Here is a 288358-nt window from a genome sequence, read left to right on the forward strand (position 1 = left end):
CTTTGTTAGTTTATGTTCCCCCAAGGCTAGAGGGTACACCCAATAGGGTATGGCAATTCGAGCGGGGAACATCCGAAATGCACCTTAAATGAAAATGGGGTACGACATTCATGTGTAAGGTAAGATAAATGTTGTGTAGTTTGGAATAGATTAAGTAAAGATTATAGCTTGACAACGTAAAACATTCTGACACTTTTATCGACTGTTCCGTCAAATTCGACAAACGAATGGAATAAAAAGAATATGGAGGTAGAAAGTTCCAGAAGTATCCCGACACCAAAAGACTGTAATTTGCAATGAAAGTGAAAGTATTTTGTTTGTTTGTTTGTTTGTTTGACGCCGCATTCCAGTTATATGACGGCGGTCTATAAATAATCGAATCTAGACCAGACTATCCGCTGATTGACATCATGAGCATCGATATACGCAATTTGGATACGATGACCTGCATCAACCAAGGCAGCGAGCACTCGTCCGACAAGTAGGAAAGTGAAAGTGAAAGTGAAAGTGAAAGTGAAAGTGGTGGAAGGGATGAGTCAGCAGCTGATGTAACCAGCCACGTGAAAGATGTTGGGTGTCTTTCAGCAGATCGATGGAAGCTCAGAACACAGAAAACGTAGAGAATCAATACTATCGATATTTGAGTTACAGTACTGTAATACCGATTGGCTGTAACGGTAAAGAATTAAAAGTAAGGAATAACATAATTTGTAAACACTCTTCCAAAAATGAAACGCACAGGTAGATTTTTAGTAAATCGATTGTACCTAATAAAGTCGATCTAATTGATTTAATATCATAGATACAAATATGAAATGTTGGAGCTCGATAGTCACATGTTGTCGTTGTACAAAGGCATTGAAAACTGTTCATTGTCATGTCTCATGAGGCCACAAGGTTGCGCTGAAATCAGTGTCTCGTGTGGCCGCCCCGGGCAGCAATCACGGCTCTGCATCTCCTCGGCACTGACTGGATAAGTATACGAATTCTGTGTTCTGCGGAATCCTGCATGTAACGCGTTGACCAGTTGCGGTAGTGTCTGCGACGTGTTCTGACGTTGACGTACACGTCGATCGATCCCAGAGGTGTTCGATTTGGTTGTGATCTGGAGATCTCGGCGACCAGGGTAAGTCGTTGATGTTGGCATTATGAAGGTAGTCTACCGTGACACGAACTGTGTGCTTTCTAGAGTTGTTCTGTTGAAACAGCTCCCTCTGGCGGTCAATGATTGGAAGAAGGTGAGGTTGAAGAATTTAATTTATGTAACGATTTGCTATTTAATTTCCCTAAACCACAACCAAGTCAGATCTCCTGGTGTAGGATATGGCGGTCACCCACACCATGACACTACCACCACCGAATTTGTCGAATTCACGAACACAATGTAGGGCAAAACGCTCATTTCGACGAAGATAATCACGTTGTCTTCCGTCTCGCCGGTGAAGAAGATGAAATCGTGATTCATTACTTAACCACACTCGTCTCCGGTTTCTCAAATTCTAAGGTTGAAAGGTATGGCACCAACGCAAGCGTCGCTGTCGATGGATCTGTTGCAAAACAGGGACGATAACTGGTCTTCTGGGTCGGATTCAAGCCTCGCGAAGATGGTTCCTAACAGTCTGGTCCGATATCCTCCTCAAACCACTGCGGGGTCTAGTGGATACAGAGCGTATACCCGAAGAGCGGAAGTCCTTGTTTTAGCCCTTAATACCGAGCTCCAGGCAGGGTAACGACAAGTAACATCTGTTAACATCTTTTGGTAATAGGATGCCGGGGATCGAACCCCGTACCTTCCGTTCTCCGGGCGGACGCTCTACCACTAGACCACGGAGGTCGGTCACATGAATAGGACACACTGAAGTATGTTGTTTCGTTTGATTAAAGATGCAAATGCGTTCACTATTTTATATTCACAGCATACTTTCATCTGCGTTCCTTATTTTCTGATAGGGTGTTTCCTGACCGCTGATATAGTTGGCGCAGACCATGGCAGTCTTATTAGAACCCAACTCTTTTCTACCATTATATTTACATCAGGCGCCTGTACCCTGCTTCAGACAGCACTAGGTACCAGGTAAGTAGTAGCATGTATTTACTGTCACCCTTTGTCGTGTTTTGGGGGGAGAGAAGGGTTGGGGGATATGTGGTTTCGACTATCGTATCTGAGCTTAACGTAACAATTGGTTTACCGTATATGGTCCCCGACAAATACAAAGAAAACCAACTATTGTGAACTTGTGTTTAATTTTATTTTTCAACATAATCTCTCTGCTTTTCAATACACCTCTCATATCGATAGTGAAGCTTTTAAATTCCAGTCACTCCATACACCGCACACCAAACACAGCACACCACTCAACACCCACCACAACACCCACCGCACATCAAACACCACCGACGCCACACACGACCCACAACACAGCACCCAAAACACACCATGCACCAAACATGACAAACATCACACAACACTAACTACACACCACACACCACACTACTCTCCACACTCCATGTTCCACACTCCGCACACACCACTCAACACACAACACAACACAACACCCAACACACAACCAAACACCACCCACACCACACCACACCACACCACACCACACCACACCACACCACACTGCACTCCACACTCCGCACTCCACACTCCACACTCCGCACACCACACACATCACACCACTAACAAACAACACAACACCCACCACACAACCAAACATCGATCACACCACACCACACAACACTACACTACACACTACACACTACACACTACACACTCCGCACACCACACACATCACACCACTCAACACACACCACAACATCCACCACACAACCAAACACCACACCACACCACACCACACCACACCACACTGCACTCCACACTCCGCACTCCACATCCTACACTCCGCACACCACACACATCACACCACTCAACATACAACACAACACCCACCACACAACCAAACACCACCCACACCACACCACTCCACACTCCACACTCCACACTCCACACTCCACACTCCACACTCCACACTCCACACAACCAAACACTACCCACAGCACACCACACCACACTACGCTCCACACTCCACATTCCTCACTCCGCACACCACACACAGCACACCACTTAACACACAACACAACGCCCACCAGACAACCAAACACCACCCACACCACACCACACCACACCACACTACACTCCACATTCCTCACTCCGCACACCACACACAGCACACCACTCAACACAAACTACAAACAACACACCACACCACACCACACTCCAAACACCAGACACACCTCACACCACACACCACACATTACACAACAACCGCCACACACTACACACCACACACATTACACACCACACACATTACACACTGCACAGCACACACTCCACACTCCACACACGACATACTACACAACACACAGGCCACCCACCACACTCCACCCACCACACTCCACGCACCACAATGTTCACACATCACACCATACACCATACACCACATACCACAGACTTAACATACCACATACCACACCCACCCACCATAAACTACAAACTACACAGCACACACTGCACACAACACATTACACACCATACACTGCACACCATCCACTACACACTTGAAACACCACACACCACACGCCGCACACCTCACACCACACACTGCACACTGCACACACCACACACTCCACACCTCACACCAAATATCACTCACACCACCCACCACACCCACCACCCACTGAACACTCCACACCTCATACTAAAACACCACCCACAACACACAACCCATCACCCACAACACACCACGCACCACTGCACACTGCACACTCCAAACACCGCACACCACTCAACACACAACACAACACCAACCAAACACGAAACACCACCCACACCACACACACCACACCACATATTACACACCACCCACCACACACTCGACACACCAAACACCACACACTGCACACTGCACACACCACACACTCCACACCACACACAAAACACCACATATTACACACCACCAACCACACACTCGACACGCCACACACTGCATAATGCACACACCACACCACACAACACACACTTCACACCACACACTGTACACCACACACCAGACACTGAATGCTGCACACCTCACACCACACACTGCATAATGCACACACCACACCACACACCACACACTGTACACCACACACCAGACACTGAATGCTGCACACCACACACCGCACACCACACACTGCACACTGCACTCTGTACACTGCAGCAGCCACACACCACATAACCATACACAAGACACTGCACACTACATACCACACACTGCACACCTCACACCACACACTACACACCACACACTGCACACTACACTCTGTACACTGCAGCAGCCACACACCACACACCATACACAAGACACTGCACACCACATACCACCAGTGCCGTAGCCAGCCGGCTCACACAACGCACCACACGCAACACACAACACACCACACACTACACATTCCACACACCACGCACTCCATACCACACATCCGTTACCACACTCTCCGCACTCCACACGCTAGTTACTACACCCACCACCCACCACACACCTCACAACCACACACACTAGACATTTCACACTCTACACACCACAAACCTCACACAACACACCACGCACCACACACTACACACCACACACTCACACACCACATACCACATACCACATACCACACACCACACACCACACACTACACACCACACACCACACACACTACATGCTACACACCACACACTCACACCAATCACTACACACCACACACCACGCACTACACACTACACACGACACACTCACACACTACACATACCACACACTACACATCACACACTTCACACACCACACACAACACACTATACATCACACACTACATGCCACACATACGATAATACACTCTCCACAATCCACACTCCAGACACCACACATTACACACCCAAAACCACACACCCGATATCACACGCCACACAACCACACATCAAAGAGCACACAACACACAACACACAACCTTAAACCACACACTACACATCTAACACTACATACCACATATTACATACCACCCACCACACCACCCACTCCACAATAAAAAAAAAGCACACACTACACACCACACACACTACACCTCACTTACTACAGACTACACATCACCCACCAGACACTACACGCCACACACATACCATCACACCACGCTCCATACAGAACACACTCAACCACCACACATCACACACCACACACTACACACAACACACTAAACATACTTCACGTCACTCACTCCAGACTACACACCACACAACCAGACACCACCCACCACCCACAAGACACTACACACCACCCACAACCCGCCACACAACACTCCATACGCAAGACACTCCACCACCACACATCACACACCACACACAAGACACTACACCCACCACCCACAACCCGCCACCCCACACTCCATACGCAACACACTCAATACACTACAGATCAAACACCACACACTAGACACTACACCCACCACCCACCACACACCTTAAAACCACACACACTAGACATTTCACACTCTACACACCACAAACCTCACACTACACACCACACACCACACATCACGCACTACACACTACACACAACACACTAAACATACTTCACGTCACTCACTCCAGACTACACACCACACAACCAGACACCACCCACCACCCACAAGACACTACACACCACCCACGACCCGCCACACAACACTCCATACGCAGCACACTCCACCACCACACATCACACACCACACACAAGACACGACATGCACCACCCACAACCCGCCACCCCACACTCAATACGCAAGACACTCCACCACCACACATCACACACCACACACTAGACACGACACGCACCACCCACAACCCGCCACCCCACACTCAATACGCAAGACACTCCACCACCACACATCACACACCACACACTAGACACTACACCCACCACCCATAACCCGCCACCCCACACTCCATACGCAACACACTCAATACACTACAGATCAAACACCACACACTAGACACTACACCCACCACCCACCACACACCTTAAAACCACTCACACTAGACATTTCACACTCTACACACCACAAACCTCACACTACACACCACACACCACACATCACGCACTACACAATACACACCACACACTCACACACCACACACCACACACCACATACCACACACCACACACACTACATGCTACACACGACACACTCACACACTCACACACTCACAAACCACATACCACATACTTCACACCAAACACTACACACCACACACCACGCACTACACACTATACACGACACACTCACACACTACGCATACCACACACTAAACATCACAACCCACCACACCACACTCCATACACAACACACTCAATACACTACACACCACACACCACACACCACGCACTACGCACTACACACCACACACTCACACACCACACATCACATACCACATACCACACAACCAGACACAACCCACCACACACCAGACACTACACACCACCCACATCCCACCACAACACACTCCATACACAACACACTCAATACACTACACATCACACACCACACACTACACACTAAACACACTTCACGTCACTCACTCCGGACTACACACCATACAACCAGACACCACCCACCAAATATTACACACCACACATAACACCTCACCTACCACACACTATATAATCCACTACACAGTTTCAGACCAGACACCAGACACCAGACACCACACACTACACATCACACACCACGTACTACGCACTACACACTACGCACTGCACACTAGACACCACACACCACACACTACACACTACGCACTATGCACTACCCACTAGACACTACACACTACGCTCTTCACACTACGCACTACACACTACGCAATAAACACTACACACTACACATCTCACACTACACACTACACACTACGCACTACGCACTATGCACTAAACACACTTCACGTCATTTGCTCCAGACTACACACCACACAACCAGACACAACCTACCACATATTACACACCACACATAACACCTTATCCACCACACACTATTTGATCCACTACACAGATACCAGACACCAGACACCATACACAACACACTACACACCACACACCACACACCACACACCACGTACTACACACTACGCACTACGCACTACACACTAGACACTACACACTAGACACTACACACTAGACACTACACACTACGCACTTTGCACTACACACTGCGCACTACACACTAGACACTACACACTACGCACTTTGCACTACGCACTACACACTAGACACTAGCCACTACGCACTACACACTAGACACTAGACACTACGCACTACGCACTACGCACTACACACTAGACACTACACACTAGACACTACACACTACGCACTTTGCACTACACACTACGCACTACACACTAGACACTACACACTACGCACTTTGCACTACGCACTACACACTAGACACTAGCCACTACGCACTACACACTACACACTAGACACTACGCACTACGCACTACGCACTACACACTAGACACTACACACTAGACACTACACACTACGCATTTTGCACTACGCACTGCACACTAGACACTACACACTACGCACTTTGCACTACGCACTACACAATAGACACTACACACTAGACACTAGACGCTACACACCACACACCACGCACTTCACACCACACACCACGCACTACGCACTAAACACTACGCAATACACACTAGACACTAGACGCTACACACCACGCACTACACACTACGCACTACACACCACACACTACACACTACACACTACGGACTACACAGTACGCACTGCACACTGCACACTGCAAACTACGCACTACACACAATGCACTGTGCACTACACACTACACACTACGCACTACACACTAGATACTACACACTATGCACTACACATTACGCACTACGCACTAGACACTACAAACTACACACTACGCACTAGACACTACACAATACACCCTACGCACTACGCACTACGCACTACACACTACACACTACGCACTAGACACTACACTCTACACACTACGCACTGGACACTGCACACCACGGACTAGACACTACACACTACACACTACACACTACACTCTACACACTACGCACTGGACACTACACACTACGGACTAGACACTACACACTACACACTACACACTACGCACTACGCACTACACACTACACACCACGCACCACGCACCACATACCACTCACTGCGCACTACACACTACACACCACAAACCACAAAACACACACCACACACCACGCACCACGCACCACGCACTCCACACTCCACAACCACAGCCGACTCCGGGGTAACCTGGTCGTGTCATTCGACAAGGGAGATGGGTGTAGCTAATTTTCCTCGGGCCTGTTGCACAGCTAACACTATCACTCTAACGCTAACTGCCACTCTTTACCATATAGCTGGCATCGCTGTGTACACGGGCCCCAGGCTCAGAATATTTACAGGCCGCCTTGATACAGATGGAACATATCTATACTGAACAAAAGATTCCTCGTGTCAACTGACAGTGCCTCGTTGCAATAACTCTTTTCCCAGGCTGCCGATGATACAGGGTCCGTCAGTTGCATTTCTACCTGCCTTGCTAGCAGCCCAGAGAAGCAGGGAGTGGTCTTGTACATGTGAGTAAGCGAGCGATTGTATCGGAGTTGATGAGTGTGTGAGTGAGTGGATTAACGCCGGTTTGAACAGTATTCGAGTTACATGTCGGTGTGTCAGCTTCATGTGGGAGGAAACCCGAAGTGATGCAGGTCTCAGAGCAGGGGTATGATGCTGGCAAACCCAAAAACCTCGAATCCATGATCAAAGGTTTCTGGCGTGCCCAAGGATGCAACTGTACACAGCGAAATGCGGCGTCTTAGACGACTTGGCCACCAGTGGTGAGTGAGTGAGTTAGCGAGTGTATAGGCGGTTGAGTGAGTGATAGATTAGTGGAGTGAGTAAGTGACTGAGTCTGGTTGGATGTTTTTTTTGGTGAGAGGGTGAGCTGTTGGGTTAGTGTCTAGAAAGGCTTGATGAAATGGCAACGGAGGGAGAGTGGCCGGTGTTGTGTTACCTGTGTGCTCCAGGAGAGATCGCCTCAGGGATCTTGGGGACAGTACAGTAACTTCCTGACTGATGCTCAGCAGGTTTCGAGTCATTGTCCTACCATGAAAAGGTGAGTGAGTGAGTGAGTGAGTGAGTGAGTGAGTGAGTGAGTGAGTGAGTGTTGTGGATGAGAGTGTGTATGTGTGTGTGAGTATGTGAATGTGTGAGCTTGTGAGTGAGTGTATGTGAGTATGTGAGTGAGAGTGTGTATGAGTGAGTGAGTGAGTGAGTGAGTGAGTGAGTGAGTGAGTAGATGGATGAGTGGTGGGTAGGTAGATAAGTGAGTGTTGGTATTTTTAGCAGGCGATTGGGTGGGTGAGTGGTGGGTGAGTAGTGAGTGGGTAGGTGTGTAGGTAGGTAGGTGAGTGCGTGAGTGAGTGTGCGGGTATGCTGATAATGTGTGGTGTTGCTTTTGTGAGTGAATGGTTGAGAGAGGGAAAGTGTGTGAGTGAGTGGGGTGATGGATGAGTGAGTGAAGGAGGGATGTAGAGAGGTAGAGTGCTTCTATGTGCCGGAGTTTGAGTGGGTGGGTGGCTGATTCTCTCTTTCTTTCCAGATAGCAGCACAGACTACAACAGCACACACAACAACAGCACAGACTACAACAGCACATACTACAACATCACCGACGAGGGTTACAACACCACCTCAACTCCAGATACTGTTTCAACGGGCGACTTGCCGACCTGTTTGAGTCCCGAAGACAAACTGAGAGAAGTATGTGTATCGAAATTTCGTACAATGATTGTCACTTTTATGCAGAAGGTGTTTAACGGTGAAAGAATAAAGATCCTATTTATTATAACGCCGCTCTCAGTATCTGTGCTGTGTCATGTCAGCTTAATGTGGGGAAAAAGGCCAAAGTGATGCAGATATTGGTGTTTACCACTTTGGTGAAAACTAAAGAACGGATGGTGACGATAACCGAGTAACATAATTTGAGCAACATGGATTTCGAACCCACGTTAAATTTCTGGCACGCATTAGAGACGGAACTTTGCACTACCAACTCTGGCACCTTAGATGTCGAGGCCACCGGTGTCGCTGTTCACTTTGAAATAGCTTTGGTGAGGTGAGGTGAAGTGAGGTGGGGTGGGGTGGGGTGGGGTGGGGTGAGGTGAGATGGGGTGGGGTGGGGTGGGGTGGGGTGGGTTGGGTTGGGTTGGGGTGAGGTGAGGTGAGGTGAGGTGGGGTGAGGTGAGGTGGGGGTGAGGTGAGGTGAGGTGAGGTGGGGTGGGGTGAGGTGAGGTGAAGTGAAGTGAGGTGAGGTGAGGTGAGGTGAGGTGGGGTGGGGTGGGCCGAAGTGGGGTGGGATGGGGTGAAGTGAGGTGAGGTGAGGTGAGGTGAGGCGAGGCGAGGTGAGGTGAGGTGAGGTGAGGTAGCGACGAGTATGCGTGTGTGTTTGTGTTGCTGTTTATACTAGTCCTATACTAGTAATGCAGAGTTAATAGTGCTAGCCGACCGAAATACCTTGCCGTAGTTTAACATGAATTCTTCATTCAGACACAGTCTACTGACTCCAAGCAGACCAGTCCTTGTTTTAGCCCCTTAATGCCAAGCGCCAGACGGGGTAACAAATAACAAGTAATATTTAAACCTCTTTTGTTATGATGCGGCCTGGGATCGAACCCCGACCTTCCGCTCTCAGATCAGACACTCTACTTCTAGACCACGGGGGCGGTCTCAAATAGCTTGGATCTATAATGTGATTTCGTATACTCACACTTCCATAATTCACTTCCCTAATGCGTAAGTGAGTAAATTAGGTTAAACTCTGCTTGTAACAGTATTCGAGTTACATGTATACTCTTCAAAAAAAGAAACGCACAGGTAGATTTGTCGGAAATTTATTGTACCTAATAAAGTCGACATATCTAATTTAATGTCATAGATACAAATATGAAATGTTGGAGCTCGATAGTCACATGTTGCCGTTGTACAAAGGTATTGAAAACTGTTCATTGTCGTGTCACATAAGGCCACAAGATTGCGCTGAACTCAGTATCTCGTGTGACCGCTCCGGGCATCAATCACGGCTCTGCATCTCCTCGGCACTGACTGGATAAGTGTACGAACACTGTCCTGCGAGATTCTGCGCAAATCTGCTTGTAACGCGTTGGCCAGTTGTGGTAGTGTCTGCGGCGTGTTCTGACGTTGACGTACACGTCGATCGAGTTCATCCTAGAGGTATTAGATTTGGGTTGTGATCTGGAGATCGGACGGCCAGGGCATGGCGTTGATGTTGGCATTATGAAGGTAGTCTTCCGTGACACGAGCTGTGTGCTTTGGAGCGTTGTCCTGTTGAAACAGCTCCCTCTGACGGTCAATGATTCCATCTCGCCGGTGAAGAAAAAATCGTGATTCATCGCTAAACCACACTCGTCTCCAGTTTCTCAAATTCTAAAGGTTGTAAGGTATGGCACCAACGCAAGTGTCGCTGTCGATGGATCTGTTGCAAAGCAGGGACGATAACTTGTCTTCTGGGTCGGATTCCAGCCTCGCGAAGATGGTTCCTGACAGTCGTGTCCGATATCCTTCTCAAACCAGGGATGCATCCTGCAGCCTCCGTAGCTGTGGCATTGCGATGACGTAGGTGGAACAGTCGAATGTAGCGATCCTGTGCAGTGATGGTAATTCTTGGTCGGTCTGCAGTGGAATTGAACTGTGTGTATCGGTCCCAAAGACGGCAAATGGCGTGCAACAGAAGACTGCGATTCCCCTCTTTGAATACGTCCTGTGGTATTACGTCTCGGCAATTTCGAACTTGTAAAATGTTGACAATTGAATTGCAAATCGACAATGGCTGCGTTTTGACGCACCGTTTGTCGAATATCAGGCCACCAACATTTTCTAATAACATATATCCAATTCATATACCGGATTTTTGGTGTAGTCAGGTTCAACGAAGTACATAATACCTGTGCGTTTCTTTTTTTGAAGAGTGTATAACACGTCGAGTCTGTGGAAGGGATGCAAGTCTTAGATATTTACCACTTTGGTGAAATCCACAAGCAGACATGCTGACAAACCAATAAACATAACAGGGTATTAAGTACACACAAGTTCTGGAACCACACGTCTGCTGAACATTTTACGAAGCTTTATCAAAAGGGCGTTGAGAATGCAGATGATGATGATGATGATGATGATGATGATGATGATGATGCTTGATAAAAATTATACTTTCAGATATCTGGAAGTTTAATGGCTGCCTCGGCTGTTGAGATCCTCATTGGTGTGACAGGACTTGTCGGTCTTCTAATGAAGTTTGTAGGACCAGTTACAGTGGCCCCTACCATAGCTCTTGTAGGACTCAGTTTTTACAAGGTGCTCATTGCCTACTCGCGGTCGTCATGGGAACTATCCTTACTGTGAGTACATATTTCTATGATATGGTGGCTAATACGATTCCGACTATATCATGAGCATGTGTTCATGAATCACTATGAAATAGAGATGACACCAGGTGTTCGCGAAAACTATTCCAATAAACTTGTGTGTGACAGAGTGTGGCTTAACGCCGCTTTTAGTGACTATTCCAGCAATATCATGGCGGTGGACAACCTGCTTTAAACATTGAACCCTGGGAGGAATCGAACATGCCTGCAAATCAGTTGACACTTGATACTTAGTGAATGAGTTGGAACATTAATTCAGTTGTATCGCCGAGTGTCTAGTTGATGTGTGAGGAAAGCCCGAAGTGATTCTAATCTTTATACCTATCATGATTAAGGTGAATCTGAGAAAACGCACACACGCACGCATGCACGTACATTTGACGTGAAACAGAATCACAAAAAAACAAAACAAATAATAATTTCTTCTTGTTTCATTTCAAGGTACATTGAACCAAGAGTGTATGCTCTATTGTTCCCGGCAGTTTAGCATACATTACAAAGGAACAATGTATATATATGTACTTGTAAGTTACAGAAACAAATGCGGGTATAATCTCACGTGATTTACACATAATATCTAAGATTCATCACCGTAGAACGTTATACTCAGAACAACCACAACAACACAAATCTAAACATGTGCAGCTCATTGGAATGCAGAACAAAACACATTGTTTAAATGTTTTTTCACCAGAGGCGTTGTGCTGGTCGTGCTATTTGCGTTGTACCTTGGCCATATCGCCGTGCCTTTCCCCACACGGAGAGCATGTAACGCACAACACAGGAGGAGAAAGAGCAAGACTCATGGCCTGCTCATCTTTCAACTACTTCCGGTACGTGGAAACAATCATGCGATTAACAGTAAACGGTTATTCATTAGTCAATTTTAAATGTTGTTATTAGTGAGTGAATGTAGATAACGCTGACTCAGCAGTATTCCAGCTATGTATTCCAGTATATAATATGATGGCAGTGGTCAGTATCAAACTTCCTATGGGCAAGGCAGGGATTCCGGGGTGATCTTCACACTTTTGGTCTTGATGTATTATCAAATGAAAATGACGCTCTTGTCCCCTCATAAACAACCTAACTAGCTACTGGAAATTTCTACACAGTGCCCTCATCAGTCTAGCGGCACTGGAACATTCCAGACGTTTCTATAACATACTATCACCGTTCGAGGTATACCGAGCCGGAAGTTTACATATCACACTAGCATCTAAATATAGTAACTTCCTGATGACTGATCACTGTCCCAACATAATGCAAAGAGCGTCTACCGAATCTCAACAGAAACACAGCTACAACCATTGTAAACAATAAAATACACTGCCACATAGCACACAATCTGAAAACCCTAACAAGCATGAGATACTGGGTACTTATACTGAACCGGAACCCGCATGGGTATTAAAACAAATAACCATCATGAAAAATGCTCGCAAAAATACAAGATCGATAAGATTTCAACTGTTGTTGTGACTGCTGTTGTTACTGTTGTTGTAACTGTTGTTGTAACTGTTGTTACATCAGGTCCTCCTCAGCATCCTCGTAGTGTGGGCAGTATCTGGAATCCTAACACACGCAAACGTGTTCCCTACAGACCCCGCCAATCCAAGGTTCAAGGCCAGGACAGATGCCAAATCCACGATGTTACATCGCACGCCTTGGTTTTACGTCCCCCATCCAGGTAAACAACACTGTTAAAGATTGTATGTTTGTGGTTTAACACCCCATTATTCCAGCTTTACGACTGCAACCTGTAAATAATCGAGTCTGAACCTGACATCAATGATCGATATTGTGAGCAGCGACCCACGCCGTTGAGGTACGATGACATGTAATCAAGCAAGTCACCGAGTCTCACCAACAGATCCATGTGGTCACCTCTTACGACCAGTATTGGAAGCTGGGGATCTATTCTGACCCAGAATCCCTACAGGGGTGTTAAAGATAGTACCTGAGTCTTGCTAACTGGCTGGAATAATAAACGTGACCCGAATACCTCACAACAGAAGTCTCTCTCTGCAGCAAGACATCTTGATTTAAGAGTTAGAGAGTGAGTGAGTGAGTATGGTTCTACTCAGCTTTTAGCAATATTCCAGCAACATCACGATGGGGGACACCAGAAATGGGCTTCATACATTAGACCCAAGACTCACTTGGAAGTCATGGTGGCACTACTTTAGATTCATTCACAAATGTACAACCAGCTAAACACTGAACACGAGGCTAAATGGTGTTTAGATTTCAAATAAAAGGTTGATTTAGGAGATAAAACTACTGTGTTTTAAAGTTGATGTGATCCCACTGTAGTCCCACTGTAGAGTAGATAAATGTATAAATAAGAGGCATCTACTCTACAGTGGGATCACATCAAATTCCAAAACACAGTAGGTCTATCTCCATTCTACCATGACAGCAACAACGCTTTGAAAACGGACCTCTCTCCCAATGCGTGACAACACAGGGTACAAAAGTCCGCAATCTCAGGACACTCCAAAAAGTGACCACAGGTAATAATATGTCTAACAAATATGAATAAAGTCCATCATTAAAATACCCATAGTCTTGAGAAGTTCAAATTAAGTGTTCAAAACACATAGTTTTTCAAAAAGAAGTTGAAAAATAACCCACCAAACTTAGTCCAAAGATAGCTGTTTTAATTTCATCGAAACCTGCTCTGCACTAATTGGACTTTGCAAGTCATTTCTTGGAAATCAACGAGAGAATTCATTTCTTGGAAATCGAGTATGCCATTTCCATTGTAGGGGTGACAGGTTGCAGAAATAGTTTTAAAAATGCTAATCGAATATATATTTCTCAAAAAAACTTTATGAATTAACTTTGTACCATTTATTTTACGTGGTTAATATTGATCAGGTAGTTAGCAATTGCCTCGGTAAATAATAAAAAATATCACAATAGATGCATCTCTACCTCGAACTTGGATGTGGCAGAACTTGACCTACATCACGGTTATTCACACCTCACAGCTGTCAATGGCTGACAGTGTTGTGTTTACATTTTGTGCCTCATACAAGTTACACCAGCAAGATGGGCAACCCCGAACTATGATGTGGTTTATCATTAACCTGTAAATTTACTGGGAATGAGCCTGCTGGTACAATGCGATTGCCCATGGAACTGAGTAGGACTATACAGGTGCTTTTTTGGCTGCAGAAGAGCCGGCTATTTTGACACGATAAATCTGCATGGATTCAAAGTCTGTGTGTGAAAGCAATGAGACATTTGTGAAATTGTGGTCCGTGTATGATTTTCATAATTGTGATTGTGTAATTGTGTCCTGACATGAATTTCATCAAGTTTGATAAGCTGTGATGTCTTGGGAAATTGTTTTCGTGGCCTTTTCGAAGGGGCGAGTGCTTTCTGAAGGACTTTCAAGTCTCCTCCTGCCAAATCTTTAGGGTGGTGGTTGACGGAGATGACAATGACTATCGATCACAAAAAAAAATGTTTTCATGAATAAAGTTTCTCCAAACACAACAATTATATTGTTATATTTTACTTTCATTGTCGGTTGCTGCAATGATGAAATTGCCTCTCCCGAGTCTGTTCGTCATCGAACTTGTCCCTAACAGTTTCGTAAACATTTAATTTGTATGCAAAATTTATGCCTTCGTAGAGTATTGTAATCTCATCATTGAAGCAGTCAGGGTTACGGCCAAGAACATACGATAACAAACTACCGTATTTCTTCTATTAGACGCTAGGCAGTCTATTATTTTTGCGAGAGTCATTGACCCGGCATGTTTTAGAGACCTGGTTGTATACGAGACCCAGTATGTTATAGGTATGTAAATGGGTGATCAAATGGCAGCCATTTTTTATTAATCGATATGTAGGCTATCGATGTATTCATGCGCATGTTTTTTTGTGTGAAAAGGATTCATATATTTAAAGGGGTTTCCATAGCAAAAAGGAAACCTCTTTTGAACCAGTCAGAATCAAGCATTCTTCAATGTCATGGTAAAATTATAATTGAGCTATGATTGTATATGAATCACAGGCAGTGTCTTTGTATTGAACGTCAGTACTTACAAACAAAAAGTAGTTTTGATGGTCTCTGTCCACAGTTTGCCAAGTAGACAATGCTTTAACTTACCAAAGTTTTTTTTCTAACTATTCACAGAAACTTCCGCATTAGGTTCATATGCCTACAAAACGTAGAAATGTATTTGACAGAAGAGATCAATTGACATACCTTTGCATGTGTTTGTGACAGATGTGGTCAGTGGGGGAGATATGCTGACTATTTGATAGTGATTCTGAACACTTTGCATACGATATGGTCGAAATCATACGGTGGAAGGTGATGAAGGAAAGGGTTTTATTTTTTTTATTCACGGTCATGTAGCTTGAACCATACACTAATGTTAGTCCTAACTGCACTAGGTGTACCTTACAAACACATATCATTGTCCATAGAGAACACTCGTTAACACAAACATTATGCAGTTTCCACTTAACCAGGCTCTTTGTCAAAGCAATCCTTCTGCTGCATCCGATTACAATTCTTTTTGGGGCTGCCAATCCAATTTCAAATGATGTAAGGGAGAAGCCATTTGACTTTCGGGGTGGGGTGGTTGTTGTTTCTAATAAATAATATTCAAGCTCCTGTATTTTTTCTGAAATATAATTACATATGCCTCATATTTTTAGGGACTATTCTTGCAGACTATATTAAACTATCCCAATTCAGTAAGAATTTAGCTTACTTTAAACTTTGGTTTTGCCAGGTGAATTTCAACAAGTTGATGTACATAAATGTTTATTGTACACTACTTATATCTTCTACTGTTTCAGGACAGTTTGGAAAGCCATCGTTCAACATAGGACTGTTTATAGGATTCATAGCAGGGTTCCTTGCCTCCATTATTGAGTCTGTAGGGGACTACTTTGCTACGGCCAAAGCGTGTGAAGTCACCACTCCACCAAAACACGCCATCAACAGGGGGATATTTATAGAAGGGCTTGGGGGACTACTTTCTGGAGCAGCAGGATTTGGGCTCTCAACAACTTCGTACACACCCAACATTGCCGCTATGACTCTGACTAAAGTATGTTCACTTACTCAAAAGAGGTATTTTCTATGGATATAAACAATTTGCAAGTGATTTCGTGGCATTTGATTGGCTGTCCATTAGATTTTTGATTGGTAGATGGTAGAATGAGCAGGCTTTGTTGTATTTTTGCACTGAACGACGTAGCTGATTTTTATTGTTGTCTACAGCCTTTGTGTGTTAACTAGTAAATAAGTAGTCTGTGAACATTGTCATTGTTGACGTATTTATTTATAAGAATTGACTTCAGTATGATTTTGCGTTTCTGGAGTATTAAATGCATAAACCGGTATGCACACCATTGTGATCCTGCATTGTGGACCTGCATTTAACAAGACCGATTTTAAATGGCAAAAATGAGCTAAATAAATTGATTGATTTGTACCATGCCACTGTTGCAGACAGCTCACCGCTACATCATGTACAGTGCCGGTGCCATTATGCTGGTGCTGTCGGTCGTGGGGAAGGTCGGCGCTGCCGTGGCCACAATACCGGATCCAGTTCTTGTCGGTTCTATGGTAGCAGTGTGCGGCATGATGGTCACTCTAGGACTCTCTTCGTTACAGTACGTCAATATGAACTCTTCCAGGAACCTCCTCATCGTTGGGATGGCTCTGTTTATTGGCATATTTTTGCCAGAGTGGTTAGAGAGACACCCTGAGGACCTCGAAACAGGTATGTCTCTAGCACTAATGATCATCAGCTTATCGTACACACCTCTGTGGGTGAGAATTGAGATAACTGATAGCAAACATATGTGTGAGATCAATTTCAGGTCTGTGATTGGCTACTCCATGGCGATGACCAGAGGTATACTTTCCTGATTGTAATTAACTGATACGTTTCTCATGCTTCAGTCTTATTTAAGTGTGTATCACATATATTCTGTGATCTTATCTAGTTTGCTTGATCATCGCTGCCTTCATAATCCACAGATTTGGTAGACTACCTTTTGTGGAGGGTCACACTAGGTGTGAGTAGTTAGCAGTCAACCGGATGATGTCATCCATGAGCGTTGTATTATGTATTAATGCGCCAGTGCGATCACGAGAATACAATAAAATGGTTCGAATTAAGGGTGTGTAAGAACCAGATTACTGCATATTTTCCTGCCATATAGAATTTATCTTTCAACGCGTTTTTTCAAAACGTATCTTTTACTCACAAGATAGTTGTAAGATAGATGGTATCTGACAGACAAACGTGTTGTACATAATTTCTTTTCTTTCCGATGAGTGTGTTTTAATTATGAGATCTGATGCCGTTACATTAAGCGTTGTTTATTCAAAATGTAAAAAGAGAAAAGATTTATCTCCAATCTACAAAGACTAACATGCGATTTTTAAAAAGGATTCTTTTTCGTGATCACGTATTCAGTGATGCGGTCGGAAGTGGTCATCGCTCATTAACCACTTTAAATGTAGTCAAATTTAGCAATCAAATTAGATCATCCATCAACGTCACGGTAGCATAAGGGACCAACGATTACACCCCACATTCCGAGATTATCACGTGGTTGTCCCCTTAACAGCTTTTACACAAATCACTGGACATGTATATAAATCCCAACAGCATTAACCTCGGCAGTCTATTCTTGTCTAAAGGGGACAGAAGGGTAGCAAGTGGTTAAACGTTCGCTCGTCACGCCGAAAACCCGGGTTCCATTCCCCACATATGTATGAAGCCCATTTCTGGTGTGCCCCGATGCTGGATATGATTCACTTTCAGGAGTCAAGGACCTTGATAAAATTCTGCAGCTTATTCTTGGAACTCCGATGCTTCTTGGTGGCCTCATCGCCATCTTCCTGGATAACACCACAAAAGGTAAACATTCTCACCAATCGAGGACTGCTGATTACCACACAACGCCTCTGAAAGGGGACATATATTGTGACATGCATATGATATATGCACGAAATATACATGTTTTCACCCAGAACATCTCCATTAATTTCCTCAAATTCTGTAAAAAGATAATAGAGTTGTGACCAACCCTTAAAAAGAGGCTTATTTAGGGAGTAACCCCTCCCCGCAGTAGAACAAAGCACAGCCACATTTCTCTTCACAAGATGTCATTTATGCATTAAAAAATTATGGTTGTGGTGATTTCAGACATGTTCTTTGGTGGTAAAATGCACATTTGTATGACAAAATGAAGTAAATCAAATAAATGGCTCGAAATAAGTCAGCTTGCATATTGCAATGCTCATTTTATCAACAAAATCTGTGTGCTGACATAGGAAACCTAAAATAGAACAAATAAACAAGTAGCAAAATGGTTTTAGTCACGTTATCGTCCAAAATGTCACAAAAACAGGAAAAAAATAACTCAAATTTCATTTTCAAAGTATTACAAAACAAGATAATGTAACCTCCATATTGACAATCATGCCGTGTGGTATCTCAAAATCTGCCTAAATGCTTTAGGAGCTTATGAAAAATTCCACAATTCATATAGGTATAATATAATGTATGAAAATTTAATAAATGTGATCCCACCCCCATCCTGATAAAAAAAATCCCACAAATATATGGTGCATTTAAAAGAAATTACAATGACTCCACTAACATTCCGTCAATACAGGAAAATGACAATATTTTGTTTTCACTAAGGAATGTATGAGAAATTGAATGTCAAAATTTAGGTTTCGACCAGGAACTCCATCTATCATGTTATTGTCATATATAAGATAATTTTCGCCTATGTTGTGTACTATAATTACTGATCATATTGTCTTACTTTGAAGTGTCAGTGTGAAGCACTTTTTTGCAATTGCTTCAATATTGTCAGTAACTCATTAACAAGTCCATTATTTTTCTCCAATACAGTAAGAAAAAAATAGTCACTGCCACCACTGCCACCACTGTCACTCAAGCCTTCAGGTTCATCATCGTCTGCAGAGTGTAGGTAACCAGAGCAGGTGCAGTGTTCAGTATGTGGCCGTCCAGATCTGTGGCTGCAGATGAGATGACTGATATATCTGCAGCCATAGTGTCGTCTGAAAAATGGCTCTCAACATGAGTTGCTTGAAAGCATCTTCTAGTGGGAACATTGTAGCAGCCTTGTCAGTGTTGGAGGCCTGGACATAGCCTTGGTCATCCTGGGTGTTCAAAGCAGGAGGACGAATGCTCTAGCAGAGTTTAGGGACGCTTCTAGAGGGTTCAATCCAAACTGACAAGTTCTTCAACATTTCAACATGCGTCAGCAACATTGAGAAAGCTGTCTTCTTTGAATTTATAACCAGGCATCACCATAAGAACATCACATTTCACAATGTTCTAGATCCAGAGAATACCGTCTTGATTATCTCAGCCCAGTGCAATTATGCTATTGAAGCTAGGGTCCCAAGCAATGTATCGTTAAGTGGCACAAATTGTGAGTTCAAATAATTTTGATAAGATCTTATCCTTATCATTCTCTCAGCTAATTTGTAGTCATCTAATATGATCTCTGTTTTCACATTAGAGGTGGGCACACTCCATCGACCCACCGACCAACCGAGCCCTCTCTCTATCCCTCTAAACAGTTTTGGTACTTGGTGTATCTTGCTCTGGGATGCTTTCAATATGATAACATCAACACCGAGCAAGATATTAAACATGTCAGTTCACTTTGTACATTTCTACAATCTTTGCTCGACTCTTGCTTGCTGCTGTATTTATCAAAGCAAAGTGATGAACTATTCAGGTAATCCAGTATTTAATGTCTAATTGTGTTTCGACTGACATCGCACAATGGTTGACATATCTCTTCTGACTCCTCTTGACTTTTGATATAACGATTGTTACGACAGTAGATATATGTTAGCATACCTTGCGATGACTCGCAAGTGGTAGGGGGTAACTAATGAACCACCCTGTTGGGATATTGAGCCCCTGACATGTGCTACATGTCATTAACGTGTAGAGTTAAAACACACAAAGACTTTATTCCTTTTAGCGACTCTAATCCAAAGAATGTTTACAGCTAAGTATGTTTAAACCTTTTTGTATACCACAACACATTATTACGTTCTACAAATGTGGTAACATCTTATAAACACGACCCTTAAAATTCAGTATTGCAGCAGATAACAGCACAAAATAGTTATAAAACATCAACAGCAGAGAACAACCAGTCTCGAATATCCGCCAATACAGATTCTATTGGACGTATTGGACGTTATCTCATGAGTGAGTGAGTGAGTGAGTATGGTTTTACGCCGCTTTTAGCAATATTCCAGCAATATCACGGCGGGGGACACAAGAAATGGGCTTCACATATTGTACCCATGTCGGGAATCGAACCCGGGTCTTCGGCGTGACGAGCGAAAGCTTTAACCACTAGGCTACCCGACCGCCCCCGTTCTCTTATGAAGAATCATGTATGTTATTACAAATATAATCATACACTCCTTGGCTATAGTGTATTCAAAAATATTCTGATAAATGTCAGATTATAAGGTTTAGGTACCTTTACGTAGTCTTTGAATGACATTTAAAAGTGATACACATAAAAAAGAGAATTAATGGATGTCGACTTTTTTATTATGGGGAACACAACATTTCGGAGTATATGCTTACTCCTTCATCAGGTGAATTAATGCTATGAAGCACAGAACATATATATGTACCTGTAAGAACAACAAAAGAAATAAGATAACAAAGGTAGAAACTAAGCAAGGGAAGCCAAAATATTACAATTTTTAAAAAAAAGTTATAAAAGCTCATAAGACGTGTCGGCTCATTTTGAGATATCAAATGGCTTGGTTGATAAAACTAATAATTCATTACAGTTCATTTTCCAATAATTTGGAAATGGAAAGATAGAAACATTTACGACATTTTGGCTTATTTTTACTAATAACTCAACTTTTGAGAAGCTATAATTAAAATAATAATAATAATAATAATAATAATTCAAGTCTACTGTGTGTTTACTATGACACAAATGATAAAAATAAGGACTCAATGCATACACTACCTTTTAAGGGGACTTTATTTGATTTTCTCTATTTTTACAAAATCTGAGCGTATTTTGACCCCAAAACAGTGTCTGCCACCAAAACATTTGACCACAAGCATCATTTTCTAGTTTGTTGGATACAAAAACATAAGGAAAATCTTTAGTTTTCTTTGTTCTACTATTGGGAGGGGTATGTTGGTAGTTTGAGGGTCTGGCCACTACTCTATAACAAGTTAACTAATTACTTGGGGAAAAGTAATTTGTATACTCAGGTTATTTACAAATGAAATGTCCACGGGACATGTTAGATGTTCTGAAAATAATGTGTTATCGACCCAAAATACTTGTTTGGCTAAAGTGACTTGATGGAAACTTATTTCATGAGTCTTGCAGTTTTCTCGATCTTCTCCCACAAGATGAGCTAAGTGAGGCATTACAATCACACGCGAAGGTTGCCTCGTGAATGTATTGCCTCCATGTTCTCTGTATGGTTCCTTTTTAGAATAGACATGTGAATATAAAACCCCCTTTTCAACTACACCTTTTACAGGATCACGGAAAGACCGAGGCATTGACGCTTGGCAAAATCTTCTGGGGACTGACGCCACCAAGACCAGTATCACACAGAAGCCCGTGGAGACGTCACCAGACAATACGTATGGATGGTTCTGGCAAGGTCGACTGTATCAGTACCTGCCCTGCTGTTCACGGCTCCCCTTCATGCCTCCAGGGACAGCGTTAGACCGTACCCCCACGTCACCATTCCAGCCAGGTGGGACGCCGGATAATGTCAGATCACTCTTGGGAAACTCTAGTGTGTAGTTCCTCTTCGGGCCGGGCATTTTATATTCTGGGGTGGAGGTGGTATTATGATTCTGGTCCCCATCCGCATCATTTTGATTAATCAGTTTCAACCCCCATCGTTGGGATGCTGTATTTGCCGGATAATTAACCAAAGGCAGGTAGCTCTGACCAGCCATTCCAAAATCAATGTACATGCTGCACATGACGCACGATGGCTCTCCTGTCTGTGCAGGTAGTGTGTTTGGGTGAAACTGTGAGGTCTTTGTTGTGGACGTGCCGAGGGATCTTTAGACACCATTTTATTTTTCATGAATCGCCGCGAAAGTGCATTAATGTTCGCAAAAAGGTGAAAAAGAGCCACGTCGTTGCGTCATTTTAGACCGAAACAATAATGCATTATAATGTATTAATACCGTGAATGGTCTTCTTCAGTGACCAATGACGTTTGTGTAATTATTTCATTTATTCCACGCATGTTTGCAGAATACGTGTATAATGACTTTCTGTTTACCTAAATTTCCACTTATGTACTTTTTATCTGACCTGGGCGCATTTTGTTATCTATTTTTCAATGCAATAAAATATTGTCAACAGATGTGTTTTCTGTTTTCCAAAGTTAACGAAATATGTCATATCCTGAGAACATGTTTACCTTTTTGTTGTTGTACATAAACGTCTCTCATAATTTCATAAACAGGAAACGTCAACGCATGGGAATAATCATTATCTGCCAAAACAGACTCCACTGGGGGTAAAGGGCAAAACAGTGGTGAAAATTGTATGAATGGATCACTGGAAATCAGTGATGACACCAGTTGTTCGTGAACAGGGTAATCATGACCTGCTCTACAGTCGCACCCGCCACTCACAAATGAATGAAATAGGAAGTATTGTTTGCTGTCTAACGCAAGACAGCTGTAGGGAATGTTCTGGTTGGTTGTTTCTACTCTATAAGGTGTGATTAAGCTCTGTGTTAAATTAATTAGATTAGTAGAACCCTTTTCTTAGCGTTACGACTTACGTTCGCCTTCGTTAAATAATGGGGGGCACGGGTGGCCCAGTCGTCTAAGGCGGCGTGATTCGCTGTGCAGAGTTGCGTCCCTTGGGCACGCCAGAAACCTATGATTGTGGGTTCGAATCCCGGTTCGCCCCAATTATATTTCTAGGTTTGTCAGCACCATACCCGTGCTCGTGGGTTTCACCGAAGTGGTAAACGTCTGAGACCTGCATCACTTGGGGCTTTCCTCCCACATTAAGCTGACACGCCGTGATATAACTGGAATACTGTTAAAAGCGGTGTTGTTTCTATAATGTTGGGCTTTTTAAGCAAAATTACTTAGATAATTAAAACCTCATATTACAGGAGTAAGAAGAAACAAAAGATGGTACTTTGCAAACAAAATCATAAATATTATGATATTTCCTATCACAGATAAGACATTTTGATATAGTGGGTGCAATATTGTGTTCTTTTATAAAGTATATGCTCATACCTTCACTTCAATACCCAAATAACTTTAGTCATTTTCAATTTTTTTTAAACTTTTCGCATTTTCCTTAATCACATGTGCGCTAAACAAATTTGCTGAGTCATGCCTTTAATGGCATACTGTGAGGAAATGGTCAAGATACAATTTGTAAGAAATTGATTTCTCGAAAATATACTTAATCTTCTTCATGATCTACATTTCAAACCTTTTGGACCTCTAAGGTAAATAAATTCCATGCTATCTCTTGGACTATACAGCTGCATCCCAAAAGTTTGTTCACCTCAGTAAGATATTGTAATCAACCAACTTTGGAGTGGAATACAGAGAAAACAACAAACATTTTTATCATTTGATCATTGTATTCTGACAGTACGTTCAATAATGAGTGTGTCCACCTTTAGCAGTGACTACTGCATTCACTCTCTGGGTCATGGATCGGTATAACCGTTGGAACACCCCTTTTGTCAAAGAAAACCAATGTTTTTAGACGGACTTCCAGAGCTCCTCACTCGATGTTGGCATGTCCTTGGCAACACGTTTTCCGATCAAGTCCCAGATATTTTCAATAGGATTCATGTCTGGGGAATTCCCAGGCCATGGTAATACTTGTACTCCCTTTCTTGCCAGGAAATGTTGGGTAGATCTTGAATTGTGTGCTGGAGCGTTGTCATGTTGAAATATGAAGCCCTTGTCTGGAAACATGAGACAGTTGCCATGTTCTACAATATCATTGATGATGTAGTTTTGATAACGTTCACTATTCAATGTCCCGGGGACTTTCTTGAGGATTCCTGGACCATTTTGTGAAATAACCCCCCAAACATGAACCTGGGGTGGGTGTTTGACGGTGGACTGAACACATTGTTTACTGAATCTTTCATGAATAAATCTTCGAACCTTCATACGTCTGCGATTACTGAAACACCTGAAGATGGATTCATCCGAAAATAACACCTTCTTCCACTGTGGCAGACCAAAACGTCGAACCTGTTTTGCCCATATAAATCTCTTTTTACGTTGACGTTTATTCAAGAGGGGTTTACGGCAAGGCACATAGCATTTTAGACCGAAGAGCATAAGTTGTCTTGAGATTGTCATCCTACTGATTGTTCTACCCAGTGATTGCTTTAATTTTCCATGAAGAATGTTGAGCGTTGCATACCTATCTCTTAGACATGCTTTGCGGATTATTCTGTCTTCTCGTACAGAAGTACATTTCGGTCTGCCAGATCTTACACGGTCGTTAACGCTGCCTGTTGTCTTGTACTTTTGATAGAGTTTTATCATTCCTCTAATTGACACCCTACATTCGTATTCTCTTCTCATATTTCTTTTCACAGTTTTCCATGGAAACCCCAAATCTCTCATGGTTACAATTTGCCTCCTCTCATCTAAAGTCAGGTTACGTCTCTTTCTCGCTGCCATCCTGCATTACAAATTCAATCAAATCAATTATAACATAATTAACTAGAAGTTGAAATGATTTGCAGAGTCTTATCTCTAAAACATTGATTTTGGCAGATATTATTTTCGCAAAAATCACATTGTATCGAAAAACCAATTCAACTGCATTTAAAGTTCACTTTTTTCTCATTATCATTTTGTCAGACACATCATTAGAGGCCAACGGTTAGCTACATAGATTACTGGTTAGAATAGATGTTAACTTACCCTTTGATGCTTCATACAACCCTCTCCGTACTTCTGACGACTGATAGGTGACATATTGGAAAGTAAATACAAAACTAAATATAAATGTAAAGTTGGCAAATTTCGGTTCAGTTTGTCACATTTGCATATAAAGTTAGTATGCATATCTACAAAAACAATAGATTGGAACATAAAATAATCTAAGGTATTCAAACACAGTACTTAAACTTTAAGAAAGTGAAGTGAACAAACTTTTGGGATGCAGCTGTATCACACACCTCCTACATGCCAATAATCAATACACGCCGGTTGTCAACATTTTCAGGGGATAGGGCAAAGGGTGATGTGAAATATAGTCAGTGGCGACTTGAAATATTAGGGTGTCGACGTTAAAATGCTCACTCTGACACCGCCGTATTCAATGCCATGTGGAGAGCAGCCAAGGGTTCAGCTGCAGATCTTCTCAGTGGCTTCCCTGCTGAGGCAACCCTTGATTCTGCATTAGAGCCGTTGGACATTGTATTTGGCAATGTGATGCCTGGTGAGATGCTCATGGAGCGCTTTTACACAGATCGCCAGGAAATAAACAAGTCTGCTGCAGCTTGGAGTTGTAGACTTCGAGACTTGATCTCAAAGATCAAAGTCTCAGGAATGCTCCCACCAAATGCTGCCATGACCTTGCTTCAAAGCCGTTTCTGGATGAGGTTGTCCCAGGATGCTTGAAGCAGGCAACTCGTCATCACTTTGACTCTGGTCTCAAGTACATCCAACGGCTGCTTGCTGTACAGCGGAAGGAGGAGGAACTGCTTACCCCTAAGGAGGCACATAAGTGTCCCGTTACCACTCCTGTACCATGTGGTCTGACGATGGAGGATGTGCTCTCTAGGCTTAAAGACCTTGATAAGAATCTAAAGTCTACCAAACTACCAAAAGAGTTATTTGAACTGGACTCTCTGGGTGATAATCACACTCCAGATGAAATAACTCTATTGCGCTCTCTACTGAATGAGTTTGATGATGTGTTTAGCAAGTCTGATATGGACATGGGACATACTGACTTGGTCCCCTATCGAATAGAACTCACAGATGAGACTCCATTTAAGGAAGGACATGGACGTATTCCGCCCTCTATATATCAAGAGGTCAAGGACCATATAAAGCAGATGTTAGATGCTCAAGTTATCCGTCCATCTGCTAGTCCATATGCCTCGCCTCTTGTCCTGGTTCGCAAACGTGACTCGAGTCTGCGCTTCTGTATTGACTATCGAAAATTAAACAGTCGCACAATTCGAGATTCATATGCTCTACCAAGTATAGAGAAAACTCTTGATGCTTTACATGGGGCAAAATACTTCTCTTGTCTTGACCCTACGAGTGGATATTGTCAAGTCGAAGTTGATGAGGAGCACAAGGCCCGTACTGCCTTTACTGTTGGCCCACTTGGGTTTTACGAGTGTAACTCTATGCCCTTTGGACTGACAAATCCTCCTGCTACTTTCCAACGCCTGATGGAGAGGTGTATGGATATTCATCTTCTCCAATGCCTCATTTATCTCAATGACACCTTTGATGAGCATCTTGAGAGATTACGAGCAATCTTTCAAAGATTGCACAAGAACGGGCTCAAGCTGAAGCCGTCAAAATGCCAAATTTTGCAGACCTCCATTAAGTACCTAGGTCATGTAAGCTCTGAGGAGGGTATCAAAACAGACCCTGGAAAGATTAAATTATTGAAGACCTGGTCAATTCCTCATAATGTCGAAGATATTCATCATTTTCTTGGATTTTCCGGCTACTTTAGATATTTTGTTCTGGACTAAGCTAAAGTTGCTAAGTCACTAACCAGTTTGCTTGCTGGTCATGGCGGGAAATCGAAGTGCTAGATGAAGTCCAACCATCTATTTGTATGGGGGGATGCTCAACAGTTGGCTTTTTAGCAGTCTTTCTTGTGCTCCCGTTTTGGCTTTTGCTGATTTCACTCTGTCCTTTGAATTGCACATTGATGCAAGTGGGGATGGCTTGGGTGCTGTACTGTACCAATCTCAAGACAATCAAAGGCGAGTGATTGCAAGTCGTAGTCTCAGCATTATGGTACAATAAGCTCGCCAGATGGTGTTGAGACAGAAGTAGTAGTAGTCGTCGATGGTGTGCGCTATGGCCTGGGTATGGGCTGACAATTCGTACCAATGGGAAGGAGTCGATTACGGTACACAACATTCTCTGGTTCCTTCTTTATGAACTTTAAACACAGGAATGCCTGCATGAGGTTGAGAATCATCCACTTAATACTCCTCTTCCCACCATTTCTACTTCTTTCCACACCCTCGTTCTTACAAAATAATAAGTTCAGGTCACAAAGAGCATATTCGCCAAACACATAGACACAATCATTCATACATTCTGGGATTGCATCGAGGTAAACCTCATTTGGAAATTACCTGAAAATTGCCTTCAGCTTAAACTATAACTAAAACTTGATATTACGAGCAGACTAATAGTACTACATTATCCAAGTAGATACAATGATCCGATAACCATTACTATCATACTTTGTTAAAATGGATTTAAAAAAACCATGCTACCTTATATGTTTTTTGAGTAAAACAATAGTGCGCGATCACTATTTACCTACATTTGACGCATTGAAATATGCTTAGCAATATGACACTATCGTTTATGCCATGCTAAAGCTACAAGGAGTGAGGAAAGCTTATTTAAAATATATTTTGTTTTCAGCACTGTATTGTATATTAAATATTGAATAAAACCTTTTGAGACGTGACCTAAAAGGACACAAAAGAAAGCCAAATCGACCTAACCCTAGCTAAGCCCGTAACCCCCTAGGGTTAGCCCTAACCATACCCGTTAGCTCCATTTTGGACGACAAGGGGGAACAGCAGACATCAAAAACACCACCAACGCTCCGCAACGTCCCGACCCTGCCGCGGGACCTCCAAAAATCCACCGAAACACCAAAAAAAAGCAAAATTGACCTAATCCTAGCTAACCCCCTAACCCTCTAGGGTTAGCCCTAACCATACCCGTTAGCTCCATTTTGGACGACAAGGGGGAACAGCAGACATCAAAAACACCACCAACGCTCCGCACCGCCCCGACCCTGCCGCGGGACCTCCAAAAATCCACCGAAACACCAAAAAAAAGCAAAATTGACCTAATCCTAGCTAACCCCCTAACCCTCTAGGGTTAGCCCTAACCATACCCGTTAGCTCCATTTTGGACGACAACGGGGAACAGCAGACATAGAAAACACTACCAACGCTCTGCAACGTCCCGACCCTGCCGCGGGACCTCAAAAACTCCATCGAAACACAGAAAAATAAGCAAAAATGACCTCACCCTAGCTAACCCCTAAACCCTCTAGGGTTAGCCCTAACCATACCCGTTAGCTCCATTTTGGACGACAAGGTGGAACAGCAGACATCAAAAACACCATCAACGCTCTGCAACGTCCCGACCCTGCCGCGGGACCTCAAAAAAACATCGAAACACCAAAGGTCAAAATGACCCCAAACGATCAGAAGTAGGTTGGAAAAACGTCTTTTTTCAACCTCTAACCTGCAAACGCACACTCCTGCGGGCACCCAAGGCCATTTCTACCTCTGTCCACACCTCGTTCTTACAAAATAATAAGTTCAAAGTCACAAAGAGCATATGCGCCAAACACATAGACACAATCTTTTATACATTTCGGGACTGCATCGAGTTAAACCTCACTTGGAAATTACCTGAAAATTGCCTTCAGCATAAACTATAACTTGATATTACGAGCAAACTAATAGTACTACATTATCCAAGTAGATACAATGATCCCATAACCATAACTATCATACTTTGTTAAAATGGATTTCAAAAAAGAAGTTTCACGAAACAATACTACCTTATATGTATTTGGAGTAAAACAATAGTGCGCGATCACTATTTACCTACATTTGACGCATTGAAATATGCTTAGCAATATGACACTATCGTTTATGCCATGCTAAAGCTACAAGGAGTGAGGAAAGCTTATTTAAAGTATATTTTATTTTCAGCACTGTATTGTATATTAAATATTGAATGAAACCTTTGGAGACGTGACCTAAAAGGACACAAAAGAAAGCCAAATCGACCTAACCCTAGCTAACCCCCTAACCCTCTAGGGTTAGCCCTAACCATACCCATTAGCTCCATTTTGGACGACAACGGGGAACTGCTGACATCGAAAACACCACCAACGCTCCGCAACGTCCCGACCCTGCCGCGGGACCTCAAAAAATCCACCGAAACATCGAAAAAAGGCAAAATCGACCTAACCCTAGCTAACCCCCTAACCCCCTAGGGTAAGCCATAACCATACCTGTTAGCTCCATTTTCGACTCTAAACCTAGTTGAGACCAGTTTAGGCCAAAATGACCCCAAACGAGCAGAACTAGGTTGAAAAAACGGTTTTTTCAACCTCTAACCTACAAACGCACACTGCTGGGGGAACCCAAGACCATTTCTACCTCTGTCCACACCTCGTTCTTACAAAATAATAAGTTTAGGTCACAAAGAGCATATGCGCCAAACACATAGACACAATCATTCATACATTCTGGGATTGCAGCGAGGTAAACCTAATTTGGAAATTACCTGAAAATTGCCTTCAGCATAAACTATAACTAAAACTTGATATTACGAGCAGACTAATAGTACTACATTATCCAAGTAGATACAATGATCACACAACCATAACTATCATACTTTGTTAAAATGGATTTAAAAAAACCATGCTACCTTATATGTTTTTTGAGTAAAACAATAGTGCGCGATCACTATTTACCTACATTTGACGCATTGAAATATGCTTAGCAATATGACACTATCGTTTATGCCATGCTAAAGCTACAAGGAGTGAGGAAAGCTTATTTAAAATATATTTTATTTTCAGCACTGTATTGTATATTAAATATTGAATGAAACCTTTTGAGACGTAACCTAAAAGGACACAAAAGAAAGCCAAATCGACCTAACCCTAGCTAACCCTCTAACCCTCTAGGGTTAGCCCTAACCATACCCGTTAGCTCCATTTTGGACGACAAGGGGGAACAGCAGACATCAAAAACACCATCAACGCTCCGCAACGTCCCGACCCTGCCGCGGGACCTCCAAAAAACCATCGAAACACCAAAAAAAAAGAAAAAATTGACTTAACCCTAGCTAACCCCCTAACCCCCTAGGGTTAGCCCTAACCATACCTGTTAGCTCCATTTTGGACTGTAAACCTAGTTAAGACCAGGTTAGATCAAAATGACCCCAAACGATCAGAAGTAGGTTGGAAAAACGTCTTTTTTCAAAGTCACAAAGAGCATATGCGCCAAACACATAGACACAATCATTCATACATTCTGGGATTGCAGCGAGGTAAACCTAATTTGGAAATTACCTGAAAAATGCCTTCAGCATAAACTATAACTAAAACTTGATATTACGAGCAGACTAATAGTACTACATTATCCAAGTAGATACAATGATCCCATAACCATAACTATCATACTTTGTTAAAATGGATTTCAAAAAAGAAGTTTCACGAAACAATACTACCTTATATGTTTTTTGAGTAAAACAATAGTGCGCAATCACTATTTACCTACATTTGACGCATTGAAATATGCTTAGCAATATGACACTATCGTTTATGCCATGCTAAAGCTAAAAGGAGTGAGGAAAGCTTATTTAAAATATATTTTATTTTCAGCACTGTATTGTATATTAAATATTGAATGAAACCTTTGGAGACGTGACCTAAAAGGACACAAAAGAAAGCCAAATAGACCTAACCCTAGCTAACCCCGTAACCCGCTAGGGTAAGCCCTAACCATACCCGTTAGCTCCATTTTGGACGACAAGGGGGAACAGCAGACATCAAAAACACCACCAACGCTCCGCAACGTCCCGACCCTGCCGCGGGACCTCCAAAAATCCACCGAAACACCAAAAAAAAAGCAAAATTGACTTAACCCTAGCTAACCCCCTAACCCTCTAGGGTTAGCCCTAACCATACCCGTTAGCTCCATTTTGGACAACAAGGGGGAACAGCAGACATCAAAAACACCACCAACGCTCTGCAACGTCCCGACCCTGCCGCGGGACCTCCAAAAATCCACCGAAACACCATAAAAAAAGCAAAATTGACTTAACCCTAGCTAACCTCCTAACCCTCTAGGGTTAGCCCTAACCATACCCGTTAGCTCCATTTTGGACGACAAGGGGGAACAGCAGACATCAAAAACACCATCAATGCTCCGCAACGTCCCGACCCTGCCGCGGGACCTCCAAAAATCCATCGAAACACCAAAAAAAAGCAAAATTGACTTCAACCTAGCTAACCCCTAAACCTCTAGGGTTAGCCCTAACTATACCCGTTAGCTCCATTTTCGACAACAACGGGGAACTGCTGACATCGAAAACACCATCAACGCTCCGCAACGTCCCGACCCTGCCGCGGGACCTCCAAAAATCCACCGAAACATCGAAAAAAGGCAAAATCGACCTAACCCTAGCTAACCCCCTAACCCCCTAGGGTAAGCCATAACCATACCTGTTAGCTCCATTTTCGACTCTAAACCTAGTTGAGACCAGTTTAGGCCAAAATGACCCCAAACGAGCAGAATTAGGTTGAAAAAACGTTTTTTTTCAACCTCTAACCTACAAACGCACACTGCTGGGGGAACCCAAGACCATTTCTACCTCTGTCCACACCTCGTTCTTACAAAATAATAAGTTTAGGTCACAAAGAGCATATGCGCCAAACACATAGACACAATCATTCATACATTCTGGGATTGCAGCGAGGTAAACCTAATTTGGAAATTACCTGAAAATTGCCTTCAGCTTAAACTATAACTAAAACTTGATATTACGAGCAGACTAACAATACTACATTATCCAAGTAGATACAATGATCACATAACCATAACTATCATACTTTGTTAAAATGGATTTAAAAAAAACATGCTACCTTATATGTTTTTTGAGTAAAACAATAGTGCGCGATCACTATTTACCTACATTTGACGCATTGAAATATGCTTAGCAATATGACACTATCGTTTATGCCATGCTAAAGCTACAAGGAGTTAGGAAAGCTTATTTAAAATATATTTTATTTTCAGCACTGTATTGTATATTAAATATTGAATGAAACCTTTGGAGACGTGACCTAAAAGGACACAAAAGAAAGCCAAATCGACCTAACCCTAGCTAACCCTCTAACCCTCTAGGGTTAGCCCTAACCATACCCGTTAGCTCCATTTTGGACGACAAGGGGGAACAGCAGACATCAAAAACACCATCAACGCTCCGCAACGTCCCGACCCTGCCTCGGGACCTCCAAAAAACCATCGAAACACCAAAAAAAAAGCAAAATTGACTTAACCCTAGCTAACCCCCTAACCCCCTAGGGTTAGCCCTAACCATACCCGTTAGCTCAATTTTCGACTGTAAACCAAGTTAAGACCAGTTTAGGTCAAAATGACCCCAAACGATCAGAAGTAGGTTGGAAAAACGTCTTTTTTCAAAGTCACAAAGAGCATATGCGCCAAACACATAGACACAATCTTTTATACATTCTGGGATTGCATCAAGTTAAACCTCATTTGGAAATTACCTGAAAATTGCCTTCAGCATAAACTATAACTAAAACTTGATATTACGAGCAGACTAATAGTACTACATTATCCAAGTAGATACAATGATCCCATAACCATAACTATCATACTTTGTTAAAATGGATTTCAAAAAAGAAGTTTCACGAAACAATACTACCTTATATGTTTTTGGAGTAAAACAATAGTGCGCGATCACTATTTACCTACATTTGACGCATTGAAATATGCTTAGCAATATGACACTATCGTTTATGCCATGCTAAAGCTAAAAGGAGTGAGGAAAGCTTACTTAAAATATATTTTATTTTCAGCACTGTATTGTATATTAAATATTGAATGAAACCTTTGGAGACGTGACCTAAAAGGACACAAAAGAAAGCCAAATCGACCTAACCCTAGCTAAGCCCGTAACCCCCTAGGGTTAGCCCTAACCATACCCGTTAGCTCCATTTTGGACGACAAGGGGGAACAGCAGACATCAAAAACACCACCAACGCTCCGCAACGTCCCGACCCTGCCGCGGGACCTCCAAAAATCCACCGAAACACCATAAAAAAAGCAAAATTGACTTAACCCTAGCTAACCTCCTAACCCTCTAGGGTTAGCCCTAACCATACCCGTTAGCTCCATTTTGGACGACAAGGGGGAACAGCAGACATCAAAAACACCATCAATGCTCCGCCACGTCCCGACCCTGCCGCGGGACCTCCAAATATCCATCGAAACACCAAAAAAAAGCAAAACTGACTTCAACCTAGCTAACCCCTAAACCTCTAGGGTTAGCCCTAACCATACCCGTTAGCTCCATTTTCTACAACAACGGGGAACTGCTGACATCAAAAACACCATCAACGCTCCGCAACGTCCCGACCCTGCCGCGGGACCTCCAAAAATCCACCGAAACATCAAAAATAAGCAAAAATGACCTCACTCTAGCTAACCCCCTAACTCTCTAGGGTTAGCCCTAACCATACCCGTTAGCTCCATTTTGGACGACAAGGGGGAACAGCAGACATCAAAAACACCATCAATGCTCCGCAACGTCCCGACCCTGCCGCGGGACCTCCAAATATCCATCGAAACACCAAAAAAAAGCAAAATTGACTTCAACCTAGCTAACCCCTAAACCTCTAGGCTTAGCCCTAACCATACCCGTTAGCTCCATTTTCTACAACAACGGGGAACTGCTGACATCAAAAACACCATCAACGCTCCGCAACGTCCCGACCCTGCCGCGGGACCTCAAAAAAACATCGAAACACCAAAAAAAAGCAAAATTGACTTAACCCTAGCTAAGCCCCTAGTCCCCTAGGGTTAGCCCTAACCATACCCGTTAGCTCCATTTTGGACTGTAAACCGAGTTAAGACCAGTTTAGGTCAAAATGACCCCAAACGATCAGAAGTAGGTTGGAAAAACGTCTTTTTTCAACCTCTAACCTGCAAACGCACACTCCTGCGGGCACCCAAGGCCATTTCTACCTCTGTCCACACCTCGTTCTTACAAAATAATAAGTTCAAAGTCACAAAGAGCATATGCGCCAAACACATAGACACAATCTTTTATACATTTTGGGACTGCATCGAGTTAAACCTCACTTGGAAATTACCTGAAAATTGCCTTCAGCATAAACTATAACTTGATATTACGAGCAAACTAATAGTACTACATTATCCAAGAAGATACAATGATCCCATAACCATAACTATCATACTTTGTTAAAATGGATTTCAAAAAAGAAGTTTCACGAAACAATACTACCTTATATGTTTTTGGAGTAAAACAATAGTGCGCGATCACTATTTACCTACATTTGACGCATTGAAATATGCTTAGCAATATGACACTATCGTTTATGCCATGCTAAAGCTAAAAGGAGTGAGGAAAGCTTACTTAAAATATATTTTATTTTCAGCACTGTATTGTATATTAAATATTGAATGAAACCTTTGGAGACGTGACCTAAAAGGACACAAAAGAAAGCCAAATCGACCTAACCCTAGCTAAGCCCGTAACCCCCTAGGGTTAGCCCTAACCATACCCGTTAGCTCCATTTTGGACGACAAGGGGGAACAGCAGACATCAAAAACACCACCAACGCTCCGCAACGTCCCGACCCTGCCGCGGGACCTCCAAAAATCCACCGAAACACCATAAAAAAAGCAAAATTGACTTAACCCTAGCTAACCTCCTAACCCTCTAGGGTTAGCCCTAACCATACCCGTTAGCTCCATTTTGGACGACAAGGGGGAACAGCAGACATCAAAAACACCATCAATGCTCCGCCACGTCCCGACCCTGCCGCGGGACCTCCAAAAATCCATCGAAACACCAAAAAAAAGCAAAATTGACTTCAACCTAGCTAACCCCTGAACCTCTAGGGTTAGCCCTAACTATACCCGTTAGCTCCATTTTCGACAACAACGGGGAACTGCTGACATCGAAAACACCATCAACGCTCCGCAACGTCCCGACCCTGCCGCGGGACCTCCAAAAATCCACCGAAACATCGAAAAAAGGCAAAATCGACCTAACCCTAGCTAACCCCCTAACCCCCTAGGGTAAGCCATAACCATACCTGTTAGCTCCATTTTCGACTCTAAACCTAGTTGAGACCAGTTTAGGCCAAAATGACCCCAAACGAGCAGAATTAGGTTGAAAAAACGTTTTTTTTCAACCTCTAACCTACAAACGCACACTGCTGGGGGAACCCAAGACCATTTCTACCTCTGTCCACACCTCGTTCTTACAAAATAATAAGTTTAGGTCACAAAGAGCATATGCGCCAAACACATAGACACAATCATTCATACATTCTGGGATTGCAGCGAGGTAAACCTAATTTGGAAATTACCTGAAAATTGCCTTCAGCTTAAACTATAACTAAAACTTGATATTACGAGCAGACTAACAATACTACATTATCCAAGTAGATACAATGATCACATAACCATAACTATCATACTTTGTTAAAATGGATTTAAAAAAAACATGCTACCTTATATGTTTTTTGAGTAAAACAATAGTGCGCGATCACTATTTACCTACATTTGACGCATTGAAATATGCTTAGCAATATGACACTATCGTTTATGCCATGCTAAAGCTACAAGGAGTTAGGAAAGCTTATTTAAAATATATTTTATTTTCAGCACTGTATTGTATATTAAATATTGAATGAAACCTTTGGAGACGTGACCTAAAAGGACACAAAAGAAAGCCAAATCGACCTAACCCTAGCTAACCCTCTAACCCTCTAGGGTTAGCCCTAACCATACCCGTTAGCTCCATTTTGGACGACAAGGGGGAACAGCAGACATCAAAAACACCATCAACGCTCCGCAACGTCCCGACCCTGCCTCGGGACCTCCAAAAAAACATCGAAACACCAAAAAAAAAGCAAAATTGACTTAACCCTAGCTAATCCCCTAACCCCCTAGGGTTAGCCCTAACCATACCCGTTAGCTCCATTTTCGACTGTAAACCAAGTTAAGACCAGTTTAGGTCAAAATGACCCCAAACGATCAGAAGTAGGTTGGAAAAACGTCTTTTTTCAAAGTCACAAAGAGCATATGCGCCAAACACATAGACACAATCTTTTATACATTCTGGGATTGCATCAAGTTAAACCTCATTTGGAAATTACCTGAAAATTGCCTTCAGCATAAACTATAACTAAAACTTGATATTACGAGCAGACTAATAGTACTACATTATCCAAGTAGATACAATGATCCCATAACCATAACTATCATACTTTGTTAAAATGGATTTCAAAAAAGAAGTTTCACGAAACAATACTACCTTATATGTTTTTGGAGTAAAACAATAGTGCGCGATCACTATTTACCTACATTTGACGCATTGAAATATGCTTAGCAATATGACACTATCGTTTATGCCATGCTAAAGCTAAAAGGAGTGAGGAAAGCTTACTTAAAATATATTTTATTTTCAGCACTGTATTGTATATTAAATATTGAATGAAACCTTTGGAGACGTGACCTAAAAGGACACAAAAGAAAGCCAAATCGACCTAACCCTAGCTAAGCCCGTAACCCCCTAGGGTTAGCCCTAACCATACCCGTTAGCTCCATTTTGGACGACAAGGGGGAACAGCAGACATCAAAAACACCACCAACGCTCCGCAACGTCCCGACCCTGCCGCGGGACCTCCAAAAATCCACCGAAACACCATAAAAAAAGCAAAATTGACTTAACCCTAGCTAACCTCCTAACCCTCTAGGGTTAGCCCTAACCATACCCGTTAGCTCCATTTTGGACGACAAGGGGGAACAGCAGACATCAAAAACACCATCAATGCTCCGCCACGTCCCGACCCTGCCGCGGGACCTCCAAATATCCATCGAAACACCAAAAAAAAGCAAAATTGACTTCAACCTAGCTAACCCTTAAACCTCTAGGGTTAGCCCTAACCATACCCGTTAGCTCCATTTTCTACAACAACGGGGAACTGCTGACATCAAAAACACCATCAACGCTCCGCAACGTCCCGACCCTGCCGCGGGACCTCCAAAAATCCACCGAAACATCAAAAATAAGCAAAAATGACCTCACTCTAGCTAACCCCCTAACTCTCTAGGGTTAGCCCTAACCATACCCGTTAGCTCCATTTTGGACGACAAGGGGGAACAGCAGACATCAAAAACACCATCAATGCTCCGCAACGTCCCGACCCTGCCGCGGGACCTCCAAATATCCATCGAAACACCAAAAAAAAGCAAAATTGACTTCAACCTAGCTAACCCCTAAACCTCTAGGGTTAGCCCTAACCATACCCGTTAGCTCCATTTTCTACAACAACGGGGAACTGCTGACATCAAAAACACCATCAACGCTCCGCAACGTCCCGACCCTGCCGCGGGACCTCAAAAAAACATCGAAACACCAAAAAAAAGCAAAATTGACTTAACCCTAGCTAAGCCCCTATTCCCCTAGGGTTAGCCCTAACCATACCCGTGAGCTCCATTTTGGACTGTAAACCGAGTTAAGACCAGTTTAGGTCAAAATGACCCCAAACGATCAGAAGTAGGTTGGAAAAACGTCTTTTTTCAACCTCTAACCTGCAAACGCACACTCCTGCGGGCACCCAAGGCCATTTCTACCTCTGTCCACACCTCGTTCTTACAAAATAATAAGTTCAAAGTCACAAAGAGCATATGCGCCAAACACATAGACACAATCTTTTATACATTTTGGGATTGCATCGAGTTAAACCTCACTTGGAAATTACCTGAAAATTGCCTTCAGCATAAACTATAACTTGATATTACGAGCAAACTAATAGTACTACATTATCCAAGAAGATACAATGATCCCATAACCATAACTATCATACTTTGTTAAAATGGATTTCAAAAAAGAAGTTTCACGAAACAATACTACCTTATATGTTTTTGGAGTAAAACAATAGTGCGCGATCACTATTTACCTACATTTGACGCATTGAAATATGCTTAGCAATATGACACTATCGTTTATGCCATGCTAAAGCTAAAAGGAGTGAGGAAAGCTTACTTAAAATATATTTTATTTTCAGCACTGTATTGTATATTAAATATTGAATGAAACCTTTGGAGACGTGACCTAAAAGGACACAAAAGAAAGCCAAATCGACCTAACCCTAGCTAAGCCCGTAACCCCCTAGGGTTAGCCCTAACCATACCCGTTAGCTCCATTTTGGACGACAAAGGGGAACAGCAGACATCAAAAACACCACCAACGCTCCGCAACGTCCCGACCCTGCCGCGGGACCTCCAAAAATCCACCGAAACACCATAAAAAAAGCAAAATTGACTTAACCCTAGCTAACCTCCTAACCCTCTAGGGTTAGCCCTAACCATACCCGTTAGCTCCATTTTGGACGACAAGGGGGAACAGCAGACATCAAAAACACCATCAATGCTCCGCAACGTCCCGACCCTGCCGCGGGACCTCCAAAAATCCATCGAAACACCAAAAAAAAGCAAAATTGACTTCAACCTAGCTAACCCCTAAACCTCTAGGGTTAGCCCTAACTATACCCGTTAGCTCCATTTTCGACAACAACGGGGAACTGCTGACATCGAAAACACCATCAACGCTCCGCAACGTCCCGACCCTGCCGCGGGACCTCCAAAAATCCACCGAAACATCGAAAAAAGGCAAAATCGACCTAACCCTAGCTAACCCCCTAACCCCCTAGGGTAAGCCATAACCATACCTGTTAGCTCCATTTTCGACTCTAAACCTAGTTGAGACCAGTTTAGGCCAAAATGACCCCAAACGAGCAGAATTAGGTTGAAAAAACGTTTTTTTTCAACCTCTAACCTACAAACGCACACTGCTGGGGGAACCCAAGACCATTTCTACCTCTGTCCACACCTCGTTCTTACAAAATAATAAGTTTAGGTCACAAAGAGCATATGCGCCAAACACATAGACACAATCATTCATACATTCTGGGATTGCAGCGAGGTAAACCTAATTTGGAAATTACCTGAAAATTGCCTTCAGCTTAAACTATAACTAAAACTTGATATTACGAGCAGACTAACAATACTACATTATCCAAGTAGATACAATGATCACATAACCATAACTATCATACTTTGTTAAAATGGATTTAAAAAAAACATGCTACCTTATATGTTTTTTGAGTAAAACAATAGTGCGCGATCACTATTTACCTACATTTGACGCATTGAAATATGCTTAGCAATATGACACTATCGTGTATGCCATGCTAAAGCTACAAGGAGTTAGGAAAGCTTATTTAAAATATATTTTATTTTCAGCACTGTATTGTATATTAAATATTGAATGAAACCTTTGGAGACGTGACCTAAAAGGACACAAAAGAAAGCCAAATCGACCTAACCCTAGCTAACCCTCTAACCCTCTAGGGTTAGCCCTAACCATACCCGTTAGCTCCATTTTGGACGACAAGGGGGAACAGCAGACATCAAAAACACCATCAACGCTCCGCAACGTCCCGACCCTGCCTCGGGACCTCCAAAAAAACATCGAAACACCAAAAAAAAAGCAAAATTGACTTAACCCTAGCTAACCCCCTAACCCCCTAGGGTTAGCCCTAACCATACCCGTTAGCTCCATTTTCGACTGTAAACCAAGTTAAGACCAGTTTAGGTCAAAATGACCCCAAACGATCAGAAGTAGGTTGGAAAAACGTCTTTTTTCAAAGTCACAAAGAGCATATGCGCCAAACACATAGACACAATCTTTTATACATTCTGGGATTGCATCAAGTTAAACCTCATTTGGAAATTACCTGAAAATTGCCTTCAGCATAAACTATAACTAAAACTTGATATTACGAGCAGACTAATAGTACTACATTATCCAAGTAGATACAATGATCCCATAACCATAACTATCATACTTTGTTAAAATGGATTTCAAAAAAGAAGTTTCACGAAACAATACTACCTTATATGTTTTTGGAGTAAAACAATAGTGCGCGATCACTATTTACCTACATTTGACGCATTGAAATATGCTTAGCAATATGACACTATCGTTTATGCCATGCTAAAGCTAAAAGGAGTGAGGAAAGCTTACTTAAAATATATTTTATTTTCAGCACTGTATTGTATATTAAATATTGAATGAAACCTTTGGAGACGTGACCTAAAAGGACACAAAAGAAAGCCAAATCGACCTAACCCTAGCTAAGCCCGTAACCCCCTAGGGTTAGCCCTAACCATACCCGTTAGCTCCATTTTGGACGACAAGGGGGAACAGCAGACATCAAAAACACCACCAACGCTCCGCAACGTCCCGACCCTGCCGCGGGACCTCCAAAAATCCACCGAAACACCATAAAAAAAGCAAAATTGACTTAACCCTAGCTAACCTCCTAACCCTCTAGGGTTAGCCCTAACCATACCCGTTAGCTCCATTTTCTACAACAACGGGGAACTGCTGACATCAAAAACACCATCAACGCTCCGCAACGTCCCGACCCTGCCGCGGGACCTCCAAATATCCATCGAAACACCAAAAAAAAGCAAAATTGACTTCAACCTAGCTAACCCCTAAACCTCTAGGGTTAGCCCTAACCATACCCGTTAGCTCCATTTTCTACAACAACGGGGAACTGCTGACATCAAAAACACCATCAACGCTCCGCAACGTCCCGACCCTGCCGCGGGACCTCAAAAAAACATCGAAACACCAAAAAAAAGCAAAATTGACTTAACCCTAGCTAAGCCCCTAGTCCCCTAGGGTTAGCCCTAACCATACCCGTTAGCTCCATTTTGGACTGTAAACCGAGTTAAGACCAGTTTAGGTCAAAATGACCCCAAACGATCAGAAGTAGGTTGGAAAAACGTCTTTTTTCAACCTCTAACCTGCAAACGCACACTCCTGCGGGCACCCAAGGCCATTTCTACCTCTGTCCACACCTCGTTCTTACAAAATAATAAGTTCAAAGTCACAAAGAGCATATGCGCCAAACACATAGACACAATCTTTTATACATTTTGGGACTGCATCGAGTTAAACCTCACTTGGAAATTACCTGAAAATTGCCTTCAGCATAAACTATAACTTGATATTACGAGCAAACTAATAGTACTACATTATCCAAGAAGATACAATGATCCCATAACCATAACTATCATACTTTGTTAAAATGGATTTCAAAAAAGAAGTTTCACGAAACAATACTACCTTATATGTTTTTGGAGTAAAACAATAGTGCGCGATCACTATTTACCTACATTTGACGCATTGAAATATGCTTAGCAATATGACACTATCGTTTATGCCATGCTAAAGCTAAAAGGAGTGAGGAAAGCTTACTTAAAATATATTTTATTTTCAGCACTGTATTGTATATTAAATATTGAATGAAACCTTTGGAGACGTGACCTAAAAGGACACAAAAGAAAGCCAAATCGACCTAACCCTAGCTAAGCCCGTAACCCCCTAGGGTTAGCCCTAACCATACCCGTTAGCTCCATTTTGGACGACAAGGGGGAACAGCAGACATCAAAAACACCACCAACGCTCCGCAACGTCCCGACCCTGCCGCGGGACCTCCAAAAATCCACCGAAACACCATAAAAAAAGCAAAATTGACCTAACCCTAGCTAACCTCCTAACCCTCTAGGGTTAGCCCTAACCATACCCGTTAGCTCCATTTTGGACGACAAGGGGGAACAGCAGACATCAAAAACACCATCAATGCTCCGCAACGTCCCGACCCTGCCGCGGGACCTCCAAAAATCCATCGAAACACCAAAAAAAAGCAAAATTGACTTCAACCTAGCTAACCCCTAAACCTCTAGGGTTAGCCCTAACTATACCCGTTAGCTCCATTTTCGACAACAACGGGGAACTGCTGACATCGAAAACACCATCAACGCTCCGCAACGTCCCGACCCTGCCGCGGGACCTCCAAAAATCCACCGAAACATCGAAAAAAGGCAAAATCGACCTAACCCTAGCTAACCCCCTAACCCCCGAGGGTAAGCCATAACCATACCTGTTAGCTCCATTTTCGACTCTAAACCTAGTTGAGACCAGTTTAGGCCAAAATGACCCCAAACGAGCAGAATTAGGTTGAAAAAACGGTTTTTTTCAACCTCTAACCTACAAACGCACACTGCTGGGGGAACCCAAGACCATTTCTACCTCTGTCCACACCTCGTTCTTACAAAATAATAAGTTTAGGTCACAAAGAGCATATGCGCCAAACACATAGACACAATCATTCATACATTCTGGGATTGCAGCGAGGTAAACCTAATTTGGAAATTACCTGAAAATTGCCTTCAGCTTAAACTATAACTAAAACTTGATATTACGAGCAGACTAACAATACTACATTATCCAAGTAGATACAATGATCACATAACCATAACTATCATACTTTGTTAAAATGGATTTAAAAAAAACATGCTACCTTATATGTTTTTTGAGTAAAACAATAGTGCGCGATCACTATTTACCTACATTTGACGCATTGAAATATGCTTAGCAATATGACACTATCGTTTATGCCATGCTAAAGCTACAAGGAGTGAGGAAAGCTTATTTAAAATATATTTTATTTTCAGCACTGTATTGTATATTAAATATTGAATGAAACCTTTGGAGACGTGACCTAAAAGGACACAAAAGAAAGCCAAATCGACCTAACCCTAGCTAACCCTCTAACCCTCTAGGGTTAGCCCTAACCATACCCGTTAGCTCCATTTTGGACGACAAGGGGGAACAGCAGACATCAAAAACACCATCAACGCTCCGCAACGTCCCGACCCTGCCTCGGGACCTCCAAAAAAACATCGAAACACCAAAAAAAAAGCAAAATTGACTTAACCCTAGCTAACCCCCTAACCCCCTAGGGTTAGCCCTAACCATACCCGTTAGCTCCATTTTCGACTGTAAACCAAGTTAAGACCAGTTTAGGTCAAAATGACCCCAAACGATCAGAAGTAGGTTGGAAAAACGTCTTTTTTCAAAGTCACAAAGAGCATATGCGCCAAACACATAGACACAATCTTTTATACATTCTGGGATTGCATCAAGTTAAACCTCATTTGGAAATTACCTGAAAATTGCCTTCAGCATAAACTATAACTAAAACTTGATATTACGAGCAGACTAATAGTACTACATTATCCAAGTAGATACAATGATCCCATAACCATAACTATCATACTTTGTTAAAATGGATTTCAAAAAAGAAGTTTCACGAAACAATACTACCTTATATGTTTTTGGAGTAAAACAATAGTGCGCGATCACTATTTACCTACATTTGACGCATTGAAATATGCTTAGCAATATGACACTATCGTTTATGCCATGCTAAAGCTAAAAGGAGTGAGGAAAGCTTACTTAAAATATATTTTATTTTCAGCACTGTATTGTATATTAAATATTGAATGAAACCTTTGGAGACGTGACCTAAAAGGACACAAAAGAAAGCCAAATCGACCTAACCCTAGCTAAGCCCGTAACCCCCTAGGGTTAGCCCTAACCATACCCGTTAGCTCCATTTTGGACGACAAAGGGGAACAGCAGACATCAAAAACACCACCAACGCTCCGCAACGTCCCGACCCTGCCGCGGGACCTCCAAAAATCCACCGAAACACCATAAAAAAAGCAATATTGACTTAACCCTAGCTAACCTCCTAACCCTCTAGGGTTAGCCCTAACCATACCCGTTAGCTCCATTTTGGACGACAAGGGGGAACAGCAGACATCAAAAACACCATCAATGCTCCGCAACGTCCCGACCCTGCCGCGGGACCTCCAAATATCCATCGAAACACCAAAAAAAAGCAAAATTGACTTCAACCTAGCTAACCCCTAAACCTCTAGGGTTAGCCCTAACCATACCCGTTAGCTCCATTTTCTACAACAACGGGGAACTGCTGACATCAAAAACACCATCAATGCTCCTCAACGTCCCGACCCTGCCGCGGGACCTCCAAAAATCCACCGAAACATCAAAAATAAGCAAAAATGACCTCACTCTAGCTAACCCCCTAACTCTCTAGGGTTAGCCCTAACCATACCCGTTAGCTCCATTTTGGACGACAAGGGGGAACAGCAGACATCAAAAACACCATCAATGCTCCGCAACGTCCCGACCCTGCCTCGGGACCTCCAAATATCCATCGAAACACCAAAAAAAAGCAAAATTGACTTCAACCTAGCTAACCCCTAAACCTCTAGGGTTAGCTCTAACCATACCCGTTAGCTCCATTTTCTACAACAACGGGGAACTGCTGACATCAAAAACACCATCAACGCTCCGCAACGTCCCGACCCTGCCGCGGGACCTCAAAAAACCATCGAAACACCAAAAAAAAGCAAAATTGACTTAACCCTAGCTAAGCCCCTAGTCCCCTAGGGTTAGCCCTAACCATACCCGTTAGCTCCATTTTGGACTGTAAACCGAGTTAAGACCAGTTTAGGTCAAAATGACCCCAAACGATCAGAAGTAGGTTGGAAAAACGTCTTTTTTCAACCTCTAACCTGCAAACGCACACTCCTGCGGGCACCCAAGGCCATTTCTACCTCTGTCCACACCTCGTTCTTACAAAATAATAAGTTCAAAGTCACAAAGAGCATATGCGCCAAACACATAGACACAATCTTTTATACATTTTGGGACTGCATCGAGTTAAACCTCACTTGGAAATTACCTGAAAATTGCCTTCAGCATAAACTATAACTTGATATTACGAGCAAACTAATAGTACTACATTATCCAAGAAGATACAATGATCCCATAACCATAACTATCATACTTTGTTAAAATGGATTTCAAAAAAGAAGTTTCACGAAACAATACTACCTTATATGTTTTTGGAGTAAAACAATAGTGCGCGATCACTATTTACCTACATTTGACGCATTGAAATATGCTTAGCAATATGACACTATCGTTTATGCCATGCTAAAGCTAAAAGGAGTGAGGAAAGCTTACTTAAAATATATTTTATTTTCAGCACTGTATTGTATATTAAATATTGAATGAAACCTTTGGAGACGTGACCTAAAAGGACACAAAAGAAAGCCAAATCGACCTAACCCTAGCTAAGCCCGTAACCCCCTAGGGTTAGCCCTAACCATACCCGTTAGCTCCATTTTGGACGACAAGGGGGAACAGCAGACATCAAAAACACCACCAACGCTCCGCAACGTCCCGACCCTGCCGCGGGACCTCCAAAAATCCACCGAAACACCATAAAAAAAGCAAAATTGACTTAACCCTAGCTAACCTCCTAACCCTCTAGGGTTAGCCCTAACCATACCCGTTAGCTCCATTTTGGACGACAAGGGGGAACAGCAGACATCAAAAACACCATCAATGCTCCGCAACGTCCCGACCCTGCCGCGGGACCTCCAAAAATCCATCGAAACACCAAAAAAAAGCAAAATTGACTTCAACCTAGCTAACCCCTAAACCTCTAGGGTTAGCCCTAACTATACCCGTTAGCTCCATTTTCGACAACAACGGGGAACTGCTGACATCAAAAACACCATCAACGCTCCGCAACGTCCCGACCCTGCCGCGGGACCTCCAAAAATCCACCGAAACATCGAAAAAAGGCAAAATCGACCTAACCCTAGCTAACCCCCTAACCCCCTAGGGTAAGCCATAACCATACCTGTTAGCTCCATTTTCGACTCTAAACCTAGTTGAGACCAGTTTAGGCCAAAATGACCCCAAACGAGCAGAATTAGGTTGAAAAAACGGTTTTTTTCAACCTCTAACCTACAAACGCACACTGCTGGGGGAACCCAAGACCATTTCTACCTCTGTCCACACCTCGTTCTTACAAAATAATAAGTTTAGGTCACAAAGAGCATATGCGCCAAACACATAGACACAATCATTCATACATTCTGGGATTGCAGCGAGGTAAACCTAATTTGGAAATTACCTGAAAATTGCCTTCAGCTTAAACTATAACTAAAACTTGATATTACGAGCAGACTAACAATACTACATTATCCAAGTAGATACAATGATCACATAACCATAACTATCATACTTTGTTAAAATGGATTTAAAAAAAACATGCTACCTTATATGTTTTTTGAGTAAAACAATAGTGCGCGATCACTATTTACCTACATTTGACGCATTGAAATATGCTTAGCAATATGACACTATCGTTTATGCCATGCTAAAGCTACAAGGAGTGAGGAAAGCTTATTTAAAATATATTTTATTTTCAGCACTGTATTGTATATTAAATATTGAATGAAACCTTTGGAGACGTGACCTAAAAGGACACAAAAGAAAGCCAAATCGACCTAACCCTAGCTAACCCTCTAACCCTCTAGGGTTAGCCCTAACCATACCCGTTAGCTCCATTTTGGACGACAAGGGGGAACAGCAGACATCAAAAACACCATCAACGCTCCGCAACGTCCCGACCCTGCCTCGGGACCTCCAAAAAAACATCGAAACACCAAAAAAAAAGCAAAATTGACTTAACCCTAGCTAACCCCCTAACCCCCTAGGGTTAGCCCTAACCATACCCGTTAGCTCCATTTTCGACTGTAAACCAAGTTAAGACCAGTTTAGGTCAAAATGACCCCAAACGATCAGAAGTAGGTTGGAAAAACGTCTTTTTTCAAAGTCACAAAGAGCATATGCGCCAAACACATAGACACAATCTTTTATACATTCTGGGATTGCATCAAGTTAAACCTCATTTGGAAATTACCTGAAAATTGCCTTCAGCATAAACTATAACTAAAACTTGATATTACGAGCAGACTAATAGTACTACATTATCCAAGTAGATACAATGATCCCATAACCATAACTATCATACTTTGTTAAAATGGATTTCAAAAAAGAAGTTTCACGAAACAATACTACCTTATATGTTTTTGGAGTAAAACAATAGTGCGCGATCACTATTTACCTACATTTGACGCATTGAAATATGCTTAGCAATATGACACTATCGTTTATGCCATGCTAAAGCTAAAAGGAGTGAGGAAAGCTTACTTAAAATATATTTTATTTTCAGCACTGTATTGTATATTAAATATTGAATGAAACCTTTGGAGACGTGACCTAAAAGGACACAAAAGAAAGCCAAATCGACCTAACCCTAGCTAAGCCCGTAACCCCCTAGGGTTAGCCCTAACCATACCCGTTAGCTCCATTTTGGACGACAAGGGGGAACAGCAGACATCAAAAACACCACCAACGCTCCGCAACGTCCCGACCCTGCCGCGGGACCTCCAAAAATCCACCGAAACACCATAAAAAAAGCAAAATTGACTTAACCCTAGCTAACCTCCTAACCCTCTAGGGTTAGCCCTAACCATACCCGTTAGCTCCATTTTGGACGACAAGGGGGAACAGCAGACATCAAAAACACCATCAATGCTCCGCAACGTCCCGACCCTGCCGCGGGACCTCCAAATATCCATCGAAACACCAAAAAAAAGCAAAATTGACTTCAACCTAGCTAACCCCTAAACCTCTAGGGTTAGCCCTAACCATACCCGTTAGCTCCATTTTCTACAACAACGGGGAACTGCTGACATCAAAAACACCATCAATGCTCCGCAACGTCCCGACCCTGCCGCGGGACCTCCAAAAATCCACCGAAACATCAAAAATAAGCAAAAATGACCTCACTCTAGCTAACCCCCTAACTCTCTAGGGTTAGCCCTAACCATACCCGTTAGCTCCATTTTGGACGACAAGGGGGAACAGCAGACATCAAAAACACCATCAATGCTCCGCAACGTCCCGACCCTGCCGCGGGACCTCCAAATATCCATCGAAACACCAAAAAAAAGCAAAATTGACTTCAACCTAGCTAACCCCTAAACCTCTAGGGTTAGCCCTAACCATACCCGTTAGCTCCATTTTCTACAACAACGGGGAACTGCTGACATCAAAAACACCATCAACGCTCCGCAACGTCCCGACCCTGCCGCGGGACCTCAAAAAAACATCGAAACACCAAAAAAAAGCAAAATTGACTTAACCCTAGCTAAGCCCCTAGTCCCCTAGGGTTAGCCCTAACCATACCCGTTAGCTCCATTTTGGACTGTAAACCGAGTTAAGACCAGTTTAGGTCAAAATGACCCCAAACGATCAGAAGTAGGTTGGAAAAACGTCTTTTTTCAACCTCTAACCTGCAAACGCACACTCCTGCGGGCACCCAAGGCCATTTCTACCTCTGTCCACACCTCGTTCTTACAAAATAATAAGTTCAAAGTCACAAAGAGCATATGCGCCAAACACATAGACACAATCTTTTATACATTTTGGGACTGCATCGAGTTAAACCTCACTTGGAAATTACCTGAAAATTGCCTTCAGCATAAACTATAACTTGATATTACGAGCAAACTAATAGTACTACATTATCCAAGAAGATACAATGATCCCATAACCATAACTATCATTCTTTGTTAAAATGGATTTCAAAAAAGAAGTTTCACGAAACAATACTACCTTATATGTTTTTGGAGTAAAACAATAGTGCGCGATCACTATTTACCTACATTTGACGCATTGAAATATGCTTAGCAATATGACACTATCGTTTATGCCATGCTAAAGCTAAAAGGAGTGAGGAAAGCTTACTTAAAATATATTTTATTTTCAGCACTGTATTGTATATTAAATATTGAATGAAACCTTTGGAGACGTGACCTAAAAGGACACAAAAGAAAGCCAAATCGACCTAACCCTAGCTAAGCCCGTAACCCCCTAGGGTTAGCCCTAACCATACCCGTTAGCTCCATTTTGGACGACAAGGGGGAACAGCAGACATCAAAAACACCACCAACGCTCCGCAACGTCCCGACCCTGCCGCGGGACCTCCAAAAATCCACCGAAACACCATAAAAAAAGCAAAATTGACTTAACCCTAGCTAACCTCCTAACCCTCTAGGGTTAGCCCTAACCATACCCGTTAGCTCCATTTTGGACGACAAGGGGGAACAGCAGACATCAAAAACACCATCAATGCTCCGCAACGTCCCGACCCTGCCGCGGGACCTCCAAAAATCCATCGAAACACCAAAAAAAAGCAAAATTGACTTCAACCTAGCTAACCCCTAAACCTCTAGGGTTAGCCCTAACTATACCCGTTAGCTCCATTTTCGACAACAACGGGGAACTGCTGACATCGAAAACACCATCAACGCTCCGCAACGTCCCGACCCTGCCGCGGGACCTCCAAAAATCCACCGAAACATCGAAAAAAGGCAAAATCGACCTAACCCTAGCTAACCCCCTAACCCCCTAGGGTAAGCCATAACCATACCTGTTAGCTCCATTTTCGACTCTAAACCTAGTTGAGACCAGTTTAGGCCAAAATGACCCCAAACGAGCAGAATTAGGTTGAAAAAACGGTTTTTTTCAACCTCTAACCTACAAACGCACACTGCTGGGGGAACCCAAGACCATTTCTACCTCTGTCCACACCTCGTTCTTACAAAATAATAAGTTTAGGTCACAAAGAGCATATGCGCCAAACACATAGACACAATCATTCATACATTCTGGGATTGCAGCGAGGTAAACCTAATTTGGAAATTACCTGAAAATTGCCTTCAGCTTAAACTATAACTAAAACTTGATATTACGAGCAGACTAACAATACTACATTATCCAAGTAGATACAATGATCACATAACCATAACTATCATACTTTGTTAAAATGGATTTAAAAAAAACATGCTACCTTATATGTTTTTTGAATAACAATAGTGCGCGATCACTATTTACCTACATTTGACGCATTGAAATATGCTTAGCAATATGACACTATCGTTTATGCCATGCTAAAGCTACAAGGAGTTAGGAAAGCTTATTTAAAATATATTTTATTTTCAGCACTGTATTGTATATTAAATATTGAATGAAACCTTTGGAGACGTGACCTAAAAGGACACAAAAGAAAGCCAAATCGACCTAACCCTAGCTAACCCTCTAACCCTCTAGGGTTAGCCCTAACCATACCCGTTAGCTCCATTTTGGACGACAAGGGGGAACAGCAGACATCAAAAACACCATCAACGCTCCGCAACGTCCCGACCCTGCCTCGGGACCTCCAAAAAAACATCGAAACACCAAAAAAAAAGCAAAATTGACTTAACCCTAGCTAACCCCCTAACCCCCTAGGGTTAGCCCTAACCATACCCGTTAGCTCCATTTTCGACTGTAAACCAAGTTAAGACCAGTTTAGGTCAAAATGACCCCAAACGATCAGAAGTAGGTTGGAAAAACGTCTTTTTTCAAAGTCACAAAGAGCATATGCGCCAAACACATAGACACAATCTTTTATACATTCTGGGATTGCATCAAGTTAAACCTCATTTGGAAATTACCTGAAAATTGCCTTCAGCATAAACTATAACTAAAACTTGATATTACGAGCAGACTAATAGTACTACATTATCCAAGTAGATACAATGATCCCATAACCATAACTATCATACTTTGTTAAAATGGATTTCAAAAAAGAAGTTTCACGAAACAATACTACCTTATATGTTTTTGGAGTAAAACAATAGTGCGCGATCACTATTTACCTACATTTGACGCATTGAAATATGCTTAGCAATATGACACTATCGTTTATGCCATGCTAAAGCTAAAAGGAGTGAGGAAAGCTTACTTAAAATATATTTTATTTTCAGCACTGTATTGTATATTAAATATTGAATGAAACCTTTGGAGACGTGACCTAAAAGGACACAAAAGAAAGCCAAATCGACCTAACCCTAGCTAAGCCCGTAACCCCCTAGGGTTAGCCCTAACCATACCCGTTAGCTCCATTTTGGACGACAAGGGGGAACAGCAGACATCAAAAACACCATCAATGCTCCGCAACGTCCCGACCCTGCCTCGGGACCTCCAAAAATCCATCGAAACACCAAAAAAAAGCAAAATTGACTTCAACCTAGCTAACCCCTAAACCTCTAGGGTTAGCCCTAACTATACCCGTTAGCTCCATTTTCGACAACAACGGGGAACTGCTGACATCGAAAACACCATCAACGCTCCGCAACGTCCCGACCCTGCCGCGGGACCTCCAAAAATCCACCGAAACATCGAAAAAAGGCAAAATCGACCTAACCCTAGCTAACCCCCTAACCCCCTAGGGTAAGCCATAACCATACCTGTTAGCTCCATTTTCGACTCTAAACATAGTTGAGACCAGTTTAGGCCAAAATGACCCCAAACGAGCAGAATTAGGTTGAAAAAACGGTTTTTTTCAACCTCTAACCTACAAACGCACACTGCTGGGGGAACCCAAGACCATTTCTACCTCTGTCCACACCTCGTTCTTACAAAATAATAAGTTTAGGTCACAAAGAGCATATGCGCCAAACACATAGACACAATCATTCATACATTCTGGGATTGCAGCGAGGTAAACCTAATTTGGAAATTACCTGAAAATTGCCTTCAGCTTAAACTATAACTAAAACTTGATATTACGAGCAGACTAACAATACTACATTATCCAAGTAGATACAATGATCACATAACCATAACTATCATACTTTGTTAAAATGGATTTAAAAAAAACATGCTACCTTATATGTTTTTTGAATAACAATAGTGCGCGATCACTATTTACCTACATTTGACGCATTGAAATATGCTTAGCAATATGACACTATCGTTTATGCCATGCTAAAGCTACAAGGAGTTAGGAAAGCTTATTTAAAATATATTTTATTTTCAGCACTGTATTGTATATTAAATATTGAATGAAACCTTTGGAGACGTGACCTAAAAGGACACAAAAGAAAGCCAAATCGACCTAACCCTAGCTAACCCTCTAACCCTCTAGGGTTAGCCCTAACCATACCCGTTAGCTCCATTTTGGACGACAAGGGGGAACAGCAGACATCAAAAACACCATCAACGCTCCGCAACGTCCCGACCCTGCCTCGGGACCTCCAAAAAAACATCGAAACACCAAAAAAAAAGCAAAATTGACTTAACCCTAGCTAACCCCCTAACCCCCTAGGGTTAGCCCTAACCATACCCGTTAGCTCCATTTTCGACTGTAAACCAAGTTAAGACCAGTTTAGGTCAAAATGACCCCAAACGATCAGAAGTAGGTTGGAAAAACGTCTTTTTTCAAAGTCACAAAGAGCATATGCGCCAAACACATAGACACAATCTTTTATACATTCTGGGATTGCATCAAGTTAAACCTCATTTGGAAATTACCTGAAAATTGCCTTCAGCATAAACTATAACTAAAACTTGATATTACGAGCAGACTAATAGTACTACATTATCCAAGTAGATACAATGATCCCATAACCATAACTATCATACTTTGTTAAAATGGATTTCAAAAAAGAAGTTTCACGAAACAATACTACCTTATATGTTTTTGGAGTAAAACAATAGTGCGCGATCACTATTTACCTACATTTGACGCATTGAAATATGCTTAGCAATATGACACTATCGTTTATGCCATGCTAAAGCTAAAAGGAGTGAGGAAAGCTTACTTAAAATATATTTTATTTTCAGCACTGTATTGTATATTAAATATTGAATGAAACCTTTGGAGACGTGACCTAAAAGGACACAAAAGAAAGCCAAATCGACCTAACCCTAGCTAAGCCCGTAACCCCCTAGGGTTAGCCCTAACCATACCCGTTAGCTCCATTTTGGACGACAAGGGGGAACAGCAAACATCAAAAACACCATCAATGCTCCGCAACGTCCCGACCCTGCCGCGGGACCTCCAAAAATCCATCGAAACACCAAAAAAAAGCAAAATTGACTTCAACCTAGCTAACCCCTAAACCTCTAGGGTTAGCCCTAACTATACCCGTTAGCTCCATTTTCGACAACAACGGGGAACTGCTGACATCGAAAACACCATCAACGCTCCGCAACGTCCCGACCCTGCCGCGGGACCTCCAAAAATCCACCGAAACATCGAAAAAAGGCAAAATCGACCTAACCCTAGCTAACCCCCTAACCCCCTAGGGTAAGCCATAACCATACCTGTTAGCTCCATTTTCGACTCTAAACATAGTTGAGACCAGTTTAGGCCAAAATGACCCCAAACGAGCAGAATTAGGTTGAAAAAACGGTTTTTTTCAACCTCTAACCTACAAACGCACACTGCTGGGGGAACCCAAGACCATTTCTACCTCTGTCCACACCTCGTTCTTACAAAATAATAAGTTTAGGTCACAAAGAGCATATGCGCCAAACACATAGACACAATCATTCATACATTCTGGGATTGCAGCGAGGTAAACCTAATTTGGAAATTACCTGAAAATTGCCTTCAGCTTAAACTATAACTAAAACTTGATATTACGAGCAGACTAACAATACTACATTATCCAAGTAGATACAATGATCACATAACCATAACTATCATACTTTGTTAAAATGGATTTAAAAAAAACATGCTACCTTATATGTTTTTTGAGTAAAACAATAGTGCGCGATCACTATTTACCTACATTTGACGCATTGAAATATGCTTAGCAATATGACACTATCGTTTATGCCATGCTAAAGCTACAAGGAGTGAGGAAAGCTTATTTAAAATATATTTTATTTTCAGCACTGTATTGTATATTAAATATTGAATGAAACCTTTGGAGACGTGACCTAAAAGGACACAAAAGAAAGCCAAATCGACCTAACCCTAGCTAACCCTCTAACCCTCTAGGGTTAGCCCTAACCATACCCGTTAGCTCCATTTTGGACGACAAGGGGGAACAGCAGACATCAAAAACACCATCAACGCTCCGCAACGTCCCGACCCTGCCTCGGGACCTCCAAAAAAACATCGAAACACCAAAAAAAAAGCAAAATTGACTTAACCCTAGCTAACCCCCTAACCCCCTAGGGTTAGCCCTAACCATACCCGTTAGCTCCATTTTCGACTGTAAACCAAGTTAAGACCAGTTTAGGTCAAAATGACCCCAAACGATCAGAAGTAGGTTGGAAAAACGTCTTTTTTCAAAGTCACAAAGAGCATATGCGCCAAACACATAGACACAATCTTTTATACATTCTGGGATTGCATCAAGTTAAACCTCATTTGGAAATTACCTGAAAATTGCCTTCAGCATAAACTATAACTAAAACTTGATATTACGAGCAGACAAATAGTACTACATTATCCAAGTAGATACAATGATCCCATAACCATAACTATCATACTTTGTTAAAATGGATTTCAAAAAAGAAGTTTCACGAAACAATACTACCTTATATGTTTTTGGAGTAAAACAATAGTGCGCGATCACTATTTACCTACATTTGACGCATTGAAATATGCTTAGCAATATGACACTATCGTTTATGCCATGCTAAAGCTAAAAGGAGTGAGGAAAGCTTACTTAAAATATATTTTATTTTCAGCACTGTATTGTATATTAAATATTGAATGAAACCTTTGGAGACGTGACCTAAAAGGACACAAAAGAAAGCCAAATCGACCTAACCCTAGCTAAGCCCGTAACCCCCTAGGGTTAGCCCTAACCATACCCGTTAGCTCCATTTTGGACGACAAGGGGGAACAGCAAACATCAAAAACACCATCAATGCTCCGCAACGTCCCGACCCTGCCGCGGGACCTCCAAAAATCCATCGAAACACCAAAAAAAAGCAAAATTGACTTCAACCTAGCTAACCCCTAAACCTCTAGGGTTAGCCCTAACTATACCCGTTAGCTCCATTTTCGACAACAACGGGGAACTGCTGACATCGAAAACACCATCAACGCTCCGCACCGTCCCGACCCTGCCGCGGGACCTCCAAAAATCCACCGAAACATCGAAAAAAGGCAAAATCGACCTAACCCTAGCTAACCCCCTAACCCCCTAGGGTAAGCCATAACCATACCTGTTAGCTCCATTTTCGACTCTAAACATAGTTGAGACCAGTTTAGGCCAAAATGACCCCAAACGAGCAGAATTAGGTTGAAAAAACGGTTTTTTTCAACCTCTAACCTACAAACGCACACTGCTGGGGGAACCCAAGACCATTTCTACCTCTGTCCACACCTCGTTCTTACAAAATAATAAGTTTAGGTCACAAAGAGCATATGCGCCAAACACATAGACACAATCATTCATACATTCTGGGATTGCAGCGAGGTAAACCTAATTTGGAAATTACCTGAAAATTGCCTTCAGCTTAAACTATAACTAAAACTTGATATTACGAGCAGACTAACAATACTACATTATCCAAGTAGATACAATGATCACATAACCATAACTATCATACTTTGTTAAAATGGATTTAAAAAAAACATGCTACCTTATATGTTTTTTGAGTAAAACAATAGTGCGCGATCACTATTTACCTACATTTGACGCATTGAAATATGCTTAGCAATATGACACTATCGTTTATGCCATGCTAAAGCTACAAGGAGTGAGGAAAGCTTATTTAAAATATATTTTATTTTCAGCACTGTATTGTATATTAAATATTGAATGAAACCTTTGGAGACGTGACCTAAAAGGACACAAAAGAAAGCCAAATCGACCTAACCCTAGCTAACCCTCTAACCCTCTAGGGTTAGCCCTAACCATACCCGTTAGCTCCATTTTGGACGACAAGGGGGAACAGCAGACATCAAAAACACCATCAACGCTCCGCAACGTCCCGACCCTGCCTCGGGACCTCCAAAAAAACATCGAAACACCAAAAAAAAAGCAAAATTGACTTAACCCTAGCTAACCCCCTAACCCCCTAGGGTTAGCCCTAACCATACCCGTTAGCTCCATTTTCGACTGTAAACCAAGTTAAGACCAGTTTAGGTCAAAATGACCCCAAACGATCAGAAGTAGGTTGGAAAAACGTCTTTTTTCAAAGTCACAAAGAGCATATGCGCCAAACACATAGACACAATCTTTTATACATTCTGGGATTGCATCAAGTTAAACCTCATTTGGAAATTACCTGAAAATTGCCTTCAGCATAAACTATAACTAAAACTTGATATTACGAGCAGACTAATAGTACTACATTATCCAAGTAGATACAATGATCCCATAACCATAACTATCATACTTTGTTAAAATGGATTTCAAAAAAGAAGTTTCACGAAACAATACTACCTTATATGTTTTTGGAGTAAAACAATAGTGCGCGATCACTATTTACCTACATTTGACGCATTGAAATATGCTTAGCAATATGACACTATCGTTTATGCCATGCTAAAGCTAAAAGGAGTGAGGAAAGCTTACTTAAAATATATTTTATTTTCAGCACTGTATTGTATATTAAATATTGAATGAAACCTTTGGAGACGTGACCTAAAAGGACACAAAAGAAAGCCAAATCGACCTAACCCTAGCTAAGCCCGTAACCCCCTAGGGTTAGCCCTAACCATACCCGTTAGCTCCATTTTGGACGACAAGGGGGAACAGCAAACATCAAAAACACCACCAACGCTCCGCAACGTCCCGACCCTGCCGCGGGACCTCCAAAAATCCACCGAAACACCATAAAAAAAGCAAAATTGACTTAACCCTAGCTAACCTCCTAACCCTCTAGGGTTAGCCCTAACCATACCCGTTAGCTCCATTTTGGACGACAAGGGGGAACAGCAAACATCAAAAACACAATCAATGCTCCGCAACGTCCCGACCCTGCCGCGGGACCTCCAAATATCCATCGAAACACCAAAAAAAAGCAAAATTGACTTCAACCTAGCTAACCCCTAAACCTCTAGGGTTAGCCCTAACCATACCCGTTAGCTCCATTTTCTACAACAACGGGGAACTGCTGACATCAAAAACACCATCAACGCTCCGCAACGTCCCGACCCTGCCGCGGGACGTCCAAAAATCCACCGAAACATCAAAAATAAGCAAAAATGACCTCACTCTAGCTAACCCCCTAACTCTCTAGGGTTAGCCCTAACCATACCCGTTAGCTCCATTTTGGACGACAAGGGGGAACAGCAGACATCAAAAACACCATCAATGCTCCGCAACGTCCCGACCCTGCCGCGGGACCTCCAAATATCCATCGAAACACCAAAAAAAAGCAAAATTGACTTCAACCTAGCTAACCCCTAAACCTCTAGGGTTAGCCCTAACCATACCCGTTAGCTCCATTTTCTACAACAACGGGGAACTGCTGACATCAAAAACACCATCAACGCTCCGCAACGTCCCGACCCTGCCGCGGGACGTCAAAAAAACATCGAAACACCAAAAAAAAGCAAAATTGACTTAACCCTAGCTAAGCCCCTAGTCCCCTAGGGTTAGCCCTAACCATACCCGTTAGCTCCATTTTGGACTGTAAACCGAGTTAAGACCAGTTTAGGTCAAAATGACCCCAAACGATCAGAAGTAGGTTGGAAAAACGTCTTTTTTCAACCTCTAACCTGCAAACGCACACTCCTGCGGGCACCCAAGGCCATTTCTACCTCTGTCCACACCTCGTTCTTACAAAATAATAAGTTCAAAGTCACAAAGAGCATATGCGCCAAACACATAGACACAATCTTTTATACATTTTGGGACTGCATCGAGTTAAACCTCACTTGGAAATTACCTGAAAATTGCCTTCAGCATAAACTATAACTTGATATTACGAGCAAACTAATAGTACTACATTATCCAAGAAGATACAATGATCCCATAACCATAACTATCATACTTTGTTAAAATGGATTTCAAAAAAGAAGTTTCACGAAACAATACTACCTTATATGTTTTTGGAGTAAAACAATAGTGCGCGATCACTATTTACCTACATTTGACGCATTGAAATATGCTTAGCAATATGACACTATCGTTTATGCCATGCTAAAGCTAAAAGGAGTGAGGAAAGCTTACTTAAAATATATTTTATTTTCAGCACTGTATTGTATATTAAATATTGAATGAAACCTTTGGAGACGTGACCTAAAAGGACACAAAAGAAAGCCAAATCGACCTAACCCTAGCTAAGCCCGTAACCCCCTAGGGTTAGCCCTAACCATACCCGTTAGCTCCATTTTGGACGACAAGGGGGAACAGCAGACATCAAAAACACCATCAATGCTCCGCAACGTCCCGACCCTGCCGCGGGACCTCCAAAAATCCATCGAAACACCAAAAAAAAGCAAAATTGACTTCAACCTAGCTAACCCCTAAACCTCTAGGGTTAGCCCTAACTATACCCGTTAGCTCCATTTTCGACAACAACGGGGAACTGCTGACATCGAAAACACCATCAACGCTCCGCAACGTCCCGACCCTGCCGCGGGACCTCCAAAAATCCACCGAAACATCGAAAAAAGGCAAAATCGACCTAACCCTAGCTAACCCCCTAACCCCCTAGGGTAAGCCATAACCATACCTGTTAGCTCCATTTTCGACTCTAAACATAGTTGAGACCAGTTTAGGCCAAAATGACCCCAAACGAGCAGAATTAGGTTGAAAAAACGGTTTTTTTCAACCTCTAACCTACAAACGCACACTGCTGGGGGAACCCAAGACCATTTCTACCTCTGTCCACACCTCGTTCTTACAAAATAATAAGTTTAGGTCACAAAGAGCATATGCGCCAAACACATAGACACAATCATTCATACATTCTGGGATTGCAGCGAGGTAAACCTAATTTGGAAATTACCTGAAAATTGCCTTCAGCTTAAACTATAACTAAAACTTGATATTACGAGCAGACTAACAATACTACATTATCCAAGTAGATACAATGATCACATAACCATAACTATCATACTTTGTTAAAATGGATTTAAAAAAAACATGCTACCTTATATGTTTTTTGAGTAAAACAATAGTGCGCGATCACTATTTACCTACATTTGACGCATTGAAATATGCTTAGCAATATGACACTATCGTTTATGCCATGCTAAAGCTAAAAGGAGTGAGGAAAGCTTATTTAAAATATATTTTATTTTCAGCACTGTATTGTATATTAAATATTGAATGAAACCTTTGGAGACGTGACCTAAAAGGACACAAAAGAAAGCCAAATCGACCTAACCCTAGCTAACCCTCTAACCCTCTAGGGTTAGCCCTAACCATACCCGTTAGCTCCATTTTGGACGACAAGGGGGAACAGCAGACATCAAAAACACCATCAACGCTCCGCAACGTCCCGACCCTGCCTCGGGACCTCCAAAAAAACATCGAAACACCAAAAAAAAAGCAAAATTGACTTAACCCTAGCTAACCCCCTAACCCCCTAGGGTTAGCCCTAACCATACCCGTTAGCTCCATTTTCGACTGTAAACCAAGTTAAGACCAGTTTAGGTCAAAATGACCCCAAACGATCAGAAGTAGGTTGGAAAAACGTCTTTTTTCAAAGTCACAAAGAGCATATGCGCCAAACACATAGACACAATCTTTTATACATTCTGGGATTGCATCAAGTTAAACCTCATTTGGAAATTACCTGAAAATTGCCTTCAGCATAAACTATAACTAAAACTTGATATTACGAGCAGACTAATAGTACTACATTATCCAAGTAGATACAATGATCCCATAACCATAACTATCATACTTTGTTAAAATGGATTTCAAAAAAGAAGTTTCACGAAACAATACTACCTTATATGTTTTTGGAGTAAAACAATAGTGCGCGATCACTATTTACCTACATTTGACGCATTGAAATATGCTTAGCAATATGACACTATCGTTTATGCCATGCTAAAGCTAAAAGGAGTGAGGAAAGCTTACTTAAAATATATTTTATTTTCAGCACTGTATTGTATATTAAATATTGAATGAAACCTTTGGAGACGTGACCTAAAAGGACACAAAAGAAAGCCAAATCGACCTAACCCTAGCTAAGCCCGTAACCCCCTAGGGTTAGCCCTAACCATACCCGTTAGCTCCATTTTGGACGACAAGGGGGAACAGCAGACATCAAAAACACCACCAACGCTCCGCAACGTCCCGACCCTGCCTCGGGACCTCCAAAAAAACATCGAAACACCAAAAAAAAAGCAAAATTGACTTAACCCTAGCTAACCCCCTAACCCCCTAGGGTTAGCCCTAACCATACCCGTTAGCTCCATTTTCGACTGTAAACCAAGTTAAGACCAGTTTAGGTCAAAATGACCCCAAACGATCAGAAGTAGGTTGGAAAAACGTCTTTTTTCAAAGTCACAAAGAGCATATGCGCCAAACACATAGACACAATCTTTTATACATTCTGGGATTGCATCAAGTTAAACCTCATTTGGAAATTACCTGAAAATTGCCTTCAGCATAAACTATAACTAAAACTTGATATTACGAGCAGACTAATAGTACTACATTATCCAAGTAGATACAATGATCCCATAACCATAACTATCATACTTTGTTAAAATGGATTTCAAAAAAGAAGTTTCACGAAACAATACTACCTTATATGTTTTTGGAGTAAAACAATAGTGCGCGATCACTATTTACCTACATTTGACGCATTGAAATATGCTTAGCAATATGACACTATCGTTTATGCCATGCTAAAGCTAAAAGGAGTGAGGAAAGCTTACTTAAAATATATTTTATTTTCAGCACTGTATTGTATATTAAATATTGAATGAAACCTTTGGAGACGTGACCTAAAAGGACACAAAAGAAAGCCAAATCGACCTAACCCTAGCTAAGCCCGTAACCCCCTAGGGTTAGCCCTAACCATACCCGTTAGCTCCATTTTGGACGACAAGGGGGAACAGCAGACATCAAAAACACCACAAACGCTCCGCAACGTCCCGACCCTGCCGCGGGACCTCCAAAAATCCACCGAAACACCATAAAAAAAGCAAAATTGACTTAACCCTAGCTAACCTCCTAACCCTCTAGGGTTAGCCCTAACCATACCCGTTAGCTCCATTTTGGACGACAAGGGGGAACAGCAAACATCAAAAACACAATCAATGCTCCGCAACGTCCCGACCCTGCCGCGGGACCTCCAAATATCCATCGAAACACCAAAAAAAAGCAAAATTGACTTCAACCTAGCTAACCCCTAAACCTCTAGGGTTAGCCCTAACCATACCCGTTAGCTCCATTTTCTACAACAACGGGGAACTGCTGACATCAAAAACACCATCAACGCTCCGCAACGTCCCGACCCTGCCGCGGGACGTCCAAAAATCCACCGAAACATCAAAAATAAGCAAAAATGACCTCACTCTAGCTAACCCCCTAACTCTCTAGGGTTAGCCCTAACCATACCCGTTAGCTCCATTTTGGACGACAAGGGGGAACAGCAGACATCAAAAACACCATCAATGCTCCGCAACGTCCCGACCCTGCCGCGGGACCTCCAAATATCCATCGAAACACCAAAAAAAAGCAAAATTGACTTCAACCTAGCTAACCCCTAAACCTCTAGGGTTAGCCCTAACCATACCCGTTAGCTCCATTTTCTACAACAACGGGGAACTGCTGACATCAAAAACACCATCAACGCTCCGCAACGTCCCGACCCTGCCGCGGGACCTCAAAAAAACATCGAAACACCAAAAAAAAGCAAAATTGACTTAACCCTAGCTAAGCCCCTAGTCCCCTAGGGTTAGCCCTAACCATACCCGTTAGCTCCATTTTGGACTGTTAACCGAGTTAAGACCAGTTTAGGTCAAAATGACCCCAAACGATCAGAAGTAGGTTGGAAAAACGTCTTTTTTCAACCTCTAACCTGCAAACGCACACTCCTGCGGGCACCCAAGGCCATTTCTACCTCTGTCCACACCTCGTTCTTACAAAATAATAAGTTCAAAGTCACAAAGAGCATATGCGCCAAACACATAGACACAATCTTTTATACATTTTGGGACTGCATCGAGTTAAACCTCACTTGGAAATTACCTGAAAATTGCCTTCAGCATAAACTATAACTTGATATTACGAGCAAACTAATAGTACTACATTATCGAAGAAGATACAATGATCCCATAACCATAACTATCATACTTTGTTAAAATGGATTTCAAAAAAGAAGTTTCACGAAACAATACTACCTTATATGTTTTTGGAGTAAAACAATAGTGCGCGATCACTATTTACCTACATTTGACGCATTGAAATATGCTTAGCAATATGACACTATCGTTTATGCCATGCTAAAGCTAAAAGGAGTGAGGAAAGCTTACTTAAAATATATTTTATTTTCAGCACTGTATTGTATATTAAATATTGAATGAAACCTTTGGAGACGTGACCTAAAAGGACACAAAAGAAAGCCAAATCGACCTAACCCTAGCTAAGCCCGTAACCCCCTAGGGTTAGCCCTAACCATACCCGTTAGCTCCATTTTGGACGACAAGGGGGAACAGCAGACATCAAAAACACCACCAACGCTCCGCAACGTCCCGACCCTGCCGCGGGACCTCCAAAAATCCATCGAAACACCATAAAAAAAGCAAAATTGACTTAACCCTAGCTAACCTCCTAACCCTCTAGGGTTAGCCCTAACCATACCCGTTAGCTCCATTTTGGACGACAAGGGGGAACAGCAGACATCAATAACACCATCAATGCTCTGCAACGTCCCGACCCTGCCGCGGGACCTCCAAAAATCCATCGAAACACCAAAGAAAAGCAAAATTGACTTCAACCTAGCTAACCCCTAAACCTCTAGGGTTAGCCCTAACTATACCCGTTAGCTCCATTTTCGACAACAACGGGGAACTGCTGACATCGAAAACACCATCAACGCTCCGCAACGTCCCGACCCTGCCGCGGGACCTCCAAAAATCCACCGAAACATCGAAAAAAGGCAAAATCGACCTAACCCTAGCTAACCCCCTAACCCCCTAGGGTAAGCCATAACCATACCTGTTAGCTCCATTTTCGACTCTAAACATAGTTGAGACCAGTTTAGGCCAAAATGACCCCAAACGAGCAGAATTAGGTTGAAAAAACGTTTTTTTTCAACCTCTAACCTACAAACGCACACTGCTGGGGGAACCCAAGACCATTTCTACCTCTGTCCACACCTCGTTCTTACAAAATAATAAGTTTAGGTCACAAAGAGCATATGCGCCAAACACATAGACACAATCATTCATACATTCTGGGATTGCAGCGAGGTAAACCTAATTTGGAAATTACCTGAAAATTGCCTTCAGCTTAAACTATAACTAAAACTTGATATTACGAGCAGACTAACAATACTACATTATCCAAGTAGATACAATGATCACATAACCATAACTATCATACTTTGTTAAAATGGATTTAAAAAAAACATGCTACCTTATATGTTTTTTGAGTAAAACAATAGTGCGCGATCACTATTTACCTACATTTGACGCATTGAAATATGCTTAGCAATATGACACTATCGTTTATGCCATGCTAAAGCTACAAGGAGTGAGGAAAGCTTATTTAAAATATATTTTATTTTCAGCACTGTATTGTATATTAAATATTGAATGAAACCTTTGGAGACGTGACCTAAAAGGACACAAAAGAAAGCCAAATCGACCTAACCCTAGCTAACCCTCTAACCCTCTAGGGTTAGCCCTAACCATACCCGTTAGCTCCATTTTGGACGACAAGGGGGAACAGCAGACATCAAAAACACCATCAACGCTCCGCAACGTCCCGACCCTGCCTCGGGACCTCCAAAAAAACATCGAAACACCAAAAAAAAAGCAAAATTGACTTAACCCTAGCTAACCCCCTAACCCCCTAGGGTTAGCCCTAACCATACCCGTTAGCTCCATTTTCGACTGTAAACCAAGTTAAGACCAGTTTAGGTCAAAATGACCCCAAACGATCAGAAGTAGGTTGGAAAAACGTCTTTTTTCAAAGTCACAAAGAGCATATGCGCCAAACACATAGACACAATCTTTTATACATTCTGGGATTGCATCAAGTTAAACCTCATTTGGAAATTACCTGAAAATTGCCTTCAGCATAAACTATAACTAAAACTTGATATTACGAGCAGACTAATAGTACTACATTATCCAAGTAGATACAATGATCCCATAACCATAACTATCATACTTTGTTAAAATGGATTTCAAAAAAGAAGTTTCACGAAACAATACTACCTTATATGTTTTTGGAGTAAAACAATAGTGCGCGATCACTATTTACCTACATTTGACGCATTGAAATATGCTTAGCAATATGACACTATCGTTTATGCCATGCTAAAGCTAAAAGGAGTGAGGAAAGCTTACTTAAAATATATTTTATTTTCAGCACTGTATTGTATATTAAATATTGAATGAAACCTTTGGAGACGTGACCTAAAAGGACACAAAAGAAAGCCAAATCGACCTAACCCTAGCTAAGCCCGTAACCCCCTAGGAATAGCCCTAACCATACCCGTTAGCTCCATTTTGGACGACAAGGGGGAACAGCAGACATCAAAAACACCACCAACGCTCCGCAACGTCCCGACCCTGCCGCGGGACCTCCAAAAATCCACCGAAACACCATAAAAAAAGCAAAATTGACTTAACCCTAGCTAACCTCCTAACCCTCTAGGGTTAGCCCTAACCATACCCGTTAGCTCCATTTTGGACGACAAGGGGGAACAGCAGACATCAAAAACACCATCAATGCTCCTCAACGTCCCGACCCTGCCGCGGGACCTCCAAATATCCATCGAAACACCAAAAAAAAGCAAAATTGACTTCAACCTAGCTAACCCCTAAACCTCTAGGGTTAGCCCTAACCATACCCGTTAGCTCCATTTTCTACAACAACGGGGAACTGCTGACATCAAAAACACCATCAACGCTCCGCAACGTCCCGACCCTGCCGCGGGACCTCCAAAAATCCACCGAAACATCAAAAATAAGCAAAAATGACCTCACTCTAGCTAACCCCCTAACTCTCTAGGGTTAGCCCTAACCATACCCGTTAGCTCCATTTTGGACGACAAGGGGGAACAGCAGACATCAAAAACACCATCAATGCTCCGCAACGTCCCGACCCTGCCGCGGGACCTCCAAATATCCATCGAAACACCAAAAAAAAGCAAAATTGACTTCAACCTAGCTAACCCCTAAACCTCTAGGGTTAGCCCTAACCATACCCGTTAGCTCCATTTTCTACAACAACGGGGAACTGCTGACATCAAAAACACCATCAACGCTCCGCAACGTCCCGACCCTGCCGCGGGACCTCAAAAAAACATCGAAACACCAAAAAAAAGCAAAATTGACTTAACCCTAGCTAAGCCCCTAGTCCCCTAGGGTTAGCCCTAACCATACCCGTTAGCTCCATTTTGGACTGTAAACCGAGTTAAGACCAGTTTAGGTCAAAATGACCCCAAACGATCAGAAGTAGGTTGGAAAAACGTCTTTTTTCAACCTCTAACCTGCAAACGCACACTCCTGCGGGCACCCAAGGCCATTTCTACCTCTGTCCACACCTCGTTCTTACAAAATAATAAGTTCAAAGTCACAAAGAGCATATGCGCCAAACACATAGACACAATCTTTTATACATTTTGGGACTGCATCGAGTTAAACCTCACTTGGAAATTACCTGAAAATTGCCTTCAGCATAAACTATAACTTGATATTACGAGCAAACTAATAGTACTACATTATCCAAGAAGATACAATGATCCCATAACCATAACTATCATACTTTGTTAAAATGGATTTCAAAAAAGAAGTTTCACGAAACAATACTACCTTATATGTTTTTTGAGTAAAACAATAGTGCGCGATCACTATTTACCTACATTTGACGCATTGAAATATGCTTAGCAATATGACACTATCGTTTATGCCATGCTAAAGCTAAAAGGAGTGAGGAAAGCTTACTTAAAATATATTTTATTTTCAGCACTGTATTGTATATTAAATATTGAATGAAACCTTTGGAGACGTGACCTAAAAGGACACAAAAGAAAGCGAAATCGACCTAACCCTAGCTAAGCCCGTAACCCCCTAGGGTTAGCCCTAACCATACCCGTTAGCTCCATTTTGGACGACAAGGGGGAACAGCAGACATCAAAAACACCACCAACGCTCCGCAACGTCCCGACCCTGCCGCGGGACCTCCAAAAATCCATCGAAACACCATAAAAAAAGCAAAATTGACTTAACCCTAGCTAACCTCCTAACCCTCTAGGGTTAGCCCTAACCATACCCGTTAGCTCCATTTTGGACGACAAGGGGGAACAGCAGACATCAATAACACCATCAATGCTCCGCAACGTCCCGACCCTGCCGCGGGACCTCCAAAAATCCATCGAAACACCAAAGAAAAGCAAAATTGACTTCAACCTAGCTAACCCCTAAACCTCTAGGGTTAGCCCTAACTATACCCGTTAGCTCCATTTTCGACAACAACGGGGAACTGCTGACATCGAAAACACCATCAACGCTCCGCAACGTCCCGACCCTGCCGCGGGACCTCCAAAAATCCACCGAAACATCGAAAAAAGGCAAAATCGACCTAACCCTAGCTAACCCCCTAACCCCCTAGGGTAAGCCATAACCATACCTGTTAGCTCCATTTTCGACTCTAAACATAGTTGAGACCAGTTTAGGCCAAAATGACCCCAAACGAGCAGAATTAGGTTGAAAAAACGGTTTTTTTCAACCTCTAACCTACAAACGCACACTGCTGGGGGAACCCAAGACCATTTCTACCTCTGTCCACACCTCGTTCTTACAAAATAATAAGTTTAGGTCACAAAGAGCATATGCGCCAAACACATAGACACAATCATTCATACATTCTGGGATTGCAGCGAGGTAAACCTAATTTGGAAATTACCTGAAAATTGCCTTCAGCTTAAACTATAACTAAAACTTGATATTACGAGCAGACTAACAATACTACATTATCCAAGTAGATACAATGATCACATAACCATAACTATCATACTTTGTTAAAATGGATTTAAAAAAAACATGCTACCTTATATGTTTTTTGAGTAAAACAATAGTGCGCGATCACTATTTACCTACATTTGACGCATTGAAATATGCTTAGCAATATGACACTATCGTTTATGCCATGCTAAAGCTACAAGGAGTGAGGAAAGCTTATTTAAAATATATTTTATTTTCAGCACTGTATTGTATATTAAATATTGAATGAAACCTTTGGAGACGTGACCTAAAAGGACACAAAAGAAAGCCAAATCGACCTAACCCTAGCTAACCCTCTAACCCTCTAGGGTTAGCCCTAACCATACCCGTTAGCTCCATTTTGGACGACAAGGGGGAACAGCAGACATCAAAAACACCATCAACGCTCCGCAACGTCCCGACCCTGCCTCGGGACCTCCAAAAAAACATCGAAACACCAAAAAAAAAGCAAAATTGACTTAACCCTAGCTAACCCCCTAACCCCCTAGGGTTAGCCCTAACCATACCCGTTAGCTCCATTTTCGACTGTAAACCAAGTTAAGACCAGTTTAGGTCAAAATGACCCCAAACGATCAGAAGTAGGTTGGAAAAACGTCTTTTTTCAAAGTCACAAAGAGCATATGCGCCAAACACATAGACACAATCTTTTATACATTCTGGGATTGCATCAAGTTAAACCTCATTTGGAAATTACCTGAAAATTGCCTTCAGCATAAACTATAACTAAAACTTGATATTACGAGCAGACTAATAGTACTACATTATCCAAGTAGATACAATGATCCCATAACCATAACTATCATACTTTGTTAAAATGGATTTCAAAAAAGAAGTTTCACGAAACAATACTACCTTATATGTTTTTGGAGTAAAACAATAGTGCGCGATCACTATTTACCTACATTTGACGCATTGAAATATGCTTAGCAATATGACACTATCGTTTATGCCATGCTAAAGCTAAAAGGAGTGAGGAAAGCTTACTTAAAATATATGTTATTTTCAGCACTGTATTGTATATTAAATATTGAATGAAACCTTTGGAGACGTGACCTAAAAGGACACAAAAGAAAGCCAAATCGACCTAACCCTAGCTAAGCCCGTAACCCCCTAGGGTTAGCCCTAACCATACCCGTTAGCTCCATTTTGGACGACAAGGGGGAACAGCAGACATCAAAAACACCACCAACGCTCCGCAACGTCCCGACCCTGCCGCGGGACCTCCAAAAATCCACCGAAACACCATAAAAAAAGCAAAATTGACTTAACCCTAGCTAACCTCCTAACCCTCTAGGGTTAGCCCTAACCATACCCGTTAGCTCCATTTTGGACGACAAGGGGGAACAGCAGACATCAAAAACACCATCAATGCTCCGCAACGTCCCGACCCTGCCGCGGGACCTCCAAATATCCATCGAAACACCAAAAAAAAGCAAAATTGACTTCAACCTAGCTAACCCCTAAACCTCTAGGGTTAGCCCTAACCATACCCGTTAGCTCCATTTTCTACAACAACGGGGAACTGCTGACATCAAAAACACCATCAACGCTCCGCAACGTCCCGACCCTGCCGCGGGACGTCCAAAAATCCACCGAAACATCAAAAATAAGCAAAAATGACCTGACTCTAGCTAACCCCCTAACTCTCTAGGGTTAGCCCTAACCATACCCGTTAGCTCCATTTTGGACGACAAGGGGGAACAGCAGACATCAAAAACACCATCAATGCTCCGCAACGTCCCGACCCTGCCGCGGGACCTCCAAATATCCATCGAAACACCAAAAAAAAGCAAAATTGACTTCAACCTAGCTAACCCCTAAACCTCTAGGGTTAGCCCTAACCATACCCGTTAGCTCCATTTTCTACAACAACGGGGAACTGCTGACATCAAAAACACCATCAACGCTCCGCAACGTCCCGACCCTGCCGCGGGACCTCAAAAAAACATCGAAACACCAAAAAAAAAGCAAAATTGACTTAACCCTAGCTAAGTCCCTAGTCCCCTAGGGTTAGCCCTAACCATACCCGTTAGCTCCATTTTGGACTGTAAACCTAGTTAAGACCAGTTTAGGTCAAAATGACCCCAAACGATCAGAAGTAGGTTGGAAAAACGTCTTTTTTCAACCTCTAACCTGCAAACGCACACTCCTGCGGGCACCCAAGGCCATTTCTACCTCTGTCCACACCTCGTTCTTACAAAATAATAAGTTCAAAGTCACAAAGAGCATATGCGCCAAACACATAGACACAATCTTTTATACATTTTGGGACTGCATCGAGTTAAACCTCACTTGGAAATTACCTGAAAATTGCCTTCAGCATAAACTATAACTTGATATTACGAGCAAACTAATAGTACTACATTATCCAAGAAGATACAATGATCCCATAACCATAACTATCATACTTTGTTAAAATGGATTTCAAAAAAGAAGTTTCACGAAACAATACTACCTTATATGTTTTTGGAGTAAAACAATAGTGCGCGATCACTATTTACCTACATTTGACGCATTGAAATATGCTTAGCAATATGACACTATCGTTTATGCCATGCTAAAGCTAAAAGGAGTGAGGAAAGCTTACTTAAAATATATTTTATTTTCAGCACTGTATTGTATATTAAATATTGAATGAAACCTTTGGAGACGTGACCTAAAAGGACACAAAAGAAAGCCAAATCGACCTAACCCTAGCTAAGCCCGTAACCCCCTAGGGTTAGCCCTAACCATACCCGTTAGCTCCATTTTGGACGACAAGGGGGAACAGCAGACATCAAAAACACCACCAACGCTCCGCAACGTCCCGACCCTGCCGCGGGACCTCCAAAAATCCACCGAAACACCATAAAAAAAGCAAAATTGACTTAACCCTAGCTAACCTCCTAACCCTCTAGGGTTAGCCCTAACCATACCCGTTAGCTCCATTTTGGACGACAAGGGGGAACAGCAGACATCAAAAACACCATCAATGCTCCGCAACGTCCCGACCCTGCCGCGGGACCTCCAAAAATCCATCGAAACACCAAAAAAAAGCAAAATTGACTTCAACCTAGCTAACCCCTAAACCTCTAGGGTTAGCCCTAACTATACCCGTTAGCTCCATTTTGGACGACAACGGGGAACTGCTGACATCGAAAACACCATCAAAGCTCCGCAACGTCCCGACCCTGCCGCGGGACCTCCAAAAATCCACCGAAACATCGAAAAAAGGCAAAATCGACCTAACACTAGCTAACCCCCTAACCCCCTAGGGTAAGCCATAACCATACCCGTTAGCTCCATTTTCGACTGTAAACCTAGTTGAGACCAGTTTAGGCCAAAATGACCCCAAACGAGCAGAACTAGGTTGAAAAAAACGGTTTTTTTCAACCTCTAACCTGGAAACGCACACTGCTGGGGGAACCCAAGACCATTTCTACCTCTGTCCACACCTCGTTCTTACAAAATAATAAGTTTAGGTCACAAAGAGCATATGCGCCAAACACATAGACACAATCATTCATACATTCTGGGATTGCAGCGAGGTAAACCTAATTTGGAAATTACCTGAAAATTGCCTTCAGCATAAACTATAACTAAAACTTGATATTACGAGCAGACTAACAATACTACATTTTCCAAGTAGATACAATGATCACATAACCATAACTATCATACTTTGTTAAAATGGATTTCAAAAAACCATGCTACCTTATATGTTTTTTGAGTAAAACAATAGTGCGCGATCACTATTTACCTACATTTGACGCATTAAAATATGCTTAGCAATATGACACTATCGTTTATGCCATGCTAAATCTACAAGGAGTGAGGAAAGCTTATTTAAAATATATTTTATTTTCAGCACTGTATTGTATATTAAATATTGAATGAAACCTTTGGAGATGTGACCTAAAAGGACACAAAAGAAAGCCAAATCGACCTAACCCTAGCTAACCCCCTAACCCCCTAGGGTTAGCCCTAACCATACCCGTTAGCTCCATTTTGGACGACAACGGGGAACTGCTGACATCGAAAACACCATCAAAGCTCCGCAACGTCCCGACCCTGCCGCGGGACCTCCAAAAATCCACCGAAACATCGAAAAAAGGCAAAATCGACCTAACACTAGCTAACCCCCTAACCCCCTAGGGTAAGCCATAACCATACCCGTTAGCTCCATTTTCGACTGTAAACCTAGTTGAGACCAGTTTAGGCCAAAATGACCCCAAACGAGCAGAACTAGGTTGAAAAAACGGTTTTTTTCAACCTCTAACCTGGAAACGCACACTGCTGGGGGAACCCAAGACCATTTCTACCTCTGTCCACACCTCGTTCTTACAAAATAATAAGTTTAGGTCACAAAGAGCATATGCGCCAAACACATAGACACAATCATTCATACATTCTGGGATTGCAGCGAGGTAAACCTAATTTGGAAATTACCTGAAAATTGCCTTCAGCATAAACTATAACTAAAACTTGATATTACGAGCAGACTAACAATACTACATTTTCCAAGTAGATACAATGATCACATAACCATAACTATCATACTTTGTTAAAATGGATTTCAAAAAACCATGCTACCTTATATGTTTTTTGAGTAAAACAATAGTGCGCGATCACTATTTACCTACATTTGACGCATTAAAATATGCTTAGCAATATGACACTATCGTTTATGCCATGCTAAATCTACAAGGAGTGAGGAAAGCTTATTTAAAATATATTTTATTTTCAGCACTGTATTGTATATTAAATATTGAATGAAACCTTTGGAGACGTGACCTAAAAGGACACAAAAGAAAGCCAAATCGACCTAACCCTAGCTAACCCCCTAACCCCCTAGGGTTAGCCCTAACCATACCCGTTAGCTCCATTTTGGACGACAACGGGGAACTGCTGACATCAAAAACACCATCAAAGCTCCGCAACGTCCCGACCCTGCCGCGGGACCTCCAAAAATCCACCGAAACATCGAAAAAAGGCAAAATCGACCTAACACTAGCTAACCCCCTAACCCCCTAGGGTAAGCCATAACCATACCCGTTAGCTCCATTTTCGACTGTAAACCTAGTTGAGACCAGTTTAGGCCAAAATGACCCCAAACGAGCAGAACTAGGTTGAAAAAACGGTTTTTTTCAACCTCTAACCTGGAAACGCACACTGCTGGGGGAACCCAAGACCATTTCTACCTCTGTCCACACCTCGTTCTTACAAAATAATAAGTTTAGGTCACAAAGAGCATATGCGCCAAACACATAAACACAATCATTCATACATTCTGGGATTGCAGCGAGGTAAAGCTAATTTGGAAATTACCTGAAAATTGCCTTCAGCATAAACTATAACTAAAACTTGATATTACGAGCAGACTAACAATACTACATTATCCAAGTAGAAACAATGATCACATAACCATAACTATCATACTTTGTTAAAATGGATTTCAAAAAACCATGCTACCTTATATGTTTTTTGAGTAAAACAATAGTGCGCGATCACTATTTACCTACATTTGACGCATTGAAATATGCTTAGCAATATGACACTATCGTTTATGCCATGCTAAAGCTACAAGGAGTGAGGAAAGCTTATTTAAAATATATTTTATTTTCAGCACTGTATTGTATATTAAATATTGAATGAAACCTTTGGAGACGTGACCTAAAAGGACACAAAAGAAAGCCAAATCGACCTATTCCTAGCTAACCCTCTAACCCCCTAGGGTTAGCCCTAACCATACCCGTTAGCTCCATTTTGGACGACAAGGGGGAACAGCAGACATCAAAAACACCATCAACGCTCCGCAACGTCCCGACCCTGCCGCGGGACCTCCAAAAAACCATCGAAACACCAAAAAAAAAGAAAAAATTGACTTAACCCTAGCTAACCCCCTAACCCCCTAGGGTTAGCCCTAACCATACCCGTTAGCTCCATTTTCGACTGTAAACCTAGTTAAGACCAGTTTAGGTAAAAATGACCCCAAACGATCAGAAGTAGGTTGGAAAAACGTCTTTTTTCAAAGTCACAAAGAGCATATGCGCCAAACACATAGACACAATCTTTTATACATTCTGGGATTGCATCGAGTTAAACCTCATTTGGAAATTACCTGAAAATTGCCTTCAGAATAAACTATAACTAAAACTTGATATTACGAGCAGACTAATAGTACTACATTATCCAAGTAGATACAATGATCCCATAACCATAACTATCATACTTTGTTAAAATGGATTTCAAAAAAGAAGTTTCACGAAACAATACTACCTTATATGTTTTTTGAGTAAAACAATAGTGCGCGATCACTATTTACCTACATTTGACGCATTGAAATATGCTTAGCAATATGACACTATCGTTTATGCCATGCTAAATCTACAAGGAGTGAGGAAAGCTTATTTAAAATATATTTTATTTTCAGCACTGTATTGTATATTAAATATTGAATGAAACCTTTGGAGACGTGACCTAAAAGGACACAAAAGAAAGCCAAATCGACCTAACCCTAGCTAACCCCGTAACCCCCTAGGGTTAGCCCTAACCATACCCGTTAGCTCCATTTTGGACGACAAGGGGGAACAGCAGACATCAAAAACACCACCAACGCTCCGCAACGTCCCGACCCTGCCGCGGGACCTCCAAAAATCCACCGAAACATCAAAAATAAGCAAAATCGACCTAACCCTAGCTAACCCCCTAATCCCCTAGGGTTAGCCCTAATCATACCAGGTAGCTCCATTTTCGACTGTAAACCTAGTTAAGACCAGTTTAGGCCAAAATGACCCCAAACGAGCAGAACTAGGTTGAAAAAACGGTTTTTTTCAACCTCTAACCTACAAACGCACACTGCTGGGGGAACCCAAGACCATTTCTACATCTGTCCACACCTCGTTCTTACAAAATAATAAGTTTAGGTCACAAAGAGCATATGCGCCAAACACATAGACACAATCATTCATACATTCTGGGATTGCAGCGAGGTAAACCTAATTTGGAAATTACCTGAAAATTGCCTTCAGCATAAACTATAACTAAAACTTGATATTACGAGCAGACTAACAATACTACATTATCCAAGTAGATACAATGATCACATAACCATAACTATCATACTTTGTTAAAATGGATTTAAAAAAACCATGCTACCTTATATGTTTTTGGAGTAAAACAATAGTGCGCGATCACTATTTACCTACATTTGACGCATTGAAATATGCTTAGCAATATGACACTATCGTTTATGCCATGCTTAATCTACAAGGAGTGAGGAAAGCTTATTTAAAATATATTTTATTTTCAGCACTGTATTGTATATTAAATATTGAATGAAACCTTTGGAGACCTGACCTTAAAGGACACAAAAGAAAGCCAAATCGACCTAACCCTAGCTAACCCTCTAACCCTCTAGGGTTAGCCCTAACCATACCCGTTAGCTCCATTTTGGACGACAACGGGGAACAGCAGGCATCAAAAACACCATCAACGCTCCGCAGCGTCCCGACCCTGCCGCGGGAGCTCCAAAAAACCATCGAAACACCAAAAAAAAAGAAAAAATTGACTTAACCCTAGCTAACGCCCTAACCCCCTAGGGTTAGCCCTAACCATACCCGTTAGCTCCATTTTCGACTTTAAACCTAGTTAAGACCTGTTTAGGTCAAAATGACCCCAAACGATCAGAAGTAGGTTGGAAATACGTCTTTTCTCAAAGTCACAAAGAGCATATGCGCCAAACACATAGACACAATCTTTTATACATTCTGGGATTGCATCGAGTTAAACCTCATTTGGAAATTACCTGAAAATTGCCTTCAGCATAAACTATAACTAAAACTTGATATTACGAGCAGACTAATAGTACTACATTATCCAAGTAGATACAATGATCCCATAACCATAACTATCATACTTTGTTAAAATGGATTTCAAAAAAGAAGTTTCACGAAACAATACTACCTTATATGTTTTTTGAGTAAAACAATAGTGCGCGATCACTATTTACCTACATTTGACGCATTGAAATATGCTTAGCAATATGACACTATCGTTTATGCCATGCTAAAGCTACAAGGAGTGAGGAAAGCTTATTTAAAGTATATTTTATTTTCAGCACTGTATTGTATATTAAATATTGAATGAAACCTTTGGAGACGTGACCTAAAAGGACACAAAAGAAAGCCAAATCGACCTAACCCTAGCTAACCCCCTAACCCCCTAGGGTTAGCCCTAACCATACCCGTTAGCTCCATTTTGGACGACAACGGGGAACTGCTGACATCGAAAACACCACCAACGCTCCGCAACGTCCCGACCCTGCCGCGGGACCTCCAAAAATCCACCGAAACATCGAAAAAAGGCAAAATCGACCTAACACTAGCTAACCCCCTAACCCCCTAGGGTAAGCCATAACCATACCCGTTAGCTCCATTTTCGACTCTAAACCTAGTTGAGACCAGTTTAGGCCAAAATGACCCCAAACGAGCAGAACTAGGTTGAAAAAACGGTTTTTTTCAACCTCTAACCTACAAATGCACACTGCTGGGGGAACCCAAGACCATTTCTACCTCTGTCCACACCTCGTTCTTACAAAATAATAAGTTTAGGTCACAAAGAGCATATGCGCCAAACACATAGACACAATCATTCATACATTCTGGGATTGCAGCGAGGTAAACCTAATTTGGAAATTACCTGAAAATTGCCTTCAGCATAAACTATAACTAAAACTTGATATTACGAGCAGACTAACAATACTACATTATCCAAGTAGATACAATGATCACATAACCATAACTATCATACTTTGTTAAAATGGATTTCAAAAAACCATGCTACCTTATATGTTTTTTGAGTAAAACAATAGTGCGCGATCACTATTTACCTACATTTGACGCATTGAAATATGCTTAGCAATATGACACTATCGTTTATGCCATGCTAAATCTACAAGGAGTGAGGAAAGCTTATTTAAAATATATTTTATTTTCAGCACTGTATTGTATATTAAATATTGAATGAAACCTTTGGAGACGTGACCTAAAAGGACACAAAAGAAAGCCAAATCGACCTAACCCTAGCTAACCCTCTAACCCTCTAGGGTTAGCCCTAACCATACCCGTTAGCTCCATTTTGGACGACAAGGGGGAACAGCAGACATCAAAAACACCATCAACGCTCCGCAACGTCCCGACCCTGCCTCGGGACCTCCAAAAGTCCATCGAAACACCAAAAAAAAGCAAAATTGACTTCAACCTAGCTAACCCCTAAACCCTCTAGGGTTAGCCCTAACCATACCCGTTAGCTCCATTTTCGACAACAACGGGGAACTGCTGACATCGAAACCACCATCAACGCTCTGGAACGTCCCGACCCTGCCGCGGGACCTCAAAAAATCCACCGAAACATCAAAAATAAGCAAAATCGACCTAACCCTAGCTAACCCCCTAATCCCCTAGGGTTAGCCCTAACCATACCCGTTAGCTCCATTTTGGACTGTAAACCTAGTTAAGACCAGTTTAGGTCAAAATGACCCCAAACGATCAGAAGTAGGTTGGAAAAACGTCTTTTTTCAACCTCTAACCTGCAAACGCACACTCCTGCGGGCACCCAAGGCCATTTCTACCTCTGTCCACACCTCGTTCTTACAAAATAATAAGTTCAAAGTCACAAAGAGCATATGCGCCAAACACATAGACACAATCTTTTATACATTTTGGTACTGCATCGAGTTAAACCTCACTTGGAAATTACCTGAAAATTGCCTTCAGCATAAACTATAACTTGATATTACGAGCAAACTAATAGTACTACATTATCCAAGTAGATACAATGATCCCATAACCATAACTATCATACTTTGTTAAAATGGATTTCAAAAAAGAAGTTTCACGAAACAATACTACCTTATATGTATTTGGAGTAAAACAATAGTGCGCGATTACTATTTACCTACATTTGACGCATTGAAATATGCTTAGCAATATGACACTATCGTTTATGCCATGCTAAAGCTACAAGGAGTGAGGAAAGCTTATTTAAAATATATTTTATTTTCAGCACTGTATTGTATATTAAATATTGAATGAAACCTTTGGAGACGTGACCTAAAAGGACACAAAAGAAAGCCAAATCGACCTAACCCTAGCTAACCCCCTAACCCCCTAGGGTTAGCCCTAACCATACCCGTTAGCTCCATTTTGGACGACAACGGGGAACTGCTGACATCGAAAACACCACCAACGCTCCGCAACGTCCCGACCCTGCCGCGGGACCTCCAAAAATCCACCGAAACATCGAAAAAAGGCAAAATCGACCTAACACTAGCTAACCCCCTAACCCCCTAGGGTAAGCCATAACCATACCCGTTAGCTCCATTTTCGACGACAAGGGGGAACAGCAGACATAGAAAACACCACCAACGATCTGCAACGTCCCGACGCTGCCGCGGGACCTCAAAAACTCCATCGAAACACCGAAAAATAAGCAAAAATGACCTCATCCTAGCTAACCCCCTAATCCCCTAGGGTTAGCCCTAACCATACCCGTTAGCTCCATTTTCGACAACAACGGGGAACTGCTGACATCGAAAACACCACCAACGCTCTGCAACGTCCCGACCCTGCCGCGGGACCTCCAAAAATCCACCGAAACACCAAAAAAAAAGCAAAATTGACTTAACCCTAGCTAACCCCCTATCCCTCTAGGGTTAGCCCTAACCATACCCGTTAGCTCCATTTTGGACGACAAGGGGGAACAGCAGACATCAAAAACACCATCAACGCTCAGCAACGTCCCGACCCTGCCGCGGGACCTCCAAAAATCCATCGAAACACCAAAAAAAAGCAAAATTGACTTCAACCTAGCTAACCCCTAAACCCCCTAGGGTTAGCCCTAACCATACCCGTTAGCTCCATTTTCGACAACAACGGGGAACTGCTGACATCGAAAACACCACCAACGCTCTGCAACGTCCCGACCCTGCCGCGGGACCTCAAAAAATCCACCGAAACATCAAAAATAAGCAAAATCGACCTAACCCTAGCTAACCCCCTAATCCCCTAGAGTTAGCCCTAACCATACCCGTTAGCTCCATTTTCGACTGTAAACCTAGTTAAGACCAGTTTAGGCCAAAATGACCCCAAACGAGCAGAACTAGGTTGAAAAAACGGTTTTTTTCAACCTCTAACCTGGAAACGCACACTGCTGGGGGAACCCAAGACCATTTCTACCTCTGTCCACACCTCGTTCTTACAAAATAATAAGTTTAGGTCACAAAGAGCATATGCGCCAAACACATAGACACAATCATTCATACATTCTGGGATTGCAGCGAGGTAAACCTAATTTGGAAATTACCTGAAAATTGCCTTCAGCATAAACTATAACTAAAACTTGATATTACGAGCAGACTAACAATACTACATTATCCAAGTAGATACAATGATCACATAACCATAACTATCATACTTTGTTAAAATGGATTTCAAAAAACCATGCTACCTTATATGTTTTTTGAGTAAAACAATAGTGCGCGATCACTATTTACCTACATTTGACGCATTGAAATATGCTTAGCAATATGACACTATCGTTTATGCCATGCTAAATCTACAAGGAGTGAGGAAAGCTTATTTAAAATATATTTTATTTTCAGCACTGTATTGTATATTAAATATTGAATGAAACCTTTGGAGACGTGACCTAAAAGGACACAAAAGAAAGCCAAATCGACCTAACCCTAGCTAACCCTCTAACCCTCTAGGGTTAGCCCTAACCATACCCGTTAGCTCCATTTTGGACGACAAGGGGGAACAGCAGACATCAAAAACACCATCAACGCTCCGCAACGTCCCGACCCTGCCGCGGGACCTCCAAAAGTCCATCGAAACACCAAAAAAAAGCAAAATTGACTTCAACCTAGCTAACCCCTAAACCCTCTAGGGTTAGCCCTAACCATACCCGTTAGCTCCATTTTCGACAACAACGGGGAACTGCTGACATCGAAACCACCATCAACGCTCTGGAACGTCCCGACCCTGCCGCGGGACCTCAAAAAATCCACCGAAACATCAAAAATAAACAAAATCGACCTAACCCTAGCTAACCCCCTAATCCCCTAGGGTTAGCCCTAACCATACCCGTTAGCTCCATTTTGGACTGTAAACCTAGTTAAGACCAGTTTAGGTCAAAATGACCCCAAACGATCAGAAGTAGGTTGGAAAAACGTCTTTTTTCAACCTCTAACCTGCAAACGCACACTCCTGCGGGCACCCAAGGCCATTTCTACCTCTGTCCACACCTCGTTCTTACAAAATAATAAGTTCAAAGTCACAAAGAGCATATGCGCCAAACACATAGACACAATCTTTTATACATTTTGGTACTGCATCGAGTTAAACCTCACTTGGAAATTACCTGAAAATTGCCTTCAGCATAAACTATAACTTGATATTACGAGCAAACTAATAGTACTACATTATCCAAGTAGATACAATGATCCCATAACCATAACTATCATACTTTGTTAAAATGGATTTCAAAAAAGAAGTTTCACGAAACAATACTACCTTATATGTATTTGGAGTAAAACAATAGTGCGCGATTACTATTTACCTACATTTGACGCATTGAAATATGCTTAGCAATATGACACTATCGTTTATGCCATGCTAAAGCTACAAGGAGTGAGGAAAGCTTATTTAAAATATATTTTATTTTCAGCACTGTATTGTATATTAAATATTGAATGAAACCTTTGGAGACGTGACCTAAAAGGACACAAAAGAAAGCCAAATCGACCTAACCCTAGCTAACCCCCTAACCCCCTAGGGTTAGCCCTAACCATACCCGTTAGCTCCATTTTGGACGACAACGGGGAACTGCTGACATCGAAAACACCACCAACGCTCCGCAACGTCCCGACCCTGCCGCGGGACCTCCAAAAATCCACCGAAACATCGAAAAAAGGCAAAATCGACCTAACACTAGCTAACCCCCTAACCCCCTAGGGTAAGCCATAACCATACCCGTTAGCTCCATTTTCGACGACAAGGGGGAACAGCAGACATAGAAAACACCACCAACGATCTGCAACGTCCCGACGCTGCCGCGGGACCTCAAAAACTCCATCGAAACACCGAAAAATAAGCAAAAATGACCTCATCCTTGCTAACCCCCTAATCCCCTAGGGTTAGCCCTAACCATACCCGTTAGCTCCATTTTCGACAACAACGGGGAACTGCTGACATCGAAAACACCACCAACGCTCTGCAACGTCCCGACCCTGCCGCGGGACCTCCAAAAATCCACCGAAACACCAAAAAAAAAGCAAAATTGACTTAACCCTAGCTAACCCCCTATCCCTCTAGGGTTAGCCCTAACCATACCCGTTAGCTCCATTTTGGACGACAAGGGGGAACAGCAGACATCAAAAACACCATCAACGCTCAGCAACGTCCCGACCCTGCCGCGGGACCTCAAAAAATCCACCGAAACATCAAAAATAAGCAAAATCGACCTAACCCTAGCTAACCCCCTAATCCCCTAGAGTTAGCCCTAACCATACCCGTTAGCTCCATTTTCGACTGTAAACCTAGTTAAGACCAGTTTAGGCCAAAATGACCCCAAACGAGCAGAACTAGGTTGAAAAAACGGTTTTTTTCAACCTCTAACCTGGAAACGCACACTGCTGGGGGAACCCAAGACCATTTCTACCTCTGTCCACACCTCGTTCTTACAAAATAATAAGTTTAGGTCACAAAGAGCATATGCGCCAAACACATAGACACAATCATTCATACATTCTGGGATTGCAGCGAGGTAAACCTAATTTGGAAATTACCTGAAAATTGCCTTCAGCATAAACTATAACTAAAACTTGATATTACGAGCAGACTAACAATACTACATTATCCAAGTAGATACAATGATCACATAACCATAACTATCATACTTTGTTAAAATGGATTTCAAAAAACCATGCTACCTTATATGTTTTTTGAGTAAAACAATAGTGCGCGATCACTATTTACCTACATTTGACGCATTGAAATATGCTTAGCAATATGACACTATCGTTTATGCCATGCTTAATCTACAAGGAGTGAGGAAAGCTTATTTAAAATATATTTTATTTTCAGCACTGTATTGTATATTAAATATTGAATGAAACCTTTGGAGACGTGACCTTAAAGGACACAAAAGAAAGCCAAATCGACCTAACCCTAGCTAACCCTCTAACCCTCTAGGGTTAGCCCTAACCATACCCGTTAGCTCCATTTTGGACGACAACGGGGAACAGCAGGCATCAAAAACACCATCAACGCTCCGCAACGTCCCGACCCTGCCGCGGGAGCTCCAAAAAACCATCGAAACACCAAAAAAAAAGAAAAAATTGACTTAACCCTAGCTAACCCCCTAACCCCCTAGGGTTAGCCCTAACCATACCCGTTAGCTCCATTTTCGACTTTAAACCTAGTTAAGACCTGTTTAGGTCAAAATGACCCCAAACGATCAGAAGTAGGTTGGAAATACGTCTTTTCTCAAAGTCACAAAGAGCATATGCGCCAAACACATAGACACAATCTTTTATACATTCTGGGATTGCATCGAGTTAAACCTCATTTGGAAATTACCTGAAAATTGCCTTCAGCATAAACTATAACTAAAACTTGATATTACGAGCAGACTAATAGTACTACATTATCCAAGTAGATACAATGATCCCATAACCATAACTATCATACTTTGTTAAAATGGATTTCAAAAAAGAAGTTTCACGAAACAATACTACCTTATATGTTTTTTGAGTAAAACAATAGTGCGCGATCACTATTTACCTACATTTGACGCATTGAAATATGCTTAGCAATATGACACTATCGTTTATGCCATGCTAAAGCTACAAGGAGTGAGGAAAGCTTATTTAAAATATATTTTATTTTCAGCACTGTATTGTATATTAAATATTGAATGAAACCTTTGGAGACGTGACCTAAAAGGACACAAAAGAAAGCCAAATCGACCTAACCCTAGCTAACCCCGTAACCCCCTAGGGTTAGCCCTAACCATACCCGTTGGCTCCATTTTGGACGACAACGGGGAACAGCAGACATCAAAAACACCACCAACGCTCCGAAACGTCCCCACCCTGCCGCGGGACCTCCAAAAATCCACCGAAACACCAAAAAAAAGCAAAATTGACCTAATCCTAGCTAACCCCCTAACCCTCTAGGGTTAGCCCTAACCATACCCGTTAGCTCCATTTTGGACGACAAGGGGGAACAGCAGACATAGAAAACACCACCAACGCTCTGCAACGTCCCGACCCTGCCGCGGGACCTCAAAAACTCCATCGAAACACAGAAAAATAAGCAAAAATGACCTCACCCTAGCTAACCCCCTAACCCTCTAGGGTTAGCCCTAACCATACCCGTTAGCTCCATTTTGGACGACAAGGGGGAACAGCAGACATCAAAAACACCATCAACGCTCCGCAACGTCCCGACCCTGCCGAGGGACCTCCAAAAAACCATCGAAACATCAAAAAAAAGCAAAATTGACTTAACCCTAGCTAACCCTCTAGTCCCCTAGGGTTAGCCCTAACCATACCCGTTAGCTCCATTTTGGACTTTAAACCTAGTTAAGACCTGTTTAGGTCAAAATGACCCCAAACGATCAGAAGTAGGTTGGAAATACGTCTTTTCTCAAAGTCACAAAGAGCATATGCGCCAAACACATAGACACAATCTTTTATACATTCTGGGATTGCATCGAGTTAAACCTCATTTGGAAATTACCTGAAAATTGCCTTCAGCATAAACTATAACTAAAACTTGATATTACGAGCAGACTAATAGTACTACATTATCCAAGTAGATACAATGATCCCATAACCATAACTATCATACTTTGTTAAAATGGATTTCAAAAAAGAAGTTTCACGAAACAATACTACCTTATATGTTTTTTGAGTAAAACAATAGTGCGCGATCACTATTTACCTACATTTGACGCATTGAAATATGCTTAGCAATATGACACTATCGTTTATGCCATGCTAAAGCTACAAGGAGTGAGGAAAGCTTATTTAAAATATATTTTATTTTCAGCACTGTATTGTATATTAAATATTGAATCAAACCTTTGGAGACGTGACCTAAAAGGACACAAAAGAAAGCCAAATCGACCTAACCCTAGCTAACCCCGTAACCCCCTAGGGTTAGCCCTAACCATACCCGTTGGCTCCATTTTGGACGACAACGGGGAACAGCAGACATCAAAAACACCACCAACGCTCCGAAACGTCCCCACCCTGCCGCGGGACCTCCAAAAATCCACCGAAACACCAAAAAAAAGCAAAATTGACCTAATCCTAGCTAACCCCCTAACCCTCTAGGGTTAGCCCTAACCATACCCGTTAGCTCCATTTTGGACGACAAGGGGGAACAGCAGACATAGAAAACACCACCAACGCTCTGCAACGTCCCGACCCTGCCGCGGGACCTCAAAAACTCCATCGAAACACAGAAAAATAAGCAAAAATGACCTCACCCTAGCTAACCCCCTAACCCTCTAGGGTTAGCCCTAACCATACCCGTTAGCTCCATTTTGGACGACAAGGGGGAACAGCAGACATCAAAAACACCATCAACGCTCCGCAACGTCCCGACCCTGCCGAGGGACCTCCAAAAAACCATCGAAACATCAAAAAAAAGCAAAATTGACTTAACCCTAGCTAACCCTCTAGTCCCCTAGGGTTAGCCCTAACCATACCCGTTAGCTCCATTTTGGACTGTAAACCTAGTTAAGACCAGTTTAGGTCAAAATGACCCCAAACGATCAGAAGTAGGTTGGAAAAAACGTCTTTTTTCAACCTCTAACCTGCAAACGCACACTCCTGCGGGCACCCAAGGCCATTTCTACCTCTGTCCACACCTCGTTCTTACAAAATAATAAGTTCAAAGTCACAAAGAGCATATGCGCCAAACACATAGACACAATCTTTTATACATTTTGGGACTGCATCGAGTTAAACCTCACTTGGAAATTACCTGAAAATTGCCTTCAGCATAAACTATAACTTGATATTACGAGCAAACTAATAGTACTACATTATCCAAGTAGATACAATGATCCCATAACCATAACTATCATACTTTGTTAAAATGGATTTCAAAAAAGAAGTTTCACGAAACAATACTACCTTATATGTATTTGGAGTAAAACAATAGTGTGCGATTACTATTTACCTACATTTGACGCATTGAAATATGCTTAGCAATATGACACTATCGTTTATGCCATGCTAAAGCTACAAGGAGTGAGGAAAGCTTATTTAAAGTATATTTTATTTTCAGCACTGTATTGTATATTAAATATTAAATGAAACCTTTGGAGACGTGACCTAAAAGGACACAAAAGAAAGCCAAATCGACCTAACCCTAGCTAACCCCCTAACCCCCTAGGGTTAGCCCTAACCATACCCGTTAGCTCCATTTTGGACGACAACGGGGAACAGCAGACATCAAAAACACCACCAACGCTCCGCAACGTCCCGACCCTGCCGCGGGACCTCCAAAAATCCACCGAAACACCAAAAAAAAAGCAAAATTGACTTAACCCTAGCTAACCCCCTAACCCTCTAGGGTTAGCCCTAACCATACCCGTTAGCTTCAATTTGGACGACAAGGGGGAACAGCAGACATCAAAAACACCATCAACGCTCCGCAACGTCCCGACCCTGCCGCAGGACCTCCAAAAATCCATCGAAACACCAAAAAAAAAGCAAAATTGACTTCAACCTAGCTAACCCCTAAACCCCCTGGGGTGAGCCCTAACCATACCCGTTAGCTCCATTTTCGACAACAACGGGGAACTGCTGACATCGAAAACACCACCAACGCTCTGCAACGTCCCGACACTGCCGCGGGACCTCCAAAAATCCACCGAAACACCAAAAAAAAGCAAAATTGACCTAATCCTATCTAACCCCCTAACCCTCTAGGGTTAGCCCTAACCATACCCGTTAGCTCCATTTTGGACGACAAGGGGGAACAGCAGACATCAAAAACACCACCAACGCTCTGCAACGTCCCGACCCTGCCGCGGGACCTCAAAAACTCCATCGAAACACAGAAAAATAAGCAAAAATGACCTCACCCTAGCTAACCCCCTAACCCTCTAGGGATAGCCCTAACCATACCCGTTAGCTCCATTTTGGACGACAAGGGGGAACAGCAGACATCAAAAACACCATCAACGCTCTGCAACGTCCCGACCCTGCCGCGGGACCTCCAAAAAACCATCGAAACACCAAAAAAAAAGCAAAATTGACTTAACCCTAGCTAACCCCCTAGTCCCCTAGGGTTAGCCCTAACCATACCCGTTAGCTCCATTTTGGACTGTAAACCTAGTTAAGACCAGTTTAGGTCAAAATGACCCCAAACGATCAGAAGTAGGTTGGAAAAACGTCTTTTTTCAACCTCTAACCTGCAAACGCACACTCCTGCGGGCACCCAAGGCCATTTCTACCTCTGTCCACACCTCGTTCTTACAAAATAATAAGTTCAAAGTCACAAAGATCATATGCGCCAAACACATAGACACAATCTTTTATACATTTTGGGACTGCATCGAGTTAAACCTCACTTGGAAATTACCTGAAAATTGCCTTCAGCATAAACTATAACTTGATATTACGAGCAAACTAATAGTACTACATTATCCAAGTAGATACAATGATCCCATAACCATAACTATCATACTTTGTTAAAATGGATTTCAAAAAAGAAGTTTCACGAAACAATACTACCTTATATGTATTTGGAGTAAAACAATAGTGCGCGATCACTATTTACCTACATTTGACGCATTGAAATATGCTTAGCAATATGACACTATCGTTTATGCCATGCTAAAGCTACAAGGAGTGAGGAAAGCTTATTTAAAATATATTTTATTTTCAGCACTGTATTGTATATTAAATATTGAATCAAACCTTTGGAGACGTGACCTAAAAGGACACAAAAGAAAGCCAAATCGACCTAACCCTAGCTAACCCCGAAACCCTCTAGGGTTAGCCCTAACCATACCCGTTAGCTCCATTTTGGACGACAAGGGGGAACAGCAGACATCAAAAACACCACCAACGCTCCGAAACGTCCCCACCCTGCCGCGGGACCTCCAAAAATCCACCGAAACACCAAAAAAAAGCAAAATTGACCTAATCCTAGCTAACCCCCTAACCCTCTAGGGTTAGCCCTAACCATACCCGTTAGCTCCATATTGGACGACAAGGGGGAACAGCAGACATAGAAAACACCACCAACGCTCTGCAACGTCCCGACCCTGCCGCGGGACCTCAAAAACTCCATCGAAACACAGAAAAATAAGCAAAAATGACCTCACCCTAGCTAACCCCCTAACCCTCTAGGGTTAGCCCTAACCATACCCGTTAGCTCCATTTTGGACGACAAGGGGGAACAGCAGACATCAAAAACACCATCAACGCTCCGCAACGTCCCGACCCTGCCTCGGGACCTCCAAAAAACCATCGAAACACCAAAAAAAAGCAAAATTGACTTAACCCTAGCTAACCCTCTAGTCCCCTAGGGTTAGCCCTAACCATACCCGTTAGCTCCATTTTGGACTGTAAACCTAGTTAAGACCAGTTTAGGTCAAAATGACCCCAAACGATCAGAAGTAGGTTGGAAAAAACGTCTTTTTTCAACCTCTAACCTGCAAACGCACACTCCTGCGGGCACCCAAGGCCATTTCTACCTCTGTCCACACCTCGTTCTTACAAAATAATAAGTTCAAAGTCACAAAGAGCATATGCGCCAAACACATAGACACAATCTTTTATACATTTTGAGACTGCATCGAGTTAAACCTCACTTGGAAATTACCTGAAAATTGCCTTCAGCATAAACTATAACTTGATATTACGAGCAAACTAATAGTACTACATTATCCAAGTAGATACAATAATCCCATAACCATAACTATCATACTTTGTTAAAATGGATTTCAAAAAAGAAGTTTCACGAAACAATACTACCTTATATGTATTTGGAGTAAAACAATAGTGTGCGATTACTATTTACCTACATTTGACGCATTGAAATATGCTTAGCAATATGACACTATCGTTTATGCCATGTTAAAGCTACAAGGAGTGAGGAAAGCTTATTTAAAGTATATTTTATTTTCAGCACTGTATTGTATATTAAATATTGAATGAAACCTTTGGAGACGTGACCTAAAAGGACACAAAAGAAAGCCAAATCGACCTAACCCTAGCTAACCCCCTAACCCTCTAGGGTTAGCCCTAACCATACCCGTTAGCTCCATTTTGGACGACAACGGGGAACAGCAGACATCAAAAACACCACCAACGCTCCGCAACGTCCCGACCCTGCCGCGGGACCTCCAAAAATCCACCGAAACACCAAAAAAAAAGCAAAATTGACTTAACCCTAGCTAACCGCCTAACCCCCTAGGGTTAGCCCTAACCATACCCGTTAGCTCCATTTTGGACGACAAGGGGGAACAGCAGACATCAAAAACACCATCAACGCTCCGCAACATCCCGACCCTGCCGCAGGACCTCCAAAAATCCACCGAAACACCAAAAAAAAAGCAAAATTGACTTCAACCTAGCTAACCCCTAAACCCCCTGGGGTTAGCCCTAACCATACCCGTTAGCTCCATTTTCGACAACAACGGGGAACTGCTGACATCGAAAACACCACAAACGCTCTGCAACGTGCCGACCCTGCCGCGGGACCTCCAAAAATCCACCGAAACACCAAAAAAAAGCAAAATTGACCTAATCCTAGCTAACCCCCTAACCCTCTAGGGTTAGCCCTAACCATACCCGTTAGCTCCATTTTGGACGACAAGGGGGAACAGCAGACATCAAAAACACCACCAACGCTCTGCAACGTCCCGACCCTGCCGCGGGACCTCAAAAACTCCATCGAAACACAGAAAAATAAGCAAAAATGACCTCACCTTAGCTAACCCCCTAACCCTCTAGGGATAGCCCTAACCATACCCGTTAGCTCCATTTTGGACGACAACGGGGAACAGCAGACATCAGAAACACCATCAACGCTCCGCAACGTCCCGACCCTGCCGCGGGACCTCCAAAAAACCATCGAAACACCAAAAAAAAGCAAAATTGACTTAACCCTAGCTAACCCCCTAGTCCCCTAGGGTTAGCACTAACCATACCCGTTAGCTCCATTTTGGACTGTAAACCTAGTTAAGACCAGTTTAGGTCAAAATGACCCCAAACGATCAGAAGTAGGTTGGAAAAACGTCTTTTTTCAACCTCTAACCTGCAAACGCACACTCCTGCGGGCACCCAAGGCCATTTCTACCTCTGTCCACACCTCGTTCTTACAAAATAATAAGTTCAAAGTCACAAAGAGCATATGCGCCAAACACATAGACACAATCTTTTATACATTTTGGGACTGCATCGAGTTAAACCTCACTTGGAAATTACCTGAAAATTGCCTTCAGCATAAACTATAACTTGATATTACGAGCAAACTAATAGTACTACATTATCCAAGAAGATACAATGATCCCATAACCATAACTATCATACTTTGTTAAAATGGATTTCAAAAAAGAAGTTTCACGAAACAATACTACCTTATATGTATTTTGAGTAAAACAATAGTGCGCGATCACTATTTACCTACATTTGACGCATTGAAATATGCTTAGCAATATGACACTATCGTTTATGCCATGCTAAAGCTACAAGGAGTGAGGAAAGCTTACTTAAAATATATTTTATTTTCAGCACTGTATTGTATATTAAATATTGAATCAAACCTTTGGAGACGTGACCTAAAAGGACACAAAAGAAAGCCAAATCGGCCTAACCCTAGCTAACCCCGTAACCCCCTAGGGTTAGCCCTAACCATACCCGTTAGCTCCATTTTGGACGACAAGGGGGAACAGCAGACATCAAAAACACCACCAACGCTCCGAAACGTCCCCACCCTGCCGAGGGACCTCCAAAAATCCACCGAAACACCAAAAAAAAGCAAAATTGACCTAATCCTAGCTAACCCCCTAACCCTCTAGGGTTAGCCCTAACCATACCCGTTAGCTCCATTTTGGACGACAAGGGGGAACAGCAGACATAGAAAACACCACCAACGCTCTGCAACGTCCCGACCCTGCCGCAGGACCTCAAAAACTCCATCGAAACACAGAAAAATAAGCAAAAATGACCTCACCCTAGCTAACCCCCTAACCCTCTAGGGTTAGCCCTAACCATACCCGTTAGCTCCATTTTGGACGACAAGGGGGAACAGCAGACATCAAAAACACCATCAACGCTCCGCAACGTCCCGACCCTGCCGCGGGACCTCCAAAAAAACATCGAAACACCAAAAAAAAGCAAAATTGACTTAACCCTAGCTAACCCTCTAGTCCCCTAGGGTTAGCCCTAACCATACCCGTTAGCTCCATTTTGGACTGTAAACCTAGTTAAGACCAGTTTAGGTCAAAATGACCCCAAACGATCAGAAGTAGGTTGGAAAAAACGTCTTTTTTCAACCTCTAACCTGCAAACGCACACTCCTGCGGGCACCCAAGGCCATTTCTACCTCTGTCCACACCTCGTTCTTACAAAATAATAAGTTCAAAGTCACAAAGAGCATATGCACCAAACACATAGACACAATCTTTTATACATTTTGGGACTGCATCGAGTTAAACCTCACTTGGAAATTACCTGAAAATTGCCTTCAGCATAAACTATAACTTGATATTACGAGCAAACTAATAGTACTACATTATCCAAGTAGATACAATAATCCCATAACCATAACTATCATACTTTGTTAAAATGGATTTCAAAAAAGAAGTTTCACGAAACAATACTACCTTATATGTTTTTTGAGTAAAACAATAGTGTGCGATTACTATTTACCTACATTTGACGCATTGAAATATGCTTAGCAATATGACACTATCGTTTATGCCATGCTAAAGCTACAAGGAGTGAGGAAAGCTTATTTAAAGTATATTTTATTTTCAGCACTGTATTGTATATTAAATATTGAATGAAACCTTTGGAGACGTGACCTAAAAGGACACAAAAGAAAGCCAAATCGACCTAACCCTAGCTAACCCCGTAACCCCCTAGGGTTAACCCTAACCATACCAGTTAGCTCCATTTTGGACGACAACGGGGAACAGCAGACATCAAAAACACCACCAACGCTCCGCAACGTCCCGACCCTGCCGCGGGACCTCCAAAAATCCACCGAAACAACAAAAAAAAAGCAAAATTGACTTCAACCTAGCTAACCCCTAAACCCCCTGGGGTTAGCCCTAACCATACCCGTTAGCTCCATTTTCGACAACAACGGGGAACTGCTGACATCGAAAACACCACCAACGCTCTGCAACGTCCCGACCCTGCCGCGGGACCTCCAAAAATCCACCGAAACACCAAAAAAAAGCAAAATTGACCTAATCCTAGCTAACCCCCTAACCCTCTAGGGTTAGCCCTAACCATACCCGTTAGCTCCATTTTGGACGACAAGGGGGAACAGCAGACATCAAAAACATCACCAACGCTCTGCAACGTCCCGACCCTGCCGCGGGACCTCAAAAACTCCATCGAAACAAAGAAAAAAAAGCAAAAATGACCTCACCCTAGCTAACCCCCTAACCCTCTAGGGATAGCCCTAACCATACCCGTTAGCTCCATTTTGGACGACAAGGGGGAACAGCAGACATCAAAAACACCATCAACGCTCCGCAACGTCCCGACCCTGCCGCGGGACCTCCAAAAAACCATCGAAACACCAAAAAAAAGCAAAATTGACTTAACCCTAGCTAACCCCCTAGTCCCCTAGGGTTAGCCCTAACCATACCCGTTAGCTCCATTTTGGACTGTAAACCTAGTTAAGACCAGTTTAGGTCAAAATGACCCCAAACGATCAGAAGTAGGTTGGAAAAACGTCTTTTTTCAACCTCTAACCTGCAAACGCACACTCCTGCGGGCACCCAAGGCCATTTCTACCTCTGTCCACACCTCGTTCTTACAAAATAATAAGTTCAAAGTCACAAAGAGCATATGCGCCAAACACATAGACACAATCTTTTATACATTTTGGGACTGCATCGAGTTAAACCTCACTTGGAAATTACCTGAAAATTGCCTTCAGCATAAACTATAACTTGATATTACGAGCAAACTAATAGTACTACATTATCCAAGTAGATACAATGATCCCATAACCATAACTATCATACTTTGTTAAAATGGATTTCAAAAAAGAAGTTTCACGAAACAATACTACCTTATATGTATTTGGAGTAAAACAATAGTGCGCGATCACTATTTACCTACATTTGACGCATTGAAATATGCTTAGCAATATGACACTATCGTTTATGCCATGCTAAAGCTACAAGGAGTGAGGAAAGCTTACTTAAAATATATTTTATTTTCAGCACTGTATTGTATATTAAATATTGAATCAAACCTTTGGAGACGTGACCTAAAAGGACACAAAAGAAAGCCAAATCGACCTAACCCTAGCTAACCCCGTAACCCCCTAGGGTTAGCCCTAACCATACCCGTTAGCTCCATTTTGGACGACAAGGGGGAACAGCAGACATCAAAAACACCACCAACGCTCCGAAACGTCCCCACCCTGCCGAGGGACCTCCAAAAATCCACCGAAACACCAAAAAAAAGCAAAATTGACCTAATCCTAGCTAACCCCCTAACCCTCTAGGGTTAGCCCTAACCATACCCGTTAGCTCCATTTTGGACGACAAGGGGGAACAGCAGACATAGAAAACACCACCAACGCTCTGCAACGTCCCGACCCTGCCGCAGGACCTCAAAAACTCCATCGAAACACAGAAAAATAAGCAAAAATGACCTCACCCTAGCTAACCCCCTAACCCTCTAGGGTTAGCCCTAACCATATCCGTTAGCTCCATTTTGGACGACAAGGGGGAACAGCAGACATCAAAAACACCATCAACGCTCCGCAACGTCCCGACCCTGCCGCGGGACCTCCAAAAAACCATCGAAACACCAAAAAAAAGCAAAATTCACTTAACCCTAGCTAACCCTCTAGTCCCCTAGGGTTAGCCCTAACCATACCCGTTAGCTCCATTTTGGACTGTAAACCTAGTTAAGACCAGTTTAGGTCAAAATGACCCCAAACGATCAGAAGTAGGTTGGAAAAAACGTCTTTTTTCAACCTCTAACCTGCAAACGCACACTCCTGCGGGCACCCAAGGCCATTTCTACCTCTGTCCACACCTCGTTCTTACAAAATAATAAGTTCAAAGTCACAAAGAGCATATGCACCAAACACATAGACACAATCTTTTATACATTTTGAGACTGCATCGAGTTAAACCTCACTTGGAAATTACCTGAAAATTGCCTTCAGCATAAACTATAACTTGATATTACGAGCAAACTAATAGTACTACATTATCCAAGTAGATACAATAATCCCATAACCATAACTATCATACTTTGTTAAAATGGATTTCAAAAAAGAAGTTTCACGAAACAATACTACCTTATATGTATTTGGAGTAAAACAATAGTGTGCGATTACTATTTACCTACATTTGACGCATTGAAATATGCTTAGCAATATGACACTATCGTTTATGCCATGCTAAAGCTACAAGGAGTGAGGAAAGCTTATTTAAAGTATATTTTATTTTCAGCACTGTATTGTATATTAAATATTGAATGAAACCTTTGGAGACGTGACCTAAAAGGACACAAAAGAAAGCCAAATCGACCTAACCCTAGCTAACCCCGTAACCCCCTAGGGTTAACCCTAACCATACCCGTTAGCTCCATTTTGGACGACAACGGGGAACAGCAGACATCAAAAACACCACCAACGCTCCGCAACGTCCCGACCCTGCCGCGGGACCTCCAAAAATCCACCGAAACACCAAAAAAAAAGCAAAATTGACTTAACCCTAGCTAACCCCCTATTCCTCTAGGGTTAGCCCTAACCATACCCGTTAGCTCCATTTTGGACGACAAGGGGGAACAGCAGACATCAAAAACACCATCAACGCTCCGCAACGTCCCGACCCTGCCGCGGGACCTCCAAAAAACCATCGAAACACCAAAAAAAAGCAAAATTGACTTAACCCTAGCTAACCCCCTAGTCCCCTAGGGTTAGCCCTAACCATACCCGTTAGCTCCATTTTGGACTGTAAACCTAGTTAAGACCAGTTTAGGTCAAAATGACCCCAAACGATCAGAAGTAGGTTGGAAAAACGTTTTTTTTCAACCTCTAACCTGCAAACGCACACTCCTGCGGGAACCCAAGGCCATTTCTACCTCTGTCCACACCTCGTTCTTACAAAATAATAAGTTCAAAGTCACAAAGAGCATATGTGCCAAACACATAGACACAATCTTTTATACATTTTGGGACTGCATCGAGTTAAACCTCACTTGGAAATTACCTGAAAATTGCCTTCAGCATAAACTATAACTTGATATTACGAGCAAACTAATAGTACTACATTATCCAAGTAGATACAATGATCCCATAACCATAACTATCATACTTTGTTAAAATGGATTTCAAAAAAGAGGTTTCACGAAACAATACTACCTTATATGTATTTGGAGTAAAACAATAGTGCGCGATCACTATTTACCTACATTTGACGCATTGAAATATGCTTAGCAATATGACACTATCGTTTATGCCATGCTAAAGCTACAAGGAGTGAGGAAAGCTTATTTAAAATATATTTTATTTTCAGTACTGTATTGTATATTAAATAATGAATCAAACCTTTGGAGACGTGACCTAAAAGGACACAAAAGAAAGCCAAATCGACCTAACCCTAGCTAACCCCGTAACCCCCTAGGGTTAGCCCTAACCATACCCGTTAGCTCCATTTTGGACGACAAGGGGGAACAGCAGACATCAAAAACACCACCAACGCTCCGCAACGTCCCGACCCTGCCGCGGGACCTCCAAAAATCCACCGAAACACCAAAAAAAAAGCAAAATTGACTTAACCCTAGCTAACCCCCTAACCCTCTAGGGTTAGCCCTAACCATACCCGTTAGCTCCATTTTCGACAACAACGGGGAACTGCTGACATCAAAAACACCACCAACGCTCCGCAACGTCCCAACCCTGCCGCGGGACCTCCAAAAATCTATCGAAACACCAAAAAAAAAGCAAAATTGACTTCAACCTAGCTAACCCCTAAAACCCCTAGGGTTAGCCCTAACCATACCCGTTAGCTCCATTTTCGACAACAACGGGGAACTGCTGACATCGAAAACACCACCAACGCTCTGCAACGTCCCGACCCTGCCGCGGGACCTCCAAAAATCCACCGAAATACCAAAAAAAAGCAAAATTGACCTAATCCTAGCTAACCCCCTAACCCTCTAGGAGTAGCCCTAACCATACCCGTTAGCTCCATTTCGGACGACAAGGGGGAACAGCAGACATAGAAAACACCACCAACGCTCTGCAACGTCCCGACCCTGCCGCGGGACCTCAAAAACTCCATCGAAACACAGAAAAATAAGCAAAAATGACCTCACCCTAGCTAACCCCCTAACCCTCTAGGGATAGCCCTAACCAAACCCGTTAGCTCCATTTTGGACGACAACGGGGAACAGCAGACATCAAAAACACCACCAACGCTCCGCAACGTCCCGACCCTGCCGCGGGACCTCCAAAAATCCACCGAAACACCAAAAAAAAGCAAAATTGACCTAATCCTAGCTAACCCCCTAACCCTCTAGGGTTAGCCCTAACCATACCCGTTAGGTCCATTTTGGACGACAACGGGGAACAGCAGACATCAAAAACACCATCAACGCTCCGCAACGTCCCGACCCTGCCGAGGGACCTCCAAAAAACCATCGAAACACCAAAAAAAAGCAAAATTGACTTAACCCTAGCTAACCCCCTAGTCCCCTAGGGTTAGCCCTAACCATACCCGTTAGCTCCATTTTCGACTGTAAACCTAGTTAAGACCAGTTTAGGTCAAAATGACCCCAAACGATCAAGAGTAGGTTGGAAAAACGTCTTTTTTCAACCTCTAACCTGCAAACGCACACTCCTGCGGGCACCCAAGGCCATTTCTACCTCTGTCCACACCTCGTTCTTACAAAATAATAAGTTCAAAGTCACAAAGAGCATATGCGCCAAACACATAGACACAATCTTTTATACATTTTGAGACTGCATCGAGTTAAACCTCACTTGGAAATTACCTGAAAATTGCCTTCAGCATAAACTATAACTTGATATTACGAGCAAAATAATAGTACTACATTATCCAAGTAGATACAATAATCCCATAACCATAACTATCATACTTTGTTAAAATGGATTTCAAAAAAGAAGTTTCACGAAACAATACTACCTTATATGTATTTGGAGTAAAACAATAGTGTGCGATTACTATTTACCTACATTTGACTTATTGAAATATGCTTAGCAATATGACACTATCGTTTATGCCATGCTAAAGCTACAAGGAGTGAGGAAAGCTTATTTAAAGTATATTTTATTTTCAGCACTGTATTGTATATTAAATATTGAATGAAACCTTTGGAGACGTGACCTAAAAGGACACAAAAGAAAGCCAAATCGACCTAACCCTAGCTAACCCCGTAACCCCCTAGGGTTAACCCTAACCATACCCGTTAGCTCCATTTTGGACGACAACGGGGAAAGGCAGACATCAAAAACACCACCAACGCTCCGCAACGTCCCGACCCTGCCTCGGGACCTCCAAAAATCCACCGAAACAACAAAAAAAAAGCAAAATTGACTTCAACCTAGCTAACACCTAATCCCCCTGGGGTTAGCCCTAACCATACCCGTTAGCTCCATTTTCGACAACAACGGGGAACTGCTGACATCGAAAACACCACCAACGCTCTGCAACGTCCCGACCCTGCCGCGGGACCTCCAAAAATCCACCGAAACACCAAAAAAAAGCAAAATTGACCTAATCCTAGCTAACCCCCTAACCCTCTAGGGTTAGCCCTAACCATACCCGTTAGCTCCATTTTGGACGACAAGGGGGAACAGCAGACATCAAAAACACCACCAACGCTCTGCAACGTCCCGACCCTGCCGCGGGACCTCAAAAACTCCATCGAAACACAGAAAAATAAGCAAAAATGACCTCACCCTAGCTAACCCCCGAACCCTCTAGGGATAGCCCTAACCATACCCGTTAGCTCCATTTTGGACGACAAGGGGGAACAGCAGACGTCAAAAACACCATCAACGCTCCGCAACGTCCCGACCCTGCCGCGGGACCTCCAAAAAACCATCGAAACACCAAAAAAAAGCAAAATTTACTTAACCCTAGCTAACCCCCTAGTCCCCTAGGGTTAGCCCTAACCATACCCGTTAGCTCCATTTTGGACTGTAAACCTAGTTAAGACCAGTTTAGGTCAAAATGACCCCAAACGATCAGAAGTAGGTTGGAAAAACGTTTTTTTTCAACCTCTAACCTGCAAACGCACACTCCTGCGGGAACCCAAGGCCATTTCTACCTCTGTCCACACCTCGTTCTTACAAAATAATAAGTTCAAAGTCACAAAGAGCATATGTGCCAAACACATAGACACAATCTTTTATACATTTTGGGACTGCATCGAGTTAAACCTCACTTGGAAATTACCTGAAAATTGCCTTCAGCATAAACTATAACTTGATATTACGAGCAAACTAATAGTACTACATTATCCAAGTAGATACAATGATCCCATAACCATAACTATCATACTTTGTTAAAATGGATTTCAAAAAAGAGGTTTCACGAAACAATACTACCTTATATGTATTTGGAGTAAAACAATAGTGCGCGATCACTATTTACCTACATTTGACGCATTGAAATATGCTTAGCAATATGACACTATCGTTTATGCCATGCTAAAGCTACAAGGAGTGAGGAAAGCTTATTTAAAATATATTTTATTTTCAGTACTGTATTGTATATTAAATAATGAATCAAACCTTTGGAGACGTGACCTAAAAGGACACAAAAGAAAGCCAAATCGACCTAACCCTAGCTAACCCCGTAACCCCCTAGGGTTAGCCCTAACCATACCCGTTAGCTCCATTTTGGACGACAAGGGGGAACAGCAGACATCAAAAACACCACCAACGCTCCGCAACGTCCCGACCCTGCCGCGGGACCTCCAAAAATCCACCGAAACACCAAAAAAAAAGCAAAATTGACTTAACCCTAGCTAACCCCCTAACCCTCTAGGGTTAGCCCTAACCATACCCGTTAGCTCCATTTTCGACAACAACGGGGAACTGCTGACATCAAAAACACCACCAACGCTCCGCAACGTCCCAACCCTGCCGCGGGACCTCCAAAAATCTATCGAAACACCAAAAAAAAAGCAAAATTGACTTCAACCTAGCTAACCCCTAAAACCCCTAGGGTTAGCCCTAACCATACCCGTTAGCTCCATTTTCGACAACAACGGGGAACTGCTGACATCGAAAACACCACCAACGCTCTGCAACGTCCCGACCCTGCCGCGGGACCTCCAAAAATCCACCGAAATACCAAAAAAAAGCAAAATTGACCTAATCCTAGCTAACCCCCTAACCCTCTAGGAGTAGCCCTAACCATACCCGTTAGCTCCATTTCGGACGACAAGGGGGAACAGCAGACATAGAAAACACCACCAACGCTCTGCAACGTCCCGACCCTGCCGCGGGACCTCAAAAACTCCATCGAAACACAGAAAAATAAGCAAAAATGACCTCACCCTAGCTAACCCCCTAACCCTCTAGGGATAGCCCTAACCAAACCCGTTAGCTCCATTTTGGACGACAACGGGGAACAGCAGACATCAAAAACACCACCAACGCTCCGCAACGTCCCGACCCTGCCGCGGGACCTCCAAAAATCCACCGAAACACCAAAAAAAAGCAAAATTGACCTAATCCTAGCTAACCCCCTAACCCTCTAGGGTTAGCCCTAACCATACCCGTTAGGTCCATTTTGGACGACAACGGGGAACAGCAGACATCAAAAACACCATCAACGCTCCGCAACGTCCCGACCCTGCCGAGGGACCTCCAAAAAACCATCGAAACACCAAAAAAAAGCAAAATTGACTTAACCCTAGCTAACCCCCTAGTCCCCTAGGGTTAGCCCTAACCATACCCGTTAGCTCCATTTTCGACTGTAAACCTAGTTAAGACCAGTTTAGGTCAAAATGACCCCAAACGATCAAGAGTAGGTTGGAAAAACGTCTTTTTTCAACCTCTAACCTGCAAACGCACACTCCTGCGGGCACCCAAGGCCATTTCTACCTCTGTCCACACCTCGTTCTTACAAAATAATAAGTTCAAAGTCACAAAGAGCATATGCGCCAAACACATAGACACAATCTTTTATACATTTTGAGACTGCATCGAGTTAAACCTCACTTGGAAATTACCTGAAAATTGCCTTCAGCATAAACTATAACTTGATATTACGAGCAAAATAATAGTACTACATTATCCAAGTAGATACAATAATCCCATAACCATAACTATCATACTTTGTTAAAATGGATTTCAAAAAAGAAGTTTCACGAAACAATACTACCTTATATGTATTTGGAGTAAAACAATAGTGTGCGATTACTATTTACCTACATTTGACTTATTGAAATATGCTTAGCAATATGACACTATCGTTTATGCCATGCTAAAGCTACAAGGAGTGAGGAAAGCTTATTTAAAGTATATTTTATTTTCAGCACTGTATTGTATATTAAATATTGAATGAAACCTTTGGAGACGTGACCTAAAAGGACACAAAAGAAAGCCAAATCGACCTAACCCTAGCTAACCCCGTAACCCCCTAGGGTTAACCCTAACCATACCCGTTAGCTCCATTTTGGACGACAACGGGGAAAGGCAGACATCAAAAACACCACCAACGCTCCGCAACGTCCCGACCCTGCCTCGGGACCTCCAAAAATCCACCGAAACAACAAAAAAAAAGCAAAATTGACTTCAACCTAGCTAACACCTAATCCCCCTGGGGTTAGCCCTAACCATACCCGTTAGCTCCATTTTCGACAACAACGGGGAACTGCTGACATCGAAAACACCACCAACGCTCTGCAACGTCCCGACCCTGCCGCGGGACCTCCAAAAATCCACCGAAACACCAAAAAAAAGCAAAATTGACCTAATCCTAGCTAACCCCCTAACCCTCTAGGGTTAGCCCTAACCATACCCGTTAGCTCCATTTTGGACGACAAGGGGGAACAGCAGACATCAAAAACACCACCAACGCTCTGCAACGTCCCGACCCTGCCGCGGGACCTCAAAAACTCCATCGAAACACAGAAAAATAAGCAAAAATGACCTCACCCTAGCTAACCCCCGAACCCTCTAGGGATAGCCCTAACCATACCCGTTAGCTCCATTTTGGACGACAAGGGGGAACAGCAGACGTCAAAAACACCATCAACGCTCCGCAACGTCCCGACCCTGCCGCGGGACCTCCAAAAAACCATCGAAACACCAAAAAAAAGCAAAATTTACTTAACCCTAGCTAACCCCCTAGTCCCCTAGGGTTAGCCCTAACCATACCTGTTAGCTCCATTTTGGACTGTAAACCTAGTTAAGACCAGTTTAGGTCAAAATGACCCCAAACGATCAGAAGTAGGTTGGAAAAACGTCTTTTTTCAACCTCTAACCTGCAAACGCACACTCCTGCGGGCACCCAAGGCCATTTCTACCTCTGTCCACACCTCGTTCTTACAAAATAATAAGTTCAAAGTCACAAAGAGCATATGCGCCAAACACATAGACACAATCTTTTATACATTTTGGGACTGCATCGAGTTAAACCTCACTTGGAAATTACCTGAAAATTGCCTTCAGCATAAACTATAACTTGATATTACGAGCAAACTAATAGTACTACATTATCCAAGTAGATACAATGATCCCATAACCATAACTATCATACTTTGTTAAAATGGATTTCAAAAAAGAGGTTTCACGAAACAATACTACCTTATATGTATTTGGAGTAAAACAATAGTGCGCGATCACTATTTACCTACATTTGACGCATTGAAATATGCTTAGCAATATGACACTATCGTTTATGCCATGCTAAAGCTACAAGGAGTGAGGAAAGCTTACTTAAAATATATTTTATTTTCAGCACTGTATTGTATATTAAATATTGAATCAAACCTTTGGAGACGTGACCTAAAAGGACACAAAAGAAAGCCAAATCGACCTAACCCTAGCTAACCCCGTAACCCCCTAGGGTTAGCCCTAACCATACCCGTTAGCTCCATTTTGGACGACAAGGGGGAACAGCAGACATCAAAAACACCACCAACGCTCCGAAACGTCCCCACCCTGCCGAGGGACCTCCAAAAATCCACCGAAACACCAAAAAAAAGCAAAATTGACCTAATCCTAGCTAACCCCCTAACCCTCTAGGGTTAGCCCTAACCATACCCGTTAGCTCCATTTTGGACGACAAGGGGGAACAGCAGACATAGAAAACACCACCAACGCTCTGCAACGTCCCGACCCTGCCGCAGGACCTCAAAAACTCCATCGAAACACAGAAAAATAAGCAAAAATGACCTCACCCTAGCTAACCCCTTAACCCTCTAGGGTTAGCCCTAACCATATCCGTTAGCTCCATTTTGGACGACAAGGGGGAACAGCAGACATCAAAAACACCATCAACGCTCCGCAACGTCCCGACCCTGCCGCGGGACCTCCAAAAAACCATCGAAACACCAAAAAAAAGCAAAATTCACTTAACCCTAGCTAACCCTCTAGTCCCCTAGGGTTAGCCCTAACCATACCCGTTAGCTCCATTTTGGACTGTAAACCTAGTTAAGACCAGTTTAGGTCAAAATGACCCCAAACGATCAAAAGTAGGTTGGAAAAAACGTCTTTTTTCAACCTCTAACCTGCAAACGCACACTCCTGCGGGCACCCAAGGCCATTTCTACCTCTGTCCACACCTCGTTCTTACAAAATAATAAGTTCAAAGTCACAAAGAGCATATGCACCAAACACATAGACACAATCTTTTATACATTTTGAGACTGCATCGAGTTAAACCTCACTTGGAAATTACCTGAAAATTGCCTTCAGCATAAACTATAACTTGATATTACGAGCAAACTAATAGTACTACATTATCCAAGTAGATACAATAATCCCATAACCATAACTATCATACTTTGTTAAAATGGATTTCAAAAAAGAAGTTTCACGAAACAATACTACCTTATATGTATTTGGAGTAAAACAATAGTGTGCGATTACTATTTACCTACATTTGACGCATTGAAATATGCTTAGCAATATGACACTATCGTTTATGCCATGCTAAAGCTACAAGGAGTGAGGAAAGCTTATTTAAAGTATATTTTATTTTCAGCACTGTATTGTATATTAAATATTGAATGAAACCTTTGGAGACGTGACCTAAAAGGACACAAAAGAAAGCCAAATCGACCTAACCCTAGCTAACCCCGTAACCCCCTAGGGTTAGCCCTAACCATACCCGTTAGCTCCATTTTGGACGACAAGGGGGAACAGCAGACATCAAAAACACCACCAACGCTCCGAAACGTCCCCACCCTGCCGAGGGACCTCCAAAAATCCACCGAAACACCAAAAAAAAGCAAAATTGACCTAATCCTAGCTAACCCCCTAACCCTCTAGGGTTAGCCCTAACCATACCCGTTAGCTCCATTTTGGACGACAAGGGGGAACAGCAGACATAGAAAACACCACCAACGCTCTGCAACGTCCCGACCCTGCCGCAGGACCTCAAAAACTCCATCGAAACACAGAAAAATAAGCAAAAATGACCTCACCCTAGCTAACCCCCTAACCCTCTAGGGTTAGCCCTAACCATACCCGTTAGCTCCATTTTGGACGACAAGGGGGAACAGCAGACATCAAAAACACCATCAACGCTCCGCAACGTCCCGACCCTGCCGCGGGACCTCCAAAAAACCATCGAAACACCAAAAAAAAGCAAAATTGACTTAACCCTAGCTAACCCCCTAGTCCCCTAGGATTAGCCCTAACCATACCCGTTAGCTCCATTTTCGACTGTAAACCTAGTTAAGACCAGTTTAGGTCAAAATGACCCCAAACGATCAAGAGTAGGTTGGAAAAACGTCTTTTTTCAACCTCTAACCTGCAAACGCACACTCCTGCGGGCACCCAAGGCCATTTCTATCTCTGTCCACACCTCGTTCTTACAAAATAATAAGTTCAAAGTCATAAAGAGCATATGCGCCAAACACATAGACACAATCTTTTAAACATTTTGGGACTGCATCGAGTTAAACCTCACTTGGAAATTACCTGAAAATTGCCTTCAGCATAAACTATAACTTGATATTACGAGCAAACTAATAGTACTACATTATCCAAGTAGATACAATGATCCCATAACCATAACTATCATACTTTGTTAAAATGGATTTCAAAAAAGAAGTTTCACGAAACAATACTACCTTATATGTATTTGGAGTAAAACAATAGTGCGCGATCACTATTTACCTACATTTGACGCATTGAAATATGCTTAGCAATATAACACTATCGTTTATGCCATGCTAAAGCTACAAGGAGTGAGGAAAGCTTATTTAAAATATATTTTATTTTCAGCACTGTATTGTATATTAAATATTGAATGAAACCTTTGGAGACGTGACCTAAAAGGACACAAAAGAAAGCCAAATCGACCTAACCCTAGCTAACCCTCTAACCCCCTAGGGTTAGCCCTAACCATACCCGTTAGCTCCATTTTGGACGACAAGGGGGAACAGCAGACATCAAAAACACCACCAACGCTCCGCAACGTCCCGACCCTGCCTCGGGACCTCCAAAAAGCCACCGAAACACCCAAAAAAAGAAAAATTGAACTCACCCTAGCTAACCCCCTAACCCCTTAGGGTTAGCCCTAACCATACCCGTTAGCTCCATTTTGGACGACAACGGGGAACAGCAGACATCAAAAACACCACCAACGCTCCGCAACGTCCCGACCCTGCCGCGGGACCTCCAAAAATCCACCGAAACAACAAAAAAAAAGCAAAATTGACTTAACCCTAGCTAACCCCCTAACCCTCTAGGGTTAGCCCTAACCATACCCGTTAGCTCCATTTTGGACGACAAGGGGGAACAGCAGACATCAAAAACACCATCAACGCTCCGCAACGTCCCGACCCTGCCGCAGGACCTCCAAAAATCCATCGAAACACCAAAAAAAAAGCAAAATTGACTTCAACCTAGCTAACCCCTAAACCCCCTAGGGTTAGCCCTAACCATACCCGTTAGCTCCATTTTCGACAACAACGGGGAACTGCTGACATCGAAAACACCACCAACGCTCTGCAACGTCCCGACCCTGCCGCGGGACCTCCAAAAATCCACCGAAATACCAAAAAAAAGCAACATTGACCTAATCCTAGCTAACCCCCTAACCCTCTAGGGTTAGCCCTAACCATACCCGTTAGCTCCATTTTGGACGACAACGGGGAACAGCAGACATCAAAAACACCACCAACGCTCCGCAACGTCCCGACCCTGCCGCGGGACCTCCAAAAATCCACCGAAACACCAAAAAAAAGCAAAATTGACCTAATCCTAGCTAACCCCCTAACCCTCTAGGGTTAGCCCTAACCATACCCGTTAGCTCCATTTTGGACGACAACGGGGAACAGCAGACATCAAAAACACCATCAACGCTCCGCAACGTCCCGACCCTGCCGAGGGACCTCCAAAAAACCATCGAAACACCAAAAAAAAGCAAAATTGACTTAACCCTAGCTAACCCCCTAGTCCCCTAGGATTAGCCCTAACCATACCCGTTAGCTCCATTTTCGACTGTAAACCTAGTTAAGACCAGTTTAGGTCAAAATGACCCCAAACGATCAAGAGTAGGTTGGAAAAACGTCTTTTTTCAACCTCTAACCTGCAAACGCACACTCCTGCGGGCACCCAAGGCCATTTCTATCTCTGTCCACACCTCGTTCTTACAAAATAATAAGTTCAAAGTCATAAAGAGCATATGCGCCAAACACATAGACACAATCTTTTAAACATTTTGGGACTGCATCGAGTTAAACCTCACTTGCAAATTACCTGAAAATTGCCTTCAGCATAAACTATAACTTGATATTACGAGCAAACTAATAGTACTACATTATCCAAGTAGATACAATGATCCCATAACCATAACTATCATACTTTGTTAAAATGGATTTCAAAAAAGAAGTTTCACGAAACAATACTACCTTATATGTATTTGGAGTAAAACAATAGTGCGCGATCACTATTTACCTACATTTGACGCATTGAAATATGCTTAGCAATATAACACTATCGTTTATGCCATGCTAAAGCTACAAGGAGTGAGGAAAGCTTATTTAAAATATATTTTATTTTCAGCACTGTATTGTATATTAAATATTGAATGAAACCTTTGGAGACGTGACCTAAAAGGACACAAAAGAAAGCCAAATCGACCTAACCCTAGCTAACCCCCTAACCCCCTAGGGTTAGCCCTAACCATACCCGTTAGCTCCATTTTGGACGACAAGGGGGAACAGCAGACATCAAAAACACCACCAACGCTCCGCAACGTCCCGACCCTGCCTCGGGACCTCCAAAAAGCCACCGAAACACCCAAAAAAAGAAAAATTGAACTCACCCTAGCTAACCCCCTAACCCCTTAGGGTTAGCCCTAACCATACCCGTTAGCTCCATTTTGGACGACAACGGGGAACAGCAGACATCAAAAACACCACCAACGCTCCGCAACGTCCCGACCCTGCCGCGGGACCTCCAAAAATCCACCGAAACACCAAAAAAAAAGCAAAATTGACTTAACCCTAGCTAACCCCTAAACCCCCTAGGGTTAGCCCTAACCATACCCGTTAGCTCCATTTTCGACAACAACGGGGAACTGCTGACATCGAAAACACCACCAACGCTCTGCAACATCCCGACCCTGCCGCGGGACCTCCAAAAATCCACCGAAATACCAAAAAAAAGCAAAATTGACCTAATCCTAGCTAACCCCCTAACCCTCTAGGGTTAGCCCTAACCATACCCGTTAGCTCCATTTTGGACGACAACGGGGAACAGCAGACATCAAAAACACCACCAACGCTCCGCAACGTCCCGACCCTGCCGCGGGACCTCCAAAAATCCACCGAAACACCAAAAAAAAGCAAAATTGACCTAATCCTAGCTAACCCCCTAACCCTCTAGGGTTAGCCCTAACCATACCCGTTAGCTCCATTTTGGACAACAACGGGGAACAGCAGACATCAAAAACACCATCAACGCTCCGCAACGTCCCGACCCTGCCGAGGGACCTCCAAAAAACCATCGAAACACCAAAAAAAAGCAAAATTGACTTAACCCTAGCTAACCCCCTACTCCCCTAGGGTTAGCCCTAACCATACCCGTTAGCTCCATTTTGGACTGTAAACCTAGTTAAGACCAGTTTAGGTCAAAATGACCCCAAACGATCAAGAGTAGGTTGGAAAAACGTCTTTTTTCAACCTCTAACCTGCAAACGCACACTCCTGCGGGCACCCAAGGCCATTTCTATCTCTGTCCACACCTCGTTCTTACAAAATAATAAGTTCAAAGTCACAAAGAGCATATGCGCCAAACACATAGACACAATCTTTTAAACATTTTGGGACTGCATCGAGTTAAACCTCACTTGGAAATTACCTGAAAATTGCCTTCAGCATAAACTATAACTTGATATTACGAGCAAACTAATAGTACTACATTATCCAAGTAGATACAATGATCCCATAACCATAACTATCATACTTTGTTAAAATGGATTTCAAAAAAGAAGTTTCACGAAACAATACTACCTTATATGTATTTGGAGTAAAACAATAGTGCGCGATCACTATTTACCTACATTTGACGCATTGAAATATGCTTAGCAATATAACACTATCGTTTATGCCATGCTAAAGCTACAAGGAGTGAGGAAAGCTTATTTAAAATATATTTTATTTTCAGCACTGTATTGTATATTAAATATTGAATGAAACCTTTGGAGACGTGACCTAAAAGGACACAAAAGAAAGCCAAATCGACCTAACCCTAGCTAACCCTCTAACCCCCTAGGGTTAGCCCTAACCATACCCGTTAGCTCCATTTTGGACGACAAGGGGGAACAGCAGACATCAAAAACACTACCAACGCTCCGCAACGTCCCGACCCTGCCGCGGGACCTCCAAAATTCCACCGAAACACCAAAAAAAATCAAAATTGACCTAACCCTAGCTAACCCCTTAACCCTCTAGGGTTAACCCTAACCATACCCGTTAGCTCCATTTTGGACGACAACGGGGAACAGCAGACATCAAAAACACCACCAACGCTCCGCAACGTCCCGACCCTGCCGCGGGACCTCCAAAAAACCATCGAAACACCAAAAAAAAGCAAAATTGACTTAACCCTAGCTAACCCTCTAGTCCCCTAGGGTTAGCCCTAACCATACCCGTTAGCTCCATTTTGGACTGTAAACCTAGTTAAGACCAGTTTAGGTCAAAATGACCCCAAACGATCAGAAGTAGGTTGGAAAAACGTTTTTTTTTCAACCTCTAACCTGCAAACGCACACTCCTGCGGGCACCCAAGGCCATTTCTACCTCTGTCCACACCTCGTTCTTACAAAATAATAAGTTCAAAGTCACAAAGAGCATATGCGCCAAACACATAGACACAATCTTTTATACATTTTGAGACTGCATCAAGTTAAACCTCACTTGGAAATTACCTGAAAATTGCCTTCAGCATAAACTATAACTTGATATTACGAGCAAACTAATAGTACTACATTATCCAAGTAGATACAATGATCCCATAACCATAACTATCATACTTTGTTAAAATGGATTTCAAAAAAGAAGTTTCACGAAACAATACTACCTTATATGTATTTGGAGTAAAACAATAGTGCGCGATCACTATTTACCTACATTTGACGCATTGAAATATGCTTAGCAATATGACACTATCGTTTATGCCATGCTAAAGCTACAAGGAGTGAGGAAAGCTTATTTAAAGTATATTTTATTTTCAGCACTGTATTGTATATTAAATATTGAATAAAACCTTTGGAGACGTGACCTAAAAGGACACAAAAGAAAGCCAAATCGACCTAACCCTAGCTAACCCCCTAACCCCCTAGGGTTAGCCCTAACCATACCCGTTAGCTCCATTTTGGACGACAAGGGGGAACAGCAGACATCAAAAACACCACCAACGCTCCGCAACGTCCCGACCCTGCCTCGGGACCTCCAAAAAGCCACCGAAACACCCAAAAAAAGAAAAATTGAACTCACCCTAGCTAACCCCCTAACCCCTTAGGGTTAGCCCTAACCATACCCGTTAGCTCCATTTTGGACGACAACGGGGAACAGCAGACATCAAAAACACCACCAACGCTCCGCAACGTCCCGACCCTGCCGCGGGACCTCCAAAAATCCACCGAAACACCAAAAAAAAAGCAAAATTGACTTAACCCTAGCTAACCCCTAAACCCCCTAGGGTTAGCCCTAACCATACCCGTTAGCTCCATTTTCGACAACAACGGGGAACTGCTGACATCGAAAACACCACCAACGCTCTGCAACATCCCGACCCTGCCGCGGGACCTCCAAAAATCCACCGAAATACCAAAAAAAAGCAAAATTGACCTAATCCTAGCTAACCCCCTAACCCTCTAGGGTTAGCCCTAACCATACCCGTTAGCTCCATTTTGGACGACAACGGGGAACAGCAGACATCAAAAACACCACCAACGCTCCGCAACGTCCCGACCCTGCCGCGGGACCTCCAAAAATCCACCGAAACACCAAAAAAAAGCAAAATTGACCTAATCCTAGCTAACCCCCTAACCCTCTAGGGTTAGCCCTAACCATACCCGTTAGCTCCATTTTGGACGACAACGGGGAACAGCAGACATCAAAAACACCATCAACGCTCCGCAACGTCCCGACCCTGCCGAGGGACCTCCAAAAAACCATCGAAACACCAAAAAAAAGCAAAATTGACTTAACCCTAGCTAACCCCCTACTCCCCTAGGGTTAGCCCTAACCATACCCGTTAGCTCCATTTTCGACTGTAAACCTAGTTAAGACCAGTTTAGGTCAAAATGACCCCAAACGATCAAGAGTAGGTTGGAAAAACGTCTTTTTTCAACCTCTAACCTGCAAACGCACACTCCTGCGGGCACCCAAGGCCATTTCTATCTCTGTCCACACCTCGTTCTTACAAAATAATAAGTTCAAAGTCACAAAGAGCATATGCGCCAAACACATAGACACAATCTTTTAAACATTTTGGGACTGCATCGAGTTAAACCTCACTTGGAAATTACCTGAAAATTGCCTTCAGCATAAACTATAACTTGATATTACGAGCAAACTAATAGTACTACATTATCCAAGTAGATACAATGATCCCATAACCATAACTATCATACTTTGTTAAAATGGATTTCAAAAAAGAAGTTTCACGAAACAATACTACCTTATATGTATTTGGAGTAAAACAATAGTGCGCGATCACTATTTACCTACATTTGACGCATTGAAATATGCTTAGCAATATAACACTATCGTTTATGCCATGCTAAAGCTACAAGGAGTGAGGAAAGCTTATTTAAAATATATTTTATTTTCAGCACTGTATTGTATATTAAATATTGAATGAAACCTTTGGAGACGTGACCTAAAAGGACACAAAAGAAAGCCAAATCGACCTAACCCTAGCTAACCCTCTAACCCCCTAGGGTTAGCCCTAACCATACCCGTTAGCTCCATTTTGGACGACAAGGGGGAACAGCAGACATCAAAAACACTACCAACGCTCCGCAACGTCCCGACCCTGCCGCGGGACCTCCAAAATTCCACCGAAACACCAAAAAAAATCAAAATTGACCTAACCCTAGCTAACCCCTTAACCCTCTAGGGTTAACCCTAACCATACCCGTTAGCTCCATTTTGGACGACAACGGGGAACAGCAGACATCAAAAACACCACCAACGCTCCGCAACGTCCCGACCCTGCCGCGGGACCTCCAAAAAACCATCGAAACACCAAAAAAAAGCAAAATTGACTTAACCCTAGCTAACCCTCTAGTCCCCTAGGGTTAGCCCTAACCATACCCGTTAGCTCCATTTTGGACTGTAAACCTAGTTAAGACCAGTTTAGGTCAAAATGACCCCAAACGATCAGAAGTAGGTTGGAAAAACGTTTTTTTTTTCAACCTCTAACCTGCAAACGCACACTCCTGCGGGCACCCAAGGCCATTTCTACCTCTGTCCACACCTCGTTCTTACAAAATAATAAGTTCAAAGTCACAAAGAGCATATGCGCCAAACACATAGACACAATCTTTTATACATTTTGAGACTGCATCAAGTTAAACCTCACTTGGAAATTACCTGAAAATTGCCTTCAGCATAAACTATAACTTGATATTACGAGCAAACTAATAGTACTACATTATCCAAGTAGATACAATGATCCCATAACCATAACTATCATACTTTGTTAAAATGGATTTCAAAAAAGAAGTTTCACGAAACAATACTACCTTATATGTATTTGGAGTAAAACAATAGTGCGCGATCACTATTTACCTACATTTGACGCATTGAAATATGCTTAGCAATATGACACTATCGTTTATGCCATGCTAAAGCTACAAGGAGTGAGGAAAGCTTATTTAAAGTATATTTTATTTTCAGCACTGTATTGTATATTAAATATTGAATAAAACCTTTGGAGACGTGACCTAAAAGGACACAAAAGAAAGCCAAATCGACCTAACCCTAGCTAACCCCCTAACCCCCTAGGGTTAGCCCTAACCATACCCGTTAGCTCCATTTTGGACGACAAGGGGGAACAGCAGACATCAAAAACACCACCAACGCTCCGCAACGTCCCGACCCTGCCTCGGGACCTCCAAAAAGCCACCGAAACACCCAAAAAAAGAAAAATTGAACTCACCCTAGCTAACCCCCTAACCCCTTAGGGTTAGCCCTAACCATACCCGTTAGCTCCATTTTGGACGACAACGGGGAACAGCAGACATCAAAAACACCACCAACGCTCCGCAACGTCCCGACCCTGCCGCGGGACCTCCAAAAATCCACCGAAACACCAAAAAAAAAGCAAAATTGACTTAACCCTAGCTAACCCCTAAACCCCCTAGGGTTAGCCCTAACCATACCCGTTAGCTCCATTTTCGACAACAACGGGGAACTGCTGACATCGAAAACACCACCAACGCTCTGCAACATCCCGACCCTGCCGCGGGACCTCCAAAAATCCACCGAAATACCAAAAAAAAGCAAAATTGACCTAATCCTAGCTAACCCCCTAACCCTCTAGGGTTAGCCCTAACCATACCCGTTAGCTCCATTTTGGACGACAACGGGGAACAGCAGACATCAAAAACACCACCAACGCTCCGCAACGTCCCGACCCTGCCGCGGGACCTCCAAAAATCCACCGAAACACCAAAAAAAAGCAAAATTGACCTAATCCTAGCTAACCCCCTAACCCTCTAGGGTTAGCCCTAACCATACCCGTTAGCTCCATTTTGGACGACAACGGGGAACAGCAGACATCAAAAACACCATCAACGCTCCGCAACGTCCCGACCCTGCCGAGGGACCTCCAAAAAACCATCGAAACACCAAAAAAAAGCAAAATTGACTTAACCCTAGCTAACCCCCTACTCCCCTAGGGTTAGCCCTAACCATACCCGTTAGCTCCATTTTCGACTGTAAACCTAGTTAAGACCAGTTTAGGTCAAAATGACCCCAAACGATCAAGAGTAGGTTGGAAAAACGTCTTTTTTCAACCTCTAACCTGCAAACGCACACTCCTGCGGGCACCCAAGGCCATTTCTATCTCTGTCCACACCTCGTTCTTACAAAATAATAAGTTCAAAGTCACAAAGAGCATATGCGCCAAACACATAGACACAATCTTTTAAACATTTTGGGACTGCATCGAGTTAAACCTCACTTGGAAATTACCTGAAAATTGCCTTCAGCATAAACTATAACTTGATATTACGAGCAAACTAATAGTACTACATTATCCAAGTAGATACAATGATCCCATAACCATAACTATCATACTTTGTTAAAATGGATTTCAAAAAAGAAGTTTCACGAAACAATACTACCTTATATGTATTTGGAGTAAAACAATAGTGCGCGATCACTATTTACCTACATTTGACGCATTGAAATATGCTTAGCAATATAACACTATCGTTTATGCCATGCTAAAGCTACAAGGAGTGAGGAAAGCTTATTTAAAATATATTTTATTTTCAGCACTGTATTGTATATTAAATATTGAATGAAACCTTTGGAGACGTGACCTAAAAGGACACAAAAGAAAGCCAAATCGACCTAACCCTAGCTAACCCTCTAACCCCCTAGGGTTAGCCCTAACCATACCCGTTAGCTCCATTTTGGACGACAAGGGGGAACAGCAGACATCAAAAACACTACCAACGCTCCGCAACGTCCCGACCCTGCCGCGGGACCTCCAAAATTCCACCGAAACACCAAAAAAAATCAAAATTGACCTAACCCTAGCTAACCCCTTAACCCTCTAGGGTTAACCCTAACCATACCCGTTAGCTCCATTTTGGACGACAACGGGGAACAGCAGACATCAAAAACACCACCAACGCTCCGCAACGTCCCGACCCTGCCGCGGGACCTCCAAAAAACCATCGAAACACCAAAAAAAAGCAAAATTGACTTAACCCTAGCTAACCCTCTAGTCCCCTAGGGTTAGCCCTAACCATACCCGTTAGCTCCATTTTGGACTGTAAACCTAGTTAAGACCAGTTTAGGTCAAAATGACCCCAAACGATCAGAAGTAGGTTGGAAAAACGTTTTTTTTTCAACCTCTAACCTGCAAACGCACACTCCTGCGGGCACCCAAGGCCATTTCTACCTCTGTCCACACCTCGTTCTTACAAAATAATAAGTTCAAAGTCACAAAGAGCATATGCGCCAAACACATAGACACAATCTTTTATACATTTTGAGACTGCATCAAGTTAAACCTCACTTGGAAATTACCTGAAAATTGCCTTCAGCATAAACTATAACTTGATATTACGAGCAAACTAATAGTACTACATTATCCAAGTAGATACAATGATCCCATAACCATAACTATCATACTTTGTTAAAATGGATTTCAAAAAAGAAGTTTCACGAAACAATACTACCTTATATGTATTTGGAGTAAAACAATAGTGCGCGATCACTATTTACCTACATTTGACGCATTGAAATATGCTTAGCAATATGACACTATCGTTTATGCCATGCTAAAGCTACAAGGAGTGAGGAAAGCTTATTTAAAGTATATTTTATTTTCAGCACTGTATTGTATATTAAATATTGAATAAAACCTTTGGAGACGTGACCTAAAAGGACACAAAAGAAAGCCAAATCGACCTAACCCTAGCTAACCCCCTAACCCCCTAGGGTTAGCCCTAACCATACCCGTTAGCTCCATTTTGGACGACAAGGGGGAACAGCAGACATCAAAAACACCACCAACGCTCCGCAACGTCCCGACCCTGCCGCGGGACCTCCAAAAATCCACCGAAACACCAAAAAAAAAGCAAAATTGACTTAACCCTAGCTAACCCCCTAACCCTCTAGGGTTAGCCCTAACCATACCCGTTAGCTCCATTTTGGACGACAAGGGGGAACAGCAGACATCAAAAACACCATCAACGCTCCGCAACGTCCCGACCCTGCCGCAGGACCTCCAAAAATCCATCGAAACACCAAAAAAAAAGCAAAATTGACTTCAACGTAGCTAACCCCTAAACCCCCTAGGGTTAGCCCTAACCATACCCGTTAGCTCCATTTTCGACAACAACGGGGAACTGCTGACATCGAAAACACCACCAACGCTCTGCAACATCCCGACCCTGCCGCGGGACCTCCAAAAATCCACCGAAATACCAAAAAAAAGCAAAATTGACCTAATCCTAGCTAACCCCCTAACCCTCTAGGGTTAGCCCTAACCATACCCGTTAGCTCCATTTCGGACGACAAGGGGGAACAGCAGACATAGAAAACACCACCAACGCTCTGCAACGTCCCGACCCTGCCGCGGGACCTCAAAAACTCCATCGAAACACAAAAAAATAAGCAAAAATGACCTCACCCTAGCTAACCCCCTTACCCTCTAGGGTTAGCCCTAACCATACCCGTTAGCTCCATTTTGGACGACAAGGGGGAACAGCAGACATCAAAAACACCACCAACGCTCCGCAACGTCCCGACCCTGCCGCGGGACCTCCAAAAATCCACCGAAACACCAAAAAAAAGCAAAATTGACCTAATCCTAGCTAACCCCCTAACCCTCTAGGGTTAGCCCTAACCATACCCGTTAGCTCCATTTTGGACGACAACGGGGAACAGCAGACATCAAAAACACCATCAACGCTCCGCAACGTCCCGACCCTGCCGAGGAACCTCCAAAAAACCATCGAAACACCAAAAAAAAGCAAAATTGACTTAACCCTAGCTAACCCCCTAGTCCCCTAGGGTTAGCCCTAACCATACCCGTTAGCTCCATTTTCGACTGTAAACCTAGTTAAGACCAGTTTAGGTCAAAATGACCCCAAACGATCAAGAGTAGGTTGGAAAAACGTCTTTTTTCAACCTCTAACCTGCAAACGCACACTCCTGCGGGCACCCAAGGCCATTTCTATCTCTGTCCACACCTCGTTCTTACAAAATAATAAGTTCAAAGTCACAAAGAGCATATGCGCCAAACACATAGACACAATCTTTTAAACATTTTGGGACTGCATCGAGTTAAACCTCACTTGGAAATTACCTGAAAATTGCCTTCAGCATAAACTATAACTTGATATTACGAGCAAACTAATAGTACTACATTATCCAAGTAGATACAATGATCCCATAACCATAACTATCATACTTTGTTAAAATGGATTTCAAAAAAGAAGTTTCACGAAACAATACTACCTTATATGTATTTGGAGTAAAACAATAGTGCGCGATCACTATTTACCTACATTTGACGCATTGAAATATGCTTAGCAATATAACACTATCGTTTATGCCATGCTAAAGCTACAAGGAGTGAGGAAAGCTTATTTAAAATATATTTTATTTTCAGCACTGTATTGTATATTAAATATTGAATGAAACCTTTGGAGACGTGACCTAAAAGGACACAAAAGAAAGCCAAATCGACCTAACCCTAGCTAACCCTCTAACCCCCTAGGGTTAGCCCTAACCATACCCGTTAGCTCCATTTTGGACGACAAGGGGGAACAGCAGACATCAAAAACACTACCAACGCTCCGCAACGTCCCGACCCTGCCGCGGGACCTCCAAAATTCCACCGAAACACCAAAAAAAACCAAAATTGACCTAACCCTAGCTAACCCCCTAACCCTCTAGGGTTAACCCTAACCATACCCGTTAGCTCCATTTTGGACGACAACGGGGAACAGCAGACATCAAAAACACCATCAACGCTCCGCAACGTCCCGACCCTGCCGCGGGACCTCCAAAAAACCATCGAAACACCAAAAAAAAGCAAAATTGACTTAACCCTAGCTAACCCCCTAGTCCCCTAGGGTTAGCCCTAATCATACCCGTTAGCTCCATTTTCGACTGTAAACCTAGTTAAGACCAGTTTAGGTCAAAATGACCCCAAACGATCAGAAGTAGGTTGGAAAAACGTTTTTTTTTCAACCTCTAACCTGCAAACGCACACTCCTGCGGGCACCCAAGGCCATTTCTACCTCTGTCCACACCTCGTTCTTACAAAATAATAAGTTCAAAGTCACAAAGAGCATATGCGCCAAACACATAGACACAATCTTTTATACATTTTGAGACTGCATCGAGTTAAACCTCACTTGGAAATTACCTGAAAATTGCCTTCAGCATAAACTATAACTTGATATTACGAGCAAACTAATAGTACTACATTATCCAAGTAGATACAATGATCCCATAACCATAACTATCATACTTTGTTAAAATGGATTTCAAAAAAGAAGTTTCACGAAACAATACTACCTTATATGTATTTGGAGTAAAACAATAGTGCGCGATCACTATTTACCTACATTTGACGCATTGAAATATGCTTAGCAATATGACACTATCGTTTATGCCATGCTAAAGCTACAAGGAGTGAGGAAAGCTTATTTAAAGTATATTTTATTTTCAGCACTGTATTGTATATTAAATATTGAATCAAACCTTTGGAAACGTTACCTAAAAGGACACAAAAGAAAGCCAAATCGACCTAACCCTAGCTAACCCCCTAACCCCCTAGGGTTAGCCCTAACCATACCTGTTAGCTCCATTTTGGACGACAAGGGGGAACAGCAGACATCAAAAACACCACCAACGCTCCGCAACGTCCCGACCCTGCCGCGGGACCTCCAAAAATCCACCGAAACACCAAAAAAAAAGCAAAATTGACTTAACCCTAGCTAACCCCCTAACCCTCTAGGGTTAGCCCTAACCATACCCGTTAGCTCCATTTTGGACGACAAGGGGGAACAGCAGACATCAAAAACACCATCAACGCTCCGCAACGTCCCGACCCTGCCGCAGGACCTCCAAAAAACCATCGAAACACGAAAAAAAAAGCAAAATTGACTTCAACGTAGCTAACCCCTAAACCACCTAGGGTTAGCCCTAACCATACCCGTTAGCTCCATTTTCGACAACAACGGGGAACTGCTGACATCGAAAACACCACCAACGCTCTGCAACGTCCCGACCCTGCCGCGGGACCTCCAAAAATCCACCGAAATACCAAAAAAAAGCCAAATCGACCTAACCCTAGCTAACCCCGTAACCCCCTAGGGTTAGCCCTAACCATACCCGTTAGCTCCATTTTGGACGACAAGGGGGAACAGCAGACATCAAAAACACCACCAACGCTCCGAAACGTCCCCACCCTGCCGAGGGACCTCCAAAAATCCACCGAAACACCAAAAAAAAGCAAAATTGACCTAATCCTAGCTAACCCCCTAACCCTCTAGGGTTAGCCCTAACCATACCCGTTAGCTCCATTTTGGACGACAAGGGGGAACAGCAGACATAGAAAACACCACCAACGCTCTGCAACGTCCCGACCCTGCCGCGGGACCTCAAAAACTCCATCGAAACACAGAAAAATAAGCAAAAATGACCTCACCCTAGCTAACCCCCTTACCCTCTAGGGTTAGCCCTAACCATACCCGTTAGCTCCATTTTGGACGACAACGGGGAACAGCAGACATCAAAAACACCACCAACGCTCCGCAACGTCCCGACCCTGCCGCGGGACCTCCAAAAATCCACCGAAACACCAAAAAAAAGCAAAATTGACCTAATCCTAGCTAACCCCCTAACCCTCTAGGGTTAGCCCTAACCATACCCGTTAGCTCCATTTTGGACGACAACGGGGAACAGCAGACATCAAAAACACCATCAACGCTCCGCAACGTCCCGACCCTGCCGAGGGACCTCCAAAAAACCATCGAAACACCAAAAAAAAGCAAAATTGACTTAACCCTAGCTAACCCCCTAGTCCCCTAGGGTTAGCCCTAACCATACCCGTTAGCTCCATTTTCGACTGTAAACCTAGTTAAGACCAGTTTAGGTCAAAATGACCCCAAACGATCAAGAGTAGGTTGGAAAAACGTCTTTTTTCAACCTCTAACCTGCAAACGCACACTCCTGCGGGCACCCAAGGCCATTTCTATCTCTGTCCACACCTCGTTCTTACAAAATAATAAGTTCAAAGTCACAAAGAGCATATGCGCCAAACACATAGACACAATCTTTTAAACATTTTGGGACTGCATCGAGTTAAACCTCACTTGGAAATTACCTGAAAATTGCCTTCAGCATAAACTATAACTTGATATTACGAGCAAACTAATAGTACTACATTATCCAAGTAGATACAATGATCCCATAACCATAACTATCATACTTTGTTAAAATGGATTTCAAAAAAGAAGTTTCACGAAACAATACTACCTTATATGTATTTGGAGTAAAACAATAGTGCGCGATCACTATTTACCTACATTTGACGCATTGAAATATGCTTAGCAATATAACACTATCGTTTATGCCATGCTAAAGCTACAAGGAGTGAGGAAAGCTTATTTAAAATATATTTTATTTTCAGCACTGTATTGTATATTAAATATTGAATGAAACCTTTGGAGACGTGACCTAAAAGGACACAAAAGAAAGCCAAATCGACCTAACCCTAGCTAACCCTCTAACCCCCTAGGGTTAGCCCTAACCATACCCGTTAGCTCCATTTTGGACGACAAGGGGGAACAGCAGACATCAAAAACACTACCAACGCTCCGCAACGTCCCGACCCTGCCGCGGGACCTCCAAAATTCCACCGAAACACCAAAAAAAATCAAAATTGACCTAACCCTAGCTAACCCCCTAACCCTCTAGGGTTAACCCTAACCATACCCGTTAGCTCCATTTTGGACGACAACGGGGAACAGCAGACATCAAAAACACCATCAACGCTCCGCAACGTCCCGACCCTGCCGCGGGACCTCCAAAAAACCATCGAAACACCAAAAAAAAGCAAAATTGACTTAACCCTAGCTAACCCCCTAGTCCCCTAGGGTTAGCCCTAATCATACCCGTTAGCTCCATTTTCGACTGTAAACCTAGTTAAGACCAGTTTAGGTCAAAATGACCCCAAACGATCAGAAGTAGGTTGGAAAAACGTTTTTTTTTCAACCTCTAACCTGCAAACGCACACTCCTGCGGGCACCCAAGGCCATTTCTACCTCTGTCCACACCTCGTTCTTACAAAATAATAAGTTCAAAGTCACAAAGAGCATATGCGCCAAACACATAGACACAATCTTTTATACATTTTGAGACTGCATCGAGTTAAACCTCACTTGGAAATTACCTGAAAATTGCCTTCAGCATAAACTATAACTTGATATTACGAGCAAACTAATAGTACTACATTATCCAAGTAGATACAATGATCCCATAACCATAACTATCATACTTTGTTAAAATGGATTTCAAAAAAGAAGTTTCACGAAACAATACTACCTTATATGTATTTGGAGTAAAACAATAGTGCGCGATCACTATTTACCTACATTTGACGCATTGAAATATGCTTAGCAATATGACACTATCGTTTATGCCATGCTAAAGCTACAAGGAGTGAGGAAAGCTTATTTAAAGTATATTTTATTTTCAGCACTGTATTGTATATTAAATATTGAATAAAACCTTTGGAGATGTGACCTAAAAGGACACAAAAGAAAGCCAAATCGACCTAACCCTAGCTAACCCCCTAACCCCCTAGGGTTAGCCCTAACCATACCCGTTAGCTCCATTTTGGACGACAAGGGGGAACAGCAGACATCAAAAACACCACCAACGCTCCGCAACGTCCCGACCCTGCCGCGGGACCTCCAAAAATCCACCGAAACACCAAAAAAAAAGCAAAATTGACTTAACCCTAGCTAACCCCCTAACCCTCTAGGGTTAGCCCTAACCATACCCGTTAGCTCCATTTTGGACGACAAGGGGGAACAGCAGACATCAAAAACACCATCAACGCTCCGCAACGTCCCGACCCTGCCGCAGGACCTCCAAAAATCCATCGAAACACCAAAAAAAAAGCAAAATTGACTTCAACGTAGCTAACCCCTAAACCCCCTAGGGTTAGCCCTAACAATACCCGTTAGCTCCATTTTCGACAACAACGGGGAACTGCTGACATCGAAAACACCACCAACGCTCTGCAACGTCCCGACCCTGCCGCGGGACCTCCAAAAATCCACCGAAATACCAAAAAAAAGCAAAATTGACCTAATCCTAGTTAACCCCCTAACCCTCTAGGGTTAGCCCTAACCATACCCGTTAGCTCCATTTTGGACGACAAGGGGGAACAGCAGACATAGAAAACACCACCAACGCTCTGCAACGTCCCGACCCTGCCGCGGGACCTCAAAAACTCCATCGAAACACAGAAAAATAAGCAAAAATGACCTCACCCTAGCTAACCCCCTAACCCTCTAGGGTTAGCCCTAACCATACCCGTTAGCTCCATTTTGGACGACAACGGGGAACAGCAGACATCAAAAACACCACCAACGCTCCGCAACGTCCCGACCCTGCCGCGGGACCTCCAAAAATCCACCGAAACACCAAAAAAAAGCAAAATTGACCTAATCCTAGCTAACCCCCTAACCCTCTAGGGTTAGCCCTAACCATACCCGTTAGCTCCATTTTGGACGACAACGGGGAACAGCAGACATCAAAAACACCATCAACGCTCCGCAACGTCCCGACCCTGCCGAGGGACCTCCAAAAAACCATCGAAACACCAAAAAAAAGCAAAATTGACTTAACCCTAGCTAACCCCCTAGTCCCCTAGGATTAGCCCTAACCATACCCGTTAGCTCCATTTTCGACTGTAAACCTAGTTAAGACCAGTTTAGGTCAAAATGACCCCAAACGATCAAGAGTAGGTTGGAAAAACGTCTTTTTTCAACCTCTAACCTGCAAACGCACACTCCTGCGGGCACCCAAGGCCATTTCTATCTCTGTCCACACCTCGTTCTTACAAAATAATAAGTTCAAAGTCACAAAGAGCATATGCGCCAAACACATAGACACAATCTTTTAAACATTTTGGGACTGCATCGAGTTAAACCTCACTTGGAAATTACCTGAAAATTGCCTTCAGCATAAACTATAACTTGATATTACGAGCAAACTAATAGTACTACATTATCCAAGTAGATACAATGATCCCATAACCATAACTATCATACTTTGTTAAAATGGATTTCAAAAAAGAAGTTTCACGAAACAATACTACCTTATATGTATTTGGAGTAAAACAATAGTGCGCGATCACTATTTACCTACATTTGACGCATTGAAATATGCTTAGCAATATAACACTATCGTTTATGCCATGCTAAAGCTACAAGGAGTGAGGAAAGCTTATTTAAAATATATTTTATTTTCAGCACTGTATTGTATATTAAATATTGAATGAAACCTTTGGAGACGTGACCTAAAAGGACACAAAAGAAAGCCAAATCGACCTAACCCTAGCTAACCCTCTAACCCCCTAGGGTTAGCCCTAACCATACCCGTTAGCTCCATTTTGGACGACAAGGGGGAACAGCAGACATCAAAAACACTACCAACGCTCCGCAACGTCCCGACCCTGCCGCGGGACCTCCAAAATTCCACCGAAACACCAAAAAAAATCAAAATTGACCTAACCCTAGCTAACCCCCTAACCCTCTAGGGTTAACCCTAACCATACCCGTTAGCTCCATTTTGGACGACAACGGGGAACAGCAGACATCAAAAACACCATCAACGCTCCGCAACGTCCCGACCCTGCCGCGGGACCTCCAAAAAACCATCGAAACACCAAAAAAAAGCAAAATTGACTTAACCCTAGCTAACCCCCTAGTCCCCTATGGTTAGCCCTAACCATACCCGTTAGCTCCATTTTGGACTGTAAACCTAGTTAAGACCAGTTTAGGTCAAAATGACCCCAAACGATCAGAAGTAGGTTGGAAAAACGTTTTTTTTTCAACCTCTAACCTGCAAACGCACACTCCTGCGGGCACCCAAGGCCATTTCTACCTCTGTCTACACCTCGTTCTTACAAAATAATAAGTTCAAAGTCACAAAGAGCATATGCGCCAAACACATAGACACAATCTTTTATACATTTTGAGACTGCATCGAGTTAAACCTCACTTGGAAATTACCTGAAAATTGCCTTCAGCATAAACTATAACTTGATATTACGAGCAAACTAATAGTACTACATTATCCAAGTAGATACAATGATCCCATAACCATAACTATCATACTTTGTTAAAATGGATTTCAAAAAAGAAGTTTCACGAAACAATGCTACCTTATATGTATTTGGAGTAAAACAATAGTGCGCGATCACTATTTACCTACATTTGACGCATTGAAATATGCTTAGCAATATGACACTATCGTTTATGCCATGCTAAAGCTACAAGGAGTGAGGAAAGCTTATTTAAAGTATATTTTATTTTCAGCACTGTATTGTATATTAAATATTGAATAAAACCTTTGGAGACGTGACCTAAAAGGACACAAAAGAAAGCCAAATCGACCTAACCTTAGCTAACCCCCTAACCCCCTAGGGTTAGCCCTAACCATACCCGTTAGCTCCATTTTGGACGACAAGGGGGAACAGCAGACATCAAAAACACGACCAACGCTCCGCAACGTCCCGACCCTGCCGCGGGACCTCCAAAAATCAACCGAAACACCAAAAAAAAAGCAAAATTGACTTAACCCTAGCTAACCCCCTAACCCTCTAGGGTTAGCCCTAACCATACCCGTTAGCTCCATTTTGGACGACAAGGGGGAACAGCAGACATCAAAAACACCATCAACGCTCCGCAACGTCCCGACCCTGCCGCAGGACCTCCAAAAATCCATCGAAACACCAAAAAAAAAGCAAAATTGACTTCAACGTAGCTAACCCCTAAACCCCCTAGGGTTAGCCCTAACCATACCCGTTAGCTCCATTTTCGACAACAACGGGGAACTGCTGACATCGAAAACACCACCAACGCTCTGCAACGTCCCGACCCTGCCGCGGGACCTCCAAAAATCCACCGAAATACCAAAAAAAAGCAAAATTGACCTAATCCTAGTTAACCCCCTAACCCTCTAGGGTTAGCCCTAACCATACCCGTTAGCTCCATTTTGGACGACAAGGGGGAACAGCAGACATAGAAAACACCACCAACGCTCTGCAACGTCCCGACCCTGCCGCGGGACCTCAAAAACTCCATCGAAACACCGAAAAATAAGCAAAAATGACCTCACCCTAGCTAACCCCCTAACCCTCTAGGGTTAGCCCTAACCATACCCGTTAGCTCCATTTTGGACGACAACGGGGAACAGCAGACATCAAAAACACCACCAACGCTCCGCAACGTCCCGACCCTGCCGCGGGACCTCCAAAAATCCACCGAAACACCAAAAAAAAAGCAAAATTGACCTAATCCTAGCTAACCCCCTAACACTCTAGGGTTAGCCCTAACCATACCCGTTAGCTCCATTTTGGACGACAAGGGGGAACAGCAGACATAGAAAACACCACCAACGCTCTGCAACGTCCCGACCCTGCCGCGGGACCTCAAAAACTCCATCGAAACACCGAAAAATAAGCAAAAATGACCTCACCCTAGCTAACCCCCTAACCCTCTAGGGTTAGCCCTAACCATACCCGTTAGCTCCATTTTGGACGACAACGGGGAACAGCAGACATCAAAAACACCACCAACGCTCCGCAACGTCCCGACCCTGCCGCGGGACCTCCAAAAATCCACCGAAACACCAAAAAAAAAGCAAAATTGACCTAATCCTAGCTAACCCCCTAACCCTCTAGGGTTAGCCCTAACCATACCCGTTAGCTCCATTTTGGACGACAACGGGGAACAGCAGACATCAAAAACACCATCAACGCTCCGCAACGTCCCGACCCTGCCGCGGGACCTCCAAAAAACCATCGAAACACCAAAAAAAAGCAAAATTGACTTAACCCTAGCTAACCCCCTAGTCCCCTAGGGTTAGCCCTAACCATACCCGTTAGCTCCATTTTCGACTGTAAACCTAGTTAAGACTAGTTTAGGTCAAAATGACCCCAAACGATCAAGAGTAGGTTGGAAAAACGTCTTTTTTCAACCTCTAACCTGCAAACGCACACTCCTGCGGGCACCCAAGGCCATTTCTACCTCTGTCCACACCTCGTTCTTACAAAATAATAAGTTCAAAGTCACAAAGAGCATCTGCGCCAAACACATAGACACAATCTTTTAAACATTTTGGGACTGCATCGAGTTAAACCTCACTTGGAAATTACCTGAAAATTGCCTTCAGCATAAACTATAACTTGATATTACGAGCAAACTAATAGTACTACATTATCCAAGTAGATACAATGATCCCATAACCATAACTATCATACTTTGTTAAAATGGATTTCAAAAAAGAAGTTTCACGAAACAATACTACCTTATATGTATTTGGAGTAAAACAATAGTGCGCGATCACTATTTACCTACATTTGACGCATTGAAATATGCTTAGCAATATAACACTATCGTTTATGCCATGCTAAAGCTACAAAGAGTGAGGAAAGCTTATTTAAAATATATTTTATTTTCAGCACTGTATTGTATATTAAATATTGAATGAAACCTTTGGAGACGTGACCTAAAAGGACACAAAAGAAAGCCAAATCGACCTAACCCTAGCTAACCCTCTAACCCCCTAGGGTTAGCCCTAACCATACCCGTTAGCTCCATTTTGGACGACAAGGGGGAACAGCAGACATCAAAAACACTACCAACGCTCCGCAACGTCCCGACCCTGCCGCGGGACCTCCAAAATTCCACCGAAACACCAAAAAAAATCAAAATTGACCTAACCCTAGCTAACCCCCTAACCCTCTAGGGTTAACCCTAACCATACCCGTTAGCTCCATTTTGGACGACAACGGGGAACAGCAGACATAGAAAACACCACCAACGATCTGCAACGTCCCGACCCTGCCGCGGGACCTCAAAAACTCCATCGAAACACCGAAAAATAAGCAAAAATGACCTCACCCTAGCTAACTCCCTAACCCCCTAGGGTTAGCCCTAACCATACCCGTTAGCTCCATTTTGGACGACAAGGGGGAACAGCAGACATCAAAAACACCATCAACGCTCCGCAACGTCCCGACCCTGCCGCGGGACCTCCAAAAATCCATCGAAAAACAAAAAAAAAGCAAAATTGACTTGAACCTAGCTAACCCTCTAAACCTTTAGGGTTAGCCCTAACCATGCCCGTTAGCTCCATTTTCGACAACAACGGGGAACTGCTGACATCGAAAACACCACCAACGCTCTGCAACTTCCCGACCCTGCCGCGGGACCTCCAAAACTCCACCGAAACATCTAAAATAAGCAAAATCGACCTAACCCTAGCTAACCCTAACCCCCTAGGGTAAACCCTAACCATACCCGTTAGCTCCATTTTCGACTCTAAACCTAGTTAAGAGCAGTTTAGGCCAAAATGACCCCAAACGAGCAGAACTAGGTTGAAAAATCGGTTTTATTCAACCTCTAACCTACAAACGCACACTGCTGGGGGAACCCAAGACCATTTCTACCTCTGTCCACACCTCGTTCTTACAAAATAATAAGTTCAAAGTCACAAAGAGCATATGCGCCAAACACATAGACACAATCTTTTAAACATTTTGGGACTGCATCGAGTTAAACCTCACTTGGAAATTACCTGAAAATTGCCTTCAGCATAAACTATAACTTGATATTACGAGCAAACTAATAGTACTACATTATCCAAGTAGATACAATGATCCCATAACCATAACTATCATACTTTGTTAAAATGGATTTCAAAAAAGAAGTTTCACGAAACAATACTACCTTATATGTATTTGGAGTAAAACAATAGTGCGCGATCACTATTTACCTACATTTGACGCATTGAAATATGCTTAGCAATATAACACTATCGTTTATGCCATGCTAAAGCTACAAGGAGTGAGGAAAGCTTATTTAAAATATATTTTATTTTCAGCACTGTATTGTATATTAAATATTGAATCAAACCTTTGGAAACGTGACCTAAAAGGACACAAAAGAAAGCCAAATCGACCTAACCCTAGCTAACCCCCTAACCCCCTAGGGTTAGCCCTAACCATACCCGTTAGCTCCATTTTGGACGACAACGGGGAACAGCAGACATAGAAAACACCACCAACGATCTGCAACGTCCCGACCCTGCCGCGGGACCTCAAAAACTCCATCGAAACACCGAAAAATAAGCAAAAATGACCTCACCCTAGCTAACCCCCTAACCCCCTAGGGTTAGCCCTAACCATACCCGTTAGCTCCATTTTCGACTGTAAACCTTGTTAAGAGCAGTTTAGGCCAAAATGACCCCAAACGAGCAGAACTAGGTTGAAAAAACGGTTTTTTTCAACCTCTAACCTACAAACGCACACTGCTGGGGGAACCCAAGACCATTTCTACCTCTGTCCACACCTCGTTCTTACGAAATAATAAGTTCAGGTCACAAAGAGCATATGGGCCAAACACATAGACACAATCATTCATACATTCTGGGATTGCATCCAGGTAAACCTCATTTGGAAATTACCTGAAAATTGCCTTCAGCATAAACTATAACTAAAACTTGATATTACGAGCAGACTAATAGTACTACATTATCCAAGTAGATACAATGATCACATAACCATTACTATCATACTTTGTTAAAATGGATTTAAAAAAAACATGCTACCTTATATGTTTTTTGAGTAAAACAATAGGGCGCGATCACTATTTACCTACATTTGACGCATTGAAATATGCTTAACAATATGACACTATCGTTTATGCCATGCTAAAGCTACAAGGAGTGAGGAAAGCTTATTTAAAATATATTTTATTTTCAGCACTGTATTGTATATTAAATATTGAATCAAACCTTTGGAGACGTGACCTAAAAGGACACAAAAGAAAGCCAAATCGACCTAACCCTAGCTAACCCTCTAACCCCCTAGGGTTAGCCCTAACCATACCCGTTAGCTCCATTTTGGACGACAAGGGGGAACAGCAGACATCAAAAACACCACAAACGCTCCGCAACGTCCCGACCCTGCCGCGGGACCTCCAAAAAGCCACCGAAACACCAAAAAAAAGAAAAATTGACCTCACCCTAGCTAACCCCCTAACCCCCTAGGGTTAGCCCTAACCATACCCGTTAGCTCCATTTTGGACGACAACGGGGAACAGCAGACATCAAAAACACCACCAACGCTCTGCAACGTCCCGACCCTGCCGCGGGACCTCCAAAAATGCACCGAAACATCAAAAATAAGCAAAATCGACCTAACCCTAGCTAACCCCCTAATCCCCTAGGGTTAGCCCTAACCATACCCGTTAGCTCCATTTTCGACTGTAAACCTAGTTAAGAGCAGTTTAGGCCAAAATGACCCCAAACGAGCAGAACTAGGTTGAAACAACGGTTTTATTCAACCTCTAACCTACAAACGCACACTGCTGGGGGAACCCAAGACCATTTCTACCTCTGTCCACACCTCGTTCTTACAAAATAATAAGTTCAAAGTCACAAAGAGCATATGCGCCAAACACATAGACACAATCTTTTAAACATTTTGGGACTGCATCGAGTTAAACCTCACTTGGAAATTACCTGAAAATTGCCTTCAGCATAAACTATAACTTGATATTACGAGCAAACTAATAATACTACATTATCCAAGTAGATACAATGATCCCATAACCATAACTATCATACTTTGTTAAAATGGATTTCAAAAAAGAAGTTTCACGAAACAATACTACCTTATATGTATTTGGAGTAAAACAATAGTGCGCGATCACTATTTACCTACATTTGACGCATTGAAATATGCTTAGCAATATAACACTATCGTTTATGCCATGCTAAAGCTACAAGGAGTGAGGAAAGCTTATTTAAAATATATTTTATTTTCAGCACTGTATTGTATATTAAATATTGAATCAAACCTTTGGAAACGTGACCTAAAAGGACACAAAAGAAAGCCAAATCGACCTAACCCTAGCTAACCCCCTAACCCCCTAGGGTTAGCCCTAACCATACCCGTTAGCTCCATTTTGGACGACAACGGGGAACAGCAGACATCGAAAACACCACCAACGATCTGCAACGTCCCGACCCTGCCGCGGGACCTCAAAAACTCCATCGAAACACCGAAAAATAAGCAAAAATGACCTCACCCTAGCTATCCCCCTAACCCCCTAGGGTTAGCCCTAACCATACCCGTTAGCTCCATTTTGGACGACAACGGGGAACAGCAGACATCAAAAACACCATCAACGCTCCGCAACGTCCCGACCCTGCCGCGGGACCTCCAAAAATCCATCGAAAAACAAAAAAAAAGCAAAATTGACTTGAACCTAGCTAACCCTCTAAACCTTTAGGGTTAGCCCTAACCATGCCCGTTAGCTCCATTTTCGACAACAACGGGGAACTGCTGACATCGAAAACACCACCAACGCTCTGCAACGTCCCGAACCTGCCGCGGGACCTCCAAAACTCCACCGAAACATCTAAAATAAGCAAAATCGACCTAACCCTAGCTAACCCCCTAATCCCCTAGGGTTAGCCCTAACCATACCCGTTAGCTCCATTTTCGACTGTAAACCTAGTTAAGAGCAGTTTAGGCCAAAATGACCCCAAACGAGCAGAACTAGGTTGAAAAAACGGTTTTTTTCAACCTCTAACCTACAAACGCACACTGCTGGGGGAACCCAAGACCATTTCTACCTCTGTCCACACCTCGTTCTTACGAAATAATAAGTTCAGGTCACAAAGAGCATATGGGCCAAACACATAGACACAATCATTCATACATTCTGGGATTGCATCGAGGTAAACCTCATTTGGAAATTACCTGAAAATTGCCTTCAGCATAAACTATAACTAAAACTTGATATTACGAGCAGACTAATAGTACTACATTATCCAAGTAGATACAATGATCACATAACCATTACTATCATACTTTGTTAAAATGGATTTCAAAAAACCATGCTACCTTATATGTTTTTTGAGTAAAACAATAGTGCGCGATCACTATTTACCTACATTTGACGCATTGAAATATACTTAACAATATGACACTATCGTTTATGCCATGCTAAAGCTACAAGGAGTGAGGAAAGCTTATTTAAAATATATTTTATTTTCAGCACTGTATTGTATATTAAATATTGAATGAAACCTTTGGAGACGTGACCTAAAAGGACACAAAAGAAAGCCAAATCGACCTAACCCTAGCTAACCCTCTAACCCCCTAGGGTTAGCCCTAACCATACCCGTTAGCTCCATTTTGGACGACAAGGGGGAACAGCAGACATCAAAAACACCACCAACGCTCTGCAACGTCCCGACCCTGCCGCGGGACCTCCAAAAATGCACCGAAACATCAAAAATAAGCAAAATCGACCTAACCCTAGCTAACCCCCTAATCCCCTAGGGTTAGCCCTAACCATACCCGTTAGCTCCATTTTCGACTGTAAACCTAGTTAAGAGCAGTTTAGGCCAAAATGACCCCAAACGAGCAGAACTAGGTTGAAACAACGGTTTTATTCAACCTCTAACCTACAAACGCACACTGCTGGGGGAACCCAAGACCATTTCTACCTCTGTCCACACCTCGTTCTTACAAAATAATAAGTTCAAAGTCACAAAGAGCATATGCGCCAAACACATAGACACAATCTTTTATACATTTTGGGACTGCATCGAGTTAAACCTCACTTGGAAATTACCTGAAAATTGCCTTCAGCATAAACTATAACTTGATATTACGAGCAAACTAATAGTACTACATTATCCAAGTAGATACAATGATCCCATAACCATAACTATCATACTTTGTTAAAATGGATTTCAAAAAAGAAGTTTCACGAAACAATACTACCTTATATGTATTTGGAGTAAAACAATAGTGCGCGATCACTATTTACCTACATTTGACGCATTGAAATATGCTTAGCAATATAACACTATCGTTTATGCCATGCTAAAGCTACAAGGAGTGAGGAAAGCTTATTTAAAATATATTTTATTTTCAGCACTGTATTGTATATTAAATATTGAATCAAACCTTTGGAAACGTGACCTAAAAGGACACAAAAGAAAGCCAAATCGACCTAACCCTAGCTAACCCCCTAACCCCCTAGGGTTAGCCCTAACCATACCCGTTAGCTCCATTTTGGACGACAACGGGGAACAGCAGACATAGAAAACACCACCAACGATCTGCAACGTCCCGACCCTGCCGCGGGACCTCAAAAACTCCATCGAAACACCGAAAAATAAGCAAAAATGACCTCACCCTAGCTAACCCCCTAACCCCCTAGGGTTAGCCCTAACCATACCCGTTAGCTCCATTTTCGACTGTAAACCTTGTTAAGAGCAGTTTAGGCCAAAATGACCCCAAACGAGCAGAACTAGGTTGAAAAAACGGTTTTTTTCAACCTCTAACCTACAAACGCACACTGCTGGGGGAACCCAAGACCATTTCTACCTCTGTCCACACCTCGTTCTTACGAAATAATAAGTTCAGGTCACAAAGAGCATATGGGCCAAACACATAGACACAATCATTCATACATTCTGGGATTGCATCCAGGTAAACCTCATTTGGAAATTACCTGAAAATTGCCTTCAGCATAAACTATAACTAAAACTTGATATTACGAGCAGACTAATAGTACTACATTATCCAAGTAGATACAATGATCACATAACCATTACTATCATACTTTGTTAAAATGGATTTCAAAAAAACATGCTACCTTATATGTTTTTTGAGTAAAACAATAGGGCGCGATCACTATTTACCTACATTTGACGCATTGAAATATGCTTAACAATATGACACTATCGTTTATGCCATGCTAAAGCTACAAGGAGTGAGGAAAGCTTATTTAAAATATATTTTATTTTCAGCACTGTATTGTATATTAAATATTGAATCAAACCTTTGGAGACGTGACCTAAAAGGACACAAAAGAAAGCCAAATCGACCTAACCCTAGCTAACCCTCTAACCCCCTAGGGTTAGCCCTAACCATACCCGTTAGCTCCATTTTGGACGACAAGGGGGAACAGCAGACATCAAAAACACCACAAACGCTCCGCAACGTCCCGACCCTGCCGCGGGACCTCCAAAAAGCCACCGAAACACCAAAAAAAAGAAAAATTGACCTCACCCTAGCTAACCCCCTAACCCCCTAGGGTTAGCCCTAACCATACCCGTTAGCTCCATTTTGGACGACAACGGGGAACAGCAGACATCAAAAACACCACCAACGCTCTGCAACGTCCCGACCCTGCCGCGGGACCTCCAAAAATGCACCGAAACATCAAAAATAAGCAAAATCGACCTAACCCTAGCTAACCCCCTAATCCCCTAGGGTTAGCCCTAACCATACCCGTTAGCTCCATTTTCGACTGTAAACCTAGTTAAGAGCAGTTTAGGCCAAAATGACCCCAAACGAGCAGAACTAGGTTGAAACAACGGTTTTATTCAACCTCTAACCTACAAACGCACACTGCTGGGGGAACCCAAGACCATTTCTACCTCTGTCCACACCTCGTTCTTACAAAATAATAAGTTCAAAGTCACAAAGAGCATATGCGCCAAACACATAGACACAATCTTTTAAACATTTTGGGACTGCATCGAGTTAAACCTCACTTGGAAATTACCTGAAAATTGCCTTCAGCATAAACTATAACTTGATATTACGAGCAAACTAATAATACTACATTATCCAAGTAGATACAATGATCCCATAACCATAACTATCATACTTTGTTAAAATGGATTTCAAAAAAGAAGTTTCACGAAACAATACTACCTTATATGTATTTGGAGTAAAACAATAGTGCGCGATCACTATTTACCTACATTTGACGCATTGAAATATGCTTAGCAATATAACACTATCGTTTATGCCATGCTAAAGCTACAAGGAGTGAGGAAAGCTTATTTAAAATATATTTTATTTTCAGCACTGTATTGTATATTAAATATTGAATCAAACCTTTGGAAACGTGACCTAAAAGGACACAAAAGAAAGCCAAATCGACCTAACCCTAGCTAACCCCCTAACCCCCTAGGGTTAGCCCTAACCATACCCGTTAGCTCCATTTTGGACGACAACGGGGAACAGCAGACATCGAAAACACCACCAACGATCTGCAACGTCCCGACCCTGCCGCGGGACCTCAAAAACTCCATCGAAACACCGAAAAATAAGCAAAAATGACCTCACCCTAGCTATCCCCCTAACCCCCTAGGGTTAGCCCTAACCATACCCGTTAGCTCCATTTTGGACGACAACGGGGAACAGCAGACATCAAAAACACCATCAACGCTCCGCAACGTCCCGACCCTGCCGCGGGACCTCCAAAAATCCATCGAAAAACAAAAAAAAAGCAAAATTGACTTGAACCTAGCTAACCCTCTAAACCTTTAGGGTTAGCCCTAACCATGCCCGTTAGCTCCATTTTCGACAACAACGGGGAACTGCTGACATCGAAAACACCACCAACGCTCTGCAACGTCCCGAACCTGCCGCGGGACCTCCAAAACTCCACCGAAACATCTAAAATAAGCAAAATCGACCTAACCCTAGCTAACCCCCTAATCCCCTAGGGTTAGCCCTAACCATACCCGTTAGCTCCATTTTCGACTGTAAACCTAGTTAAGAGCAGTTTAGGCCAAAATGACCCCAAACGAGCAGAACTAGGTTGAAAAAAACGGTTTTTTTCAACCTCTAACCTACAAACGCACACTGCTGGGGGAACCCAAGACCATTTCTACCTCTGTCCACACCTCGTTCTTACGAAATAATAAGTTCAGGTCACAAAGAGCATATGGGCCAAACACATAGACACAATCATTCATACATTCTGGGATTGCATCGAGGTAAACCTCATTTGGAAATTACCTGAAAATTGCCTTCAGCATAAACTATAACTAAAACTTGATATTACGAGCAGACTAATAGTACTACATTATCCAAGTAGATACAATGATCACATAACCATTACTATCATACTTTGTTAAAATGGATTTCAAAAAACCATGCTACCTTATATGTTTTTTGAGTAAAACAATAGTGCGCGATCACTATTTACCTACATTTGACGCATTGAAATATACTTAACAATATGACACTATCGTTTATGCCATGCTAAAGCTACAAGGAGTGAGGAAAGCTTATTTAAAATATATTTTATTTTCAGCACTGTATTGTATATTAAATATTGAATGAAACCTTTGGAGACGTGACCTAAAAGGACACAAAAGAAAGCCAAATCGACCTAACCCTAGCTAACCCTCTAACCCCCTAGGGTTAGCCCTAACCATACCCGTTAGCTCCATTTTGGACGACAAGGGGGAACAGCAGACATCAAAAACACCACCAACGCTCCGCAACGTCCCGACCCTGCCGCGGGACCTCCAAAAAGCCACCGAAACACCAAAAAAAAGAAAAATTGACTTCACCCTAGCTAACCCCCTAACCCCCTAGGGTTAGCCCTAACCATACCCGTTAGCTCCATTTTGGACGACAACGGGGAACAGCAGACATCAAAAACACCACCAACGCTCTGCAACGTCCCGACCCTGCCGCGGGACCTCCAAAAATGCACCGAAACATCAAAAATAAGCAAAATCGACCTAACCCTAGCTAACCCCCTAATCCCCTAGGGTTAGCCCTAACCATACCCGTTAGCTCCATTTTCGACTGTAAACCTAGTTAAGAGCAGTTTAGGCCAAAATGACCCCAAACGAGCAGAACTAGGTTGAAACAACGGTTTTATTCAACCTCTAACCTACAAACGCACACTGCTGGGGGAACCCAAGACCATTTCTACCTCTGTCCACACCTCGTTCTTACAAAATAATAAGTTCAAAGTCACAAAGAGCATATGCGCCAAACACATAGACACAATCTTTTATACATTTTGGGACTGCATCGAGTTAAACCTCACTTGGAAATTACCTGAAAATTGCCTTCAGCATAAACTATAACTTGATATTACGAGCAAACTAATAGTACTACATTATCCAAGTAGATACAATGATCCCATAACCATAACTATCATACTTTGTTAAAATGGATTTCAAAAAAGAAGTTTCACGAAACAATACTACCTTATATGTATTTGGAGTAAAACAATAGTGCGCGATCACTATTTACCTACATTTGACGCATTGAAATATACTTAGCAATATGACACTATCGTTTATGCCATGCTAAAGCTACAAGGAGTGAGGAAAGCTTATTTAAAATATATTTTATTTTCAGCACTGTATTGTATATTAAATATTGAATCAAACCTTTGGAGACGTGACCTAAAAGGACACAAAAGAAAGCCAAATCGACCTAACCCTAGCTAAGCCCCTAACCCCCTAGGGTTAGCCCTAACCATACCCGTTAGCTCCATTTTGGACGACAAGGGGGAACAGCAGACATCAAAAACACCACCAACGCTCCGCAACGTCCCGACCCTGCCGCGGGACCTCCAAAAATCCACCGAAACACCAAAAAAAAGCAAAATTGACCTAATCCTAGCTAACCCCCTAACCCTTTAGGGTTAGCCCTAACCATACCCGTTAGCTCCATTTTGGACGACAACGGGGAACAGCAGACATCAAAAACACCATCAACGCTCCGCAATGTCCCGACCCTGCCGCGGGACCTCCAAAAAACCATCGAAACACCAAAAAAAAGCAAAATTGACTTAACCCTAGCTAACCCCCTAGTCCCGTAGGGTTTGCCCTAACCATACCCGTTAGCTCCATTTTCGACTGTAAACATAGTTAAGACCAGTTTAGGTCAAAATGACCCCAAACGATCAGAAGTAGGTTGGAAAAACGTCTTTTTTCAACCTCTAACCTGCAAACGCACACTGATGGGGGAACCCAAGACCATTTCTACCTCTGTCCACACCTCGTTCTTACAAAATAATAAGTTCAGGTCACAAAGAGCATATGTGCCAAACACATAGACACAATCATTCATACATTTTGGGACTGCATCGAGTTAAACCTCACTTGGAAATTACCTGAAAATTGCCTTCAGCATAAACTATAACTTGATATTACGAGCAAACTAATAGTACTACATTATCCAAGTAGATACAATGATCCCATAACCATAACTATCATACTTTGTTAAAATGGATTTCAAAAAAGAAGTTTCACGAAACAATACTACCTTATATGTATTTGGAGTAAAACAATAGTGCGCGATCACTATTTACCTACATTTGACGCATTGAAATAAACTTAGCAATATAACACTATCGTTTATGCCATGCTAAAGCTACAAGGAGTGAGGAAAGCTTATTTAAAATATATTTTATTTTCAGCACTGTATTGTATATTAAATATTGAATGAAACCTTTGGAGACGTTACCTAAAAGGACACAAAAGAAAGCCAAATCGACCTAACCCTAGCTAACCCTCTAACCCCCTAGGGTTAGCCCTAACCATACCCGTTAGCTCCATTTTGGACGACAACGGGGAACAGCAGACATCAAAAACACTACCAACGCTCCGCAACGTCCCGACCCTGCCGCGGGACCTCCAAAATTCCACCGAAACACCAAAAAAAATCAAAATTGACCTCACCCTAGCTAACCCCCTAACCCTCTAGGGTTAACCCTAACCATACCCGTTAGTTCCATTTTGGACGACAACGGGGAACAGCAGACATCAAAAACACCATCAACGCTCCGCAACGTCCTGACCCTGCCGAGGGACCTCCAAAAAACCATCGAAACACCAAAAAAAAGCAAAATTTACTTAACCCTAGCTAACCCCCTAGTCCCCTAGGGTTAGCCCTAACCATACCCGTTAGCTCCATTTTGGACTGTAAACCTAGTTAAGACCAGTTTAGGTCAAAATGACCCCAAACGATCAGAAGTAGGTTGGAAAAACGTTTTTTTTTCAACCTCTAACCTGCAAACGCACACTCCTGCGGGCACCCAAGGCCATTTCTACCTCTGTCCACACCTCGTTCTTACAAAATAATAAGTTCAAAGTCACAAAGAGCATATGCGCCAAACACATAGACATAATCTTTTATACATTTTGGGACTGCATCGAGTTAAACCTCACTTGGAAATTACCTGAAAATTGCCTTCAGCATAAACTATAACTTGATATTACGAGCAAACTAATAGTACTACATTATCCAAGTAGATACAATGATCCCATAACCATAACTATCATACTTTGTTAAAATGGATTTCAAAAAAGAAGTTTCACGAAACAATACTACCTTATATGTATTTGGAGTAAAACAATAGTGCGCGATCACTATTTACCTACATTTGACGCATTGAAATATGCTTAGCAATATGACACTATCGTTTATGCCATGCTAAAGCTACAAGGAGTGAGGAAAGCTTATTTAAAATATATTTTATTTTCAGCACTGTATTGTATATTAAATATTGAATGAAACCTTTGGAGACGTGACCTAAAAAGACACAAAAGAAAGCCAAATCGACCTATCCCTAGCTAACCCCGTAACCCCCTAGGGTTAGCCCTAACCATACCCGTTAGCTCCATTTTGGACGACAAGGGGGAACAGCAGACATAGAAAACACCACCAACGATCTGCAACGTCCCGACCCTGCCGCGGGACCTCAAAAACTCCATCGAAACACCGAAAAATAAGCAAAAATGACCTCATCCTAGCTAACCCCCTAATCCCCTAGGGTTAGCCCTAACCATACCCGTTACCTCGATTTTCGACTCTAAACCTAGTTAAGAGCAGTTTAGGCCAAAATGACCCCAAACGAGCAGAACTAGGTTGAAAAAACGGTTTTATTCAACCTCTAACCTACAAACGCACACTGCTGGGGGAACCCAAGACCATTTCTACCTCTGTCCACACCTCGTTCTTACAAAATAATAAGTTCAGGTCACAAAGAGCATATGGGCCAAACACATAGACACAATCATTCATACATTCTGGGATTGCATCCAGGTAAACCTCATTTGGAAATTACCTGAAAATTGTCTTCAGCATAAACTCTAACTAAAACTTGATATTACGAGCAGACTAATAGTACTACATTATCCAAGTAGATACAACGATCACATAACCATTACTATCATACTTTGTTAAAATGGATTTAAAAAAACCATGCTACCTTATATGTTTTTTGAGTAAAACAATAGTGCGCGATCACTATTTACCTACATTTGACGCATTGAAATATACTTAGCAATATGACACTATCGTTTATGCCATGCTAAAGCTACAAGGAGTGAGGAAAGCTTATTTAAAATATATTTTATTTTCAGCACTGTATTGTATATTAAATATTGAATAAAACCTTTGGAGACGTGACCTAAAAGGACACAAAAGAAAGCCAAATCGACCTAACCCTAGCTAACCCTCTAACCCCCTAGGGTTAGCCCTAACCATACCCGTTAGCTCCATTTTGGACGACAACGGGGAACAGCAGACATCAAAAACACCATCAACGCTCCGCAACGTCCCGACCCTGCCGCGGGACCTCCAAAAAACCATCGAAACACCAAAAAAAAGCAAAATTTACTTAACCCTAGCTAACCCCCTAGTCCCCTAGGGTTAGCCCTAACCATACCCGTTAGCTCCATTTTCGACTGTAAACCTAGTTAAGACCAGTTTAGGTCAAAATGACCCCAAACGATCAGAAGTAGGTTGGAAAAACGTTTTTTTTTCAACCTCTAACCTGCAAACGCACACTCCTGCGGGCACCCAAGGCCATTTCTACCTCTGTCCACACCTCGTTCTTACAAAATAATAAGTTCAAAGTCACAAAGAGCATATGCGCCAAACACATAGACACAATCTTTTATACATTTTGAGACTGCATCGAGTTAAACCTCACTTGGAAATTACCTGAAAATTGCCTTCAGCATAAACTATAACTTGATATTACGAGCAAACTAATAGTACTACATTATCCAAGTAGATACAATGATCCCATAACCATAACTATCATACTTTGTTAAAATGGATTTCAAAAAAGAAGTTTCACGAAACAATACTACCTTATATGTATTTGGAGTAAAACAATAGTGCGCGATCACTATTTACCTACATTTGACGCATTGAAATATGCTTAGCAATATGACACTATCGTTTATGCCATGCTAAAGCTACAAGGAGTGAGGAAAGCTTATTTAAAATATATTTTATTTTCAGCACTGTATTGTATATTAAATATTGAATGAAACCTTTGGAGACGTGACCTAAAAGGACACAAAAGAAAGCCAAATCGACCTATCCCTAGCTAACCCTCTAACCCCCTAGGGTTAGCCCTAACGATACCCGTTAGCTCCATTTTGGACGACAAGGGGGAACAGCAGACATAGAAAACACCACCAACGATCTGCAACGTCCCGACCCTGCCGCGGGACCTCAAAAACTCCATCGAAACACCGAAAAATAAGCAAAAATGACCTCATCCTAGCTAACCCCCTAATCCCCTAGGGTTAGCCCTAACCATACCCGTTAGCTCCATTTTCGACTCTAAACCTAGTTAAGAGCAGTTTAGGCCAAAATGACCCCAAACGAGCAGAACTAGGTTGAAAAAACGGTTTTTTTCAACCTCTAACCTACAAACGCACACTGCTGGGGGCACCCAAGACCATTTCTACCTCTGTCCACACCTCGTTCTTACAAAATAATAAGTTCAGGTCACAAAGAGCATATGGGCCAAACACATAGACACAATCATTCATACATTCTGGGATTGCATCCAGGTAAACCTCATTTGGAAATTACCTGAAAATTGTCTTCAGCATAAACTCTAACTAAAACTTGATATTACGAGCAGACTAATAGTACTACATTATCCAAGTAGATACAACGATCACATAACCATTACTATCATACTTTGTTAAAATGGATTTAAAAAAACCATGCTACCTTATATGTTTTTTGAGTAAAACAATAGTGCGCGATCACTATTTACCTACATTTGACGCATTGAAATATACTTAGCAATATGACACTATCGTTTATGCCATGCTAAAGCTACAAGGAGTGAGGAAAGCTTATTTAAAATATATTTTATTTTCAGCACTGTATTGTATATTAAATATTGAATAAAACCTTTGGAGACGTGACCTAAAAGGACACAAAAGAAAGCCAAATCGACCTAACCCTAGCTAAGCCCCTAACCCCCTAGGGTTAGCCCTAACCATACCCGTTAGCTCCATTTTGGACGACAACGGGGAACAGCAGACATAGAAAACACCACCAACGCTCCGCAACGTCCCGACCCTGCCGGGGGACCTCCAAAAAGCCACCGAAACACCCAAAAAAAGAAAAATTGACCTCACCCTAGCTAACCCCCTAACCCCCTAGGGTTAGCCCTAACCATACCCGTTAGCTCCATTTTGGACGACAACGGGGAACAGCAGACATCAAAAACACCACCAACGCTCTGCAACGTCCCGACCCTGCCGGGGGACCTCCAAAAATCCACCGAAACACCAAAAAAAAGCAAAATTGACCTAATCCTAGCTAACCCCCTAACCCTTTAGGGTTAGCCCTAACCATACCCGTTAGCTCCATTTTGGACGACAACGGGGAACAGCAGACATCAAAAACACCATCAACGCTCCGCAATGTCCCGACCCTGCCGCGGGACCTCCAAAAAACCATCGAAACACCAAAAAAAAGCAAAATTGACTTAACCCTAGCTAACCCCCTAGTTCCCTAGGGTTAGCCCTAACCATACCCGTTAGCTCCATTTTGGACTGTAAACCTAGTTAAGACCAGTTTAGGTCAAAATGACCCCAAACGATCAGAAGTAGGTTGGAAAAACGGTTTTTTTCAACCTCTAACCTGCAAACGCACACTGATGGGGGAACCCAAGACCATTTCTACCTCTGTCCACACCTCGTTCTTACAAAATAATAAGTTCAGGTCACAAAGAGCATATGTGCCAAACACATAGACACAATCATTCATACATTTTGGGACTGCATCGAGTTAAACCTCACTTGGAAATTACCTGAAAATTGCCTTCAGCATAAACTATAACTTGATATTACGAGCAAACTAATAGTACTACATTATCCAAGTAGATACAATGATCCCATAACCATAACTATCATACTTTGTTAAAATGGATTTCAAAAAAGAAGTTTCACGAAACAATACTACCTTATATGTATTTGGAGTAAAACAATAGTGCGAGATCACTATTTACCTACATTTGACGCATTGAAATATGCTTAGCAATATAACACTATCGTTTATGCCATGCTAAAGCTACAAGGAGTGACGAAAGCTTATTTAAAATATATTTTATTTTCAGCACTGTATTGTATATTAAATATTGAATGAAACCTTTGGAGACGTGACCTAAAAGGACACAAAAGAAAGCCAAATCGACCTAACCCTAGCTAACCCCATAACCCCCTAGGGTTAGCCCTAACCATACCCGTTAGCTCCATTTTGGACGACAACGGGGAACAGCAGACATAGAAAACACTACCAACGATCTGCAACGTCCCGACCCTGCCGCGGGACCTCAAAAACTCCACCGAAACACCAAAAAAAAGCAAAATTGACCTCATCCTAGCTAACCCCCTAACCCTTTAGGGTTAGCCCTAACCATACCCGTTAGCTCCATTTTGGACGACAACGGGGAACAGCAGACATCAAAAACACCATCAACGCTCCGCAATGTCCCGACCTTGCCGCGGGACCTCCAAAAAACCATCGAAACACCAAAAAAAAGCAAAATTGACTTAACCCTAGCTAACCCCCTAACCCTTTAGGGTTAGCCCTAACCATACCCGTTAGCTCCATTTTGGACGACAACGGGGAACAGCAGACATAGAAAACACTACCAACGATCTGCAACGTCCCGACCCTGCCGCGGGACCTCAAAAACTCCATCGAAACACCGAAAAATAAGCAAAATTGACCTCACCCTAGCTAACCCCCTAACCCCCTAGGGTTACCCTAACCATACCCGTTAGCTCCATTTTGGACGACAAGGGGGAACAGCAGACATCAAAAACACCATCAACGCTCCGCAACGTCCCGACCCTGCCGCGGGACCTCCAAAAATCCATCGAAAAACCAAAAAAAAGTTAAATTGACTTGAACCTAACTAACCCTCTAAACCCTAGGGTTAGCCCTAACGATACCCGTTAGCTCCATTTTCGACAACAACGGGGAACTGCTGACATCGAAAACACCACCAACGCTCTGCAACGTCCCGACCCTGCCGCGGGACCTCCAAAAATCCACCGAAACATCTAAAATAAGCAAAATCGACCTAACCCTAGCTAACCCTAACCCCCTAGGGTAAGCCCTAACCATACCCGTTAGCTCCATTTTCGACTCTTAAACCTAGTTAAGACCAGTTTAGGTCAAAATGACCCCAAACGAGCAGAACTAGGTTGAAAAAACGGTTTTTTTCAACCTCTAACCTACAAACGCACACTGCTGGGGGAACCCAAGACCATTTCTACCTCTGTCCACACCTCGTTCTTACAAAATAATAAGTTCAGGTCACAAAGAGCATATGGGCCAAACACATAGACACAATCATTCATACATTCTGGGATTCCATCGAGGTAAACCTCATTTGGAAATTACCTGAAAATTGTCTTCAGCATAAACTCTAACTAAAACATGATATTACGAGCAGACTAATAGTACTACATTATCCAAGTAGATACAATGATCACATAACCATTACTATCATACTTTGTTAAAATGGATTTCAAAAAACCATGCTACCTTATATGTTTTTTGAGTAAAACAATAGTGCGCGATCACTATTTACCTACATTTGACGCATTGAAATATACTTAGCAATATGACACTATCGTTTATGCCATGCTAAAGCTACAAGGAGTGAGGAAAGCTTATTTAAAATATATTTTATTTTCAGCACTGTATTGTATATTAAATATTGAATCAAACCTTTGGAGACGTGACCTAAAAGGACACAAAAGAAAGCCAAATCGACCTAACCCTAGCTAACCCTCTAACCCCCTAGGGTTAGCCCTAACCATACCCGTTAGCTCCATTTTGGACGACAAGGGGGAACAGCAGACATCAAAAACACCACCAACGCTCCGCAACGTCCCGACCCTGCCTCGGGACCTCCAAAAAGCCACCGAAACACCCAAAAAAAGAAAAATTGAACTCACCCTAGCTAACCCCCTAACCCCCTAGGGTTAGCCCTAACCATACCCGTTAGCTCCATTTTGGACGACAACGGGGAACAGCAGACATCAAAAACACCACCAACGCTCTGCAACGTCCCGACCCTGCCGGGGGACCTCCAAAAATCCACCGAAACACCAAAAAAAAGCAAAATTGACCTAATCCTAGCTAACCCCCTACCCCTTTAGGGTTAGCCCTAACCATACCCGTTAGCTCCATTTTGGACGACAACGGGGAACAGCAGACATCAAAAACACCATCAACGCTCCGCAATGTCCCGACCCTGCCGCGGGACCTCCAAAAAACCATCGAAACACCAAAAAAAAGCAAAATTGACTTAACCCTAGCTAACCCCCTAGTCCCCTAGGGTTAGCCCTAACCATACCCGTTAGCTCCATTTTGGACTGTAAACCTAGTTAAGACCAGTTTAGGTCAAAATGACCCCAAACGATCAGAAGTAGGTTGGAAAAACGGTTTTTTTCAACCTCTAACCTGCAAACGCACACTGATGGGGGAACCCAAGACCATTTCTACCTCTGTCCACACCTCGTTCTTACAAAATAATAAGTTCAGGTCACAAAGAGCATATGTGCCAAACACATAGACACAATCATTCATACATTTTGGGACTGCATCGAGTTAAACCTCACTTGGAAATTACCTGAAAATTGCCTTCAGCATAAACTATAACTTGATATTACGAGCAAACTAATAGTACTACATTATCCAAGTAGATACAATGATCCCATAACCATAACTATCATACTTTGTTAAAATGGATTTCAAAAAAGAAGTTTCACGAAACAATACTACCTTATATGTATTTGGAGTAAAACAATAGTGCGAGATCACTATTTACCTACATTTGACGCATTGAAATATGCTTAGCAATATAACACTATCGTTTATGCCATGCTAAAGCTACAAGGAGTGACGAAAGCTTATTTAAAATATATTTTATTTTCAGCACTGTATTGTATATTAAATATTGAATGAAACCTTTGGAGACGTGACCTAAAAGGACACAAAAGAAAGCCAAATCGACCTAACCCTAGCTAACCCCATAACCCCCTAGGGTTAGCCCTAACCATACCCGTTAGCTCCATTTTGGACGACAACGGGGAACAGCAGACATAGAAAACACTACCAACGATCTGCAACGTCCCGACCCTGCCGCGGGACCTCAAAAACTCCATCGAAACACCGAAAAATAAGCAAAATTGACCTCACCCTAGCTAACCCCCTAACCCCCTAGGGTTACCCTAACCATACCCGTTAGCTCCATTTTGGACGACAAGGGGGAACAGCAGACATCAAAAACACCATCAACGCTCCGCAACGTCCCGACCCTGCCGCGGGACCTCCAAAAATCCATCGAAAAACCAAAAAAAAGTTAAATTGACTTGAACCTAGCTAACCCTCTAAACCCTAGGGTTAGCCCTAACGATACCCGTTAGCTCCATTTTCGACAACAACGGGGAACTGCTGACATCGAAAACACCACCAACGCTCTGCAACGTCCCGACCCTGCCGCGGGACCTCCAAAAATCCACCGAAACATCTAAAATAAGCAAAATCGACCTAACCCTAGCTAACCCTAACCCCCTAGGGTAAGCCCTAACCATACCCGTTAGCTCCATTTTCGACTCTTAAACCTAGTTAAGACCAGTTTAGGTCAAAATGACCCCAAACGAGCAGAACTAGGTTGAAAAAACGGTTTTTTTCAACCTCTAACCTACAAACGCACACTGCTGGGGGAACCCAAGACCATTTCTACCTCTGTCCACACCTCGTTCTTACAAAATAATAAGTTCAGGTCACAAAGAGCATATGGGCCAAACACATAGACACAATCATTCATACATTCTGGGATTGCATCGAGGTAAACCTCATTTGGAAATTACCTGAAAATTGTCTTCAGCATAAACTCTAACTAAAACTTGATATTACGAGCAGACTAATAGTACTACATTATCCAAGTAGATACAATGATCACATAACCATTACTATCATACTTTGTTAAAATGGATTTCAAAATACCATGCTACCTTATATGTTTTTTGAGTAAAACAATAGTGCGCGATCACTATTTACCTACATTTGACGCATTGAAATATACTTAGCAATATGACACTATCGTTTATGCCATGCTAAAGCTACAAGGAGTGAGGAAAGCTTATTTAAAATATATTTTATTTTCAGCACTGTATTGTATATTAAATATTGAATGAAACCTTTGGAGACGTGACCTAAAAGGACACAAAAGAAAGCCAAATCGACCTAACCCTAGCTAACCCTCTAACCCCCTAGGGTTAGCCCTAACCATACCCGTTAGCTCCATTTTGGACGACAACGGGGAACAGCAGACATCAAAAACACCACCAACGCTCCGCAACGTCCCGACCCTGCCTCGGGACCTCCAAAAAGCCACCGAAACACCCAAAAAAAGAAAAATTGACCTCACCCTAGCTAACCCCCTAACCCCCTAGGGTTAGCCCTAACCATACCCGTTATCTCCATTTTGGACGACAACGGGGAACAGCAGACATCAAAAACACCACCAACGCTCTGCAACGTCCCGACCCTGCCGCGGGACCTCCAAAAATCCACCGAAACACAAAAAAAAATCAAAATTGACCTAACCCTAGCTAACCCCCTAACCCTCTAGGGTTAATCCTAACCATACCCGTTAGCTCCATTTTGGACGACAACGGGGAACAGCAGACATCAAAAACACCATCAACGCTCCGCAACGTCCCGACCCTGCCGCGGGACCTCCAAAAATCCACCGAAACATCAAAAATAAGCAAAATCGACCTAACCCTAGCTAACCCCCTAATCCCCTAAGGTTAGCCCTAACCATACCCGTTAGCTCCATTTTCGACTGTAAACCTAGTTAAGAGCAGTTTAGGCCAAAATGACCCCAAACGATCAGAACTAGGTTGAAAAAACGGTTTTTTTCAACCTCTAACCTACAAACGCACACTGCTGGGGGAACCCAAGACCATTTCTACCTCTGTCCACACCTCGTTCTTACAAAATAATAAGTTCAGGTCACAAAGAGCATATGGGCCAAACACATAGACACAATCATTCATACATTCTGGGATTGCATCCAGGTAAACCTCATTTGGAAATTACCTGAAAATTGCCTTCAGCATAAACTATAACTAAAACTTGATATTACGAGCAGACTAATAGTACTACATTATCCAAGTAGATACAATGATCACATAACCATTACTATCATACTTTGTTAAAATGGATTTCTAAAAACCATGCTACCTTATATGTTTTTTGAGTAAAACAATAGTGCGCGATCACTATTTACCTACATTTGACGCATTGAAATATACTTAGCAATATGACACTATCGTTTATGCCATGCTAAAGCTACAAGGAGTGAGGAAAGCTTATTTAAAATATATTTTATTTTCAGCACTGTATTGTATATTAAATATTGAATCAAACCTTTGGAGACGTGACCTAAAAGGACACAAAAGAAAGCCAAATCGACCTAACCCTAGCTAACCCTCTAACCCCCTAGGGTTAGCCCTAACCATACCCGTTAGCTCCATTTTGGACGACAAGGGGGAACAGCAGACATCAAAAACACCACCAACGCTCCGCAACGTCCCGACCCTGCCTCGGGACCTCCAAAAAGCCACCGAAACACCCAAAAAAAGAAAAATTGAACTCACCCTAGCTAACCCCCTAACCCCCTAGGGTTAGCCCTAACCATACCCGTTAGCTCCATTTTGGACGACAACGGGGAACAGCAGACATCAAAAACACCACCAACGCTCTGCAACGTCCCGACCCTGCCGGGGGACCTCCAAAAATCCACCGAAACACCAAAAAAAAGCAAAATTGACCTAATCCTAGCTAACCCCCTAACCCTTTAGGGTTAGCCCTAACCATACCCGTTAGCTCCATTTTGGACGACAACGGGGAACAGCAGACATCAAAAACACCATCAACGCTCCGCAATGTCCCGACCCTGCCGCGGGACCTCCAAAAAACCATCGAAACACCAAAAAAAAGCAAAATTGACTTAACCCTAGCTAACCCCCTAGTCCCCTAGGGTTAGCCCTAACCATACCCGTTAGCTCCCTTTTGGACTGTAAACCTAGTTAAGACCAGTTTAGGTCAAAATGACCCCAAACGATCAGAAGTAGGTTGGAAAAACGGTTTTTTTCAACCTCTAACCTGCAAACGCACACTGATGGGGGAACCCAAGACCATTTCTACCTCTGTCCACACCTCGTTCTTACAAAATAATAAGTTCAGGTCACAAAGAGCATATGTGCCAAACACATAGACACAATCATTCATACATTTTGGGACTGCATCGAGTTAAACCTCACTTGGAAATTACCTGAAAATTGCCTTCAGCATAAACTATAACTTGATATTACGAGCAAACTAATAGTACTACATTATCCAAGTAGATACAATGATCCCATAACCATAACTATCATACTTTGTTAAAATGGATTTCAAAAAAGAAGTTTCACGAAACAATACTACCTTATATGTATTTGGAGTAAAACAATAGTGCGAGATCACTATTTACCTACATTTGACGCATTGAAATATGCTTAGCAATATAACACTATCGTTTATGCCATGCTAAAGCTACAAGGAGTGACGAAAGCTTATTTAAAATATATTTTATTTTCAGCACTGTATTGTATATTAAATATTGAATGAAACCTTTGGAGACGTGACCTAAAAGGACACAAAAGAAAGCCAAATCGACCTAACCCTAGCTAACCCCATAACCCCCTAGGGTTAGCCCTAACCATACCCGTTAGCTCCATTTTGGACGACAACGGGGAACAGCAGACATAGAAAACACTACCAACGATCTGCAACGTCCCGACCCTGCCGCGGGACCTCAAAAACTCCATCGAAACACCGAAAAATAAGCAAAATTGACCTCACCCTAGCTAACCCCCTAACCCCCTAGGGTTACCCTAACCATACCCGTTAGCTCCATTTTGGACGACAAGGGGGAACAGCAGACATCAAAAACACCATCAACGCTCCGCAACGTCCCGACCCTGCCGCGGGACCTCCAAAAATCCATCGAAAAACCAAAAAAAAGTTAAATTGACTTGAACCTAGCTAACCCTCTAAACCCTAGGGTTAGCCCTAACGATACCCGTCAGCTCCATTTTCGACAAGAACGGGGAACTGCTGACATCGAAAACACCACCAACGCTCTGCAACGTCCCGACCCTGCCGCGGGACCTCCAAAAATCCACCGAAACATCTAAAATAAGCAAAATCGACCTAACCCTAGCTAACCCTAACCCCCTAGGGTAAGCCCTAACCATACCCGTTAGCTCCATTTTCGACTCTTAAACCTAGTTAAGACCAGTTTAGGTCAAAATGACCCCAAACGAGCAGAACTAGGTTGAAAAAACGGTTTTTTTCAACCTCTAACCTACAAACGCACACTGCTGGGGGAACCCAAGACCATTTCTACCTCTGTCCACACCTCGTTCTTACAAAATAATAAGTTCAGGTCACAAAGAGCATATGGGCCAAACACATAGACACAATCATTCATACATTCTGGGATTGCATCGAGGTAAACCTCATTTGGAAATTACCTGAAAATTGTCTTCAGCATAAACTCTAACTAAAACTTGATATTACGAGCAGACTAATAGTACTACATTATCCAAGTAGATACAATGATCACATAACCATTACTATCATACTTTGTTAAAATGGATTTCAAAATACCATGCTACCTTATATGTTTTTTGAGTAAAACAATAGTGCGCGATCACTATTTACCTACATTTGACGCATTGAAATATACTTAGCAATATGACACTATCGTTTATGCCATGCTAAAGCTACAAGGAGTGAGGAAAGCTTATTTAAAATATATTTTATTTTCAGCACTGTATTGTATATTAAATATTGAATGAAACCTTTGGAGACGTGACCTAAAAGGACACAAAAGAAAGCCAAATCGACCTAACCCTAGCTAACCCTCTAACCCCCTAGGGTTAGCCCTAACCATACCCGTTAGCTCCATTTTGGACGACAACGGGGAACAGCAGACATCAAAAACACCACCAACGCTCCGCAACGTCCCGACCCTGCCTCGGGACCTCCAAAAAGCCACCGAAACACCCAAAAAAAGAAAAATTGACCTCACCCTAGCTAACCCCCTAACCCCCTAGGGTTAGCCCTAACCATACCCGTTATCTCCATTTTGGACGACAACGGGGAACAGCAGACATCAAAAACACCACCAACGCTCTGCAACGTCCCGACCCTGCCGCGGGACCTCCAAAAATCCACCGAAACACAAAAAAAAATCAAAATTGACCTAACCCTAGCTAACCCCCTAACCCTCTAGGGTTAATCCTAACCATACCCGTTAGCTCCATTTTGGACGACAACGGGGAACAGCAGACATCAAAAACACCATCAACGCTCCGCAACGTCCCGACCCTGCCGCGGGACCTCCAAAAATCCACCGAAACATCAAAAATAAGCAAAATCGACCTAACCCTAGCTAACCCCCTAATCCCCTAAGGTTAGCCCTAACCATACCCGTTAGCTCCATTTTCGACTGTAAACCTAGTTAAGAGCAGTTTAGGCCAAAATGACCCCAAACGATCAGAACTAGGTTGAAAAAACGGTTTTTTTCAACCTCTAACCTACAAACGCACACTGCTGGGGGAACCCAAGACCATTTCTACCTCTGTCCACACCTCGTTCTTACAAAATAATAAGTTCAGGTCACAAAGAGCATATGGGCCAAACACATAGACACAATCATTCATACATTCTGGGATTGCATCGAGGTAAACCTCATTTGGAAATTACCTGAAAATTGCCTTCAGCATAAACTATAACTAAAACTTGATATTACGAGCAGACTAATAGTACTACATTATCCAAGTAGATACAATGATCACATAACCATTACTATCATACTTTGTTAAAATGGATTTCTAAAAACCATGCTACCTTATATGTTTTTTGAGTAAAACAATAGTGCGCGATCACTATTTACCTACATTTGACGCATTGAAATATGCTTAGCAATATGACACTATCGTTTATGCCATGCTAAAGCTACAAGGAGTGAGGAAAGCTTATTTAAAATATATTTTATTTTCAGCACTGTATTGTATATTAAATATTGAATCAAACCTTTGGAGACGTGACCTAAAAGGACACAAAAGAAAGCCAAATCGACCTAACCCTAGCTAAGCCCCTAACCCCCTAGGGTTAGCCCTAACCATACCCGTTAGCTCCATTTTGGACGACAACGGGGAACAGCAGACATAGAAAACACCACCAACGCTCCGCAACGTCCCGACCCTGCCGCGGGACCTCCAAAAATCCACCGAAACACCAAAAAAAAGCAAAATTGACCTAATCCTAGCTAACCCCCTAACCCTTTAGGGTTAGCCCTAACCATACCCGTTAGCTCCATTTTGGACGACAACGGGGAACAGCAGACATCAAAAACACCATCAACGCTCCGCAATGTCCCGACCCTGCCGCGGGACCTCCAAAAAACCATCGAAACACCAAAAAAAAGCAAAATTGACTTAACCCTAGCTAACCCCCTAGTCCCCTAGGGTTAGCCCTAACCATACCTGTTAGCTCCATTTTGGACTGTAAACCTAGTTAAGACCAGTTTAGGTCAAAATGACCCCAAACGATCAGAAGTAGGTTGGAAAAACGTCTTTTTTCAACCTCTAACCTGCAAACGCACACTGATGGGGGAACCCAAGACCATTTCTACCTCTGTCCACACCTCGTTCTTACAAAATAATAAGTTCAGGTCACAAAGAGCATATGTGCCAAACACATAGACACAATCATTCATACATTTTGGGACTGCATCGAGTTAAACCTCACTTGGAAATTACCTGAAAATTGCCTTCAGCATAAACTATAACTTGATATTACGAGCAAACTAATAGTACTACATTATCCAAGTAGATACAATGATCCCATAACCATAACTATCATACTTTGTTAAAATGGATTTCAAAAAAGAAGTTTCACGAAACAATACTACCTTATATGTATTTGGAGTAAAACAATAGTGCGCGATCACTATTTACCTACATTTGACGCATTGAAATATGCTTAGCAATATAACACTATCGTTTATGCCATGCTAAAGCTACAAGGAGTGAGGAAAGCTTATTTAAAATATATTTTATTTTCAGCACTGTATTGTATATTAAATATTGAATGAAACCTTTGGAGACGTGACCTAAAAGGACACAAAAGAAAGCCAAATCGACCTAACCCTAGCTAACCCCATAACCCCCTAGGGTTAGCCCTAACCATACCCGTTAGCTCCATTTTCGACTGTAAACCTAGTTAAGAGCAGTTTAGGCCAAAATGACCCCAAACGAGCACAACTAGGTTGAAAAAACGGTTTTTTTCAACCTCTAACCTACAAACGCACACTGCTGGGGGAACCCAAGACCATTTCTACCTCTGTCCACACCTCGTTCTTACAAAATAATAAGTTCAGGTCACAAAGAGCATATGGGCCAAACACATAGACACAATCATTCATACATTCTGGGATTGCATCGAGGTAAACCTCATTTGGAAATTACCTGAAAATTGCCTTCAGCATAAACTATAACTAAAACTTGATATTACGAGCAGACTAATAGTACTACATTATCCAAGTAGATACAATGATCACATAACCATTACTATCATACTTTGTTAAAATGGATTTCAAAAAACCATGCTACCTTATATGTTTTTTGAGTAAAACAATAGTGCGCGATCACTATTTACCTACATTTGACGCATTGAAATATGCTTAGCAATATGACACTATCGTTTATGCCATGCTAAAGCTACAAGGAGTGAGGAAAGCTTATTTAAAATATATTTTATTTTCAGCACTGTATTGTATATTAAATATTGAATGAAACCTTTGGAGACGTGACCTAAAAGGACACAAAAGAAAGCCAAATCGACCTAACCCTAGCTAACCCCATAACCCCCTAGGGTTAGCCCTAACCATACCCGTTAGCTCCATTTTGGACGACAACGGGGAACAGCAGACATAGAAAACACTACCAACGATCTGCAACGTCCCGACCCTGCCGCGGGACCTCAAAAACTCCATCGAAACACCAAAAAAAAGCAAAATTCACCTAATCCTAGCTAACCCCCTAACCCTTTAGGGTTAGCCCTAACCATACCCGTTAGCTCCATTTTGGACGACAACGGGGAACAGCAGACATCAAAAACACCATCAACGCTCCGCAATGTCCCGACCCTGCCGCGGGACCTCCAAAAAACCATCGAAACACCAAAAAAAAGCAAAATTGACTTAACCCTAGCTAACCCCCTAGTCCCGTAGGGTTAGCCCTAACCATACCCGTTAGCTCCATTTTCGACTGTAAACCTAGTTAAGACCAGTTTAGGTCAAAATGACCCCAAACGATCAGAAGTAGGTTGGAAAAACGTCTTTTTTCAACCTCTAACCTGCAAACGCACACTGATGGGGGAACCCAAGACCATTTCTACCTCTGTCCACACCTCGTTCTTACAAAATAATAAGTTCAGGTCACAAAGAGCATATGTGCCAAACACATAGACACAATCATTCATACATTTTGGGACTGCATCGAGTTAAACCTCACTTGGAAATTACCTGAAAATTGCCTTCAGCATAAACTATAACTTGATATTACGAGCAAACTAATAGTACTACATTATCCAAGTAGATACAATGATCCCATAACCATAACTATCATACTTTGTTAAAATGGATTTCAAAAAAGAAGTTTCACAAAACAATACTACCTTATATGTATTTGGAGTAAAACAATAGTGCGCGATCACTATTTACCTACATTTGACGCATTGAAATATGCTTAGCAATATAACACTATCGTTTATGCCATGCTAAAGCTACAAGGAGTGAGGAAAGCTTATTTAAAATATATTTTATTTTCAGCACTGTATTGTATATTAAATATTGAATGAAACCTTTGGAGACGTGACCTAAAAGAACACAAAAGAAAGCCAAATCGACCTAACCCTAGCTAACCCCATAACCCCCTAGGGTTAGCCCTAACCATACCCGTTAGCTCCATTTTGGACGACAACGGGGAACAGCAGACATAGAAAACACTACCAACGATCTGCAACGTCCCGACCCTGCCGCGGGACCTCAAAAACTCCATCGAAACACCGAAAAATAAGCAAAAATGACCTCACCCTAGCTAACCCCCTAACCCCCTAGGGTTACCCTAACCATACCCGTTAGCTCCATTTTGGACGACAAGGGGGAACAGCAGAAATCAAAAACACCATCAACGCTCCGCAACGTCCCGACCCTGCCGCGGGACCTCCAAAAATCCATCGAAAAACCAAAAAAAAGTTAAATTGACTTGAACCTAGCTAACCCTCTAAACCCTAGGGTTAGCCCTAACGATACTCGTTAGCTCCATTTTCGACAACAACGGGGAACTGCTGACATCGAAAACACCACCAACGCTCTGCAACGTCCCGACCCTGCCGCGGGACCTCCAAAAATCCACCGAAACATCTAAAATAAGCAAAATCGACCTAACCTTAGCTAACCCTAACCCCCTAGGGTAAGCCCTAACCATACCCGTTAGCTCCATTTTCGACTCTTAAACCTAGTTAAGACCAGTTTAGGTCAAAATGACCCCAAACGAGCAGAACTAGGTTGAAAAAACGGTTTTTTTCAACCTCTAACCTACAAACGCACACTGCTGGGGGAACCCAAGACCATTTCTACCTCTGTCCACACCTCGTTCTTACAAAATAATAAGTTCAGGTCACAAAGAGCATATGGGCCAAACACATAGACACAATCATTCATACATTCTGGGATTGCATCGAGGTAAACCTCATTTGGAAATTACCTGAAAATTGTCTTCAGCATAAACTCTAACTAAAACTTGATATTACGAGCAGACTAATAGTACTACATTATCCAAGTAGATACAATGATCACATAACCATTACTATCATACTTTGTTAAAATGGATTTCAAAAAACCATGCTACCTTATATGTTTTTTGAGTAAAACAATAGTGCGCGATCACTATTTACCTACATTTGACGCATTGAAATATACTTAGCAATATGACACTATCGTTTATGCCATGCTAAAGCTACAAGGAGTGAGGAAAGCTTATTTAAAATATATTTTATTTTCAGCACTGTATTGTATATTAAATATTAAATGAAACCTTTGGAGACGTGACCTAAAAGGACACAAAAGAAAGCCAAATCGACCTAACCCTAGCTAACCCTCTAACCCCCTAGGGTTAGCCCTAACCATACCCGTTAGCTCCATTTTGGACGACAAGGGGGAACAGCAGACATCAAAAACACCACCAACGCTCCGCAACGTCCCGACCCTGCCTCGGGACCTCCAAAAAGCCACCGAAACACCCAAAAAAAGAAAAATTGAACTCACCCTAGCTAACCCCCTAACCCCCTAGGGTTAGCCCTAACCATACCCGTTAGCTCCATTTTGGACGACAACGGGGAACAGCAGACATCAAAAACACCACCAACGCTCTGCAACGTCCCGACCCTGCCGCGGGACCTCCAAAATTCCACCGAAACACAAAAAAAAATCAAAATTGACCTAATCCTAGCTAACCCCCTAACCCTCTAGGGTTAACCGTAACCATACCCGTTAGCTCCATTTTGGACGACAACGGGGAACAGCAGACATCAAAAACACCATCAACGCTCCGCAACGTCCCGACCCTGCCGCGGGACCTCCAAAAATCCACCGAAACATCAAAAATAAGCAAAATCGACCTAACCCTAGCTAACCCCCTAATCCCCTAGGGTTAGCCCTAACCATACCCGTTAGCTCCATTTTCGACTGTAAACCTAGTTAAGAGCAGATTAGGCCAAAATGACCCCAAACGAGCAGAACTAGGTTGAAAAAACGGTTTTTTTCAACCTCTAACCTACAAACGCACACTGCTGGGGGAACCCAAGACCATTTCTACCTCTGTCCACACCTCGTTCTTACAAAATAATAAGTTCAGGTCACAAAGAGCATATGGGCCAAACACATAGACACAATCATTCATACATTCTGGGATTGCATCGAGGTAAACCTCATTTGGAAATTACCTGAAAATTGCCTTCAGCATAAACTATAACTAAAACTTGATATTACGAGCAGACTAATAGTACTACATTATCCAAGTAGATACAATGATCACATAACCATTACTATCATACTTTGTTAAAATGGATTTCAAAAAACCATGCTACCTTATATGTTTTTTTAGTAAAACAATAGTGCGCGATCACTATTTACCTACATTTGACGCATTGAAATATGCTTAGCAATATGACACTATCGTTTATGCCATGCTAAAGCTACAAGGAGTGAGGAAAGCTTATTTAAAATATATTTTATTTTCAGCACTGTATTGTATATTAAATATTGAATGAAACCTTTGGAGACGTGACCTAAAAGAACACAAAAGAAAGCCAAATCGACCTAACCCTAGCTAACCCCATAACCCCCTAGGGTTAGCCCTAACCATACCCGTTAGCTCCATTTTGGACGACAACGGGGAACAGCAGACATAGAAAACACTACCAACGATCTGCAACGTCCCGACCCTGCCGCGGGACCTCAAAAACTCCATCGAAACACCGAAAAATAAGCAAAAATGACCTCACCCTAGCTAACCCCCTAACCCCCTAGGGTTACCCTAACCATACCCGTTAGCTCCATTTTGGACGACAAGGGGGAACAGCAGACATCAAAAACACCATCAACGCTCCGCAACGTCCCGACCCTGCCGCGGGACCTCCAAAAATCCATCGAAAAACCAAAAAAAAGTTAAATTGACTTGAACCTAGCTAACCCTCTAAACCCTAGGGTTAGCCCTAACGATACCCGTTAGCTCCATTTTCGACAACAACGGGGAACTGCTGACATCGAAAACACCACCAACGCTCTGCAACGTCCCGACCCTGCCGCGGGACCTCCAAAAATCCACCGAAACATCTAAAATAAGCAAAATCGACCTAACCCTAGCTAACCCTAACCCCCTAGGGTAAGCCCTAACCATACCCGTTAGCTCCATTTTCGACTCTTAAACCTAGTTAAGACCAGTTTAGGTCAAAATGACCCCAAACGAGCAGAACTAGGTTGAAAAAACGGTTTTTTTCAACCTCTAACCTACAAACGCACACTGCTGGGGGAACCCAAGACCATTTCTACCTCTGTCCACACCTCGTTCTTACAAAATAATAAGTTCAGGTCACAAAGAGCATATGGGCCAAACACATAGACACAATCATTCATACATTCTGCGATTGCATCGAGGTAAACCTCATTTGGAAATTACCTGAAAATTGCCTTCAGCATAAACTATAACTAAAACTTGATATTACGAGCAGACTAATAGTACTACATTATCCAAGTAGATACAATGATCACATAACCATTACTATCATACTTTGTTAAAATGGATTTCTAAAAACCATGCTACCTTATATGTTTTTGAGTAAAACAATAGTGCGCGATCACTATTTACCTACATTTGACGCATTGAAATATACTTAGCAATATGACACTATCAATTATGCCATGCTAAAGCTACAAGGAGTGAGGAAAGCTTATTTAAAATATATTTTATTTTCAGCACTGTATTGTATATTAAATATTGAATGAAACCTTTGGAGACGTGACCTAAAAGGACACAAAAGAAAGCCAAATCGACCTAACCCTAGCTAACCCTCTAACCCCCTAGGGTTAGCCCTAACCATACCCGTTAGCTCCATTTTGGACGACAAGGGGGAACAGCAGACATCAAAAACACCACCAACGCTCCGCAACGTCCCGACCCTGCCGCGGGACCTCCAAAAAGCCACCGAAACACCCAAAAAAAGAAAAATTGAACTCACCCTAGCTAACCCCCTAACCCCTTAGGGTTTGCCCTAACCATACCCGTTAGCTCCATTTTGGACGACAACGGGGAACAGCAGACATCAAAAACACCACCAACGCTCTGCAACGTCCCGACCCTGCCGCGGAACCTCCAAAATTCCACCGAAACACACAAAAAAATCAAAATTGACCTAACCCTAGCTAACCCCCTAACCCTCTAGGGTTAACCCTAACCATACCCGTTAGCTCCATTTTGGACGACAACGGGGAACAGCAGACATCAAAAACACCATCAACGCTCCGCAACGTCCCGACCCTGCCGCGGGACCTCCAAAAATCCACCGAAACATCAAAAATAAGCAAAATCGACCTAACCCTAGCTAACCCCCTAATCCCCTAGGGTTAGCCCTAACCATACCCGTTAGCTCCATTTTCGACTGTAAACCTAGTTAAGAGCAGTTTAGGCCAAAATGACCCCAAACGAGCAGAACTAGGTTGAAAAAACGGTTTTTTTCAACCTCTAACCTACAAACGCACACTGCTGGGGGAACCCAAGACCATTTCTACCTCTGTCCACACCTCGTTCTTACAAAATAATAAGTTCAGGTCACAAAGAGCATATGGGCCAAACACATAGACACAATCATTCATACATTCTGGGATTGCATCGAGGTAAACCTCATTTGGAAATTACCTGAAAATTGCCTTCAGCATAAACTATAACTAAAACTTGATATTACGAGCAGACTAATAGTACTACATTATCCAAGTAGATACAATGATCACATAACCATTACTATCATACTTTGTTAAAATGGATTTCAAAAAACCATGCTACCTTATATGTTTTTTGAGTAAAACAATAGTGCGCGATCACTATTTACCTACATTTGACGCATTGAAATATGCTTAGCAATATGACACTATCGTTTATGCCATGCTAAAGCTACAAGGAGTGAGGAAAGCTTATTTAAAATATATTTTATTTTCAGCACTGTATTGTATATTAAATATTGAATGAAACCTTTGGAGACGTGACCTAAAAGGACACAAAAGAAAGCCAAATCGACCTAACCCTAGCTAACCCCATAACCCCCTAGGGTTAGCCCTAACCATACCCGTTAGCTCCATTTTGGACGACAACGGGGAACAGCAGACATAGAAAACACCACCAACGCTCCGCAACGTCCCGACCCTGCCGCGGGACCTCCAAAAATCCACCGAAACACCAAAAAAAAGCAAAATTGACCTAATCCTAGCTAACCCCCTAACCCTTTAGGGTTAGCCCTAACCATACCCGTTAGCTCCATTTTGGACGACAACGGGGAACAGCAGACATCAAAAACACCATCAACGCTCCGCAATGTCCCGACCCTGCCGCGGGACCTCCAAAAAACCATCGAAACACCAAAAAAAAGCAAAATTGACTTAACCCTAGCTAACCCCCTAGTCCCGTAGGGTTAGCCCTAACCATAACCGTTAGCTCCATTTTCGACTGTAAACCTAGTTAAGACCAGTTTAGGTCAAAATGACCCCAAACGATCAGAAGTAGGTTGGAAAAACGTCTTTTTTCAACCTCTAACCTGCAAACGCACACTGATGGGGGAACCCAAGACCATTTCTACCTCTGTCCACACCTCGTTCTTACAAAATAATAAGTTCAGGTCACAAAGAGCATATGTGCCAAACACATAGACACAATCATTCATACATTTTGGGACTGCATCGAGTTAAACCTCACTTGGAAATTACCTGAAAATTGCCTTCAGCATAAACTATAACTTGATATTACGAGCAAACTAATAGTACTACATTATCCAAGTAGATACAATGATCCCATAACCATAACTATCATACTTTGTTAAAATGGATTTCAAAAAAGAAGTTTCACGAAACAATACTACCTTATATGTATTTGGAGTAAAACAATAGTGCGCGATCACTATTTACCTACATTTGACGCATTGAAATATGCTTAGCAATATAACACTATCGTTTATGCCATGCTAAAGCTACAAGGAGTGAGGAAAGCTTATTTAAAATATATTTTATTTTCAGCACTGTATTGTATATTAAATATTGAATGAAACCTTTGGAGACGTGACCTAAAAGAACACAAAAGAAAGCCAAATCGACCTAACCCTAGCTAACCCCATAACCCCCTAGGGTTAGCCCTAACCATACCCGTTAGCTCCATTTTGGACGACAACGGGGAACAGCAGACATAGAAAACACTACCAACGATCTGCAACGTCCCGACCCTGCCGCGAGACCTCAAAAACTCCATCGAAACACCGAAAAATAAGCAAAAATGACCTCACCCTAGCTAACCCCCTAACCCCCTAGGGTTACCCTAACCATACCCGTTAGCTCCATTTTGGACGACAAGGGGGAACAGCAGACATCAAAAACACCATCAACGCTCCGCAACGTCCCGACCCTGCCGCGGGACCTCCAAAAATCCATCGAAAAACCAAAAAAAAGTTAAATTGACTTGAACCTAGCTAACCCTCTAAACCCTAGGAATAGCCCTAACGATACCCGTTAGCTCCATTTTCGACAACAACGGGGAACTGCTGACATCGAAAACACCACCAACGCTCTGCAACGTCCCGACCCTGCCGCGGGACCTCCAAAAATCCACCGAAACATCTAAAATAAGCAAAATCGACCTAACCCTAGCTAACCCTAACCCCCTAGGGTAAGCCCTAACCATACCCGTTAGCTCCATTTTCGACTCTTAAACCTAGTTAAGACCAGTTTAGGTCAAAATGACCCCAAACGAGCAGAACTAGGTTGAAAAAACGGTTTTTTTCAACCTCTAACCTACAAACGCACACTGCTGGGGGAACCCAAGACCATTTCTACCTCTGTCCACACCTCGTTCTTACAAAATAATAAGTTCAGGTCACAAAGAGCATATGGGCCAAACACATAGACACAATCATTCATACATTCTGGGATTGCATCGAGGTAAACCTCATTTGGAAATTACCTGAAAATTGCCTTCAGCATAAACTATAACTAAAACTTGATATTACGAGCAGACTAATAGTACTACATTATCCAAGTAGATACAATGATCACATAACCATTACTATCATACTTTGTTAAAATGGATTTCTAAAAACCATGCTACCTTATATGTTTTTTGAGTAAAACAATAGTGCGCGATCACTATTTACCTACATTTGACGCATTGAAATATACTTAACAATATGACACTATCGTTTATGCCATGCTAAAGCTACAAGGAGTGAGGAAAGCTTATTTAAAATATATTTTATTTTCAGCATTGTATTGTATATTAAATATTGAATGAAACCTTTGGAGACGTGACCTAAAAGGACACAAAAGAAAGCCAAATCGACCTAACCCTAGCTAACCCTCTAACCCCCTAGGGTTAGCCCTAACCATACCCGTTAGCTCCATTTTGGACGACAAGGGGGAACAGCAGACATCAAAAACACCACCAACGCTCCACAACGTCCCGACCCTGCCTCGGGACCTCCAAAAAGCCACCGAAACACCCAAAAAAAGAAAAATTGAACTCACCCTAGCTAACCCCCTAACCCCCTAGGGTTAGCCCTAACCATACCCGTTAGCTCCATTTTGGACGACAACGGGGAACAGCAGACATCAAAAACACCACCAACGCTCTGCAACGTCCCGACCCTGCCGCGGGACCTCCAAAAAACCACCGAAACATAAAAAAAAAGCAAAATTGACCTAACCCTAGCTAACCCCCTAACCCTCTAGGGTTAACCCTAACCATACCCGTTAGCTCCATTTTGGACGACAACGGGGAACAGCAGACATCAAAAACACCATCAACGCTCCGCAACGTCCCGACCCTGCCGCGGGACCTCCAAAAATCCACCGAAACATCAAAAATAAGCAAAATCGACCTAACCCTAGCTAACCCCCTAATCCCCTAGGGTTAGCCCTAACCATACCCGTTAGCTCCATTTTCGACTGTAAACCTAGTTAAGAGCAGTTTAGGCCAAAATGACCCCAAACGAGCAGAACTAGGTTGAAAAAACGGTTTTTTTTCAACCTCTAACCTACAAACGCACACTGCTGGGGGAACCCAAGACCATTTCTACCTCTGTCCACACCTCGTTCTTACAAAATAATAAGTTCAGGTCACAAAGAGCATATGGGCCAAACACATAGACACAATCATTCATACATTCTGGGATTGCATCGAGGTAAACCTCATTTGGAAATTACCTGAAAATTGCCTTCAGCATAAACTATAACTAAAACCTGATATTACGAGCAGACTAATAGTACTACATTATCCAAGTAGATACAATGATCATATAACCATTACTATCATACTTTGTTAAAATGGATTTCAAAAAACCATGCTACCTTATATGTTTTTTGAGTAAAACAATAGTGCGCGATCACTATTTACCTACATTTGACGCATTGAAATATGCTTAGCAATATGACACTATCGTTTATGCCATGCTAAAGCTACAAGGAGTGAGGAAAGCTTATTTAAAATATATTTTATTTTCAGCACTGTATTGTATATTAAATATTGAATGAAACCTTTGGAGACGTGACCTAAAAGGACACAAAAGAAAGCCAAATCGACCTAACCCTAGCTAAGCCCCTAACCCCCTAGGGTTAGCCCTAACCATACCCGTTAGCTCCATTTTGGACGACAACGGGGAACAGCAGACATAGAAAACACCACCAACGCTCCGCAACGTCCCGACCCTGCCGCGGGACCTCCAAAAATCCACCGAAACACCAAAAAAAAGCAAAATTGACCTAATCCTAGCTAACCCCCTAACCCTTTAGGGTTAGCCCTAACCATACCCGTTAGCTCCATTTTGGACGACAACGGGGAACAGCAGACATCAAAAACACCATCAACGCTCCGCAATGTCCCGACCCTGCCGCGGGACCTCCAAAAAACCATCGAAACACCAAAAAAAAGCAAAATTGACTTAACCCTAGCTAACCCCCTAGTCCCGTAGGGTTAGCCCTAATCATACCCGTTAGCTCCATTTTGGACTGTAAACCTAGTTAAGACCAGTTTAGGTCAAAATGACCCCAAACGATCAGAAGTAGGTTGGAAAAACGTCTTTTTTCAACCTCTAACCTGCAAACGCACACTGATGGGGGAACCCAAGACCATTTCTACCTCTGTCCACACCTCGTTCTTACAAAATAATAAGTTCAGGTCACAAAGAGCATATGTGCCAAACACATAGACACAATCATTCATACATTTTGGGACTGCATCGAGTTAAACCTCACTTGGAAATTACCTGAAAATTGCCTTCAGCATAAACTATAACTTGATATTACGAGCAAACTAATAGTACTACATTATCCAAGTAGATACAATGATCCCATAACCATAACTATCATACTTTGTTAAAATGGATTTCAAAAAAGAAGTTTCACGAAACAATACTACCTTATATGTATTTGGAGTAAAACAATAGTGCGCGATCACTATTTACCTACATTTGACGCATTGAAATATGCTTAGCAATATAACACTATCGTTTATGCCATGCTAAAGCTACAAGGAGTGAGGAAAGCTTATTTAAAATATATTTTATTTTCAGCACTGTATTGTATATTAAATATTGAATGAAACCTTTGGAGACGTGACCTAAAAGAACACAAAAGAAAGCCAAATCGACCTAACCCTAGCTAACCCCATAACCCCCTAGGGTTAGCCCTAACCATACCCGTTAGCTCCATTTTGGACGACAACGGGGAACAGCAGACATAGAAAACACTACCAACGATCTGCAACGTCCCGACCCTGCCGCGGGACCTCAAAAACTCCATCGAAACACCGAAAAATAAGCAAAAATGACTTCACCCTAGCTAACCCCCTAACCCCCTAGGGTTACCCTAACCATACCCGTTAGCTCCATTTTGGACGACAAGGGGGAACAGCAGACATCAAAAACACCATCAACGCTCCGCAACGTCCCGACCCTGACGCGGGACCTCCAAAAATCCATCGAAAAACCAAAAAAAAGTTAAATTGACTTGAACCTAGCTAACCCTCTAAACCCTAGGGTTAGCCCTAACGATACCCGTTAGCTCCATTTTCGACAACAACGGGGAACTGCTGACATCGAAAACACCACCAACGCTCTGCAACGTCCCGACCCTGCCGCGGGACCTCCAAAAATCCACCGAAACATCTAAAATAAGCAAAATCAACCTAACCCTAGCTAACCCTAACCCCCTAGGGTAAGCCCTAACCATACCCGTTAGCTCCATTTTCGACTGTAAACCTAGTTAAGAGCAGTTTAGGCCAAAATGACCCCAAACGAGCAGAACTAGGTTGAAAAAACGGTTTTTTTCAACCTCTAACCTACAAACGCACACTGCTGGGGGAACCCAAGACCATTTCTACCTCTGTCCACACCTCGTTCTTACAAAATAATAAGTTCAGGTCACAAAGAGCATATGGGCCAAACACATAGACACAATCATTCATACATTCTGGGATTGCATCGAGGTAAACCTCATTTGGAAATTACCTGAAAATTGCCTTCAGCATAAACTCTAGCTAAAACCTGATATTACGAGCAGACTAATAGTACTACATTATCCAAGTAGATACAATGATCACATAACCATTACTATCATACTTTGTTAAAATGGATTTCAAAAAACCATGCTACCTTATATGTTTTTTGAGTAAAACAATAGTGCGCGATCACTATTTACCTACATTTGACGCATTGAAATATAGTTAACAATATGACACTATCGTTTATGCCATGCTAAAGCTACAAGGAGTGAGGAAAGCTTATTTAAAATATATTTTATTTTCAGCACTGTATTGTATATTAAATATTGAATGAAACCTTTGGAGACGTGACCTAAAAGGACACAAAAGAAAGCCAAATCGACCTAACCCTAGCTAAGCCCCTAACCCCCTAGGGTTAGCCCTAACCATACCCGTTAGCTCCATTTTGGACGACAACGGGGAACAGCAGACATAGAAAACACCACCAACGCTCCGCAACGTCCCGACCCTGCCGCGGGACCTCCAAAAATCCACCGAAACACCAAAAAAAAGCAAAATTGACCTAATCCTAGCTAACCCCCTAACCCTTTAGGGTTAGCCCTAACCATACCCGTTAGCTCCATTTTGGACGACAACGGGGAACAGCAGACATCAAAAACACCATCAACGCTCCGCAACGTCCCGACCCTGCCGCGGGACCTCCAAAAATCCACCGAAACATCAAAAATAAGCAAAATCGACCTAACCCTAGCTAACCCCCTAATCCCCTAGGGTTAGCCCTAACCATACCCGTTAGCTCCATTTTCGACTGTAAACCTAGTTAAGAGCAGTTTAGGCCAAAATGACCCCAAACGAGCAGAACTAGGTTGAAAAAACGGTTTTTTTCAACCTCTAACCTACAAACGCACACTGCTGGGGGAACCCAAGACCATTTCTACCTCTGTCCACACCTCGTTCTTACAAAATAATAAGTTCAGGTCACAAAGAGCATATGGGCCAAACACATAGACACAATCATTCATACATTCTGGGATTGCATCGAGGTAAACCTCATTTGGAAATTACCTGAAAATTGCCTTCAGCATAAACTATAACTAAAACTTGATATTACGAGCAGACTAATAGTACTACATTATCCAAGTAGATACAATGATCACATAACCATTACTATCATACTTTGTTAAAATGGATTTCAAAAAACCATGCTACCTTATATGTTTTTTGAGTAAAACAATAGTGCGCGATCACTATTTACCTACATTTGACGCATTGAAATATGCTTAGCAATATGACACTATCGTTTATGCCATGCTAAAGCTACAAGGAGTGAGGAAAGCTTATTTAAAATATATTTTATTTTCAGCACTGTATTGTATATTAAATATTGAATAAAACCTTTGGAGACGTGACCTAAAAGGACACAAAAGAAAGCCAAATCGACCCAACCCTAGCTAAGCCCCTAACCCCCTAGGGTTAGCCCTAACCATACCCGTTAGCTCCATTTTGGACGACAACGGGGAACAGCAGACATAGAAAACACCACCAACGCTCCGCAACGTCCCGACCCTGCCGCGGGACCTCCAAAAATCCACCGAAACACCAAAAAAAAGCAAAATTGACCTAATCCTAGCTAACCCCCTAACCCTTTAGGGTTAGCCCTAACCATACCCGTTAGCTCCATTTTGGACGACAACGGGGAACAGCAGACATCAAAAACACCATCAACGCTCCGCAATGTCCCGACCCTGCCGCGGGACCTCCAAAAAACCATCGAAACACCAAAAATAAGCAAAATTGACTTAACCCTAGCTAACCCCCTAGTCCCCTAGGGTTAGCCCTAACCATACCCGTTAGCTCCATTTTCGACTGTAAACCTAGTTAAGACCAGTTTAGGTCAAAATGACCCCAAACGATCAGAAGTAGGTTGGAAAAACGTCTTTTTTCAACCTCTAACCTGCAAACGCACACTGATGGGGGAACCCAAGACCATTTCTACCTCTGTCCACACCTCGTTCTTACAAAATAATAAGTTCAGGTCACAAAGAGCATATGTGCCAAACACATAGACACAATCATTCATACATTTTGGGACTGCATCGAGTTAAACCTCACTTGGAAATTACCTGAAAATTGCCTTCAGCATAAACTATGACTTGATATTACGAGCAAACTAATAGTACTACATTATCCAAGTAGATACAATGATCCCATAACCATAACTATCATACTTTGTTAAAATGGATTTCAAAAAAGAAGTTTCACGAAACAATACTACCTTATATGTATTTGGAGTAAAACAATAGTGCGCGATCACTATTTACCTACATTTGACGCATTGAAATATGCTTAGCAATATGACACTATCGTTTATGCCATGCTAAAGCTACAAGGAGTGAGGAAAGCTTATTTAAAGTATATTTTATTTTCAGCACTGTATTGTATATTAAATATTGAATAAAACCTTTGGAGACGTGACCTAAAAGGACACAAAAGAAAGCCAAATCGACCTAACCCTAGCTAACCCCCTAACCCCCTAGGGTTAGCCCTAACCATACCCGTTAGCTCCATTTTCGACTGTAAACCTAGTTAAGACCAGTTTAGGTCAAAATGACCCCAAACGATCAGAAGTAGGTTGGAAAAACGTCTTTTTTCAACCTCTAACCTGCAAACGCACACTGATGGGGGAACCCAAGACCATTTCTACCTCTGTCCACACCTCGTTCTTACAAAATAATAAGTTCAGGTCACAAAGAGCATATGTGCCAAACACATAGACACAATCATTCATACATTTTGGGACTGCATCGAGTTAAACCTCACTTGGAAATTACCTGAAAATTGCCTTCAGCATAAACTATAACTTGATATTACGAGCAAACTAATAGTACTACATTATCCAAGTAGATACAATGATCCCATAACCATAACTATCATACTTTGTTAAAATGGATTTCAAAAAAGAAGTTTCACGAAACAATACTACCTTATATGTATTTGGAGTAAAACAATAGTGCGCGATCACTATTTACCTACATTTGACGCATTGAAATATGCTTAGCAATATGACACTATCGTTTATGCCATGCTAAAGCTACAAGGAGTGAGGAAAGCTTATTTAAAGTATATTTTATTTTCAGCACTGTATTGTATATTAAATATTGAATAAAACCTTTGGAGACGTGACCTAAAAGGACACAAAAGAAAGCCAAATCGACCTAACCCTAGCTAACCCCCTAACCCCCTAGGGTTAGCCCTAACCATACCCGTTAGCTCCATTTTGGACGACAAGGGGGAACAGCAGACATCAAAAACACCACCAACGCTCCGCAACGTCCCGACCCTGCCGCGGGACCTCCAAAAAGCCACCGAAACACGAAAAAAAAGAAAAATTGACCTAACCCTAGCTAACCCCCTAACCCCCTAGGGTTAGCCCTAACCATACCCGTTAGCTCCATTTTGGACGACAACGGGGAACAGCAGACATCAAAAACACCACCAACGCTCCGCAACGTCCCGACCCTGCCGCGGGACCTCCAAAAATCCACCGAAACTTCAAAAATAAGCAAAATCGACCTAACCCTAGCTAACCCCCTAATCCCCTAGGGTTAGCCCTAACCATACCCGTTAGCTCCATTTTCGACTGTAAACCTAGTTAAGAGCAGTTTAGGCCAAAATGACCCCAAACGAATAAGAACTAGGTTGAAAAAACGGTTTTTTTCAACCTCTAACCTACAAACGCACACTGCTGGGGGAACCCAAGACCATTTCTACCTCTGTCCACACCTCGTTCTTACAAAATAATAAGTTCAGGTCACAAAGAGCATATGGGCCAAACACATAGACACAATCATTCATACATTCTGGGATTGCATCGAGGTAAACCTCATTTGGAAATTACCTGAAAATTGTCTTCAGCATAAACTCTAACTAAAACTTGATATTACGAGCAAACTAATAGTACTACATTATCCAAGTAGATACAATGATCACATAACCATTACTATCATACTTTGTTAAAATGGATTTCTAAAAACCATGCTACCTTATATGTTTTTTGAGTAAAACAATAGTGCGCAATCACTATTTACCTACATTTGACGCATTGAAATATACTTAGCAATATGACACTATCGTTTATGCCATGCTAAAGCTACAAGGAGTGAGGAAAGCTTATTTAAAATATATTTTATTTTCAGCACTGTATTGTATATTAAATATTGAATGAAACCTTTGGAGACGTGACCTAAAAGGACACAAAAGAAAGCCAAATCGACCTAACCCTAGCTAACCCTCTAACCCCCTAGGGTTAGCCCTAACCATACCCGTTAGCTCCATTTTGGACGACAAGGGGGAACAGCAGACATCAAAAACACCACCAACGCTCCGCAACGTCCCGACCCTGCCTCGGGACCTCCAAAAAGCCACCGAAACACCCAAAAAAAGAAAAATTGAACTCACCCTAGCTAACCCCCTAACCCCCTAGGGTTAGCCCTAACCATACCCGTTAGCTCCATTTTGGACGACAACGGGGAACAGCAGACATCAAAAACACCACCAACGCTCTGCAACGTCCCGACCCTGCCGCGGGACCTCCAAAATTCCACCGAAACACACAAAAAAATCAAAATTGACCTAATCCTAGCTAACCCCCTAACCCTTTAGGGTTAGCCCTAACCATACCCGTTAGCTCCATTTTGGACGACAAGGGGGAACAGCAGACATCAAAAACACCACCAACGCTCCGCAACGTCCCGACCCTGCCGCGGGACCTCCAAAAATCCACCGAAACATCAAAAATAAGCAAAATCGACCTAACCCTAGCTAACCCCCTAATCCCCTAGGGTTAGCCCTAACCATACCCGTTAGCTCCATTTTCGACTGTAAACCTAGTTAAGAGCAGTTTAGGCCAAAATGACCCCAAACGAGCAGAACTAGGTTGAAAAAACGGTTTTTTTCAACCTCTAACCTACAAACGCACACTGCTGGGGGAACCCAAGACCATTTCTACCTCTGTCCACACCTCGTTCTTACAAAATAATAAGTTCAGGTCACAAAGAGCATATGGGCCAAACACATAGACACAATCATTCATACATTCTGGGATTGCATCGAGGTAAACCTCATTTGGAAATTACCTGAAAATTGCCTTCAGCATAAACTCTAACTAAAACTTGATATTACGAGCAGACTAATAGCACTACATTATCCAAGTAGATACAATGATCACATAACCATTACTATCATACTTTGTTAAAATGGATTTCAAAAAAACATGCTACCTTATATGTTTTTTGAGTAAAACAATAGTGCGCGATCACTATTTACCTACATTTGACGCATTGAAATATACTTAACAATATGACACTATCGTTTATGCCATGCTAAAGCTACAAGGAGTGAGGAAAGCTTATTTAAAATATATTTTATTTTCAGCACTGTATTGTATATTAAATATTGAATGAAACCTTTGGAGACGTGACCTAAAAGGACACAAAAGAAAGCCAAATCGACCTAACCCTAGCTAACCCTCTTACCCCCTAGGGTTAGCCCTAACCATACCCGTTAGCTCCATTTTGGACGACAAGGGGGAACAGCAGACATCAAAAACACCACCAACGCTCCGCAACGTCCCGACCCTGCCGCGGGACCTCCAAAAAGCCAGCGAAACACCAAAAAAAAGAAAAATTGACCTCACCCTAGCTAACCCCCTAACCCCCTAGGGATAGCCCTAACCATACCCGTTAGCTCCATTTTGGACGACAAGGGGGAACAGCAGACATCAAAAACACCACCAACGCTCTGCAACGTCCCGACCCTGCCGCGGGACCTCCAAAAACCCACCGAAACATCAAAAATAAGCAAAATCGACCTAACCCTAGCTAACCCCCTAATCCCCTAGGGTTAGCCCTAACCATACCCGTTAGCTCCATTTTCGACTGTAAACCTAGTTAAGAGCAGTTTAGGCCAAAATGACCCCAAACGAGCAGAACTAGGTTGAAAAAACGGTTTTTTTCAACCTCTAACCTACAAACGCACACTGCTGGGGGAACCCAAGACCGACTCTACCTCTGTCCACACCTCGTTCTTACAAAATAATAAGTTCAGGTCACAAAGAGCATATGGGCCAAACACATAGACACAATCATTCATACATTCTGGGATTGCATCGAGGTAAACCTCATTTGGAAATTACCTGAAAATTGCCTTCAGCATAAACTATAACTAAAACTTGATATTACGAGCAGACTAATAGTACTACATTATCCAAGTAGATACAATGATCACATAACCATTACTATCATACTTTGTTAAAATGGATTTCAAAAAACCATGCTACCTTATATGTTTTTTGAGTAAAACAATAGTGCGCGATCACTATTTACCTACATTTGACGCATTGAAATATACTTAACAATATGACACTATCGTTTATGCCATGCTAAAGCTACAAGGAGTGAGGAAAGCTTATTTAAAATACATTTTATTTTCAGCACTGTATTGTATATTAAATATTGAATGAAACCTTTGGAGACGTGACCTAATAGGACACAAAAGAAAGCCAAATCGACCTAACCCTAGCTAACCCCCTAACCCCCTAGGGTTAGCCCTAACCATACCCGTTAGCTCCATTTTGGACGACAAGGGGGAACAGCAGACATCAAAAACACCACCAACGCTCCGCAACGTCCCGACCCTGCCGCGGGACCTCCAAAAAGCCAGCGAAACACCAAAAAAAAGAAAAATTGACCTCACCCTAGCTAACCCCCTAACCCCCTAGGGATAGCCCTAACCATACCCGTTAGCTCCATTTTGGACGACAACGGGGAACAGCAGACATCAAAAACACCATCAACGCTCCGCAACGTCCCGACCCTGCCGCGGGACCTCCAAAAATCCACCGAAACATCAAAAATAAGCAAAATCGACCTAACCCTAGCTAACCCCCTAATCCCCTAGGGTTAGCCCTAACCATACCCGTTAGCTCCATTTTCGACTGTAAACCTAGTTAAGAGCAGTTTAGGCCAAAATGACCCCAAACGAGCAGAACTAGGTTGAAAAAACGGTTTTATTCAACCTCTAACCTACAAACGCACACTGCTGGGGGAACCCAAGACCATTTCTACCTCTGTCCACACCTCGTTCTTACAAAATAATAAGTTCAGGTCACAAAGAGCATATGGGCCAAACACATAGACACAATCATTCATACATTCTGGGATTGCATCGAGGTAAACCTCATTTGGAAATTACCTGAAAATTGCCTTCAGCATAAACTATAACTAAAACTTGATATTACAAGCAGACTAATAGTACTACATTATCCAAGTAGATACAATGATCACATAACCATTACTATCATACTTTGTTAAAATGGATTTCAAAAAACCATGCTACCTTATATGTTTTTTGAGTAAAACAATAGTGCGCGATCACTATTTACCTACATTTGACGCATTGAAATATACTTAACAATATGACACTATCGTTTATGCCATGCTAAAGCTACAAGGAGTGAGGAAAGCTTATTTAAAATATATTTTATTTTCAGCACTGTATTGTATATTAAATATTGAATGAAACCTTTGGAGACGTGACCTAAAAGGACACAAAAGAAAGCCAAATCGACCTAACCCTAGCTAACCCTCTAACCCCCTAGGGTTAGCCCTAACCATACCCGTTAGCTCCATTTTGGACGACAAGGGGGAACAGCAGACATCAAAAACACCACCAACGCTCCGCAACGTCCCGACCCTGCCGCGGGACCTCCAAAAAGCCACCGAAACACCAAAAAAAAGAAAAATTGACCTCACCCTAGCTAACCCCCTAACCCCCTAGGGTTAGCCCTAACCATACCCGTTAGCTCCATTTTGGACGACAACGGGGAACAGCAGACATCAAAAACACCACCAACGCTCCGCAACGTCCCGACCCTGCCGCGGGACCTCCAAAAATCCACCGAAACATCAAAAATAAGCAAAATCGACCTAACCCTAGCTAACCCCCTAATCCCCTAGGGTTAGCCCTAACCATACCCGTTAGCTCCATTTTCGACTGTAAACCTAGTTAAGAGCAGTTTAGGCCAAAATGACCCCAAACGAGCAGAACTAGGTTGAAAAAACGGTTTTTTTTCAACCTCTAACCTACAAACGCACACTGCTGGGGGGAACCCAAGACCATTTCTACCTCTGTCCACACCTCGTTCTTACAAAATAATAAGTTCAGGTCACAAAGAGCATATGGGCCAAACACATAGACACAATCATTCATACATTCTGGGATTGCATCGAGGTAAACCTCATTTGGAAATTACCTGAAAATTGCCTTCAGCATAAACTCTAACTAAAACTTGATATTACGAGCAGACTAATAGTACTACATTATCCAAGTAGATACAATGATCACATAACCATTACTATCATACTTTGTTAAAATGGATTTCAAAAAACCATGCTACCTTATATGTTTTTTGAGTAAAACAATAGTGCGCGATCACTATTTACCTACATTTGACGCATTGAAATATACTTAGCAATATGACACTATCGTTTATGCCATGCTAAAGCTACAAGGAGTGAGGAAAGCTTATTTAAAATATATTTTATTTTCAGCACTGTATTGTATATTAAATATTGAATGAAACCTTTGGAGACGTGACCTAAAAGGACACAAAAGAAAGCCAAATAGACCTAACCCTAGCTAACCCCCTAACCCCCTAGGGTTAGCCCTAACCATACCCGTTAGCTCCATTTTGGACGACAAGGGGGAACAGCAGACATCAAAAACACCACCAACGCTCCGCAACGTCCCGACCCTGCCGCGGGACCTCCAAAAATCCACCGAAACATCAAAAATAAGCAAAATCGACCTAACCCTAGCTAACCCCCTAATCCCCTAGGGTTAGCCCTAACCATACCCGTTAGCTCCATTTTCGACTGTAAACCTAGTTAAGAGCAGTTTAGGCCAAAATGACCCCAAACGAGCAGAACTAGGTTGAAAAAACGGTTTTATTCAACCTCTAACCTACAAACGCACACTGCTGGGGGAACCCAAGACCATTTCTACCTCTGTCCACACCTCGTTCTTACAAAATAATAAGTTCAGGTCACAAAGAGCATATGGGCCAAACACATAGACACAATCATTCATACATTCTGGGATTGCATCGAGGTAAACCTCATTTGGAAATTACCTGAAAATTGCCTTCAGCATAAACTCTAACTAAAACCTGATATTACGAGCAGACTAATAGTACTACATTATCCAAGTAGATACAATGATCACATAACCATTACTATCATACTTTGTTAAAATGGATTTCAAAAAACCATGCTACCTTATATGTTTTTTGAGTAAAACAATAGTGCGCGATCACTATTTACCTACATTTGACGCATTGAAATATACTTAGCAATATGACACTATCGTTTATGCCATGCTAAAGCTACAAGGAGTGAGGAAAGCTTATTTAAAATATATTTTATTTTCAACACTGTATTGTATATTAAATATTGAATGAAACCTTTGGAGACGTGACCTAAAAGGACACAAAAGAAAGCCAAATAGACCTAACCCTAGCTAACCCCCTACTCCCCTAGGGTTAGCCCTAACCATACCCGTTAGCTCCATTTTGGACGACAAGGGGGAACAGCAGACATCAAAAACACCACCAACGCTCCGCAACGTCCCGACCCTGCCGCGGGACCTCCAAAAATCCACCGAAACATCAAAAATAAGCAAAATCGACCTAACCCTAGCTAACCCCCTAATCCCCTAGGGTTAGCCCTAACCATACCCGTTAGCTCCATTTTCGACTGTAAACCTAGTTAAGAGCAGTTTAGGCCAAAATGACCCCAAACGAGCAGAACTAGGTTGAAAAAACGGTTTTATTCAACCTCTAACCTACAAACGCACACTGCTGGGGGAACCCAAGACCATTTCTACCTCTGTCCACACCTCGTTCTTACAAAATAATAAGTTCAGGTCACAAAGAGCATATGGGCCAAACACATAGACACAATAATTCATACATTCTGGGATTGCATCGAGGTAAACCTCATTTGGAAATTACCTGAAAATTGCCTTCAGCATAAACTCTAACTAAAACCTGATATTACGAGCAGACTAATAGTACTACATTATCCAAGTAGATACAATGATCACATAACCATTACTATCATACTTTGTTAAAATGGATTTCAAAAAACCATGCTACCTTATATGTTTTTTGAGTAAAACAATAGTGCGCGATCACTATTTACCTACATTTGACGCATTGAAATATACTTAACAATATGACACTATCGTTTATGCCATGCTAAAGCTACAAGGAGTGAGGAAAGCTTATTTAAAATATATTTTATTTTCAGCACTGTATTGTATATTAAATATTGAATGAAACCTTTGGAGACGTGACCTAAAAGGACACAAAAGAAAGCCAAATCGACCTAACCCTAGCTAACCCTCTAACCCCCTAGGGTTAGCCCTAACCATACCCGTTAGCTCCATTTTGGACGACAAGGGGGAACAGCAGACATCAAAAACACCACCAACGCTCCGCAACGTCCCGACCCTGCCGCGGGACCTCCAAAAAGCCACCGAAACACACAAAAAAAAGAAAAATTGACCTCACCCTAGCTAACCCCCTAACCCCCTAGGGTTAGCCCTAACCATACCCGTTAGCTCCATTTTGGACGACAACGGGGAACAGCAGACATCAAAAACACCATCAACGCTCCGCAACGTCCCGACCCTGCCGCGGGACCTCCAAAAATCCACCGAAACATCAAAAATAAGCAAAATCGACCTAACCCTAGCTAACCCCCTAATCCCCTAGGGTTAGCCCTAACCATACCCGTTAGCTCCATTTTCGACTGTAAACCTAGTTAAGACCAGTTTAGGCCAAAATGACCCCAAACGAGCAGAACTAGGTTGAAAAAACGGTTTTTTTCAACCTCTAACCTACAAACGCACACTGCTGGGGGAACCCAAGACCATTTCTACCTCTGTCCACACCTCGTTCTTACGAAATAATAAGTTCAGGTCACAAAGAGCATATGGGCCAAACACATAGACACAATCATTCATACATTCTGGGATTGCATCGAGGTAAACCTCATTTGGAAATTACCTGAAAATTGCCTTCAGCATAAACTATAACTAAAACTTGATATTACGAGCAGACTAATAGTACTACATTATCCAAGTAGATACAATGATCACATAACCATTACTATCATACTTTGTTAAAATGGATTTCAAAAAACCATGCTACCTTATATGTTTTTTGAGTAAAACAATAGTGCGCGATCACTATTTACCTACATTTGACGCATTGAAATATACTTAACAATATGACACTATCGTTTATGCCATGCTAAAGCTACAAGGAGTGAGGAAAGCTTATTTAAAATATATTTTATTTTCAGCACTGTATTGTATATTAAATATTGAATGAAACCTTTGGAGACGTGACCTAAAAGGACACAAAAGAAAGCCAAATCGACCTAACCCTAGCTAACCCTCTAACCCCCTAGGGTTAGCCCTAACCATACCCGTTAGCTCCATTTTGGACGACAAGGGGGAACAGCAGACATCAAAAACACCACCAACGCTCCGCAACGTCCCGACCCTGCCGCGGGACCTCCAAAAAGCCACCGAAACACCAAAAAAAAGAAAAATTGACCTCACCGTAGCTAACCCCCTAACCCCCTAGGGTTAGCCCTAACCATACCCGTTAGCTCCATTTTGGACGACAACGGGGAACAGCAGACATCAAAAACACCACCAACGCTCTGCAACGTCCCGACCCTGCCGCGGGACCTCCAAAAATGCACCGAAACATCAAAAATAAGCAAAATCGACCTAACCCTAGCTAACCCCCTAATCCCCTAGGGTTAGCCCTAACCATACCCGTTAGCTCCATTTTCGACTGTAAACCTAGTTAAGAGCAGTTTAGGCCAAAATGACCCCAAACGAGCAGAACTAGGTTGAAAAAACGGTTTTATTCAACCTCTAACCTACAAACGCACACTGCTGGGGGAACCCAAGACCATTTCTACCTCTGTCCACACCTCGTTCTTACAAAATAATAAGTTCAGGTCACAAAGAGCATATGGGCCAAACACATAGACACAATAATTCATACATTCTGGGATTGCATCGAGGTAAACCTCATTTGGAAATTACCTGAAAATTGCCTTCAGCATAAACTCTAACTAAAACTTGATATTACGAGCAGACTAATAGTACTACATTATCCAAGTAGATACAATGATCACATAACCATTACTATCATACTTTGTTAAAATGGATTTCAAAAAACCATGCTACCTTATATGTTTTTTGAGTAAAACAATAGTGCGCGATCACTATTTACCTACATTTGACGCATTGAAATATACTTAACAATATGACACTATCGTTTATGCCATGCTAAAGCTACAAGGAGTGAGGAAAGCTTATTTAAAATATATTTTATTTTCAGCACTGTATTGTATATTAAATATTGAATGAAACCTTTGGAGACGTGACCTAAAAGGACACAAAAGAAAGCCAAATCGACCTAACCCTAGCTAACCCTCTAAGCCCCTAGGGTTAGCCCTAACCATACCCGTTAGCTCCATTTTGGACGACAAGGGGGAACAGCAGACCTCAAAAACACCACCAACGCTCCGCAACGTCCCGACCCTGCCGCGGGACCTCCAAAAAGCCACCGAAACACCAAAAAAAAGAAAAATTGACCTCACCCTAGCTAACCCCCTAACCCCCTAGGGTTAGCCCTAACCATACCCGTTAGCTCCATTTTGGACGACAACGGGGAACAGCAGACATCAAAAACACCATCAACGCTCCGCAACGTCCCAACCCTGCCGCGGGACCTCCAAAAATCCACCGAAACATCAAAAATAAGCAAAATCGACCTAACCCTAGCTAACCCCCTAATCCCCTAGGGTTAGCCCTAACCATACCCGTTAGCTCCATTTTCGACTGTAAACCTAGTTAAGAGCAGTTTAGGCCAAAATGACCCCAAACGAGCAGAACTAGGTTGAAAAAACGGTTTTTTTCAACCTCTAACCTACAAACGCACACTGCTGGGGGAACCCAAGACCATTTCTACCTCTGTCCACACCTCGTTCTTACGAAATAATAAGTTCAGGTCACAAAGAGCATATGGGCCAAACACATAGACACAATCATTCATACATTCTGGGATTGCATCGAGGTAAACCTCATTTGGAAATTACCTGAAAATTGCCTTCAGCATAAACTCTAACTAAAACTTGATATTACGAGCAGACTAATAGTACTACATTATCCAAGTAGATACAATGATCACATAACCATTACTATCATACTTTGTTAAAATGGATTTCAAAAAACCATGCTACCTTATATGTTTTTTGAGTAAAACAATAGTGCGCGATCACTATTTACCTACATTTGACGCATTGAAATATACTTAACAATATGACACTATCGTTTATGCCATGCTAAAGCTACAAGGAGTGAGGAAAGCTTATTTAAAATATATTTTATTTTCAGCACTGTATTGTATATTAAATATTGAATGAAACCTTTGGAGACGTGACCTAAAAGGACACAAAAGAAAGCCAAATCGACCTAACCCTAGCTAACCCTCTAACCCCCTAGGGTTAGCCCTAACCATACCCGTTAGCTCCATTTTGGACGACAAGGGGGAACAGCAGACATCAAAAACACCACCAACGCTCCGCAACGTCCCGACCCTGCCGCGGGACCTCCAAAAAGCCACCGAAACACCAAAAAAAAGAAAAATTGACCTCACCCTAGCTAACCCCCTAACCCCCTAGGGTTAGCCCTAACCATACCCGTTAGCTCCATTTTGGACGACAACGGGGAACAGCAGACATCAAAAACACCACCAACGCTCTGCAACGTCCCGACCCTGCCGCGGGACCTCCAAAAATGCACCGAAACATCAAAAATAAGCAAAATCGACCTAACCCTAGCTAACCCCCTAATCCCCTAGGGTTAGCCCTAACCATACCCGTTAGCTCCATTTTCGACTGTAAACCTAGTTAAGAGCAGTTTAGGCCAAAATGACCCCAAACGAGCAGAACTAGGTTGAAAAAACGGTTTTATTCAACCTCTAACCTACAAACGCACACTGCTGGGGGAACCCAAGACCATTTCTACCTCTGTCCACACCTCGTTCTTACAAAATAATAAGTTCAGGTCACAAAGAGCATATGGGCCAAACACATAGACACAATAATTCATACATTCTGGGATTGCATCGAGGTAAACCTCATTTGGAAATTACCTGAAAATTGCCTTCAGCATAAACTCTAACTAAAACTTGATATTACGAGCAGACTAATAGTACTACATTATCCAAGTAGATACAATGATCACATAACCATTACTATCATACTTTGTTAAAATGGATTTCAAAAAACCATGCTACCTTATATGTTTTTTGAGTAAAACAATAGTGCGCGATCACTATTAACCTACATTTGACGCATTGAAATATACTTAACAATATGACACTATCGTTTATGCCATGCTAAAGCTACAAGGAGTGAGGAAAGCTTATTTAAAATATATTTTATTTTCAGCACTGTATTGTATATTAAATATTGAATGAAACCTTTGGAGACGTGACCTAAAAGGACACAAAAGAAAGCCAAATCGACCTAACCCTAGCTAACCCTCTAAGCCCCTAGGGTTAGCCCTAACCATACCCGTTAGCTCCATTTTGGACGACAAGGGGGAACAGCAGACATCAAAAACACCACCAACGCTCCGCAACGTCCCGACCCTGCCGCGGGACCTCCAAAAAGCCACCGAAACACCAAAAAAAAGAAAAATTGACCTCACCCTAGCTAACCCCCTAACCCCCTAGGGTTAGCCCTAACCATACCCGTTAGCTCCATTTTGGACGACAACGGGGAACAGCAGACATCAAAAACACCATCAACGCTCCGCAACGTCCCGACCCTGCCGCGGGACCTCCAAAAATCCACCGAAACATCAAAAATAAGCAAAATCGACCTAACCCTAGCTAACCCCCTAATCCCCTAGGGTTAGCCCTAACCATACCCGTTAGCTCCATTTTCGACTGTAAACCTAGTTAAGAGCAGTTTAGGCCAAAATGACCCCAAACGAGCAGAACTAGGTTGAAAAAACGGTTTTTTTCAACCTCTAACCTACAAACGCACACTGCTGGGGGAACCCAAGACCATTTCTACCTCTGTCCACACCTCGTTCTTACAAAATAATAAGTTCAGGTCACAAAGAGCATATGGGCCAAACACATAGACACAATCATTCATACATTCTGGGATTGCATCGAGGTAAACCTCATTTGGAAATTACCTGAAAATTGCCTTCAGCATAAACTCTAACTAAAACTTGATATTACGAGCAGACTAATAGTACTACATTATCCAAGTAGATACAATGATCACATAACCATTACTATCATACTTTGTTAAAATGGATTTCAAAAAACCATGCTACCTTATATGTTTTTTGAGTAAAACAATAGTGCGCGATCACTATTTACCTACATTTGACGCATTGAAATATACTTAACAATATGACACTATCGTTTATGCCATGCTAAAGCTACAAGGAGTGAGGAAAGCTTATTTAAAATATATTTTATTTTCAGCACTGTATTGTATATTAAATATTGAATGAAACCTTTGGAGACGTGACCTAAAAGGACACAAAAGAAAGCCAAATCGACCTAACCCTAGCTAACCCTCTAACCCCCTAGGGTTAGCCCTAACCATACCCGTTAGCTCCATTTTGGACGACAAGGGGGAACAGCAGACATCAAAAACACCACCAACGCTCCGCAACGTCCCGACCCTGCCGCGGGACCTCCAAAAAGCCACCGAAACACCAAAAAAAAGAAAAATTGACCTCACCCTAGCTAACCCCGTAACCCCCTAGGGTTAGCCCTAACCATACCCGTTAGCTCCATTTTGGACGACAACGGGGAACAGCAGACATCAAAAACACCACCAACGCTCTGCAACGTCCCGACCCTGCCGCGGGACCTCCAAAAATGCACCGAAACATCAAAAATAAGCAAAATCGACCTAACCCTAGCTAACCCCCTAATCCCCTAGGGTTAGCCCTAACCATACCCGTTAGCTCCATTTTCGACTGTAAACCTAGTTAAGACCAGTTTAGGCCAAAATGACCCCAAACGAGCAGAACTAGGTTGAAAAAACGGTTTTATTCAACCTCTAACCTACAAACGCACACTGCTGGGGGAACCCAAGACCATTTCTACCTCTGTCCACACCTCGTTCTTACAAAATAATAAGTTCAGGTCACAAAGAGCATATGGGCCAAACACATAGACACAATAATTCATACATTCTGGGATTGCATCGAGGTAAACCTCATTTGGAAATTACCTGAAAATTGCCTTCAGCATAAACTCTAACTAAAACTTGATATTACGAGCAGACTAATAGTACTACATTATCCAAGTAGATACAATGATCACATAACCATTACTATCATACTTTGTTAAAATGGATTTCAAAAAACCATGCTACCTTATATGTTTTTTGAGTAAAACAATAGTGCGCGATCACTATTTACCTACATTTGACGCATTGAAATATACTTAACAATATGACACTATCGTTTATGCCATGCTAAAGCTACAAGGAGTGAGGAAAGCTTATTTAAAATATATTTTATTTTCAGCACTGTATTGTATATTAAATATTGAATGAAACCTTTGGAGACGTGACCTAAAAGGACACAAAAGAAAGCCAAATCGACCTAACCCTAGCTAACCCTCTAAGCCCCTAGGGTTAGCCCTAACCATACCCGTTAGCTCCATTTTGGACGACAAGGGGGAACAGCAGACATCAAAAACACCACCAACGCTCCGCAACGTCCCGACCCTGCCGCGGGACCTCCAAAAAGCCACCGAAACACCAAAAAAAAGAAAAATTGACCTCACCCTAGCTAACCCCCTAACCCCTAGGGTTAGCCCTAACCCCCTAGGGTTAGCCCTAACCATACCCGTTAGCTCCATTTTGGACGACAACGGGGAACAGCAGACATCAAAAACACCATCAACGCTCCGCAACGTCCCGACCCTGCCGCGGGACCTCCAAAAAGCCACCGAAACATCAAAAATAAGGAAAATCGACCTAACCCTAGCTAACCCCCTAATCCCCTAGGATTAGCCCTAACCATACCCGTTAGCTCCATTTTGGACGACAACGGGGAACAGCAGACATAGAAAACACCACCAACGCTCTGCAACGTCCCGACCCTGCCGCGGGACCTCAAAAACTCCATCGAAACACCGAAAAATAAGCAAAAATGACCTCACCCTAGCTAACCCCCTAACCCTCTAGTGTTAGCCCTAACCATACCCGTTAGCTCCATTTTGGACGACAACGGGGAACAGCAGACATCAAAAACACCACAAACGCTCCGCAACGTCCCGACCCTGCCGCGGGACCTCCAAAAAGCCACCGAAACACCAAAAAAAAGAAAAATTGACCTCACCCTAGCTAACCCCCTAACCCCCTAGGGTTAGCCCTAACCATACCCGTTAGCTCCATTTTGGACGACAACGGGGAACAGCAGACATCAAAAACACCACCAACGCTCTGCAACGTCCCGACCCTGCCGCGGGACCTCCAAAAATGCACCGAAACATCAAAAATAAGCAAAATCGACCTAACCCTAGCTAACCCCCTAATCCCCTAGGGTTAGCCCTAACCATACCCGTTAGCTCCATTTTCGACTGTAAACCTAGTTAAGAGCAGTTTAGGCCAAAATGACCCCAAACGAGCAGAACTAGGTTGAAAAAACGGTTTTTTTCAACCTCTAACCTACAAACGCACACTGCTGGGGGAACCCAAGACCATTTCTACCTTTGTCCACACCTCGTTCTTACAAAATAATAAGTTCAGGTCACAAAGAGCATATGGGCCAAACACATAGACACAATAATTCATACATTCTGGGATTGCATCGAGGTAAACCTCATTTGGAAATTACCTGAAAATTGCCTTCAGCATAAACTCTAACTAAAACTTGATATTACGAGCAGACTAATAGTACTACATTATCCAAGTAGATACAATGATCACATAACCATTACTATCATACTTTGTTAAAATGGATTTCAAAAAACCATGCTACCTTATATGTTTTTTGAGTAAAACAATAGTGCGCGATCACTATTTACCTACATTTGACGCATTGAAATATACTTAACAATATGACACTATCGTTTATGCCATGCTAAAGCTACAAGGAGTGAGGAAAGCTTATTTAAAATATATTTTATTTTCAGCACTGTATTGTATATTAAATATTGAATGAAACCTTTGGAGACGTGACCTAAAAGGACACAAAAGAAAGCCAAATCGACCTAACCCTAGCTAACCCTCTAACCCCCTAGGGTTAGCCCTAACCATACCCGTTAGCTCCATTTTGAAGACAAGGGGGAACAGCAGACATCAAAAACACCACCAACGCTCCGCAACGTCCCGACCCTGCCGCGGGACCTCCAAAAAGCCACCGAAACACCAAAAAAAAGAAAAATTGACCTCACCCTAGCTAACCCCCTAACCCCCTAGGGTTAGCCCTAACCATACCCGTTAGCTCCATTTTGGACGACAACGGGGAACAGCAGACATCAAAAACACCACCAACGCTCTGCAACGTCCCGACCCTGCCGCGGGACCTCCAAAAATGCACCGAAACATCAAAAATAAGCAAAATCGACCTAACCCTAGCTAACCCCCTAATCCCCTAGGATTAGCCCTAACCATACCCGTTAGCTCCATTTTCGACTGTAAACCCAGTTAAGAGCAGTTTAGGCCAAAATGACCCCAAACGAGCAGAACTAGGTTGAAAAAACGGTTTTTTTCAACCTCTAACCTACAAACGCACACTGCTGGGGGAACCCAAGACCATTTCTACCTCTGTCCACACCTCGTTCTTACAAAATAATAAGTTCAGGTCACAAAGAGCATATGGGCCAAACACATAGACACAATCATTCATACATTCTGGGATTGCATCGAGGTAAACCTCATTTGGAAATTACCTGAAAATTGCCTTCAGCATAAACTATAACTAAAACTTGATATTACGAGCAGACTAATAGTACTACATTATCCAAGTAGATACAATGATCACATAACCATTACTATCATACTTTGTTAAAATGGATTTCAAAAAACCATGCTACCTTATATGTTTTTTGAGTAAAACAATAGTGCGCGATCACTATTTACCTACATTTGACGCATTGAAATATACTTAGCAATATGACACTATCGTTTATGCCATGCTAAAGCTACAAGGAGTGAGGAAAGCTTATTTAAAATATATTTTATTTTCAGCACTGTATTGTATATTAAATATTGAATGAAACCTTTGGAGATGTGACCTAAAAGGACACAAAAGAAAGCCAAATCGACCTAACCCTAGCTAACCCCCTAACCCCCTAGGGTTAGCCCTAACCATACCCGTTAGCTCCATTTTGGACGACAAGGGGGAACAGCAGACATCAAAAACACCACAAACGCTCCGCAACGTCCCGACCCTGCCGCGGGACCTCCAAAAAGCCACCGAAACACCAAAAAAAAGAAAAATTGACCTCACCCTAGCTAACCCCCTAACCCCCTAGGGTTAGCCCTAACCATACCCGTTAGCTCCATTTTGGACGACAACGGGGAACAGCAGACATCAAAAACACCACCAACGCTCTGCAACGTCCCGACCCTGCCGCGGGACCTCCAAAAATGCACCGAAACATCAAAAATAAGCAAAATCGACCTAACCCTAGCTAACCCCCTAATCCCCTAGGGTTAGCCCTAACCATACCCGTTAGCTCCATTTTCGACTGTAAACCTAGTTAAGAGCAGTTTAGGCCAAAATGACCCCAAACGAGCAGAACTAGGTTGAAAAAACGGTTTTTTTCAACCTCTAACCTACAAACGCACACTGCTGGGGGAACCCAAGACCATTTCTACCTCTGTCCACACCTCGTTCTTACAAAATAATAAGTTCAGGTCACAAAGAGCATATGGGCCAAACACATAGACACAATAATTCATACATTCTGGGATTGCATCGAGGTAAACCTCATTTGGAAATTACCTGAAAATTGCCTTCAGCATAAACTCTAACTAAAACTTGATATTACGAGCAGACTAATATTACTACATTATCCAAGTAGATACAATGATCACATAACCATTACTATCATACTTTGTTAAAATGGATTTCAAAAAACCATGCTACCTTATATGTTTTTTGAGTAAAACAATAGTGCGCGATCACTATTTACCTACATTTGACGCATTGAAATATACTTAACAATATGACACTATCGTTTATGCCATGCTAAAGCTACAAGGAGTGAGGAAAGCTTATTTAAAATATATTTTATTTTCAGCACTGTATTGTATATTAAATATTGAATGAAACCTTTGGAGACGTGACCTAAAAGGACACAAAAGAAAGCCAAATCGACCTAACCCTAGCTAACCCTCTAACCCCCTAGGGTTAGCCCTAACCATACCCGTTAGCTCCATTTTGAAGACAAGGGGGAACAGCAGACATCAAAAACACCACAAACGCTCCGCAACGTCCCGACCCTGCCGCGGGACCTCCAAAAAGCCACCGAAACACCAAAAAAAAGAAAAATTGACCTCACCCTAGCTAACCCCCTAACCCCCTAGGGTTAGCCCTAACCATACCCGTTAGCTCCATTTTGGACGACAAGGGGGAACAGCAGACATCAAAAACACCACCAACGCTCTGCAACGTCCCGACCCTGCCGCGGGACCTCCAAAAATCCACCGAAACATCAAAAATAAGCAAAATCGACCTAACCCTAGCTAACCCCCTAATCCCTTAGGGTTAGCCCTAACCATACCCGTTAGCTCCATTTTCGACTGTAAACCTAGTTAAGAGCAGTTTAGGCCAAAATGACCCCAAACGAGCAGAACTAGGTTGAAAAAACGGTTTTTTTCAACCTCTAACCTACAAACGCACACTGCTGGGGGAACCCAAGACCATTTCTACCTCTGTCCACACCTCGTTCTTACAAAATAATAAGTTCAGGTCACAAAGAGCATATGGGCCAAACACATAGACACAATAATTCATACATTCTGGGATTGCATCGAGGTAAACCTCATTTGGAAATTACCTGAAAATTGCCTTCAGCATAAACTCTAACTAAAACTTGTTATTACGAGCAGACTAATAGTACTACATTATCCAAGTAGATACAATGATCACATAACCATTACTATCATACTTTGTTAAAATGGATTTCAAAAAACCATGCTACCTTATATGTTTTTTGAGTAAAACAATAGTGCGCGATCACTATTTACCTACATTTGACGCATTGAAATATACTTAACAATATGACACTATCGTTTATGCCATGCTAAAGCTACAAGGAGTGAGGAAAGCTTATTTAAAATATATTTTATTTTCAGCACTGTATTGTATATTAAATATTGAATGAAACCTTTGGAGACGTGACCTAAAAGGACACAAAAGAAAGCCAAATCGACCTAACCCTAGCTAACCCTCTAACCCCCTAGGGTTAGCCCTAACCATACCCGTTAGCTCCATTTTGAAGACAAGGGGGAACAGCAGACATCAAAAACACCACAAACGCTCCGCAACGTCCCGACCCTGCCGCGGGACCTCCAAAAAGCCACCGAAACACCAAAAAAAAGAAAAATTGACCTCACCCTAGCTAACCCCCTAACCCCCTAGGGTTAGCCCTAACCATACCCGTTAGCTCCATTTTGGACGACAACGGGGAACAGCAGACATCAAAAACACCACCAACGCTCTGCAACGTCCCGACCCTGCCGCGGGACCTCCAAAAATGCACCGAAACATCAAAAATAAGCAAAATCGACCTAACCCTAGCTAACCCCCTAATCCCCTAGGGTTAGCCCTAACCATACCCGTTAGCTCCATTTTCGACTGTAAACCTAGTTAAGAGCAGTTTAGGCCAAAATGACCCCAAACGAGCAGAACTAGGTTGAAAAAACGGTTTTTTTCAACCTCTAACCTACAAACGCACACTGCTGGGGGAACCCAAGACCATTTCTACCTCTGTCCACACCTCGTTCTTACAAAATAATAAGTTCAGGTCACAAAGAGCATATGGGCCAAACACATAGACACAATAATTCATACATTCTGGGATTGCATCGAGGTAAACCTCATTTGGAAATTACCTGAAAATTGCCTTCAGCATAAACTCTAACTAAAACTTGTTATTACGAGCAGACTAATAGTACTACATTATCCAAGTAGATACAATGATCACATAACCATTACTATCATACTTTGTTAAAATGGATTTCAAAAAACCATGCTACCTTATATGTTTTTGGAGTAAAACAATAGTGCGCGATCACTATTTACCTACATTTGACGCATTGAAATATACTTAACAATATGACACTATCGTTTATGCCATGCTAAAGCTACAAGGAGTGAGGAAAGCTTATTTAAAATATATTTTATTTTCAGCACTGTATTGTATATTAAATATTGAATGAAACCTTTGGAGACGTGACCTAAAAGGACACAAAAGAAAGCCAAATCGACCTAACCCTAGCTAACCCTCTAACCCCCTAGGGTTAGCCCTAACCATACCCGTTAGCTCCATTTTGAAGACAAGGGGGAACAGCAGACATCAAAAACACCACAAACGCTCCGCAACGTCCCGACCCTGCCGCGGGACCTCCAAAAAGCCACCGAAACACCAAAAAAAAGAAAAATTGACCTCACCCTAGCTAACCCCCTAACCCCCTAGGGTTAGCCCTAACCATACCCGTTAGCTCCATTTTGGACGACAACGGGGAACAGCAGACATCAAAAACACCACCAACGCTCTGCAACGTCCCGACCCTGCCGCGGGACCTCCAAAAATGCACCGAAACATCAAAAATAAGCAAAATCGACCTAACCCTAGCTAACCCCCTAATCCCCTAGGGTTAGCCCTAACCATACCCGTTAGCTCCATTTTCGACTGTAAACCTAGTTAAGAGCAGTTTAGACCAAAATGACCCCAAACGAGCAGAACTAGGTTGAAAAAACGGTTTTTTTCAACCTCTAACCTACAAACGCACACTGCTGGGGGAACCCAAGACCATTTCTACCTCTGTCCACACCTCGTTCTTACAAAATAATAAGTTCAGGTCACAAAGAGCATATGGGCCAAACACATAGACACAATCATTCATACATTCTGGGATTGCATCGAGGTAAACCTCATTTGGAAATTACCTGAAAATTGCCTTCAGCATAAACTATAACTAAAACTTGATATTACGAGCAGACTAATAGTACTACATTATCCAAGTAGATACAATGATCACATAACCATTACTATCATACTTTGTTAAAATGGATTTCAAAAAACCATGCTACCTTATATGTTTTTTGAGTAAAACAATAGTGCGCGATCACTATTTACCTACATTTGACGCATTGAAATATACTTAGCAATATGACACTATCGTTTATGCCATGCTAAAGCTACAAGGAGTGAGGAAAGCTTATTTAAAATATATTTTATTTTCAGCACTGTATTGTATATTAAATATTGAATGAAACCTTTGGAGACGTGACCTAAAAGGACACAAAAGAAAGCCAAATCGACCTCACCCTAGCTAACCCCCTAACCCCCTAGGGTTAGCCCTAACCATACCCGTTAGCTCCATTTTGGACGACAAGGGGGAACAGCAGACATCAAAAACACCACAAACGCTCCGCAACGTCCCGACCCTGCCGCGGGACCTCCAAAAAGCCACCGAAACACCAAAAAAAAGAAAAATTGACCTCACCCTAGCTAACCCCTTAACCCCCTAGGATTAGCCCTAACCATACCCGTTAGCTCCATTTTGGACGACAAGGGGGAACAGCAGACATCAAAAACACCACCAACGCTCTGCAACGTCCCGACCCTGCCGCGGGACCTCCAAAAATCCACCGAAACATCAAAAATAAGCCAAATCGACCTAACCCTAGCTAACCCCCTAACCCCCTAGGGTTAGCCCTAACCATACCCGTTAGCTCCATTTTGGACGACAAGGGGGAACAGCAGACATCAAAAACACCACAAACGCTCCGCAACGTCCCGACCCTGCCGCGGGACCTCCAAAAAGCCACCGAAACACCAAAAAAAAGAAAAATTGACCTCACCCTAGCTAACCCCCTAACCCCCTAGGGTTAGCCCTAACCATACCCGTTAGCTCCATTTTGGACCACAACGGGGAACAGCAGACATCAAAAACACCACCAACGCTCTGCAACGTCCCGACCCTGCCGCGGGACCTCCAAAAATGCACCGAAACATCAAAAATAAGCAAAATCGACCTAACCCTAGCTAACCCCCTAATCCCCTAGGGTTAGCCCTAACCATACCCGTTAGCTCCATTTTCGACTGTAAACCTAGTTAAGAGCAGTTTAGACCAAAATGACCCCAAACGAGCAGAACTAGGTTGAAAAAACGGTTTTTTTCAACCTCTAACCTACAAACGCACACTGCTGGGGGAACCCAAGACCTTTTCTACCTCTGTCCACACCTCGTTCTTACAAAATAATAAGTTCAGGTCACAAAGAGCATATGGGCCAAACACATAGACACAATCATTCATACATTCTGGGATTGCATCGAGGTAAACCTCATTTGGAAATTACCTGAAAATTGCCTTCAGCATAAACTATAACTAAAACTTGATATTACGAGCAGACTAATAGTACTACATTATCCAAGTAGATACAATGATCACATAACCATTACTATCATACTTTGTTAAAATGGATTTCAAAAAACCATGCTACCTTATATGTTTTTTGAGTAAAACAATAGTGCGCGATCACTATTTACCTACATTTGACGCATTGAAATATACTTAGCAATATGACACTATCGTTTATGCCATGCTAAAGCTACAAGGAGTGAGGAAAGCTTATTTAAAATATATTTTATTTTCAGCACTGTATTGTATATTAAATATTGAATGAAACCTTTGGAGACGTGACCTAAAAGGACACAAAAGAAAGCCAAATCGACCTAACCCTAGCTAACCCTCTAACCCCCTAGGATTAGCCCTAACCATACCCGTTAGCTCCATTTTGGACGACAAGGGGGAACAGCAGACATCAAAAACACCACAAACGCTCTGCAACGTCCCGACCCTGCCGCGGGACCTCCAAAAATGCACCGAAACATCAAAAATAAGCAAAATCGACCTAACCCTAGCTAACCCCCTAATCCCCTAGGGTTAGCCCTAACCATACCCGTTAGCTCCATTTTCGACTGTAAACCTAGTTAAGAGCAGTTTAGGCCAAAATGACCCCAAACGAGCAGAACTAGGTTGAAAAAACGGTTTTTTTCAACCTCTAACCTACAAACGCACACTGCTGGGGGAACCCAAGACCATTTCTACCTCTGTCCACACCTCGTTCTTACAAAATAATAAGTTCAGGTCACAAAGAGCATATGGGCCAAACACATAGACACAATAATTCATACATTCTGGGATTGCATCGAGGTAAACCTCATTTGGAAATTACCTGAAAATTGCCTTCAGCATAAACTCTAACTAAAACTTGATATTACGAGCAGACTAATAGTACTACATTATCCAAGTAGATACAATGATCACATAACCATTACTATCATACTTTGTTAAAATGGATTTCAAAAAACCATGCTACCTTATATGTTTTTTGAGTAAAACAATAGTGCGCGATCACTATTTACCTACATTTGACGCATTGAAATATACTTAACAATATGACACTATCGTTTATGCCATGCTAAAGCTACAAGGAGTGAGGAAAGCTTATTTAAAATATATTTTATTTTCAGCACTGTATTGTATATTAAATATTGAATGAAACCTTTGGAGACGTGACCTAAAAGGACACAAAAGAAAGCCAAATCGACCTAACCCTAGCTAACCCTCTAACCCCCTAGGGTTAGCCCTAACCATACCCGTTAGCTCCATTTTGAAGACAAGGGGGAACAGCAGACATCAAAAACACCACAAACGCTCCGCAACGTCCCGACCCTGCCGCGGGACCTCCAAAAAGCCACCGAAACACCAAAAAAAAGAAAAATTGACCTCACCCTAGCTAACCCCCTAACCCCCTAGGGTTAGCCCTAACCATACCCGTTAGCTCCATTTTGGACGACAACGGGGAACAGCAGACATCAAAAACACCACCAACGCTCTGCAACGTCCCGACCCTGCCGCGGGACCTCCAAAAATGCACCGAAACATCAAAAATAAGCAAAATCGACCTAACCCTAGCTAACCCCCTAATCCCCTAGGGTTAGCCCTAACCATACCCGTTAGCTCCATTTTCGACTGTAAACCTAGTTAAGAGCAGTTTAGACCAAAATGACCCCAAACGAGCAGAACTAGGTTGAAAAAACGGTTTTTTTTCAACCTCTAACCTACAAACGCACACTGCTGGGGGAACCCAAGACCATTTCTACCTCTGTCCACACCTCGTTCTTACAAAATAATAAGTTCAGGTCACAAAGAGCATATGGGCCAAACACATAGACACAATCATTCATACATTCTGGGATTGCATCGAGGTAAACCTCATTTGGAAATTACCTGAAAATTGCCTTCAGCATAAACTATAACTAAAACTTGATATTACGAGCAGACTAATAGTACTACATTATCCAAGTAGATACAATGATCACATAACCATTACTATCATACTTTGTTAAAATGGATTTCAAAAAACCATGCTACCTTATATGTTTTTTGAGTAAAACAATAGTGCGCGATCACTATTTACCTACATTTGACGCATTGAAATATACTTAGCAATATGACACTATCGTTTATGCCATGCTAAAGCTACAAGGAGTGAGGAAAGCTTATTTAAAATATATTTTATTTTCAGCACTGTATTGTATATTAAATATTGAATGAAACCTTTGGAGACGTGACCTAAAAGGACACAAAAGAAAGCCAAATCGACCTCACCCTAGCTAACCCCCTAACCCCCTAGGGTTAGCCCTAACCATACCCGTTAGCTCCATTTTGGACGACAACGGGGAACAGCAGACATCAAAAACACCACAAACGCTCTGCAACGTCCCGACCCTGCCGCGGGACCTCCAAAAATGCACCGAAACATCAAAAATAAGCAAAATCGACCTAACCCTAGCTAACCCCCTAATCCCCTAGGGTTAGCCCTAACCATACCCGTTAGCTCCATTTTCGACTGTAAACCTAGTTAAGAGCAGTTTAGGCCAAAATGACCCCAAACGAGCAGAACTAGGTTGAAAAAACGGTTTTTTTCAACCTCTAACCTACAAACGCACACTGCTGGGGGAACCCAAGACCATTTCTACCTCTGTCCACACCTCGTTCTTACAAAATAATAAGTTCAGGTCACAAAGAGCATATGGGCCAAACACATAGACACAATAATTCATACATTCTGGGATTGCATCGAGGTAAACCTCATTTGGAAATTACCTGAAAATTGCCTTCAGCATAAACTCTAACTAAAACTTGTTATTACGAGCAGACTAATAGTACTACATTATCCAAGTAGATACAATGATCACATAACCATTACTATCATACTTTGTTAAAATGGATTTCAAAAAACCATGCTACCTTATATGTTTTTTGAGTAAAACAATAGTGCGCGATCACTATTTACCTACATTTGACGCATTGAAATATACTTAACAATATGACACTATCGTTTATGCCATGCTAAAGCTACAAGGAGTGAGGAAAGCTTATTTAAAATATATTTTATTTTCAGCACTGTATTGTATATTAAATATTGAATGAAACCTTTGGAGACGTGACCTAAAAGGACACAAAAGAAAGCCAAATCGACCTAACCCTAGCTAACCCTCTAACCCCCTAGGGTTAGCCCTAACCATACCCGTTAGCTCCATTTTGAAGACAAGGGGGAACAGCAGACATCAAAAACACCACAAACGCTCCGCAACGTCCCGACCCTGCCGCGGGACCTCCAAAAAGCCACCGAAACACCAAAAAAAAGAAAAATTGACCTCACCCTAGCTAACCCCCTAACCCCCTAGGGTTAGCCCTAACCATACCCGTTAGCTCCATTTTGGACGACAACGGGGAACAGCAGACATCAAAAACACCACCAACGCTCTGCAACGTCCCGACCCTGCCGCGGGACCTCCAAAAATGCACCGAAACATCAAAAATAAGCAAAATCGACCTAACCCTAGCTAACCCCCTAATCCCCTAGGGTTAGCCCTAACCATACCCGTTAGCTCCATTTTCGACTGTAAACCTAGTTAAGAGCAGTTTAGACCAAAATGACCCCAAACGAGCAGAACTAGGTTGAAAAAACGGTTTTTTTCAACCTCTAACCTACAAACGCACACTGCTGGGGGAACCCAAGACCATTTCTACCTCTGTCCACACCTCGTTCTTACAAAATAATAAGTTCAGGTCACAAAGAGCATATGGGCCAAACACATAGACACAATCATTCATACATTCTGGGATTGCATCGAGGTAAACCTCATTTGGAAATTACCTGAAAATTGCCTTCAGCATAAACTATAACTAAAACTTGATATTACGAGCAGACTAATAGTACTACATTATCCAAGTAGATACAATGATCACATAACCATTACTATCATACTTTGTTAAAATGGATTTCAAAAAACCATGCTACCTTATATGTTTTTTGAGTAAAACAATAGTGCGCGATCACTATTTACCTACATTTGACGCATTGAAATATACTTAGCAATATGACACTATCGTTTATGCCATGCTAAAGCTACAAGGAGTGAGGAAAGCTTATTTAAAATATATTTTATTTTCAGCACTGTATTGTATATTAAATATTGAATGAAACCTTTGGAGACGTGACCTAAAAGGACACAAAAGAAAGCCAAATCGACCTCACCCTAGCTAACCCCCTAACCCCCTAGGGTTAGCCCTAACCATACCCGTTAGCTCCATTTTGGACGACAACGGGGAACAGCAGACATCAAAAACACCACAAACGCTCCGCAACGTCCCGACCCTGCCGCGGGACCTCCAAAAAGCCACCGAAACACCAAAAAAAAGAAAAATTGACCTCACCCTAGCTAACCCCCTAACCCCCTAGGATTAGCCCTAACCATACCCGTTAGCTCCATTTTGGACGACAAGGGGGAACAGCAGACATCAAAAACACCACCAACGCTCTGCAACGTCCCGACCCTGCCGCGGGACCTCCAAAAATCCACCGAAACATCAAAAATAAGCCAAATCGACCTAACCCTAGCTAACCCCCTAACCCCCTAGGGTTAGCCCTAACCATACCCGTTAGCTCCATTTTGGACGACAAGGGGGAACAGCAGACATCAAAAACACCACAAACGCTCCGCAACGTCCCGACCCTGCCGCGGGACCTCCAAAAAGCCACCGAAACACCAAAAAAAAGAAAAATTGACCTCACCCTAGCTAACCCCCTAACCCCCTAGGGTTAGCCCTAACCATACCCGTTAGCTCCATTTTGGACCACAACGGGGAACAGCAGACATCAAAAACACCACCAACGCTCTGCAACGTCCCGACCCTGCCGCGGGACCTCCAAAAATGCACCGAAACATCAAAAATAAGCAAAATCGACCTAACCCTAGCTAACCCCCTAATCCCCTAGGGTTAGCCCTAACCATACCCGTTAGCTCCATTTTCGACTGTAAACCTAGTTAAGAGCAGTTTAGACCAAAATGACCCCAAACGAGCAGAACTAGGTTGAAAAAACGGTTTTTTTCAACCTCTAACCTACAAACGCACACTGCTGGGGGAACCCAAGACCATTTCTACCTCTGTCCACACCTCGTTCTTACAAAATAATAAGTTCAGGTCACAAAGAGCATATGGGCCAAACACATAGACACAATAATTCATACATTCTGGGATTGCATCGAGGTAAACCTCATTTGGAAATTACCTGAAAATTGCCTTCAGCATAAACTCTAACTAAAACTTGTTATTACGAGCAGACTAATAGTACTACATTATCCAAGTAGATACAATGATCACATAACCATTACTATCATACTTTGTTAAAATGGATTTCAAAAAACCATGCTACCTTATATGTTTTTTGAGTAAAACAATAGTGCGCGATCACTATTTACCTACATTTGACGCATTGAAATATACTTAACAATATGACACTATCGTTTATGCCATGCTAAAGCTACAAGGAGTGAGGAAAGCTTATTTAAAATATATTTTATTTTCAGCACTGTATTGTATATTAAATATTGAATGAAACCTTTGGAGACGTGACCTAAAAGGACACAAAAGAAAGCCAAATCGACCTAACCCTAGCTAACCCTCTAACCCCCTAGGGTTAGCCCTAACCATACCCGTTAGCTCCATTTTGAAGACAAGGGGGAACAGCAGACATCAAAAACACCACAAACGCTCCGCAACGTCCCGACCCTGCCGCGGGACCTCCAAAAAGCCACCGAAACACCAAAAAAAAGAAAAATTGACCTCACCCTAGCTAACCCCCTAACCCCCTAGGGTTAGCCCTAACCATACCCGTTAGCTCCATTTTGGACGACAACGGGGAACAGCAGACATCAAAAACACCACCAACGCTCTGCAACGTCCCGACCCTGCCGCGGGACCTCCAAAAATGCACCGAAACATCAAAAATAAGCAAAATCGACCTAACCCTAGCTAACCCCCTAATCCCCTAGGGTTAGCCCTAACCATACCCGTTAGCTCCATTTTCGACTGTAAACCTAGTTAAGAGCAGTTTAGACCAAAATGACCCCAAACGAGCAGAACTAGGTTGAAAAAACGGTTTTTTTTCAACCTCTAACCTACAAACGCACACTGCTGGGGGAACCCAAGACCATTTCTACCTCTGTCCACACCTCGTTCTTACAAAATAATAAGTTCAGGTCACAAAGAGCATATGGGCCAAACACATAGACACAATCATTCATACATTCTGGGATTGCATCGAGGTAAACCTCATTTGGAAATTACCTGAAAATTGCCTTCAGCATAAACTATAACTAAAACTTGATATTACGAGCAGACTAATAGTACTACATTATCCAAGTAGATACAATGATCACATAACCATTACTATCATACTTTGTTAAAATGGATTTCAAAAAACCATGCTACCTTATATGTTTTTTGAGTAAAACAATAGTGCGCGATCACTATTTACCTACATTTGACGCATTGAAATATACTTAGCAATATGACACTATCGTTTATGCCATGCTAAAGCTACAAGGAGTGAGGAAAGCTTATTTAAAATATATTTTATTTTCAGCACTGTATTGTATATTAAATATTGAATGAAACCTTTGGAGACGTGACCTAAAAGGACACAAAAGAAAGCCAAATCGACCTCACCCTAGCTAACCCCCTAACCCCCTAGGGTTAGCCCTAACCATACCCGTTAGCTCCATTTTGGACGACAACGGGGAACAGCAGACATCAAAAACACCACAAACGCTCCGCAACGTCCCGACCCTGCCGCGGGACCTCCAAAAAGCCACCGAAACACCAAAAAAAAGAAAAATTGACCTCACCCTAGCTAACCCCCTAACCCCCTAGGATTAGCCCTAACCATACCCGTTAGCTCCATTTTGGACGACAAGGGGGAACAGCAGACATCAAAAACACCACCAACGCTCTGCAACGTCCCGACCCTGCCGCGGGACCTCCAAAAATCCACCGAAACATCAAAAATAAGCCAAATCGACCTAACCCTAGCTAACCCCCTAACCCCCTAGGGTTAGCCCTAACCATACCCGTTAGCTCCATTTTGGACGACAAGGGGGAACAGCAGACATCAAAAACACCACAAACGCTCCGCAACGTCCCGACCCTGCCGCGGGACCTCCAAAAAGCCACCGAAACACCAAAAAAAAGAAAAATTGACCTCACCCTAGCTAACCCCCTAACCCCCTAGGGTTAGCCCTAACCATACCCGTTAGCTCCATTTTGGACCACAACGGGGAACAGCAGACATCAAAAACACCACCAACGCTCTGCAACGTCCCGACCCTGCCGCGGGACCTCCAAAAATGCACCGAAACATCAAAAATAAGCAAAATCGACCTAACCCTAGCTAACCCCCTAATCCCCTAGGGTTAGCCCTAACCATACCCGTTAGCTCCATTTTCGACTGTAAACCTAGTTAAGAGCAGTTTAGACCAAAATGACCCCAAACGAGCAGAACTAGGTTGAAAAAACGGTTTTTTTCAACCTCTAACCTACAAACGCACACTGCTGGGGGAACCCAAGACCATTTCTACCTCTGTCCACACCTCGTTCTTACAAAATAATAAGTTCAGGTCACAAAGAGCATATGGGCCAAACACATAGACACAATAATTCATACATTCTGGGATTGCATCGAGGTAAACCTCATTTGGAAATTACCTGAAAATTGCCTTCAGCATAAACTCTAACTAAAACTTGTTATTACGAGCAGACTAATAGTACTACATTATCCAAGTAGATACAATGATCACATAACCATTACTATCATACTTTGTTAAAATGGATTTCAAAAAACCATGCTACCTTATATGTTTTTTGAGTAAAACAATAGTGCGCGATCACTATTTACCTACATTTGACGCATTGAAATATACTTAACAATATGACACTATCGTTTATGCCATGCTAAAGCTACAAGGAGTGAGGAAAGCTTATTTAAAATATATTTTATTTTCAGCACTGTATTGTATATTAAATATTGAATGAAACCTTTGGAGACGTGACCTAAAAGGACACAAAAGAAAGCCAAATCGACCTAACCCTAGCTAACCCTCTAACCCCCTAGGGTTAGCCCTAACCATACCCGTTAGCTCCATTTTGAAGACAAGGGGGAACAGCAGACATCAAAAACACCACAAACGCTCCGCAACGTCCCGACCCTGCCGCGGGACCTCCAAAAAGCCACCGAAACACCAAAAAAAAGAAAAATTGACCTCACCCTAGCTAACCCCCTAACCCCCTAGGGTTAGCCCTAACCATACCCGTTAGCTCCATTTTGGACGACAACGGGGAACAGCAGACATCAAAAACACCACCAACGCTCTGCAACGTCCCGACCCTGCCGCGGGACCTCCAAAAATGCACCGAAACATCAAAAATAAGCAAAATCGACCTAACCCTAGCTAACCCCCTAATCCCCTAGGGTTAGCCCTAACCATACCCGTTAGCTCCATTTTCGACTGTAAACCTAGTTAAGAGCAGTTTAGACCAAAATGACCCCAAACGAGCAGAACTAGGTTGAAAAAACGGTTTTTTTCAACCTCTAACCTACAAACGCACACTGCTGGGGGAACCCAAGACCATTTCTACCTCTGTCCACACCTCGTTCTTACAAAATAATAAGTTCAGGTCACAAAGAGCATATGGGCCAAACACATAGACACAATCATTCATACATTCTGGGATTGCATCGAGGTAAACCTCATTTGGAAATTACCTGAAAATTGCCTTCAGCATAAACTATAACTAAAACTTGATATTACGAGCAGACTAATAGTACTACATTATCCAAGTAGATACAATGATCACATAACCATTACTATCATACTTTGTTAAAATGGATTTCAAAAAACCATGCTACCTTATATGTTTTTTGAGTAAAACAATAGTGCGCGATCACTATTTACCTACATTTGACGCATTGAAATATACTTAGCAATATGACACTATCGTTTATGCCATGCTAAAGCTACAAGGAGTGAGGAAAGCTTATTTAAAATATATTTTATTTTCAGCACTGTATTGTATATTAAATATTGAATGAAACCTTTGGAGACGTGACCTAAAAGGACACAAAAGAAAGCCAAATCGACCTAACCCTAGCTAACCCTCTAACCCCCTAGGGTTAGCCCTAACCATACCCGTTAGCTCCATTTTGAAGACAAGGGGGAACAGCAGACATCAAAAACACCACAAACGCTCCGCAACGTCCCGACCCTGCCGCGGGACCTCCAAAAAGCCACCGAAACACCAAAAAAAAGAAAAATTGACCTCACCCTAGCTAACCCCCTAACCCCCTAGGGTTAGCCCTAACCATACCCGTTAGCTCCATTTTGGACGACAACGGGGAACAGCAGACATCAAAAACACCACCAACGCTCTGCAACGTCCCGACCCTGCCGCGGGACCTCCAAAAATGCACCGAAACATCAAAAATAAGCAAAATCGACCTAACCCTAGCTAACCCCCTAATCCCCTAGGGTTAGCCCTAACCATACCCGTTAGCTCCATTTTCGACTGTAAACCTAGTTAAGAGCAGTTTAGACCAAAATGACCCCAAACGAGCAGAACTAGGTTGAAAAAAACGGTTTTTTTCAACCTCTAACCTACAAACGCACACTGCTGGGGGAACCCAAGACCATTTCTACCTCTGTCCACACCTCGTTCTTACAAAATAATAAGTTCAGGTCACAAAGAGCATATGGGCCAAACACATAGACACAATCATTCATACATTCTGGGATTGCATCGAGGTAAACCTCATTTGGAAATTACCTGAAAATTGCCTTCAGCATAAACTATAACTAAAACTTGATATTACGAGCAGACTAATAGTACTACATTATCCAAGTAGATACAATGATCACATAACCATTACTATCATACTTTGTTAAAATGGATTTCAAAAAACCATGCTACCTTATATGTTTTTTGAGTAAAACAATAGTGCGCGATCACTATTTACCTACATTTGACGCATTGAAATATACTTAGCAATATGACACTATCGTTTATGCCATGCTAAAGCTACAAGGAGTGAGGAAAGCTTATTTAAAATATATTTTATTTTCAGCACTGTATTGTATATTAAATATTGAATGAAACCTTTGGAGACGTGACCTAAAAGGACACAAAAGAAAGCCAAATCGACCTCACCCTAGCTAACCCCCTAACCCCCTAGGGTTAGCCCTAACCATACCCGTTAGCTCCATTTTGGACGACAACGGGGAACAGCAGACATCAAAAACACCACAAACGCTCCGCAACGTCCCGACCCTGCCGCGGGACCTCCAAAAAGCCACCGAAACACCAAAAAAAAGAAAAATTGACCTCACCCTAGCTAACCCCCTAACCCCCTAGGATTAGCCCTAACCATACCCGTTAGCTCCATTTTGGACGACAAGGGGGAACAGCAGACATCAAAAACACCACCAACGCTCTGCAACGTCCCGACCCTGCCGCGGGACCTCCAAAAATCCACCGAAACATCAAAAATAAGCCAAATCGACCTAACCCTAGCTAACCCCCTAACCCCCTAGGGTTAGCCCTAACCATACCCGTTAGCTCCATTTTGGACGACAAGGGGGAACAGCAGACATCAAAAACACCACAAACGCTCCGCAACGTCCCGACCCTGCCGCGGGACCTCCAAAAAGCCACCGAAACACCAAAAAAAAGAAAAATTGACCTCACCCTAGCTAACCCCCTAACCCCCTAGGGTTAGCCCTAACCATACCCGTTAGCTCCATTTTGGACCACAACGGGGAACAGCAGACATCAAAAACACCACCAACGCTCTGCAACGTCCCGACCCTGCCGCGGGACCTCCAAAAATGCACCGAAACATCAAAAATAAGCAAAATCGACCTAACCCTAGCTAACCCCCTAATCCCCTAGGGTTAGCCCTAACCATACCCGTTAGCTCCATTTTCGACTGTAAACCTAGTTAAGAGCAGTTTAGACCAAAATGACCCCAAACGAGCAGAACTAGGTTGAAAAAACGGTTTTTTTCAACCTCTAACCTACAAACGCACACTGCTGGGGGAACCCAAGACCATTTCTACCTCTGTCCACACCTCGTTCTTACAAAATAATAAGTTCAGGTCACAAAGAGCATATGGGCCAAACACATAGACACAATAATTCATACATTCTGGGATTGCATCGAGGTAAACCTCATTTGGAAATTACCTGAAAATTGCCTTCAGCATAAACTCTAACTAAAACTTGATATTACGAGCAGACTAATAGTACTACATTATCCAAGTAGATACAATGATCACATAACCATTACTATCATACTTTGTTAAAATGGATTTCAAAAAACCATGCTACCTTATATGTTTTTTGAGTAAAACAATAGTGCGCGATCACTATTTACCTACATTTGACGCATTGAAATATACTTAGCAATATGACACTATCGTTTATGCCATGCTAAAGCTACAAGGAGTGAGGAAAGCTTATTTAAAATATATTTTATTTTCAGCACTGTATTGTATATTAAATATTGAATGAAACCTTTGGAGACGTGACCTAAAAGGACACAAAAGAAAGCCAAATCGACCTCACCCTAGCTAACCCCCTAACCCCCTAGGGTTAGCCCTAACCATACCCGTTAGCTCCATTTTGGACGACAACGGGGAACAGCAGACATCAAAAACACCACAAACGCTCCGCAACGTCCCGACCCTGCCGCGGGACCTCCAAAAAGCCACCGAAACACCAAAAAAAAGAAAAATTGACCTCACCCTAGCTAACCCCCTAACCCCCTAGGGTTAGCCCTAACCATACCCGTTAGCTCCATTTTGGACGACAACGGGGAACAGCAGACATCAAAAACACCACCAACGCTCTGCAACGTCCCGACCCTGCCGCGGGACCTCCAAAAATGCACCGAAACATCAAAAATAAGCAAAATCGACCTAACCCTAGCTAACCCCCTAATCCCCTAGGGTTAGCCCTAACCATACCCGTTAGCTCCATTTTCGACTGTAAACCTAGTTAAGAGCAGTTTAGGCCAAAATGACCCCAAACGAGCAGAACTAGGTTGAAAAAACGGTTTTTTTCAACCTCTAACCTACAAACGCACACTGCTGGGGGAACCCAAGACCATTTCTACCTCTGTCCACACCTCGTTCTTACAAAATAATAAGTTCAGGTCACAAAGAGCATATGGGCCAAACACATAGACACAATAATTCATACATTCTGGGATTGCATCGAGGTAAACCTCATTTGGAAATTACCTGAAAATTGCCTTCAGCATAAACTCTAACTAAAACTTGATATTACGAGCAGACTAATAGTACTACATTATCCAAGTAGATACAATGATCACATAACCATTACTATCATACTTTGTTAAAATGGATTTCAAAAAACCATGCTACCTTATATGTTTTTTGAGTAAAACAATAGTGCGCGATCACTATTTACCTACATTTGACGCATTGAAATATACTTAACAATATGACACTATCGTTTATGCCATGCTAAAGCTACAAGGAGTGAGGAAAGCTTATTTAAAATATATTTTATTTTCAGCACTGTATTGTATATTAAATATTGAATGAAACCTTTGGAGACGTGACCTAAAAGGACACAAAAGAAAGCCAAATCGACCTAACCCTAGCTAACCCTCTAACCCCCTAGGGTTAGCCCTAACCATACCCGTTAGCTCCATTTTGAAGATAAGGGGGAACAGCAGACATCAAAAACACCACAAACGCTCCGCAACGTCCCGACCCTGCCGCGGGACCTCCAAAAAGCCACCGAAACACCAAAAAAAAGAAAAATTGACCTCACCCTAGCTAACCCCCTAACCCCCTAGGGTTAGCCCTAACCATACCCGTTAGCTCCATTTTGGACGACAAGGGGGAACAGCAGACATCAAAAACACCACCAACGCTCTGCAACGTCCCGACCCTGCCGCGGGACCTCCAAAAATCCACCGAAACATCAAAAATAAGCAAAATCGACCTAACCCTAGCTAACCCCCTAATCCCCTAGGGTTAGCCCTAACCATACCCGTTAGCTCCATTTTCGACTGTAAACCTAGTTAAGAGCAGTTTAGGCCAAAATGACCCCAAACGAGCAGAAGTAGGTTGAAAAAACGGTTTTTTTCAACCTCTAACCTACAAACGCACACTGCTGGGGGAACCCAAGACCATTTCTACCTCTGTCCACACCTCGTTCTTACAAAATAATAAGTTCAGGTCACAAAGAGCATATGGGCCAAACACATAGACACAATCATTCATACATTCTGGGATTGCATCGAGGTAAACCTCATTTGGAAATTACCTGAAAATTGCCTTCAGCATAAACTCTAACTAAAACTTGATATTACGAGCAGACTAATAGTACTACATTATCCAAGTAGATACAATGATCACATAACCATTACTATCATACTTTGTTAAAATGGATTTCAAAAAACCATGCTAACTTATATGTTTTTTGAGTAAAACAATAGTGCGCGATCACTATTTACCTACATTTGACGCATTGAAATATACTTAGCAATATGACACTATCGTTTATGCCATGCTAAAGCTACAAGGAGTGAGGAAAGCTTATTTAAAATATATTTTATTTTCAGCACTGTATTGTATATTAAATATTGAATGAAACCTTTGGAGACGTGACCTAAAAGGACACAAAAGAAAGCCAAATCGACCTAACCCTAGCTAACCCCCTAACCCCCTAGGGTTAGCCCTAACCATACCCGTTAGCTCCATTTTGGACGACAAGGGGGAACAGCAGACATCAAAAACACCACAAACGCTCCGCAACGTCCCGACCCTGCCGCGGGACCTCCAAAAAGCCACCGAAACACCAAAAAAAAGAAAAATTGACCTCACCCTAGCTAACCCCCTAACCCCCTAGGGTTAGCCCTAACCATACCCGTTAGCTCCATTTTGGACGACAACGGGGAACAGCAGACATCAAAAACACCACCAACGCTCTGCAACGTCCCGACCCTGCCGCGGGACCTCCAAAAATGCACCGAAACATCAAAAATAAGCAAAATCGACCTAACCCTAGCTAACCCCCTAATCCCCTAGGGTTAGCCCTAACCATACCCGTTAGCTCCATTTTCGACTGTAAACCTAGTTAAGAGCAGTTTAGGCCAAAATGACCCCAAACGAGCAGAACTAGGTTGAAAAAACGGTTTTTTTCAACCTCTAACCTACAAACGCACACTGCTGGGGGAACCCAAGACCATTTCTACCTCTGTCCACACCTCGTTCTTACAAAATAATAAGTTCAGGTCACAAAGAGCATATGGGCCAAACACATAGACACAATCATTCATACATTCTGGGATTGCATCGAGGTAAACCTCATTTGGAAATTACCTGAAAATTGCCTTCAGCATAAACTATAACTAAAACTTGATATTACGAGCAGACTAATAGTACTACATTATCCAAGTAGATACAATGATCACATAACCATTACTATCATACTTTGTTAAAATGGATTTCAAAAAACCATGCTACCTTATATGTTTTTTGAGTAAAACAATAGTGCGCGATCACTATTTACCTACATTTGACGCATTGAAATATACTTAACAATATGACACTATCGTTTATGCCATGCTAAAGCTACAAGGAGTGAGGAAAGCTTATTTAAAATATATTTTATTTTCAGCACTGTATTGTATATTAAATATTGAATGAAACCTTTGGAGACGTGACCTAAAAGGACACAAAAGAAAGCCAAATCGACCTAACCCTAGCTAACCCTCTAACCCCCTAGGGTTAGCCCTAACCATACCCGTTAGCTCCATTTTGGACGACAAGGGGGAACAGCAGACATCAAAAACACCATCAACGCTCCGCAACGTCCCGACCCTGCCGCGGGACCTCCAAAAATCCACCGAAACATCAAAAATAAGCAAAATCGACCTAATCCTAGCTAACCCCCTAATCCCCTAGGGTTAGCCCTAACCATACCCGTTAGCTCCATTTTCGACTGTAAACCTAGTTAAGAGCAGTTTAAGCCAAAATGACCCCAAACGAGCAGAACTAGGTTGAAAAAACGGTTTTTTTCAACCTCTAACCTACAAACGCACACTGCTGGGGGAACCCAAGACCATTTCTACCTCTGTCCACACCTCGTTCTTACAAAATAATAAGTTCAGGTCAAAAAGAGCATATGCGCCAAACACATAGACACAATCATTCATACATTCTGGGATTGCATCGACGTAAACCTCATTTGGAAATTACCTGAAAATTGCCTTCAGCATAAACTATAACTAAAACTTGATATTACGAGCAGACTAATAGTACTACATTATCCAAGTAGATACAATGATCACATAACCATTACTATCATACTTTGTTAAAATGGATTTCAAAAAAACATGCTACCTTATATGTTTTTTGAGTAAAACAATAGTGCGCGATCACTATTTACCTACATTTGACGCATTGAAATATACTTAGCAATATGACACTATCGTTTATGCCATGCTAAAGCTACAAGGAGTGAGGAAAGCTTATTTAAAATATATTTTATTTTCAGCACTGTATTGTATATTAAATATTGAATGAAACCTTTGGAGACGTGACCTAAAAGGACACAAAAGAAAGCCAAATCGACCTAACCCTAGCTAACCCTCTAACCCCCTAGGGTTAGCCCTAACCATACCCGTTAGCTCCATTTTGGACGACAAGGGGGAACAGCAGACATCAAAAACACCACCAACGCTCCGCAACGTCCCGACCCTGCCGCGGGACCTCCAAAATTCCACCGAAACGCCAAAAAAAAGGAAAATTGACCTAATCCTAGCTAACCCCCTAACCCTCTAGGGTTAGCCCTAACCATACCCGTTAGCTCCATTTTGGACGACAACGGGGAACAGCAGACATAGAAAATACCACCAACGCTCTGCAACGTCCCGACCCTGCCGCGGGACCTCAAAAACTCCATCGAAACACCGAAAAATAAGCAAAAATGACCTCACCCTAGCTAACCCCCTAACCCTCTAGGGTTAGCCCTAACCATACCCGTTAGCTCCATTTTGGACGACAAGGGGGAACAGCAGACATCAAAAACACCATCAACGCTCTGCAACGTCCCGACCCTGCCGCGGGACCTCCAAAAATCCACCGAAACATCAAAAATAAGCAAAATCGACCTAACCCTAGCTAACCCCCTAATCCCCTAGGGTTAGCCCTAACCATACCCGTTAGCTCCATTTTGGACTGTAAACCTAGTTAAGAGCAGTTTAGGCCAAAATGACCCCAAACGAGCAGAACTAGGTTGAAAAAACGGTTTTTTTCAACCTCTAACCTACAAACGCACACTGCTGGGGGAACCCAAGACCATTTCTACCTCTGTCCACACCTCGTTCTTACAAAATAATAAGTTCAGGTCACAAAGAGCATATCGGCCAAACACATAGACACAATCATTCATACATTCTGGGATTGCATCGAGGTAAACCTCATTTGGAAATTACCTGAAAATTGCCTTCAGTATAAACTATAACTAAAACTTGATATTACGAGCAGACTAATAGTACTACATTATCCAAGGAGATACAATGATCACATAACCATTACTATCATACTTTGTTAAAATGGATTTAAAAAAAACATGCTACCTTATATGTTTTTTGAGTAAAACAATAGTGCGCGATCACTATTTACCTACATTTGACGCATTGAAATATACTTAACAATATGACACTATCGTTTATGCCATGCTAAAGCTACAAGGAGTGAGGAAAGCTTATTTAAAATATATTTTATTTTCAGCACTGTATTGTATATTAAATATTGAATGAAACCTTTGGAGACGTGACCTAAAAGGACACAAAAGAAAGCCAAATCGACCTAACCCTAGCTAACCCTCTAACCCCCTAGGGTTAGCCCTAACCATACCCGTTAGCTCCATTTTGGACGACAACGGGGAACAGCAGACATCAAAAACACCATCAACGCTCCGCAACGTCCCGACCCTGCCGCGGGACCTCCAAAAATCCACCAAAACATCAAAAATAAGCAAAATCGACCTAACCCTAGCTAACCCCCTAATCCCCTAGGGTTAGCCCTAACCATACCCGTTAGCTCCATTTTCGACTGTAAACCTAGTTAAGAGCAGTTTAAGCCAAAATGACCCCAAACGAGCAGAACTAGGTTGAAAAAACGGTTTTTTTCAACCTCTAACCTACAAACGCACACTGCTGGGGGAACCCAAGACCATTTCTACCTCTGTCCACACCTCGTTCTTACAAAATAATAAGTTCAGGTCAAAAAGAGCATATGCGCCAAACACATAGACACAATCATTCATACATTCTGGGATTGCATCGAGGTAAACCTCATTTTGAAATTACCTGAAAATTGCCTTCAGCATAAACTATAACTAAAACTTGATATTACGAGCAGACTAATAGTACTACATTATCCAAGTAGATACAATGATCACATAACCATTACTATCATACTTTGTTAAAATGGATTTCAAAAAACCATGCTACCTTATATGTTTTTTGAGTAAAACAATAGTGCGCGATCACTATTTACCTACATTTGACGCATTGAAATATACTTAGCAATATGACACTATCGTTTATGCCATGCTAAAGCTACAAGGAGTGAGGAAAGCTTATTTAAAATATATTTTATTTTCAGCACTGTATTGTATATTAAATATTGAATGAAACCTTTGGAGACGTGACCTAAAAGGACACAAAAGAAAGCCAAATCGACCTAACCCTAGCTAACCCTCTAACCCCCTAGGGTTAGCCCTAACCATACCCGTTAGCTCCATTTTGGACGACAACGGGGAACAGCAGACATCAAAAACACCACCAACGCTCTGCAACGTCCCGACCCTGCCGCGGGACCTCCAAAATTCCACCGAAACGCCAAAAAAAAGGAAAATTGACCTAATCCTAGCTAACCCCCTAACCCTCTAGGGTTAGCCCTAACCATACCCGTTAGCTCCATTTTGGACGACAACGGGGAACAGCAGACATAGAAAATACCACCAACGCTCTGCAACGTCCCGACCCTGCCGCGGGACCTCAAAAACTCCATCGAAACACCGAAAAATAAGCAAAAATGACCTCACCCTAGCTAACCCCCTAACCCTCTAGGGTTAGCCCTAACCATACCCGTTAGCTCCATTTTGGACGACAAGGGGGAACAGCAGACATCAAAAACACCATCAAGACTCCGCAACGTCCCGACCCTGCCGCGGGACCTCCAAAAAACCATCGAAACACCAAAAAAAAGCAAAATTGACTTAACCCTAGCTAACCCCCTAGTCCCCTAGGGTTAGCCCTAACTATACCCGTTAGCTCCATTTGGGACTGTAAACCTAGTTAAGACCAGTTTAGGTCAAAATGACCCCAAACGATCAGAAGTAGGTTGGAAAAACGTCTTTTTTCAACCTCTAACCTACAAACGCACACTCCTGCGGGCACCCAATACCATTTCTACCTCTGTCCACACCTCGTTCTTACAAAATAATAAGTTCAAAGTCACAAAGAGCATATGCGCCAAACACATAGACACAATCATTCATACATTTTGGGACTGCATCGAGTTAAACCTCACTTGGAAATTACCTGAAAATTGCCTTCAGCATAAACTATAACTTGATATTACGAGCAGACTAATAGTACTACATTATCCAAGTAGATACAATGATCCCATAACCATAACTATCATACTTTGTTAAAATGGATTTCAAAAAAGAAGTTTCACGAAACAATACTACCTTATATGTATTTGGAGTAAAACAATAGTGCGCGATCACTATTTACCTACATTTGACGCATTGAAATATACTTAACAATATGACACTATCGTTTATGCCATGCTAAAGCTACAAGGAGTGAGGAAAGCTTATTTAAAATATATTTTATTTTCAGCACTGTATTGTATATTAAATATTGAATGAAACCTTTGGAGACGTGACCTAAAAGGACACAAAAGAAAGCCAAATCGACCTAACCCTAGCTAACCCTCTAACCCCCTAGGGTTAGCCCTAACCATACCCGTTAGCTCCATTTTGGACGACAAGGGGGAACAGCAGACATCAAAAACACCATCAACGCTCCGCAACGTCCCGACCCTGCCGCGGGACCTCCAAAAATCCACCAAAACATCAAAAATAAGCAAAATCGACCTAACCCTAGCTAACCCCCTAATCCCCTAGGGTTAGCCCTAACCATACCCGTTAGCTCCATTTTCGACTGTAAACCTAGTTAAGAGCAGTTTAAGCCAAAATGACCCCAAACGAGCAGAACTAGGTTGAAAAAACGGTTTTTTTCAACCTCTAACCTACAAACGCACACTGCTGGGGGAACCCAAGACCATTTCTACCTCTGTCCACACCTCGTTCTTACAAAATAATAAGTTCAGGTCAAAAAGAGCATATGCGCCAAACACATAGACACAATCATTCATACATTCTGGGATTGCATCGAGGTAAACCTCATTTTGAAATTACCTGAAAATTGCCTTCAGCATAAACTATAACTAAAACTTGATATTACGAGCAGACTAATAGTACTACATTATCCAAGTAGATACAATGATCACATAACCATTACTATCATACTTTGTTAAAATGGATTACAAAAAACCATGCTACCTTATATGTTTTTTGAGTAAAACAATAGTGCGCGATCACTATTTACCTACATTTGACGCATTGAAATATACTTAGCAATATGACACTATCGTTTATGCCATGCTAAAGCTACAAGGAGTGAGGAAAGCTTATTTAAAATATATTTTATTTTCAGCACTGTATTGTATATTAAATATTGAATGAAACCTTTGGAGACGTGACCTAAAAGGACACAAAAGAAAGCCAAATCGACCTAACCCTAGCTAACCCTCTAACCCCCTAGGGTTAGCCCTAACCATACCCGTTAGCTCCATTTTGGACGACAACGGGGAACAGCAGACATCAAAAACACCACCAACGCTCTGCAACGTCCCGACCCTGCCGCGGGACCTCCAAAATTCCACCGAAACGCCAAAAAAAAGGAAAATTGACCTAATCCTAGCTAACCCCCTAACCCTCTAGGGTTAGCCCTAACCATACCCGTTAGCTCCATTTTGGACGACAACGGGGAACAGCAGACATAGAAAATACCACCAACGCTCTGCAACGTCCCGACCCTGCCGCGGGACCTCAAAAACTCCATCGAAACACCGAAAAATAAGCAAAAATGACCTCACCCTAGCTAACCCCCTAACCCTCTAGGGTTAGCCCTAACCATACCCGTTAGCTCCATTTTGGACGACAAGGGGGAACAGCAGACATCAAAAACACCATCAAGACTCCGCAACGTCCCGACCCTGCCGCGGGACCTCCAAAAAACCATCGAAACACCAAAAAAAAGCAAAATTGACTTAACCCTAGCTAACCCCCTAGTCCCCTAGGGTTAGCCCTAACTATACCCGTTAGCTCCATTTGGGACTGTAAACCTAGTTAAGACCAGTTTAGGTCAAAATGACCCCAAACGATCAGAAGTAGGTTGGAAAAACGTCTTTTTTCAACCTCTAACCTACAAACGCACACTCCTGCGGGCACCCAATACCATTTCTACCTCTGTCCACACCTCGTTCTTACAAAATAATAAGTTCAAAGTCACAAAGAGCATATGCGCCAAACACATAGACACAATCATTCATACATTTTGGGACTGCATCGAGTTAAACCTCACTTGGAAATTACCTGAAAATTGCCTTCAGCATAAACTATAACTTGATATTACGAGCAGACTAATAGTACTACATTATCCAAGTAGATACAATGATCCCATAACCATAACTATCATACTTTGTTAAAATGGATTTCAAAAAAGAAGTTTCACGAAACAATACTACCTTATATGTATTTGGAGTAAAACAATAGTGCGCGATCACTATTTACCTACATTTGACGCATTGAAATATACTTAACAATATGACACTATCGTTTATGCCATGCTAAAGCTACAAGGAGTGAGGAAAGCTTATTTAAAATATATTTCATTTTCAGCACTGTATTGTATATTAAATATTGAATGAAACCTTTGGAGACGTGACCTAAAAGGACACAAAAGAAAGCCAAATCGACCTAACCCTAGCTAACCCTCTAACCCCCTAGGGTTAGCCCTAACCATACCCGTTAGCTCCATTTTGGACGACAAGGGGGAACAGCAGACATCAAAAACACCACCAACGCTCCGCAACGTCCCGACCCTGCCGCGGGACCTCCAAAAAGCCACCGAAACACCAAAAAAAAGAAAAATTGACCTCACCGTAGCTAACCCCCTAACCCCCTAGGGTTAGCCCTAACCATACCCGTTAGCTCCATTTTGGACGACAACGGGGAACAGCAGACATAGAAAATACCACCAACGCTCTGCAACGTCCCGACCCTGCCGCGGGACCTCAAAAACTCCATCGAAACACCGAAAAATAAGCAAAAATGACCTCACCCTAGCTAACCCCCTAACCCTCTAGGGTTAGCCCTAACCATACCCGTTAGCTCCATTTTGGACGACAAGGGGGAACAGCAGACATCAAAAACACCATCAAGACTCCGCAACGTCCCGACCCTGCCGCGGGACCTCCAAAAAACCATCGAAACACCAAAAAAAAGCAAAATTGACTTAACCCTAGCTAACCCCCTAGTCCCCTAGGGTTAGCCCTAACTATACCCGTTAGCTCCATTTGGGACTGTAAACCTAGTTAAGACCAGTTTAGGTCAAAATGACCCCAAACGATCAGAAGTAGGTTGGAAAAACGTCTTTTTTCAACCTCTAACCTACAAACGCACACTCCTGCGGGCACCCAAGGCCATTTCTACCTCTGTCCACACCTCGTTCTTACAAAATAATAAGTTCAAAGTCACAAAGAGCATATGCGCCAAACACATAGACACAATCATTCATACATTTTGGGACTGCATCGAGTTAAACCTCACTTGGAAATTACCTGAAAATTGCCTTCAGCATAAACTATAACTTGATATTACGAGCAGACTAATAGTACTACATTATCCAAGTAGATACAATGATCCCATAACCATAACTATCATACTTTGTTAAAATGGATTTCAAAAAAGAAGTTTCACGAAACAATACTACCTTATATGTATTTGGAGTAAAACAATAGTGCGCGATCACTATTTACCTACATTTGACGCATTGAAATATACTTAACAATATGACACTATCGTTTATGCCATGCTAAAGCTACAAGGAGTGAGGAAAGCTTATTTAAAATATATTTCATTTTCAGCACTGTATTGTATATTAAATATTGAATGAAACCTTTGGAGACGTGACCTAAAAGGACACAAAAGAAAGCCAAATCGACCTAACCCTAGCTAACCCTCTAACCCCCTAGGGTTAGCCCTAACCATACCCGTTAGCTCCATTTTGGACGACAAGGGGGAACAGCAGACATCAAAAACACCACCAACGCTCCGCAACGTCCCGACCCTGCCGCGGGACCTCCAAAAAGCCACCGAAACACCAAAAAAAAGAAAAATTGACCTCACCGTAGCTAACCCCCTAACCCCCTAGGGTTAGCCCTAACCATACCCGTTAGCTCCATTTTGGACGACAACGGGGAACAGCAGACATCAAAAACACCATCAACGCTCCGCAACGTCCCGACCCTGCCGCGGGACCTCCAAAAATCCACCGAAACATCAAAAATAAGCAAAATCGACCTAATCCTAGCTAACCCCCTAATCCCCTAGGGTTAGCCCTAACCATACCCGTTAGCTCCATTTTCGACTGTAAACCTAGTTAAGAGCAGTTTAGGCCAAAATGACCCCAAACGAGCAGAACTAGGTTGAAAAAACGGTTTTTTTCAACCTCTAACCTACAAACGCACACTGCTGGGGGAACCCAAGACCATTTCTACCTCTGTCCACACCTCGTTCTTACAAAATAATAAGTTCAGGTCACAAAGAGCATATTGGCCAAACACATAGACACAATCATTCATACATTCTGGGATTGCATCGAGGTAAACCTCATTTGGAAATTACCTGAAAATTGCCTTCAGCATAAACTATAACTAAAACTTGATATTACGAGCAGACTAATAGTACTACATTATCCAAGTAGATACAATGATCACATAACCATTACTATCATACTTTGTTAAAATGGATTTCAAAAAACCATGCTACCTTATATGTTTTTTGAGTAAAACAATAGTGCGCGATCACTATTTACCTACATTTGACGCATTGAAATATACTTAGCAATATGACACTATCGTTTATGCCATGCTAAAGCTACAAGGAGTGAGGAAAGCTTATTTAAAATATATTTTATTTTCAGCACTGTATTGTATATTAAATATTGAATGAAACCTTTGGAGACGTGACCTAAAAGGACACAAAAGAAAGCCAAATCGACCTAACCCTAGCTAACCCTCTAACCCCCTAGGGTTAGCCCTAACCATACCCGTTAGCTCCATTTTGGACGACAAGGGGGAACAGCAGACATAGAAAACACCACCAACGCTCCGCAACGTCCCGACCCTGCCGCGGGACCTCCAAAAAGCCACCGAAACACCAAAAAAAAGAAAAATTGACCTCACCGTAGCTAACCCCCTAACCCCCTAGGGTTAGCCCTAACCATACCCGTTAGCTCCATTTTGGACGACAACGGGGAACAGCAGACATCAAAAACACCATCAACGCTCCGCAACGTCCCGACCCTGCCGCGGGACCTCCAAAAATCCACCGAAACATCAAAAATAAGCAAAATCGACCTAATCCTAGCTAACCCCCTAATCCCCTAGGGTTAGCCCTAACCATACCCGTTAGCTCCATTTTCGACTGTAAACCTAGTTAAGAGCAGTTTAGGCCAAAATGACCCCAAACGAGCAGAACTAGGTTGAAAAAACGGTTTTTTTCATCCTCTAACCTACAAACGCACACTGCTGGGGGAACCCAAAACCATTTCTACCTCTGTCCACACCTCGTTCTTACAAAATAATAAGTTCAGGTCACAAAGAGCATATTGGCCAAACACATAGACACAATCATTCATACATTCTGGGATTGCATCGAGGTAAACCTCATTTGGAAATTACCAGAAAATTGCCTTCAGCATAAACTATAACTAAAACTTGATATTACGAGCAGACTAATAGTACTATATTATCCAAGTAGATACAATGATCACATAACCATTACTATCATACTTTGTTAAAATGGATTTAAAAAAACCATGCTACCTTATATGTATTTGGAGTAAAACAATAGTGCGCGATCACTATTTACCTACATTTGACGCATTGAAATATACTTAGCAATATGACACTATCGTTTATGCCATGCTAAAGCTACAAGGAGTGAGGAAAGCTTATTTAAAATATATTTTATTTTCAGCACTGTATTGTATATTAAATATTGAATGAAACCTTTGGAGACGTGACCTAAAAGGACACAAAAGAAAGCCAAATCGACCTAACCCTAGCTAACCCTCTAACCCCCTAGGGTTAGCCCTAACCATACCCGTTAGCTCCATTTTGGACGACAAGGGGGAACAGCAGACATCAAAAACACAACCAACGCTCCGCAACGTCCCGACCCTGCCGCGGGACCTCCAAAAAGCCACCGAAACACCAAAAAAAAGAAAAATTGACCTCACCCTAGCTAACCCCCTAACCCTCTAGGGTTAGCCCTAACCATACCCGTTAGCTCCATTTTGGACGACAACGGGGAACAGCAGACATCAAAAATACCACCAACGCTCTGCAACGTCCCGACCCTGCCGCGGGACCTCCAAAATTCCACCGAAACACCAAAAAAAAGCAAAATTGACCTAATCCTAGCTAACCCCTTAACCCTCTAGGGTTAGCCCTAACCATACCCGTTAGCTCCATTTTGGACGACAACGGGGAACAGCAGACATAGAAAACACCACCAACGCTCTGCAACGTCCCGACCCTGCCGCGGGACCTCAAAAACTCCATCGAATCACCGAAAAATAAGCAAAAATGACCTCACCCTAGCTAACCCCCTAACCCTCTAGGGTTAGCCCTAACCATACCCGTTAGCTCCATTTTGGACGACAAGGGGGAACAGCAGACATCAAAAACACCATCAAGACTCCGCAACGTCCCGACCCTGCCGCGGGACCTCCAAAAAACCATCGAAACACCAAAAAAAAGCAAAATTGATTTAACCCTAGCTAACCCCCTAGTCCCCTAGGGTTAGCCCTAACCATACCCGTTAGCTCCATTTGGGACTGTAAACCTAGTTAAGACCAGTTTAGGTCAAAATGACCCCAAACGATCAGAAGTAGGTTGGAAAAAACGTCTTTTTTCAACCTCTAACCTACAAACGCACACTCCTGCGGGCACCCAAGGCCATTTCTACCTCTGTCCACACCTCGTTCTTACAAAATAATAAGTTCAAAGTCACAAAGAGCATATGCGCCAAACACATAGACACAATCTTTTATACATTTTGGGACTGCATCGAGTTAAACCTCACTTGGAAATTACCTGAAAATTGCCTTCAGCATAAACTATAACTTGATATTACGAGCAGACTAATAGTACTACATTATCCAAGTAGATACAATGATCCCATAACCATAACTATCATACTTTGTTAAAATGGATTTCAAAAAAGAAGTTTCACGAAACAATACTACCTTATATGTATTTGGAGTAAAACAATAGTGCGCGATCACTATTTACCTACATTTTCCGCATTGAAATATACTTAACAATATGACACTATCGTTTATGCCATGCTAAAGCTACAAGGAGTGAGGAAAGCTTATTTAAAATATATTTTATTTTCAGCACTGTATTGTATATTAAATATTGAATGAAACCTTTGGAGACGTGACCTAAAAGGACACAAAAGAAAGCCCAATCGACCTAACCCTAGCTAACCCCCTAACCCCCTAGGGTTAGCCCTAACCATACCCGTTAGCTCCATTTTGGACGACAAGGGGGAACAGCAGACATAAAAAACACCACCAACGCTCCGCAACGTCCCGACCCTGCCGCGGGACCTCCAAAAAGCCACCGAAACACCAAAAAAAAGAAAAATTGACCTCACCCTAGCTAACCCCCTAACCCCCTAGGGTTAGCCCTAACCATACCCGTTAGCTCCATTTTGGACGACAACGGGGAACAGCAGACATCAAAAACACCATCAACGCTCCGCAACGTCCCGACCCTGCCGCGGGACCTCCAAAAATCCACCGAAACATCAAAAATAAGCAAAATCGACCTAATCCTAGCTAACCCCCTAATCCCCTAGGGTTAGCCCTAACCATACCCGTTAGCTCCATTTTGGACTGTAAACCTAGTTAAGAGCAGTTTAGGCCAAAATGACCCCAAACGAGCAGAACTAGGTTGAAAAAACGGTTTTTTTCAACCTCTAACCTACAAACGCACACTGCTGGGGGAACCCAAGACCATTTCTACCTCTGTCCACACCTCGTTCTTACAAAATAATAAGTTCAGGTCACAAAGAGCATATTGGCCAAACACATAGACACAATCATTCATACATTCTGGGATTGCATCGAGGTAAACCTCATTTGGAAATTACCTGAAAATTGCCTTCAGCATAAACTATAACTAAAACTTGATATTACGAGCAGACTAATAGTACTACATTATCCAAGTAGATACAATGATCACATAACCATTACTATCATACTTTGTTAAAATGGATTTAAAAAAACCATGCTACCTTATATGTATTTGGAGTAAAACAATAGTGCGCGATCACTATTTACCTACATTTGACGCATTGAAATATACTTAGCAATATGACACTATCGTTTATGCCATGCTAAAGCTACAAGGAGTGAGGAAAGCTTATTTAAAATATATTTTATTTTCAGCACTGTATTGTATATTAAATATTGAATGAAACCTTTGGAGACGTGACCTAAAAGGACACAAAAGAAAGCCAAATAGACCTAACCCTAGCTAACCCTCTAACCCCCTAGGGTTAGCCCTAACCATACCCGTTAGCTCCATTTTGGACGACAAGGCGGAACAGCAGACATCAAAAACACCACCAACGCTCCGCAACGTCCCGACCCTGCCGCGGGACCTCCAAAAAGCCACCGAAACACCAAAAAAAAGCAAAATTGACCTCACCCTAGCTAACCCCCTAACCCCCTAGGGTTAGCCTTAACCATACCCGTTAGCTCCATTTTGGACGACAACGGGGAACAGCAGACATCAAAAATACCACCAACGCTCTGCAACGTCCCGACCCTGCCACAGGACCTCCAAAATTCCACCGAAACACCAAAAAAAAGCAAAATTGACCTAATCCTAGCTAACCCCCTAACCCTCTAGGGTTAGCCCTAACCATACCCGTTAGCTCCATTTTGGACGACAAGGGGGAACAGCAGACATCAAAAACACCATCAACGCTCTGCAACGTCCCGACCCTGCCGCGGGACCTCCAAAAATCCACCGAAACATAAAAAAAAGCAAAATTGACTTAACCCTAGCTAACCCCCTAATCCCCTAGGGTTAGCCCTAACCATACCCGTTAGCTCCATTTTGGACTGTAAACCTAGTTAAGACCAGTTTAGGTCAAAATGACCCCAAACGATCAGAAGTAGGTTGGAAAAACGTCTTTTTTCAACCTCTAACCTGATAACGCACACTCCTGCGGGCACCCAAGGCCATTTCTATCTCTGTCCACACCTCGTTCTTACAAAATAATAAGTTCAAAGTCACAAAGAGCATATGCGCCAAACACATAGACACAATCTTTTATACATTTTTTGGACTGCATCGAGTTAAACCTCACTTGGAAATTACCTGAAAATTGCCTTCAGCATAAATTATAACTTGATATTACGAGCAGACTAATAGTACTTTATTATCCAAGAAGATACAATGATCTGATAAACCATAACTATCATACTTTGTTAAAATGGATTTCAAAAAAGAAGTTTCACGAAACCATGCTACCTTATATGTTTTTGGAGTAAAACAATAGTGCAGGATCACTATTTGCCTACATTTGACGCATTGAAATATACTTAGCAATATGACACTATCGTTTATGCCATGCTAAAGCTACAAGGAGTGAGGAAAGCTTATTTAAAATATATTTCATTTTCAGCACTGTATTGTATATTAAATATTGAATGAAACCTTTGGAGACGTGACCTAAAAGGACACAAAAGAAAGCCAAATCGACCTAACCCTAGCTAACCCCCTCACCCCCTAGGGTTAACCCTAACCATACCCGTTAGCTCCATTTTCGACTGTAAACCTAGTTAAGACCAGTTTAGGTCAAAATGACCCCAAACGATCAGAAGTAGGTTGGAAAAACGTCTTTTTTCAACCTCTAACCTACAAACGCACACTCCTGTGGGCACCCAAGGCCATTTCTACCTCTTTCCACACCTCGTTCTTACAAAATAATAAGTTTAGGTCACAAAGAGCATATGTGCCAAACACATAGACACAATCATTCATACATTCTGGGATTGCAGCGAGGTAAACCTCATTTGGAAATTACCTGAAAATTGCCTTCAGCATAAACTATAACTAAAACTTGATATTACGAGCAGACTAATAGTACTTTATTATCCAAGAAGATACAATGATCCGATAAACCATAACTATCATACTTTGTTAAAATGGATTTCAAAAAAGAAGTTTCACGAAACCATGCTACCTTATATGTTTTTGGAGTAAAACAATAGTGCAGGATCACTATTTGCCTACATTTGACGCATTGAAATATACTTAGCAATATGACACTATCGTTTATGCCATGCTAAAGCTACAAGGAGTGAGGAAAGCTTATTTAAAATATATTTCATTTTCAGCACTGTATTGTATATTAAATATTGAATGAAACCTTTGGAGACGTGACCTAAAAGGACACAAAAGAAAGCCAAATCGACCTAACCCTAGCTAACCCCCTAACCCCCTAGGGTTAACCCTAACCATACCCTTAGCTCCATTTTCGACTGTAAACCTAGTTAATACCAGTTTAGGTCAAAATGACCCCAAACGATCAGAAGTAGGTTGGAAAAACGTCTTTTTTCAACCTCTAACCTACAAACGCACACTCCTGTGGGCACCCAAGGCCATTTCTACCTCTTTCCACACCTCGTTCTTACAAAATAATAAGTTTAGGTCACAAAGAGCATATGTGCCAAACACATAAACACAATCACTCATACATTCTGGGATTGCAGCGAGGTAAACCTCATTTGGAAATTACCTGAAAATTGCTTCAGCATAAACTATAACTAAAACTTGATATTACGAGCAGACTAATAGTACTTTATTATCCAAGAAGATACAATGATCTGATAAACCATAACTATCATACTTTGTTAAAATGGATTTCAAAAAAGAAGTTTCACGAAACCATGCTACCTTATATGTTTTTGGAGTAAAACAATAGTGCAGGATCACTATTTGCCTACATTTGACGCATTGAAATATACTTAGCAATATGACACTATCGTTTATGCCATGCTAAAGCTACAAGGAGTGAGGAAAGCTTATTTAAAATATATTTTATTTTCAGCACTGTATTGTATATTTAATATTGAATGAAACCTTTGGAGACGTGACCTAAAAGGATACAAAAGAAAGCCAAATCGACCTAACCCTAGCTAACCCCCTAACCCCCTAGGGTTAGCCCTAACCATACCCGTTTGCTCCATTTTGGACGACAACGGGGAACTGCAGACATAGAAAACACCACCAACGCTCTGCAACGTCCCGACCCTGCCGCGGGACCTCCAAAAATCCATCGAAACACTAAAAAAAAGCAAAATTGACTTAACCCTAGCTAACCCCCTAGTTCCCTAGGGTTAGCCCTAACCATACCCGTTAGCTCCATTTTCGACGACAAGGGGGAACAGCAGACATAGAAAACACCACCAACGCTCCGCAACCTCCTGACCCTGCCGCGGGACCTCCAAAAGTCCATCAAAACAAACAAAAAAAACAAATTTCCCAAACCTAGCTAACCCCCTAGCCCCCTAGTGTTAACCCTAACCATACCCGTTAGCTCCATTTTCGACTGTAAACCTAGTTAAGACCAGTTTAGGTCAAAATGACCCCAAACGATCAGAAGTAGGTTGGAAAAACGTCTTTTTTCAACATCTAACCTACAAACGCACACTCCTGTGGGCACCCAAGGCCATTTCTACCTCTGTCCACACCTCGTTCTTACAAAATAATAAGTTCAGGTCACAAAGAGCATATGGGCCACACACATAGACACAATCATTCATACATTCTGGGATTGCATCGAGGTAAACCTCATTTGGAAATTACCTGAAAATTGCTTTCAGCATAAGCTATAACTAAAACTTGATATTACGAGCAGACTAATAGTACTACATTATCCAAGTAGATACAATGATCACATAACCATTACTATCATACTTTGTTAAAATGGATTTCAAAAAACCATGCTACCTTATATGTTTTTTGAGTAAAACAATAGTGCGCGATCACTATTTACCTACATTTGACGCATTGAAATATACTTAGCAATATGACACTATCGTTTATGCCATGCTAAAGCTACAAGGAGTGAGGAAAGCTTATTTAAAATATATTTTATTTTCAGCACTGTATTGTATATTAAATATTGAATGAAACCTTTGGAGACGTGACCTAAAAGGACACAAAAGAAAGCCAAATCGACCTAACCCTAGCTAACCCTCTAACCCCCTAGGGTTAGCCCTAACCATACCCGTTAGCTCCATTTTGGACGACAAGGGGGAACAGCAGACATCAAAAACACCACCAACGCTCCGCAACGTCCCGACCCTGCCGCGGGACCTCCAAAAAGCCACCGAAACACCAAAAAAAAGCAAAATTGACCTCACCCTAGCTAACCCCCTAACCCCCTAGGGTTAGCCTTAACCATACCCGTTAGCTCCATTTTGGACGACAACGGGGAACAGCAGACATCAAAAGTACCACCAACGCTCTGCAACGTCCCGACCCTGCCACAGGACCTCCAAAATTCCACCGAAACACCAAAAAAAAGCAAAATTGACCTAATCCTAGCTAACCCCCTAACCCTCTAGGGTTAGCCCTAACCATACCCGTTAGCTCCATTTTGGACGACAAGGGGGAACAGCAGACATCAAAAACACCATCAACGCTCTGCAACGTCCCGACCCTGCCGCGGGACCTCCAAAAATCCACCGAAACATAAAAAAAAGCAAAATTGACTTAACCCTAGCTAACCCCCTAATCCCCTAGGGTTAGCCCTAACCATACCCGTTAGCTCCATTTTGGACTGTAAACCTAGTTAAGACCAGTTTAGGTCAAAATGACCCCAAACGATCAGAAGTAGGTTGGAAAAACGTCTTTTTTCAACCTCTAACCTGATAACGCACACTCCTGCTGGCACCCAAGGCCATTTCTATCTCTGTCCACACCTCGTTCTTACAAAATAATAAGTTCAAAGTCACAAAGAGCATATGCGCCAAACACATACACACAATCTTTTATACATTTTTTGGACTGCATCGAGTTAAACCTCACTTGGAAATTACCTGAAAATTGCCTTCAGCATAAATTATAACTTGATATTACGAGCAGACTAATAGTACTTTATTATCCAAGAAGATACAATGATCCGATAAACCATAACTATCATACTTTGTTAAAATGGATTTCAAAAAAGAAGTTTCACGAAACCATGCTACCTTATATGTTTTTGGAGTAAAACAATAGTGCAGGATCACTATTTGCCTACATTTGACGCATTGAAATATACTTAGCAATATGACACTATCGTTTATGCCATGCTAAAGCTACAAGGAGTGAGGAAAGCTTATTTAAAATATATTTCATTTTCAGCACTGTATTGTATATTAAATATTGAATGAAACCTTTGGAGACGTGACCTAAAAGGACACAAAAGAAAGCCAAATCGACCTAACCCTAGCTAACCCCCTAACCCCCTAGGGTTAACCCTAACCATACCCGTTAGCTCCATTTTCGACTGTAAACCTAGTTAATACCAGTTTAGACCAAAATGACCCCAAACGATCAGAAGTAGGTTGGAAAAACGTCTTTTTTCAACCTCTAACCTACAAACGCACACTCCTGTGGGCACCCAAGGCCATTTCTACCTCTTTCCACACCTCGTTCTTACAAAATAATAAGTTTAGGTCACAAAGAGCATATGTGCCAAACACATAAACACAATCACTCATACATTCTGGGATTGCAGCGAGGTAAACCTCATTTGGAAATTACCTGAAAATTGCTTCAGCATAAACTATAACTAAAACTTGATATTACGAGCAGACTAATAGTACTTTATTATCCAAGAAGATACAATGATCTGATAAACCATAACTATCATACTTTGTTAAAATGGATTTCAAAAAAGAAGTTTCACGAAACCATGCTACCTTATATGTTTTTGGAGTAAAACAATAGTGCAGGATCACTATTTGCCTACATTTGACGCATTGAAATATACTTAGCAATATGACACTATCGTTTATGCCATGCTAAAGCTACAAGGAGTGAGGAAAGCTTATTTAAAATATATTTTATTTTCAGCACTGTATTGTATATTTAATATTGAATGAAACCTTTGGAGACGTGACCTAAAAGGATACAAAAGAAAGCCAAATCGACCTAACCCTAGCTAACCCCCTAACCCCCTAGGGTTAGCCCTAACCATACCCGTTTGCTCCATTTTGGACGACAACGGGGAACTGCAGACATTGAAAACACCACCAACGCTCTGCAACGTCCCGACCCTGCCGCGGGACCTCCAAAAATCCATCGAAACACCAAAAAAAAGCAAAATTGACTTAACCCTAGCTAACCCCCTAGTTCCCTAGGGTTAGCCCTAACCATACCCGTTAGCTCCATTTTCGACGACAAGGGGGAACAGCTGACATAGAAAACACCACCAACGCTCCGCAACCTCCTGACCCTGCCGCGGGACCTCTAAAAGTCCATCAAAACAAACAAAAAAAACAAATTTCCCAAACCTAGCTAACCCCCTAGCCCCCTAGTGTTAACCCTAACCATACCCGTTAGCTCCATTTTCGACTGTAAACCTAGTTAAGACCAGTTTAGGTCAAAATGACCCCAAACGATCAGAAGTAGGTTGGAAAAACGTCTTTTTTCAACATCTAACCTACAAACGCACACTCCTGTGGGCACCCAAGGCCATTTCTACCTCTGTCCACACCTCGTTCTTACAAAATAATAAGTTCAGGTCACAAAGAGCATATGGGCCACACACATAGACACAATCATTCATACATTCTGGGATTGCATCGAGGTAAACCTCATTTGGAAATTACCTGAAAATTGCTTTCAGCATAAACTATAACTAAAACTTGATATTACGAGCAGACTAATAGTACTACATTATCCAAGTAGATACAATGATCACATAACCATTACTATCATACTTTGTTAAAATGGATTTAAAAAAACCATGCTACCTTATATGTTTTTTGAGTAAAACAATAGTGCGCGATCACTATTTACCTACATTTGACGCATTGAAATATACTTAGCAATATGACACTATCGTTTATGCCATGCTAAAGCTACAAGGAGTGAGGAAAGCTTATTTAAAATATATTTTATTTTCAGCACTGTATTGTATATTAAATATTGAATGAAACCTTTGGAGACGTGACCTAAAAGGACACAAAAGAAAGCCAAATAGACCTAACCCTAGCTAACCCTCTAACCCCCTAGGGTTAGCCCTAACCATACCCGTTAGCTCCATTTTGGACGACAAGGGGGAACAGCAGACATCAAAAAACACCACCAACGCTCCGCAACGTCCCGACCCTGCCGCGGGACCTCCAAAAAGCCACCGAAACACCAAAAAAAAGCAAAATTGACCTCACCCTAGCTAACCCCCTAACCCCCTAGGGTTAGCCTTAACCATACCCGTTAGCTCCATTTTGGACGACAACGGGGAACAGCAGACATCAAAAATACCACCAACGCTCTGCAACGTCCCGACCCTGCCACAGGACCTCCAAAATTCCACCGAAACACCAAAAAAAAGCAAAATTGACCTAATCCTAGCTAACCCCCTAACCCTCTAGGGTTAGCCCTAACCATACCCGTTAGCTCCATTTTGGACGACAAGGGGGAACAGCAGACATCAAAAACACCATCAACGCTCTGCAACGTCCCGACCCTGCCGCGGGACCTCCAAAAATCCACCGAAACATAAAAAAAAGCAAAATTGACTTAACCCTAGCTAACCCCCTAATCCCCTAGGGTTAGCCCTAACCATACCCGTTAGCTCCATTTTGGACTGTAAACCTAGTTAAGACCAGTTTAGGTCAAAATGACCCCAAACGATCAGAAGTAGGTTGGAAAAACGTCTTTTTTCAACCTCTAACCTGATAACGCACACTCCTGCTGGCACCCAAGGCCATTTCTATCTCTGTCCACACCTCGTTCTTACAAAATAATAAGTTCAAAGTCACAAAGAGCATATGCGCCAAACACATAGACACAATCTTTTATACATTTTTTGGACTGCATCGAGTTAAACCTCACTTGGAAATTACCTGAAAATTGCCTTCAGCATAAATTATAACTTGATATTACGAGCAGACTAATAGTACTTTATTATCCAAGAAGATACAATGATCCGATAAACCATAACTATCATACTTTGTTAAAATGGATTTCAAAAAAGAAGTTTCACGAAACCATGCTACCTTATATGTTTTTGGAGTAAAACAATAGTGCAGGATCACTATTTGCCTACATTTGACGCATTGAAATATACTTAGCAATATGACACTATCGTTTATGCCATGCTAAAGCTACAAGGAGTGAGGAAAGCTTATTTAAAATATATTTCATTTTCAGCACTGTATTGTATATTAAATATTGAATGAAACCTTTGGAGACGTGACCTAAAAGGACACAAAAGAAAGCCAAATCGACCTAACCCTAGCTAACCCCCTCACCCCCTAGGGTTAACCCTAACCATACCCGTTAGCTCCATTTTCGACTGTAAACCTAGTTAAGACCAGTTTAGGTCAAAATGACCCCAAACGATCAGAAGTAGGTTGGAAAAACGTCTTTTTTCAACCTCTAACCTACAAACGCACACTCCTGTGGGCACCCAAGGCCATTTCTACCTCTTTCCACACCTCGTTCTTACAAAATAATAAGTTTAGGTCACAAAGAGCATATGTGCCAAACACATAGACACAATCATTCATACATTCTGGGATTGCAGCGAGGTAAACCTCATTTGGAAATTACCTGAAAATTGCCTTCAGCATAAACTATAACTAAAACTTGATATTACGAGCAGACTAATAGTACTTTATTATCCAAGAAGATACAATGATCCGATAAACCATAACTATCATACTTTGTTAAAATGGATTTCAAAAAAGAAGTTTCACGAAACCATGCTACCTTATATGTTTTTGGAGTAAAACAATAGTGCAGGATCACTATTTGCCTACATTTGACGCATTGAAATATACTTAGCAATATGACACTATCGTTTATGCCATGCTAAAGCTACAAGGAGTGAGGAAAGCTTATTTAAAATATATTTCATTTTCAGCACTGTATTGTATATTAAATATTGAATGAAACCTTTGGAGACGTGACCTAAAAGGACACAAAAGAAAGCCAAATCGACCTAACCCTAGCTAACCCCCTAACCCCCTAGGGTTAACCCTAACCATACCCGTTAGCTCCATTTTCGACTGTAAACCTAGTTAATACCAGTTTAGGTCAAAATGACCCCAAACGATCAGAAGTAGGTTGGAAAAACGTCTTTTTTCAACCTCTAACCTACAAACGCACACTCCTGTGGGCACCCAAGGCCATTTCTACCTCTTTCCACACCTCGTTCTTACAAAATAATAAGTTTAGGTCACAAAGAGCATATGTGCCAAACACATAAACACAATCACTCATACATTCTGGGATTGCAGCGAGGTAAACCTCATTTGGAAATTACCTGAAAATTGCTTCAGCATAAACTATAACTAAAACTTGATATTACGAGCAGACTAATAGTACTTTATTATCCAAGAAGATACAATGATCTGATAAACCATAACTATCATACTTTGTTAAAATGGATTTCAAAAAAGAAGTTTCACGAAACCATGCTACCTTATATGTTTTTGGAGTAAAACAATAGTGCAGGATCACTATTTGCCTACATTTGACGCATTGAAATATACTTAGCAATATGACACTATCGTTTATGCCATGCTAAAGCTACAAGGAGTGAGGAAAGCTTATTTAAAATATATTTTATTTTCAGCACTGTATTGTATATTTAATATTGAATGAAACCTTTGGAGACGTGACCTAAAAGGATACAAAAGAAAGCCAAATCGACCTAACCCTAGCTAACCCCCTAACCCCCTAGGGTTAGCCCTAACCATACCCGTTTGCTCCATTTTGGACGACAACGGGGAACTGCAGACATAGAAAACACCACCAACGCTCTGCAACGTCCCGACCCTGCCGCGGGACCTCCAAAAATCCATCGAAACACCAAAAAAAAGCAAAATTGACTTAACCCTAGCTAACCCCCTAGTTCCCTAGGGTTAGCTCTAACCATACCCGTTAGCTCCATTTTCGACGACAAGGGGGAACAGCTGACATAGAAAACACCACCAACGCTCCGCAACCTCCTGACCCTGCCGCGGGACCTCCAAAAGTCCATCAAAACAAACAAAAAAAACAAATTTCCCAAACCTAGCTAACCCCCTAGCCCCCTAGTGTTAACCCTAACCATACCCGTTAGCTCCATTTTCGACTGTAAACCTAGTTAAGACCAGTTTAGGTCAAAATGACCCCAAACGATCAGAAGTAGGTTGGAAAAACGTCTTTTTTCAACATCTAACCTACAAACGCACACTCCTGTGGGCACCCAAGGCCATTTCTACCTCTTTCCACACCTCGTTCTTACAAAATAATAAGTTCAGGTCACAAAGAGCATATGTGCCAAACACATAGACACAATCATTCATACATTCTGGGATTGCAGCGAGGAAAACCTCATTTAGAAATTACCTGAAAATTGCCTTCAGCATAAACTATAACTAAAACTTGATATTACGAGCAGACTAATAGTACTTTATTATCCAAGAAGATACAATGATCCGATAAACCATAACTATCATACTTTGTTAAAATGGATTTCAAAAAAGAAGTTTCACGAAACCATGCTACCTTATATGTTTTTGGAGTAAAACAATAGTGCAGGATCACTATTTGCCTACATTTGACGCATTGAAATATACTTAGCAATATGACACTATCGTTTATGCCATGCTAAAGCTACAAGGAGTGAGGAAAGCTTATTTAAAATATATTTCATTTTCAGCACTGTATTGTATATTAAATATTGAATGAAACCTTTGGAGACGTGACCTAAAAGGACACAAAAGAAAGCCAAATCGACCTAACCCTAGCTAACCCCCTCACCCCCTAGGGTTAATCCTAACCATACCCGTTAGCTCCATTTTCGACTGTAAACCTAGTTAAGACCAGTTTAGGTCAAAATGACCCCAAACGATCAGAAGTAGGTTGGACAAACGTCTTTTTTCAACCTCTAACCTACAAACGCACACTCCTGTGGGCACCCAAGGCCATTTCTACCTCTTTCCACACCTCGTTCTTACAAAATAATAAGTTCAGGTCACAAAGAGCATATGTGCCAAACACATAGACACAATCATTCATACATTCTGGGATTGCAGCGAGGTAAACCTCATTTGGAAATTACCTGAAAATTGCTTCAGCATAAACTATAACTAAAACTTGATATCATGAGCAGACTAATAGTACTTTATTATCCAAGAATATACAATGATCCGATAAACCATAACTATCATACTTTGTTAAAATGGATTTCAAAAAAGAAGTTTCACGAAACCATGCTACCTTATATGTTTTTGGAGTAAAACAATAGTGCACGATCACTATTTGCCTACATTTGACGCATTGAAATATACTTAGCAATATGACACTATCGTTTATGCCATGCTAAAGCTACAAGGAGTGAGGAAAGCTTATTTAAAATATATTTTAGTTTCAGCACTGTATTGTATATTAAATATTGAATGAAACCTTTGGAGACGTGACCTAAAAGGATACAAAAGAAAGCCAAATCGACCTAACGCTAGCTAACCCCCTAACCCCCTAGGGTTAGCCCTAACCATACCCGTTTGCTCCATTTTGGACGACAACGGGGAACTGCAGACATAGAAAACACCACCAACGCTCTGCATCGTCCCGACCCTGCCGCGGGACCTCCAAAAATCCATCGAAACACCAAAAAAAAGCAAAATTGACTTAACCCTAGCTAACCCCCTAATCCCCTAGGGTTAGCCCTAACCATACCCGTTAGCTCCATTTTCGACGACAAGGGGGAACAGCTGACATAGAAAACACCACCAACGCTCCGCAACCTCCTGACCCTGCCGCGGGACCTCCAAAAGTCCATCAAAACACACAAAAAAAACAAATTTCCCAAACCTAGCTAACCCCGTAACCCCCTAGGGTTAACCCTAACCATACCCGTTAGCTCCATTTTCGACTGTAAACCTAGTTAAGACCAGTTTAGGTCAAAATGACCCCAAACGATCAGAAGTAGGTTGGAAAAACGTCTTTTTTCAACATCTAACCTACAAACGCACACTCCTGTGGGCACCCAAGGCCATTTCTACCTCTTTCCACACCTCGTTCTTACAAAATAATCAGTTCAGGTCACAAAGAGCATATGGGCCAAACACATAGACACAATCATTCATACATTCTGGGATTGCATCGAGGTAAACCTCATTTGGAAATTACCTGAAAATTGCCTTCAGCATAAACTATAACTAAAACTTGATATTACGAGCAGACTAATAGTACTTTATTATCCAAAAAGATACAATGATCCGATAAACCATAACTATCATACTTTGTTAAAATGGATTTCAAAAAAGAAGTTTCACGAAACCATGCTACCTTATATGTTTTTGGAGTAAAACAATAGTGCAGGATCACTATTTGCCTACATTTGACGCATTGAAATATACTTAGCAATATGACACTATCGTTTATGCCATGCTAAAGCTACAAGGAGTGAGGAAAGCTTATTTAAAATATATTTCATTTTCAGCACTGTATTGTATATTAAATATTGAATGAAACCTTTGGAGACGTGACCTAAAAGGACACAAAAAAAAGCCAAATCGACCTAACCCTAGCTAACCCCCTCACCCCCTAGGGTTAACCCTAACCATACCCGTTTGCTCCATTTTCGACTGTAAACCTAGTTAAGACCAGTTTAGGTCAAAATGACCCCAAACGATCAGAAGTAGGTTGGAAAAACGTCTTTTTTCAACCTCTAACCTACAAACGCACACTCCTGTGGGCACCCAAGGCCATTTCTACCTCTTTCCACACCTCGTTCTTACAAAATAATAAGTTCAGGTCACAAAGAGCATATGTGCCAAACACATAAACACAATCATTCATACATTCTGGGATTGCAGCGAGGTAAACCTCATTTGGAAATTACCTGAAAATTGCTTCAACATAAACTATAACTAAAACTTGATATTACGAGCAGACTAATAGTACTTTATTATCCAAGAAGATACAATGATCCGATAAACCATAACTATCATACTTTGTTAAAATGGATTTCAAAAAAGAAGTTTCACGAAACCATGCTACCTTATATGTTTTTGGAGTAAAACAATAGTGCACGATCACTATTTGCCTACATTTGACGCATTGAAATATACTTAGCAATATGACACTATCGTTTATGCCATGCTAAAGCTACAAGGAGTGAGGAAAGCTTATTTAAAATATATTTTAGTTTCAGCACTGTATTGTATATTAAATATTGAATGAAACCTTTGGAGACGTGACCTAAAAGGATACAAAAGAAAGCCAAATCGACCTAACCCTAGCTAACCCCCTAACCCCCTAGGGTTAGCCCTAACCATACCCGTTTGCTCCATTTTGGACGACAAGGGGGAACAGCAGACATAGAAAACACCACCAACGCTCTGCAACGTCCCAACCCTGCCGCGGGACCTCCAAAAATCCATAGAAACACCGAAAAATAAGCAAAAATGACCTATTCCTAGCTAACCCCCTAACCCCCTAGGGTTAGCCCTAACCATACCCGTTAGCTCCATTTTGGACGACAAGGGGGAACAGCAGACATCAAAAACACCATCAACGCTCTGCAACCTCCCGACCCTGCAGCGGGACCTCCAAAAATCCATCGAAACACCAAAAAAAAGCAAAATTGACTTAACCCTAGCTAATCCCCTAATCCCCTAGGGTTAGCCCTAACCATACCCGTTAGCTCCATTTTGGACGACAAGGGGGAACAGCAGACATCAAAAACACCACCAACGCTCCGCAACCTCCCGACACTGCCGCACGACCTCCAAAATTCCATCGAAAAAAAGCAAAATTGACCTAAGCCTAGCTAACCCCCTAACCCCCTAAGGTTAGCCCTAAGCATACCCGTTTGCTCCATTTTGGACGACAACGGGGAACAGCAGACATAGAAAACACCACCAACGCTCCGCAACCTCCTCACCCTGCCGCGGGACCTCCAAAAATCCATCGAAACACCAAAAAAAAGCAAAATTGACTTAACCCTAGCTAACCCCCTAATTCCCTAGGGTTAGCCCTAACCATACCTGTTAGCTCCATTTTGTACGACAAGGGGGAACAGCTGACATAGAAAACACCACTAACGCTCCGCAACCTCCTGACCCTGCCGCGGGACCTCCAAAAGTCCATCAAAACACACAAAAAAAACAAATTTCCAAAACCTAGCTAACCCCGTAACCCCCTAGGGTTAACCCTAACCATACCTGTTAGCTCCATTTTCGACTGTAAACCTAGTTAAGACCAGTTTAGGTCAAAATGACCCCAAACGATCAGAAGTAGGTTGGAAAAACGTCTTTTTTCAAACTCTAACCTACAAACGCACACTCCTGTGGGCACCCAAGGCCATTTCTACCTCTTTCCACACCTCGTTCTTACAAAATAATAAGTTCAGGTCACAAAGAGCATATGTGCCAAACACATAAACACAATCATTCATACATTCTGGGATTGCAGCGAGGTAAACCTCATTTGGAAATTACCAGAAAATTGCTTCAGCATAAACTATAACTAAAACTTGATATTACGAGCAGACTAATAGTACTTTATTATCCAAGAAGATACAATGATCCGATAAACCATAACTATCATACTTTGTTAAAATGGATTTCAAAAAAGGAGTTTCACGAAAACCATGCTACCTTATATGTTTTTGGAGTAAAACAATAGTGCACGATCACTATTTGCCTACATTTGACGCATTGAAATATACTTAGCAATATGACACTATCGTTTATGCCATGCTAAAGCTACAAGGAGTGAGGAAAGCTTATTTAAAATATATTTTAGTTTCAGCACTGTATTGTATATTAAATATTGAATGAAACCTTTTGAGACGTGACCTAAAAGGATACAAAAGAAAGCCAAATCGACCTAACCCTAGCTAACCCCTAACCCCCTAGGGTTAGCCCTAACCATACCCGTTAGCTCCATTTTGGACGACAACGGGGAACAGCAGACATCAAAAACACCACCAACGCTCCGCAACGTCCCGACCCTGCCATGCGACCTCCAAAAATCCACCGAAACACCGAAAAAAAGCAAAATTGACCTAACCCTAGCTAACCCCCTAACCCCCTAGGGTTAGCCCTAACCATACCCGTTAGCTCCATTTTGGACGACAACGGGGAACTGCTGACATAGAAAACACCACCAACGCTCTGCAACGTCCCGACCCTGCCGCGCGACCTCCAAAAATCCACCCAAACACCGAAAAAAAGCAAAATTGACCTACTCCTAGCTAACCCCCTAACCCCCTAGGGTTAGCCCTAACCATACCCGTTAGCTCCATTTTGGACGACAACGGGGAACTGCAGACATAGAAAACACCACCAACGCTCTGCAACGTCCCGACCCTGCCGCGGGACCTCCAAAAATCCATCGAAACTCCAAAAAAAGCAAAATTGACTTAACCCTAGCTAACCCCCTAACCCCCTAGGGTTAGCCCTAACCATACCCGTTAGCTCCATTTTCGACGACAAGGGGGAACAGCAGACATAGAAAACACCACCAACGCTCTGCAACGTCCCGACCCTGCCGCAGGACCTCCAAAAACCCATCGAAACACCAAAAAAGCCAAATTGACCTAAACCTAGCTAACACCCTAACCCCCTAGGGTTAACCCTAACCATACCCGTTAGCTCCATTTTCGACTATAAACCTAGTTAAGACCAGTTTAGGTCAAAATGACCCCAAACGATCAGAAGTAGGTTGGAAAAACGTCTTTTTTCAACCTCTAACCTGCAAACGCACACTCCTGTGGGCACCCAAGGCCATTTCTACCTCTGTCCACACCTCGTTCTTACAAAATAATAATCCAGGTCACAAAGAGCATATGCGCCAAACACATAGACACAATCTTTTATACATTTTGGGATTGCATCGAGTTAAACCTCATTTGGAAATTACCTGAAAATTGCCTTCAGCATAAACTATAACTAAAACTTGATATTACGAGCAGACTAATAGTACTACATTATCCAAGAAGATACAATGTTCCCATAACCATAACTATCATACTTTGTTAAAATGGATTTCAAAAAGGAAGTTTCACGAAACAATGCTACCTTATATGTTTTTGGAGTAAAACAATAGTGTGCGATCACTATTTACCTACATTTGACGCATTGAAATATACTTAGCAATATGACACTATCGTTTATGCCATGCTAAAGCTACAAGGAGTGAGGAAAGCTTATTTAAAATATATTTCATTTTCAGCACAGTATTGTATATTAAATATTGAATAAAACCTTTGGAGACGTGACCTAAAAGGACACAAAAGAACGCGAAATCGACTTAACCCTAGCTCACCCCCTAACCCCCTAGGGTTAGCCTTAACCATACCCGTTTGCTCCATTTTGGACGACAAGGGGGAACAGTAGACATAGAAAACACCACCAACGCTCTGCAACGTCCCACCCCTGCCGCGGGACCTCCAAAAATCCATCGAAACACCGATAAATAAGCAAAAATGACCTATTCCTAGCTAACCCCTAACCCCCTAGGGTTAGCCCTAACCATACCCGTTAGCTCCATTTTGGACGACAAGGGGGAACAGCAGACATCAAAAACACCATCAACGCTCTGAAACCTCCCTACCCTGCAGCGGGACCTCCAAAAATCCATCGAAACACCAAAAAAAAGCAAAATTGACTTAATCCTAGCTAATCCCCTAGTCCCCTAGGGTTAGCCCTAACCATACCCGTTAGCTCCATTTTGGACGACAAGGGGGAACAACAGACATCAAAAACACCACCAACGCTCCGCAACCTCCCGACACTGCCGCACGACCTCCAAAAATCCATCGAAAAAAAGCAAAATTGACCTAAGCCTAGCTAACCCCCTAACCCCCTAGGGTTAGCCCTAAGCATACCCGTTTGCTCCATTTTGGACGACAACGGGGAACAGCAGACATAGAAAACACCACCAACGCTCCGCAACCTCCTCACCCTGCCTCGGGACCTCCAAAAATCCATCGAAACACCAAAAAAAAGCAAAATGACTTAACCCTAGCTAACCCCCTAATCCCCTAGGGTTAGCCGTAACCATACCCGTTAGCTCCATTTTGGACGACAAGGGGGAACAGCTGACATAGAAAACACCACCAACGCTCCGCAACCTCCTGACCCTGCCGCGGGACCTCCAAAAACCCATCGAAACACACAATAAAAACAAATTGACCTAAACCTAGCTAACCCCCTAACCCCCTAGGGTTAACCCTAACCATACCCGTTAGCTCCATTTTCGACTGTTAACCTAGTTAAGACCAGTTTAGGTCAAAATGACCCCAAACGATCAGAAGTAGGTTGGAAAAACGTCTTTTTTCAACCTCTAACCTGCAAACGCACACTCCTGTGGGCACCCAAGGCCATTTCTACCTCTGTCCACACCTCGTTCTTACAAAATAATAATCCAGGTCACAAAGAGCATATGTGCCAAACAAATAAACACAATCATTCATACATTCTGGGATTGCATCAAGGTAAACCTCATTTGGAAATTACCAGAAAATTGCTTCAGCATAAACTATAACTAAAACTTGATATTACGAGCAGACTAATAGTACTTTATTATCCAAGAAGATACAATGATCCGATAAACCATAACTATCATACTTTGTTAAAATGGATTTCAAAAAAAAAGTTTCACGAAACAATGCTACCTTATATGTTTTTGGAGTAAAACAATAGTGCAGGATCACTATTTGCCTACATTTGACGCATTGAAATATACTTAGCAATATGACACTATCGTTTATGCCATGCTAAAGCTACAAGGAGTGAGGAAAGCTTATTTAAAATATATTTCATTTTCAGCACAGTATTGTATATTAAATATTGAATAAAACCTTTGGAGACGTGACCTAAAAGGACACAAAAGAAAGCCAAATAGACCTAACCCTAGCTAACACCCTAACCCCCTAGGGTTAGCCCTAACCATACCCGTTAGCTCCATTTTGGACGACAACGGGGAACAGCAGACATCAAAAACACCACAAACGCTCCGCAACGTCCCGACCCTGCCGCGGGACCTCCAAAAAGCCACCGAAACACCAAAAAAAAGAAAAATTGACCTCACCCTAGCTAACCCCCTAACCCTCTAGGGTTAGCCCTAACCATACCCGTTAGCTCCATTTTGGACGACAACGGGGAACAGCAGACATCAAAAACACCACCAACGCTCTGCAACGTCCCGACCCTGCCGCGGGACCTCCAAAAATGCACCGAAACATCAAAAAAAAGAAAAATTGACCTCACCCTAGCTAACCCCCTAACCCCCTAGGGTTAGCCCTAACCATACCCGTTAGCTCCATTTTGGACGACAACGGGGAACAGCAGACATCAAAAACACCACCAACGCTCTGCAACGTCCCGACCCTGCCGCGGGACCTCCAAAATTCCACCGAAACACCAAAAAAAGCAAAATTGACCTAATCCTAGCTAACCCCCTAACCCTTTAGGGTTAGCCCTAACCATACCCGTTAGCTCCATTTTGGACGACAACGGGGAACAGCAGACATAGAAAACACCACCAACGCTCTGCAACGTTCCGACCCTGCCGCGGGACCTCAAAAACTCCATCGAAACACCGAAAAATAAGCAAAAATGACCTCACCCTAGCTAACCCCCTAACCCTCTAGGGTTAGCCCTAACCATACCCGTTAGCTCCATTTTGGACGACAAGGGGGAACAGCAGACATCAAAAACACCATCAAGACTCCGCAACGTCCCGACCCTGCCGCGGGACCTCCAAAAAACCATCGAAACACCAAAAAAAAGCAAAATTGACTTAACCCTAGCTAACCCCCTAGTCCCCTAGGGTTAGCCCTAACCATACCCGTTAACTCCATTTGGGACTGTAAACCTAGTTAAGACCAGTTTAGGTCAAAATGACCCCAAACGATCAGAAGTAGGTTGGAAAAACGTCTTTTTTCAACCTCTAACCTACAAAGGCACACTCCTGCGGGGACCCAAGGCCATTTCTACCTCTGTCCACACCTCGTTCTTACAAAATAATAAGTTCAAAGTCACAAAGAGCATATGCGCCAAACACATAGACACAATCTTTTATACATTTTGGGACTGCATCGAGGTAAACCTCACTTGGAAATTACCTGAAAATTGCCTTCAGCATAAACTATAACTTGATATTACGAGCAGACTAATAGTACTACATTATCCAAGTAGATACAATGATCCCATAACCATAACTATCATACTTTGTTAAAATGGATTTCAAAAAAGAAGTTTCAGGAAACAATACTACCTTATATGTATTTGGAGTAAAACAATAGTGCGCGATCACTATTTACCTACATTTGACGCATTGAAATATACTTAGCAATATGACACTATCGTTTATGCCATGCTAAAGCTACAAGGAGTGAGGAAAGCTTATTTAAAATATATTTTATTTTCAGCACTGTATTGTATATTAAATATTGAATGAAACCTTTGGAGACGTGACCTAAAAGGACACAAAAGAAAGCCAAATAGACCTAACCCTAGCTAACCCTCTAAGCCCCTAGGGTTAGCCCTAACCATACCCGTTAGCTCCATTTTGGACGACAAGGGGGAACAGCAGACATCAAAAACACCACCAACGCTCCGCAACGTCCCGACCCTGCCTCGGGACCTCCAAAAAGCCACCGAAACACCAAAAAAAAGAAAAATTGACCTCACCCTAGCTAACCCCCTAACCCCCTAGGGTTAGCCCTAACCATACCCGTTAGCTCCATTTTGGACGACAACGGGGAACAGCAGACATCAAAAACACCACCAACGCTCTGCAACGTCCCGACCCTGCCGCGGGACCTCCAAAAATCCACCGAAACATCAAAAATAAGCAAAATCGACCTAACCCTAGCTAACCCCCTAATCCCCTAGGGTTAGCCCTAACCATACCCGTTAGCTCCATTTTGGACTGTAAACCTAGTTAAGAGCAGTTTAGGCCAAAATGACCCCAAACGAGCAGAACTAGGTTGAAAAAACGGTTTTTTTCAACCTCTAACCTACAAACGCACACTGCTGGGGGAACCCAAGACCATTTCTACCTCTGTCCACACCTCGTTCTTACAAAATAATAAGTTCAGGTCACAAAGAGCATATGGGCCAAACACATAGACACAATCATTCATACATTCTGGGATTGCATCGAGGTAAACCTCATTTGGAAATTACCTGAAAATTGCCTTCAGCATAAACTATAACTAAAACTTGATATTACGAGCAGACTAATAGTACTACATTATCCAAGTAGATACAATGATCACATAACCATTACTATCATACTTTGTTAAAATGGATTTCAAAAAACCATGCTACCTTATATGTTTTTTGAGTAAAACAATAGTGCGCGATCACTATTTACCTACATTTGACGCATTGAAAAATACTTAACAATATGACACTATCGTTTATGCCATGCTAAAGCTACAAGGAGTGAGGAAAGCTTATTTAAAATATATTTTATTTTCAGCACTGTATTGTATATTAAATATTGAATGAAACCTTTGGAGACGTGACCTAAAAGGACACAAAAGAAAGCCAAATCGACCTAACCCTAGCTAACCCTCTAACCCCCTAGGGTTAGCCCTAACCATACCCGTTAGCTCCATTTTGGACGACAAGGGGGAACAGCAGACATCAAAAACACCATCAACGCTCCGCAACGTCCCGACCCTGCCGCGGGACCTCCAAAAATCCACCGAAACATCAAAAATAAGCAAAATCGACCTAATCCTAGGTAACCCCCTAATCCCCTAGGGTTAGCCCTAACCATACCCGTTAGCTCCATTTTCGACTGTAAACCTAGTTAAGAGCAGTTTAGGCCAAAATGACCCCAAACGAGCAGAACTAGGTTGAAAAAACGGTTTTTTTCAACCTCTAACCTACAAACGCACACTGCTGGGGGAACCCAAGACCATTTCTACCTCTGTCCACACCTCGTTCTTACAAAATAATAAGTTCAGGTCAAAAAGAGCATATGCGCCAAACACATAGACACAATCATTCATACATTCTGGGATTGCATCGAGGTAAACCTCATTTGGAAATTACCTGAAAATTGCCTTCAGCATAAACTATAACTAAAACTTGATATTACGAGCAGACTAATAGTACTACATTATCCAAGTAGATACAATGATCACATAACCATTACTATCATACTTTGTTAAAATGGATTTCAAAAAACCATGCTACCTTATATGTTTTTTGAGTAAAACAATAGTGCGCGATCACTATTTACCTACATTTGACGCATTGAAATATACTTAGCAATATGACACTATCGTTTATGCCATGCTAAAGCTACAAGGAGTGAGGAAAGCTTATTTAAAATATATTTTATTTTCAGCACTGTATTGTATATTAAATATTGAATGAAACCTTTGGAGACGTGACCTAAAAGGACACAAAAGAAAGCCAAATCGACCTAACCCTAGCTAACCCTCTAACCCCCTAGGGTTAGCCCTAACCATACCCGTTAGCTCCATTTTGGACGACAAGGGGGAACAGCAGACATCAAAAACACCACCAACGCTCCGCAACGTCCCGACCCTGCCGCGGGACCTCCAAAAAGCCACCGAAACACCAAAAAAAAGAAAAATTGACCTCACCCTAGCTAACCCCCTAACCCCCTAGGGTTAGCCCTAACCATACCCGTTAGCTCCATTTTGGACGACAACGGGGAACAGCAGACATCAAAAACACCACCAACGCTCTGCAACGTCCCGACCCTGCCGCGGGACCTCCAAAATTCCACCGAAACGCCAAAAAAAAGGAAAATTGACCTAATCCTAGCTAACCCCCTAACCCTCTAGGGTTAGCCCTAACCATACCCGTTAGCTCCATTTTGGACGACAACGGGGAACAGCAGACATAGAAAACACCACCAACGCTCTGCAACGTCCCGACCCTGCCGCGGGACCTCAAAAACTCCATCGAAACACCGAAAAATAAGCAAAAATGACCTCACCCTAGCTAACCCCCTAACCCTCTAGGGTTAGCCCTAACCATACCCGTTAGCTCCATTTTGGACGACAAGGGGGAACAGCAGACATCAAAAACACCATCAAGACTCCGCAACGTCCCGACCCTGCCGCGGGACCTCCAAAAAACCATCGAAACACCAAAAAAAAGCAAAATTGACTTAACCCTAGCTAACCCCCTAGTCCCCTAGGGTTAGCCCTAACTATACCCGTTAGCTCCATTTGGGACTGTAAACCTAGTTAAGACCAGTTTAGGTCAAAATGACCCCAAACGATCAGAAGTAGGTTGGAAAAACGTCTTTTTTCAACCTCTAACCTACAAACGCACACTCCTGCGGGCACCCAAGGCCATTTCTACCTCTGTCCACACCTCGTTCTTACAAAATAATAAGTTCAAAGTCACAAAGAGCATATGCGCCAAACACATAGACACAATCATTCATACATTTTGGGACTGCATCGAGTTAAACCTCACTTGGAAATTACCTGAAAATTGCCTTCAGCATAAACTATAACTTGATATTACGAGCAGACTAATAGTACTACATTATCCAAGTAGATACAATGATCCCATAACCATAACTATCATACTTTGTTAAAATGGATTTCAAAAAAGAAGTTTCACGAAACAATACTACCTTATATGTATTTGGAGTAAAACAATAGTGCGCGATCACTATTTACCTACATTTGACGCATTGAAATATACTTAACAATATGACACTATCGTTTATGCCATGCTAAAGCTACAAGGAGTGAGGAAAGCTTATTTAAAATATATTTTATTTTCAGCACTGTATTGTATATTAAATATTGAATGAAACCTTTGGAGACGTGACCTAAAAGGACACAAAAGAAAGCCAAATCGACCTAACCCTAGCTAACCCTCTAACCCCCTAGGGTTAGCCCTAACCATACCCGTTAGCTCCATTTTGGACGACAAGGGGGAACAGCAGACATCAAAAACACCACCAACGCTCCGCAACGTCCCGACCCTGCCGCGGGACCTCCAAAAAGCCACCGAAACACCAAAAAAAAGAAAAATTGACCTCACCGTAGCTAACCCCCTAACCCCCTAGGGTTAACCCTAACCATACCCGTTAGCTCCATTTTGGACGACAACGGGGAACAGCAGACATCAAAAACACCATCAACGCTCCGCAACGTCCCGACCCTGCCCCGGGACCTCCAAAAATCCACCGAAACATCAAAAATAAGCAAAATCGACCTAATCCTAGCTAACCCCCTAATCCCCTAGGGTTAGCCCTAACCATACCCGTTAGCTCCATTTTGGACTGTAAACCTAGTTAAGAGCAGTTTAGGCCAAAATGACCCCAAACGAGCAGAACTAGGTTGAAAAAACGGTTTTTTTCAACCTCTAACCTACAAACGCACACTGCTGGGGGAACCCAAGACCATTTCTACCTCTGTCCACACCTCGTTCTTACAAAATAATAAGTTCAGGTCACAAAGAGCATATTGGCCAAACACATAGACACAATCATTCATACATTCTGGGATTGCATCGAGGTAAACCTCATTTGGAAATTACCTGAAAATTGCCTTCAGCATAAACTATAACTAAAACTTGATATTACGAGCAGACTAATAGTACTACATTATCCAAGTAGATACAATGATCACATAACCATTACTATCATACTTTGTTAAAATGGATTTCAAAAAACCATGCTACCTTATATGTTTTTTGAGTAAAACAATAGTGCGCGATCACTATTTACCTACATTTGACGCATTGAAATATACTTAGCAATATGACACTATCGTTTATGCCATGCTAAAGCTACAAGGAGTGAGGAAAGCTTATTTAAAATATATTTTATTTTCAGCACTGTATTGTATATTAAATATTGAATGAAACCTTTGGAGACGTGACCTAAAAGGACACAAAAGAAAGCCAAATCGACCTAACCCTAGCTAACCCTCTAACCCCCTAGGGTTAGCCCTAACCATACCCGTTAGCTCCATTTTGGACGACAAGGGGGAACAGCAGACATAGAAAACACCACCAACGCTCCGCAACGTCCCGACCCTGCTGCGGGACCTCCAAAAAGCCACCGAAACACCAAAAAAAAGAAAAATTGACCTCACCGTAGCTAACCCCCTAACCCCCTAGGGTTAGCCCTAACCATACCCGTTAGCTCCATTTTGGACGACAACGGGGAACAGCAGACATCAAAAACACCATCAACGCTCCGCAACGTCCCGACCCTGCCGCGGGACCTCCAAAAATCCACCGAAACATCAAAAATAAGCAAAATCGACCTAATCCTAGCTAACCCCCTAATCCCCTAGTGTTAGCCCTAACCATACCCGTTAGCTCCATTTTCGACTGTAAACCTAGTTAAGAGCAGTTTAGGCCAAAATGACCCCAAACGAGCAGAACTAGGTTGAAAAAACGGTTTTTTTCAACCTCTAACCTACAAACGCACACTGCTGGGGGAACCCAAGACCATTTCTACCTCTGTCCACACCTCGTTCTTACATAATAATAAGTTCAGGTCACAAAGAGCATATTGGCCAAACACATAGACACAATCATTCATACATTCTGGGATTGCATCGAGGTAAACCTCATTTGGAAATTACCTGAAAATTGCCTTCAGCATAAACTATAACTAAAACTTGATATTACGAGCAGACTAATAGTACTACATTATCCAAGTAGATACAATGATCACATAACCATTACTATCATACTTTGTTAAAATGGATTTCAAAAAACCATGCTACCTTATATGTATTTGGAGTAAAACAATAGTGCGCGATCACTATTTACCTACATTTGACGCATTGAAATATACTTAGCAATATGACACTATCGTTTATGCCATGCTAAAGCTACAAGGAGTGAGGAAAGCTTATTTAAAATATATTTTATTTTCAGCACTGTATTGTATATTAAATATTGAATGAAACCTTTGGAGACGTGACCTAAAAGGACACAAAAGAAAGCCAAATCGACCTAACCCTAGCTAACCCTCTAACCCCATAGGGTTAGCCCTAACCATACCCGTTAGCTCCATTTTGGACGACAAGGGGGAACAGCAGACATCAAAAACACAACCAACGCTCCGCAACGTCCCGACCCTGCCGCGGGACCTCCAAAAAGCCACCGAAACACCAAAAAAAAGAAAAATTGACCTCACCCTAGCTAACCCCCTAACCCTCTAGGGTTAGCCCTAACCATACCTGTTAGCTCCATTTTGGACGACAACGGGGAACAGCAGACATCAAAAATACCACCAACGCTCTGCAACGTCCCGACCCTGCCGCGGGACCTCCAAAATTCCACCGAAACACCAAAAAAAAGCAAAATTGACCTAATCCTAGCTAACCCCTTAACCCTCTAGGGTTAGCCCTAACCATACCCGTTAGCTCCATTTTGGACGACAACGGGGAACAGCAGACATAGAAAACACCACCAACGCTCTGCAACGTCCCGACCCTGCCGCGGGACCTCAAAAACTCCATCGAATCACCGAAAAATAAGCAAAAATGACCTCACCCTAGCTAACCCCCTAACCCTCTAGGGTTAGCCCTAACCATACCCGTTAGCTCCATTTTGGACGACAACGGGGAACAGCAGACATCAAAAACACCATCAAGACTCCACAACGTCCCGACCCTGCCGCGGGACCTCCAAAAAACCATCGAAACACCAAAAAAAAGCAAAATTGATTTAACCCTAGCTAACCCCCTAGTCCCCTAGGGTTAGCCCTAACCATACCCGTTAGCTCCATTTGGGACTGTAAACCTAGTTAAGACCAGTTTAGGTCAAAATGACCCCAAACGATCAGAAGTAGGTTGGAAAAACGTCTTTTTTCAACCTCTAACCTACAAACGCACACTCCTGCGGGCACCCAAGGCCATTTCTACCTCTGTCCACACCTCGTTCTTACAAAATAATAAGTTCAAAGTCACAAAGAGCATATGCGCCAAACACATAGACACAATCTTTTATACATTTTGGGACTGCATCGAGTTAAACCTCACTTGGAAATTACCTGAAAATTGCCTTCAGCATAAACTATAACTTGATATTACGAGCAGACTAATAGTACTACATTATCCAAGTAGATACAATGATCCCATAACCATAACTATCATACTTTGTTAAAATGGATTTCAAAAAAGAAGTTTCACGAAACAATACTACCTTATATGTATTTGGAGTAAAACAATAGTGCGCGATCACTATTTACCTACATTTTCCGCATTGAAATATACTTAACAATATGACACTATCGTTTATGCCATGCTAAAGCTACAAGGAGTGAGGAAAGCTTATTTAAAATATATTTTATTTTCAGCACTGTATTGTATATTAAATATTGAATGAAACCTTTGGAGACGTGACCTAAAAGGACACAAAAGAAAGCCCAATCGACCTAACCCTAGCTAACCCCCTAACCCCCTATGGTTAGCCCTAACCATACCCGTTAGCTCCATTTTGGACGACAAGGGGGAACAGCAGACATCAAAAACACAACCAACGCTCCGCAACGTCCCGACCCTGCCGCGGGACCTCCAAAAAGCCACCGAAACACCAAAAAAAAAGAAAAATTGACTTCACCCTAGCTAACCCCCTAACCCCCTAGGGTTAGCCCTAACCATACCCGTTAGCTCCATTTTGGACGACAAGGGGGAACAGCAGACATCAAAAACACCACCAACGCTCTGCAACGTCCCGACCCTGCCGCGGGACCTCCAAAAATCCACCGAAACATCAAAAATAAGCAAAATCGACCTAATCCTAGCTAACCCCCTAATCCCCTAGGGTTAGCCCTAACCATACCCGTTAGCTCCATTTTGGACTGTAAACCTAGTTAAGAGCAGTTTAGGCCAAAATGACCCCAAACGAGCAGAACTAGGTTGAAAAAACGGTTTTTTTCAACCTCTAACCTACAAACGCACACTGCTGGGGGAACCCAAGACCATTTCTACCTCTGTCCACACCTCGTTCTTACAAAATAATAAGTTCAGGTCACAAAGAGCATATGGGCCACACACATAGACACAATCATTCATACATTCTGGGATTGCATCGAGGTAAACCTCATTTGGAAATTACCTGAAAATTGCTTTCAGCATAAACTATAACTAAAACTTGATATTACGAGCAGACTAATAGTACTACATTATCCAAGTAGATACAATGATCACATAACCATTACTATCATACTTTGTTAAAATGGATTTCAAAAAACCATGCTACCTTATATGTTTTTTGAGTAAAACAATAGTGCGCGATCACTATTTACCTACATTTGACGCATTGAAATATACTTAACAATATGACACTATCGTTTATGCCATGCTAAAGCTACAAGGAGTGAGGAAAGCTTATTTAAAATATATTTTATTTTCAGCACTGTATTGTATATTAAATATTGAATGAAACCTTTGGAGACGTGACCTAAAAGGACACAAAAGAAAGCCAAATAGACCTAACCCTAGCTAACCCTCTAACCCCCTAGGGTTAGCCCTAACCATACCCGTTAGCTCCATTTTGGACGACAAGGGGGAACAGCAGACATCAAAAACACCACCAACGCTCCGCAACGTCCCGACCCTGCCGCGGGCCCTCCAAAAAGCCACCGAAACACCAAAAAAAAGCAAAATTGACCTCACCCTAGCTAACCCCCTAACCCCCTAGGGTTAGCCTTAACCATACCCGTTAGCTCCATTTTGGACGACAACGGGGAACAGCAGACATCAAAAATACCACCAACGCTCTGCAACGTCCCGACCCTGCCACAGGACCTCCAAAATTCCACCGAAACACCAAAAAAAAGCAAAATTGACCTAATCCTAGCTAACCCCCTAACCCTCTAGGGTTAGCCCTAACCATACCCGTTAGCTCCATTTTGGACGACAAGGGGGAACAGCAGACATCAAAAACACCATCAACGCTCTGCAACGTCCCGACCCTGCCGCGGGACCTCCAAAAATCCACCGAAACATAAAAAAAAGCAAAATTGACTTAACCCTAGCTAACCCCCTAATCCCCTAGGGTTAGCCCTAACCATACCCGTTAGCTCCATTTTGGACTGTAAACCTAGTTAAGACCAGTTTAGGTCAAAATGACCCCAAACGATCAGAAGTAGGTTGGAAAAACGTCTTTTTTCAACCTCTAACCTGATAACGCACACTCCTGCGGGCACCCAAGGCCATTTCTATCTCTGTCCACACCTCGTTCTTACAAAATAATAAGTTCAAAGTCACAAAGAGCATATGCGCCAAACACATAGACACAATCTTTTATACATTTTTTGGACTGCATCGAGTTAAACCTCACTTGGAAATTACCTGAAAATTGCCTTCAGCATAAATTATAACTTGATATTACGAGCAGACTAATAGTACTTTATTATCCAAGAAGATACAATGATCCGATAAACCATAACTATCATACTTTGTTAAAATGGATTTCAAAAAAAAAGTTTCACGAAACCATGCTACCTTATATGTTTTTGGAGTAAAACAATAGTGCAGGATCACTATTTGCCTACATTTGACGCATTGAAATATACTTAGCAATATGACACTATCGTTTATGCCATGCTAAAGCTACAAGGAGTGAGGAAAGCTTATTTAAAATATATTTCATTTTCAGCACTGTATTGTATATTAAATATTGAATGAAACCTTTGGAGACGTGACCTAAAAGGACACAAAAGAAAGCCAAATCGACCTAACCCTAGCTAACCCCCTCACCCCCTAGGGTTAACCCTAACCATACCCGTTAGCTCCATTTTCGACTGTAAACCTAGTTAAGACCAGTTTAGGTCAAAATGACCCCAAACGATCAGAAGTAGGTTGGAAAAACGTCTTTTTTCAACCTCTAACCTACAAACGCACACTCCTGTGGGCACCCAAGGCCATTTCTACCTCTTTCCACACCTCGTTCTTACAAAATAATAAGTTTAGGTCACAAAGAGCATATGTGCCAAACACATAGACACAATCATTCATACATTCTGGGATTGCAGCGAGGTAAACCTCATTTGGAAATTACCTGAAAATTGCCTTCAGCATAAACTATAACTAAAACTTGATATTACGAGCAGACTAATAGTACTTTATTATCCAAGAAGATACAATGATCCGATAAACCATAACTATCATACTTTGTTAAAATGGATTTCAAAAAAGAAGTTTCACGAAACCATGCTACCTTATATGTTTTTGGAGTAAAACAATAGTGCAGGATCACTATTTGCCTACATTTGACGCATTGAAATATACTTAGCAATATGACACTATCGTTTATGCCATGCTAAAGCTACAAGGAGTGAGGAAAGCTTATTTAAAATATATTTCATTTTCAGCACTGTATTGTATATTAAATATTGAATGAAACCTTTGGAGACGTGACCTAAAAGGACACAAAAGAAAGCCAAATCGACCTAACCCTAGCTAACCCCCTAACCCCCTAGGGTTAACCCTAACCATACCCGTTAGCTCCATTTTCGACTGTAAACCTAGTTAATACCAGTTTAGGTCAAAATGACCCCAAACGATCAGAAGTAGGTTGGAAAAACGTCTTTTTTCAACCTCTAACCTACAAACGCACACTCCTGTGGGCACCCAAGGCCATTTCTACCTCTTTCCACACCTCGTTCTTACAAAATAATAAGTTTAGGTCACAAAGAGCATATGTGCCAAACACATAGACACAATCATTCATACATTCTGGGATTGCAGCGAGGTAAACCTCATTTGGAAATTACCTGAAAATTGCCTTCAGCATAAACTATAACTAAAACTTGATATTACGAGCAGACTAATAGTACTTTATTATCCAAGAAGATACAATGATCCGATAAACCATAACTATCATACTTTGTTAAAATGGATTTCAAAAAAGAAGTTTCACGAAACCATGCTACCTTATATGTTTTTGGAGTAAAACAATAGTGCAGGATCACTATTTGCCTACATTTGACGCATTGAAATATACTTAGCAATATGACACTATCGTTTATGCCATGCTAAAGCTACAAGGAGTGAGGAAAGCTTATTTAAAATATATTTCATTTTCAGCACTGTATTGTATATTAAATATTGAATGAAACCTTTGGAGACGTGACCTAAAAGGACACAAAAGAAAGCCAAATCAACCTAACCCTAGCTAACCCCCTCACCCCCTAGGGTTAACCCTAACCATACCCGTTAGCTCCATTTTCGACTGTAAACCTAGTTAAGACCAGTTTAGGTCAAAATGACCCCAAACGATCAGAAGTAGGTTGGAAAAACGTCTTTTTTCAACCTCTAACCTACAAACGCACACTCCTGTGGGCACCCAAGGCCATTTCTACCTCTTTCCACACCTTGTTCTTACAAAATAATAAGTTCAGGTCACAAAGAGCATATGTGCCAAACACATAAACACAATCACTCATACATTCTGGGATTGCAGCGAGGTAAACCTCATTTGGAAATTACCTGAAAATTGCTTCAGCATAAACTATAACTAAAACTTGATATTACGAGCAGACTAATAGTACTTTATTATCCAAGAAGATACAATGATCCGATAAACCATAACTATCATACTTTGTTAAAATGGATTTCAAAAAAAGAAGTTTCACGAAACCATGCTACCTTATATGTTTTTGGAGTAAAACAATAGTGCACGATCACTATTTGCCTACATTTGACGCATTGAAATATACTTAGCAATATGACACTATCGTTTATGCCATGCTAAAGCTACAAGGAGTGAGGAAAGCTTATTTAAAATATATTTTATTTTCAGCACTGTATTGTATATTTAATATTGAATGAAACCTTTGGAGACGTGACCTAAAAGGATACAAAAGAAAGTCAAATCGACCTAACCCTAGCTAACCCCCTAACCCCCTAGGGTTAGCCCTAACCATACCCGTTTGCTCCATTTTGGACGACAACGGGGAACTGCAGACATAGAAAACACCACCAACGCTCTGCAACGTCCCGACCCTGCCGCGGGACCTCCAAAAATCCATCGAAACACCAAAAAAAAGCAAAATTGACTTAACCCTAGCTAACCCCCTAATCCCCTAGGGTTAGCCCTAACCATACCCGTTAGCTCCATTTTCGACGACAAGGGGGAACAGCTGACATAGAAAACACCACCAACGCTCCGCAACCTCCTGACCCTGCCGCGGGACCTCCAAAAGTCCATCAAAACACACAAAAAAAACAAATTTCCCAAACCTAGCTAACCCCGTAACCCCCTAGGGTTAACCCTAACCATACCCGTTAGCTCCATTTTCGACTGTAAACCTAGTTAAGACCAGTTTAGGTCAAAATGACCCCAAACGATCAGAAGTAGGTTGGAAAAACGTCTTTTTTCAACATCTAACCTACAAACGCACACTCCTGTGGGCACCCAAGGCCATTTCTACCTCTTTCCACACCTCGTTCTTACAAAATAATAAGTTCAGGTCACAAAGAGCATATGGGCCAAACACATAGACACAATCATTCATACATTCTGGGATTGCATCGAGGTAAACCTCATTTGGAAATTACCTGAAAATTGCCTTCAGCATAAACTATAACTAAAACTTGATATTACGAGCAGACTAATAGTACTTTATTATCCAAAAAGATACAATGATCCGATAAACCATAACTATCATACTTTGTTAAAATGGATTTCAAAAAAGAAGTTTCACGAAACCATGCTACCTTATATGTTTTTGGAGTAAAACAATAGTGCAGGATCACTATTTGCCTACATTTGACGCATTGAAATATACTTAGCAATATGACACTATCGTTTATGCCATGCTAAAGCTACAAGGAGTGAGGAAAGCTTATTTAAAATATATATCATTTTCAGCACTGTATTGTATTTTAAATATTGAATGAAACCTTTGGAGACGTGACCTAAAAGGACACAAAAGAAAGCCAAATCGACCTAACCCTAGCTAACCCCCTCACCCCCTAGGGTTAACCCTAACCATACCCGTTTGCTCCATTTTCGACTGTAAACCTAGTTAAGACCAGTTTAGGTCAAAATGACCCCAAACGATCAGAAGTAGGTTGGAAAAACGTCTTTTTTCAACCTCTAACCTACAAACGCACACTCCTGTGGGCACCCAAGGCCATTTCTACCTCTTTCCACACCTCGTTCTTACAAAATAATAAGTTCAGGTCACAAAGAGCATATGTGCCAAACACATAAACACAATCATTCATACATTCTGGGATTGCAGCGAGGTAAACCTCATTTGGAAATTACCTGAAAATTGCCTCAGCATAAATTATAACTAAAACTTGATATTACGAGCAGACTAATAGTACTTTATTATCCAAGAAGATACAATGATCCGATAAACCATAACTATCATACTTTGTTAAAATGGATTTCAAAAAAGAAGTTTCACGAAACCATGCTACCTTATATGTTTTTGGAGTAAAACAATAGTGCACGATCACTATTTGCCTACATTTGACGCATTGAAATATACTTAGCAATATGACACTATCGTTTATGCCATGCTAAAGCTACAAGGAGTGAGGAAAGCTTATTTAAAATATATTTTAGTTTCAGCACTGTATTGTATATTAAATATTGAATGAAACCTTTGGAGACGTGACCTAAAAGGATACAAAAGAAAGCCAAATCGACCTAACCCTAGCTAACCCCCTAACCCCCTAGGGTTAGCCCTAACCATACCCGTTAGCTCCATTTTGGACGACAAGGGGGAACAGCAGACATCAAAAACACCATCAACGCTCTGCAACCTCCCGACCCTGCAGCGGGACCTAAAAAAATCCATCGAAACACCAAAAAAAAGCAAAATTGACTTAACCCTAGCTAATCCCCTAATCCCCTAGGGTTAGCCCTAACCATACCCGTTAGCTCCATTTTGGACGACAAGGGGGAACAGCAGACATCAAAAACAACACCAACGCTCCGCAACCTCCCGACACTGCCGCACGACCTCCAAAATTCCATCGAAAAAAAGCAAAATTGACCTAAGCCTAGCTAACCCCCTAACCCCCTAAGGTTAGCCCTAAGCATACCCGTTTGCTCCATTTTGGACGACAACGGGGAACAGCAGACATAGAAAACACCACCAACGCTCCGCAACCTCCTCACCCTGCCGCGGGACCTCCAAAAAGCCATCGAAACACCAAAAAAAAGCAAAATTGACTTAACCCTAGCTAACCCCCTAATTCCCTAGGGTTAGCCCTAACCATACCTGTTAGCTCCATTTTGTACGACAAGGGGGAACAGCTGACATAGAAAACACCACCAACGCTCCGCAACCTCCTGACCCTGCCGCGGGACCTCCAAAAGTCCATCAAAACACACAAAAAAAACAAATTTCCAAAACCTAGCTAACCCCGTAACCCCCTAGGGTTAACCCTAACCATACCTGTTAGCTCCATTTTCGACTCTAAACCTAGTTAAGACCAGTTTAGGTCAAAATGACCCCAAACGATCAGAAGTAGGTTGGAAAAACGTCTTTTTTCAAACTCTAACCTACAAACGCACACTCCTGTGGGCACCCAAGGCCATTTCTACCTCTTTCCACACCTCGTTCTTACAAAATAATAAGTTCAGGTCACAAAGAGCATATGTGCCAAACACATAAACACAATCATTCATACATTCTGGGATTGCATCGAGGTAAACCTCATTTGGAAATTACCAGAAAATTGCTTCAGCATAAACTATAACTAAAACTTGATATTACGAGCAGACTAATAGTACTTTATTATCCAAGAAGATACAATAATCCGATAAACCATAACTATCATACTTTGTTAAAATGGATTTCAAAAAAGGAGTTTCACGAAAACATGCTACCTTATATGTTTTTGGAGTAAAACAATAGTGCACGATCACTATTTGCCTACATTTGACGCATTGAAATATACTTAGCAATATGACACTATCGTTTATGCCATGCTAAAGCTACAAGGAGTGAGGAAAGCTTATTTAAAATATATTTTAGTTTCAGCACTGTATTGTATATTAAATATTGAATGAAACCTTTTGAGACGTGACCTAAAAGGATACAAAAGAAAGCCAAATCGACCTAACCCTAGCTAACCCCTAACCCCCTAGGGTTAGCCCTAACCATACCCGTTAGCTCCATTTTGGACGACAACGGGGAACAGCAGACATCAAAAACACCACCAACGCTCCGCAACGTCCCGACCCTGCCACGCGACCTCCAAAAATCCACCGAAACACCGAAAAAAAGCAAAATTGACCTAACCCTAGCTAACCCCCTAACCCCCTAGGGTTAGCCCTAACCATACCCGTTAGCTCCATTTTGGACGACAACGGGGAACTGCTGACATAGAAAACACCACCAACGCTCTGCAACGTCCCGACCCTGCCGCGCGACCTCCAAAAATCCACCCAAACACCGAAAAAAAGCAAAATTGACCTACTCCTAGCTAACCCCCTAACCCCCTAGGGTTAGCCCTAACCATACCCGTTAGCTCCATTTTGGACGACAACGGGGAACTGCAGACATAGAAAACACCACCAACGCTCTGCAACGTCCCGACCCTGCCGCGGGACCTCCAAAAATCCATCGAAACTCCAAAAAAAGCAAAATTGACTTAACCCTAGCTAACCCCCTAACCCCCTAGGGTTAGCCCTAACCATACCCGTTAGCTCCATTTTCGACGACAAGGGGGAACAGCAGACATAGAAAACACCACCAACGCTCTGCAACGTCCCGACCCTGCCGCAGGACCTCCAAAAACCCATCGAAACACCAAAAAAGCCAAATTGACCTAAACCTAGCTAACACCCTAACCCCCTAGGGTTAACCCTAACCATACCCGTTAGCTCCATTTTCGACTCTAAACCTAGTTAAGACCAGTTTAGGTCAAAATGACCCCAAACGATCAGAAGTAGGTTGGAAAAACGTCTTTTTTCAACCTCTAACCTGCAAACGCACACTCCTGTGGGCACCCAAGGCCATTTCTACCTCTGTCCACACCTCGTTCTTACAAAATAATAATCCAGGTCACAAAGAGCATATGCGCCAAACACATAGACACAATCTTTTATACATTTTGGGATTGCATCGAATTAAACCTCATTTGGAAATTACCTGAAAATTGCCTTCAGCATAAACTATAACTAAAACTTGATATTACGAGCAGACTAATAGTACTACATTATCCAAGAAGATACAATGTTCCCATAACCATAACTATCATACTTTGTTAAAATGGATTTCAAAAAGGAAGTTTCACGAAACAATGCTACCTTATATGTTTTTGGAGTAAAACAATAGTGTGCGATCACTATTTACCTACATTTGACGCATTGAAATATACTTAGCAATATGACACTATCGTTTATGCCATGCTAAAGCTACAAGGAGTGAGGAAAGCTTATTTAAAATATATTTCATTTTCAGCACAGTATTGTATATTAAATATTGAATAAAACCTTTGGAGACGTGACCTAAAAGGACACAAAAGAACGCGAAATCGACTTAACCCTAGCTTACCCCCTAACCCCCTAGGGTTAGCCTTAACCATACCCGTTTGCTCCATTTTGGACGACAAGGGGGAACAGCAGACATAGAAAACACCACCAACGCTCTGCAACGTCCCAACCCTGCCGCGGGACCTCCAAAAATCCATCGAAACACCGAAAAATAAGCAAAAATGACCTATTCCTAGCTAACCCCTAACCCCCTAGGGTTAGCCCTAACCATACCCGTTAGCTCCATTTTGGACGACAAGGGGGAACAGCAGACATCAAAAACACCATCAACGCTCTGCAACCTCCCGACCCTGCAGCGGGACCTCCAAAAATCCATCGAAACACCAAAAAAAAGCAAAATTGACTTAATCCTAGCTAATCCCCTAGTCCCCTAGGGTTAGCCCTAACCATACCCGTTAGCTCCATTTTGGACGACAAGGGGGAACAACAGACATCAAAAACACCACCAACGCTCCGCAACCTCCCGACACTGCCGCACGACCTCCAAAAATCCATCGAAAAAAAGCAAAATTGACCTAAGCCTAGCTAACCCCCTAACCCCCTAGGGTTAGCCCTAAGCATACCCGTTTGCTCCATTTTGGACGACAACGGGGAACAGCAGACATAGAAAACACCACCAACGCTCCGCAACCTCCTCACCCTGCCTCGGGACCTCCAAAAATCCATCGAAACACCAAAAAAAAGCAAAATGACTTAACCCTAGCTAACCCCCTAATCCCCTAGGGTTAGCCGTAACCATACCCGTTAGCTCCATTTTGGACGACAAGGGGGAACAGCTGACATAGAAAACACCACCAACGCTCCGCAACCTCCTGACCCTGCCGCGGGACCTCCAAAAACCCATCGAAACACACAATAAAAACAAATTGACCTAAACCTAGCTAACCCCCTCACCCCCTAGGGTTAACCCTAACCATACCCGTTAGCTCCATTTTCGACTGTTAACCTAGTTAAGACCAGTTTAGGTCAAAATGACCCCAAACGATCAGAAGTAGGTTGGAAAAACGTCTTTTTTCAACATCTAACCTACAAACGCACACTCCTGTGGGCACCCAAGGCCATTTCTACCTCTTTCCACACCTCGTTCTTACAAAATAATAAGTTCAGGTCACAAAGAGCATATGTGCCAAACACATAGACACAATCATTCATACATTCTGGGATTGCAGCGAGGAAAACCTCATTTAGAAATTACCTGAAAATTGCCTTCAGCATAAACTATAACTAAAACTTGATATTACGAGCAGACTAATAGTACTTTATTATCCAAGAAGATACAATGATCCGATAAACCATAACTATCATACTTTGTTAAAATGGATTTCAAAAAAGAAGTTTCACGAAACCATGCTACCTTATATGTTTTTGGAGTAAAACAATAGTGCAGGATCACTATTTGCCTACATTTGACGCATTGAAATATACTTAGCAATATGACACTATCGTTTATGCCATGCTAAAGCTACAAGGAGTGAGGAAAGCTTATTTAACATATATTTCATTTTCAGCACTGTATTGTATATTAAATATTGAATGAAACCTTTGGAGACGTGACCTAAAAGGACACAAAAGAAAGCCAAATCGACCTAACCCTAGCTAACCCCCTCACCCCCTAGGGTTAACCCTAACCATACCCGTTAGCTCCATTTTCGACTGTAAACCTAGTTAAGACCAGTTTAGGTCAAAATGACCCCAAACGATCAGAAGTAGGTTGGAAAAACGTCTTTTTTCAACCTCTAACCTACAAACGCACACTCCTGTGGGCACCCAAGGCCATTTCTACCTCTTTCCACACCTCGTTCTTACAAAATAATAAGTTCAGGTCACAAAGAGCATATGTGCCAAACACATAGACACAATCATTCATACATTCTGGGATTGCAGCGAGGTAAACCTCATTTGGAAATTACCTGAAAATTGCTTCAGCATAAACTATAACTAAAACTTGATATCATGAGCAGACTAATAGTACTTTATTATCCAAGAAGATACAATGATCCGATAAACCATAACTATCATACTTTGTTAAAATGGATTTCAAAAAAGAAGTTTCACGAAACCATGCTACCTTATATGTTTTTGGAGTAAAACAATAGTGCACGATCACTATTTGCCTACATTTGACGCATTGAAATATACTTAGCAATATGACACTATCGTTTATGCCATGCTAAAGCTACAAGGAGTGAGGAAAGCTTATTTAAAATATATTTTAGTTTCAGCACTGTATTGTATATTAAATATTGAATGAAACCTTTGGAGACGTGACCTAAAAGGATACAAAAGAAAGCCAAATCGACCTAACGCTAGCTAACCCCCTAACCCCCTAGGGTTAGCCCTAACCATACCCGTTTGCTCCATTTTGGACGACAACGGGGAACTGCAGACATAGAAAACACCACCAACGCTCTGCAACGTCCCGACCCTGCCGCGGGACCTCCAAAAATCCATCGAAACACCAAAAAAAAGCAAAATTGACTTAACCCTAGCTAACCCCCTAGTTCCCTAGGGTTAGCCCTAACCATACCCGTTAGCTCCATTTTCGACGACAAGGGGGAACAGCTGACATAGAAAACACCACCAACGCTCCGCAACCTCCTGACCCTGCCGCGGGACCTCCAAAAGTCCATCAAAACACACAAAAAAAACAAATTTCCCAAACCTAGCTAACCCCCTAGCCCCCTAGTGTTAACCCTAACCATACCCGTTAGCTCCATTTTCGACTGTAAACCTAGTTAAGACCAGTTTAGGTCAAAATGACCCCAAACGATCAGAAGTAGGTTGGAAAAACGTCTTTTTTCAACATCTAACCTACAAACGCACACTCCTGTGGGCACCCAAGGCCATTTCTACCTCTTTCCACACCTCGTTCTTACAAAATAATAAGTTCAGGTCACAAAGAGCATATGTGCCAAACACATAGACACAATCATTCATACATTCTGGGATTGCAGCGAGGAAAACCTCATTTAGAAATTACCTGAAAATTGCCTTCAGCATAAACTATAACTAAAACTTGATATTACGAGCAGACTAATAGTACTTTATTATCCAAGAAGATACAATGATCCGATAAACCATAACTATCATACTTTGTTAAAATGGATTTCAAAAAAAAAGTTTCACGAAACAATGCTACCTTATATGTTTTTGGAGTAAAACAATAGTGCAGGATCACTATTTGCCTACATTTGACGCATTGAAATATACTTAGCAATATGACACTATCGTTTATGCCATGCTAAAGCTACAAGGAGTGAGGAAAGCTTATTTAAAATATATTTCATTTTCAGCACAGTATTGTATATTAAATATTGAATAAAACCTTTGGAGACGTGACCTAAAAGGACACAAAAGAAAGCCAAATCGACCTAACCCTAGCTAACACCCTAACCCCCTAGGGTTAGCCCTAACCATACCCGTTAGCTCCATTTTGGACGACAACCGGGAACAGCAGACATCAAAATCACCACCAACGTTCGGCAACCTCCCTACCCTGCCGCGCAACCTCCAAAAATCAACCGAAACACCGAAAAAAAGCAAAATTGACCTAACCCTAGCTAACCCCCTAACCCCCTAGGGTTAGCCCTAACCATACCCGTTAGCTCCATTTTCGACGACAAGGGGGAACAGCTGACATAGAAAACACCACCAACGCTCCGCAACCTCCTGACCCTGCCGCGGGACCTCCAAAAGTCCATCAAAACAAACAAAAAAAACAAATTTCCCAAACCTAGCTAACCCCCTAGCCCCCTAGTGTTAACCCTAACCATACCCGTTAGCTCCATTTTCGACTGTAAACCTAGTTAAGACCAGTTTAGGTCAAAATGACCCCAAACGATCAGAAGTAGGTTGGAAAAACGTCTTTTTTCAACATCTAACCTACAAACGCACACTCCTGTGGGCACCCAAGGCCATTTCTACCTCTTTCCACACCTCGTTCTTACAAAATAATAAGTTCAGGTCACAAAGAGCATATGTGCCAAACACATAGACACAATCATTCATACATTCTGGGATTGCAGCGAGGTAAACCTCATTTGGAAATTACCTGAAAATTGCTTCAGCATAAACTATAACTAAAACTTGATATCATGAGCAGACTAATAGTACTTTATTATCCAAGAAGATACAATGATCCGATAAACCATAACTATCATACTTTGTTAAAATGGATTTCAAAAAAGAAGTTTCACGAAACCATGCTACCTTATATGTTTTTGGAGTAAAACAATAGTGCACGATCACTATTTGCCTACATTTGACGCATTGAAATATACTTAGCAATATGACACTATCGTTTATGCCATGCTAAAGCTACAAGGAGTGAGGAAAGCTTATTTAAAATATATTTTAGTTTCAGCACTGTATTGTATATTAAATATTGAATGAAACCTTTGGAGACGTGACCTAAAAGGATACAAAAGAAAGCCAAATCGACCTAACGCTAGCTAACCCCCTAACCCCCTAGGGCTAGCCCTAACCATACCCGTTTGCTCCATTTTGGACGACAACGGGGAACTGCAGACATAGAAAACACCACCAACGCTCTGCAACGTCCCGACCCTGCCGCGGGACCTCTAAAAATCCATCGAAACACCAAAAAAAAGCAAAATTGACTTAACCCTAGCTAACCCCCTAGTTCCCTAGGGTTAGCCCTAACCATACCCGTTAGCTCCATTTTCGACGACAAGGGGGAACAGCTGACATAGAAAACACCACCAACGCTCCGCAACCTCCTGACCCTGCCGCGGGACCTCCAAAAGTCCATCAAAACACACAAAAAAAACAAATTTCCCAAACCTAGCTAACCCCCTAGCCCCCTAGTGTTAACCCTAACCATACCCGTTAGCTCCATTTTCGACTGTAAACCTAGTTAAGACCAGTTTAGGTCAAAATGACCCCAAACGATCAGAAGTAGGTTGGAAAAACGTCTTTTTTCAACATCTAACCTACAAACGCACACTCCTGTGGGCACCCAAGGCCATTTCTACCTCTTTCCACACCTCGTTCTTACAAAATAATAAGTTCAGGTCACAAAGAGCATATGTGCCAAACACATAGACACAATCATTCATACATTCTGGGATTGCAGCGAGGAAAACCTCATTTAGAAATTACCTGAAAATTGCCTTCAGCATAAACTATAACTAAAACTTGATATTACGAGCAGACTAATAGTACTTTATTATCCAAGAAGATACAATGATCCGATAAACCATAACTATCATACTTTGTTAAAATGGATTTCAAAAAAAAAGTTTCACGAAACAATGCTACCTTATATGTTTTTGGAGTAAAACAATAGTGCAGGATCACTATTTGCCTACATTTGACGCATTGAAATATACTTAGCAATATGACACTATCGTTTATGCCATGCTAAAGCTACAAGGAGTGAGGAAAGCTTATTTAAAATATATTTCATTTTCAGCACAGTATTGTATATTAAATATTGAATAAAACCTTTGGAGACGTGACCTAAAAGGACACAAAAGAAAGCCAAATCGACCTAACCCTAGCTAACACCCTAACCCCCTAGGGTTAGCCCTAACCATACCCGTTAGCTCCATTTTGGACGACAACCGGGAACAGCAGACATCAAAATCACCACCAACGTTCGGCAACCTCCCTACCCTGCCGCGCAACCTCCAAAAATCCACCGAAACACCGAAAAAAAGCAAAATTGACCTAACCCTAGCTAACCCCCTAACCCCCTAGGGTTAGCCCTAACCATACCCGTTAGCTCCATTTTCGACGACAAGGGGGAACAGCTGACATAGAAAACACCACCAACGCTCCGCAACCTCCTGACCCTGCCGCGGGACCTCCAAAAGTCCATCAAAACAAACAAAAAAAACAAATTTCCCAAACCTAGCTAACCCCCTAGCCCCCTAGTGTTAACCCTAACCATACCCGTTAGCTCCATTTTCGACTGTAAACCTAGTTAAGACCAGTTTAGGTCAAAATGACCCCAAACGATCAGAAGTAGGTTGGAAAAACGTCTTTTTTCAACCTCTAACCTACAAACGCACACTCCTGTGGGCACCCAAGGCCATTTCTACCTCTTTCCACACCTCGTTCTTACAAAATAATAAGTTCAGGTCACAAAGAGCATATGTGCCAAACACATAGACACAATCATTCATACATTCTGGGATTGCAGCGAGGAAAACCTCATTTAGAAATTACCTGAAAATTGCCTTCAGCTTAAACTATAACTAAAACTTGATATTACGAGCAGACTAATAGTACTTTATTATCCAAGAAGATACAATGATCCGATAAACCATAACTATCATACTTTGTTAAAATGGATTTCAAAAAAGAAGTTTCACGAAACCATGCTACCTTATATGTTTTTGGAGTAAAACAATAGTGCACGATCACTATTTGCCTACATTTGACGCATTGAAATATACTTAGCAATATGACACTATCGTTTATGCCATGCTAAAGCTACAAGGAGTGAGGAAAGCTTATTTAACATATATTTCATTTTCAGCACTGTATTGTATATTAAATATTGAATGAAACCTTTGGAGACGTGACCTAAAAGGACACAAAAGAAAGCCAAATCGACCTAACCCTAGCTAACCCCCTCACCCCCTAGGGTTAACCCTAACCATACCCGTTAGCTCCATTTTCGACTGTAAACCTAGTTAAGACCAGTTTAGGTCAAAATGACCCCAAACGATCAGAAGTAGGTTGGAAAAACGTCTTTTTTCAACCTCTAACCTACAAACGCACACTCCTGTGGGCACCCAAGGCCATTTCTACCTCTTTCCACACCTCGTTCTTACAAAATAATAAGTTCAGGTCACAAAGAGCATATGTGCCAAACACATAGACACAATCATTCATACATTCTGGGATTGCAGCGAGGTAAACCTCATTTGGAAATTACCTGAAAATTGCCTTCAGCATAAACTATAACTAAAACTTGATATCATGAGCAGACTAATAGTACTTTATTATCCAAGAAGATACAATGATCCGATAAACCATAACTATCATACTTTGTTAAAATGGATTTCAAAAAAGAAGTTTCACGAAACCATGCTACCTTATATGTTTTTGGAGTAAAACAATAGTGCACGATCACTATTTGCCTACATTTGACGCATTGAAATATACTTAGCAATATGACACTATCGTTTATGCCATGCTAAAGCTACAAGGAGTGAGGAAAGCTTATTTAAAATATATTTTAGTTTCAGCACTGTATTGTATATTAAATATTGAATGAAACCTTTGGAGACGTGACCTAAAAGGATACAAAAGAAAGCCAAATCGACCTAACGCTAGCTAACCCCCTAACCCCCTAGGGTTAGCCCTAACCATACCCGTTTGCTCCATTTTGGACGACAACGGGGAACTGCAGACATAGAAAACACCACCAACGCTCTGGAACGTTCCGACCCTGCCGCGGGACCTCCAAAAATCCATCGAAACACCAAAAAAAAGCAAAATTGACTTAACCCTAGCTAACCCCCTAGTTCCCTAGGGTTAGCCCTAACCATACCCGTTAGCTCCATTTTCGACGACAAGGGGGAACAGCTGACATAGAAAACACCACCAACGCTCCGCAACCTCCTGACCCTGCCGCGGGACCTCCAAAAGTCCATCAAAACACAAAAAAAAAAACAAATTTCCCAAACCTAGCTAACCCCCTAGCCCCCTAGTGTTAACCCTAACCATACCCGTTAGCTCCATTTTCGACTGTAAACCTAGTTAAGACCAGTTTAGGTCAAAATGACCCCAAACGATCAGAAGTAGGTTGGAAAAACGTCTTTTTTCAACATCTAACCTACAAACGCACACTCCTGTGGGCACCCAAGGCCATTTCTACCTCTTTCCACACCTCGTTCTTACAAAATAATAAGTTCAGGTCACAAAGAGCATATGTGCCAAACACATAGACACAATCATTCATACATTCTGGGATTGCAGCGAGGAAAACCTCATTTAGAAATTACCTGAAAATTGCCTTCAGCATAAACTATAACTAAAACTTGATATTACGAGCAGACTAATAGTACTTTATTATCCAAGAAGATACAATGATCCGATAAACCATAACTATCATACTTTGTTTAAAATGGATTTCAAAAAAGAAGTTTCACGAAACCATGCTACCTTATATGTTTTTGGAGTAAAACAATAGTGCACGATCACTATTTGCCTACATTTGACGCATTGAAATATACTTAGCAATATGACACTATCGTTTATGCCATGCTAAAGCTACAAGGAGTGAGGAAAGCTTATTTAACATATATTTCATTTTCAGCACTGTATTGTATATTAAATATTGAATGAAACCTTTGGAGACGTGACCTAAAAGGACACAAAAGAAAGCCAAATCGACCTAACCCTAGCTAACCCCCTAGCCCCCTAGGGTTAATCCTAACCATACCCGTTAGCTCCATTTTCGACTGTAAACCTAGTTAAGACCAGTTTAGGTCAAAATGACCCCAAACGATCAGAAGTAGGTTGGACAAACGTCTTTTTTCAACCTCTAACCTACAAACGCACACTCCTGTGGGCACCCAAGGCCATTTCTACCTCTTTCCACACCTCGTTCTTACAAAATAATAAGTTCAGGTCACAAAGAGCATATGTGCCAAACACATAGACACAATCATTCATACATTCTGGGATTGCAGCGAGGTAAACCTCATTTGGAAATTACCTGAAAATTGCTTCAGCATAAACTATAACTAAAACTTGATATCATGAGCAGACTAATAGTACTTTATTATCCAAGAAGATACAATGATCCGATAAACCATAACTATCATACTTTGTTAAAATGGATTTCAAAAAAGAAGTTTCACGAAACCATGCTACCTTATATGTTTTTGGAGTAAAACAATAGTGCACGATCACTATTTGCCTACATTTGACGCATTGAAATATACTTAGCAATATGACACTATCGTTTATGCCATGCTAAAGCTACAAGGAGTGAGGAAAGCTTATTTAAAATATATTTTAGTTTCAGCACTGTATTGTATATTAAATATTGAATGAAACCTTTGGAGACGTGACCTAAAAGGATACAAAAGAAAGCCAAATCGACCTAACGCTAGCTAACCCCCTAACCCCCTAGGGTTAGCCCTAACCATACCCGTTTGCTCCATTTTGGACGACAACGGGGAACTGCAGACATAGAAAACACCACCAACGCTCTGCAACGTCCCGACCCTGCCGCGGGACCTCCAAAAATCCATCGAAACACCAAAAAAAAGCAAAATTGACTTAACCCTAGCTAACCCCCTAGTTCCCTAGGGTTAGCCCTAACCATACCCGTTAGCTCCATTTTCGACGACAAGGGGGAACAGCTGACATAGAAAACACCACCAACGCTCCGCAACCTCCTGACCCTGCCGCGGGACCTCCAAAAGTCCATCAAAACACACAAAAAAAACAAATTTCCCAAACCTAGCTAACCCCCTAGCCCCCTAGTGTTAACCCTAACCATACCCGTTAGCTCCATTTTCGACTGTAAACCTAGTTAAGACCAGTTTAGGTCAAAATGACCCCAAACGATCAGAAGTAGGTTGGAAAAACGTCTTTTTTCAACATCTAACCTACAAACGCACACTCCTGTGGGCACCCAAGGCCATTTCTACCTCTTTCCACACCTCGTTCTTACAAAATAATAAGTTCAGGTCACAAAGAGCATATGTGCCAAACACATAGACACAATCATTCATACATTCTGGGATTGCAGCGAGGAAAACCTCATTTAGAAATTACCTGAAAATTGCCTTCAGCATAAACTATAACTAAAACTTGATATTACGAGCAGACTAATAGTACTTTATTATCCAAGAAGATACAATGATCCGATAAACCATAACTATCATACTTTGTTAAAATGGATTTCAAAAAAGAAGTTTCACGAAACCATGCTACCTTATATGTTTTTGGAGTAAAACAATAGTGCACGATCACTATTTGCCTACATTTGACGCATTGAAATATACTTAGCAATATGACACTATCGTTTATGCCATGCTAAAGCTACAAGGAGTGAGGAAAGCTTATTTAACATATATTTCATTTTCAGCACTGTATTGTATATTAAATATTGAATGAAACCTTTGGAGACGTGACCTAAAAGGACACAAAAGAAAGCCAAATCGACCTAACCCTAGCTAACCCCCTCACCCCCTAGGGTTAATCCTAACCATACCCGTTAGCTCCATTTTCGACTGTAAACCTAGTTAAGACCAGTTTAGGTCAAAATGACCCCAAACGATCAGAAGTAGGTTGGACAAACGTCTTTTTTCAACCTCTAACCTACAAACGCACACTCCTGTGGGCACCCAAGGCCATTTCTACCTCTTTCCACACCTCGTTCTTACAAAATAATAAGTTCAGGTCACAAAGAGCATATGTGCCAAACACATAGACACAATCATTCATACATTCTGGGATTGCAGCGAGGTAAACCTCATTTGGAAATTACCTGAAAATTGCTTCAGCATAAACTATAACTAAAACTTGATATCATGAGCAGACTAATAGTACTTTATTATCCAAGAAGATACAATGATCCGATAAACCATAACTATCATACTTTGTTAAAATGGATTTCAAAAAAGAAGTTTCACGAAACCATGCTACCTTATATGTTTTTGGAGTAAAACAATAGTGCACGATCACTATTTGCCTACATTTGACGCATTGAAATATACTTAGCAATATGACACTATCGTTTATGCCATGCTAAAGCTACAAGGAGTGAGGAAAGCTTATTTAACATATATTTCATTTTCAGCACTGTATTGTATATTAAATATTGAATGAAACCTTTGGAGACGTGACCTAAAAGGACACAAAAGAAAGCCAAATCGACCTAACCCTAGCTAACCCCCTCACCCCCTAGGGTTAACCCTAACCATACCCGTTAGCTCCATTTTCGACTGTAAACCTAGTTCAGACCAGTTTAGGTCAAAATGACCCCAAACGATCAGAAGTAGGTTGGAAAAACGTCTTTTTTCAACCTCTAACCTACAAACGCACACTCCTGTGGGCACCCAAGGCCATTTCTACCTCTTTCCACACCTCGTTCTTACAAAATAATAAGTTCAGGTCACAAAGAGCATATGTGCCAAACACATAGACACAATCATTCATACATTCTGGGATTGCAGCGAGGTAAACCTCATTTGGAAATTACCTGAAAATTGCTTCAGCATAAACTATAACTAAAACTTGATATCATGAGCAGACTAATAGTACTTTATTATCCAAGAAGATACAATGATCCGATAAACCATAACTATCATACTTTGTTAAAATGGATTTCAAAAAAGAAGTTTCACGAAACCATGCTACCTTATATGTTTTTGGAGTAAAACAATAGTGCACGATCACTATTTGCCTACATTTGACGCATTGAAATATACTTAGCAATATGACACTATCGTTTATGCCATGCTAAAGCTACAAGGAGTGAGGAAAGCTTATTTAAAATATATTTTAGTTTCAGCACTGTATTGTATATTAAATATTGAATGAAACCTTTGGAGACGTGACCTAAAAGGATACAAAAGAAAGCCAAATCGACCTAACCCTAGCTAACCCCCTAACCCCCTAGGGTTAGCCCTAACCATACCCGTTTGCTCCATTTTGGACGACAACGGGGAACTGCAGACATAGAAAACACCACCAACGCTCTGCAACGTCCCGACCCTGCCGCGGGACCTCCAAAAATCCATCGAAACACCAAAAAAAAGCAAAATTGACTTAACCCTAGCTAACCCCCTAGTTCCCTAGGGTTAGCCCTAACCATACCCGTTAGCTCCATTTTCGACGACAAGGGGGAACAGCTGACATAGAAAACACCACCAACGCTCCGCAACCTCCTGACCCTGCCGCGGGACCTCCAAAAGTCCATCAAAACACAAAAAAAAAAAAAATTTCCCAAACCTAGCTAACCCCCAAGCCCCCTAGTGTTAACCCTAACCATACCCGTTAGCTCCATTTTCGACTGTAAACCTAGTTAAGACCAGTTTAGGTCAAAATGACCCCAAACGATCAGAAGTAGGTTGGAAAAACGTCTTTTTTCAACATCTAACCTACAAACGCACACTCCTGTGGGCACCCAAGGCCATTTCTACCTCTTTCCACACCTCGTTCTTACAAAATAATAAGTTCAGGTCACAAAGAGCATATGTGCCAAACACATAGACACAATCATTCATACATTCTGGGATTGCAGCGAGGAAAACCTCATTTAGAAATTACCTGAAAATTGCCTTCAGCATAAACTATAACTAAAACTTGATATTACGAGCAGACTAATAGTACTTTATTATCCAAGAAGATACAATGATCCGATAAACCATAACTATCATACTTTGTTAAAATGGATTTCAAAAAAGAAGTTTCACGAAACCATGCTACCTTATATGTTTTTGGAGTAAAACAATAGTGCACGATCACTATTTGCCTACATTTGACGCATTGAAATATACTTAGCAATATGACACTATCGTTTATGCCATGCTAAAGCTACAAGGAGTGAGGAAAGCTTATTTAACATATATTTCATTTTCAGCACTGTATTGTATATTAAATATTGAATGAAACCTTTGGAGACGTGACCTAAAAGGACACAAAAGAAAGCCAAATCGACCTAACCCTAGCTAACCCCCTCACCCCCTAGGGTTAATCCTAACCATACCCGTTAGCTCCATTTTCGACTGTAAACCTAGTTAAGACCAGTTTAGGTCAAAATGACCCCAAACGATCAGAAGTAGGTTGGAAAAACGTCTTTTTTCAACCTCTAACCTACAAACGCACACTCCTGTGGGCACCCAAGGCCATTTCTACCTCTTTCCACACCTCGTTCTTACAAAATACTAAGTTCAGGTCACAAAGAGCATATGTGCCAAACACATAGACACAATCATTCATACATTCTGGGATTGCAGCGAGGTAAACCTCATTTGGAAATTACCTGAAAATTGCTTCAGCATAAACTATAACTAAAACTTGATATCATGAGCAGACTAATAGTACTTTATTATCCAAGAAGATACAATGATCCGATAAACCATAACTATCATACTTTGTTAAAATGGATTTCAAAAAAGAAGTTTCACGAAACCATGCTACCTTATATGTTTTTGGAGTAAAACAATAGTGCATGATCACTATTTGCCTACATTTGACGCATTGAAATATACTTAGCAATATGACACTATCGTTTATGCCATGCTAAAGCTACAAGGAGTGAGGAAAGCTTATTTAACATATATTTCATTTTCAGCACTGTATTGTATATTAAATATTGAATGAAACCTTTGGAGACGTGACCTAAAAGGACACAAAAGAAAGCCAAATCGACCTAACCCTAGCTAACCCCCTCACCCCCTAGGGTTAACCCTAACCATACCCGTTAGCTCCATTTTCGACTGTAAACCTAGTTCAGACCAGTTTAGGTCAAAATGACCCCAAACGATCAGAAGTAGGTTGGAAAAACGTCTTTTTTCAACCTCTAACCTACAAACGCACACTCCTGTGGGCACCCAAGGCCATTTCTACCTCTTTCCACACCTCGTTCTTACAAAATAATAAGTTCAGGTCACAAAGAGCATATGTGCCAAACACATAGACACAATCATTCATACATTCTGGGATTGCAGCGAGGTAAACCTCATTTGGAAATTACCTGAAAATTGCTTCAGCATAAACTATAACTAAAACTTGATATCATGAGCAGACTAATAGTACTTTATTATCCAAGAAGATACAATGATCCGATAAACCATAACTATCATACTTTGTTAAAATGGATTTCAAAAAAGAAGTTTCACGAAACCATGCTACCTTATATGTTTTTGGAGTAAAACAATAGTGCACGATCACTATTTGCCTACATTTGACGCATTGAAATATACTTAGCAATATGACACTATCGTTTATGCCATGCTAAAGCTACAAGGAGTGAGGAAAGCTTATTTAAAATATATTTTAGTTTCAGCACTGTATTGTATATTAAATATTGAATGAAACCTTTGGAGACGTGACCTAAAAGGATACAAAAGAAAGCCAAATCGACCTAACCCTAGCTAACCCCCTAACCCCCTAGGGTTAGCCCTAACCATACCCGTTTGCTCCATTTTGGACGACAACGGGGAACTGCAGACATAGAAAACACCACCAACGCTCTGCAACGTCCCGACCCTGCCGCGGGACCTCCAAAAATCCATCGAAACACCAAAAAAAAGCAAAATTGACTTAACCCTAGCTAACCCCCTAGTTCCCTAGGGTTAGCCCTAACCATACCCGTTAGCTCCATTTTCGACGACAAGGGGGAACAGCTGACATAGAAAACACCACCAACGCTCCGCAACCTCCTGACCCTGCCGCGGGACCTCCAAAAGTCCATCAAAACACACAAAAAAAAAAAATTTCCCAAACCTAGCTAACCCCCAAGCCCCCTAGTGTTAACCCTAACCATACCCGTTAGCTCCATTTTCGACTGTAAACCTAGTTAAGACCAGTTTAGGTCAAAATGACCCCAAACGATCAGAAGTAGGTTGGAAAAACGTCTTTTTTCAACATCTAACCTACAAACGCACACTCCTGTGGGCACCCAAGGCCATTTCTACCTCTTTCCACACCTCGTTCTTACAAAATAATAAGTTCAGGTCACAAAGAGCATATGTGCCAAACACATAGACACAATCATTCATACATTCTGGGATTGCAGCGAGGAAAACCTCATTTAGAAATTACCTGAAAATTGCCTTCAGCATAAACTATAACTAAAACTTGATATTACGAGCAGACTAATAGTACTTTATTATCCAAGAAGATACAATGATCCGATAAACCATAACTATCATACTTTGTTAAAATGGATTTCAAAAAAGAAGTTTCACGAAACCATGCTACCTTATATGTTTTTGGAGTAAAACAATAGTGCACGATCACTATTTGCCTACATTTGACGCATTGAAATATACTTAGCAATATGACACTATCGTTTATGCCATGCTAAAGCTACAAGGAGTGAGGAAAGCTTATTTAACATATATTTCATTTTCAGCACTGTATTGTATATTAAATATTGAATGAAACCTTTGGAGACGTGACCTAAAAGGACACAAAAGAAAGCCAAATCGACCTAACCCTAGCTAACCCCCTCACCCCCTAGGGTTAATCCTAACCATACCCGTTAGCTCCATTTTCGACTGTAAACCTAGTTAAGACCAGTTTAGGTCAAAATGACCCCAAACGATCAGAAGTAGGTTGGACAAACGTCTTTTTTCAACCTCTAACCTACAAACGCACACTCCTGTGGGCACCCAAGGCCATTTCTACCTCTTTCCACACCTCGTTCTTACAAAATAATAAGTTCAGGTCACAAAGAGCATATGTGCCAAACACATAGACACAATCATTCATACATTCTGGGATTGCAGCGAGGTAAACCTCATTTGGAAATTACCTGAAAATTGCTTCAGCATAAACTATAACTAAAACTTGATATCATGAGCAGACTAATAGTACTTTATTATCCAAGAAGATACAATGATCCGATAAACCATAACTATCATACTTTGTTAAAATGGATTTCAAAAAAGAAGTTTCACGAAACCATGCTACCTTATATGTTTTTGGAGTAAAACAATAGTGCACGATCACTATTTGCCTACATTTGACGCATTGAAATATACTTAGCAATATGACACTATCGTTTATGCCATGCTAAAGCTACAAGGAGTGAGGAAAGCTTATTTAAAATATATTTTAGTTTCAGCACTGTATTGTATATTAAATATTGAATGAAACCTTTGGAGACGTGACCTAAAAGGATACAAAAGAAAGCCAAATCGACCTAACGCTAGCTAACCCCCTAACCCCCTAGGGTTAGCCCTAACCATACCCGTTTGCTCCATTTTGGACGACAACGGGGAACTGCAGACATAGAAAACACCACCAACGCTCTGCAACGTCCCGACCCTGCCGCGGGACCTCCAAAAATCCATCGAAACACCAAAAAAAAGCAAAATTGACTTAACCCTAGCTAACCCCCTAATCCCCTAGGGTTAGCCCTAACCATACCCGTTAGCTCCATTTTCGACGACAAGGGGGAACAGCTGACATAGAAAACACCACCAACGCTCCGCAACCTCCTGACCCTGCCGCGGGACCTCCAAAAGTCCATCAAAACACAAAAAAAAAACAAATTTCCCAAACCTAGCTAACCCCCTAGCCCCCTAGTGTTAACCCTAACCATACCCGTTAGCTCCATTTTCGACTGTAAACCTAGTTAAGACCAGTTTAGGTCAAAATGACCCCAAACGATCAGAAGTAGGTTGGAAAAACGTCTTTTTTCAACATCTAACCTACAAACGCACACTCCTGTGGGCACCCAAGGCCATTTCTACCTCTTTCCACACCTCGTTCTTACAAAATAATAAGTTCAGGTCACAAAGAGCATATGTGCCAAACACATAGACACAATCATTCATACATTCTGGGATTGCAGCGAGGAAAACCTCATTTAGAAATTACCTGAAAATTGCCTTCAGCATAAACTATAACTAAAACTTGATATTACGAGCAGACTAATAGTACTTTATTATCCAAGAAGATACAATGATCCGATAAACCATAACTATCATACTTTGTTAAAATGGATTTCAAAAAAGAAGTTTCACGAAACCATGCTACCTTATATGTTTTTGGAGTAAAACAATAGTGCATGATCACTATTTGCCTACATTTGACGCATTGAAATATACTTAGCAATATGACACTATCGTTTATGCCATGCTAAAGCTACAAGGAGTGAGGAAAGCTTATTTAACATATATTTCATTTTCAGCACTGTATTGTATATTAAATATTGAATGAAACCTTTGGAGACGTGACCTAAAAGGACACAAAAGAAAGCCAAATCGACCTAACCCTAGCTAACCCCCTCACCCCCTAGGGTTAACCCTAACCATACCCGTTAGCTCCATTTTCGACTGTAAACCTAGTTCAGACCAGTTTAGGTCAAAATGACCCCAAACGATCAGAAGTAGGTTGGAAAAACGTCTTTTTTCAACCTCTAACCTACAAACGCACACTCCTGTGGGCACCCAAGGCCATTTCTACCTCTTTCCACACCTCGTTCTTACAAAATAATAAGTTCAGGTCACAAAGAGCATATGTGCCAAACACATAGACACAATCATTCATACATTCTGGGATTGCAGCGAGGTAAACCTCATTTGGAAATTACCTGAAAATTGCTTCAGCATAAACTATAACTAAAACTTGATATCATGAGCAGACTAATAGTACTTTATTATCCAAGAAGATACAATGATCCGATAAACCATAACTATCATACTTTGTTAAAATGGATTTCAAAAAAGAAGTTTCACGAAACCATGCTACCTTATATGTTTTTGGAGTAAAACAATAGTGCACGATCACTATTTGCCTACATTTGACGCATTGAAATATACTTAGCAATATGACACTATCGTTTATGCCATGCTAAAGCTACAAGGAGTGAGGAAAGCTTATTTAAAATATATTTTAGTTTCAGCACTGTATTGTATATTAAATATTGAATGAAACCTTTGGAGACGTGACCTAAAAGGATACAAAAGAAAGCCAAATCGACCTAACCCTAGCTAACCCCCTAACCCCCTAGGGTTAGCCCTAACCATACCCGTTTGCTCCATTTTGGACGACAACGGGGAACTGCAGACATAGAAAACACCACCAACGCTCTGCAACGTCCCGACCCTGCCGCGGGACCTCCAAAAATCCATCGAAACACCAAAAAAAAGCAAAATTGACTTAACCCTAGCTAACCCCCTAGTTCCCTAGGGTTAGCCCTAACCATACCCGTTAGCTCCATTTTCGACGACAAGGGGGAACAGCTGACATAGAAAACACCACCAACGCTCCGCAACCTCCTGACCCTGCCGCGGGACCTCCAAAAGTCCATCAAAACACACAAAAAAAAAAAATTTCCCAAACCTAGCTAACCCCCAAGCCCCCTAGTGTTAACCCTAACCATACCCGTTAGCTCCATTTTCGACTGTAAACCTAGTTAAGACCAGTTTAGGTCAAAATGACCCCAAACGATCAGAAGTAGGTTGGAAAAACGTCTTTTTTCAACATCTAACCTACAAACGCACACTCCTGTGGGCACCCAAGGCCATTTCTACCTCTTTCCACACCTCGTTCTTACAAAATAATAAGTTCAGGTCACAAAGAGCATATGTGCCAAACACATAGACACAATCATTCATACATTCTGGGATTGCAGCGAGGAAAACCTCATTTAGAAATTACCTGAAAATTGCCTTCAGCATAAACTATAACTAAAACTTGATATTACGAGCAGACTAATAGTACTTTATTATCCAAGAAGATACAATGATCCGATAAACCATAACTATCATACTTTGTTAAAATGGATTTCAAAAAAGAAGTTTCACGAAACCATGCTACCTTATATGTTTTTGGAGTAAAACAATAGTGCACGATCACTATTTGCCTACATTTGACGCATTGAAATATACTTAGCAATATGACACTATCGTTTATGCCATGCTAAAGCTACAAGGAGTGAGGAAAGCTTATTTAACATATATTTCATTTTCAGCACTGTATTGTATATTAAATATTGAATGAAACCTTTGGAGACGTGACCTAAAAGGACACAAAAGAAAGCCAAATCGACCTAACCCTAGCTAACCCCCTCACCCCCTAGGGTTAATCCTAACCATAGCCGTTAGCTCCATTTTCGACTGTAAACCTAGTTAAGACCAGTTTAGGTCAAAATGACCCCAAACGATCAGAAGTAGGTTGGACAAACGTCTTTTTTCAACCTCTAACCTACAAACGCACACTCCTGTGGGCACCCAAGGCCATTTCTACCTCTTTCCACACCTCGTTCTTACAAAATAATAAGTTCAGGTCACAAAGAGCATATGTGCCAAACACATAGACACAATCATTCATACATTCTGGGATTGCAGCGAGGTAAACCTCATTTGGAAATTACCTGAAAATTGCTTCAGCATAAACTATAACTAAAACTTGATATCATGAGCAGACTAATAGTACTTTATTATCCAAGAAGATACAATGATCCGATAAACCATAACTATCATACTTTGTTAAAATGGATTTCAAAAAAGAAGTTTCACGAAACCATGCTACCTTATATGTTTTTGGAGTAAAACAATAGTGCACGATCACTATTTGCCTACATTTGACGCATTGAAATATACTTAGCAATATGACACTATCGTTTATGCCATGCTAAAGCTACAAGGAGTGAGGAAAGCTTATTTAAAATATATTTTAGTTTCAGCACTGTATTGTATATTAAATATTGAATGAAACCTTTGGAGACGTGACCTAAAAGGATACAAAAGAAAGCCAAATCGACCTAACGCTAGCTAACCCCCTAACCCCCTAGGGTTAGCCCTAACCATACCCGTTTGCTCCATTTTGGACGACAACGGGGAACTGCAGACATAGAAAACACCACCAACGCTCTGCAACGTCCCGACCCTGCCGCGGGACCTCCAAAAATCCATCGAAACACCAAAAAAAAGCAAAATTGACTTAACCCTAGCTAACCCCCTAATCCCCTAGGGTTAGCCCTAACCATACCCGTTAGCTCCATTTTCGACGACAAGGGGGAACAGCTGACATAGAAAACACCACCAACGCTCCGCAACCTCCTGACCCTGCCGCGGGACCTCCAAAAGTCCATCAAAACACAAAAAAAAAACAAATTTCCCAAACCTAGCTAACCCCCTAGCCCCCTAGTGTTAACCCTAACCATACCCGTTAGCTCCATTTTCGACTGTAAACCTAGTTAAGACCAGTTTAGGTCAAAATGACCCCAAACGATCAGAAGTAGGTTGGAAAAACGTCTTTTTTCAACATCTAACCTACAAACGCACACTCCTGTGGGCACCCAAGGCCATTTCTACCTCTTTCCACACCTCGTTCTTACAAAATAATAAGTTCAGGTCACAAAGAGCATATGTGCCAAACACATAGACACAATCATTCATACATTCTGGGATTGCAGCGAGGAAAACCTCATTTAGAAATTACCTGAAAATTGCCTTCAGCATAAACTATAACTAAAACTTGATATTACGAGCAGACTAATAGTACTTTATTATCCAAGAAGATACAATGATCCGATAAACCATAACTATCATACTTTGTTAAAATGGATTTCAAAAAAGAAGTTTCACGAAACCATGCTACCTTATATGTTTTTGGAGTAAAACAATAGTGCACGATCACTATTTGCCTACATTTGACGCATTGAAATATACTTAGCAATATGACACTATCGTTTATGCCATGCTAAAGCTACAAGGAGTGAGGAAAGCTTATTTAACATATATTTCATTTTCAGCACTGTATTGTATATTAAATATTGAATGAAACCTTTGGAGACGTGACCTAAAAGGACACAAAAGAAAGCCAAATCGACCTAACCCTAGCTAACCCCCTCACCCCCTAGGGTTAATCCTAACCATACCCGTTAGCTCCATTTTCGACTGTAAACCTAGTTAAGACCAGTTTAGGTCAAAATGACCCCAAACGATCAGAAGTAGGTTGGACAAACGTCTTTTTTCAACCTCTAACCTACAAACGCACACTCCTGTGGGCACCCAAGGCCATTTCTACCTCTTTCCACACCTCGTTCTTACAAAATAATAAGTTCAGGTCACAAAGAGCATATGTGCCAAACACATAGACACAATCATTCATACATTCTGGGATTGCAGCGAGGTAAACCTCATTTGGAAATTACCTGAAAATTGCTTCAGCATAAACTATAACTAAAACTTGATATCATGAGCAGACTAATAGTACTTTATTATCCAAGAAGATACAATGATCCGATAAACCATAACTATCATACTTTGTTAAAATGGATTTCAAAAAAGAAGTTTCACGAAACCATGCTACCTTATATGTTTTTGGAGTAAAACAATAGTGCACGATCACTATTTGCCTACATTTGACGCATTGAAATATACTTAGCAATATGACACTATCGTTTATGCCATGCTAAAGCTACAAGGAGTGAGGAAAGCTTATTTAAAATATATTTTAGTTTCAGCACTGTATTGTATATTAAATATTGAATGAAACCTTTGGAGACGTGACCTAAAAGGATACAAAAGAAAGCCAAATCGACCTAACGCTAGCTAACCCCCTAACCCCCTAGGGTTAGCCCTAACCATACCCGTTTGCTCCATTTTGGACGACAACGGGGAACTGCAGACATAGAAAACACCACCAACGCTCTGCAACGTCCCGACCCTGCCGCGGGACCTCCAAAAATCCATCGAAACACCAAAAAAAAGCAAAATTGACTTAACCCTAGCTAACCCCCTAATCCCCTAGGGTTAGCCCTAACCATACCCGTTAGCTCCATTTTCGACGACAAGGGGGAACAGCTGACATAGAAAACACCACCAACGCTCCGCAACCTCCTGATCCTGCCGCGGGACCTCCAAAAGTCCATCAAAACACAAACAAAAATAAAATTTCCCAAACCTAGCTAACCCCGTAACCCCCTAGGGTTAACCCTAACCATACCCGTTAGCTCCATTTTCGACTGTAAACCTAGTTAAGACCAGTTTAGGTCAAAATGACCCCAAACGATCAGAAGTAGGTTGGAAAAACGTCTTTTTTCAACATCTAACCTACAAACGCACACTCCTGTGGGCACCCAAGGCCATTTCTACCTCTTTCCACACCTCGTTCTTACAAAATAATAAGTTCAGGTCACAAAGAGCATATGGGCCAAACACATAAACACAATCATTCATACATTCTGGGATTGCATCGAGGTAAACCTCATTTGGAAATTACCTGAAAATTGCCTTCAGCATAAACTATAACTAAAACTTGATATTACGAGCAGACTAATAGTACTTTATTATCCAAAAAGATACAATGATCCGATAAACCATAACTATCATACTTTGTTAAAATGGATTTCAAAAAAGAAGTTTCACGAAACCATGCTACCTTATATGTTTTTGGAGTAAAACAATAGTGCAGGATCACTATTTGCCTACATTTGACGCATTGAAATATACTTAGCAATATGACACTATCGTTTATGCCATGCTAAAGCTACAAGGAGTGAGGAAAGCTTATTTAACATATATTTCATTTTCAGCACTGTATTGTATATTAAATATTGAATTAAACCTTTGGAGACGTGACCTAAAAGGACACAAAAGAAAGCCAAATCGACCTAACCCTAGCTAACCCCCTCACCCCCTAGGGTTAACCCTAACCATACCCGTTAGCTCCATTTTCGACTGTAAACCTAGTTAAGACCAGTTTAGGTCAAAATGACCCCAAACGATCAGAAGTAGGTTGGAAAAACGTCTTTTTTCAACCTCTAACCTACAAACGCACACTCCTGTGGGCACCCAAGGCCATTTCTACCTCTTTCCACACCTCGTTCTTACAAAATAATAAGTTCAGGTCACAAAGAGCATATGTGCCAAACACATAGACACAATCATTCATACATTCTGGGATTGCAGCGAGGTAAACCTCATTTAGAAATTACCTGAAAATTGCCTTCAGCATAAACTATAACTAAAACTTGATATTACGAGCAGACTAATAGTACTTCATTATCCAAGAAGATACAATGATCCGATAAACCATAACTATCATACTTTGTTAAAATGGATTTCAAAAAAGAAGTTTCACGAAACCATGCTACCTTATATGTTTTTGGAGTAAAACAATAGTGCACGATCACTATTTGCCTACATTTGACGCATTGAAATATACTTAGCAATATGACACTATCGTTTATGCCATGCTAAAGCTACAAGGAGTGAGGAAAGCTTATTTAAAATATATTTCATTTTCAGCACTGTATTGTATATTAAATATTGAATGAAACCTTTGGAGACGTGACCTAAAAGGACACAAAAGAAAGCCAAATCGACCTAACCCTAGCTAACCCCCTCACCCCCTAGGGTTAACCCTAACCATACCCGTTAGCTCCATTTTCGACTGTAAACCTAGTTAAGACCAGTTTAGGTCAAAATGACCCCAAACGATCAGAAGTAGGTTGGAAAAACGTCTTTTTTCAAACTCTAACCTACAAACGCACACTCCTGTGGGCACCCAAGGCCATTTCTACCTCTTTCCACACCTCGTTCTTACAAAATAATAAGTTCAGGTCACAAAGAGCATATGTGCCAAACACATAAACACAATCATTCATACATTCTGGGATTGCAGCGAGGTAAACCTCATTTGGAAATTACCTGAAAATTGCCTTCAGCATAAACTATAACTAAAACTTGATATTACGAGCAGACTAATAGTACTTTATTATCCAAGAAGATACAATGATCCGATAAACCATAACTATCATACTTTGTTAAAATGGATTTCAAAAAAGAAGTTTCACGAAACCATGCTACCTTATATGTTTTTGGAGTAAAACAATAGTGCACGATCACTATTTGCCTACATTTGACGCATTGAAATATACTTAGCAATATGACACTATCGTTTATGCCATGCTAAAGCTACAAGGAGTGAGGAAAGCTTATTTAAAATATATTTTAGTTTCAGCACTGTATTGTATATTAAATATTGAATGAAACCTTTGGAGACGTGACCTAAAAGGATACAAAAGAAAGCCAAATCGACCTAACCCTAGCTAACCCCCTAACCCCCTATGGTTAGCCCTAACCATACCCGTTTGCTCCATTTTGGACGACAAGGGGGAACAGCAGACATAGAAAACACCACCAACGCTCTGCAACGTCCCAACCCTGCCGCGGGACCTCCAAAAATCCATAGAAACACCGAAAAATAAGCAAAAATGACCTATTCCTAGCTAACCCCCTAACCCCCTAGGGTTAGCCCTAACCATACCCGTTAGCTCCATTTTGGACGACAAGGGGGAACAGCAGACATCAAAAACACCATCAACGCTCTGCAACCTCCCGACCCTGCAGCGGGACCTCCAAAAATCCATCGAAACACCAAAAAAAAGCAAAATTGACTTAACCCTAGCTAATCCCCTAATCCCCTAGGGTTAGCCCTAACCATACCCGTTAGCTCCATTTTGGACGACAAGGGGGAACAGCAGACATCAAAAACACCACCAACGCTCCGCAACCTCCCGACACTGCCGCACGACCTCCAAAATTCCATCGAAAAAAAGCAAAATTGACCTAAGCCTAGCTAACCCCCTAACCCCCTAAGGTTAGCCCTAAGCATACCCGTTTGCTCCATTTTGGACGACAACTGGGAACAGCAGACATAGAAAACACCACCAACGCTCCGCAACCTCCTGACCCTGCCGCGGGACCTCCAAAAGTCCATCAAAACACACAAAAAAAACAAAATTGACTTAACCCTAGCTAACCCCCTAACCCCCTAGGGTTAGCCCTAACCATACCCGTTAGCTCCATTTTCGACGACAAGGGGGAACAGCAGACATAGAAAACACCACCAACGCTCTGCAACGTCCCGACCCTGCCGCAGGACCTCCAAAAACCCATCGAAACACCAAAAAAGCCAAATTGACCTAAACCTAGCTAACACCCTAACCCCCTAGGGTTAACCCTAACCATACCCGTTAGCTCCATTTTCGACTCTAAACCTAGTTAAGACCAGTTTAGGTCAAAATGACCCCAAACGATCAGAAGTAGGTTGGAAAAACGTCTTTTTTCAACCTCTAACCTGCAAACGCACACTCCTGTGGGCACCCAAGGCCATTTCTACCTCTGTCCACACCTCGTTCTTACAAAATAATAATCCAGGTCACAAAGAGCATATGCGCCAAACACATAGACACAATCTTTTATACATTTTGGGATTGCATCGAGTTAAACCTCATTTGGAAATTACCTGAAAATTGCCTTCAGCATAAACTATAACTAAAACTTGATATTACGAGCAGACTAATAGTACTACATTATCCAAGAAGATACAATGATCCCATAACCATAACTATCATACTTTGTTAAAATGGATTTCAAAAAGGAAGTTTCACGAAACAATGCTACCTTATATGTTTTTGGAGTAAAACAATAGTGTGCGATCACTATTTACCTACATTTGACGCATTGAAATATACTTAGCAATATGACACTATCGTTTATGCCATGCTAAAGCTACAAGGAGTGAGGAAAGCTTATTTAAAATATATTTCATTTTCAGCACAGTATTGTATATTAAATATTGAATAAAACCTTTGGAGACGTGACCTAAAAGGACACAAAAGAACGCGAAATCGACTTAACCCTAGCTCACCCCCTAACCCCCTAGGGTTAGCCCTAACCATACCCGTTTGCTCCATTTTGGACGACAAGGGGGAACAGCAGACATAGAAAACACCACCAACGCTCTGCAACGTCCCAACCCTGCCGCGGGACCTCCAAAAATCCATCGAAACACCGAAAAATAAGCAAAAATGACCTATTCCTAGCTAACCCCTAACCCCCTAGGGTTAGCCCTAACCATACCCGTTAGCTCCATTTTGGACGACAAGGGGGAACAGCAGACATCAAAAACACCATCAACGCTCTGCAACCTCCCGACCCTGCAGCGGGACCTCCAAAAATCCATCGAAACACCAAAAAAAAAGCAAAATTGACTTAACCCTAGCTAATCCCCTAGTCCCCTAGGGTTAGCCCTAACCATACCCGTTAGCTCCATTTTGGACGACAAGGGGGAACAACAGACATCAAAAACACCACCAACGCTCCGCAACCTCCCGACACTGCCGCACGACCTCCAAAAATCCATCGAAAAAAAGCAAAATTGACCTAAGCCTAGCTAACCCCCTAACCCCCTAGGGTTAGCCCTAAGCATACCCGTTTGCTCCATTTTGGACGACAACGGGGAACAGCAGACATAGAAAACACCACCAACGCTCCGCAACCTCCTCACCCTGCCTCGGGACCTCCAAAAATCCATCGAAACACCAAAAAAAAGCAAAATTGACTTAACCCTAGCTAACCCCCTAATCCCCTAGGGTTAGCCCTAACCATACCCGTTAGCTCCATTTTGGACGACAAGGGGGAACAGCTGACATAGAAAACACCACCAACGCTCCGCAACCTCCTGACCCTGCCGCGGGACCTCCAAAAACCCATCGAAACACACAATAAAAACAAATTGACCTAAACCTAGCTAACCCCCTAACCCCCTAGGGTTAACCCTAACCATACCCGTTAGCTCCATTTTCGACTGTTAACCTAGTTAAGACCAGTTTAGGTCAAAATGACCCCAAACGATCAGAAGTAGGTTGGAAAAACGTCTTTTTTCAACCTCTAACCTGCAAACGCACACTCCTGTGGGCACCCAAGGCCATTTCTACCTCTGTCCACACCTCGTTCTTACAAAATAATAATCCAGGTCACAAAGAGCATATGTGCCAAACAAATAAACACAATCATTCATACATTCTGGGATTGCATCAAGGTAAACCTCATTTGGAAATTACCAGAAAATTGCTTCAGCATAAACTATAACTAAAACTTGATATTACGAGCAGACTAATAGTACTTTATTATCCAAAAAGATACAATGATCCGATAAACCATAACTATCATACTTTGTTAAAATGGATTTCAAAAAAAAAGTTTCACGAAACAATGCTACCTTATATGTTTTTGGAGTAAAACAATAGTGCACGATCACTATTTACCTACATTTGACGCATTGAAATATACTTAGCAATATGACACTATCGTTTATGCCATGCTAAAGCTACAAGGAGTGAGGAAAGCTTATTTAAAATATATTTCATTTTCAGCACAGTATTGTATATTAAATATTGAATAAAACCTTTGGAGACGTGACCTAAAAGGACACAAAAGAAAGCCAAATCGACCTAACCCTAGCTAACACCCTAACCCCCTAGGGTTAGCCCTAACCATACCCGTTAGCTCCATTTTGGACGACAACCGGGAACAGCAGACATCAAAATCACCACCAACGTTCGGCAACCTCCCTACCCTGCCGCGCAACCTCCAAAAATCCACCGAAACACCGAAAAAAAGCAAAATTGACCTAACCCTAGCTAACCCCCTAACCCCCTAGGGTTAGCCCTAACCATACCCGTTAGCTCCATTTTGGACGACAAGGGGGAACAACAGACATCAAAAACACCACCAACACTCTGCAACCTCCCGACACTGCCGCACGACCTCCAAAAATCCATCGAAAAAAAGCAAAATTGACCTAAGCCTAGCTAACCCCCTAACCCCCTAGGGTTAGCCCTAAGCATACCCGTTTGCTCCATTTTGGACGACAACGGGGAACAGCAGACATAGAAAACACCACCAACGCTCCGCAACCTCCTCACCCTGCCGCGGGACCTCCCAAAATCCATCGAAACACCAAAAAAAAGCAAAATTGACTTAACCCTAGCTAACCCCCTAATCCCCTAGGGTTAGCCCTAACCATACCCGTTAGCTCCATTTTGGACGACAAGGGGGAACAGCTGACATAGAAAACACCACCAACGCTCCGCAACCTCCTCACCCTGCAGCGGGACCTCCAAAAGTCCATCAAAACACACAAAAAAGCCAAATTTCCCAAACCTAGCTAACCCCGTAACACCCTAGGGTTAACCCTAACCATACCCGTTAGCTCCATTTTCGACTCTAAACCTAGTTAAGACCAGTTTAGGTCAAAATGACCCCAAACGATCAGAAGTAGGTTGGAAAAACGTCTTTTTTCAACCTCTAACCTACAAAAGCACACTCCTGTGGGCACCCATGGCCATTTCTACCTCTTTCCACACCTCGTTCTTACAAAATAATAAGTTCAGGTCACAAAGAGCATATGTGCCAAACACATAAACACAATCATTCATACATTCTGGGATTGCATCGAGGTAAACCTCATTTGGAAATTACCAGAAAATTGCTTCAGCATAAACTATAACTAAAACTTGATATTATGAGCAGACTAATAGTACTTTATTATCCAAGAAGATACAATGATCCGATAAACCATAACTATCATACTTTGTTAAAATGGATTTCAAAAAAGAAGTTTCACGAAAACATGCTACCTTATATGTTTTTGGAGTAAAACAATAGTGCACGATCACTATTTGCCTACATTTGACGCATTGAAATATACTTAGCAATATGACACTATCGTTTATGCCATGCTAAAGCTACAAGGAGTGAGGAAAGCTTATTTAAAATATATTTTAGTTTCAGCACTGTATTATATATTAAATATTGAATGAAACCTTTTGAGACGTGACCTAAAAGGATACAAAAGAAAGCCAAATCGACCTAACCCTAGCTAACCCCCTAACCCCCTAGGGTTAGCCCTAACCATACCCGTTAGCTCCATTTTGGACGACAACGGGGAACAGCAGACATCAAAAACACCACCAACGCTCCGCAACGTCCCGACCCTGCCACGCGACCTCCAAAAATCCACCGAAACACCGAAAAAAAGCAAAATTGACCTAACCCTAGCTAACCCCCTAACCCCCTAGGGTTAGCCCTAACCATACCCGTTAGTTCCATTTTGGACGACAACGGGGAACTGCAGACATAGAAAACACCACCAACGCTCTGCAACGTCCCGACCCTGCCGCGCGACCTCCAAAAATCCACCGAAACACCGAAAAAAAGCAAAATTGACCTAACCCTAGCTAACCCCCTAACCCCCTAGGGTTAGCCCTAACCAAACACGTTAGCTCCATTTTGGACGACAACGGGGAACTGCAGACATAGAAAACACCACCAACGCTCTGCAACGTCCCGACCCTGCCGCGGGACCTCCAAAATTCCATCGAAACTCCAAAAAAAGCAAAATTGGCTTAACCCTAGCTAACCCCCTAACCCCCTAGGGTTAGCCCTAACCATACCCGTTAGCTCCATTTTCGACGACAAGGGGGAACAGCAGACATAGAAAACACGACCAACGCTCTGCAACGTCCCGACCCTGCCGCGGGACCTCCAAAAACCCATCGAAACACCAAAAAAGCCAAATTGACCTAAACCTAGCTAACCCCCTAACCCCCTAGGGTTAACCCTAACCATACCCGTTAGCTCCATTTTCGACTGTAAACCTAGTTAAGACCAGTTTAGGTCAAAATGACCCCAAACGATCAGAAGTAGGTTGGAAAAACGTCTTTTTTCAACCTCTAACCTGCAAACGCACACTCCTGTGGGCACCCAAGGCCATTTCTACCTCTGTCTACACCTCGTTCTTACAAAATAATAATCCAGGTCACAAAGAGCATATGTGCCAAACACATAAACACAATCATTCATACATTCTGGGATTGCATCGAGTTAAACCTCATTTGGAAATTACCAGAAAATTGCTTCAGCATCAACTATAACTAAAACTTGATATTACGAGCAGACTAATAGTACTTTATTATCCAAGAAGATACAATGATCCGATAAACCATAACTATCATACTTTGTTAAAATGGATTTCAAAAAAAAAGTTTCACGAAACAATGCTACCTTATATGTTTTTTGAGTAAAACAATAGTGCACGATCACTATTTACCTACATTTGACGCATTGAAATATACTTAGCAATATGACACTATCGTTTATGCCATGCTAAAGCTACAAGGAGTGAGGAAAGCTTATTTAAAATATATTTCATTTTCAGCACAGTATTGTATATTAAATATTGAATAAAACCTTTGGAGACGTGACCTAAAAGGACACAAAAGAAAGCCAAATCGACCTAACCCTAGCTAACCCCCTAACCCCCTAGGGGTAGCCCTAACCATACCCGTTAGCTCCATTTTGGACGACAACCGGGAACAGTAGACATCAAAATCACCACCAACGTTCGGCAACCTCCCTACCCTGCCGCGCAACCTCCAAAAATCCACAGAAACACCGAAAAAAAGCAAAATTGACCTAACCCTAGCTAACCCCCTAACCCCCTAGGGTTAGCCCTAACCATACCCGTTTGCTCCATTTTGGACGACAAGGGGGAACAGCAGACATAGAAAACACCACCAACGCTCTGCAACGTCCCAACCCTGCCGCGGGACCTCCAAAAATCCATCGAAACACCGAAAAATAAGCAAAAATGACCTATTCCTAGCTAACCCCCTAACCCCCTAGGGTTAGCCCTAACCATACCCGTTAGCTCCATTTTGGACGACAAGGGGGAACAGCAGACATCAAAAACACCATCAACGCTCTGCAACCTCCCGACCCTGCCGCGGGACCTCCAAAAATCCATCGAAACACCAAAAAAAAGCAAAATTGACTTAACCCTAGCTAATCCCCTAGTCCCCTAGGGTTAGCCCTAACCATACCCGTTAGCTCCATTTTGGACGACAAGGGGGAACAACAGACATCAAAAACACCACCAACGCTCCGCAACCTCCCGACACTGCCGCGGGACCTCCAAAAATCCATCGAAAAAAAGCAAAATTGACCTCAGCCTAGCTAACCCCCTAACCCCCTAGGGTTAGCCCTAACCATACCCGTTTGCTCCATTTTGGACGACAACGGGGAACAGCAGACATAGAAAACACCACCAACGCTCCGCAACCTCCTCACCCTGCCGCGGGACCTCCAAAAATCCATCGAAACACCAAAAAAAAGCAAAATTGACTTAACCCTAGCTAACCCCCTAATCCCCTAGGGTTAGCCCTAACCATACCCGTTAGCTCCATTTTGGACGACAAGGGGGAACAGCTGACATAGAAAACACCACCAACGCTCCGCAACCTCCTGACCCTGCCGCGGGACCTCCAAAAGTCCATCAAAACACACACAAAAAAAAAATTTCCCAAACCTAGTTAACCCCGTAACACCCTAGGGTTAACCCTAACCATACCCGTTAGCTCCATTTTCGACTGTAAACCTAGTTAAGACCAGTTTAGGTCAAAATGACCCCAAACGATCAGAAGTAGGTTGGAAAAACGTCTTTTTTCAACCTCTAACCTACAAACGCACACTCCTGTGGGCACCCAGGGCCATTTCTACCTCTTTCCAAACCTCGTTCTTACAAAATAATAAGTTCAGGTCACAAAGAGCATATGTGCCAAACACATAAACACAATCATTCATACATTCTGGGATTGCATCGAGGTAAACCTCATTTGGAAATTACCAGAAAATTGCTTCAGCATAAACTATAACTAAAACTTGATATTACGAGCAGACTAATAGTACTTTATTATCCAAGAAGATACAATGATCCGATAAACCATAACTATCATACTTTGTTAAAATGGATTTCAAAAAAGAAGTTTCACGAAAACATGCTACCTTATATGTTTTTTGAGTAAAACAATAGTGCAGGATCACTATTTGCCTACATTTGACGCATTGAAATATACTTAGCAATATGACACTATCGTTTATGCCATGCTAAAGCTACAAGGAGTGAGGAAAGCTTATTTAAAATATATTTTAGTTTCAGCACTGTATTGTATATTAAATATTGAATGAAACCTTTGGAGACGTGACCTAAAAGGATACAAAAGAAAGCCAAATCGACCTAACCCTAGCTAACCCCTAACCCCCTAGGGTTAGCCCTAACCATACACGTTAGCTCCATTTTGGACGACAACGGGGAACAGCAGACATCAAAAACACCACCAACGCTCCGCAACGTCCCGACCCTGCCACGCGACCTCCAAAAATCCACCGAAACACCAAAAAAAAGCAAAATTGACCTAACCCTAGCTAACCCCCTAACCCCATAGGGTTAGCCCTAACCATACCCGTTAGCTCCATTTTGGACGACAACGGGGAACTGCAGACATAGAAAACACGACCAACGCTCTGCAACGTCCCGACCCTGCCGCAGGACCTCCAAAAACCCATCGAAACACCAAAAAAGCCAAATTGACCTAAACCTAGCTAACCCCCTAACCCCCTAGGGTTAACCCTAACCATACCCGTTAGCTCCATTTTCGACTCTAAACCTAGTTAAGACCAGTTTAGGTCAAAATGACCCCAAACGATCAGAAGTAGGTTGGAAAAACGTCTTTTTTTCAACCTCTAACCTGCAAACGCACACTCCTGTGGGCACCCAAGGCCATTTCTACCTCTGTCCACACTTCGTTCTTACAAAATAATAATCCAGGTCACAAAGAGCATATGTGCCAAACACATAAACACAATCATTCATACATTCTGGGATTGCATCGAGGTAAACCTCATTTGGAAATTACCAGAAAATTGCTTCAGCATCAACTATAACTAAAACTTGATATTACGAGCAGACTAATAGTACTTTATTATCCAAGAAGATACAATGATCCGATAAACCATAACTATCATACTTTGTTAAAATGGATTTCAAAAAAAAAGTTTCACGAAACAATGCTACCTTATATGTTTTTTGAGTAAAACAATAGTGCACGATCACTATTTACCTACATTTGACGCATTGAAATATACTTAGCAATATGACACTATCGTTTATGCCATGCTAAAGCTACAAGGAGTGAGGAAAGCTTATTTAAAATATATTTCATTTTCAGCACAGTATTGTATATTAAATATTGAATAAAACCTTTGGAGACGTGACCTAAAAGGACACAAAAGAAAGCCAAATCGACCTAACCCTAGCTAACCCCCTAACCCCCTAGGGTTAGCCCTAACCATACCCGTTAGCTCCATTTTGGACGACAACCGGGAACAGTAGACATCAAAATCACCACCAACGTTCGGCAACCTCCCTACCCTGCCGCGCAACCTCCAAAAATCCACAGAAACACCGAAAAAAAGCAAAATTGACCTAACCCTAGCTAACCCCCTAACCCCCTAGGGTTAGCCCTAACCATACCCGTTTGCTCCATTTTGGACGACAAGGGGGAACAGCAGACATAGAAAACACCACCAACGCTCTGCAACGTCCCAACCCTGCCGCGGGACCTCCAAAAATCCATCGAAACACCGAAAAATAAGCAAAAATGACCTATTCCTAGCTAACCCCCTAACCCCCTAGGGTTAGCCCTAACCATACCCGTTAGCTCCATTTTGGACGACAAGGGGGAACAGCAGACATCAAAAACACCATCAACGCTCTGCAACCTCCCGACCCTGCCGCGGGACCTCCAAAAATCCATCGAAACACCAAAAAAAAGCAAAATTGACTTAACCCTAGCTAATCCCCTAGTCCCCTAGGGTTAGCCCTAACCATACCCGTTAGCTCCATTTTGGACGACAAGGGGGAACAACAGACATCAAAAACACCACCAACGCTCCGCAACCTCCCGACACTGCCGCGGGACCTCCAAAAATCCATCGAAAAAAAGCAAAATTGACCTCAGCCTAGCTAACCCCCTAACCCCCTAGGGTTAGCCCTAAGCATACCCGTTTTCTCCATTTTGGACGACATCGGGGAACAGCAGACATAGAAAACACCACCAACGCTCCGCAACCTCCTCACCCTGCCGCGGGACCTCCAAAAGTCCATCGAAACACCAAAAAAAAGCAAAATTGACTTCACCCTAGCTAACCCCCTAATCCCCTAGGGTTAGCCCTAACCATACCCGTTAGCTCCATTTTGGACGACAAGGGGGAACAGCTGACATAGAAAACACCACCAACGCTCCGCAACCTCCTGACCCTGCCGCGGGACCTCCAAAAGTCCATCAAAACACACAAAAAAAACAAATTTCCCAAACCTAGTTAACCCCGTAACACCCTAGGGTTAACCCTAACCATACCCGTTAGCTCCATTTTCGACTGTAAACCTAGTTAAGACCAGTTTAGGTCAAAATGACCCCAAACGATCAGAAGTAGGTTGGAAAAACGTCTTTTTTCAACCTCTAACCTACAAACGCACACTCCTGTGGGCACCCAAGGCCATTTCTACCTCTTTCCACACCTCGTTCTTACAAAATAATAAGTTCAGGTCACAAAGAGCATATGTGCCAAACACATAAACACAATCATTCATACATTCTGGGATTGCATCGAGGTAAACCTCATTTGGAAATTACTTGAAAATTGCTTCAGCATAAACTATAACTAAAACTTGATATTACGAGCAGACTAATAGTACTTTATTATCCAAGAAGATACAATGATCCGATAAACCATAACTATCATACTTTGTTAAAATGGATTTCAAAAAAGAAGTTTCACGAAACAATGCTACCTTATATGTTTTTGGAGTAAAACAATAGTGCGCGATCACTATTTGCCTACATTTGACGCATTGAAATATACTTAACAATATGACACTATCGTTTATGCCATGCTAAAGCTACAAGGAGTGAGGAAAGCTTATTTAAAATATATTTCATTTTCAGCACAGTATTGTATATTAAATATTGAATAAAACCTTTGGAGACGTGACCTAAAAAAACACAAAAGAACGCGAAATCGACTTAACCCTAGCTAACCCCCTAACCCCCTAGGAATAGCCCTAACCATACCCGTTTGCTCCATTTTGGACGACAAGGGGGAACAGCAGACATAGAAAACACCACCAACGCTCTGCAACGTCCCAACCCTGCCGCGGGACCTCCAAAAATCCATCGAAACACCGAAAAATAAGCAAAAATGACCTATTCCTAGCTAACCCCCTAACCCCCTAGGGTTAGCCCTAACCATACCCGTTAGCTCCATTTTGGACGACAAGGGGGAACAGCAGACATCAAAAACACCATCAACGCTCTGCAACCTCCCGACCCTGCCGCGGGACCTCCAAAAATCCATCGAAACACCAAAAAAAAGCAAAATTGACTTAACCCTAGCTAATCCCCTAGTCCCCTAGGGTTAGCCCTAACCATACCCGTTAGCTCCATTTTGGACGACAAGGGGGAACAACAGACATCAAAAACACCACCAACGCTCCGCAACCTCCCGACACTGCCGCACGACCTCCAAAAATCCATCGAAAAAAAGCAAAATTGACCTCAGCCTAGCTAACCCCCTAACCCCCTAGGGTTAGCCCTAAGCATACCCGTTTGCTCCATTTTGGACGACAACGGGGAACAGCAGACATAGAAAACACCACCAAAGCTCCGCAACCTCCTCACCCTGCCGCGGGACACATAAAAATCCATCGAAACACCCAAAAAAAGCAAAATTGACTTAACCCTAGCTAACCCCCTAACCCCCTAGGGTTAGCCCTAACCATACCCGTTAGCTCCATTTTGGACGACAAGGGGGAACAGCTGACATAGAAAACACCACCAACGCTCTGCAACCTCCTGACCCTGCCGCGGGACCTCCAAAAGTCTTTCAAAACACACAAAAAAAACAAATTTCCAAAACCTAGCTAACCCCCTAACCCCCTAGGGTTAACCCTAACCATACCCGTTAGCTCCATTTTCGACTGTAAACCTAGTTAAGACCAGTTTAGGTCAAAATGACCCCAAACGATCAGAAGTAGGTTGGAAAAACGTCTTTTTTCAACCTCTAACCTACAAACGCACACTCCTGTGGGCACCCAAGGCCATTTCTACCTCTTTCCACACCTCGTTCTTACAAAATACTAAGTTCAGGTCACAAAGAGCATATGAGCCAAACACATAAACACAATCATTCATACATTCTGGGATTGCAGCGAGGTAAACCTCATTTGGAAATTACCAGAAAATTGCTTCAGCATAAACTATAACTAAAACTTGATATTACGAGCAGACTAATAGTACTTTATTATCCAAGAAGATACAATGATCCGATAAACCATAACTATCATACTTTGTTAAAATGGATTTCAAAAAAGAAGTTTCACGAAACCATGCTACCTTATATGTTTTTGGAGTAAAACAATAGTGCACGATCACTATTTGCCTACATTTGACGCATTGAAATATACTTAGCAATATGACACTATCGTTTATGCCATGCTAAAGCTACAAGGAGTGAGGAAAGCTTATTTAAAATATATTTTAGTTTCAGCACTGTATTGTATATTAAATATTGAATGAAACCTTTGGAGACGTGACCTAAAAGGACACAAAAGAACGCGAAATCGACTTAACCCTAGCTAACCCCCTAACCCCCTAGGGTTAGCCCTAACCATACCCGTTATCTCCATTTTGGACGACAACGGGGAACTGCAGACATAGAAAACACCACCAACGCTCTGCAACGTCCCGACCCTGCCGCGGGACCTCCAAAAATCCATCGAAACTCCAAAAAAAGCAAAATTGACTTAACCCTAGCTAACCCCCTAACCCCCTAGGACTAGCCCTAACCATACCCGTTAGCTCCATTTTCGACGACAAGGGGGAACAGCAGACATAGAAAACACGACCAACGCTCTGCAACGTCCCGACCCTGCCGCGGGACCTCCAAAAACCCATCGAAACACCAAAAAAGCCAAATTGACCTAAACCTAGCTAACCCCCTAACCCCCTATGGTTAACCCTAACCATACCCGTTAGCTCCATTTTCGACTCTAAACCTAGTTAAGACCAGTTTAGGTCAAAATGACCCCAAACGATCAGAAGTAGGTTGGAAAAACGTCTTTTTTCAACCTCTAACCTGCAAACGCACACTCCTGTGGGCACCCAAGGCCATTTCTACCTCTGTCCACACCTCGTTCTTACAAAATAATAATCCAGGTCACAAAGAGCATATGTGCCAAACACATAAACACAATCATTCATACATTCTGGGATTGCATCGAGGTAAACCTCATTTGGAAATTACCAGAAAATTGCTTCAGCATAAACTATAACTAAAACTTGATATTACGAGCAGACTAATAGTACTTTATTATCCAAGAAGATACAATGATCCGATAAACCATAACTATCATACTTTGTTAAAATGGATTTCAAAAAAGAAGTTTCACGAAACAATGCTACCTTATATGTTTTTTGAGTAAAACAATAGTGCACGATCACTATTTACCTACATTTGACGCATTGAAATATACTTAGCAATATGACACTATCGTTTATGCCATGCTAAAGCTACAAGGAGTGAGGAAAGCTTATTTAAAATATATTTCATTTTCAGCACAGTATTGTATATTAAATATTGAATAAAACCTTTGGAGACGTGACCTAAAAGGACACAAAAGAAAGCCAAATCGACCTAACCCTAGCTAACCCCCTAACCCCCTAGGGTTAGCCCTAACCATACCCGTTAGCTCCATTTTGGACGACAACCGGGAACAGTAGACATCAAAATCACCACCAACGTTCGGCAACCTCCCTACCCTGCCGCGCAACCTCCAAAAATCCACAGAAACACCGAAAAAAAGCAAAATTGACCTAACCCTAGCTAACCCCCTAACCCCCTAGGGTTAGCCCTAACCATACCCGTTTGCTCCATTTTGGACGACAAGGGGGAACAGCAGACATAGAAAACACCACCAACGCTCTGCAACGTCCCAACCCTGCCGCGGGACCTCCAAAAATCCATCGAAACACCGAAAAATAAGCAAAAATGACCTATTCCTAGCTAACCCCCTAACCCCCTAGGGTTAGCCCTAACCATACCCGTTAGCTCCATTTTGGACGACAAGGGGGAACAGCAGACATCAAAAACACCATCAACGCTCTGCAACCTCCCGACCCTGCCGCGGGACCTCCAAAAATCCATCGAAACACCAAAAAAAAGCAAAATTGACTTAACCCTAGCTAATCCCCTAGTCCCCTAGGGTTAGCCCTAACCATACCCGTTAGCTCCATTTTGGACGACAAGGGGGAACAACAGACATCAAAAACACCACCAACGCTCCGCAACCTCCCGACACTGCCGCGGGACCTCCAAAAATCCATCGAAAAAAAGCAAAATTGACCTCAGCCTAGCTAACCCCCTAACCCCCTAGGGTTAGCCCTAAGCATACCCGTTTGCTCCATTTTGGACGACAACGGGGAACAGCAGACATAGAAAACACCACCAACGCTCCGCAACCTCCTCACCCTGCCGCGGGACCTCCAAAAGTCCATCGAAACACCAAAAAAAAGCAAAATTGACTTCACCCTAGCTAACCCCCTAATCCCCTAGGGTTAGCCCTAACCATACCCGTTAGCTCCATTTTGGACGACAAGGGGGAACAGCTGACATAGAAAACACCACCAACGCTCCGCAACCTCCTGACCCTGCCGCGGGACCTCCAAAAGTCCATCAAAACACACAAAAAAAACAAATTTCCCAAACCTAGTTAACCCCGTAACACCCTAGGGTTAACCCTAACCATACCCGTTAGCTCCATTTTCGACTGTAAACCTAGTTAAGACCAGTTTAGGTCAAAATGACCCCAAACGATCAGAAGTAGGTTGGAAAAACGTCTTTTTTCAACCTCTAACCTACAAACGCACACTCCTGTGGGCACCCAAGG

At 42.1% G+C, this 288358-nt stretch overlaps 1 protein-coding gene across 1 annotated transcript in view; it reads left to right on the forward strand.

Moving 5' to 3' along the window:
* Positions 1 to 23407, forward strand: part of LOC139460551 (solute carrier family 23 member 1-like) — a 25688-nt gene extending 2281 nt beyond the window's left edge. The window contains exons 2-11 of the mRNA XM_071242018.1: positions 1917 to 2074; positions 8610 to 8692; positions 9715 to 9875; positions 12348 to 12529; positions 13251 to 13389; positions 14090 to 14246; positions 17384 to 17637; positions 18042 to 18315; positions 19369 to 19464; positions 23136 to 23407. Coding sequence (XP_071098119.1) covers positions 1917 to 2074; positions 8610 to 8692; positions 9715 to 9875; positions 12348 to 12529; positions 13251 to 13389; positions 14090 to 14246; positions 17384 to 17637; positions 18042 to 18315; positions 19369 to 19464; positions 23136 to 23407 — 1776 coding nt within the window. The remainder of the gene's footprint in view (positions 1 to 1916; positions 2075 to 8609; positions 8693 to 9714; positions 9876 to 12347; positions 12530 to 13250; positions 13390 to 14089; positions 14247 to 17383; positions 17638 to 18041; positions 18316 to 19368; positions 19465 to 23135) is intronic.
* Positions 23408 to 288358: the final 264951 nt, after the last annotated feature.

The sequence above is a fragment of the Haliotis cracherodii genome, unplaced genomic scaffold, assembly GCF_022045235.1.
Source record: "Haliotis cracherodii isolate W230 unplaced genomic scaffold, xgHalCrac1.p SCAF_14, whole genome shotgun sequence".
Lineage (NCBI taxonomy): Eukaryota > Metazoa > Mollusca > Gastropoda > Lepetellida > Haliotidae > Haliotis > Haliotis cracherodii.